Below are 288,358 nucleotides of genomic sequence, written 5' to 3' on the forward strand. Positions count from 1 at the left end.
CTCAGACACTTAACACTTACTAGCTGTGTGACCCTGGGCAAGTCACTTAACCCCAATTGCCTCACTAAAAAAAAAAAAAAAAGAGGTAACAGTAAATTTCAATTCAACAAGGCTAGAGAAATAGACAAGCCTTAAAGTCAAACTTTTTTGCAAAACCAAGGAGGAATGGAATACCAGAGAGAGATCTACTTTGGCATTTTTTATTTCAAGGGAGGCTTCTTCTTCCTTGAAATCTTCATTAAAATATCCCTTTCTGGGGGCAGCTAGGTGGCACAGTGGATAAAGGACTGGCCCTGGATTCAGAAGAACCTGAATTCAAATCTGGTCTCAGCCACTTGACACATTAGCTTTGTGACCCTGGGCAAGTCACTTAACCCTCATTGCTCTGCCAAAAAAAATACCCCTATCTAAGGATACAGAACAAGAGGCACATGGGTTTCTGACTTGCTCTGTAAGTCTTTGACCTTTTGTGGTATTCAGGCTTTTAGATCCAGGAGTACGGTTTGGTAATGTAGCTGAAGAGAGAATCAGAGAACCTTAACTAAGAAACTAGGATTCAGCAAATCCTCTGACACTACATAGGGTATCCCAAAAGCATTTAACAAATACTTTCTCTATATTACAGACTATGCACACATTTTTATCTAAAATGTAAACTCCTTAAGGGCAGGAATGGTTTCAAAGTGCCTGGTACATAATAAGTGATTGATAAATAATTAATAAAAGAGCTTGCATTTACATAATGCTTTAAGATTTGAAAAGGGGGGGGCAGCCAGGTGGAGCAGTGGATAAAGCACTGGCCCTGGATTCAGGAGGACCTGAGTTCAAATCCAGCCTCAGACACGTGACACTTACTGGCTGTGTGACCCTAGGCAAGTCACTTAACCCTCATTATCCTGGGGGAAAAAAAAGAGATTTGCAAAGAACTTTGACGATATTATCCTATTTAACTCTTATGACAACCCTGGGGAATAGATACTATGATTATCACCATTTTATAGATGAAGAAACTGCAGCAAACAGAAATTAAGGGACTTGCCCAAATTCACACAGACAGTAGCCTGACTCAGGACCAGTGCTCTATCCATTGTGCCACCTAGCAGCCTCTCAACTGACTGATCAGTTGATTATAGTCCAAATGCAAAAATCATAAGCAAATGACACTGCCTAATTACAGGCAACTAATTATAATCATTCCAAACCAACTAATCACTATATTTTGTTAGAGGATAGTTGGTATCACAAATGCCAAGACTGCTCTGACTTGAGCTAAGCAGAAAAAATAAAACCTCCAGCTATTAGAATGTACTTAAACAGAAAATGTGAAAGAGTTTGAACCACAGATGAATTAATCAAACGAGTTTCTACTCGTACAGGAGTCTGTTCATTCTCCTTTAACTCATGTCAGAGCTAATAGGACATTTTCTAACTCTGATATTACTGCCTATGAGACCTTGGGCTAGTCATTCAATCTCCTCAGGCTATAATTTCCTCATCTATAATATGAGAGGTTAGATATGATAACCTCTACAATTCCTTGTAGCTCTGAATTGGACAGAACCCTTGGGCAATTTGCATATGAATCTAACTTCTACAACATGAATGGATTCAGTCAATTTAGGAGTAATTTATGGGATAATCTGGTAGAGATGTAATCCAGGGCTCAAATCCATTTGTAAGACTCTTCATTGGTAGAAAATAATCATTCAGTGCTCTGTGCCTTCATAATGAGTGGAGTTATCCAGAGCTTGGGAGAAGGAAGATCCTATTTCTTTTGGTTTCCAGTGTTAAGGTTCCAGGTTCTCTTCAGAGAGAAGTCCCTGGAAGGAGATAAAGACATCTAAAAGAGGCCGAATATAGAAGAGCCAATATCTTCCTTCAAAACTAGCAATATTTAGCAGATAGTAAAGTAGAAATCTATCCCAATACCCCCTTTTGTTGTGGAACTATAAGGGTTAAGTGACTTGCCCAGGCTCACACAGCTAGTAAGTGTCAAGTGTCTGAGGCCAGATTTGAACTCAGGTCCTCCTGAATCCAGGGCCAGTGCCTTATCTACTGCACCACCTAGCTGCCCCCACCTTCTTTCTAAGGAGAGAAGAGTGGCCAATCTTGTGGCTCCAACTTCTTGCTCCCCTCCCAGCAGGAATCAAGGTTTCCTTTGGAGAGGGATGGGTAGAGGAAGGACATATCTATACATAACTCCCTGTGAGCTACATCTAGCCTAACCCATGTGGACATACAATCAACATGGGCAACAAACACACACACACACACACACACACACACACACACACACTTTGAAGGGGGGAAATCAATCAGATATTTAGCATCATGCAGATACAACTTTAGGTCTAAGAAATTTGTTTAGGAGACAACTCCACAGGTCTTACTGAGTTTGTTGTATCTGTTTTGGCTGAGTTGTCTCTGATTCTTAGCTGCGTAGCATTCCTCCAGGTACTTCGCTCCACTGAAGACTCCTCCGTTCCATCTGCCCCAACTTTTCACGCCCATTCTGCTGCTAGGATTAACATCAAAACAAGCAATGAAACCTCACCATTTGCTGACATGGCCAGTGTCAGTATCCACCCCCCAGTCCCATCTGGCTGCTCCCAGCCACTGGAGACTGAGAGAAACAAAACCAGAAGAAAAGAAATGACACTGTCTTCTCTTCTTCTATCCCCTGCTTAAACACAGACTTTTGAGTAAGTGAAATGTCAATGTGTCAAGAAGCAGACGATCAGTTCTTTAACATTCTAAGCATGAACAGGAGGGAATCAAATCTCATTTGGTCCACAGAAACAGGTATAGTGGGCAGATCACGCAGTAGACAGAGAGCTGGGCCTGGAATCAGGAAGATGGTCAGTCATTTTTCAGTCACTTCCAACTTTTTGTGACACCATTTCAATTTTTCTTGGCAAAGATACTAGAGTGGTTTGCCATTTCATTCTCCTGCTCATTTTACAATTAAAGGAACTAAAGCAAACATGGTTAAATGACTCTCCCAGGGTCACTCAGTTAGTAAGTGAAGACTCATAAAGATGAGTCTTCCTGACTCCAACCACAGCTCTCTATCCACTGTGCCTCCTAGCAGCCCAAAAGGAAGACCAAAGTTCAAATCCAGCCTCAGACATTTACTAGGTGTTTGACCTTGGACAAGTCTTTGCCTCAATTTGCTCATATGTAAAATAGTATAATAACAGCATCTACCTCCCAGGGTTGATGTGTCTCATGTGAGATAACATATGTAAAGCACTTTGCAAAATTTAAAGTATTATATAAATGCCAACAATTCACTAGACCATGAGTTCCTTCAGAGCAGGGACTTTCTTTGGATCCACAGAACTTAGTATAGTACATGGCACATAATAGGCACAATGCTGATTGATTGATTGAAGCAAAACTATATGAGTAGGCCCTATTATCACAAGGGTTCACCTCTCCCTGGGTACAGAGTTAGTTTGCTTTCTCCAGTTTGGTCCATGGCCTTCCCAAGTCCTATAACTCACAGCTGTATCCTTCTGCTACTGACATAACCATGATTGTCTCCAGAGGTTCCTGTAAAACAAAGAAGGAAAACAGGGGTAGGAAGAGGAAGGAGGATGGCAGGTTCACAGACTTTTAAAGAACTTCCTTATAGAACTCTATTAGCTGATCATAATAATTGACATTCTGGCTTCCATGCTGACGTATTTAATCAACATATAAGAAAGGTTTTGGCTAGAGGATGAAGACAAGCGGTGGTACAGCAAATGTGTGTGTGTGTGTGTGTGTGTGTGTGTGTGTGTGTGTATTGACTCAAAAGTTACAAGACTTGGTTTTAAAACCTATTTCTAACACTTAAGTAACCCATATGACCTTCAGCAAGTTATCTAACCTTGCTGGGCCTCATTATCTGCAAAATAGGTGGTTGGACTAGATGACCTCTAAGATAAACCTTCCAACTCTTATCCTATTCCTATGAATTGTAAGGTTTTTTTAAGTCTAGCTTCTACAACCTTTTTAACTGGATTACTTAAAGCAAAAGCAAAAAGCAAAAACAAAAACAAAAAAAACAACCTGTGATTTCTTTCTTCTTTGGGATCATTGTTGAAGCCCATTTAAAGACCCCAAGAGGAGCCTAACACATTTAATAGAAACTCAGACCAAATCCCTCTGACCTAATCCTTACCTTAAAAGTGAAGACCAAAAAAAAAAAAAAATGAGGATTAGGTTTAGGGCATGATGTTATTGGTCTACAGTTACAGCTGTCCTGAAATTGCTTCTTTGTTTATTAGTGCTGGTGAATGCTTCATGTTCAATGCCAACTTTTCCCTTTAATTGTTGAGAGGTTTTTATTTGACATTGTTTTTACTATTTGGAATGATTTACTGCTGCTCATAAATGCTTGGATCATGTCAGGACTTTCTTCCCCAGTTAAGTAAGGAAATTTACAAGCTCTGTGCTTTGAACTGGAGTCAATTAAATTCAACAAATTCTATGATTAGCTTCACCACCTTTTCCCCTTTTCCCACTACCTATTAAGTGTGTGCTGGAGCCAGCTCACACCTGCTTAAGAAAGTCATTTGTTAAATTTTCAGTGTAAGCAAACAAATCAGGGCTTGATTTATTACTTTGTTGTTTGTTTAGACTTAAAAAGAAAAGATATGGGAGGTGTTAAAAATGCAGATTAAACTTTAAAGTGTGCCATGCACATATCTTTTCCCAAACAGCCACTTGTCAACATTTACCAGCACACACCCCTGCTAACTACTCAACCACCTAGCATCTCCCTCCCTCATAGACAGCCCTATTGAGAATTAAACTTTTAATGAGGTCACAGGATCACAGAATTGGATGAGACCTCAGGGAAAAACTAATCCAACCTGTATCTGATCAAGAAGTATTCTCCAAAATCCATGATAACTGGTCAACCTGCTTTAATTTAAAGAACTCAACTGAGTGGAGAGGCTGTGGGAAAACTGGTACACCAATGAATTGTTAGTAGGGTTGTGAAATGATCCAACTGTTATGGTGAGCAATTTGGAACTATGCCCAAAGGGTAATGGAACTGTGTATGCATAGTTTGACCCTTTGACCCAGTAATACTGCTAACACATCTATATCCCAAAGAGATCATAGAAAAGGGGAAAGGGCCCACATGTACAAAAATATTTATAGCACCTCTCTTTGTGGTGAGAAACAATTGGAAATCAAGGGAATGCCCATTAATTGGGGAATGGCTAACCCAGTTGTTGTATATGAATGTAATGGAATACTATTGTGCTGTAAGAAACAATGAGCAGGCTGATTTAAGAAAAACCTGGAAAAACTTAAGTGGACTGATGCTGGCTGAGTGAAGTGAGCAGAACCAGGAAAATATACACAGTAACAGCAACACTGTGTGATGATCAACTCTGATGGACTTGGCTCTTCTCAGCAGTGCAGTGATCCAAGACAATTTCAAAGGACTCATGATGGAAAATATTTTCCACATCCAGAAAAAAAGAACTGTGGGTTCTGAATGCAGATTGAATCATACTATTTCTATTTTTTGATTGTTGGTTTTTTTTCTTTATTGAGGTTTTTCCCTTTTGTTCTGATCCTTCTTTCATAACATGACTAATATAGAAATATGTTTAATGTGATTGTACATATGTAACCTATATTGGATTGCTTGCTGTCTTGGGGAGGGGGTAGGGAATGGAGGGAGAAAAATTTGGAACTAAAAATCTTGTGAAAACAAATGTTGAAAACTATCTTTACACATAACTGGAAAATAATAAAATACTTTCACGATAAAAAAAAGAACTCAACTGAAGAGAAACCCACTACTTCCCAAGACTCTTCTCCTCTCTAGTTTTCTCTTCTTCAACTTAAACATCCATTAGCCTTTTTATCAGCAATGTTGCACCCCTTACCCTTATTTAGATCACAGGTCATTGAAACTCCCAGATCTTTCTCCCCAAATCTGCTGTACAGCCAGTGTCCCATATTTTCTGCTTATGGAGTTGATTTTTAAGTCCAAATCTAATTTGTTCCTATTAAATGTTATCTTGTTAGATTCAACCCACCATTCTAACCTCTCTTTATAGGCCTTTTTGGATCCTGATTCTTAGCCTCAAATATGGGGAGGGGTGAAAGAGATGAAGATTTCAACTCAATACAACAAATACTAAGCATCTACAATGTGCAAGAAGTCATGCTAGATGAAGGGGAAAAAATGATAAAAGACAGATTTACTCTTGCCCTCTCATAACTGACATTCTATATGTCCACAAATAAGTAAATATAAGGCCATTTGTAAATTTTAGAGCATTACCAAGTAGGGGGAGAAAACTGGCTAATTTGATCCTCAAAGAATGATAACAATCTTGGAAAGTGGCCCTAACATCCCAAATCCTCCATTTACTCAATTCCTATGAATTCCTATTTACTCCTTTTCCAATCCACTTCAGTTATTCACAAAGATACCCATGCCCTTGAACTTGCCATCATCTACAAGTGCTTTACTTCCATAATCAATAACTCAAAAGTTCTTTTATCCAATCACAATCTCCTATCATTCCAGCTCTTTCTATGCCTTATTCCTCCCAGTCTATTCTCTATCCTTACCATAATCGGCACTTTCTTCATTCCACTGTATCTTGCCAGGACATCACTCCTGTTCTAGCTAAACTCTATTCCCATCCCAGTCTTGAACCATTAATGAACCTGTTAAATATTGCTCTATCTTTTTCTCTAAATTTCCTTGCTCCCTTGTCCTAATGTCACTCATGCCTTATCAGATTTTCCCCACCTTCCACCTCCTTTGTTCCTATTCATATACTGGAGACAGCTTCTCAATTATGCTGACTTTTCCCACTATAATTTTACAATATCTAAACTTAATTGGGCCCTCACTGCAGCAAAGGCAATCCTACTCCTCCCTAATTAATTCTCCATCTTGCTCTCTAAAGAGATTAATCCAAACCTTTTCTTCTTTCCTTGTCCCTCCAACAGTATGGCCTTTTCTCCTCACCCTCTCAGCTGAATAATACTGAGCCATACTTTATCAATTTCAAAGCTATTTGCCATGATCTCTTCTCTCCTCCTCATAGCTCCCAGACTTCATCCCCACCATTTCCTCTTTTCCTCCAATCTCCGATGAAGAGGTTTTTTTGTCCTCACCAAGCTCAGCCCTTCTATTTACATCCTCAATTCCATCCCCTCTCATCATCTCCAACAGATGGCCCCTATTATGATACCATCCCTCTATCTAATCTTTAATCTCTTATTATCTACAGTCTCCTTCCCTGCCCCCTACACACAGATCTAGATCTCTCCTATCCTTAAAAAAAATGCTAGAAACCATAATCCCATCATATCTTTTTTCTCTCCTCCTTTCCTTAGCCAAATCTTCAAAAAGACATCTATATTTGGTGCCTTCACTTTCTCTTTTCCAACTCTCTTCTTAACCCCTTTCTGATCTGGCTTCTGATCTTATCACTCAACTGAAACTGTTCTCTCCAAAATCAGCAACCATCTTTGTTCTGCCAAATCTGATGGCAAATATCCTCATCATCTTTGACCTTTCTGCTGTTTGAGGCACTATTGATTACCAGTGCCTCCTGGATACTTTCCCTTATCTGGATTATAGTGACAATGTTCTACCCTGGTACTCCTTCTGCTTATTTATCTGCTCCTTTACTGATTCATCATCCATGCTATCTTTGAGGAAGGAAATTTGGAAAGAAATGAGGAAGATGGACCTCAGTTTCCTCATCTGTAAAATGAAGTCCACAGACTCTAGTAGGCCATCAGATTCAGAGTTGGTATGACATGTTATTTGGCCCTTGTATTTCATTTTATGAATGAGGACACTGAGACTCAGATAGAATTAGGGACTTAAAATTAGAAACCCACTGGAATTGACTTTTCTCATGTCTCACAAACAAGCAGGACCTAGACCCAAATCCTGGGGATCCAGGTCAGTGTTCTTTCTATTATATCAAGAGGCCTTTATTACGGAACTAGGTATTTCATGTGTTCTAATTTCCTACCTCCCTAATATGTTGGGAAGAATAATGAGACATAGTAAATATCTGAAAAGTAGAAAATCATAAGGTGGTCTTTGTAATAAAGGTCATATGGCCTTCTCACTCAGTTTGGCTAGATCAAATCAATCAGTTAACAAATATTTATTAAGTGCTTACTATGCTAAACCCTGGAAGTACAAATACTAGCAAAGGGAAAAATAATCTTAGATCTCAAGGAATTTACATTATAATGAAGAAATGCAGCATATAAAAAGACACTAAGAGGATGGGGATGGATGGAGATACCCTTGGGATCATAATGCAGAGGTCCAGAAATGAAGAGATGGTTGGTGTGGGTTCCCTCCTTAAATGAAGATTGCAGGAGAATCTATCCAATTGGAGTGAGGGGCAGCAAGAGCAGAAGATAATTCAGGAACGAAGTGATCATCCAGGATAAAGAAGTTTCTGGAACATTATTCAGAACTCTGAAGTATAGAGTAGTAAAAAGTGAAGAAATAGATGACCTGTGTACTCACCTTAAAGAAAGGTGACCAATAAAGATAGTGATATTGGCAAGTTCATAAGACAATCTCTCCACTATTTATTTTTATTTTTTAGGGTGGAGTGAGAAGATAAAAAGTAAAGGACTGTATCCAGTTTCCATAAACCAGATTTTATTTTGTTTTGTTAAAGACCTATCTTCCAGAAGTGTAAAAAAATATGGATGGTTTCATATTGTTTTCCTCATTTAGGCTTCCTTTGTCACTGTAATTAATGTGCCAGGGAAGCTTGTAGTTTTATCTTCTCCAGGAACCAATGCATCCTAAAGAACAGATGGGAAGTGTGAGCTGTGATAATGGCACCCTGAAAACTCTAATGAAGGATTTCCTGCCCTCCATAAAAATGATCTCTGCATGTTCTTAAGAAAGCATACATACAAGGGGCACCAATTACCCTCTACTGAGGGTCGCATTATTATATATAATTAGTTATTTTTATGTCAAGAGAACAAATATTTGTATCATTGGGAACAATAGGACAATTCCTGTCTTAGAAACCATGAAGAGGGAAAAGGCATGGAAGGATTAGAAAATAATTCTTTTCAAAGACTTTTCACCAATATAAACCAACCCTTATGAAACCCAAGTCCCAGTCCCATGTTCCAAAAAAATAATTTCTAAATGATAGGATTATGGAATGTTAGAACTGGAATTCTTAGTTCTGTTAATCCAATCTACTCTTGATTAGAATCCTAGAAGATTAGAGAAAGAAAAGACCTCAGAGGTCATCTAGTCTAAGCCCTACATTTTGTGGATTACAGAAGGGAAATTACTTGCCCATGGTCACATATTGAGTTAGAACTGGAGATTGTATGAAGAGGGACATCACTGAGGGTAGGAAGGGGAAGGAAAAGAAACAAGTATATATTAGATAACTGGGGGCATCTAGGTGGCACAGTGGATAAAGCATTGGCCCTGGATTCAGGAATACCTGAATTCAAATCCAGCCTCAGACACTGGGCAAGTCACTTAACCCTCATTGCCCCACCCCCCAAAAATACCTACTATGTGCCAGGCACTATGCTAAGTACTTTACAAATTCTATCTCATTTGATTCTCCTGGGGCCTTCCCTCTTTCAATTAATCTTCAATCCCCATGCCTTTGACCTTGCCATCATTCATAAGTGCTTTACTTCCATAATCAATAACTCTCCTCCATTAGACTGTGAGCTCCTTAAGGGCAGGAAACGCCTTTTGCCTCTTTTTGTATCCCCAACACTTAACACAGTGTTTGACACATAGTAGTCACTTTAAAAATGTTCATTGACTAACTGACAACAACCTTAGGAAGTAGGTGCTATTATTATCCTTATGTTACAGTTGATGAAATTTAGGCAGAGAAAGAGATAAAGCAAACACAAGTGTCTGAGGTTGGATTTGAACTCAGGTCTTCCTAACTCTAGGCCAAGTGCTTTATCTACCACACAACCCACCCGCCATGAAATTTGCCTGTGGCAAATTACACTGTGTTCCCTTTACTACCATATATATATATATATATATATATATGGTAGTAAAAATATATATATATATATGGTAGTAAATATATATATATATATGGTAGTAATATATATATATATATATATATATATATTATTATATATATTATTTATTTATTTATTTATTTATTTATTTATTTATTTATTTATTTATTTTTTAGTGAGGCAATTGGGGTTAAGTGACTTGCCTAGGGTCAGACAGCTAGTAAGTGTTAAGTTTCTGAAGCCGGATTTGAACTCAGGTACTCCTGACTCTAGGGCCGGTGCTCTATCCACTGCGCCATCTAGCTGCCCCACTACCATATATTTTTAAATAGTCTAAGTTTGGTTTAAAATTAATTAAGGAGGGGCAGCTAGGTGGCACAGTGGATTAAGCACCGGCCCTGGATTCAGGAGTACTTGAGTTCAAATCCCATCTCAGACACTTGACACTTACTGGCTGTGTGACCCTGGGCAAGTCACTTAACCCCCATTGCCCTGCAAAAAATAATAATAATAATAATGAGGAGATAAAAATAATTAAGGGATTGAACTAATTCATATTTCAAGCCCCTTTCTATTTTTGGTGGAGATGAATAGGGAGCAGTCCTGGTAGGAACTATCTAGTGATAACATCACTAGAAGACATCAGCAGGGCTGCAGCTTTGGAGACAGGGGTTAATTCTGGACATATGTGCTTTGTTCACACATGCTCCCCATTTGGGTGCCCTTTCACAAGTGTGTCATGGTCACATGTGTACCTTGGACATACCTGCTTCCCATATGTGTGTCTCTCTTCACATATTCCCTATATGCATACACTCTTCCCACTAGAGTATGTAAATATTTGGGAGAATGTGCCCCAAGTTAATGGGGGAAATGTTTCATTGAGACTTCCAACCTATATTATTTCATTAAATGCCTTTGCTTCAAATTAATTGAGTCCTCTGGATGACTATTACAGTAAACACATGAGTGGGGGTTCACAAACTATGGTTTCAAGTAGTTTCAGAGAAGCCTTCTCTGGGGGACCCATCCTGTAGGTTGGAAAGAGTGTCCCAGGGGCAGCTAGATGGTGCAGTGGATAAAGCACCAGTCCTTGATTCAGGAGTGCCTGAGTTCAAATCCAGCCTCAGACTCCTAACACTTAACTAGCTGTGTGACCCTAGGCAAGTCATTTAACCCCAATTGCCTCACACACAAAAAAAAGAGTGTCCCAGATGCTACACTTCAAATCTGGAATAGAATCTTTTTTTTTTTAATTAATAAAGTATTTTATTTTTTTTCCATTACATGTAAAGATAGTTCTCAACCTTTGTTTATACAAGCTTTACAATTTCAGATTTTTCTCCCTCCCTCCCCCCTCCCCTAGACAGCAGTTAATCTGATATAGGTTATATATATATATATATATATATATACACATAATAACATTAATCCTATTTCTGCATTAGTCATAAGAGAAAAAAAAATCAGAGCAATGATGGAAAAGCTCAAAATAGAAAAAAACAACAGCATCAAAAACAAAAGAAATAGTATGGTTCGTTTAGCATCTATACTCTGCAGTTCTTTTTTTTTTTTTTCCTGGATTTGGAGATCGTCTTCCATCACGAGTTCCCTGTAACTCTTCTGTGCCATTGCATTGGTGAGAAGAATATAGTCCATCACAATAGATCAACACTCAATGTTGATGTTACTGTGTACAATGTTCTTCTAGTTCTGCTCATCTCACTCATCATCAGCCCACGCAAGACCCTCCAGGTTTCTCTGAACTCCTCCTGGTCATCGTTTCTTATAGCACAATAGTATTCCATTGTATTCATATACCACAACTTGTCCAGCCATTCCCCAATTGATAGGCACCCCCTCAACTTCCAATTCTTTGCCACCACGTAAAGAGCAGCCATAAATATTTTTGTACATGTGGGTCCCTTTCCCCCTTCCATGATCTCTTAGGGAAAAAGATCCAAAAGTGGTATTGCTGGGTCAAAGGGTATGCACAGCTTTATCGCCCTTTGGGCATAATTCCAAATCATTCTCCAGAATGGTTGGATCAGTTCACAGCTCCACCAACAATGGATTAGTGTTCCAATTTTCCCACAGCTTCTCCAACATTTATTTTCCTTTTTTGTCATTTTAGCCAATCTGATAGGTGTCAGGTGGTACCTCAGAGTTGTTTTAATTCTCATCTCTGTAATCATTAGAGATTTAGAGCATTTTTTCATATGGGAATAAATAGTTTTGGTTTCTTCATCAGAAAACTGCCTGTTCATATCCTTTGACCATTTCTCAATTGGGGAATGACTTGGGTTCTTATAAATTTGATTTAGTTCCCTATATATTTTAGAGATGAGGCCTTTATCAGAAGCACTGGCCTCAAAAATTGTTTCCCAGCTTTCTGCCTCCCTTCTAATTTTGGATGCATTGCTTCTGTTTGTACAAAAAGTTTTTAATTTAATGTAATCAAAATCATCCACTTTTCATTTTATAGTATACTCTATCTCTTGTTTGGTCAAAAACTGTTATCCTTTCCAAAGATCTGATAGGTACACTATTCCTTTCTCTCCTAATTTACCTATGGTATCACCTCTTATGTCTAAATCGTGTATCCATTTTGACCTTATTTTAGTATAAGGTGTAAGATGTTGGTCTATGCCTAATTTCTGCCATACTATCTTCCAGTTTTCCCAGCAGTGTTTGTCAAATACCGAGTTCCTATCCCAGAAGCTGGAGTCTTTGGGTTTATCAAACTCTACATTACTAGTGTCATTTACTACTGCATTTCCTGAGCCTAGCCTATTCCATTGATCTACCACTCTATTTTTTAGCCAGTACCAGATAGTTTTGATGACTGCCGCTTTATAGTAGAGCTCCAGGTTTGGTACCGCTAACCCACCTTCCTGTGAATTTTTTTTCATTATTTCCCAGGATATTCTTGATTTTTTGTTTTTCCAGATGAATTTTGTTATTATTTTTTCTAGCTCTATAAAATAATTTTTAGGTAGTCTGATTGGTATGGCACTGAATAAGTAAATTAATTTAGGCAGTATTGTCATTTTTACTATATTAGCTCTGCCTATCCATGAGCAATTGATATCTTTCCAATTATTTAGATCTGATTTGATTTGGGTGAAGAGTGTTTGGCAGTTGTGTTCATAGAGATCCTGGGCTTGTCTTGGCAAGTAGACTCCCAAGTATTTTATATTATGTACTGTTACTTTAAATGGAATTTCTCTTTCTATCTCTTGCTGCTGGACTTTGTTGGTCATGTATAGAAATACTGATGATTTATGTGGATTTATTTTATATCCTGCTACTTTGCTAAAGTTGTTAATTGTTTCAAGTAATTTTTGAGTTGATTCTTGAGGATTCCTTAAGTATAACATCATATCATCTGCAGAGTGATAGTTTTGTTTCCTCCTTGCCTATTCTAATTCCTTTAATTCCTTTCTCTTCTCTGATTGCTAAAGCTAACATTTCTATTACAATATTAAATAATAGGGGTGATAATGGACATCCCTGTTTCACCCCTGATCTTATTGGGAAGGCCTCTAATTTATCTCCATTGCATATAATACTTGCTGATGGCTTTAGGTAGATACTGTTTATTATTTTAAGGAAAGCTCCCCCTATTCCTAAACTCTTCAGTGTTTTTATTAGGAATGGGTGTTGTATTTTGTCAAAAGCTTTCTCTGCATCTATTGAGATAATCATATGATTTTGGTTGGTTTTCTTATTGATGTGGTTGATAATGTTAATGGTTTTCCTAATGTTGAACCAGCCCTGCATTCCTGGTATAAATCCCACCTGGTCATAGTGTATTACCCTGGTGATCACTTGCTGTAATCTCCTTGCTAATATCTTATTTAAGATTTTAGCATCAATATTCATTAGGGAAATTGGTCTATAGTTTTCTTTCTCTGTTTTTGCTTTGCCTGGTTTTAGTATCACCACCATATTTGTGTCATAAAATGAATTTGGTAGAACTCCTTCTTCACCTATTTTTCCAAATAATTTGTATAATATTGGAATTAATTGTTCTTTAAATGTTTGGTAAAATTCACCCGTAAACCCTTCTGGCCCTGGGGATTTTTTCTTAGGGAGTTCATTAATGGCTTGTTCAATTTCTTTTTCTAATATGGGTTTATTTAAGGATTTTATTTCTTCTTCAGTTAAACTGGGCAGTTTGTATTTTTGTAAATATTCATCCATTTCATTTAGATTGTCAAATTTATTGGCATACAGTTGGGCAAAATAATTCCTAATTATTGATTTAATTTCTACTTCACTGGTGGTAACATCACCCTTTTCATTTTTGATACTGGTAATTTGGTTTTCTTCTTTTTTTTAATCAAATTAACCAATATTTTATCTATTTTATTGGTTTTTTCATAAAACCAGCTCTTAGTTTTATTGATTAATTCTATAGTTTTTTTGCTTTCAGTCTTATTAATTTCTCCTTTGATTTTCAGGATCTCTAATTTAGTATCTAATTGGGGATTTCTAATTTGTTCTTTTTCTACCTTTTTAAGTTGCATGCCCAATTCATTAATCTCCTCTTTCTCTTTTTTATTCATGTAAGCATTTAGAGCTTTAAATTTTCCCCTAAGCACTGCTTTGGCTGCATCCCATAGATTTTGGTATGTTGTCTCATGATTGTCATTTTCTTGGATATAGTTATTGATTGTTTCTATGATTTCTTGTTTGGCCCATTCATTCTTTAGAATAAAATTATTTAGTTTCCAATTGATTTTCATTCTACTTTTCCCTGGATCTTTCTTACATGTAATTTTTATTGCATCATGATCTGAAAAGGATGCATTTACTATTTCTGCCTTTCTACATTTGACTATGATGTTTTTGTGCCCTAATACATGGTCAATTTTTGAAAATGTGCCATGTACTGCTGAGAAAAAGGTATATTCCTTTATATCCTCATTAAATTTTCTCCAGACATCTATCATGTCTAACTTTTCTAGTAATCTATTCACCTCTTTCACTTCTTTCTTATTTATTTTTTGACTAGATTTATCTAATTCTGAGAGGGGGAGATTCAAATCCCCCACTAGTATAGTATTACTGTCTAATTCCTCTTGTAACTCATTGAACTTCTCCTTTAAGAACGTGGATGCTATACCACTTGGCACATACATATTCAATATTGATATTACTTCATTATCTATAGTACCTTTAAGCAAGATGAAATTTCCTTCCTTATCTCTTTTAATGAGATCTATTTTTGCCTGCACTTTGTCTGAGATAAGGATTGCTACCCCTGCTTTTTTTACTTTAGCTGAAGCATAATATATTCTACTCCAGCCTTTTACCTTTACTCTGTATGTATCTCTCTGCTTCAAATGTGTTTCTTGTAAACAGCATATTGTAGGATTCTGGTTTTTAATCCACTCTGCAATTCGCTTCCGTTTTATAGCAGAGTTCATCCCATTCACATTCACAGTTATTATTACTGACTGTCTATTCCCCTCCATTCTATTTACCCCCTTTGTACTTTCCCCCCCTTCTTTCACCCTATTCCTCCTCACCGACGTTTTACTTCTTACCCCTGCCTCCCCCAATCTGCCCTCCCTTTTTATCACCCCCTCTCTTTTCTTTACCCTTTTCTCCCTTGCTTTTGTCCTCCCTTCTATCAGTTCCCTCCTTCCCCTTCCCCTTTTGATTCCCTAAAGAATGAGTTAAGTTTCTTTATCCCAATGAATGTAACCCTAACCCTAACCCTAACCCTAACCCTCTTTGAATCAAATCTAATGAGAATAGGATTGAAACAATGTTCACCCCTCCTTTCTTTTCCTCTATTGTAATAGGTTTTTTTTCACCTCTTCATATGATATAATTCATCCCCTTCCACCTCCCCTTTCCTCTCCTCCCCATAGACTCCCTTCTTAACCCCTTAAAAAAATTTTTTTGTATCATCACATCAAAGACAATTTATATTTATACCCTCTGTGTAAAGTCCTTCTCTCTGCCCAAATACATTTACAGTTCTTAAGAGTTATGAGTATTATCTTCCCATGTAGGGATATAAACAGTTTAACCTAATAGGGTAACCTTTTTTTTTCTCCCCCTCTGTTTACCTTTTTAAACTTCTCTTGAGTCTTGTATGTTAAGATCAAATTTTCTATTCAGTTCTGGTCTTTTCACCAGGAAAGATTGAAAGTCCCCAATGTTATTAAATGTCCATCTTTTCCCCTGAAAGAAAATGCACATTTTTGCTGGGTAATAGATTCCTGGCTGCAATCCAAGCTCCTTTGCCTTCCGGAATATCATATTCCAAGCCTTGTGGTCCTTTAATGTTGAAGCTGCCAGGTCCTGAGCAATCCTGACTGTGGCTCCATGATATTTAAATTGCTTCTTTCTGGCTGCTTGGAGTATTTTCTCCTTCACCTGATAATTCTGGAATTTGGTTACAATATTCCTTGGAGTTTTCCTTTTGGGGTCTCTTTCAGGAGGTGATCGGTGGATTCTTTCAATGATGATTTTATTCTCTGATTCTGATATCAGGGCAGTTCTCCTTAATAATTTCCTGGGATATGGTGTCTAGATTCTTTTTCTGGTCATGGCTTTCAGGCAGTCCAATGATTCTCAAATTGTCTCTCCTTGATCTGTTTTCCAGATCAGTTGTCTTTCCAATGAGGTATTTCACATTTTCTTCTATTTTTTCATTCTTTTGATTCTGCTTGACTGATTCCTGGTGTCTCATGGATTCCTTATCTTCCAACTGTCCAATTTTAATTTTTAAAGCATTGTTTTCTTCAGTAAGATTATGCACCTTTTTTTCCATTTGGCCAAGCGAATTTTTTAAGGCAGTGTTTTCTTCAATGAGATTATGCACCTTTTTTTCCATTTGGCTAGATGAATTTTTTAAGGCATTGTTTTCTTCAATGAGATTATGCACCTTTTTTTCCATTTGGCCAACTGAATTTTTTAAGGCATTGTTTTCTTCAGTGAAATTATGCACTTTTTTTTCCATTTGGCCAGTCAATCTTTGTGCTTCCTTTTCCAAGCTGCTGATTCTTTTTTCATAGTTTTCTTGTTTTGCTTTCATTTCTCTCCCCATTTTTTCTTCTACCTCTCTCAATTGATTTTTTTTAATAATTTTTTTTAATATTTTTTTTTTTTAGTTAGGCAATTGGGGCCAAGTGACTTGCCCAGGGTCACACAGCTAGTAAGTGTGTGTTAAGTGTCTGAGGCCAGATTTGAACTCAGGTACTCCTGACTCCAGGGCCAGTGCTTTATCCACTGCTCCACCTAGCCACCCTCTCAATTGATTTTTAAAATCCTTTTTGAGCTCTTCCAGGAAGGCTTTTTGTTCCTGAGACCAATTCACCTTCCCTTGTGAGGCTTCACATGTAGGCAATTTGAGGGTATTGTCCTCATCTGAGTTTGCATTGGCTTCTTCCCTATTGATATAGAAGCTCTCAATGGAGAGGGCTCTTTTTTGCTTCTTACTCATTATTGCAGCTTACTTATTTATTTTTTAAGTTGAGGTCTGCTCTCAGGGCACCAGAGTCCCTGTTTTGGGCTTCTTGTGCAGGGGTATAGGTGCGGTGTGACCGGCTTTTTACTCTGAGGCCTTTATGGTGTGTGGAGATCCCCCACCCTGTGCTTTCTGTCTGGGTGCACTCGGCCAGCCAGGCGCCCGCTCCTGGCGTCTGTTCCCGCCTGACCTGTTCGTTGCCCTCCCGGCCAGTGCAGGTAGGTTTTTCCACTGTCCTTCTTGGCCACCAGATTTTTGAACCAGGTTTCAGGGGCTTCAGTTGTTCGGCTGTGGCCTGCAGCTCCTGCTGACTTGCCCAGACCCCCTCGGCGCTGGGTTGCTGCCCTGCGTTGGGCCTCCCTTTTGCCCGAGTCAGACCGACCTTTTCCTGAAATCTTCTAAATTATCTCTGGTTGGAGGACTGTGTCTCTCTGTCCCTTTGCAGGTTCTGTAGTTTCAGAATCCGTCCAGAGGCTTGATTTAATGTTCTTTTTGAGGGAACAGAAGGAGAGCTCAGGCAGTTTGCTGCTTCCTCTCCACCATCTTGGCTCCACCTGGAATAGACTCTTACAGACCATATGATCTCTAAGATCTCTTTCTGCTTGAAATCATTTGACTAAAGTTTCCAGTATCAGTATATGAACCTAGGTCCTCTTATTCCAGTTCTAGTGGTCCTGATATGCCATTCTGCTTCTCCAATATATCCTAGTCTATGTGGGTTCAGGTATTTTTTTAAATCACTGGGTGTCTGGGTGACTTTCATGTCCTTCATCTATCTACTGACTCTCTGAGTCACATGAAACTCCAATCACCCAGTTATTTCACCAACTCAAGAACCCCCAGAACTCAGAGTCCAGTAGGCTTCCCTACCACCTATCTGCAGTTGCCTGGGGAAGTCTCTGTGTGGGTACACAGAACTCTAAGGTTGTATCATTTCAAAAGAAAAAATAAATGGCACTGGCATGAGTAGTTTTGGTCCATTCTTTTGCCAAGAAAAAAGATGCCAATTTGTTGGCTTCCTGCAGGAAAGAGAGTCGATGGCAGTCCAAATACTGCTCAATGAAGCTGGTACCACTGTCTCCTGAGAGGGAAGCATTACTCACACCAAACTGAACTGTATCCATTTTTCTCTCTCTGGTTCACCAGACCAGTCCTGGGGTGGTGAGCCTTTCCAGAACAGTTAGCTCACTGATTGGTATGGTATCATTTTATTAAGGGAATCAGTTCAATTTGAACCTTGGGAGGGAGGAGAGGGAGAATAGCCTGCAAGCTCCCAAGCCAAAGTCTTGAATTCCAGTGCATATGGAGCCCCTGAGTGATTGTCAATGATCTCACTGCGCCACTTTTCTGAGAAAAGATTGCACATGCTCCTTGCTCACAGTTCAACACTGGAAACTGCTCTGAAAACTCCAGGGGGAAACTGCATACTTTGCATGTGTGGACCTTGAGGAATAGGCATGGACAGAGTCGTAGATAAGTATGACCTTGGGAAAGTTATTTTGGGCTTTTTAGGCTTTTGTTTTGACTTTCAGTTCTGAGGACATGAGTATATGAATCTATGAGGAAGAGTCAAAGAGATGAATTTTTATAGCTCCTAGATTCTTAGAGCTTAAAGGGACCTTAGCGATCTAGTTCAACCCCCTTCACTAAGGCTCAAAGAGATGAAGAGAATTTTTCAAGATCACATATAATATATAAAGGGAACTCCTGGTGTGTTAGGCTGTTTTCACCCATGGAGACCAGAAACTCTGTATTGGGAAGAGAAGATGGAAAGAACATGTAATTTCATTGATATAGACTAAAGAATTCCCACTGAGGAAATTAAATCTATCAATGCAGGTCTGCAACTGCTCTGCAATATAATCTTAGAACGTTACTTGCAGCATTGAGGAATTAAGTGACTTACCTCATGGCCAGTACTGACTCTGAGATCAGCTCTCTATTTCCAATGCCATTCTGCCTCTATCTGCATTTATTATGCAGATGACTGGATCTGATTTTATATATATATATATACACATATATATATTACATATGTATTATATATAACTCCTAGTTTCAGCTACACAAAAGTGATGACATTTTTGTTCATATTTCTAAAAAAGAGATTTTGAAACATTTTTAAAATTTTGTGCTTAAATTTACATCTTGGGGCAGCTAGGTGGTGCAGCGGATAAAGCACCGGCCCTGGATTCAGGAGGACTTGAGTTCAAATACAAGCTCAGACACTTTTTACTTACTAGCTATGTGACCTTGGACAAGTCACTTAACCCTCATTGTCCCACCCCCACCCCCAAAATTACATCTTTTATTGACTTTCCTATTTACCAATCATCCAACTTTGGAACCTTCCTTCCTCTTCTCTGCCTCTTAGAATCTTTGTCTTCCTTCAAGACCCATTTCAAATGACACCAAATGCCATCCATTTAAATCTTCTCCTCTATGTGTACCTTCCTTGGAATCTGTATATATCTTATATGTACCTATTTATTTACATAGTGTCTCCCCCCATTAGAATGTAAACAGCTTGAAAGTAGGGACTGTTTTTAACTATTATTTGTAACTGCCAGGGTCAGCACAGTATCTGGCATATAGTAAGCACTTAATGACTTATTGACTGACATTGAAAAATCAGGCCCAAATAGATAATCAAGGTGAGTGATATGTTTCTCATCTAGTCCTCCATCTCTGTTGGTTCCCTCCATTTCAGCAACTATGTCTTCTAGGGACTATCTCTGGGCACCTGGTCTCATCAGCATCTGAGCCATTCCAGGGACTGAGTGTAAGCTTAGAAAAAATTACCCATAAGAATAGTCTAACTTTAAATGGTCTATTTCATAAGTATAAAACCTCTTGAGCAGCAAAGAGATCAACAAACTGAAAAGGACAGGCTAGCTTTTGTTAAGCATAAAATGCTGTCAGCAGCACTCCTTATCCTGCATCCCTTCACACCTATCATCTCTTTAAATTTCTGAGATCACAGAGGCTTGCTCAGAGTCAAGCCACTTGGGAGGGTTTTAATTGCCAGAATCCAAACAGGACTCTGGGAATCATTTAGCTTCATTGCCCTTTCTCCTCTTAGGGTCACTCTTTTGCAAAAAAAGTCCTGGATCCACTTCTCATCAAAAATCTGGGCACAATTTGAAGGAGGGGAATGGGATCTTGTCCCAGCTCCCATGGGAGAACAGTAAGAGCACTAGGCTGGGAGATAAAAGAAGTGGTACTGCCTTTAAGATCCTTATTTTCATTAACTGTAAAATGAGGAAGTTATACTACATCACCTAGTCTAACCTAGTCTCTAAGATCCTTCGGAGCTGCAAATTCTGGGGCACCTGAGTTCTGGTCCTGGTATGATCCCTAACTACTTTGTAGTAGTTATAGTAGATTCTTCAAATGGGTCAACCTCTTTATGCCTCCGTTTCTTCATCTTTAAAATTAAAGGCTTGGGGGGAGGGGGCAGCTAGGTACAACAGTGGATAAAGTACCCGCCCTGGATTCAGGAGCACCTGAGTTCAAATCCAGCCTCAGACAATTGACACTTACTAGCTGTGTGACCTTTGGGTAAGTCACTTAACCCTCATTCACCCTGCAAAACAAAAAACAACAACAACAAGAGAGGCTTAGAGTAGACAATTTCTGAGGGCCCTTTCAGTTCTAAATCCTGTAAGTCTCTTTCATTATTATCACCTTGGGCTTCCCTACACCTCAGTTTCCTCATCTGTCTTATGGGGATGATAGCATCTCTCTTTACTACCACACAGAGTTAAATGATATAATATATCCAATAGAAGTAAGTTTCTGAAAGATTTTTGTCTTTGTATCACTACTACCTACCACAGTGCCTAATACCTAGTAGCTACATCATGATTATTTGAAGAATAAATGACATAATATATACTAAAACACAAAAAACCTACATAAATATAGTCATTAATGTTAATGAAAAGATGACTGAAAGGAAGCCAAACTCTTAACTGAAAAACCAATAATGGTCATGAGGAACAGTTAATGAAATACATAACCCAGCTCTCAACAATGAGGTGGGGCATTATGGGGCAGAATATTTGCATATATTGTAAGAAAGCTAACATTATAAGCTGTTTTTGTTTAACTGAAACTACTGCAAGAGAAGATTCAATTGTGAAGATAGGGGTGAGGAGTGAAGTTACTTGAAATTATTATGATAATAAATGATATTTAAAATGTGTACTGTTATTCTTTCTACATTGTGAGGGGTAGGGGCACAGCATTCCTGGGATCTGGAAAACCTGAATAAAAATTTTTGGCCCTCCTTTTGTACCAGAGATGAAGTCTGAATTTTTTTCTTTCTAAAAGAACATGGGGTGTTTACAGTACCTTATTGTAAAAAACAGGTTAAATATTTTTCTGTGTCATCCCTGGCTTCCACAAGACTCTGAAAAAATCCCATTTAATTTCTTATGCTGACCCCCAATATATCAAAATCACGATAGGGAAAGTCACTGTGAAACAGATAATTGCATATCAGTATAGGTAAAAGACATTGTTGCATAATGAATTAGAAAGACAGGAAGACCTGGCTTCTAACATACTAGTTGTATGACCCTAGGCAAGTCATATAATATCCCATTGCCCCAGGTCGTTCTCCATGACTCTAAATTGCCAAGCAGGTGATCTGCATTGGTATGGGGAGGTTCCCTATACCAATCAAATGAAAGATCCAATCCAATGAGAGAGGGGAAGGTCTTGTTTGTTATCTCTTGAGATGACAGCCCACTTATGAAAGTTACACATTCCTCTGGCTTTTGAGCTTCAAATTACTTGGCCAAATTACTTACAAGCACCCCTCTACCATTATAGATTCCTGGAACATCCAGGATAAAAGGATCTTCAGAGGTCAACTAGCCCAGCCCCTCCATTTTAAATATGAGGAAACTGAGGGCAAAAGATGTCAAATGATTTGCCAAAGGTTGTCAGTCTTTAAAAGCTTTCCAAGCCTTCCAGGAAGACTCAAGTTGACTCCCTCTGCTGATGAGTATCTGCAGCTCTGTTGGCACCTATTCACAGAAAGGTTTGTACTGTAGAGTCTTTGTTGCTTAATGGCATCATAACTGAAATCCCTGAGCTAATTCTGCCAGAGGTTTATTTGTGACAAAATGTGTATTTTCTCTCAGTCTTTTGGGACAGAAATACTCATCTTCTGGCCCCTCCTGACCGATAAAGTACTCACACATCCTCCATTTTTGTCCATATGTGAACAAGCCCTTTTTGGACCAAACATTACCCCACCTTCCTTCCAATCTGACACAGCTTATGTACAAAGCACATTGTGTTACATGGTTCACTATCTTGCACCTTTATGTATTTCCCAGATGACCAAGAGATCGCTATACTTACCCAGAAGAGTATTAAAGAGTTCTATGTCTGTTTTGTGCCCTTCATTTTAGCACAGTGTCTGTTACATAGTAGGTGCTTAATAAGTGCTTATTAACTAATTGGAAGACAAGGTGGCCCATAATCACCTTAAATTCCATCTGTGATGGATGTAGCCAAATAAAAACAGAAGGTATCTGTCCTGGGATATATCCTTACAGCTCTAAGCAGTGTCCTGCACAAAGTAGGTTACATGAATGAATGAATGATGAATGGATAAAGTACCTCAATAGTGATGCTGGCAGTCACAGAGTAGAACAAAGAGTTTATGTACCTCTGGGGGTTAACTGACCATTTGAAGGGCATTGGGAGTCCTGCCAGAAGAACACTGAAAATTATTTCTTTACTGTGATTCTTCCATCCTGGCCAAGCCCAGAGCCTCATTTGCAAGCCTGCTTCATTACTTGTCCAGCCTGCTCCATGATGGGAGTGACAAATAGTGCCAGAAGGGAAATGCTATTGGTTTTGGTTTACAGGCATTCAGCCGGAAGAGGACCAGAGAAATCATTCAGCCAGGAACAAGGAGAGACAAATTACAGGGCTGACTATAAAAAAAAAAAACATAAACAAAAAACAAAAACTCTAGCATTATTAGTGCTGGCTGCTTTCCTGAAATTGAGCACCAGCACTAGCTTTAGCCCCAGTACCAAGTACCTTAGAATTTCGGTGGAAAAAAATATCACAAAAGGGCAATGATGGGCTTTCCCAAATAATGAAAACATTGAGGCATAACCTAGGACTGGTTCTGTCTATGAACAGAATGAAGCTAATACTACTAACTCACATTAATATAGTTTTATGGTTATGTAGTTTTATATATTTATGGTTATATAGTTTTATATATTTACATGCACGTTACCACTTAATCCACATAACAGCCTTTTCCTAACCTATCACTAAGCTAAAATTGTTCTTTCCAAGGTTATAATGATAATAATGCCTAATGAATGCCTGTTAAATTTTTTCTACTTAAGTGGGTGGTGCAAGTATAATGATTTCTGTTTTACAAATGAGGAAAGAGACTCAGAGAATTTAAGTGATTTGTCCAAGGTTACACATATTTAAGATCCGAGCCTGGAAGTCAGTTCTATTGACTATTCTATTCCTAGTCTGGTATTCTTTCCAATATACAAGATTGCCTCTTCAAAGGCCACCTAACTCAGTCAACTTTGTGTCACTGATGAATTGGACAATTGGGGTAACAGAAGGCCATGGTTTAAATAAACTTGGATTGAAGCTAGAGCCCAGTAATCCTTTCCCATGAATATAGTAGTAGAGATTAGATCAATTAACTTGCATTAACTAGATTAAACTGATTAACTAAATTAACCAGATTAATTAACTAGCAACTCTTAGACATAAAGTGGCTTAATGGATAGAACACTAGGCCAGGAGTCAGGAAGACCTGAGTTAGACCTCAGACACTTACTAGCTGTGTGAAGCTGGGCAAGTTACCTATCCTCTGATCTGACACAATGAATCCACTAGATCCACTGGAAAAGGAAATAGCAAAGCACTCGAGAATCTTTGCAAAGAAAACTCCAAATGGGGTCATGAACAGTCAGACATGACTTAAACAACTGAACAAGACAAAGACGTTTCCACAGGGAGCAACTACAAACTTTTGTAGCATGTGTATATCTTGTGGAAGCATGTCAAAGATAGGTCTACAGAATTTTCTTCAAAACCCTCCTTTGGCTGACCTTTTCAGATCATTTTGGTGATAGGGGAATACATTCATGTGAACAGTGCCATTCAGATACTATACAACCTTTATGAAGGTATAACTTGGAGAGTCCTTGTCTGATATCTCAAGAACCTCCTGTCCTTATGAATATGGGAATAGGGACTCATGAGTGCAATAGGATTTGGGGTTATAGGCACCATAGGACATAAGAACATCACACTATGTATGCATCAGAAGACCTGAGTTCTAGTCCCAGCTCTGTCACTATCTGGTCCCCAAATTCCAGTAAGTCTGTCCCTTTAAAGGGTAAAGTGGTATAAGAATTGATTTCTGGTATTCCCTATCTCTCTCTGGATCACCTGACACCTGATGGATAGCAAAGAGAAATATTGCCCCATTCTACATCCTAGCTACTCCAATTGGGCATTAGCCCTTAAAATTTTGTATTCTACATACACGATGTGATAGTCTCATTTGTAAAAATGGGAATAGTAATAAACACACTCAAACAAATTATGTTAGACATGATTGCCATGAAATATTGTATTGTAAGAAATAATGAATGTGGTATTTAGTGGCAGAGCCAAGATGGCAGAGGAAAGGCAGTAAGCTCTCAGAAATCATAACATGATTGCTCAAAAAAACCTCCAAATAATGTCATAGGAAAATTCCTGGAGCAGCAAAACCCACAAAAGAATGTGCTGAGATAATTTTCCAGGCAAAGATGGTTTAGAAAGTTGGAAGGAGGGGGCTGCTGTGCTGAGGCAGGAGTGGACACCAATTCCACAGTCACACTGACACAGAACCAATTCTAGGCAGGCCTCACCAGAGAAAGAGACCCCCAGATACTCTGAATCAGCTGCAGTGCCAGTGTCATCTAGAAGTAAGCTCACAGTGTGGTGAGAGTCAGCATTTGGCAGGGGGGAGATTACAGGGGTCTCTGCTGGTGCTGAGGTGGAACTTGGGTTTTTTACCCCTCCTGGTAACCAGGAAGGAGGCTTGAGTAGCAGTGGCCTAGGTGGGGAAGGGGTACAGGCTAATCAGAGCTAACAACAACAGCACACACAATTTTGCTATCTGGTTAATTAGCAAGTTGGCGTGGGATTATCTACAGACTAGGGAACAGGCCAGGTGAGTGAAGAACCTTCCCCTCCTTAAATCATACCACCTGGAAACCCCTGAAGCTTGGGAGAGTGAAGCCTGGAAACAGTGCCCCACTTTAGGGAGCAAAAAGTCAAGAAAAAGACAGGCAAGATAAGAAGACAGAGAAAGGTAAGGACCATAGAAAGTTTCTTTAGTGACAAGGAAAATCAAGATGCACCCTCAGAAGAGGATAGAGGGGGAAGGGCAGAGGTAGAATGAGGTGAAACCCCACATGAAAGAAACAGGTGTAATGATTGGAATGACGCCACCTACTGGAGACTTGCTGTGGAGAGCTCCACCATGAGGAAAATGCCTCAGAGGCATTGTGGCTTTTCCTTGGCGTCAGGAAATGACGTTTGCTTATGGGTGCTGTCTATCAAGTCTACCAGCCAATCAACTGGAGGAGCCTCCTATGGTCTGGGAGGAGACAGGAAGGAGGAAAGGGAGCCTGCGCAGAGAGTGCTGGCCTTTGGGTTTCCGGACTTGATGGTGGTGGCGGCAGAGGACTTCACAGGAAATTTGAGGAAAGATAGGAATGCCAGGCTGTTAGAATTCTGTTCTCAATCTTTTTCTTTCTATTTTCCAATAAACCCTTAAAAACCTAAACTCGTTTTATCAGTGATTTTTAGTCAGTTTCCCCCAAACTGGGGGAACACATTAGAATCCACATTTAGAATCTTAAATTACACACAGGAAAGGGCTTATGGAGTGGGGGGAGAGATGGAGGAGGAGCAGGGCAGTAAATGAACCTTAGGTTCATGAGAATGTAAAGACCTTAATCTCATCAGAGTTGGCTCAAGGAGGGAATAACATACACACCTAATTGGGTGGAGTAACCTATCTAACCCTGCAGGAAAATAGGAGGGGAAGGGGATAAGGAGGGAGGGGCAAAAGAAGGGAGGGCAGATTAGGGGAGGGGGCAGTCAGAAGCAAATCCCTTTTGAGGAGGGATAGGGTAAAACAAGATAGATAATAGAATAAATATCATGGGGAAGGGAATAGGATGGAGGGAAACAGTTAACAATAGTAACTGTGAAAAAGAGAAAAGAGAAGAAAATTATACAAAAAATATTTGTAGCAACTCTTTATGGTGACTAAGAATTGGAAATCAAAGGAATGTCTATCAATTGGGAAATGACTGAACAAGCTGTGGTATATGATTGTAATGGAATAAGAAATGACAAGCAGGATGATTTCAGAAAGACCTGGAAAGACTCATATGAACTGATGTACACTGAAGTGAGCAGAACCAGGAGACCATTGTGCACAGTGACAGCAGTATTGTTCTATGAGCAATTGTGAATTACTTAACTACTTTCAACAGTACAATGATCCAAGACAATCCCAAAGAGCTAATGATGAAGCATATTATCCACCTCCAGAGAAAGAACTGATATTGATTGAACAGACTGAAGCATGCTATTTTGCACTTTCTCTTTTTTTTACTTGAGTCTTTTTATATAAAATGACTAATATGGTAATGTTTTATATAACTGCACATGTATTAACCTATACTGATTGCTTGCAACCTTGGAGAGGAGGGAGGGGAGGGAGGGAGGGAATGAAAGAGGGATAGAATTTGTAACTCAAAACTTTAAATAAAGAAATGTAAAGAAATAATGAATGTTGTTAATACATCAAAGCATGGGAAGACTTATATGAACTGATGGAAAGTGAGGTAACCAGAGCCAGAGAAACATGCATAAAATGACTGCAACCACAAAACCATAAAAACTGAATGTTGAAAAAGAAAAATTTTGGCCCCAAATAAAAGACATAAGAAAATGCCTCCTCTTGTTTTCTTTGTAGAAGAAATGGGGAATACACTGATGTGGAACATTGCATATAATATCAAATTTGTTCAATGTGTTGATGGGTTTTGTGGAAATTTTTCCTCTTCTTTTTTTTTAAAAAAAATCATGCTTTATGGAATATCTTGGGGGAGGAGGGACACAGCGGGGATATAAATGATATAATGAGAAAAAATATCAATCAAATCTATCATAATAAAGAAGATGCCAATGGTACTTTTAGTATTTACTTCAATGCAAGGAATTCAATAAGCCATTGATGAAAAAATGTTCTTGTTCCTTAGAGTTATTCTTTAAGTCTTTTAAGTCTTTTAATGTTAAATACCTACTATGTGCTGGTCCCTTTGCTAGATACTGGGATACAAACACAAAAATGAAACAGTCTTTGACCTCAGCCTATATTCTGTCAGGGAAACAATATATACATATATAAGCACATAAAATATATACAGTGAAATTTGAGGGAAGACAGCAGTTGAGGAAACAAAGACACAAAATTAAAACAAGAGTCTGGAGCAGTCTATTTATGCTTCAATTGAAGTTAAAAAAAAAAAGGCAAATGTAGCAATCATGACCTCACACAAAGCAAAAGCAAAAATAGATCTAATTAAAAGAGATAATAAGGGAAACTACATTTTGCTAAAAGGTACCATAGACAATGAAATCATATAAAAAAATTTATAGCAAGTTTCCCAGATAAAAGGCTCATTTCTCAAATATATAGGGAATGAAGTCAAATTTATTTTAAAAAAATTTAATGAGCCATTTCCCAATTAATAAATGATCACAGGATATAAATAAACAGTTTTCAGAAGAAATCAAAGCTATCTATAATCATATGAAAAATGCTCTAAGTCACTATTGATTAGAGAAATGCAAATTAAAATAACTCTTGGGTATACCTCATGTATCAAAAATAACATATGCTAGAGGAGATGAGGAAAAATAGGTTGTGGCATATGATTGTGATGGAGTACTATTGTACTTTGAAAAATGATGAGAAGGGTGGTTTCGGAAAAAACATGGCAAGACTTACTTCAACTAGTACAAAGTGAGGTGAGAAGAACCAGGAGATCATTGTGCACAGTAACAACAATGCTGTAATTATAATTAACTATGAAAGATCTGGTTACTCTGATCAATACAATGATTCAAGGCAATTCCAAAAGATTCATGATTAAAAATGCTTTCTGCCTCCAGAGAGAGAATTGATGAACTCTGAGTGCAAATCAAAGTGTATATATCTGTATGTATGTATATGTATATATATATTTGCTTTATTGTATGTGCATATATATGTAAGAGAGAAATATGGTTGATATGGAAATATTTTGCATGATTTCACATATATAATTCACATGTATAATTGATGATGCTTGCTTTCTTAGTGGATAGGCAAGGAATGGGAGGGAGGGAAAGAAATTAGAACCCAAAATTTAGGGAAAAAATGACAAAAATAAATTAATAATAATAATAAAAGGAATATATGATTGACACCTGATGATCTGTGACTGGAGCTTGTGGTGATTACAAAGGTTTGAGAGCAGATCCAACCATTCTGTAGAGCAATTTGTAACTATATTCTAAGGGCTACAAAACCATGCATACTCTTTGACCTAGCAATACTACTACTAGTTCTGTATCCCAAAGGGATAAAAAACAAAAGCAAAAGGACCTATAGGTACAAAAATATTTATAGCTGCTCTTTTTATAGTGGCAAGGAATTGGAAATTGAGGGCATGCCCATCAACTGGGGAATGACTGAACAAATTGTGGTATATGATTATGATGGAATACTATTGTGCTATAAGAAATGATGAGCAGGATGCTCTCAAACCTAGAAAAATTTACATGAGCTAATGCAAAGTGACATGTACTGTGTACAAAGTAACAGCAATGTTGTGGGATTATCAGCTGTGAATGATTTAGCTATTGTCAGCAATACAATGATGCAAGACAGCTCAGAAGGACTTATGATGAAAAATGCTATGCACCTCCTGAGAAAGAACTGATGGTGTCTGAATACAGATTGAAGCATATTTTTTAACTTTATTTTTCTTGAGGTTTTTTTTGTCTGTTTTCTTTTACAACATGACTAATATAGAAATGTTTTGCATGACTACACATGTATAATCTATATTGAATTGTTTGCCTTCTCCAAGTGGGGGGAGGGAAAGAGGAAGGGAGAAAATTTGGAACTTAAAGCTTTAAAAATTGATGTTAAAATTGTTTTTACATATAATTGGAAGAAAATAAAATACTAAAAAAAGCTTAAATAAAATAAAATAAACATAAAAATACAATTAAAAATTAAAATTAGAAAAATAATTAATGAGAGAATGAATATTACAATGAGGGGTTGAAAGTGACATCATATGGCCCTTAGACAGAGAGACTGTCTTTCTCTATACCCAGGCCATTCCCAGCCTCGGGCAATCTATTCAAAGAATTTATGGCCCACCCAAACCTAGGCAGAACACAATGGCTACTTGAACTTAACAAGAAAGTTAGTCCAATCTCATTAGCGATGTCCTTCAAGAGAGAACTTTTTAAGATCAGGACTTTAGAAAAAGGGAGAAACTCTAAATCTCCCCAAATCATTGGTTATTAATAATCATTTCCTCTCCAGCTCCTGAGATAGATTAGTTCTGAGAGTCTTCCACATTAAACATACGTTGTATCACCTAATGCCTACCACAATGCCTTGTCCGGAATAGTGGTTTATAAGGATTTGTTCATTTGAACTGGATACTAATAATCAGTTCTGATGTGACTAAATTAAAAATTTTATGAGTCATTTTCAGAAAAAATGTAATATAAAAATATTCTATTAACTTTAGAGACAAGAAATTAAAAGCTAAAGGTTCTTTCAAAAATTTGCATACCCCTGGGATTTGGGTTGGAATCTCAGATTGGCCACTTAATACCTATGGGATCTTGGGAAAATAATTTCATCTTTCCGGGCCACAATTTCCTCACCCACATTAAAAGGGATAGTTTTCTTTTCTCAGAGTCCTCTATATTTAGTGAACCTTCTACTAATCTTGCCTCATTCCAGACCTTCATCTCACTTCCTCATCATGACAGCCATCACCATGCTGCCACCCCTTCCAACTTCCCTTTTTGTTTTACTTCTTTATAATGTAAGCTTTTTGAGGGTAAGAACTATCTTGATTATGTTCGTATTTCTAGGAATGTCTCTTCCAACTCTTGATCTATAATCCTTAACCCCATAATCATACCTTTGCTATTTATTACTTGTGTGACCTTGAACAAGTCACTTAACCTTTATGGGCATCAGTTTGTTTCTTCATACATAAAATAAGGGGAATTGAACTAGATTAACTTGTGAGATCCCTTCCAGCTTGAAAACTCCAATTCTATTAATTAATGTGAATTTCGATGGGGAAGATGGCAGAGATTAAACACTGATCTTGAGGCAGTAGAGGCAAATTTTTCACTCAGTTAACCAAACCAAGTCTAGGACATACAGAAATTCTGAAGGTTTTAGGTGAACTTCTTCAAAACAATCAGTTAGTTCAGTTAAAATGTCTGTCCAATGAGTCACTTAACTAAACTACTTAGTCCTGTATACACCCAAGCTGAGAGAACTCAGCAAAAACAATGGCTAGAGTGAGAAGTGGGAAAGGGGAAAAAAATAGCTTCAAACACTACTTCCATGATTTTTATCCAAAGATCTCAGGGGATTTTCGGCTGTGTTTGTATCCCATTCCCTTATCTCATACCCTCAATGATTTATCCCATTTTAGCATGTAAAATTAGCAGTAGCTTCCCCAAGCTGGAATTGAGTGGAAGCACATTCATGTGTGAATTAATAAATGTTATCGTCTGAAGAGGTATTTGAAATAAACCTCTTCCCCCCACACATACCAGCCCCATCTTTCTTTGATGGATCATAATTTGATCTCTTTAAAGTGCTCTAAGTAATAATTCTGCTTCAAAGGATTTATCCCTTTTATCTTCTTTGAAACTTTTTTATGATGCTGGTGATGGGGTGTCATAAAGTAACCATGGTCTGGTATTTTTTTTTCTTAACTGCTGACATTAAAATGCTGCATGTGAAACAACTTGCTAGTGAAAAATGAACAAGTTTTCCCATTGAAGGAATTTTCAACATTGTTATTAGTTGAGTAAAAAAAAAAGTGCCTCCCTTTATACTGACATTGTTCCCCTGCTTTATTTCCAACCAGGCTGCACTCCTCTGGATTCTCCCAGAAAACTCTTCATTCTTTGAAAGGACCCTCAACCCTCCTTCTTATTGAATGGCTTCTTCTAAAGATCTCCATTTAAAAAGGGCACCCAAGCATGCTTCTCTTCTTTTCCCATGAGTCTGTGCTCCTTGTGCAGGTGACATACTTCTATGCCTACCCTGCTACTCCTACCTTGGTTTTGAAGTTTCCCTTTATGTTTTATCTTCCTCTATTCAAATATAAGCTTCTTGAAAGCAAGAACTGTGTTTTTCCTTGAATTTGTGTACCTAGAACTTAGCACTATGCCTAACACTCAAAAAGTGCTTAATAAATATTTCTTCACTGACTACTCTAGGAAGATAGCATGTGGAAAAGCTGGGTAGGTTGAGGGGATGTATGTTTGGGGGAAATAATGGTATAAATAGTGTTTTATTGTACAATATGGGGCTTAAAGTCAAGAAAATTGGAGTTTAAATACTAACTTATATTACCTATAACCTTGAGCTAATCACTTAATTTGTCTAAGCTGCAATTTTCTCTTCCATTTAATCATGGCAGTTCCTACCTCAAAGGGCTGCAGTGAGACTCAAATGAGAAAATATACATGTAGTGTTCTGAAAACTTTAGTATTATTACCCTAGTAGGAAATGCACCAAATTGTTAATAGTACAAGAAATTCAAGTCAAAAGAACCCTGAAGCTTCCCCTCACATCCAACAAATTGGCAAACATGGAAAAAGAGAACAGCCAATGTTGGAAGTATGGAAAGACAAGCACAATAATTCATTGTTGGTAAAACTGGGAAATGGTACAACCATTCTGGAAAGCAATTTGAAATAATGAAAATAAAGTGACTAAAATGTCTATACACTTTGACTCAACAGTTCCATTGATAAACATATACCCCAAGGAGATCATTGACAAAAATAAAGGCCCTATATAAGCCAGAACATCATACTAGTACTTTTTGTGGTAAAAAAAAAGAACTTTTGTTGGAAACAACAAAAATGCCCATTGTTTGAACTAAGCAAATATCACATGAATGTAATGCAATATTACCAAGTGGCAAGAAATAATGGACAAGATGAAAATAGAGAAGAATGGAAAGACTCAAATGACCTGAAGCAAATAAAGTTAAAAGTCAGGGAAATAATATACTGTACAAAATGACTATAAAAATATAAATGGAAGAAACAACCACAGCAAAAATGAATACTGGAAAAATTACAAAGGGCAATATTCAAAAGAGTTATAAGAAGACAACCCTAAAAAAAGCAACAATAAAAGAAGACAATTCTTCTCTTGCAGAAGTCAGAGTTCATAAGTATGGGATATTGCATAAATTAGCAATGTTTACTCAATCAATTGATTAGTATTGCTGATTTTTTAAATTCTCTGTTAGAAGCAATGGTAATTTGGAAGGGAAGGAGAGAAAGAATATAAGGGAAAATCTAGATGACAAAAACAAAAAACATCAATAAAATCTGCTTCTAAGATATTATTCTAGGGAGGACAGAAATTGGGGCTGAGTGACTAAATGTTTAGCTGAAAACTTCAGCAATCACCCCTCCAATGTCTTCTACAAAGTCTTTCCCTTCTCTATTATAATTGCAAGAGAATTGGGATGGGGATATATCCAGTTTATTCCCCAAAATTTATGGTACCTCCAATTATTTTCTATAAGCTGAATAATTTAGATCAGCTATGTGGCTAGTGCTGGAAGCACTGGATGTTTGTTCCTCCCTCAATTTCATTTTGGCTGTGAAATCTAGCAGAAGCAGCAATTGTAATTATTAGTAGAACTGACCATCTGCAAAGGCAGTATAGATTGCCAGTCACCTGCATGGAGCCACCTGAGGGCTGCCAGGAAGACTGCCTACTCAACAATATCTGGGAGCATATTACATGAAAAGTACATTACAATACTATTTGTGCCATAAAAAATTATGGAAGGAACAATTTCAAAGAAATCTGGGAACACTTGTATGATTTGATATTTGTATAACCAGCACTTAACAGAATCAAGTGAGCAGAACCAAGAAAACAAGAACATTGTAAAGACAAACACCTTTGAAAGATGCAAGAACTCTGATCGATAAAAAACAATAAACAATCAAAATTCGAGAGGACCAACAATGAAGCTTGACAGAAAAGGTGATGAACTCAGGATACATAATGAGACATGATAGGTGTTTTTGTTGCTGCCCTTGCTGCTGCTGCAATTGTTTTCAGAGTTATTCAACAACGGGAATTATCGTGCCTGACTACGCATATTTGTTACAAAGGATTTTCTTTTTCTTTTCCAATGGGGACAAGAAAAAAAGAAGATGGAGGAAAAAGAAAATTTCCTTGTTGAAAAAAATTCTGAAAGCCACCTGCTTGTCATTTCTTATTGCACAAAAGTACTTGATCACAATCATATACCATGACTTGTTCAGCCATTCCCAAATTGATGGTCATCCCTTCAACTACCAATTCTTTGTCACCACAAAAAAGAGCTTCTATAAATATTTTTGTACACATAGGTCCTCTTCTTCCTTTTTTTTATCCTGTTGGGATATTGAACTAGTAGTGGTATTGATGAGTCAAAGGATAGTTCCAAGTTGCTCTCCAGAATGGTCAAATCAGTTTAGAACTCCACCAACAATGCAGTAGTGTCTTACTTTTTCCACATCTCCTCCAATATTTGTCATTTTCCTTTTCTGTTATATTAGCCAATCTGATAGGTTTTAGGTAATACCTTAGAGTTGTTATAATTTGTATTTCTCTTATCTATATTACTCTGATCAATACAATGATTCAAGACAAGACCAAAATATGTTTCTTTAAACTTTCTGCATTTTTCTTGTTTATTTGGGTGGGGTTTTTTTTGCTCTGTTTTCTTTCACAACATGACTAATATCAAAATATGTTTTTTACATGATTCCACATGTATAACCTATATTAAATGGCTTGCCTTCTCAATGAGAAGAGAGGGCAGGTGGGAGGCAGATAATGTGGAACTAAAATGTTTTTAATGAATGTTAAAAATTGTTTTTTTGTGGAATTCAAAAAATAAAATATTAAAGAAAAAAGAAAGAATAAGAAAAAGTGTCTGCGTCTTATCTTTGTGTTCCCAGCAGTTTACAATGGTACCTGAAATTCTACCATTAGATTATCTGTCTTATAACACAAAACTTTTTTTTTGCAAGAGATCGTTTGTCAATATGTAAATATCCCATGAATTGGTAATAGATTAATTTAATAGTCACTAGAACCTTGTCAAAGATTATGTTATCAGATTGTTTTCCAGTGTCACAACTACCTACAAGAGAAAAGAAAATAGAATGGTTGCATTAGGGTGAGTGAGAAGAGGTGAGAAAACTCATGTTATGAAGTTATACACAGGTAGAAGGGTCCAGACTTCATGATATATATGTAATAGTGTCTTGGGGCTGGAGGTATTTGGCTCAAGATGATAACTAGATAGATTAGATAGATGGATTAGATAGACAGGCAGATAGATAGATAGATAGATAGATAGATAGATAGATAGATAGATAGATAGATAGATAGATAGATAGATCATTGAGGGCAGGGACTCTTTTTTGCATACCCAGCACTTAGAATAATGTCTGGAACCTAGTAGGTGCTTGATAAATGCTTAGTGATTAACAGAGGGGCAGAACCAAGATGGCAGAGGAAAGACATTAAACACACAGAGCTCCTTATACAAATACCCCCAAAACAGCAATAAAAGAACCCCTGGAGCAGAAAAACCCACAAAAATATGGGCTGAGATTATTTTCCCACCATAGACAGATTATGGGGGCTGTGCTGAGCTGCAAGTAAAGTCCAACCCCATGATTGTGCCAAAAGAGACCCCAGGCATACCACATCAGAGGAACTTAACCCTAGAGCCTTGGAATCAGCTGCAGCACCAACATCTTCTGGAACTAAGCTTGTAGTCAGGTGAGAGGGCTGAATGGCTGGCCAGGGGGGAAAGTGCAGAGGTGTCAGTGGGACCTAGGGAAGAATTCTGCTGTCCCACCCCAGAGGGGTACCAGGAAGAAATCCTGAGTGGCAGGAGACCCAGGTGGGGGAGGGGCACAGGTTCGTCAAAACGCACAGAAAGCTTTGAGGGTTGGTTATTTTTTTTTTTTAGTGAGGCAATTGGGGTTAAGTGACTTGCCCAGGGTCACACAGCTAGTAAGTGTTAAGTGTCTGAGGCTGGATTTGAACTCAGGTCCTCCTGACTCCAGGGCCAGTGCTCTATCCACTGTGCCACCTAGCTGCCCCGAGGGTTGGTTATTGAATAAGTTGGTTTGAGGTTATCTTCGGACCAGAGAACAGGCCAGGTGAGAGAAAAACCTGTCCTCCCTCAAACCAAAACACCTGGGACCCTCTGAAGCTGAGGACAGTAGTGTAGCCTTGTGGTAAAAAGTTTTAACAGTCGGTTAGATAATGGAGAGACACCAGGTTTTTTTTAGGACCACCCTTTTGGGGAGGAGACCAACAGCATGAGCTACGCACACCAGTCCGCCTGCGACGCACACCAGATTGCCTGCTGAGCACTCGACTTCTGGGGTGCGAGCTTAAAAGGCAAGGAGAGAACGGAAGTGGGCCTTTTTTTTCCTGCTCCACTGGTCTCCTGGCTGCGCTGAACAGACAGACACTGACTGGAGTTTGACTCGGCCCGGCTCTCGGTTAACAGCACGCACTTGACTCAGTCTCTCTCCCCAAAGGTGGCTTTGGGTTTTGGTGAGTTTTATACGGAATATAGACTAAGCCTAGACTTAAGACGATTTGTATTGTATTTCTACTTTCCTATCCTTCTAATCAACATCACCTTGTGACTACCATACAATAAAAGCTCTAACTAGAAAACCAGAAGCTTCTTCCATTTACTAGTCTGGGAGATAAATTAAGGGAAAGGTTAAGTAGGGGAGATTTATGATCTAATATCCAATTTTAATCTCACAGCCTAGAAGCAGGGCCCGACAGTGGGGAGTCAAGTAAAGTAAAAGACAGCAAGATAAGCATGCAAATAAAGTTGAGAATTATAGAAAGTTTCTTCAGTGACAAGGAAGATCAAGCTGCACCCTCAGAAAAGGATAACAACCTCAGGGCTCCAACATCCAAAGCTTCCAAGAAAAATATGAACTGGTCTCAGGCCATGGAAGGTCTCAAAAGGGACTTTGACAAAAAAGTAGGAGAGATAGAAGGAAGATTTAGAGAAAGGGAGAAAAAAAATGGAAAGAGAAATGAGAGCAATACAGGAAAGTCGTGAGAAAAAAGTCAACAGCTTGAAAAGTCAGATGGAAAAGGAGATAAAGAAGCTGTCTGAAGAAAATAATTGCCAAAGCATTAGGATTGAACAAATGGAAGCTAGTGGCTTTATGAGAAATCAAGACACAGTAAAGCAAATCCAATTGAATGAAAAAATAGAGGGCAATGTGAAATATCTCCTTGGAAAAACAACTGACCTGGAAAATAAATCCAGGAGAGATAATTTGAAAATCATTGGACTAACTGAAAACCATGGCCAAAATAAAATCCTAGACATCATCTTCCAAGAAATTGTCAAGGAAAATTGCCCTGATATTCTAGAAGCAGAAGGTAAAATAGAAATTGAAAGAATCCACCTATAACCTCCAGAAAGAGATCCCAAAAGGAAAACTTCCAGGAATATTATAGCCAAATTCCAGAGCTTCCAGGTCAAGGAGAAAATATTGCAAGCAGCTAGAAAAAAAGGAATTCAAATACTTTGGAGCTCCAATAAGCCTAAAACAAGATCTAGCATCATCTACATTAAAGGACTGGAGGGCATGGAATATGATATTCCAGAGGGCTAAGGAACTGGGACTACAGCCAAGATTCACCTACCCAGCAAAACTGAGTATAATCTTTCAGAGGAAAAAATGGTATTTCAGTAAAAAGAGGACTTTCAGGTATTTGTGATGAAAAGAACTGAACTGAATAGAAAATTTGACTTTTGAATACAAGACCCTGGAGAAGCATAAAAAGATAAACAGGAAAAAGAAATCATGAGGGACATCAAAAGGATAAACTGTTTACATTCCTACATGGGAAGATAACACTTCAAACTCACAAGAACTTTCTCAGTAAGGAATACACAGAGGACACAGGTCTGAACTGAATATGAAGGGATGATATTTGTAAAGCATTCATTTTTTGTTTATCCTTGTTCTTTGTGGGGCAAACAGAGTGGGGTGTCTTATGTCTGGGGCCAGATTTCGGCTCAGGGCCTCCTGGTTCCAGGGCTGGTGCTTTGTCCACTGTGCCATATAGCTAACTCCATGATTACATCTTTAAAATAGGATTGAGAGGTAGGAGGAGTAGACTGGGGGAGTGGGAAGGTGAGAGGTGAACTGGGGAGAGGTAGCTCGCATGAAGGAAACAAGAAAAAAAGCTTATGGAGGTCAGGGGAGGAGGGGAAAGGAATAGGTCAGTGAGTGAACCTTACTATTATGAAAATTGGCTCAAAGAGGGAATAATATACATACTTAAGTGGGTATGGTAATATATTTTTGCCCTGTGGAAAAGTAGGAGGGGAAGGAGATGGGAGGGGTGGGTAGAGAAGAGGGAAAGGAGAGAAACAAAGTTTGGGAGAGGGAGTTTTAAAAAGCAAAACACTTTAAAGAAGGTGAAGATGTTCTGCATAACAGCACATGTATGACATACATTGAATTGCTTGATTTCAGAGGGAGCATTGAGGAGGGAGGGAAGAAGAAAAATTTAAGAAAGCAGAATTAGCTCAAAGACCTTAACCTCATCAGAGGGAACTCAAGGAGAGAATAACACACACACCCGATTGGGAGGAGTAATCTATTTAACCCTACAGGAAAGTAGGAGGGGAAGAGGATAAAGAGGGAAGGGTGAATGAAGGGAGGGTAGAGCGGGGAGGGGGGGGGGGGCAGTCAATAGCAAAACACTTTTTTTTTAAATTTTTTTTAGTGAGGCAATTGGGGTTAAGTGACTTGCCCAGGGTCACACAGCTAGTAAGTGTTAAGTGTCTGAGGCCAGATTTGAACTCAGGTCCTCCTGACTCCAGGGCCGGTGCTCTATCCACTGCGCCACTAGCTGCCCCATTAGCAAAACACTTTTGAGGAGGAATAGGGCAAAATAAGAGAGAAAATAGAGTAAATATCATTGGAAGGGAATAGGATGGAGGGAAATAGTTATGATGACTGACTACAATGGCAAAGCATATGATACCCATTCTGCTGGGCTATTGTGAAGAAAATTCTTTATCAAGTTTAAGGTACTATATAAAAGTTATGATGAACAGGATGCTATCAGAAAAACCTGGAAAGACCCACATGAACTGAAGCAGAGTGAAATGCACTGTATATAAAATAACACCAATAGTGTAAAATGATCTGCTGGGAAGCGCAAGGTTATTTTCAGCAAGGCAGTGATCCAATATAACCCTGAAGGATGTATGAAAATTGCAGTCCATCTACAGAGAAAGAACTGATGGTATCTGAAAACAGACTGAAACTGTAATGATTGGAATGACACCACCTGTTGGAGACTTACTGTAGAAAAGCTCCGCCATGAGGTGAACGTCTCTGAGGGCAAGACCATGCATCTTTTCTTTGGTGTCAGGAAGTGACATTTGCTTGTGGGAGGAGGAAGGGGGAGCCTGGAGCTCTGACTCAATCTCTCTGTCCTGTGGACTCTGGCAGAGAGCAGAGCTAGAAATGTGCTCTCCCTTTAATAGATAGATGAATGTAGGCCTTTCTCCCTCTCTATGCCAAATTTTTATTCTCCTTAATCAATGCTTAAAAGTCTAAGTCTTGCTAAAGCTTATAATTTATTGGCAACCACTCATTAGATATTTTAGACAGACTAGCTAGAATTTTAGCCTTAACAGAAACACATTTTTTTGGACAATTCCTTAATCTGAAGTCTGGTTTTTATCTGTTTTCTCTCACAACCTAGCTAATATAGAGATGTTTTCCAGGACAACTAATGTATAACTTACATTGAATTGCTTGAGTTCTTGGGGTGGGGGTGGGAAGGGAGGGAGGAAGAGAAGTTGGAACTCAAAGTTTTAAAAAATTGATGTCAAAATTTGCCTTTACATGTAATTTGGAAAATAAAATTCTAAACAAATTAAAATTTTTTTTAAAAATGCTTAGTGATTGACAGAGCATTTATTAAGTACCTACTAGGGGTCAGGCATGATGCTAAGCCCTGAGAACACAGATAGAAGCAGGCAATATAGTCCCTGGCCTCAAGTATCTTATATTCTAAAAGTGGAAGACAACATAAAAAGGGAAGCTGGAGATGAAGGGCATAATGGAGACAGGAAGATTTCTTTGAAGTGAAGGCCTGAATTTTGTCAAGATAAGGCAAAGGCTCACCATATATGGGAACTCCCAAATAAGGAGAGTTTACTTACACATGCATGTGGCACTTTCTCTATAATTTTTACTATTAGAGAGCTCCCTAGGGCGATGACAAAAAGAGTAAGTGCCTTTTAATTACATGGCTTTAGTCACCATCTGCACTATCTTTGAGCCCCAGAATATAAAATCTGATATTGCTTCCATTTCTTCTCTCTCTATTTGCCAGGAAGTGATTGGAACAGTTGCCAAGATCTTAGTTTTTGTTTTGTTACATTATGTGTTTTTGTATGGTAAGCTTTAAGCCAGCTTTTACATTCTTTTTCAATCTCATCAAGAGATTTCTTAATTCTTCACTTTCTACCATCAGAATGGTATCATCTGCATAATCTGAGACTGTTGATATTTCTCTTGGCAATCTTAATTGCAACTTTTAATCCAACCAGCCTGGCATCCTGCATGACATACTCTGCATAAAAATTAAGTAAATAAAGTGACAATATACAGCCTAGTTTTCATTCTTCCCCAATCTTAAACCAATGAATTGTTACATGTTTGACTCAAACTATTGCTTCTTGACCCAAATACAGGTTCCTCAGGTGATAAGTAAGATGATTTGGTACTCCCATCTCTTTGAGGACTTGTCACATTTTGTGGTGATCCATATAGTCAAAGGCCTTAGTGTAGTCAATGGGAAAAAAAGTAGATGTTTTCTTCTGGAACTCCCTTGCTTTCTCCATAATCTAGTGAATGTTGGCACTTTGGTTATACTAAATCACACTACGTCAAACAACAATGTAAACTTTCCCCAGTTATAGGTATGAGCTCATCCATGTCATAGGATCATAGATTTGGAATAAGGAGGGATAGTAGAGGCCATCAAGTCCAACCCTCTCATTTTACAGATGAGGCAACTGAAGTTCAGAAAGATTAAGTGATTTTCCCAGGGTCACGCAGCTAGTAAGAATCTGAAGTAGGATGTGAATACAGATTTGCCTGACTCCATGCCTTGTCTTATACACTGTGCCATCTAGCTTCCTAATTCCTTTATCTCAGCCTCTTTTTTTTTCCTTATCTATTGTAAGCCAACTCTTTCCATCTCTTTTGATTTATTTTTCAATGATTGGCCCTGCTGATTTACAGTTCATTTGCCAGTATTCTATATAGCAATTTTTATCAGAGACAGAGGGAAAGGTTGTTTTTTTGTTTGTTTGTTTGTTTTTGTTTTTGTGGGGCAATGAGGGTTAAGTGACTTGCCCAGGGTCACACAGCTAGTAAGTGTAAAGTGTCTGAGGCCGGATTTGAACTCAGGTCCTCCTGAATCCAGGGCCGGTGCTTTATCCACTGCGCCATCTAGCTGCCCCCAGGAAAGGTTGTTTTTTAATGTAATGTGGGTAATCAGGAAGATTCCCCAACCCCATCTACTGAGATAGTACCTACCAGAAGGGGCCAGACCATAGGTTTAGCTCAATAGGAATTGGCTCAGGGCAGCAGATGAGGAGGCTCCCTTTATTACTCCCCTTAAATCTGCTAAAGAACAAACAATATATATTGAAAAAATACAGAAATATTAGAGTCACTTAATATCTTTATTTTTATCACAAGGGTCAAGAAGGAGTTAGTGGGGCGGCTAGGTGGAGCAGTGGATAAAGCACCAGCCCTGGATTCAGGAGGACCTGAGTTCAAATCCAGTCTCAGACACTTGACACTTATTAGCTGTGTGACCCTGGGCAAGTCACTTAACCCCCATTGCCCCTCAAAAACAAAACAAAAAAAAAGGAGTTAGAAACTTACCAAAAGTGAGGTATGATATCTTTATTTGTACCTTATGGCAGGATGAGGAGGAGAAAGGAGGTGCCCTTGAGGTCACCCCTTCCCTAGAAAACTACTGTGGTATTAGGTGGTTCTGTTTTCACAGTATAGTCAAATAACCAGCACCTGAGTCTCCTCCAGTCCCTCGGATGCTTACCTAATATTTGTATTTCATTGTTGTTGTTTAGTCATGTCCAACTCTTCATAACCCCATTTGGGGTCTTCTTTTTGCAAAGATGCTAGAGTAATTTGCCATTTCCTTTTCCACTTCATTTTACAGATGAGGAAACTGAGGCAAACAGTGACGTGCCCAGGGTCACACAGCTAGTAACTGTCTGAGGCCAGATTTGAACTCATGAAGATAAGTCTTCCTGACTATAGGCCTGGCATTCTACCCACTGTGCCACCTAGCCCCCACCTTAAGTATTACCATCCTGCAACATCAGATGATCTTGTTCATAGCCATCTGCTTACTAATCCTTAATAAAGCCTTAACTGAAGAAAAAATGTGGTATAGTAGAAGAAAACCTTCAATGCAGTTTTAGAACACTTGTGTCTCTAACACTAACCAGTAATAAGCAAATTATGTACTTTTTCAGGACCTCAGTTTCCTTAGATGTAAAATGAGATTGGAATGAAATGATCTTTAAGATCCTTTCCAGATTTAGCATTTTATGATCCTGTAATAATTATGGAATTCATTGATAATTAACCATGCCAGACACCAGGTAGATTTGGGAGTATAAATCCCAGTTAAAAACTCCAAAGAATCTTGATAGAGAGACATGACTAATATGTGTGAAGCAACCAAAGAACAAGACAGTGTTTTATATGGCGGCATTCATTATATACCAATATAATTGTGTTATACAAACAATTAGATAGCATGATAGACTTTAAGAGGGTCCAAAGTTGTCCTTAATGTCTAAAGGCATTGCATCAACACCCAATGTGATCCTCACAGGTCACACTTCCCTTGGCCAGCTGCCATACCTCTACCTCTAGCTAGACTCTTCTGGCTGGGTTCCAGCTTGACCATGACACTCTATGTGGAGACCAGGTGGAAAATCAATTTATACATTAGTGCTTAAGCCATCACCATAGAAAGAAGGATGTGTTGGCATGTGCAGCCAGCTCCCATGTGTTAGCAAGGTGACTAAACAGATGCTGAAGAGGAGATAAATGAGGTACAGAAAGCATGATCCTAATGCTGCTGTCTTGCCTGTTAATGGGGCAATTTGTAGTTACTATCAGCTCCTATCATCTGTTCCCTAACAAAGTATCTAGTGACCAGGGAGCTTATTTCTTTGCTTCAGTCCCTCCTAGCAGTATAACTGCAAGTCAAATAACTACAAATCTCCTATTTCACATGAGATGGCTTAAAAGTTGAAGACAGAGAATGCTGAAGTTCATTCATTTGAGTATTGACTGAGTAATTACCAAGTGCTCAGCCCTATTCTAGGGTGTAAAGAAAACAAACTGAAATATAAAACACAGGAATGTCTTCATGGAGCTTGTACTCTAATTGGAAAGACAATACCTATACATGAAAGGATAAATAATGGCTCAAGAAGTAGATAATTCTGGCAACAATAGTAAAAATTTTAGTAGAATACAAAAAGTAAACACTATAGGAGTCCAGGAAAGAGAGGAATCAGTATGAAGTAAGGTAGAAAGGAAAGGTTTTTATGGGGAAGATGGAAATTGAGCTGGACATTGGGTGGATAGTTGAAGACCCATTCATAGAGTAGACCAGTTTCTTTGGTTCAGTCAAATAACAAAAGTTAGATTCTTCTCATATAGACTTTCTTCTAGAGGCATCAGATAGCCTCAGGCGAAGTACAAAAGAACTTTTCTCCTGAAGTCACAAGTCAAACAGTACTCATGACTAGGGACCTGCCAATGCCCCCAAACAGCATGGTGACATTGATAGAGGACTGAAATTTGGAAGATATGGCTCCAAATCTCACCTCACCACTGATATTTATTAGCTATGTGACTCTGGGTTAAGTCTCTTAACTTCATAACCTTTTCATGCTTCAATTTCCTCATCTGTAAAATGGGGGTGGGAGTTGGGGTGGAGGAAGGATAGAACTCAATGGTATCTAAGTTCTTTTCCAGCTTTCAATCTATGACCTTATGACCACTTCTGATATATGATAAATTCTCCACTGTGTCTGTTTCAACTTACTTTGGGGATGGAAAGGAAGAAAATTATTCATCTAAAATTGTGTGCATCACTCTACTAAACAACTAGCCCAGGAGTATTTAATCTTTTTTGTGTATCCTGGACCCCTTCTCAGAATAATGTTTATAAAGACATAAAATAAATGACATAAGATTACAAAGAAAACCAGTTGTATTGAAATATTTGTCAAAACATTAAAAAAAAAACAAGTTCCTAAAGCTCAGGTTAGGGAGCTCGGGAGAAGAAAAGAAAAAATAACAATGTCTGAACATGCAGCTCCAATGAGTCACCTTTTCTTCCTCAGCAACTAGTCATTCTCTGAGCCCAACAGCACTAATGTGACATATATTTTCAAGTATTCGTTTCACATGTTTTCCACTGAATTGAATTTCCCAGCTACCTTGAAGGTACCATAGGCAGGTACCATAGAACTGACATCCTAGATATGTTTGAATAGGAACAAATAGCTGTACCACTACCTGCCTGTTTTTCTAAATCTATTCCATTTTCAAAATCCTCTCAAGTCTCAAAAGCATGAGTCTCTCCATCTAAGGGGCCCAGTGAATGTTCTTGGATCGGGAATGGAATGATACAACAGGAATTATTACCAATTCCTGATTAGTGTAATGTCTCAGCATGTCAGGAGGAAGCCACATGGATGTTATCAGCCACCTTTCTCTGTTTAACTCTTCTCCTCCTCCCTTCCCCTCCACCCACACTTCATGGTTAAATCCCAACATTCCAGTGACCCCTGCAGGTGAAATTTAAAGAAGACAGAACAATCTCTGCCAGGAACCAAGGAATATTCATAAAGGGGAGCTTGATTCTTAATTATTTTCCACAGCTTACTGTGACTGGATGAACAGATGATTAATTCCTTTGATAATAGTTGTAATCACGACTTTAAACTTGATTAGCTCATTAGGCATGAGTAGATAGGTGAGCCCCATAGCTTCAATGAAACTCTGCCTGCACAGCTAAGCAAGGTTTGCTGGCCACTAACTGAGGGAGACTGGGAAATGGAACTGATTTAGCTCAGTAGTCAGGAGATTCCATAAGAGAGCAATTCCTGGCATTCACCCCTTGCACCCACCTTCAAGAGCATTTAGGTTGCACAGTTTATGGTTTATGAGTGCACCTCACTTGATGCAACAAACTCATTTGGAAGAGTTATAAGTAGATCACTCTAATCAATGAGACACAGAAATTCCTATTCACGAAAAGGAAGACAGGTGCTATATTGAGTGCCAGAGCCCTAACAATCACAGGATAAATAGGGCTTTGTCTCAGAGCCCTGAGTCAAAGAGACAGGGATATCCTTCCTCCTCTTAATGACTGCCATTCCAGTCCCAGGCTTCGCCATCCTTAGCTGAACTATGATTCCATGTGACACAACTGTCCTAGACTGACTCCTTTGGTTCCAATTATTCTAATGCTCCTCTCCTAGTGCCTGCCTTCCTCCCACCAGTCTTCACAGGGATCCAGCCTGGACTCCTAGGGAAAACAGCCACCCCCTTTCCTGTTGTGACTACACCCACCATTATAATGGTCTTTGTGCCATCATCCCCATCTACTCAGTCTCACAAATATACTCCTCATAAAAGAATTCCCATTTGTTAAGCATTAGCCATGTTGAAAAAAAGTAAGAAAAATAAGGAAAGTGAAAAAATAAACACTTCAATTCATATTCAGAGTTCATCAGTTTTCTATCTAAAGATAGCATTTTTTTGTCTTGGGTCATTGTATTGATCTTAGTACCTAAGTCTTTCACAGTTGATTGGTATTATAATATTGCTTTTACTGTATTCAATGACTTTCTGGTTCTTCTTGCTTAATTCTGCATCAGTTTATATATGCCTCCTCAGGTTTTTCTGAAACCATTCTGCTTATCATTTCTTATAGCATGATAGTATTCTCTCACAATCATATGCCACAACTTGTTCAATCACTCCTCAATTGATGGAAACATCTTCATTTCCAATTCTTTGCCACCACAAAATATAAATAGTTTGTAAGTATAGGTCCTTTCCTTTTTCTTTGATCACTTTGTGATACAGACCTAGTAGGGGCATTACTGGGTCAAAGGGTATGCCCAACTCTACCATCAATACATTAGTTTTTCTATTTTTGCACAGCCCTTCCTGCATTTGCTATTTTCCTTTTCTATCATGTTAACCAATCTGAAAGGTGTAAGGTAGTACCTCAGAGCTATATTAATATGCACTTCTCCAATCAATAGTGATTTAGTTACTTGACTTTTAACTCCTTCTTAAAGTGGAGCATTGCTTCCAGGCTGCACTGTCCCAAGCTTCAGGGGGTCCCAGGTGGTACAGTTTGAGGAGAGGCACGTTCTTCACTCACCTGGCTTGTGCTCTGGTCTGAAAATAACCCCAGGTCTACTTGCTCTTTAACCAGAAAACAAACTTTCTGTTTCACTGTGCTCCTCTCCCACCTGGGCTACTGCTACTCAAGGCTGCTTTCTGGTTCCCAGCAGGGGTAAAACAACCAAGTTCCACCTAAGAGCCAGCAGAGACCCTTGTAATCTCCCCCCCCCAACCAACCCTTCAGCCCTCTCACCAGACTGTGAGCTTAGTTCCAGAAAAAGCTGGGGCTGCAGTAGATTCAGAAGCTCTGGAGGTCTCTTTCTCTGGCACAGTCTGCCTAGGGCTGGATCTGTGTTGGCTTGACCTCAGGGTTGGGTTCCACCCCTGCCCCCACATGGCATACCCCTCCTACCAACCTTCTAAGACATCTTTTTCTGGAAAAAAATCTCATTCCATCCTTTTGTGGGTTCTGCTGCTCCAGGTATTGTCTTATGGAATTATTTGAAAGGATTTGGAGGGATGTGGGGGAGAGCTCTAAGGAGTCACTGCCTATCCTCTCAATAGTGATTTAGCACATTTTTTCATATGGCTATAGATTGTTTTGCTTTCTTCTGAAAATCGCCTATTCATATCCTTTGAGCATTTATCATTTGGAGAATTGTTCTTATTTTTAGAAATTTGAGGCAGTTGCCTATATATTTGAGAAATTAAGCCTTTATCAGAGAAACTTACTGTAAAAAATTTTTCCCTATTTGCCTGCTTTCCTTTTAATTTAGGCTATATTGGTTTTGTTTGTGCCTCTTCACTGCCCCGTGGTTTGCAGCTCACTTTAAAATCCTCTAGAGAAAAGAGGTCAAGATGTAGGGATTTCACTTTTAATATATGCATAGAATTCTAGCTCAGCATCCAATTAAAGTGGGAATCCCTAATTCATTGTGGCCAATAGGAATTAGTCATATGGCAGTGGTGAATTCTATGAAGTAGAGGAAAGATTCTCTATATCATACAAACTCACCCAAAACTTCCATTTACTCACCTGGCATACTATCTGAACACATCTGAAGGGGATGCCACATAAGGAAACTTGATTTTGATGACAAGGCTTTCAGAGGAGATAGAAGCAGTTAGGAGTTCCAAGGGAAAAGAAGAGAAAGTAGGGAAGTCTGGGCCTCAGGGCATGGCACCTGAGGAAATAAATTTCCTCTATCTCAATGCATGGATAGTAATACCATAATAGAAGGAACCAAGATTTCTGAAGGACAAGATAGGACCATTGAAGAGAGCAGCTTCACTATCAGAGTATTTCTCTTATCTATATTAATCACATAGACCTCAGTTCTTAAGGAAAGGTGATGGGTGGTCCCTAATGCTTTGTCTCTAAGATTATCATCTCATTTCAGATAATAATTCTGAGAAATCAGACTATTGATTAATTAATCAATAAGCATTTATTAGGTGCCTATTATTTGTCAGGAATGGTGCTAGGGATACAGTACAAAGAATGAAATAATCTCTACTCTCAAGGACCATTAGAAGAGATAAAAATTGCATATATAACTATATATAGAATAAATATAAAGAAAATACAGACTGTGATTAAATTCAAGGCAGTGAGGAAGGGACAGCATTAGAGCTGGAACTCAAAATATTTTTTAAATGAATGTTAAATATAAACAATTTTTTAAAAATAAATCCCTCACTAACTCAAGCCACCTCGTTCAGGAAGCCTCTTCCAATCTCCTTACCTGCTAAAGCCTCTAAGGTTATTGTCCAATTATTCTCTATTTTGTTGCCCCATCCCAGACCTCCTTGAGAGCAGGAACGGTTTCTGCCTTTAGTTGTATTCTCAGATCATAATATAGTTCCTCATATATAGTAAGCACTTAATAAATTATTCCTGACTATTTGCCTACCTGCCTGGCTGACTCACTGAAGCAGAAATCCTAAACCAAAGGCTATTTGCTCATATTATCCTTTTGGTAGATTTAGGAAACCCAGGGTCAATGGGCCTATAAGAAATTCCCTAAAAAAGGATTTGTACAAGTTGTAAGAAATTACACAAGATGATCTATAGTCCCTTTCAACTCTAGTGCAAAACCTAGCACCATGGGGTGTCACTTATAGGACCTTGGGAAAGTGATTTAACCTCTCTGTGCTTCAGTTTCCTCATCAATCTAAATCTATGATTCAATTGTGTTAATCTCTCATAGTAAAATTTCAGTAATCATACCAAGTCAATGGGGAAAATACTTGGGGGAAGGCAATGAAGTCTCCTCATCCAGTGGCCTCTCAGATGACAAATAGGTGGTCTACTCTTCTTTATATATAGGTAGGAAATCAAAGCAGGGGACTGACCCTGGAATTATAGTCAGAGGAACTGAGCTGAAATCCCAGATCTGCCTCTAGCAACGGGTGTAACCTTGAGAGGGTTACTTAACTTCTCTAGGCCTCAGTCTCCTTGTCTATAAAATGAGTTAAGTCAGACAAAATGACTCCCCAGGTTTCCTCCAGCACTAAATATGTGATCCTTTGACCCTTTGTAACTAAATTTATGGTATGTTGATAATACCTTGATACATAGACCCATTTATAGGTTCCCACAGCAGTGCTTAAGATTTATCTCCAAGAATTCCCCTCCCCAGGACATGAGTACAAATTCCAAAGCATCCCATTAAAATGTCTTCAACAAATAAAATAGCAACACTTGAATGGTAAGAAGAGGCAGCTAGATGACTCAGTGAATAGAGTACTGAGTCTAGAGTCAAGAAGACCCGAGTTCAAATCCAGCCTCAGACACTTCCTAGCTGAGCAAATCACTTAACCTCTGTTTGCTTAATCCACTGGAGATGGAAATGGCAAAACACTCAAGTATCTTTGCAAGAAAACCCCATGGACAATATGGTTTATAGGGTCATAAAGTGTCTGCCACGTGGTCCACAGGGTCATGAAATCTGATACGTTTGAACAAAAACAAATGATGAGATTCCTTTCCAAAGATGACTTTGGCACATGCCTCAGGCAAGCCCTTGTGAGTGACCTGGGAATATGATACATGAAATAGGGTACACTAGAGTCACCCAGCTTCCCCTGAAGCCCGGTAGAAATAAACTAACAATTCCAGCCTCTGGCAGTAAACTGGTTCTGCATAGGCCCAGTTTTCTCCTTGGAAGCCTACCCCAGGAATGGAAACATCTCAAGGGATACGGGAGGGAAAGATGAGAGAATGAGCAAAGAAGCCAGCTTTTCCTCAAGGTCTATAATCAGAGACAATCCAGAGAGAAGAGGAGAGTAAGGACCCAGTATTTCCTCCCCAAAACTCTGGCTTCCGCACTTGATTTTTACAGGGCTTTTGTGATAAATGACCCATAGGAGCTGTCTCTGGTCAGAGAAGACAGAATATTTATCACCCCAGCAAAGAGAGAAGACATTTTTCTATAACTTCCCTTTCTCCTTTTCCTCCCTGTTTAAGCATTTTCCCTGCCCACTTTGCCTTTTCCAAAGCATCTCTGCTGCCAGATTCTTTTGTTATCTGTTCTCTGGTCAATTTAATTTAGTGGGCTTTTTTCTTTTTCTTTTTTTCTCTTCTCTGGAAAGGCTTAGAGAATAGTAAATCTGGTCTTTTTATAATCCTGCATGAATCTCTAAGATTCTGTTCTCCCTCTTTGGGATAATAAAATCAAAAATGGCATATTAATGAGTCAATCCTGCCATCTAAGCAAGGGCAGTCTAACAGAAGTGATTGCCTCTGTGATGCTGTCTGAGGGGGCACTGGGCAGAACACCCTTCTGGTTCCCTGTCCAATCCTAAATGCATTTCCTCCCCTACTGGTCATTGTACCCAAAATTTCACCACTAAAGATGCATTTTTAGTGCCTTGAAGGTTTTTCAGTCTTCAAAACTCTCCTGTTAAAATACAAATCCCACGAGTTGTGTGACCTTAGGCAAGTCACTTAACCCCAATTGCCTCACCAAAAAAAATTTTTTAAAAATACAAATACCCTGGGAGAGGAAGTAACATAGACCAATTATTGTCTAACAACAAAGGGGATTGACTGACCACCAATTGAAATCAAGGCCTTGTAGGATGGGATAGAAACTTGGGAGTGGTTTTGGAGCTAGAAAAGACCTCAAAGATCATTTAATCAAGCCCCTCATCTTACAGATGAGGAAACTGAAGCCCAGAAAATTTAGAACTGTCCTAAATCACACAGTGATAGTATATAGCAAAGCTAGGATTCAAACCCAGGTGCCTAGGCTGCACTCTGACATTGTACTCTGGCATTAGGACCGGGTGGAGAGAAAAAAAAGAAGGTAGGAGAGGGGCACAAAAGACAAACTTGGGTTGTGTCACAATCTTGCTTGCCTGGCAGATGCATTCTGGACCCATAACTCACTTCACTGTCTCAGGTCCATCTCATCATCACCCAATAAAGAGGAAGTTTGTGCCCAGATATATATGCCAGAGACAAACACTACTTGATTCACTTCCATAAGTGTCATCAAGGCTCCCTGAAATCTTTCCACAAACACCTCTGTGGACCACAAGTGCAGAGTGTGTGAAGGGGAATCATGTGTGGTCAGTCGGAAAATACAAGCTAGAGATGGATTATCAGATTATGAAGAACTTTAAATACCAAACAGTGGCATTTATATTATGCCATAAGAGCAGTACAAAGCTACCTAAGCTTCTTAGGCAGGGGTAAATATCTGTATTTTAGGAATCTCCTTTTGGCAACTGTGTGGGAGTTATATTGGGGAGGAAAAGACTAGAGGTTGAAAGACCTAATGAGGAGGTTAAAACAATAGTCTGGGAGAAAGGTGATGAGGTCCTGGTCTAGAGTCATTGTGTTATGAGTAGAGAGAAAGAGACACATGCAAGAAAAGTTGAGGAGAGGATTTGGTGTGTTAAAATCATATATTGTTCTAGTTCCCCCAGTCACCACCCCCTTTCTAGTCAGTATAATAAGTTTTAGCAGGAAATAAGATTGGAAAGGGGAACCTGGAGATCATGTATGAACAATCCCAAAGATAAAAGGAGCATAATTATAAAATTGTATCATCTATTAACTAAAAAGCACACCCTGGTAATGTGTGCTGATTCAAGAGAAACCATCTAGACACTGCTGTGAAGGTGTCTGGTTCTATGATATGTAAATTCCAGACCAAATCTAGACCCTCCACACACACACACACACACACACACAGAGCTCCAAACCAGCAGAACATCAAAAAGGTCCTGAGAACTTTGAGACAGAACTCTGAAGTTTTGCTGAAAACTTTCAGATGATTTAGATATGTTAATGATCTAACCCCAAAGTGGCACAGATAGTAGTTGGTCTGATTTTCCTAAAACCCTATAAAAATGAGATCTAAACTCTGCTCCCCATCCCAGCAGTCTTCCATCTCTGTTGAGTCTATGATGCCTAGTGCTTCTAATATATAGTTATATGAAGGCTATACTCTGCCTTTCCCCTTCCCCATTCTCTTCTTTATGCTGCCTTCTTTCACCATCCCATTCCTCCATCCCCAGTCCACACAGTATACCTCTGTATCCCTCCCCACTTTCCATTGCTTGTCTCTGTGCCTTATTAAAGTGTAATTACTGCCCATTTTCCCACTGCCAATCTGGTTTTTCCCAGTGAGTATCCAAAGAACCAACCAGGTGTTCCTGCTCCACCCATTTCATAATTTAATTATTAATTCACTTGGTAACTGATTACATACGGGAAAGTGAGGTAACAAGTATTTATTAAGCACCTACAATGGGCCAAGAATTTGACTAAGAACTTTCCAAGAATTATCTCATTTGATATGGGGATGGGGGCTACAGTAATGGTGTAAAAGAGAGTGAAGAGTCAAAGACAACTTATAGGTTGTGAACCTGGGTGAGTAGAAGTATGGTGGTGACCTTGAAATAGATATGAAAGTTGAATCCATGGAAGCTGTTAAGTTCACCAAGATAGTGAGTGAAGAGAGAGAAGAGGCTGAGCAGAATAGGGCCATAAAGAATAAAGACACAGGGAGCAGGTCATGGATGATAAACCTTCAAAGGATGCTAATAAAGAACTCTCCAGCAGATAAGAAGAGAACAATAGAGCCTTGTCAGGAAAACTCAATAAATGGAGATTATCTCCAAGAAGGAATAACCACCAGTGACAAAATCCTAGACTTCTGCCAGAATTTAGAATTCAAAAAGGTTGAAACAAACAAAAAATGGATTTAGCAAATAAAAAGATTATCAATGACCTTGGAGAGATAGAATGATTGAAGTGACAAACTCCTGGAGAAGATGGGGAGAGTGGAATCAAGGGAACAAAAACAGAGGTCAGTATTGGCAAGGAAAAGGATGAGCTCATCCTCTGCTTGGTGGTTGATCTGAGGTGATACTGAAGTACAGAATTGGGATGGGGAATGATGTAACAAGTAGCTTCAGGGTTGTTGTTTTTTTCAGTAAAGTGTGAACTGAAGGACTCTGTTAAATGGAAGAAGGGAGGTGATGGTACAGGTGATGAGAAGAGAAGGGGAAGGAAGAGGAGGAGAAGAGAAGAGAGGAGAGGAGAGGAGAGGAGAGGAGAGGAGAGGAGAGGAGAGGAGAGGAGAGGAGAGGAGAGGAGAGGAGAGGAGAGGAGAGGAGAGGAGAGGAGAGGAGAGGAGAGGAGAGGAGAGGAGAGGAGAGGAGAGGAGAGGAGAGGAGAGGAGAGGAGAGGAGAGGAGAGGAGAAAAGAGATCAGAAATATTTAACCAAATAAATAAAAGTATAAGAAAACGTAATGTGAATATGTGGTTTTCTCAGTTAATACCCATAGCAGAATCTTTGTGTAAGGTTTAGTGCCCCCTGTTTCTATTTGACTATAATACCATTACTCTAATCCAAGCCCCACATTTTCCATATGAAGAAATTCAGTCCTAAAATGAATTGGTTTGCCTCTGGTCACTCAACTAGTTATTGGGCCAGGAATGGTAGGAGGCAAGTTTGAGGGAGGCTAAAATATGGACACAGACCCCTGGCCCCCAAATACCTTTTACTCACTACTTCTGCCCTTGTCCCAAATTTACTATATCTGGGCCACTGAGTCCTCTTCTCAGGGAGCTCCTTCTTCCTGAGCATCCCCCTACCTGCCACAGACCTTCAAGATCCCCAAGTGGGATATGGTCTCTATCAATGCTCCCCTGTCCCTGAAATCTACCATGAGTGAAAAATCAAGCTAATGAGGAGATGGGAGTAGACTGCAAACCTTCCCCAAGTTCCCTCTAGATCCCTGGAATGCTAAGCCAGGGTGAGTAGAAGATCTTGGCAAAGATTTATCACAGCAGGGCTATGCTGGAGGTGGGCCACTGAAGGGACTGTGGAAAGAACAGGTTTACAAATGAAATTTTCCATCAGGGTAATAGTCATTTTGTTCCAAATGGAATAATTATCATCAATCAATAAGCCCAAGGCCATGCAAACGTCTCTCTGGCAGGTCTCTCTCAGGAGCATCACAGAATTTACTGAACCATGACAGATTACCCAGAGACCTCAGAATCTGAGGAAGAACATGCAGCTGTCTAATGAGGAACTATTCATATAGGAGTCGGGGGCCTGTTGGAATCTGCTTCCCGTGTATGTTGGTGAGGGCAGGGAGGGGGGGTGGAAATGATGTTGGAGGGGCAAAAATTATTTTTCCAGTATTGTTTTCACACAATTGAAAAAACACTTTCCTCCACTCTCATTCCCTCCCAAGTTCAACCCCCATTACCACCCCCACCTTTCCGAATGGGTCCAAAGATTTGCCAACCAACAGTGGAGGGAGAAACTATGACTAATTCTGGTCCCTCTATTTCTAGCAGCAATCCATTGCTCAAACTTGGATGCATTGTGGGTAAAGCCACCTGGAGGGATAAAACAAAAATCTGATTGCAATTTAGATTATACTAACAAATGGTTTCTTTTGATGCTTCTTTATCTTCTACTTGACTCCATTTGAAAGGCAAGTATTTCCCAAGGATTTTGTTCTAGGCCTTCTCCCTGGTTTCTTCCCACAGCTTCAATTATCACCTCGTTACAGATGATTACTATCCAATCATCTCTCTCTCTCTCCATAGATATGTGCATATATGTACATATATGTATTAATATGTACATATAAATATATGTATGTGTACCCTTATTTTTAACAATCTATATCTTGACTCCTCAGCCTTTCTCCAGAATTGTAGTACTTTACAGATATATCCACATGCCTGCTGGATATCTTCACATAGATTTCTGCCAAGACCTCAAAATAGGCACTATAAGTGTCCAGAATCTGGAGACAGAGAATTCACATCTTGGTTCTGACACTACCTACTTGAGTGACCTTGGACAAGTTCATTTAATCTCTCTAGGCCTCAGTTTTCTAACATGTAAATCAAGAGGGTTAGATTATATAAGCTTTTGAGTCCCTTCCAGCTCTAAATCTATGATCGTATAATTTCTTCTAATATGGGAAGAAGGAAGGAAGGAAGGAAGGAAGGAAGGAAGGAAGGAAGGAAGGAAGGAAGGAAGGAAGGAAGGAAGGAAGGAAGGAAGGAAGGAAGGAAGGGGGGGAAGAAGGAAACATGAAATAGTTAACAGCAGACACATTTAAGGTTATGGAATGGCCAATGCTTCTTCAAAAGTTCATGTAGTAGTAGGCTTCTACCAGTCACGGACAACCATGGATCAGTGCCTTGAAGAGCCACAGGCCACAGTGTGGCTGTGCAGTCTGATACAGGAGCCGCAGCTCCTGCTGCAACGAGGACATCGGAAAACTGCGCTCTCTCTTGCCCGTCGGTTCCTGCGTCTCATTCGTTTTTCTTCCTCCCGAGCTTGAAGGCCCATCTTAGTTGCATGCAAGCTGCTCCTGAGTACTGAATTCCATCAGGCTCGGTCCTTGGCCATCTCCTCCCAGCTGCCAGTGTCTATTCCCAGAACCTTCAAGTCTTGCTTGCATATATCTCTATAGTGAAGCTGAGGGCGTCCAGCAGGTCTTTGTTCATGACCCATGTATATAATACTGGGAAATTCTATTATCCATATTAACCAGTAGAATATAAGGGGAAAGAGGAATAAGTGCTTATTAAGTGCATAAAATATGCCAGGAACTTTGTTAATCACTTTGCAAATATCCCATTTTGATCCTCACAAGAATCCTGGGAAGTTTACAGTTGAGGAAACTGAGGCAGAGGTTAAATGATTTGCCCAGGGTCACATAGCTACCTGAGGTTAGATTTTAAGTTAAATCTTCCTGACTCTGGGCCTAATGTTCTATCCACTGAGTCTTTCTGTCTTTGATGCCTAGCACATAGCAGGGGTTTAATAAGTGTTTGTTGAATTAAATTTTCATAAAATTTGCATCAACTCATGTAAAACTTTCCAGGTTTTTCTGAGAGCATCCTGCTCATCATTTCTTATAGCACAATAGTGTTCCATCATAATCTCATCCCACAATTTGTTCAACCATTCCCCAACTGATGGGCATCTCCTCAATTTTTAATTCTTTGCACTGCAAAAGGGCTGCCATAAATACTTTTTGTACATATAGGTCCTTTAACTTTTTGTTTTTTATCTCTTCTTGGATACCGACCTGGTAGTAGTATTACTAGGTCAAAAAGTATTCATGGTTTTATAGCCCTTTGGCCAAAGTGCCAATTGCTTGAATCAGTTTACAACTCTACCAACAGTGCATTAATGTCTCATTTTCCCCATATCCCCTACAACATTTGTCATTTTCCTCTGCTGTCCTATTATCCAATCCAATAGAGGATAGTACCTCAGAATTGTTTTGACTTGAATCTTTCTAATCAATTTTTTTCATATGGCTATAGATAGCTTTGAATATTTCATCTGAAAACTGTTCATATCCTTTGATCATTTATCAATTGGTGAATGGTTCTTATTTTAATAAATCTGACTCAGTTCTTTTTGTGTTTGAGAAAGGAGGCCTTTATCAAACAAACTTGCTTCAAAATTTTTTCAGTATTACTATTGCTAACTGCATTTCCCTCCATCCTATTCCCTCCCCGTGTCATTTATTTTATTCTCTATCTCCTTTCATCCTGTCCTTCCTCAAAAGTGTTTTGCTTCTTACTGCCCCCTCCCTCAATCTGGCCTCCTTCTATCACCTCCCCTGCTTATCCCCTTCCCCTCTTACTTTCCTGCCAGGTAAGATATATTACTATATCCAATTGAGTGTGTATGTTATTCCCTCTTTGATCCAATTCTGAGGAGAGTAAAATTCACTCACTCCTCAGCACCTCCCCATTTTCCCCTGCACTGTATAAGCTTTTTTTGCTTCTTTTATGTGAGATACTTTACCCCATTCCAACTCTCCCTTTCCCTTTATCCTAGTGCATTCCTCTCTCAACTGTTAATGTTATTTTTTTTCCAGGGCAATGGGGGTTAAGTGACTTGCCCAGGGTCACACAGCTAGTAAGTGTCAAGTGTCTGAGGCTGGCTTTGAACTCAGGTCTTCCTGAATCCAGGGCCAGTGCTTTATCCACTGTACCACCTAGCTGCCCCTATTAATATTATTTTTTAAAGACATCAATCATCCCTTCATATTCAACTCATACCTGTGTCCTCTGTATAAATATTCTCCATCCAGTTGCCCTAATAATTACAAGTTCTTACGAGTTACAAGTATCTTCTCATGTAGGAATGTAAACAGTTTCACCTTTCAATATCCCTTATGATTTCTTTTTCCTGTTTTTATGCTTCCCTAGAGTCTGTATTTTAAAGTCAAATTTTCTATTCAGCTCAGTCTTTTCATCAAGAATGCCTGAAAGTCCTCTCTTTCATTGAATTCCCATTTTACCCAGTTTTTCTGGGTAGGTGATTCTTGGTTGTAATCCCAATTCCTTTGCCCTCCAGAATATCATATTCCAAGCCCTCTGATCTTTTAATGTAGAATCTTCTAGATCTTGTGTTATCTTGACTAAGACTCCACAATACTTGAATTGTTTCTTTCTGGCTACTTGCAATATTTTCTCCTTGACCTGGAAGCCCTAGAATTTGGCTATAGTATTCCTGGAGGTTTTCATTTTGGTATGTCCTTCAGTAGGGGATTGGTGGATTCTTTGAATTTCCATTTTATCTTCTGGTTCTAGAATATCAGAGCAATTTTCCCTGACAATTTCTTGGAAGACGATGTCTAGGCTCTTTTTTTGATCGTGGCTTTCAGGCAGTCCAATAATTTTCAAATTTTCTCTCCTGGATCTATTTTTCAGGTCAGTTGTTTTTCCAATGGGATATTTCACATTGCCTTCTATTTTATTCTTTCTTTTGGTTTTGTTTTATTGTTTCTTGATTTCTCATGAAGTAATTAGCTTCCATTTGCTCATTCCTAATTTTTTAAAAATTTGGGGGGGGGGGGCAATGAGGATTAAGTGACTTGCCCAGGGTCATGCAATCCTAATTTTTAAGGAGTTATTTTCTTCAGATGGATTTTCAAGGCATTTTTGTCCTCATTGGCTTTTTGTACCTCTTTTTACCATTTGGCCTAATCTGGTTTTTTTTTGTTTTGTTGGGTTTTTTTTAGTGAGGCAATTGGGGTTAAGTGACTTGCCCAGGGTCACACAGCTAGTAAGTGTTAAATGTCTGAGGCCGGATTTGAACTCAGGTACTCCTGACTCCAGGGCCGGTGCTCTATCCACTGCACCACCTAGCTGCCCCTCTAATCTGTTTTTAAGGTGTTATTTTCTTCAGTATTTTTATGTCTCCTTTACCAAGATGTTGTCTGTTTTCATGATTTTCTTGAATCACTCTCATTTCTCTTTCCATTTTTCCCTCTATCTCTCTTTATTTTCAAAGTCCTTTTTGAGCGTTTAGACTGAAACCAATTCATATTTTTCTTGGAAGCTTTGGATGTAGGAACTTTGACTTAGTTATCTTCTTCTGAGGGTGTATTATGATCTTCCTTGTCACCATAGAAACTTTCTATGGTCAGCATTTTTTCTGTTTGCTCATTTTCCCAGCCTATTTCTTGACTTTTAAGTATTCGTTAAAGTGGATCATTTGCTTCCAGGATGGAGGGCACACTGTCCCAAATTTTAGGGGGGTTGTACAGCTGTCTTCAGAAATACTTCTAGGAATTTGTAAGTTTTTATTTCTTCCAAGGAGGTATGATTTAAGGAGAGGTATGTTTACTACTTTCCTGGACTGTGCTCTAATCTGCAAGCAACCACAGGCCTGCCTTTCTGCCATGAAACTATGAATGTTCCACTGTGTCCAGAAGCTTCAGTTTGCTTGGGATCCTCTCTGGCCTGGGACCGCAACCCAAGACTATTACCTGGATGGGAGTATGGGTAAAACAACAGACTCCTGCCTCAGTAATAGCAAAGAGATCCCTGTAATCTCCTTCTGGCCAACTGTTATGCCCCCTTACTGTCTGTTGGCTAAGAGTTTCAGAAGCAGTGGCTGCCACTGGTGATTCAGAGGCTCCAAGCTTGCTCCTGGTTTGCTGTGGCTGAAACTGGGGCTGTGCTGGGGCTGGGTCTTCATGCTGGACAATGCTCTACTCTCACCCCAGTACAACAGACCTTTCCTGCCAACCTTCTAAGTTGTCTTTGGCTGGACAATTATTTCACTCTCTCTTTTTGTGGGTTCTGCTGCTCCAGGATTAGTCTAATGGCATTATTTGATGGTATTTGGAGGGGTCTTAGGGAGAGCTCAGGCAAGTCACTGCCTTTCCTCTACCATCTTGGCTCTGCCCCCAGAATATATGCATTTAATGGTAGGTAAGAGGCTATCTCCATTTTTTATATAAAGGCAGCATGTTTTATGGTCATTCATTTAATCATTTTTGGAGTATTTTCTAGGTAACAAAAGTTGGAACTCTGGCTCCTAATACTTCTCTACCCACGCATTTATTATCCTTAAAGAAAACCTGCCACAAATAAATTGTCCTTATCCTTGGTACTGCTATATACAGAACAATAAGAACCATTCCTTTTTCTGAAGAACTTGAAATTAAGGACAGGCAGAAATCCAGAGTAACCAATCAGAGCCAAGGAGCCTTGACTTGGGGTACCTTGCTTCCCCATCCCCATCTCCTTTTAACTATGTTTTTTTTTCATTACTACAGTAGATACTTACATTTGCTGTCTTAGGAGTCCAGTCACAGTGCCAGTAACAATCTTACAGTCATCAAGGGCCCCCAAATCATGTTCACCAGAGTAAAGTTGGCGAGAAGAAGCAAAAAGAAACTAGTAGAATTTGGGGATGGGGCAGAGCAGGAGGGGAATCCCTTGACATTGTTCCATCTGGCAAATAAAAAAAGGTCTCCCAGGAGAGCTATAAAGCTGAAGCATTAAAATAGTATCTGTTTCTGGAAATCTATCATTGCTTTCAGACAGCTTCCAGAACTGAGTTCAGCACATCCCACCCATCCCAGTGCTACCACAGCTGAAGAATAGGATGGTGAGAGAGCCCAACACTCTCACTGCAAACCACGGAAGTGGTTTGGATGGTAAGGACATAAATCCCTGAAGGAAATAAAAATTCTGTCTTCCATCTGCTAATTCCTCCTCCCTCTTCAGGTTGCTGCTGGCATCTGATCTGCATCTCTTACAAATGGAACTTTAGTTAACTTCAACACCAAGTATGGAATATTCATGCAAAAACCAAAAATTATCTTTATAAATGTGTATAGCTATATTTTATATATGTATGTATACATATATAATAGAATTACAATTTTAGAGCTGGAAGGAAATAATCCCAGTGTGTGTCATGTATGACTGAATGCAACAGGACCAATATCTACCAAGTTCCCTCCCTTCACCACCCCATTAAGCTAAATTCTCCATAAAAGGAAATAAATCCTGGATTTGATTGGCAAATGAGGAAGCAGGGAGATAGGACTCGATCTATACCTCCCTTGATGCAGCAGAAAGTGGCCTCTGGTTGTGTTGATGTGGCTTCCTGATCACCAAGGGCCCTAAAAATCCTATACCTGTGAGATCTGTTCCCTTCAGACTTGATAGATGCCTAAAGGCCTTGTGAGTCACCGTGCCCTTTGCTGCTGAGCAGACCTCTTTCTGTATAGAGACAAGAGGAGCTGTGTCTACCAAAGCTAAGTGCCTCTGTATCCTGAACAAACATCCTTTCATTAACTGTTCAATGACCTGTGAGTGCCTCATTTCATCTTAACATTAAACTTGAACTAAAAGGCAGCTGGCATCAGTCCTACCCTAAGATAGATGGGGAGAGAGAGAGAGAGAGAGAGAGAGAGAATAGCTATAGAGAAATATAGATGTGCCATAGAAGGATCCCATAATTCCCTTTTCTTCCTTATATTTCCTTGACAGAGTATGGACTCTTTGACTAGGGGTAAACTTGCCTTTTCCTCTCTCTTGTATGCCTTTATGTAACTCAATGTTCTAATATTGACATCACATTGATATTACAGTGTGGTGGAGAGTCAGGAAGACCTGGATTCAAATACCACCAGAAGGGCAAGTAGGTGGTGCAGTGGATAGAACACCAGTACTGGAGTCCAGAAGATCTGAGTTCAAATCTGGCCTCAGACACTAGGTGTGTGACTCTGGGCAAGTCACTAAACCCCAATTATGAAAGGAAGGAAGGAAGGAACGGAAAACAAATACCACCTGAGATATTTACTAGTTGTGTAACCCTGGATAAGTCATTTAACCTTTCTCAGACTCAGTTTCCTTATTAGTAAAATGAGAGAGTTGAACTTGATAATCTCTGAGGTCCCTTCTAGGCAGTTTTACTGCCAAGGAGATTCAGCAGTAATGAAAATCAGTGAGTTGGGGCAGTATAGCAGGAAAAAGTGTTGCCTAGATTCAAAGGACCTTGTGTCAAATCTCAGCACTAATATTGACTCTCTGTTTGACCTTGACCAAGTCATTTACCCTCTCTGGGCCTCAGCTTTGTCCTCTTCAAAATAAGGAGGTTGGACTACAAAGCCTCTGAGGTTCATTTCATATCTAGATCTATGATCCTTTGAGTTCATTGTTGAGGAGAGAGGAGACAAAGCAATTTGGATTTTGATGTTCTCAAGGGAAATCCTATGTGGGGGCAAAATGAGTCAACCCTTATGACCTAGAAATAGAGTTGAGAGGGACCCCAGAAATCATCTATTACAACCACTTTATTTACAGATGGGGAAACTGAGGACTAGGGGGATTAAGTGATTTGGTATATAGTATTAGCCTACACATTAAATTTGAGCTGATAGATCTATATCTAAGAGAATTAATTGAGGGTTGATTTTTACCATGTCTTATTTGAACATAAGATGCCTTAGTCTATTACAGTCACTCCTGCCTGTCAGAAAGAAATCATTTATTTGAATTCCAAAAGTAGGTGTGAATTGCACAGCCTCGTATTTCCTAGCAAGGATGAGCATCCCTCAATATGTCATATAGCTTGCCCAAATAAACATCTTGAGGTAATGTCATTTATGCATGATAAAGAAGTCCTGACTCAGGATCTCAACCTCCTATATATATGTGTGTGTGTGTGTGTGTGTGTGTGTGTATGACATTTTAAACATGGAGGCCTATCAAAATATACTTACCAATATGTTTTCATCCACCAGAGAAACTCAAGCCTCAAGGAGCTAGAGTCAGCAGAAGAAATGAAACCAAAGGGTTCCAAATACATCTCAGTAATGAGCAGGATGCTATCAGAAGGACATATGAAAAATGCAGACCGTCAATGGCGAAAGACCTGATGGTATTTGAATACAGATTGAAGCATAATTTTATTTGTTAGTTCCTCTTTCTAAAGTTATTCTGTCTATTTTCTTTCACAACTTCAGTAATGTGAAAATGCTTGGCATAACTGCACATGTATGACTTATATTGAATTGCTTGATTCCATAGGGAGGGTTGAGGAGGGAGGAAGAAAAATTTAGAACACAAAGTTTAAAAAAAAAATCAATGTGAAGAAACGATGAGCAGGTGGATTTCAGAGAAACCTGGAAGGACTTACATGAATTGATGCTGAGCAAGATGAGCAGATCCAGGAGAACATTGTACACAGTATCAACAATATTGTGTGTTAATCAACTGTGATAGACTTGACTCTTCTCAGCAATACAATGGTCCAAGATAGTTTCAAAGGACTCATGGGGGAAAATGCTCTCCAAATCCAGAAAAAAAAAAGAAATGTGGAATCTAGATGCAGATTGCACTATACTATTTCTACTTTTTTGTTTTCCTTTTACGAAGTTTTTCCCTTTTGCTCTGATTCTTATTTCACAGCATGACTAATGCAGAAATATGTTTAATGTGATTGTACATATATAACCTATATCAGATTGCTTGCTGTCTTGGGAAGGGGGGAGGGAAGGGAGGGAGAAAGATTTAAAACTAGAAATCTTATAGAAAGAAATGTTGAAAACTATCTCTACATGTAACTAGAAAATAATAAAATACTATAATATTTTAAAAATTAAAAAACAAATACATCTCAATCCCAGAATAGATACAATAGGGATCTCAAGCCATGAGACACCAAAGGTACCAGAGGGCCTACCCTTTAAGAGACTCTGTTTGGGAATTAAGGGTTTGGACCACATTCAGGTTATCTTCTGGGTTGACCTTATCACCTGACCTCTTGGAATGAGCCCACAGGACTGGTATTGAGAGTGAGTTCAGTGCAGGCTGGGGCATCTAAGTCATGGGTATATACTTGCCCTAAGACACCTGGACAGGGCTTCTTGCTTTCACCTTGCCTTCTCCACTTGCCTTCTCTAGCATTTGGAGTAGCCAGCTATGGTAACTGATAACGACTAATGTACCAAAGCTTTGCTTAGTCATCATAGGAGCCTGGAGGTTCCCCAGCTGATGAGTTCTTTGCCCATCATATGCTTAGCAAACTCCCACTTCTTGTTCCTTCAGCCCTATGATTCAGAATAAATGTCTCCTAAATGAAAATTTCATTTTCTCTGCCACTTCTCCCTCTACAATCATTCCCAATCTACCTTAGCCCTCCCAGTTTTCATTCTACATTATCCTCCCAGTTCACTGTGCCTTCTGGAACTCCTTCCCTTTTATTAACAAATTTCCATCCATCCTACATCTCTGCACCTCACACTATTTTCATCCTAAGTTACACAAAGAAATCTGGCTCCCTACAGAAAGCACTGTATCCCTGTCTATGCTCCAATACCAAATGGTCCTTCTCCTGTGTGTCTCAATACACTGGGTAAGAAGGAAGACCAAACATGCATGTTGCTTTTTGCAGCTACTTCCAGATTTTGCCACAATCACTAAATGACCTATTCACCTCTAAGCTTCACTTTACCTGTCTATGCTATTCATTTCAGTCACCTATCCACCTATCGGCCTCTGTGTCATTCTCCCTCCTTTCTTAAATTGTTCAGTAAAAGGCTCATAGTCTCCCTCTCTCCTTCAGCATCTGCCTTTATACTCGGAGCTATCAGTATGTACATTGATTTCTCCTCTAACACATTTACCTTTATCAACCTTCTCAATCCCCATAACTTATATTTTCCCCCTAGTTTAGATGATCACATCTTAGATCCGACTGTTATACCAAATAGTATTAAACCCTGAAATTCTTCTCTCTGGCCATAATTTCCTGTCCTTCCTTCTTCTCCTAGGCAATTAGATGGATAGAGTATTACACTTGAACTCAGGAAAACATGAGTTAAAATTCAGCTCATGCACTGACTTAGCTGTGTGACTGGACAAGTTGTTTAACCACCAAGCTGCAGCTAGGTGGTGAAGTAAATAGAATCACTTAACTTCTGTCTGCCTCAGTTTCTTCATCAGTAAGAGGTAGTAATAATAGCACCTACCACCCAGAGTTTTGAGGACCAAATGCAATAATATCTGTAAAGCACTTAGCACAGTCCCTGGCATATAGTAGGTGCTTAAAAATTGCTTGTTTCTTTCCTTACTTAATCTATAAAACAGGGATAATACTAACACCTACCTCACAGAGTTATTGCAAAGATCAAATGAGATAATATATTCAAAGTACTTTGCAAATCTTTTTTAAAAGCTATATAAATGTTAGCTGTTACTATTATTCCCCCCCTGCCTCTTTACTCCTAAGCCTACTCTTCAACCTCACCATGACCTCCAGTCCCTCTACCCCTCCCTTTAGTCCCAGTGTATCAACCCTGCTCAAGAATTATTTTTCTTAGATTTTACAGTAAAGGGGAAGATGGGGGAGGTGAGGGGGAGTGAATGAACCTTACTCTCATCAGAATTGGCTCAAAGAGGAATGATATACACACTCAATTGGCTATACAAATCTATTTTACCCTGCAGGAAAGTAGGAAAGGAGGGGAATAAGAGGTGAATGGGGTGGGTGATAGAAAGGAGGGAAGATTGGGGGAGGAGGTAGTTGGAAGCAAAATACTTTTGGGGAGTGACAGTGTGAAAGAAGAGAGGGAATAAAATAAACAGCAGTGAGGAATAGGATGGAGGGAAACACAATTAGCAATAGTTAACTGTGAAAAAACTTTGAAGCAAGCTTCTCTGATAAAGGCTTCATTTCTCAAACATATAGAGAACTGAGTCAAATTTACAAAAATAGGTGCTATTCCCCAATTGATAAATTATCAAAAGATACGAACAATTTTCAGATAAAGTCATCAAAACTATCTATATCCATATAAAAAATGTTCTAACTCACTATTGATTGGAGAGATGCAAATCAGAACAATTTTGGGGTACTACCTCATACATCTTAGATTGGCTAATCAAATAGAAGAGGAAAATGACAAATATTGGAGGAGATGTGGGGAAAATGAGACTGATGGTAGAGTTGTAAACTAATTCAACCATTCTGTAGAGCAATTTGGAACTATACCCAAAGGACTATCAAACAATGCATACTCTTTGACCAAGGTGTACCACTACTAGGTCTGTATCCAAAAAAAAAAAAAAAGATTAAAAAAAGGAGAAGGACCTATAGGTACAAAAATATTTATATCAGCTCTTTTCTGGTGGCAAGGACATGGAAATTGAGGGGATGCCCATCGATTCAAGAATGGCTGAACAAATTGTGGCATGTGATTATGATGGAATACTATTGTGCTATAAGAAATGATAAGCAGGATGCTCTCAAACCTGGAAAGACTTACATGAGCTGTTGAAAAGTGAAGTCTTCTGTGTACAAAGTAACAGCAATGTTGTGTGATGATCAGCTGTGAATGACTTAGATATTCTCAGCAATACAATGATTCAAGACAACACTGAAGGACTTATGTTGAAGAATGCTATCCATCTCCAGAGAAAGAACTGACATTGTCTGAATACAGATTGAAGCATATTTTTTACTTTATTTTTCTTGAGGTTTTTGTCCATTTTCTTTTGCAACTTGACTAATGTGGAAATGCTTTTCATGACTACACATATATAATCTATATCAAATTGCTTGCCTTCTCAAAGGGGAGAGAGGGAGGGAGGGAGAGAATTTGGAATTCAAAGTTTTAAAAATAGATGTTAAAATTGTTTTTACATGTAATTGGGGGAAAATAAAATACTGAAATAAACTAAGTATTTTTCTTCCTATTCTTTTTGTCTTATGGCCAACCAGGTCAATTCTTCATTCTTTTCTACTCTTGAATCCTTTTTTCCTTTTGTCCTATAACTACCCATTCCTAGTCAAACACCAAGATCCCTACTGAGCATTGTGGAACGTGTCTTCTTTAATCCCTGCTGATGAAGAGGCTAAGGCTGGCAGATTGCTTGAGTTCTAGGAGTTCTGGGCTGCAACGGGGCTAAAGCCAATCAGATGTCCACACTAATATGCTAAGTTCCCAGAAGGGGGTAGGGCAGCAGATTGCCTACGGAAAAGTGAACCAACACAGTTGGAAACAGAGCAAGTGAAAGCTTCCATACCAACCAGCAGTGGTAGCAGGACTGTGAGTAGCCTCTGCAACTTACAACCTTATCAAGGTACGAAGAACCAGTCTTAAACAAATACCAACAGCCCTCTTCTTTTTTCCACTTCTAATCAAATGCTCCAAATGCCTCTAGAGAAAGTAACTCAACTGTACTGCCAGGACACACGACAAATTTACATTATCTAATCATATTCATTGCTGCATGACAATCCTTATATTCTTCCCTAATTGGCTTGATATCATACTCCACTCAACAGCTATTACAAATCTTTCCTCTCTTCATTTCTGAGGAAGTTCCTTCCTTTTCCCACTCCTTCTTAGCAGATGACACCCTCCTATTTTATGGAGAAAATAGAGATCAATCCTGTGAGATCCTCTTTTCCTCCTACTCCATACCTCAAAATCCCTCTTCACCGTCAACCTTTCTTTTCTCCTTTGCTTTGGTATCCAAGGAAGAAGTAGCTCTTCTAGTCAACATCTCTACTTGTACCTTGATCCCATTCCCTCCTATGTCCCTTAGGAACTTTCTCTTTCATTCTCTCTCTCTCTCTCTCTCTCTCTCTCTCTCTCTCTCTCTCTCTCTCTCTCTCTCTCACACACACACACACACACACACACACACACACACACACACACACACACACACACACACAACTTGGAGTCCGGAAGAACAAAGTTCAAATCCTGCCACAGATACTCTCTAGCTGTGTAACACTGAGCAAGTCACTCAACTTCTGTGTGTCCCAGTTTCCTCATCTGAAAAATGAGGGAGTTGGTTTCTTAGTTCCCTTCCATTTCTAAATCTTCAATTGGGGGGGGGGGGCTGGGCAATGAGGGTTAAGTGACTTTTGCAAGGTCACACAACTAGTAAGTGTCAAGTGTCTGAGGCCAGATTTGAACTCAGGTACTCCTGAATCCAGGGCTGGTACTTTATCCACTGTGCCACCTAGTGGCCCCCTAAATCTTCAATTTAATAAAGCCAGCACTAATCTCTCTCCTGGACCACAGTCCAATAATAACTACCTCCTACATATCTCTATCTGAATGTGCCATCATCATCTCAAACCCAACATGTCCAAAATGAAGTTATCTCCTTCCTCATACCTGCCCCACCTCCAAATTCCCTCTTTTTCATTGAGAGTACTATCATTCTTCCAGTCAACCAGGTCGAAAACCTCAGTCATCCTTGAATCTTCCCTTGCCTTCTCAAACCACTTAGCTGCCATCTCCCCTGCTGTTTCAACATCTATCCCTTCTGTCTCTTCTCAATTCATCTGTCCTCTCATCTAGTTTAGTCCCTTATCCCTTCCTGCTTGGACAATTGCAATAGCACCCTGGTTGTTCATTCTGTTTCCAATCTATCCTCACTTAATCCATTTTTCAAATAACAGTCAAACTAATATTCCAAAGACATTGTTCTTTGGTCTTGTTCTTGGTCAAGAATCTTTAGTGGCACCTTAGAAAAAAGTAAATATTCTTCAGCTCAGCATTTAAAGCCCTCTATAATCTGGCTCCCACCTGCCTTTTCAGATTTATTTCATATTATTACTATTGCTTCCCTTTACATACTCTATATTCTACCTAAAATGGCCTACTAGCTGCTCTCTAAATTCAAGATTTTATTTCCTATTACCTTGGCACAGGGTCTAGCCATACCTGGTATATACACTCTTTTATTGTTGTTGTGTTATTTCAGTCATGTCTGACTCTTCATGATCCCATTCAGGGTTTTCTTGGCAAAGATACTAAAATGGTTTGCCATTTCCTTCTCCATATCATTTTACAGATGAGAAATTGAGGCAAATAGGGTTAAGTGACTTACCCAGGCCAGGGGTTACACAGCTAGTAAGTGTCTGAGGCCAGATTTGAACTCAGGAAGATGAGTCTTTCACTTCCCAGGCCTAGCACTCTGTGCACTGTGGTACCACTTAGCTGCCCCATATATACTCTTACCTGCATCAAAAACCCTTAGCTTCCTTCAAGCTCAGCTCAGGTTCAATTTCCTATGAGGAACTTTTCCAATTACCTTCTCCACTCCTTAGGTGCCTTCTCCTTCCTCAAATTATCTTTCATCTTCTTCTCTGCATGCTTCTTGCATTCTGTCAATGAAATGTGAACTCCTTCACACGAGAGAGTGGCTCATTTTTCTCCCTGTATTCCTAGTACTTGGGGTAGTAACTTATATAAATTAGGGTTTTAGTAAATGTTGGTTCAATTTCATTAACAATACTGGGGCTGATCCCAACAAATCCAAAGGATTGTTCTCTCTTCCTACCCTACATCCCCTCACCCTGTAAAGGTGCCACCCTCTTCAGTTTCTGCCCCAAATGGAGAGAAATCTCAGCCAACAATTACAAGTCACTAGCTACTTTCCCTCCTCTAAGGCAGTTTGGCATAGTGGAAAGAGCACTGTCTCTCAAGTCAGAGAATGCATTCCAATCCCAACTCCAATGCTTCCTCTCTGAGGGACCTTAGGTGAGTCTAACACTGGGCCTTAGTTTCCTACTCTGTAAAATGAGGGGGTTGGATGGGGAAATAATTGCATCATTTTCACATTGCATTTTCACAAAACTTTAACTGAAATTAAGTATTTTCTGCAACCATTTAAAAACATGTTTCTGAGGATAGGCTGCCAAAGGGATTCCTGAGAGAAAGAAAAAAAAAGTTAAGAACCTTTGAGTTACATGGCCTCTCAGGTTCCTTACTGCCCTAGAGTGATCATTCTATGGTGTGGGTTCAAATAACTGAGTGATCTTGGTCAAGTCACTTTTATCCCTCTGGGCATTACTTAACTTACCTGTTGAGTGAAGGTTTTTTGGACCAGATGGTGTCTAAGGTACCTTCTAGCTTTAAATCCTTTGATTTCTAGGGGGTGAAGATCAGAGGAAAGGCAAGCCTCTTGTAGTTGTTGCTCAGTTATTTCAGACTCTTTGTGACTCCATTTGGGGTTTTCTTGACAGAGACACTGGAGTGGTTTGCCATTTCCTTCTTCAGATCACTTTACAGATGAGGAAATTGAGGCAAACAGGGTGAGGTGACTTACCCAGAGTACATGGGCCTTGAGGATTTGACAGCCAAATAAGACGCTCCCAGGGTGGCTGGGGAGGCAGGAGGGGCAGCTTGTCTGAGATCAGAAGTCCACAGTTCTCTTTTTAACATTTAAAAATGATCAAGTTTCAGTAAAGACACATTTCAGGCATTTAAAGTCTGAAATCCGGCCACCCAGGAGCATCTCTTTCATGTATAACATGGTCGCTATGGAAATAAGTGCCTCCTGCAATGCTGTTTCATTTGAAAGGCTTTCTCAGAACCAACCTGTGATGGTCATTGGGATCAGCTCTATCTGGTCATAGATCTGAAGGTTGCTTAGAGCTCATCTATTTAACTCCCTCATTTTAAAGCAGAGGAAACTGAGGCCAGGGAGGCTGAGTGATTTGCCCACAGTAACAAAGATTCTAAGTGACAGAGTGAGGATCTGAAAATAAGTCTTTAAGGTTTGCTTCTATTTTCACAAACCAATAGTCATGAAGAAGCAGAATTAATTTTTCAGCCATTTTCAAATTATGTTTCCCGCACTCTGGCCATCTTCCACATCATTCTCATTCCCCTCTCATAGAACCTTGGACTCTGCCCCTAGAACCATGCTGGACTCTGATGAGCTTATCTTATTTTGCCTGAAACCAGGCTTCCACATCCCCTCCTAGATATAACCAAACTATCCTATCCTTCCTTCCTATATCTTCTTTATGTGTTGTCTTTCCCCATTGGAAGGTAAGCTTCTGGGAGCAGTTAGGTGGCCCAGTGGATAAAGCACTGATCCTGAATTTAAGAGGAACTGAGTTCAAATTTGGCCTCAGACACTTGACACTTACTAGCTGTGTGACTCTGGGCAAGTCATTTAACCCTCATTGCCCAACCCAAAAAAGGAAAGAAAGGAAGGAAGGAAGGAAGGAAGGAAGGAAGGAAGGAAGGAAGGAAGGAAGGAAGGAAGGAAGGACGGAAGGAAGGAAGGAAGGAAGGAAGGAAGGAAGAAGAAAGAAAGAAAGAAAGAAAGAAAGAAAGAAAGAAAGAAAGAAAGAAAGAAAGAAAGAAAGAAAGAAAGAAAGAAGAAGAAGAAGGAAGGAAGGAAGGAAGGAAGGAAGGAAGGAAGGAAGGAAGGAAGGAAGGAAGGAAGGAAGGAAGAAGAAGAAAGAAAGAAAGAAAGAAAGAAAGAAAGAAAGAAAGAAAGAAAGAAAGAAAGAAAGAAAGAAAGAAAGAAAGAAAGAAAGAAAGAAGGTAAGCTTCTTGAGGGGAAGCATTGTCTTTGCTTTCTCATATTTTTATCCTCAGCGCTTAGCACCGTACATTCATTCTTCATGCGAAGCACTAAATAAATACTTTATTATTCATCAGCCATCCATTTGTTCATTCAAACTAAGAGGTGATAATCCATCAGAATAGAATAGTGGCATATGTGCACACACATGGTACATGTGACTTTTGAGAGTACCTTGGACAGCATGGAGATCAAATCAGTCAGTACTTAGAAAAAATAATTCAGAGTATTCACTGGAACATCGGGTACTAAAGCTGAAGCTTAAATGCTTTGGCCACATAATGAGAAGACAGGATTCATTGGAAAAGACCCTGATGTTAGGAAAGTTTGGAGGGGATGACAGAGGATGAGATGAATAGATAGAATCGTGGAAACAACAAAGATGAGATGGGACAGACTTCATGAGTTAAAAGAGGATAGAAGGGCCTGGTATTCTATGGTCCATGGGGTGACAGAGTCAGACAGGACTGAACAAAAGCATGTGTGTATGTACATACATATGCATTTATGCCTGTGTGTATACGGAGTTCATAGAAGGTAGTAGTGGGAGATAAGTTTGGAAAAGTAGATTGGCAGCAAATCATGAAGCAACTTTAATTCCAGGAAAAGTAATTTGGACTTTAGTTGGAAATTAATTGGAAGCAGATGAAGGTTTTTGAGTAATAGTCTGACATTGTCACAGCTGAGCATTAGGAATATCAATCTGTTAGCAGCACATAGTATGTTAGAATTCCATTTTGATAATAACAAGTTCCATTCATGAAAAACCCCATGTGTTTCTTATGATGCCTGTTTTTAAAGTGAAAAACTTTCCATTAGAGAGCTAACATTTTTTTAAATCACATATAGGATCCTTGTTAATGAAATTGCTATTTTCCCTTATGGCTATTTAGTCATAACTATTTTTATTCAATCAGTATTTATTAAGTGCCTACTGTTTGTAGGGTAGGAGGCTAGGGCCTGGAAGAGACACAAGCATTAAATGAGATGGCAGTACATAAAAACACTAAATTTGAACCAAGGAGATCTGAAAAAACCTCTGACTTGTCATTAAGTAGCTATGTAATCTAGCACAAATTACTTCTTTTCAAAGGGTCTCAGTTTCTTCATTTGTAAAATTAGACAATGGATCATATTTATTTCCAAAGTCCTTTCTTATACTAACAACCTATGAGAACCTGATTAATAGCAATTCACTTGGAAAAGGCTTGGGGTTTTTCTTGACCCAAAGAATAAAACGAATCAACAGAGGGAAAAGCTAACAGAATTTTAGGAGGCAACTCAATTATAAATTAACAAATTTATTTCCATAACAAATGTAAATTAAGATCCTTCTATTTTCAAGGGAGTGGGGAAAAAAGACAAAAAAAGGACCAGTCTCTGCACTCAAGGGGCTTATAATCCAATAGAGGGGATAAGAGGTACACATATAAGTATGATGAATGAATGAATGAACAAATGAACAAACGAATAAAAACATGAGCTTACTATGTGTCAAGCACTGTGCTATGTGCTAGGAATACATATGGTAAAGCAAAACAGCTCATGTCCTCAGAGAGCTCACCTTCTATCACAGAATCACAGATCTGGAACTTAAAGGAACCTTTATGGCCATCTAATACAATCTGCCTCACTGTGCAACTGAGGAAATAAGAGATTAAGTGACTTACCCAAGGCCACAGAGGTAGTGAGTGGCAGAGCCAAAATTTAAAACCAGGACCTCAGACTCCAAATGAGCTCTGAGACAATATATACGGAAGGGTGCAGTTATAGGGCAGATGGAAAGGACTAGAAGTTACAGGTTATAAAGTTAGGCTATATTAGAAACGAAAGAAAGAACCAGATAGAATGCTAAAGGAAAATTTGCTGAAAGAGAGGTGACTTTTCAGTTGGGGTTTTAGGATTTAAAGAAGTAAAAGATGAGATAGAGAGTCTAATGTCCAGAATAGTAGCAATTTGTCCATAGGAGGGTAAAGAGAATACTTAGGGGTCAGGAAAGTAGGTCATATGAGCAAGGAGCTGAAGAAGGTTAGCCTGAGAACAGGGATAGGAACTGGACCTATGATTTCATTAAGTCCATGGAACTCCTGGAGGGAACTCCCTCTACCAAATAGTTCTACACCTTCTCTGCAACCTAAAGTCTGCCTAGGGCAGATGTATCACACACCCAATACACCCCCTAGTGCCCCCAGACCAGATTAAAATATAATCAGGAGGGGCAGCTAGGTGGTGCAGTGGATAGAGCACTGGCCCTGGAGTCAGGAGTACCTGAGTTCAAATCCGACCTTAGACACTTAACACTTAGTAGCTGTGTGACCCTGGGCAAGTCACTTAACCCCAATTGCCTCACTAAAAAAAAGAAAAGAAAAGAAAAGAAAAAAATATATAATCAGGAAGTATTCAACAGAATGATTAAAAATATAATAAGACATAGACAATGTTAATATATGGTTTTCTAAGTCAATGATGACCTCTGTTTCTATTCAAGCTTGACAGCACTGGGCATGGAGCATTGAGAAGTTAAGAGGCCTCTCCAATCAGGCTCACTCAACCAGAAGCTGACCTTAAACCTAGGTCCTTTTGACTTCAAGGCTGACACTCTGGCCACTATACCATCATCCTGCGTGAAGAAGAGAAGATAAAGCGAAACAGGAGAGCTGCTTTCATACATTTGAAGAGCTGCCATCTGGAAGAAAATTACACTTATTCTTGTGTAGTTCCGGAGAGTAGAATTAGAAATGTTATAAGAAGACAGATTTCAGCTTAATATAAGCAAGAACTTCCATTTAGAAATAGCCAAAAAGGAAATATGCTTCATCATCATCAAAAAAAAAAGTTTGAGCAGAGGCCGTATGACCTTACTATCAATGTGACATTGGGGAGGTCTTTTAGCCTCTCTTGATCTCAGTTTCCTGATCTGTAAAATGAAGATGGACTGGATGGTCTCTGAAGTCCCTGTCAACTTTCCATTTCTGATCTTATCACACCAGGAAGCGTCTGTCAGGGGTGGTTACAAAGGGGAATCCTGGACGAAATTCTTTCCCACTTTTAAAAGTCTGTAATTTAGTGGATTCCACATAATGGAATTATTTTAGGAAATTATTTGAGTCTGTCAGCTGACATTTTAAAAGGATGTGATTTTATAAAAATAAAATGCATTTATTTTGGAAAATGATCTGCATCATATGCAATTAAGGGCTTAATGAATGCTTTCTTATTAAGATGACAATGCCGATGATTATAGTGTTGAGGATAATAATCCAGATAAATTTTTCAGTTTTTTGTATTAATGACTGAAATCACCAGAAAGATAAGAGGAGGGCTTGAAATCGATGGTTTGATACTCTATATTACTGGCATAAGTCAGATAATCTTCAAATAGGCCATCATTATTTCATCATTCTGTATGGACTTTTGGCTACAGAAGCACAAGTGTATAGCAGCATTAGGACCAGAATGCTATACATTCCTGGAAACATTCTCAGTGCCTTATTTTTCAATACTATCTCAGCTTCACAAAAGATGTAGCTGCTAGAGCATGGTGCAGTTAACTTCAGAATCAAAAGACCTGGGTTTGAATCTCACCTCTTCTACTTAACAGCTATGTGGTCTTGGGAAAGTCTTAACCTCTCTGAATCTCTTTCTTCCACAGCCAAAAGAATGGTGAGGTGGTGATGTCTTTGCCCCATGGCACTGAAATTTATAGGGTTCTGAAAACACTTTCAAGTCTTCACCAGAAGGGATGAAACAACTGAGCTTAACACCTACTAAGCAACAATAATTGGTTAAGATAGGAACACTACCAGGTGGCATGCTTCCTTGCCAACCCCGCCTCAGTTGCACTCCAGCTGAGCTCCCCCATCCCCATCCCAACATATTCCCACACACATTTGCTCTCCCTACACTCCCTGCTACAATTTCCCCCACAGAGGCCTCTTTGTGTCCAGAGATCTCTGCTCACCAGGTCCACTATGTTAGGAATTCTGTTTCTCTCCCACAAAAATCTCTTCCCACATAAGACCCTCTCTCAGAGTCTCCCCCTTTTGCATGTGCACACTCACACTCACACGCATAAATATGTATACACATTGATTTTATCTTGCAAAATTGATTTGAGGTCATATGTCATGCTGTTGGCCACAGGTGCCAAATTGCTATATGCAGTTGTTTCCCTCATCTGCTATTCAATTCAACATGTATTAAACACATCTACTGAGTGAAAGGCCCTGTGCTAGGACTATGGATACAAAGATAGCTCTGACATAGACCCTGCTCTTGAGAAGCATACACCTGTATGTTTGTAGAATTGAATGAAATTGAAAAGACATGGAAATGTATAACTATGGTACAAGAGAGGATGTACCATAGATCCACCCAAAGTGATAGAAGTTTGAAGAAGAAATCACTTTCAGGAGGTAGAGGGTGGGGCAGTTATAATCAGAAAAATCTTCATGAAGAAGGTGACTCCTGAGTTGAACCTTGAAAAAAGAGGGGCAGCTAGGTGGTGCAGTGGATAAAGCACTGGCCCTGGATTCAGGAGTACCTGAGTTCAAATCCAGCTTCAGACACTTGACACTTACTAGTTGTGTGACCCTGGGCAAGTCATTTAACCCTCATTGCCCCACCAAAAAGAAAAGAAAAAAGAAAAGGATTTCAGTAGGCAGGTGGGGATAGGGCTGTGCAAGGACTTTAGGGATTGAACTCCCTTATTTTACATATTAGGAAATTGAGACCCAGAGATGTAAAAATGACTTGCTCAACATCACACATCTAAGTAGAGTCAGAATCTGAACCCATGTTTCTTACTAAATCAAATGTTCTTTCCACTCACCATAAACCTAGGAATGGGGGATGGTGTGAGTAAAGGCTTGGAGAAGGGAGAGGGCAGAATGAGAATGAGGGATGAAGAAAAGCTGAGTTTGGATAGAACATCAAGGATGTGAAAAACATAGGCTGGAAAGGTGGATGAAGTCAATTTATGGCAGGCCTTGAATGCTAGAATTAGCAAGTAGGCAAGGGGAATTCTAATACTTATACAACCTCTCTCATGGGGTTGTAGCAAGAGAGATACTTTGTGAATTATAAAGTGTTATAGAAACAAGGAGCCTTTGGTGGGGGGAATGGGAGAAAGGGGAAAGTGTTATGTCTGATCATGTCACCCGTCCCCTTGCAATAGTTTCCAATGACTCCCTATTGGCTGGAGGAGCAAATGCAAAATGCTCTCTTTGGCATTCCAAGACCTTCGTAACCTAGTCCCTTCCTATCTTTCCAGTCTTCTTAGACCTTATTTCCCCACACATACTCTTTTATCCACTGATCTCCTTTCTATTCCACAAAGGAGACACTCCATTTTGGCTCAAAGCATTTTTCTCTAGCTATCACCTATGCCTGGCACATTCTCCCTCCTCATCTTCACCTATTGCTTTCCCTGGTTTCCTTTAAGTCCCATCCAAAATCCTATCCTCTACAAGAAGCTTTTCCCAACCCCTCTTAATTCTAGTGCCATTTTTCTTTAATTATTCCTCATTTATGCTACATGTAGCCTGTTTGTACATATTTGTTAGATTGTTCTCTCCCTCCTTAAATTGTAAGCCCCTGGAGGGCAAGGACTGTCTTTTGCCTCTTTTTGTATGGCTAGCATTTAGCACAGTGCCTGGTATATAGTAGGCACTTAAATGCTTATTAGCTGATTGTTATTATCATTATCATCACAATCATTCCTACAACATTCATAATATGCCCATGGGCTGAAATGTATCTCATGGCTGGTTTGGGGGATGCCCAAATAAATCCAATTAGAAATAAACAGAGACTTGTGGGATTATCTCCATTCATGATACCCCAAATTGGGCCCAGATAAGTGTGTTAGGAAATAGGGAAGGGCCAAGTGTTCTCCTTTGGAAGAACTTGTAGTCTTTCTTCATTCCAGGTACTCAACTTTCCCCTCTTTGAAGTGGAAAGAGGTCTAATTCCCCAAATCGTAGAATCAAAGAATATCAGAGAAGAATATCTTCTGTGGTTCATATAGAATATAGCATAGATATAATAAATGGGGAAAGTGAGGATTAGGAAGGTGAAAGTTACACAGCTGTTGACTGCTACTTACTTCCTATTACTCAGTTCTTCATCTACAAAATGAGGCAATGGGACTAAGATGGTCTCTAAAGATCCCTTCAAATGCTAGATCTCTGATGCTGTGAATGGGGACAGCTCTATCTAACACCAAAAACAACTCAGGCAGGTGTTCCACTTTTGATAAATTGGTCCAAAGTGGTCTCCCCCACTTAAGGTTCTAAGACCCAAAGCTTTCAGCCGGATGCAGATGATTTCTCCCACCCACAGGCAGATCTGGAGGTGTCTGCCCTTTTGCTTAAACAGTTCTGGGAACTGCAGCAGAAACAACTATTATGCATCAGCTAATTCATTCACCCACACTTGGAGAAAACAAAAGCTGCTTGGATCTCCCTAGGCTCAGCTAATAACCCAGCTTTCAGATACAAATGAATCTGATTTCTGAGCCTGGAGACTGGGAGAGGTACTGGAATAGGAGCAGGTAGAAAGGTGGATGGATCTCCCATTCCAACACAGTCAAAATCTTGTCATAAAGTCCTTTCCCATACCAAATTTTTGTCAAATCCCATCCCTTTGTGTACAAAGGCATACAGAATTCCTCTGTCACCATAACATGCAAAATAAAGGATACTGTCAGCCTTCTCCTTCCCAATACCAGTTCTGCCAGAGGGAGCTTTGGACTATTGTTCAGGGCAACAGGGTCTCCTAGTTAACCCCTTCCCCCCATTAAAAACCCAGCAAGCTGAGGCAGAAAAATGGTATGCAAATATGACAGAGCCAGCCTGCTGATTGATAATTGAACTCAGGAACCCAGTCAGAGTCATGAGTTCATCATTCTAGTGCTAGAAGGACCTCAGAGATCAACTAGTCCAACCACCTTAGTTTTTATTTAATAGCCCAAAGAGGTAGGTAAGTGACTTGTCCAAGGTCACATTGGTAGAGGATGTGCTTGTTTCTGGGCTAGGATTTCAACTTTATATCCTATATGGAAGCCTGAAGGGGCAACTAGGTGGTGCTGCAGATAGAGCTTTGGTCCTGGAGTCCAGAAGACCTAAGTTCAAAGTCGGCCTCAGACACTAACTAGCTGTGTGACCCTGGACAAGTCACTTAACCCTATTTGTCTCAGTTTCCTCCCTAATCTATAAAATTAACTGGAGAAGGAAATGGCAAGCCACTCTAGTATCTTTGCCAAGAAAAGCCCAAAAGGGGTCACAAAGAGTCAGACATAACTAAAAAAAAAAAACACTGAACATTGAAGCCTGAAGAGCAAGGACTACATTCCCTGAAGAGGAACTCCATTCCTTGAGGACACAGGATTGGAAAAGGTTTATCACCAGGAAATCATCCATCCATGCAAGAGGATTGATTCATCATGTACTGCTTGGAGGTCGCATGGGATAGAGGCAGACATACTGGGTTTAGAATCAGAGGGCTTCAAGCTCTTCTCTGCTGCTTTCTCCCTCTGTGACTTCAGCCAAGTCTGTTCACCTCCCTAGGCGTCAGTCTCCCCATTGAGAAAATAAAGAAAGGTCCCTATCAGCTCTAAATGGAAGGTCCAAGTCTTTTCTGACTCCGGGGGAATACAGACTGGAAGATACTGCAGTCAATCATAGGAGGCTAAATTAGTAAAGAACAAAATTAGGGCAAGATACCAGGTAATTCAGAATGAAGTGGTGCAGTGGCAAGAACCCTAGATTTGGATCCAGTGGGTCTGCCATTTTTGAACTATGTAATTTAATATCTCTGGGCCTCAGTTATCTCATCAGTAAAATAGGGGTAATGATAGTAACCTTCCTCTAAGGGTTTTTCTGAAGATGAAATGAGATAATGTATATTAAGGTATGGCAATCCTTAAGCTGCTCCATAAATGTAAGCTATTATAATAACAATAACTAGCATTTATATGATACCTTAGTGTTCACAAAGTGCTTTACAAATATCAAAAATTGAAATAATAATAATCAATTTTATCTTCACAGCTACCCCAGGAGATAGGTCTATTATCATACCCAATTTAAAGATGAGATAACTGAGACCCAGAAGATAAAGTGATTTGTCCAGGATAACACACCTTGTAGGTATCTGAGTCAGGATTTGAACTCAGATCTTGCTGACTATAAGTCCAGTGCTCTGCCATTTGCTTTATGTATATACAGGTATACTCTGAATAATGTTACCACTCTAAACCATGATTACCTTTCCTGATCCTCCAGGTATTAGCACACCCTCACTCTTGAAATTGCTACACATTACTTTATGTATTCTTGTATTTAGTTACTTGTATACATGATGAATTCTCCTACTTCCTCCAGTAGATTGTTTGAGGGCAGGAACTTTTCTCATTTTTGCCTGTAAATCCTTAGCATCTAACACAGATTCTGGTACATAATAAATATTTAATAAGTGTTTATTAAATTGAATTGTTGGATATTTTTTTCATACCTGTGGTAGACAATAAAATGCTTGTTGATTGACTGAATGGCCCATTCATGATAACCTAACTGACCCCACCACAAAGTTCTGAAACTCACTGGATTCAGCTGATATCTTATTTAAAACACAACTCCTGTGGAACTCACTGCAATAGTCAGTGAGTCAATAAACAGTTATTAAGCACCCAATATTTGCTAGGTACTGTACTAAGGTCGGTATCATTCACCATTCACCACATACTATATTGTGGTTGTTAAGACAAATGTGAATAGAACCACATTCCCATACAGCCCTACTAGCCTCTCTAAACTGAGCTCAAGTGGGTTGTCAAACAATACTCTATCCCTGGGTCCACAGTGGGATCATCCAGAATTTGCTCTATACTAGTATAGAACTCAGTTACCAAGGGTCATTTCCACTCTAATAAAATATCAGAGAAGGATTAGAAAATTAGCATGGCCCCGCACAGAGATGATAGATTAGAGGCAATATGGCATAATGAATGAAATGTTGGTCTTGGAATCAGTAAGAACTAGTCCAAATACCACCCCTACCATTTAGTAGCTGTGTGATCATGGACAACTCACTTAGTTTAAGTCTCAGAGTCCACATCTATAAAAGGAAAAGATTGAATTAAATGCCTTTAAAGACCCTCCCAGCTCCAGATGATACTACTACTACTACTTCTACTACTACTACTACTAATAATAATATTAATAAGCATTTTTACAGTGCTTCAAGATGTGCAAAGTATATCACAACAACCCTGGGAGATAGGTGTTATTATTATCCTCATTTTACTGAGGCAGATAGAGGTTAAAATGTTCAGGGTCACACTGCAAATACCTGTCTCCAAGTCCAGCACTCTGACCAATGTGCCACCTATGACCCTATGACAATTTCATGAAGTTTTTTATCGCTTCCCCTAATATTGTGCTTTCCCAAAACTAATTGAAGACCTCGAGCAAGATATAACTGTACAGAGGCAGCTGGGTGGTACAGTGGATAGAGCACTGGCCCTGGAGTCAGGAGTACCTGAGTTCAAATCTGGCCTCAGACACCTGACACTTGCTAGCTGTGTGACCCTGGGCAAGTCACTTAACCCCAATTGCCTCACCTAAAAAAAAAAAGATATAACTGTACACATGGGGAGTGGGGGACCGGAGTGCAGCTGTGGTAAAATGTCATAGTTTTGTTCCTTCTGAGTTCCCCTAGTTAATGACTGTAGTGATTTCTAGAAGGAAATTTTGCCCAGAGCAGCTTTGCAGCAATTAAAAACTGTCATACAAAGGACCACTTCTTTACTTGCTTGCTGATAACAGTGCAACAATGTTGTCTCCATGGGAACAGGTGGGCGACGTCTTGGGGGTTTGGGGGGTGGATTAGAAGAGCACATGCTAAGATAGAATGAGAAATATTCACAGAAGATGTTTCAATTGATAGCATTTTACCCAAACCATGTTATTTACCTTCTGCTAGAGGATTATTCCCTACCTGACCAGCAATGTATTATTTTCATTGTTATTCTACATGGGAAGCCTGGCCATAGAAAAGTGACAGTGATATGATTGCCCCCTGGATACCATGGTCCTCTCCACTGTGCTCAGAGCCAAAATATTTGCATCCCTGCACCCCTGATTAAAAAGTTGGCACGAAAACAGAAGTGGCCTCCATCAATTTGTTTTCAAGTCACTGAACGGGGAGATTAGCCAAAGAATGAACAGAATATAGAGGAGCAAGAGGCAGATCCTGAGCCCATCAGCCCAGTCCTCACTTAAGAACCCAAGCCTTTCTGACCTTTCACTGCAAATAACTGGAAGAGAAAATGAAAGTTTAATGATGCTGGCCGACTTGTTACAGTGATTGCAATAAATTCCCAGCAAATTGCAGACTGCGGCATGGCACAGGTAAGCTGATTTCTCAGGGACAAAAATGAATATTCTGTAAAGGACAAAAAAGGCAGGAGCACCCAAAAGCAGGAAAGGAATATGACAGCCCCTTCTGGCTCTCAAAGAGAATAAGGAGGATTCAACCAGAGGAAAAAGGATGCAAGTATCATAGGCTGTAGTTCTATTGACCCTGGATATAGATGATAGATAGATAGATAGATAGATAGATAGATAGATAGATAGATAGATAGATAGATAGATGATAGATAGATAGATAGATAGATAGATAGATAGATAGATAGATAGATAGATAGATAGATAGATGATAGGTAGGTAGGTAGATAGGTACAGAGATACAGAGATACAAAAATACAGATACAGGTAGAAGGATATGTGTGTGTACGTATGTGTATATATATATGTGTGTATACACTATATACATATGTATATATATTTTACTAGTATGTATGTATATGTGTATATATAACATCAAGAATAAAGTCAACACCTATGTATTATGTATATGTGTATAAACCTGAATAAATGTATGTGTCTCTAGGACAGCTAGGTAGTGTAATGGATAGATAGAGTGCTGGACTTGGAATCAGGAAATTTTGAGTTCAAAACCAACCTCAGACACTTACTATATGCGTGTATATGCATGTATGTGTGTGTATGTGTGTATATATGTATATGTATGTATATGTATGTGTATGCATATATATGTTGTATTATAAAATACATATGTGTATGTTGTTTTCTGTTGGAGCAGTTCTCTGGGCAATTATCCTCACCCATAAGAGCTAAGGATTGGCCAGTGCCCTCCCCTCAAGACAGAGCACTGCAAGAGTATGAAAGTATGGCATCTTTGGAAGGAACCTTATCAATCAACTTCACTGCTTTATTTAGCAAGTAAGGATAGTAAAGTCCAGAGAAGTAAAAGAAGTGACTGGCCCAGAGTCAGATGGGTAGATGGTCATAGAATCATACACCTAGAATTAAGTCATCCAAATCCTCCCCCTTTTTTATAAATAAGGAAAAATGAGACCAAGTGTGGTCACATGATTCAACTGAGGTCACACAGGTAATAAATGTTAGAGGCTGGATTTAAAACCGGGTCCTCTGACTTGAGAGCCAGTGATCTATCCATGGTGCCACTCATAGTCAGTACCCTAGTTAAATGACTTCAAGTAAATAGCAGAATCAATATAGCCCAGATCTTCTGACTCTAGGTTACCAAGACCAAGAAGTCTAGGACTTCTGTTTCAGACTCTGGCCTGCTTCTGGTTTTCTGATTTCTGCTCTATGGCTTGATTTTGATGGCTTTGCCAACTCTTCATATAGACATCAACTTTCTGGTCACCTCTAGTATTGTGTTTAGTTGGGTTTTTTGGTTTGGGTTTTATTGGTTTTTTTTCCAAATATAATTGTTCTCAATAATTGTCCCTCTAACTTCAGGTTTCCTAGAAAGGAGGTCTGCTGAGCTCTCAGGGGAAAGGAGGAGTGCTCAAGTTCTGGGCTGTGGGAAAGACCTTCTGTATCTTAGCATCACAGAACCAAAGGCCTGATGACCCAGAGAACTGACAACAGGGCTGGACAATGAGGACATTGATTAAGAAATTCCTCAATCTTAAGAAATTCCGTCCAAGCTCTATATTAATCCATATGAAGGACTTCCTTTTGTTTAGCATGTTCAGAGTATTTCCTTTTATTTTGAGAACACTGAAGAAAAGCATTTGTTTTAAAGCCTAGCTTAGTTTCTGTAGGGGCTACTTCTAGCCCAGGGATTCATAACCCTTTTTTGCATCATAGACCACCTTTGGCTATCTGGTAAAGCCTCTGGATACTTTTGTAGGATTAGGTTTTTAAATGCATTGAAGAACATGTATAGAATTATGAAAAACAATTATATTGAAATATAATTATCAAAAACAAATTGGTGCTCCTTAATTGGGGAATGGCTAAACAAACTGTGGTACAGGAATGTAATGGAATATTACTCTGCTATAAGAAATGAGAAATATGATGGATACAGAGAAACATGAAAAGATCTACATGAACTGATGCAGAGTGAAGAAAGCAGAGTCAATAAAAACATCATCTACAATAATTGCAACAATGTAAATGGAAAGAACAATCACCCCCCCCAAAAAAAGTTAAAAAACAATGCTACAAAAGTATAAAGAACAAGCATGTCTACAAATAGAAGATAAGAGAAGACACTCCCTACCCAACTCCTCTACAAAGGCAAAAGGTCCACAATTGGTGTACATTGCACAAATTTTCAGATTTTTTCAATGTATTGATTAGCTTTGCTGATTTCTTTGTCTTCTTTTTTTATTTTTAAAAAATGCTATTTTTTTATATAAGATGGCCCTCCGGGAGGGGAAAGAAAGGGTTACTCAGTAAAATTGTGGTGATATTTTTAAAGATATCAATAAGTAATTATATTATTTTAAAAATAGTTATCAAAATATTTTTAAAACAAGTTTACATACCGCAGGTTAAGAACCCATTATCTAGAACATAAACCCACAATGAATGAAGATCAAATGAAATTAAAGTAATTTACTGTGTGCCAAGCACTTGGTTAAACCCTGGGGATAAAAATACAAAAGAGAAATGGTAAAAGAGTTTACATTCTAATATAGGTGACTATTGAAAAGTAAAATCTCAGGGATGGTGAGTAGAGTTATGGGCAATCAAATGACAATCCTTTCCAGAAGCAATGGTAGCATTGATTTGATAACTATTCCTAGAGTAAAAAATAGAAAATGGAAGGAGGGAGCTGGAGATGGAGACACATGGCAGGAAGATTAAAATGGAATGGTCAGATAGCTGGGGACAACTTGATGTAGTGAATTTTTTCCAACCAGCATGACCTCAAAGTATCAATCTACTAAAGGCAGTGATTTCTAACTTCCTCCATCTTTTGATGACTCTCTTCTTGCATGAGTCTTTGACATTCTGTCTTATTCTGTTTCCCTTTGTGTCTGAGATCTTCATCTTTATCTTCTGTTTGTTATCTTAATCCTCATCATCTTCCACATTATCCTTGGAACAAGACCACCAAAGTCCATGCCTAGGAGGAGATAAACCACTCAATTAAGCACTCCCAAAACCATATGTCCTCATCTTCACAGTGGCTATTTTCTGCCCTGAAGCTGTGTGTTAACTTCCCCCAACCCCTTCCTCCTTCCTGCTCTGAGAATTAAAAACAAACCATCATGGGGGCAGCTAGGTGGCACAGTGGACAGAGCACCGGCCCTGGATTCAGGAGGACCTGAGTTCAAATCCAGCCTTAGACACTTGACACTTACTAGCTGTGTGATCCTGGGCAAGTCACTTGACCCTAGTTGCCTCACCAAAAAAACAAAAACAAAAAACAAAAAACAAAACCATCATTACCATTGCCTTCCCCAACAATCACTTCCCATATATGTTTTCTCCTCCATAAGCAACATGAGGGTAGGAAATGTCTCACTTTTGTATTTGGATTCCTGACACTTAGCATAATACTTGTCACAATACATGGATAATAAATGGTTTTCATTCAGTCAATCAGTCATTCAGTCATTCAGTCAGTCTTTGTCCAATCCAAAGGAATGATTATATTAAATGAGTACAACCTCTATGAACGCCTTGAAGTATTTCTGAAACCAGATCCAATCTAATCCAATCTAACAAGTATATACTAATGTAAGGGCCTAAAATTCTAGCTAGTCTGTCTAAAATCTAATGAGTGGTCACCAATAAATTATAAGCTTTAGCAAGAGTTAGACTTTTAAGCATTTATCAAGGAGAATAAGAATTTGGTAAAGAGAGAGAGAAAGGCCTAGATTCCTCTATCTATTAAAGGGAGAGTGCATTTCTAGCTGCCTTCTCCACCAGAATCCTCAGGAAAGAGAGAGAGTCAGAGCGCCGGCCTCCCCCTTCTTCCTCCCACAAGCAAATGTCACTTCCTGATGCCAAAGAAAAGACGCATGATTTTGCCCTCAGAGACCTTCTCCTCATGGTGGAGCGTTTCTACAGTAAGTCTCCAGCAGGTGGCTTCATTCCAATCGTTACACTAAGCACCCATTATGTGCAAAGTTCCACATTAAGTGTTGGTATACAAGGACAAAACAAAAAAACAGTCCCTGCCCTCATGTAGTTTACCTTACACTAGGAGGATATAATATGTAAATAGATAAATAGAGCTAATTATTTGAGAAAGAAGATAACATAGATGACCACGAAGATTAGAAAAGACTGCTCACAGAAGCTGAACCTTTAAAAGAAGCCAAATATTCAAAGAAGAGGAAGTGAGGGAAAAATGCATTCCAAGTAAAGAGAACAAGAAAAATGCATTCCAAGTAAAGAGTCTGAGCAAAGACACAGAGGCTGGAGATGGAACACCAAGATCAGGAAATAGCAATAGACCGGTTTGGCTAGAACATAGATTGCATTTAACAGGAGATTTGGGAGAGGCAGAGTGGAGAAAGATGCATTATCTTTTGTATATGTTGCATTTGAAATGCCCACAGATATCCAACAACAGGCACTTGGTGTTGAGGAACCAGAGCTCAAGAAAGAGGTTAGGGCTAGATTCATGTAGCTACGAGGAACTTATAGGAATAAAGATAATAAGTGAACTCATAGAAGCTGATGAGATCATCAAGAGAGAAGATGAAGGAAGAAAAGAGAGAAGAACACAAGGCAGAAACATTTCTGGTTAGGGGGCAGGATTTGGGTGATGACTCAGCAAAAGAGACTGAGGAGTGCTCAGCCATGCAGGAACAGAAAAGGGAGAATATAAGAAGGGGGAGAAAAGAAAATGAATCCAGAGACTCTGCAATCCTATGAGCTTTGAAGATACCCATTGAATAATAGCACTGAGACAACCTGCTAACTATGTGTCAAAGGCATGTGACAATTAATCACCTTTGTGGAGACACTGATGGTAGAAATGAATGTAGGCTTGGATACTGTGGATTGAGAGGCTGGGCTGTTGGGAGGTTTTTTGAGGTGCAGTCTACTAACTAACTATCTAAAAAAAAAGGTTGCCTTGTCTCCAATCCCACCCTTTGCTCACTAATTGAGTCTCCTTCAATAGAGGAAAAAGCATTTATATAGCACCTAGTAAATGCCAGACACTGTGCTAAGTGCTTTACAAATATTACCACATTTGATCCTCATAACAACCCTTCAATATAGGATCCGTTATTATTCCCATTTTACAGTTGAAGAAACTGAGGCAAACAGAGATTTTTTTTTTTAAAGGGTCTTTCCATGGTTACACAGCCAGCAAGTGTCTGAGGCCAGATTTTGGTCCTCCTCACTCCAGGCCCAGCATACTATCCACTATACCACCTATCTGCTATGATAGTTATCTTGAGTTGTCATTTTTTCAGTTGTGTCTGACTCTTCGTGACCCATTTTGGGTTCTTTTTTTGGCAAAGATACTGGAGTGGATTGCCATTTGTTTCTCCAGTTCATTTTACAGATGAGGAAAATGAGGCAAACAAGGTTAAGTGACTTGCCCAGGGTCACAGAGCTGGTAAGTGTCTGAGGCCAGATTTGAACTCATGAAGATGAGTCTTCCTGACTCCAGGCCCAGGGCTCTATGCACCATGGCACCGCCTAGCTGTCTAGCTGCTCACAGCTATTAAGCTATTATTATTAAGAAACTTTCATCATAAATTTAGGTCTGGAAAGGACGTCAGAGATCTTAGTATAATAGATTTGGTGCTGGAAGGAACCTTAAGAGACCATCTGGTGGGGGGCAGCTAGGTGGCACAGTGGATAGAGCACTGGCTCTGGAGTCAGGAGTACCTGAGTTCAAATCCAGCCTCAGACACTTAACACTTACTAGCTTTGTGACCCTAGGCAAGTCACTTAACCCCAATCTCCTCACTAAAAAAAAAGAGAGAGAGAGAGAGACCATCTGGTCTATTCCCCTCACTTTGCAGATAAAGAAACTGAGGCCCAGGGAGCTTAAGCAACTTGCCCAAGAATACCAAGGTAGTCAAAAGTCAGGTTTCTAACCCAGGTCCTCTTCACTGCAAGTTCACTGCTCTTCACGATGTCTACCCATGCCTCTCCACTACCAAATTGTTACTGGCATTCTAACTCCTGGGTGGTTAATGTACAATTTTTATTAAATAGCTTATAGTAAATAATCCTTTCTCAAGTTGTTGCTTTTAGGATGTGCCCTAATGCAAATTTAATATCACTTTGTTGGAAATCATTAGAACAGCAAGGTTGCTGAGGGCCTGCTATATAGTAAAGATGACCTAGTTTGTTGTGCTGGGCCTTGGGCAGTAAATCTCCTAAGACCTTATCTAATGATTTTTCCCCCTTAGTTCAAAAACATCATCATAGCTTGTGGTCAGGAGGTGATTAAGTGTGTTCCTTAACAGCTCTCAACAGATGATATTATTTATGTCTCATTATTCTCCCCCTATCACTGATCTGGGTAATAAAGAGTCTGGCTCACAGCTATTAGCTCTGGTTAATCTGTCATGATGGGCTCCATACTCCATTAGAAGGATTATGCTGAATTGCAGTTATCATCAGAGATGCATCTGCAAAGGAGGCTTCTCCCTGCCCTGACCTTCCCCCCATTCCCTCTCTTCTGGGCCCGGATTTCACTTGATACCTCATGGTAGTACTTTCTTTTTGGAGTGAGACTTTGGTAGGGAGAAAGTTCTCAACTAACCATGGCCTTGGAAGTCTATTTCTCTAGCTAAACTCTTGGAGAGCAGAAATTCTGTCCTCTAATTTCAAAGGGTTTCTGAATTTGGAATGGGGCGGGGGGGGGGGGGGGAATATTTGTTTCCACTAACCTCTAAGTGAAATTTTGAATTTCTTTTCACCATGAATGTGGGAGGGGGCAGCTAGGTAGCACAGTGGATAAAGCACCAGCCCTGGATTCAGGAGGACCTGAGTTCAAATCCAGTCTCGGACACTTAACATTTACTAGCTGTGTGACCCTGTGCAAATTGCTTAACCCTCATTGCCCTGCCAAAAAAAAAAAATGATGAATATGGGAAATGATTATTCTGAGAAAGGCTCCATAGAGGCACCAAAGTACCAAAGGGGGTCTGTGAAACAAAAAAGGTTAAAAAACCCTGATCTAGTCCAGCCTCCTCCATTTTACAAATGAGAAAAGTGAGGTAAAGTGGCTTACCCAAGGTCACTATTTTCCCATTTTACTAAATAGAAAAGCTGGGATTTGAACCCAAGCCCTTTGCCTTCAAATTCAGAGCTCTTGCCTTTACAATACCATATCACATTCTGCATGTTAATTTGTTTGCTGATTATCTCCTAGAATATTTTTAAGTATAGATATGCAATCTGATTGGCATATCAGCAAGGATGGTACAACAGGTGATGATAATTAACAATGGGTAAAAGAACTATCTGAAATTTTCTCTAACTCCCCCACCAACCTTCCCTAACCTTAACTCTTCACTTCCTCCAAACTCTTTCCCTACCTCTAAATTCTTCCTGACCCCCCTCATTCCTCACCTTCCCTAGCAATAACTTCCACATCCCCTTGCCCTCATGACCTATTCATCCCTCACTCCTCTCACATTCCCTGATATATAGCTCCTTGCTACTCTCCTTTGCATCTAACTTGCTACCTTCTAGCCAGTTTTTCCTCTCTGTCCCGCCCCCCTCTCTGGCCAGTACATACACAAAAACCACCTGATATTTGGGGTATTTTGCAAAAATTCATAAATCTCTAGAATCTTCAACAGGAGTTAAGTGACCTAGGTCAGAGGAGGCCTCTGACAGTCTGAAAACCCTAGCTCAATGTAAAGTTCATCTCACTGTTATAAGTATTCCCTCTCCATTATGAAAGATCATAACTCACACAGGCCTTCTCATTCAGTGTGGTTATTGAGCATAACTATCCACCAAAAAAAATCTAGCCAATGTCCTGGAAGTCCCCCTCTAAGTCTTTTGTAATGGTCAGCTAAGGTGGTAAGGTGGTACAGAGCACTGGACCTGGAGTCAGGAGTACATGAGTTCAAATCTGGCCTCAGATACTTCATACTTACTATCTGTGTGACTCTGGGCAAGTTAACCCCAATTGCCTTAAACCTCCAGGACCATCTCTAATTGTCCTGATATACATTTTGTCACTGGATCCAGATGGCTCTGGAGAGAGAATGAGGTTGGTGACCTTGCACTGCCCTCCCTCACTTAAATCCAATTCACTGCAAGTCATGACATCAAGTCCTAATGTCATGGTCCTCTTTTAGAACAAAGGACAAACAAAGCAAAACAAAAAAAGTCTTTTAATATTTCCTGCTTTACAGGGTACTTCTAGAGCTATCCTTCTGTTCTCCATTGCTCTGGCTCTATCACTGGACTACCTCCATTTCTGATGGTATGTATCCTTTAATGATGTCTTTTATATCACTTGCAATAGACCTAGAAGTTATGGCTTGTCCTTCATCCTCAAAGAGGATCATGACAAGAGAGTGATGTCATGACTTGTACTGAACTGGATTTAAGTGAGGGAGGGCTATGCAAGGTCACCAACCTCAATTTCTCCTCCAAAGCCGTCTGGGTCCAGAGGCAAGATAGATAGATAGATAGATGATAGATAGATAGATAGATAGATAGATAGATAGATAGATAGATAGATAGATAGATAGATAGATAGATAGACAGACACATACATACACATACATACACTTACATATATTACACATACATGTATGTATACACACACACATATATCAGGATGACTGTAGGTAGCCCCAGATGTTTAAGGCAATGGGAGTTAAGTAACTTACCCAAGGTCACACAGCTAGTAAGTGTCTGAGGTAAGATTTGAACTCAGGTGCTCTTGACTCCAGGGCCAGTGCTCTATCAATTGTGCTACTTAGCTGCCCCATACCTCAGAAGTACAAGATGGGGAATACTATAGAATAGATTACCTGAAAAAGATCTGGGGGTTATAGTGAACCACACACTCAGCATATGTCAACAGTGTGGAAAAGAAAGCTAAGTCAACCTTAGGCTACATACCGAATGTCATAGAATCCAAGAAAATAAGGTCTCACTGCACTCTGTCCTATTTAAACTACATTGGAAGTATTGGGCTCTGGTCTGGGAACCTACATTTTAGGAAGGATGTTAATAGATTGCCACAAGAAGGACAAACAAGATGCAAAGGGCTTCAAGTTCATTCCATGCACAAGTAGGCTGAAGGATCATGAGATCATAGATTTCGAGCTGGAAGGGACCTCAGAGACTAAACAGGATGTTTAGCCTGGAGAAGACTTAAGGGAAACATGATAACTGTCTTAAAGCATTTGAAGAGCTTTCATGTGGAAGAAAGATTATACTTGCTCTGTTTGGTCCCCAAGGGTAGAACCAGGAACAATGGTTAGAAGCGCTAAAGATGCTAATTTTGGCTTTAGTAGAAGAAAAAGCTTCCTAACAAGTAGTGGAACAGGATTCTTCAGAAGGCAGCAAGTTCCCTCTTATTGTTATTGGTTGTCTGCAAGAAAAGGTCACAGGACCATCTGAGAGTGTCCTAGCTGGGCTTTTTACTGGGATATGACTTGTACTAAATGACCTGTGATTCTGCCACTGATTCTATCTGCATATGTCGGAATGGCATGAGACAGACCAGTTACAGAAAAAAAGAAAGAAAATGGAAGTATACCATTAGACCAGAAACTGCCTAACTCCCTAAATTGGGTAGAAATCCTGAGCATCCCACCTCTTTATTTAAATCACCCTTCCTCTGGTCCAGGGCTCTCTTTTTTGGTATTTTCTAGCTTCTATGAAGTGGCTGCCCCTGACTTTGCTTAGAGAACAATGATCCATAATGTTCACATAATGTTCACTGCTCACAATGAACACTGCTCCCAGGGGTAGCACAAGCCATGTGTATGTTTAGGCACTGGCTTGATGCCAACACACTATTAGCATAAGTTTGATATTGCAGATGAAATCAGACACTCCTAAGTCATTGGATAGTGAACTAAAGGAAGTTTACTTTGTCCTGGTACAGGGTGTCCCAAAAGTCTTAGTAAAACTCTGTTAGAGCTATAATAGCTTAAAATTTTAACTAAATAGTAAATTAATAAGTAAATAAAAATTAAGTAAACATTATAACTATCATCATTTAGAAGTACATTAAGATTTTGGGGACATCCTGTATGGCAGGGATATGCAACAAGAATATGGTGATACTTAGCTACTATTGATTCCCAGCTTCTTCCTCAGTTTCACATGGAAAACAGCAGGGTTGCAGGACTCATGTGGTCTTCAAACATCCACCAGGTCAGCCAGGTCCCTCTCCATGTTGTTGGGACTTTTTAATGTCATAGTGTCCAGGAAGCAACATCAGGGCAGGGGTCAATCAGGGAGCCAGGAACAGTTTTATCACTTATTAGGGAAAAGTAATCCCTGTTAAGGGGCAGATGGGTGGTGCAGTAGATAGAGTGCCTGGCCTGGAGTAAGGAAGGTTCCTTTTCCTGAGTTCAAATCTGGCCTCAGACACTCGCTGTGTGGCCCTGAGCAAGTCATTTAACCCTGTTTGCCTCAGTTTCTTCATCTGTAAAATGAGCTGGAGAAGGAAATGGCAAACCACGCCAGTATCTTTGCCAAGAAAACTCCAAATGAGATCATGAAGAGTTGAACATGACTAAAGAACAGCAATGATTCTTGTTGAATCCCTGTTAAAGGAGGAGAAGGGAACTCTGGTAGATATTGGTCCTATCACAGAAGGCAAAAACACTTTCTAAAACCCAATATAGCACTCAGCAGGAAGCTGGCTTAAAGCTGTGGAGCAATCAGATGTTAAGAACATGAGAGTCATGGGTCTCAGACACTGACAGCAGCACCAACTTGTCTAGAGTCTCTAGTTTCCTGAATTTAGGGGTTTTTTGTTTTTCTTTTTCAATCAAGCAACTTTGTCTTGTTATCATCATGACTCTGGAAACTTTGACATAAGAACAGTTAGGTCAAAGGCATTGAATTCTTCCCCAGGCCGATCTATTTGGTAAATAATCAACTTTATCTCAGAACCCATCCATGTATCTGGGTTTGTGCTGATCCAACCTGAACTGGGAATGGCTCATCAACACCCCACTCTCTCCCCTCCCACCACACATGCATCCCAGGATTACTGAACTCAGGCAAGAAGAAGGACCTTTGCCCAAGAGTGCCTCTCTGAGGGTGGAGCAGATTCAAGGTGCTTTCTGATGGGTACATGGACTCTTTTTCTGGGTAAAACAAATTCTGCTCTGCCTATCACTCAGTGCCTGATTCTCCCTTCATCTCAGCAACTCTCCTGTTCACATTTGTATACATAAGGTGTGTCAAAACAATGTCAGACATCTCAAAGGAAAGGGAAAATCCATCCATCATCCAACTATTTCCCAAGATCCAAATGTTTCACATATAGATAGATATAGATATAGATATAGATACAGATACAGATACGGATACAGATGTAGATACAGATATAGAGATAGAGAGAGATAGAGATAGAAATAGAGATAGAGATAGAGAGATATGATGAGATTTTATATTGTGGTAAAAAATTAGACTCTCCATAGGCAGCTTTTGAAGGAACTTCCCTTTTGGGGAAGGAAAGATTGAATGCTCCCTGAAGGGAGGTAGAGAGTAGGCTGCTTCTGGAACACTAGGCTGCTTCCAGAACACTAGACATCTTCCAGAACTTGGTCTTTGGGTACTTGTCCCTTGTGGTGGTGGTGTGTGGTGTATGTTCTGGAGCTGCAAGCAACTGTAGACTTTCGGGTTTGGTGAGTTAATTATGGAAAACCCTAAATTCCTTTGAACTAGCTTAATTTGAAATGGTCTGAGGATCACATAGGTTAAGTTTAGAGTTAAGAGCATTTCTCTGTATTTCTATTTTCCTATTTCCTTATCTTTGATTTTTTTAAATTGGTTTCACCTTTGTTGTCTAATTAATTCCCAAGTAATAAAATCTGATCATTTTGTGAACTAAAGCTTAGAGGCTCCTTTCTTATTGGCCTGGGAGAAATATCTAAAAGGGTAGTTCAGAGGGGAGGGTGAACCTAAAAGGTCCCTCATATTCCCGGGACCTCAATATTAAGGCAAGTCACCCCAATAACACTCTGTATATCAAATTTTGGCCCTCACAATATATACATACATATATACACATGTGTATATATATGAGATGAGATTATACATATAATATATAATGTGTGTGTGTGTGTGTATATATATATATATATATATATATGTATATATATGAGATGAGATTAATCTGGAAGTGACCCAAAAGAATGGACTGATGGGTTGAGGCAGAATAGTGGAGGCAGGAAAACTTGTTAGAAGGCCCTTTTGGTAGTCCAGGCAGATGGTGATGAAGACTCATACCACAGGGGTGACAATAGGAGAAGAGAAGAAGGGATGGACATGACATTGAAAAGGTGGAATCTATAGGACTTGGCAGGTAATAGATGAGGGAGAAATCTTCTGGCTCTAACTCTGGTGCCTCTCCTACCATAGAGTGTTGCCTCCCCACTGATTTGAATGAATTTGATTTGAATGAATTTGATTTGAATGAAGATTCAAGGAAATAATGGTTTGGCTTCTGTCTTCAGGTTTGTAAAATATTAACCCCATATTACAGATAAGAAAACTGAGGTTAATGGAGGCTAAATTGATTTAGACTCAGAGTTGAAGGGACACATGTGATCATCATCGAATGTAAGCCTGGCCAAAAGTCCTCTCTAACCACATACTTGGTAAGCGGGCATCCAGTCCACTTGGAAACCTTTAGGGAGAAAAAAGTAAAAAGCATTGATAAAGCTCCTACTATGTGCCAGCCCCTATGCTAAGCACTCTACAAATATTATCTCATTTGATCCTCACAACAGCCCTGTGAGGTGGGTGCTATTATTATCCCCATTTTACAGATAAGGAACCTGAGTCAGGTAGTTGTTAAGTGACTTGCCCAAGGTCATACTTCTTGTCCATGTCTAAGGTCAGATTTGAACCCAGTATTTCTGAATAGCTCTAATTGTTAGAATGTTAAGTACCTTTACTGTTAAAACTGCATCTTTCCCTTTGCAACTTCTACCCATTGCTTCACATGTTGGATTAATGAGTTAATGTCTATAACATGCTTTAGAAACTTTAGAATGCTTCATAAGTATGGGCTAATGTTATTACTATAGTGCTCTCTAGGCTCAAAAAAACCCAAGTCTAATCTGTCTTCTGCATGAGAACCTTTCAAATTCTTGAATGTACCTGTTGTCACCTCTCTTTTTTCAGACTAAATGTTCCCCATTCCTTCAAGCCATTCTTATATGACAGTGACTTGCCCAAGGTCACACAGTTCATGGAAGAGCTAGGACTACAATTTGAATCTCCTGACATAATCTAGTTGCACTATTTCCCACTATATGGAGGGGTCTTCTGTATTTCTTCATCTAGGTGGACTCCAACACCTACCTATCTCTTCAAACTGGCCTTTAAAAACAAGTCTTCTGTCCTTTCTTTTTACAGTCCAGACAATGAGAGATGAGTGGCTGGTAACGCACCACCCATTCCTCTGCAGTGCCCTTGATGGCCAGGAAGCTATTTCTCTGCTGGGTCTATCAGTGTTAACATGAAAAATGAACTCGTAGAGATTTTATAATAACATTACCAGTAGAGTTCTGGCCCTGAGAAACAGAAGATAAAAAACGATGAAGATTTTTTACCTGATCTTAGGAGCAGAGGTTTATACAGACATGCTTTTGGGTAACTGGTCTTTCAGTTGTACATAATCTCAGTATACTCAGGGTGTGTGTGTGGGGGGGGTATGGGTGTGTGGGTGTACATATTGAATCTCATCATCAAGATGACTGGGCTAGTTGGGTTACATCAATTAGTCAATGAGATAACTAACAAATATCTATTAAATGCTTACTCTGTGCTGGGCATGGTACTGGATGCTTTAGATATAAAGAAATACTATTGGTCCTCCTTTTGGGGGAGTTTCACACATGTGTGTATATATATATATGTATATATATATATATTCTGATGATTAAAAATTTGAGAGACATGGTTTCTGGGTAATTTGATCATTTTATTAATAAGACTGGCAGGTTATTAATAAAAGCATGGACATTTGGATATCTCTTTCAGACCAAAGACAGTCATGGTGGTTGGGCTCATAGCTTATATACCCTTGAAATAGTAGGTGGTCAATGGGTCCTGAGAAGAAACCCCTGCATGGAGAGATTATCTCCAGCCTGTGTGGGGCTATCAATTTCAAGAATCTCTTCCCTCTTCAATGGGGGGGGGGGAATACAAGTGACCTCTTCCTGGACAGGGAGGCCTTCCTATCTAGACAAAAGGATCTGTCTCTCCACCCAAACTTGAGCAGAACATGATGAGCTTCCACAGCCCTAGATTAAATTCCTTACATGGTTGAGTGGGGACTGACCAAGATAAAGGGAGTTCATGCAATCTTATCATTAAGGAGACACTGGACCTTGAAAAAACAAGGCTTTAGAAGAAGGGGGAGCTCCAATCTCTCCAGATATCAGTTATTAATAATCACTTTTCACAATATAAAACCTATTAAATTCAATGCAAGGTGATTTGGGGGGTTGAAGAGACACTAGCAACTAGAGGTGGCTGGGAATCAGGAAAGGCTTCATATATGAAAGAAATCATGTGTCCTCAGTAGGCAGGATACATTATTCAAGTTCTGAGGGCTTCTTCCCCTCCCCATCACCCCCATTCCTTCCTTTTCCTGCTGAGTTAACAGTTAACCAGTAGAGGATGTTCCTCTCAGATAAGAAAACACTACATTATTCAAGTCCTAGAGGCTTATCCTCCCTCCCCAAAATTTTCATTCCTTTCCCAGCTGAGTTAGCAGAGGTTTTCTGAAGTTAGATAACAAACAATTGTAAAATCTCAGGGTCTGGTTTCCCAGGGGGTGGGGGCAGCAGCGGTGCCACATCTAGGAGGGTGTTCTACATGTTTTGAAGTGTCATGAAGAATTCGAACCCAGATGGGGGAGGTACTTTGTGTTAGATTTAGGATAAAAAGGGAAGTTTGCTGTGGCAAAGCACGCACAACTTCTTTGGGGTGTGTGTCCTTTCTTGTAAGATCATAATAAAATGGCTTTCCTTCTTTGCACCAGACCAGGAGTCATGCCTCAGTTTATCTGTTTCTAACAATATAGAAGGAGGTTCTTCACCTGAGTTATAAAGGAAACAAGGGATTTTAATAGAAAGAAGCACTCTCCAGGCATTGGGAATACCTAGTGCAAAAGCACAAAGAAGGGAGATTTGAGGAACAGGAAGGACAGGTATCTGATGCCAAATATCTGGATAATTGGGAAATAACTGGATATTAGGTTTCTAGATCTTTCCCATACATTATTTCATTTGATCCTTACCACAGCCTTGTAAGCATAAGCAAATTTCCATGCCCAGATTCCTTCCCCTCTACAAAGAATGGACTTTCTAGATCCTTTTCAGATGAGATAATATCTATGCCTCTTGTGGTTGTGAGTTTGGGGACTCACATAGGCATAAAAGATGTGTATGAGAAAAGGTGACCATTCAGACATGTTTCAGAAACAAAGAATAATATATGGAAAACCCTAGACTTGCCCTGTTATCCACAAATTTAAAATAAAAACTTCTGCATCTTTTCAGCTTCCTTTTGTATATTGTCTTCCCCACTGGAGCATAAACTCCCTGAGGGCAGGGATTGTCTTTGTTTTTATTTGTCTTTGTATCCCTATCATTTAGCACACTGCCTGACATATAGAAGGCACCCAATTGTTAAGGGCTAAAATTCTAGCTAAACTGTCTAAAATATTTAATGAGTGGTCGCCAATAAATTATAAGCTTTAGCAAGAGTTAGACTTTTAAGCATTTATTAAGGAGAATAAGAATTTGGTAAAGAGAGAGAGAAAGGACTAGATTCCTATCTATTAAAGGGAGAGCACATTTCTAGCTCCGCTCTCCACCAGAGTCCCAAGGAAAAAGCCCCAGAGCAAGCGCCAGTCTCTTCCTTCCTCCTCCCACTAGCCGCGTCACTTCCTGACGCCAAAGAAAAGACTCCTGGTCTTGCCCTCAAAGACCTTCACTTCATGGGTGGAACTCTTCTACAGTAAGTCTCCAGCAGGTGGCGTTATTCCAATCATTACACAATGAAGGCTTATTCACTACTGACTGACTAAAAGAAGAGACCTAGAGGAAAGTCTCCAGCACATTGAATTAGATATGTGTCTATGGACAGTTTAGGAAGATCATGAATGAGAGCTACACAATCAAAGGAAAGTTAGCCCCAAGGCAGGGACTTTCCACATCAATGAAACTATAGGTCAGTTTGAAAAGCCTACATGCAAAGTTTCACAGTGTCTAATACTTCCCCTGACCTGAGTGTTCCAAGCCCTGGTCACCCTCCAAGCATCCAAGGATTTTGTGAATTTCAATAAAATAATATGCATACACATACACATACACACACAAAACACATTAGGAAACAGTCAACAGTGTGTGTGTGTGTGTGTGTGTGTGTGTGTGTGTGTGTGTGTGTGTGTGTGTGTGTTGGACAGGAAAGAAAGAAAGGGTGGGGGGCAGCTAAGTGATGCAGTGGATAAAGCACAGGACCTGAATTCAGGAGGACCTGAGTTCAAATCCAGTCTCAGACACTTGACACTTAATGTGTGACCCTGGGCAAGTCACTTAACCCTCATTGCCCGCCTAAAAAAAAGAAAGGAAGAAAGGAAGGAAGAAAGGAAGAAAGAAAGAAAGAAAGAAAGAAAGAAAGGAAGGAAGGAAGGAAGGAAGGAAGGAAGGAAGGAAGGAAGGAAGGAAGGAAGGAAGGAAGGAAGGAAGGAGGGAGGGAGGGAGGGAGGGAAGGAAGGAAGGAAGGAAGGAAGGAAGGAAGGAAGGAAGGAAGGAAGGAAGGAAGGAAGGAAGGAAGGAAGGAAGGAAGGAAGGAAGGAAGGAAGGAAGGAAGGAAAGGTGGGAGCTAAGTAAAGACATGGAAAGGGAGTGGGGATGGATAAAGAATTGGGAAAGGAAAAAAGGGGGAAAAGAGGATGAGTTTAAAGGGAAGAAAAGGAAAGGATAAGTTATGAGTGAAGACAATGTAGTCAAGAAGGGAATGAGATGGGAGAAAGTAGAAGGAATTGGCAAGTTCGTTGTGAAGGAAGGGCCCTAGGAAATCATAGTGAACAAGATTAAGCTGGCAATTATGCCAGTGTACTCTGTCTTCCCCAGTCAGTCCACATCTGTAATATTGTATAATACACTACATCTGTGGTGATGTCCTGGGCCCCACATTTTAGGAAGGTCATGGATAAGTTAGAAAGTATTCAAAGAGCAAGCAGAATGATGAAAGGACTTGATATCATGCTAAGAAGAGATTAGCTAAAGGAACTGAGGTAGGTTTGATTAAAGGAGAAAAGATTTAAGGGGAAGGTGAAGGCTGCCTTCAAATATTTGTAGGGCTTTTATGTGGGAAGAGAATTAAACAGTTCTGCTTAGCTGAAGAGGGCTAAATGAGCAAGCATGAGCTGATGTTAGAGAGGGGCAAGATTTTGGCCTGCTGGCCATTTAGGACTAGTTTTCTAACAATTCGAGCTATCCAAAGGGGAATAGGCAGCTTCAGGAGATTAAAATGTAGGGTCCTTATGAATAGCAGTTGTTTCATTCATTTCTGTCCCCAGTGCCTGGTATATAGCAGGGGGTTGATATTTGCTGATTGATTCATTTATAATGGCCTCTCCCTAACTGGAGGCCTTCAAGCAAAGGCTGGATGAACCCTTACTTCTCCAGGGATTTTTAAGGGGATTCTTCTTTAGGTACAGGTTCTAATTCCCCTTTTGACTTTGGGATTCTGTGATATTATGATCTCATTCAGTCCTAACAGCAACCCTATGAACCAGGTACAGTGAATGGGCACTGTTATCTTCATTTGACAGATGAGGATACTGAGGTTCGCTGAGATTTAATGACTTACTAAGTAAGCTAAAGTGTGCTCTGAGAGAATCTTCTTTTCTCAGTTAATGACTATGAAAAGGGGGGGGGTGAAGTATCCATTTGCTTTTTTTGGTAGTTTAAACAAAATTTGATACATCTACTACACATTCAAATATACCTACTATGGGGCAGCTGGATGGCACAGTGGATAAAGCACCAACCCTGGATTTAGGAGGACCTGAGTTCAAATCCAGCCTCAGACACTTGACACTTATTAGCTGTGTGACCCTGGGCAAGTCACTTAACCCTCATTGCCCCACCACAAAAAAAAACAAACAAAAGAAACATACCTACTATGTGCAATCTACCATTAAGACCTTTACTCCATTTCAATGGATTAGTCAAATTTTGGGAAGCTGTGCGTATCAGGACATGTATAAGGACTATTCCCATCCAGCATCCACACACCTAGAAAGCATCGTTAGACACCATTGTCCCTCAGGCCAGTGCTGAGGCTACACAATTCAACTCATCCTGAGTTCCCCCTTGGAGACTGTTAGCATTAAGACAAAGCTCATAGAAAATCTGGGCAGTGGCACCAAGTATGTGCTTCTGCTGCCTGCCAGCAGCTCTCCTCCATCTGGACCAGGATTTTAGGATATTTAACTACTGCACAAAGCAAACCCAAGGCAATTGTGAAGAAAAAAATTAACCTTGCTAAAATTCCCTGGATCCTGTCACTTCCTCCATTCAAAAATCTTCTATGGTAGATTCACATTGCCAGGAAGGGCAAATCCAAATGTGTTGCCTGGCCTTCAGTCTGTCCCAAACTTACCTTTCCAGACTTAACACTCCCTCTTCCCTCTCCTCCTTATTCTATTCTACTTACTATTCCCCACATTTATTCTTAAAAATTTAGAGCTCAGGGGCAGCTAGGTGGCGCAGTGGATAAAGCACTGGCCCTGGATTCAGGAGGGCCTGAGTTCAAATATGGCCTCAGACACTTGACACTTACTAGCTGTGTGACCCTGCCTGTCACTTAACCCTAACTGCCTCACAAAAATATATATATGTATATATATTTAGAGCTCAGAGGGACCTTAGAGACCACTGAGTCTAACTCCCTTATTTTATAGATGATGACCATGAGGCCTTTAGGAGTTAAGGTCATACAACTGATAAGTACCTAAGGTAGAATTTGAATTCAGGTCTTCCTGATCCTAGAACTTGTGCTCTATCCACCACACCACCTGTCCATTTACATTCCTGTCTCCGAGTATTAACAGATACAATTCCATTGCCTGAAGAGCCCTCCAGCCTCTTCTCTTCCCAGCTGTATCCCTCATGTTCTTCAAGGCCCAGACTAAATCTCGCTTCCTTTGTGAAGCCTTCCCTGACTAGGTATCCATAGTGCTTTCTCAGCTCTCTGAATGCTTATGGTATTTTTATCTGTCACTTGGCATCTGTGCATTGTTGTCATTTACAGTTCAAGTTTGTGTGTCCTGTCTCCCTAGCCAGACTGCAAGCTGTGGAAAGCAGGAATGGACTCAGACTTCCTTGTATTCCCCACATGGTTCTGTGTTTTACACATGTTTGCTATAGCAGGTGGTTAATATCAACACAGAATCACCAGATTTAAGGCTAGAAGGGACTTCTTGTTCTTTAGTTGTTTTCACTCATGTCTGATTCTTTGTGACCCTGTTTGGGGTTTTCTTGGAAAAAATACTGGAGTGGTTTGCCATTTCCTTCTCCAGATCACATTACAGATGAGGAAACTGAAGCAAACAGGGTTAAGTGACTTGCCCAAGGTCACATGGTCAGTAAGTGTCTAAGGTCAGATTTGAACTCAGGTCTTCCTGCCTACAGGCCAGGCACCCTATCTACTGTGCCACCTAGCTGCCCCCTTTAGAAAATAATGTCTAACCTTCTCATTTTACAGATAAATAAACTAGGAACCAGAGAGGTTAATTCAATTCCTCAAGATCACACAGGTTGTAAATGACAGCAAGCCTGTGATTCCATTGACTTCAAATGGAATGTCTTTTCACTACGGCACATGTTGCCTCTGTACCTTGTGCCTTGAATGAATGAACAATAAATAGTAGAGGACTTCCAAAGTGACTAGCCATCTCATAACTTGGGAAGCCCTAGGGGTCACAGTTTCTTTGGACAAATGTTTCCAATTCAATTTAATTCAGTAAGAACCTACTATGGGCAAAGGAGTGGACTTCTCAGATTCCATTATTTCAAAAATGTCATCCTGCCTTACATTTTATGCTCTTTAGGGGGTTTCCAAGATGGGAAATATATTTCTTTGATTTTCATAATAAGCAGGTACAGAGCAAACAAATGAAAATCAGGTCAGCTAATAAATAACTACCCCAATCTGTCATTCTGTAAGATTTTAATTATTTTTCATTAATAAGGGTTAGCCTTATCAACCTTCTATTTTATACACAGCACAGTTACAACAATAACAATGCCTATTTCTATAGGGCTTTACCAACATTTAGAACAATGCTATAAGCTAAGTAGTGAAATTATTCTTATTCCCATTTTATAAATGAGGAAAGTGAGACTCCTAGAGGTTTTGTCCTGCCTGCACTATTAAGTATTAAAAGTAAGATTCTAACCCAGGTCTCCTGACTCCAAGACTTTGGTTCTGTACTTGGCAGTTACCCTGTGAAGGAACTTATGAATTAATTAGGAGTAGGACATGTATACATGAAAAGATAATTAACAATAGAATTTAGTATTTATATAACACTTTAAAATTTGTGAAGCCCTTTATATGCTTTCTCACTTCATTCTTGCATAGGTAGGTGCTATTAATATCTTCAATTTTATTTTATTTTTTGCAGCACAATGAGAGTTAAGTGACTTGCCCAGGATCACACAGCTAGTAAGTGTCAAGTATCTGAGGCCATATTTGAACTCAGGTCATCCTAATCCAAGGCCGGTGCTTTATCCACTGTTTCACCTAGCTGCCCCTGATATCTTCATTTTTTAGATAAGTAAATTAAAGCTTACAGAGACTTCACCATGATCATACAACTAGTAAATTGCCTGAGGCAGGATCTGAACTGAGATCTTCACGATTCTAAATTTAGAACTCTATACAATGAAGTACCTAGCTCCCTGTGTACAATACAGTATAGAGAATCAATGTGGTATGATGGATAGAGCCTGCCTTAGAGTCAGACCAAACTGCCTTTATTTCCCACCTCTGACACACACTAGCTGCATAACTCTGGACAAGTCCTTTAGCCTTTGTTGTTGTTGTTATTGTTCAGTCATTTCAGTCATGTCCAACACTTTGTGACTACATTTGGGATTTTCTTGGAAAAGATACTGAAGGGGTTTGCCATTTACTTTTCCAGTTCATTTTACAGATAAGGAAACTGAGGCAAACAGACTTACTAACTCTCTAGTTTGCAGAAAAGTTGCTGATCTTCATTGGTAGAGGATTTTTTTTCTTTGGGGGGACATCTACACAAAGTGAGAATCAGCTATAACACTGAGGAACCACCTACAACATTAGGGAACCACCTACATCATTGAAGAAACAACCATTTGAACCATAGAAGGCCTAAGTCCAGACTAATACTACAGCAGAAGTTGCAAATGGATGATCCACTGTTGTAGGAGTCCAGAAGACAAATACAGCACCTCTGGTTGGGGTGACCAGGGGACATAGGAAAGGAAAACTTGAACTATGCCTTAAAGAATGGATAAGAATTATTCCTAAAGAGTATAAACAGGTCATTAAGGCTCAGTAGCCACATAAACAAAGACATGGTGTTCATAATTATCATGTAATAGTAGTATATAATATACAATATCACATCATCAATACTCACAGAATGGTAAAGCCTCTAACACAGTGAGTGAATCCTCTTTGTGGGACTATGGGAAATCATGCACAGAAATAACACAAGGTGATGGGACATAGACAAGTCTGATCCATACTGATGAAGAAAAGTACCTCCATCAATGATTTCATGAGTTTCATTGAGCTATTAAAGTCCCAGTTGTATTACATTCTAATTCATTTAAAATGTACTTCCTATTTGGGGTAGAAATATTGCAGCTCTGTTCTCCAGCATATTGGATTAACCTGGTAAGCCCACTGCTTAACCATATTTTGTTTTGTTGGGGAGGGGAAAGAGGGGGAAGAACTAACCAAAATTTGTGATCTTGTCAGCATAAAGAACTCCCTCTGCCAATGTAGACCAGCAACTCAACTGCAACATGTAAATATCAAGTTGTTTGGAACATGAGAAGTCATCTAATTCAAACCCTTCATTTTATAAATAAGAACACAGAGACCCAAAAATGTCATATGGATAATAATTAGAAAGTTGCCTAAGACACTAAGAGGTTAACTCATTTGCCCCTGCTCACCTAGCAAATAAGTGTCATACATAGGATCAGAACATGGGCCTTCCTGACTATAAGCTACCTCTTTCCTTGCACACCGTATTTGTTTTATACTATATGTGGGTGACTTTCAGTTGTGAAGAGAACTCCCTTTTCCAACCAACAGTTAAATTCATGTCCTAGGACTCTTTCAAACTGCAGTCATCAGTCAGGAAGTTAGTGCTACAGGTCCTTGGCTGCCTCAAGAAATGCTTTGAATAGCTAAAGGCACCCCCGGCTGCCTTGTCTTTGCTTGTGCATGCTGTCCTAGTTCCGATGCTCATCAGCACATTTCTGCTGAACAGACTAAAATGATGAGAGGGCTTATTTCCCACCACATTTCTGCTGATCAAAGCCTTCAACCGATAAACTGACTTGGCTTCTGATCCACAGCTGCCCTTCCAACCCCCAAAGCCGCTGCACTGCACTCTTGTTTCCCCTCAAGTGTTCTTCAAAGCCCTCTTAGGAAGAGAGGGAGAGGTTCATGCAGTCAGTCCTCTGAGAGGTGAGGGCATTGGTTTGTTTTATGAGGATCCACACACACCCCCTTCCCTTTTATATAACCAATGCGTCACTTAAGATGCCTGTGTCTATCCTGCATCTGTAACTCAAATCACATTTTCCCATTGCCTTTCATAATTTTAGACCTGATTTATCTCCATTGAGATAGATAAATAGATAGATAAATAGACATACACAGACATATAGAGATAGCAAGGAAAGAAGGAAGGAAGGAAGGAAGGAAGGAAGGAAGGAAGGAAGGAAGGAAGGAAGGAAGGAAGGAAGGAAGGAAGGAAGGAAGGAAGGAAGGAAGGAAGGAAGGAAGGAAGGAGGGAGGGAGGGAGGGAGGGAGGGAGGGAGGAAGGAAGGAAGGAGGGAAGGGAGGGAGGGAGGGAGGGAGGGACATATAGATATAAAGATCAAGCATTAATTAAGTAATTACTATGTTCCAGGCACTGTGTTAAATACTAGAAATTGAAATACAAGCGAGCAAGACAATCCTGACCCAAAGGGGCTTACATTCTAATAAGCAAGCTAGAAGGGATACGGAGGATCAGAGTTCCAGGGGCAGTCTAAGTTTCTGATGGGGGTAGATAAGGATGACAACCAGAGAGAGAGAGCAGGCCCCAAGTTCTGGAGATAGGCAGGAGGGGAAGGAGGGATGGATAAAGTCAAAAGTTCATCCCAGAGTGATTTCAAGGTTTATCCAAATTTTCTATGGAGAAGAAGCAGTGATGCTGTCCAGAGACTTTGCAACTCAGTGGAGAGATGACTGGGAAATGGATTGAACAAAGATGTTCAATCAGCATCAGCCTCTAACACTTTTGCTTGAAGTGTCCTAGAGCCCTACCATTCCATGACCTCCTTGTCAAGTAGTTGCCCTCACACTAGTATTTCATGGATTTATGTTTTCTCTCCTCTCAATACTCCCTCCACCAGCTCAAGCTTTAATCTTCTATGCCTTGGTAAATGGTCTTTGAGAATGCTGTGGTTGAAAGATTCATCTCCTTGTGATGCCTCTTTAATGTAGTTAATTATCTATAAATATGCCTTTAAGTTACTTTAAAACTCTAAAGCAACTAACTACCACAATAGATAGAGCACTGGGCCTAGAGTGAGAAGACCTAAATTCAAATCCAGCCTCCAATACTACTTATGTGATCTCAGGCAAGTCATTTAACCTCTGTTTGCCCTCAGTTTCCTCAATTATAAAATGGGGAATAATAATATCACCTACCTCCCAGGGTTGTTGCGAGGACCATGAGATAATATTTATAAAGTTCCTAGCACATAGTAGATGCTATATAAAAACCAGCTATTATTATTATGAAACATGATCAAAAACCATTCTCTTTAAAGTAACCCTTTCCAAGAGAGTTTGATAAGACTTAGATGAACTTATACACAAAGTGAAGTAAGCACAATGAGGAAAACAATATACAAGATAACCACATCTTGTATAGGTAGAAACGATGAAAACAATAAAACAATATAAATTGAATTCTCTGAAATTACAGTGACCAATTGTTGTTGTTGAATCATTTCACTCATGTCTGATGATTCTCCATGACCCCAATGGGGTTTTCTTGGCAAAGATACTGGGGTGGTTTTGCCATTTACTACTCCAGCTCATCTTACAGATGAGAAACTAAAGCAAACAGGGTTAAATGACTTGCCCAGGGTCACACAGCTGGTAAGTGTCTGAGGATGGATTTGAACTCAGGAATATGAGTCTTCCTGATTCCAGGCCCAGTGTTTTTATCTGTTGTGCCCCCTAGCTGTGTAACCCTGGGCAAATCACTTAACCTTTGTCTGTCTCAGTTTCCTCAACTGTAAAATGGGAATACTAACAGCATTTACTTCACAGAACTGTTGTGAAGATCCAAAGAGAGATTTTTCCTTTTGTTCTGATTAATGTGGAAATATGTTTAACATAACAGTAATGTATAACCTATATCAAATGGCAAAGGAGGGTTGGAGAAAAATTTGGAACTCAAAAATATCTTTACATGTAATTGAGAAAAATTTTTAAATAAATCTAAAAAAAATCCAAAGAGATAATATTTGTAAACTGCCTGGCATATAGTAGGTGCTCAATAAATGCTTTTTACCCCCCCTTCCTACTTGGAAATCCAAGTATTATGTGAAGCCTTAAGGAAAAGGTAGTTCCCTGCTCTAAAGAGCAGGCTTCATGGAAGAGGCCTTTGAACTAAGCTTTAAAAGATTGAGAAGAATTCAGTAGTGAAGAAAAGTTAGAGGGGCATTTTAGGTATAGACAATAACATGAGCAAAAGCATAGAAGTGTGAAAGCTGAGTTCACCGCATGTTTGGAGGAATGTGGTAGCCTGGGCAAACTTTAAGGATACTATCCTAACTTCTCTCTCCTTCAATTCTCTTATCAGTTCAAAAATTCTTAGAAATCATCTAATCCGGGGGCAGCTAGGTGTTGCAGTGGATAGAGCACCAGCCTGGATTCAGGAGGATCTGAGTTCAAATCGGCCTCAGACACTTAACACTTACTAGCTGTGTGACCTGGGCAAGTCCACTTAACCCCAATTGCCAGCAAAAAAAAAGAAAGAAATCATCTAATCCAATCCTTTTATTTTACAATAGATAGAGTACTAGATTTGGAGTCAAGAAGATCCAATATCAGCTTGTACTTCTAGACACTAGATGCATAACCATGAGCAGCTCCCTTAGCCTCAGTTCCTCCACCATCACCTACAAAAATAGGAAGAATACTATCCATAGCACCTATAACACAGAGGCTTTGTGAGGCTTGAATGAGTTCACCCATGTAATGTGTCATATAAATATCATTTGTGATTACTATTTTCCATTACACCCATGAAGTGCATTGAAAGCATGCATTTGGAATAGGCAGTCTTTTGTAAGATCAGCTGAGCCCTCAGATATTCAGGATAGTTTACCATCAAGTAATCAAGCACTGGAAAATATATATGTCAGATACCCCCCTACAGATACACAGAATAATGATACAGAAATCTCCAAAAGGAATCCATTATACTTGAATACCTCAACCATAACTCTTTTTCTTAAAGAGGGTGAATAAGATGTAAAGGATTGTTTACTTGAATCAGAACAGTCACTAAAAAGTCTGCAGGATTCCCATGGAGGTACATAAACAACAAAGGATTAGCATCTTCCCTAACCTGGACCTTGGTTAGAAGGTACTAGAGATGTTGCAGAATTTGAGAGGTAGCTATATTGTCACAGAAAGAGCCTTGGAAACTTGAAGACAGGGTTTTAAAACATCAGCTTTGTTCTTCAGTCTTTGTGTGACTTTGGTCAAGTTACCTCCCTGATGCAAACCTCAGTCTCCTCATTTGTAAGATGGGGCAGTTGGACCAAATCGGGGATTCTTAACTTGGAGTCTGTGAACTTTTCTTTAAAAAAAATTTAATAGGGGGCAGCTAGGAGGTGCAGTGGATAAAGCACCTGCCCTGGATTCAAGAGGACCTGAGTTCAAATCCTGCCTCATACACTTGACACTTACTAGCTGTGTGATCCTAGGAAAGTCACTTAACCCTCATTGCCCTGCATATATATATATATATATATATATATATGTGTGTGTGTGTGTGTCTATGTAGATATGTGTATGTATGTAGATATGTGTATGTGTGTATGTAGATATGTGTATATATATGTATATATATAATTTATTTCCTTTGTACTCATAATTTTATTTTATGCATTTGAAAACATTACTAGCACTTGAGACAGTACCTCCAGTCCTAGCACATATAGTAATTACTTAGTAAATGTTTACTGACTGAGGTTAGCAGACTCCACCAGACTGCCAAAGGGGCCCATAACACACCCCCCAAAAAAAGGGGGTTGAGATTCCTTCCTTTAAGTACCAAGTATTTAAGCTAAACAATCCCAGATATCTCTCAGTGACCCTTTAATTCACTTGGAACTCAGAGAGACAGGACAATTGAATTATCCATTTTCAACAGAAGAATTTAATAAAAAGAGTTCTTTTGCTCATAGTGAGAGAAAATTACTAAATCTATAGAAACAAAAAAATTAAGAATTTATATAAAAATCTGATTTTATGTTTTTATGACAATAACCCAATATGCTGTCTCAGTGACTCTAAGGAACCAATGTGCCTTTCAATGGCTTAAAATTATTTTAGGAAGAAACACTAGCAACATAAGAATCTACTACTACAAAGCCTTTCACATCATAGGTATTCATTAAATATTTTCTGAATGAATATTGCATGGTTTATGATGGCCAACTGGGCATAGAGGCTGTATAAAAGAATATTTAGATTATGTCCAGCATGAAGTGCATTCTCAGAAAAGAAACAAGTTATTCGGGATTTTTTTTTCTCCTTGAAAAAAAATTACATCATGCTCATTGGCCAAATTGAGACAGGTCCTTGGTGTGTTCTTAGTTGATTGATCTTATTCCCTGGCAAGACCATGCCCATCTCCCAGGAATGCTTTTTAGTTCAGCAGGGCCTGATTTCTTTAATGTTTATGACCTGAATTTGGGAATGCCATCAGAGATATATAGCCTTACCTCAAACCTCAGAGATTTATGCAGCTAATTTCCATTAAGGCTAATGAAAGAAAGAAGTAGCAATTTTTCTTATAATTTAGAAAGGAATTCAACCTTCACGACCAACCTGGCCTGATATCTCTACTTATACAACAAAAGAAAGGGAAAGTAAATGGTAACAATTAGGAAAAGAGAGAACCAATTTGGATTATTGGCCTCAGACAAGATGGAATTCAATTAAATCAGATTCCATATCAAAATGCTCCTCTGTGGGCAATTGCGATTTGTTTCTGGGAGTAATATTTGCCAATGTGGACAAATGCAGAACTGTTTACCACACTGGAACCTGACTACCAGAATGATAAGGTGGGCGGGACAGAAAGGCAGACAGAAAATAAAGGAAGAATGAAAAGAATCTATGATCAGTCATCAATAAAAATGACTCTGTAAACAGTCTGATTTACTGCTGAAAAATCCAAAATCAGTCCAAGTTTTAGAGGATGTTAATGAACTGGTAGGACTTTAGTAATGTTCAGTACAACCCTCTCACTTTACAACACAGGAAACTGGGAACCAGAGAAAATATGGGACTTGCAAAGGCATTCTGTCAGATAGAAGAGCCAAGATTTGCTCCTAACATGAGCAATACAATGCTGCCTCTTCACAGTGAAACAGGAAAAAATGACGTCGACTACTAGTACTGAATTAAACTGTGCCTCAATTGTGTTTTCTAAATGTAAAACAAAACCTGAAGTTCCTGGGAAAGTGTTTCATTGGTAAAATACTTCAAAAGATCTTTGACTTCATTGGTGTGTTGAATCCATTGCAGCAGTGGATTGGGTTATTGTCTGGGAAATGGAGGGGATTTGAGGAGACATCCATAAGTTTTAAAGAGGGAGGTACATTGTGGATAGCTATTGCCCTGCTTTTTCAGGTGAATTCCTTGGTGGTTTTCTTAAAGATGGAAAACCAGGTTCATTGGACAATGAGTTTGATCCAATATGGTTCTTTTTATAATCACTTAAACATATCACGCCATACAAAGAATGTGCCACTTGGTATTTTGTTTTCATTTATACTCTTAGCTGTCCTGATTTAGAGCACCCTCTCTGACCTAGGCCATTAGAGACAACAAGCATGGACAAATATCTTTATTTTATCAATTTTACCTCCACAAGAACTCTCACATCTGTCCACTTCTCTCTGGTCATGTGAATACATGGCCAGACCCCTAGCTCAAATCCTTATCAGTTTTCACCTGGACTATTGCAATACCCTTCTCCTCCTCCTCCCTTCCCTGCCTCAACTCTTTCCTCTCTCCAATCGCTCTTCCATACAGTTGCAGAAGTGATGTTCCTTGAGCATAAGTCTGACCATGTCACTGTCTCTCTCAATACCTCTAGAATCGAATAGAAGTTCCACTATTTAAAGCTCTTTGCAACCTGGCTCCATTGTAATTCCTGTCTTATTATATATTATTTCCCTTCATTAACTCTTCAGGCTAGCCAAACACAGGTTTTCTTATGGTTGCTCCCATACAATATTCCATCTCCTAAATCTGTGCCTTTATATAGGCTACCTCCCATACCTGTACCCTTTCCTCACCTCCACCTCTTAGAAGCCCCAATTGCTTTCAAAGTTTATCTCACATGTTACTTCCTACAGGAGAATTTTCCTAATCTTCCTCCATTTAATAATATCTACCTGCTAAGTTATTTATTTTGAATATGTCAAAACAAAGATATGTATAGATCTATATTTGTATAGTTATAGCTGTAGTCTATATATATCTATAAACAAAGCATATGTATCTGTATCTATCTATATGTGTGTATATCTTTAACTATATGTATATCCATACATGCATTACAATATTGTTTTCTCCTACAGAATGTAAGCTACTTGAAGGTGGGGATCTTTTTAAAAAAATATTTATATGCTTAATGTCTAGTTCAGTGCCTGGAACAGAGTAGGTGTTTTTGTTGTTTGTTGTTAAGTCATTTTCAGTAGTTAGACTATTCTTTTTTTGTTGATTTTTTTGTTTGTGGGGCAATGAGGGTTAAGTGACTTGCCCAGGGTCACACAGCTAGAGTAAGTGTCAAGTGTCTGAGGCCGGATTTGAACTTAGGTCCTCATGAATCCAGGGTAGGTGTTTTATCTACTATACCACCTAACTGCTCCTGTGTCAGACTATTCTTAACCCCCCTTTTTATAGGTTATTTCAGCAAGTATACTGGAGTAGTTTTACCATTTCCTTCTCCAACTCCTTTTAAGATGAGGAAATGAGACACACTGGGTTAAGTGACTTGCCTAAAGTCACACAGTGAATAAGTATCTGAAACTAAATTTACACTCAAGTTTTCCTGACTCCAGGCTGAGCATTCTATCCACTGTGCTACCTTGCTACCCAATACAGTAGGTTCCTAATAAATACTTATTGGTTGGTTGCTTGATGTATCTATCTTGAAAATATGCTAACTTCTGTTATGGATCTGTGATTTCATCAAAGTACTTCCTCCAATAATTTTGTCCTCATTTAATCTGAGAAGGTAAGAAAAGGATAACTTCCAAGAATTTTATAGAGATTCTATGTAATGCAGATGGGCAAGGAATCATTATATAGGGTGCCTATATATGTCCCAAGTTTTAGGGAACTTAGCTGGGTTTTCTAATTTATTACTACTTATAAATTAGAGGGTATAGTACCAGTTTGGGGGCATTAAGCATTTATTAAAGCATATTAAGTATTAGTAAAGAGAGAAACACGTGGCTCTGAACCCAAGATAGAAGAGTGAGACAGAGCAAGGCACAGCACCTCCTCTGAGTCTCAGGGCCAAGAGAGCACATGAGAGAGTGTGTGAGAGGAAGTTTCCTGTGGGTCAGAGGAGAGGTGGCCCTTCCACAGTGCTCAAAGCTAATTGGCTAACATCATTCAAAATCTATTGGTTTACTGGACTTGAGGAGGGTATAATCCATGAGCTAACTTCCTTTAGGTAGTCAGGGAAGTTCAATCTACATTTCCTTTAAATTCTCCTTACTCTGGGCTGGCCTAAGAAGGTCAAGCAAGGAAGGTTCTCTGGGTTAGGCCCTGGAGCGGGGACCTCTGGGAGACCCAAAGCCCCATTATTTTCTTACAATGTCTACATATGATACCATCCTTTTACATCAAACTTCAATTATCCATATGTACTGGGGATAGGGATCTTTGAATAATTTTAATTTTCTAATTCATTACCAGAAAACCCTTTTCTTTTTTAACTTTTATTGAAAATCTTTCTAACATAGGAGTTTCTTTCTCTGCTTTACTAAAGTGAAATCAGTGAATCAAATTTATTTAAGCAAATACCAACCACATTTCAGGAACTGCTGGTCCTGAAGAAGCAAAGACAAAAGTAAAATCCTTCTCCTCAAATAGCTTTCATTCTCTTGAGGGAACTGAACTTCTTTGGCTGAGAACCCAGGAATTTTTGCTAAAAATCAGAACCCTCCATAAACACCATTTCCCTTTGAACCAAGCTTTAGATATACAGTGGAAGGTATAGGAGATTGGACTGAGACTAGAAGAATGTTCCTTGCAAGCTATTCTTTTTTGGGGTCCCAAGTTTGTTTCTAAAAGGCTATTTTCCTAAAACACAAAGTCTTTCTGGTTTTGTACCAGTTCCAGGAACTTACATTCAAGCTAATAAAAATATTCCATTGCATTTGGGCCTTAAAAATTCAAAATTAAGGTCAGAATATGTCACTGTTTTTTTTATTAAATTGGTAAAATCTGAACTTAATAGTTTTCCCAAATTCTAACTTACCTTTAAATTGACACCTAATTTCAAAACAAAAGGCAAGGGACCCAATCTGATACTCACTCTAGGTTATCTCTGCTCAAAGCTGACCAGTAGAATAGGAACTAAACACATGATTTCATTGATAAAGAGAACTCACAGATGAGGAAATCTCTCTCCATCAATGAAATTGGTACCTTCTCTTTAATTTATAGTCTTACAAAAGTTCTTAACCTGGGTTAATGAACCTGGGATTTAAAAAAAATTTAGATAACCATATTTCAATATAATTGCTTTCCCCTATGATCATGTTTATTCTATGTATTTAAAATATTATTCTGAGAAGAGGTGAATGGTTTTACCATACTGCCAAAGGGGACAATGACACACACAAAGGACTAGAAGTAGCCCCTATGTAAACTAACCTAGGCTTTAAGACAGATATTTTTCTTCATTGTTCTCAAAATAAGGGATAAGTTGTGAACATGCTAACCCTAAGAAATTCTTCCTCTGGAGTAACAAAGAGCTTGGCTGGAATTTCTGGTGATTCCTATGATTTCCTGATTGTCTTGGTGCCCAGCCCATCTTCTTCATGAGAACTCAAGGCCATTGTCAAAATGTCATTCTGGAAAGGGTCCATAGGCCTTTACCAAACTGCCAAAACAAAGAGATCCATGACTCAAAAGAGCTTGTAATCTTGTTTTATAGAGTTGGCTAGAGCATTGTGAGACTAGTGACTTGCTCAGAATCATGCAAAAAGTATATATCAGAAGCAGGACCTGAATGCAGATCCATTACATTATGCTGCCTCTCATTTTGGGTCCACATGGTCAATGAAAGTCACTTTGCTGTGATAAAAAACTCTCCCTGCTGTTCCGACTCCCAAACTTACTCTGATTCCTCCTTTAATTATATTGCTGATGGCTTTTAGAGAGATAGCAAAATTTGGTGTACCCAAGAATATGTCTGTCCAAATAAGGAACATCCTACAGTGAAGAAGGGGACTGTTGTTTTTCCTTCATTCTGAAGACTTGACATGACTTGCAGTGAATTGGATTTAAGTGAGGGAGGGCCATAAAAGATTGCCAGCCTCACTCTCTCTGGGTCCAGTGCAAGATGGCCCCAAATGTTTAAGGCAATTAGGGCTAAGTGACTTGCCCAGGATCAAACATCTAGTAAGTGTCTGAGGTCAGATTTGAACTTAGGTCCTTCCAAATTCAGGGCCAGAGCTTCATTGAACTGCACCACCTAGCTGCCCCAAGAACTAACTAAAGGTCCAAAGTAAGGTAATGAGGTACAGTAGAAGCACACTAACCTCCAAAGATAAAGGATCTGCATTCAAAACTGTCATGGGGTAACAGAGCACCCAGAAGTTCTCTGGGGCACATCAGGAATCTTCTCTTGAAGAAACTAAACCAGAGGACAGATACGCCTAGAGAGATAAGGCAGAAACCAGTTTGGACTAAGCATTGGACCTACACCCTTCATTCTGGTCTCCCTTACCCTGGGGAGATAAAATTTGGGTGTGGCTGCAGACCTTTGTGTCCTGAAGAGGAATCAGTAGCCACCCTCACCCAATTCCTCTAGTCACTACCAGTGGGGGATGGTCTCTACTCCTCACCCATTCCCCAGCTACCACAGTGGGGGATGGTCCTCCCTCACTAAAGGAACTTTCCACAGTCAACTGGTCACCCCTCCCCCCCATCAGTCGTCTATATAAAGTACCTGCCAGTCTCCTGCTCGAGAAGATGGGTACTCTGAGCCATGTGCTTTGTGCCTATCTCCCCATGAGAAGTCCAAGGATTTCTTTCATGGTTTCCCTTCCTCCCCCCCCCCCCCCTTACCTTCCCTTGCCCCTAAATAAACTACCACCTTATTCTAACTACTTTGTGTGCAAGAGGATGTAATTCTTTAAAGAGGAATCCTTAAGAACCCCGACCCCTAACCCAACTGTACCCCCATTTCCCCCATTTTAAACCTTACCTCTGACCCTTATTCCCTTTGTAACCTTGGACAAATCATTTGACCTTAGCAGTCCTAGCTTCATTTATAAATGACCATATTCTAGGGGATGGTTTCAGAAAGAAAAAAAAAAAACTGGGAAGAATTCTATGAATTGATGCAGACTAAAAAAGGAAAACCAGGAGAGCAACAGATACAATAACAACATTGTTGTTGTTGCTGCTGTTGTTTCTGTTGTTATTGTTTTGTCCTTCATTCTCGAAGAGGAACATGAGATTGGGAGGTGATGGCATGGCTTTCAATAAATTGGTTTTAAGTGAGGGAGGGCTGTGCAAGTCACCAGCCCCACCTTCTCCTACAGAAACCATCTGGATGACCTGACTATGGAGACCTTAGTCTTTTTAAGATAAAGTCTTTCACAGCTCTGTTTACCTGAGACAATGCCCATTCAGTGATTACAGACAACTTTGAAAGACTTAAGGACCTCTAATCAACATCATGAGCAATCACAATTCCTGAAGACTTGTGAAGAAACGCTACTAATCTCCTGAATGAGAAGTAATATACTCAGAATCCAGGAAGGAAAGGAGATAAGCATTTAAGTGCTTATTATGTGCTATGTGCTTAAGGAACATTATCTCATTAATCCTCACAACAACCTGATTTATGATTGAGGAAATTGAGGCAGACAGTTAAATGATTTGCCCAGGGTCACACAGTCAGTTAAGTGCCTGAGGCCCAATTGGAACACAGATCTTCCTGACTCCAGGCCCAGCATTGTGCTACTTGATGCCTTAAGTATCTATTAAAGCTTATCTTTTTCTTTTTCTCTTCTTTTTTTTTTTTGCTTGTTTGGGGTCTTTTTGTTTTTGGGGGTTTTTTTGGACATGGGGAATTTGTTTTGTTTAACTCTACATATTTGTAGCAGGGTTTGCTTTTCTTGCTTTCTCAATGCCCAGGGGAGAGAAGGAGGGGGAAGGAAGGAGGGAGAGAAGTAGGTCCTGAAAATAAAATAAAGTTCAATTTTTTAAAAAAATTAAGTCCCTTCTAGTTCTAAATCCATGATCATTCAATCCGTGAGCTTAGAGACTGGAATTTGGCAGAGGTAAATAAGTCTTTTGCAACATCTAATAAAAGAGATTGTAAAAGAAAAAAAGGCATAGTAAGAGTAGAGAAATGGTGTATAGACTGTATTTCTAATAACTCTATAGTTGGCAACAAGACAGTGTTTGAAGTTGGTGATTTATGGCATTTTCATTTCACTTAAGGCTTTCTCTGCATCATCAGTAAAAATAATTCTTTCAAATGTTCCATTACATAGTGGGAATGAATAGTGAGCTATAGACTCTATCACAAACAATTAGCCAGGGCCAATTCAAATGGTTTCTCCTAGCTCCAGGCTCTGAGACTAATAGTTTCTGGTTATGCCTTAAGGCTTCCAAAAGGCAAGTTTGGCTGACTCTTTATTAATGGAGATAAGTCCGGAAGAGCCCACTCTGATACAGGAGGTGTGATCTGAGGTTTTGGGCTGGCTAGTAGTGCAGGGCTGTGTTTACAAGGCACCGAACCATTTACCATCTTGTTGAACACAGCCTCAGAATAATGAATGACCCAGCCTGGTACTTTTTCTGGGAACATATTGAGCAATGTTGTTGGGAAATCATATAGTGGTAAAGAACACTTAAGTCCTATGTGAATGGACTTATTGGTCAAATCTTAGAATTCTTTTTTGAAGTTGAGATCTTTGATAGGGAGCACAGTGGAGAGAGGGAGATTTGGACTGAGGAAGACGAATTCAAAAATTACACCTCAGGCACTAATTTATTAACTGTATTACCCTGGGTAACACTTACCCACACTGGGTTTGAGTTCCTCATCTGTAAATAAGGAAGCTGGACTAGGTGGACTTAGGGAGCCCCTTCTAGATCTAAATCCTAAAATTCTGTGATCCTAGTATCCATCTGATCTGACCTCCTCATGTTGCAAATGAAGAAACTGAGGCTGAAGGTTGATGTGACTTACTCCAAGTCAGATAGGTATTTAATAGAAGATTAAATAGTAGACCCCCTTTTGGGGGAAAGAAGAGAGAGGAGTTTGGACTTTGTTTCAAATAAATTCTCAGTGCATTTTGCTAGTGCAGATATGTGGTACAGTGGATAGAGCCTCAGTTTCCTCGTCTATTTGTTTTTATTTTTGAAGGCAATCAAGGTTAAGTCACTTGCATAGGGTCACACAGCTAGTAAGAGTCTGAGGCCAGATTTGAACTCCAATCTTCCTAACTCCAAGCCCAGTGTTCTATCTACTTTGCCACCCAGCTGCACCTCCTCAACTGTAAAATGAGCTGGAGAAGGAAATGGAAAACCACTCCAGTATCTTTGCCAAGAAAACCCCAAATGAGGTCACCAAAAGTCAGACATGACTAAAAAATAACCGAATAACAAATGTTTTGCAAAATGGGGTTGTTCTGACAAGCAGTCAAAACATCAGGCTGCACAGCTGATATCTGACTCACATTTTTAATTTCCATTAGATTTCTTATTCACCCAGATTGACTTATCTTAATTCCAGACTAATTTCTTCCAGGGCTTTTTGACATGGGCAGGAGATTGTGCTTCAATGGAAAGAGCCATAGATTTGGAGACTATAGATTGGGTTCAAATCCTCCTTCTGGCTACTACCTGTATGACCTTGAAAAAATCACTCAATGTCTTTGAGCTTCAGTTTCTCCTTCATGAAAGAATGGAGTTGGACTGAGAGATTTCTGAAGTTCAATCCAGTTCCGAATCTATAATCCTATGGGTGGGGCAGGTAGGTGGTGCAGTGGAATAAAGCGCCCACCCTGGATTAAGGAGGGCCTGAGTTCAAATCTGACCTCAGACACTTGACACTACTAGCTGTGTGACCCTGGGCAAGTCACTTGACCCTCATTGCCCTGCAAAAAAAAAGTAATAATATATACTCCTATAGGTATATTGCAAGTCTAGTAAAACTCATGGTGATTTGTTAATGATGGATGCATGAATAGCACTTTTCTACTCTACCAGACTGCTTTCCCACAAAATTGGAGCTGTGGTGCTGACAAACCAAACAGAAAGGGGGTACAATTTCCTAATGGTACAAATGAGTTGCCATGGCCAAAGAATTTGATACCTATTGACCAGCCTACTTGTGATGTGCCTCTCAATACAGTATAGAATATAGAAACAGATTTAGAGACGGAAGGAATCTTAGAAATCCCTGAACCAAATTTCTCATTTTACAGCTGAGAAAGCATTCCTAGTTACAGAGCTAGTGTCTGGGGAGAGTCTGAATCCATATCTTTCTAACCTTTCTTTCCTAAATCCAGCTTTCTATCCCCTACACTGTGTGCAACCAACTTAGCTGGGTGGGTCTTTGGACAAGAAGATCTGTTCACTTCCTAGCCTGTATGAGAAGTCTTTTTAGTTTTATAGAACCTGCCAGAGATTCTGTTTCACCAGCAAAGCCATCGAGGACTCAGAGTCACCTTGACATCACAATAAAGCATTGGCATAGGACTAAAGGACAAGGACTTGGGACCTCAGCCATGACAAACAGCTGCTTTTTATGAGGACCCAAAAACAACCATTTTCATCCTTATTTCCTTGTGTCACATCACCAGCAGAGGACATCAAGGGGAGTAAGTTGACTTTTCAGCCCAGTTCTTGCTCTGGTTATTATAATATGCAGTCACTTAACAGCAGGAGCCTCATTTCTCCTTTGAATACAATTTGAGAGGAACAGGCATTTGGCATTTAATCAAATTTAATGCTTAAACTTGGGAGTCAGCAAATGTTTTTATCCACTAAGCTTAGGAGGGTGAGCGGAGGGGGTGGAAATGGAATCTGTGATCAGTGGAAGGTCTTGGCAGGAATTCAGCTTGTTTGACTGAATGAGAAGATGAAGACATTTGGGAATAGAGGGATGATTTATCCTACATCCTCTCTCCTACCCCTCAATCACCACTGGAGATTAAAGGCCATGGATCACAGAATCATAGGACTCTCTAAGTGAAAAAGGACCCCCAGAAGATTTCTTGTACAAACTATAACTAAACAGGAATACTTTACCACCACCCACCCCCACTATACCTTCTCATGATGCCCCTAACAAATGGTGATCTAACCTCCATTTTGTAATGATTGGAATGACACCACCTGCTGGAGACTTACTGTAGGAAGCTCATGCACATGAGGAGAAGGTGTCTGAGGGCAAGCCATGCGGCTTTTCTTTGGTGTCAGGAAGTGACATCTGCTTGTGGGAGGAAGAGGGGGTGAAGCTGGTTCTCTCTCACTCTTTCGCCAGGACTCTTGTGGAGAGTGTCCCCCAAGATAGATAGATGAATCTAGGCCTTTCTCTCTCTCTTCACCAAATTCTTATCATCCTTAATAAATGATTAAAAGTCTAAAACTCTTGCTAAAGCCTTATAATTTATTGGTGACCACTCATTAGATATTTTAAACAGTATAGCTAGAATTTTACCCCCGTTACAATTTGAAAACCTCAGTGCTCCCAAGTCAGCTCAAACTGCTCCTAGACAACCCTAATTATTAAATGTTTTTCCTTAGGCCAAACCCAAATCTACTCTCTACTATATTGACCCCATTATCCTTGTTTCATCCTCTAAGACCAAAACAAGCACAAGTCTATTCCTTTTTCCATATCTTGTTGTTGTTTGTCTTCCTTCTTGAAGAGGACCATGACATTGGGGTGATATCATGACTTACAGCGAATTGATTTTTAAGTGGGAAGAGCTATGCAAGGTCACCCAACTCATTCTCATCCTCCAGAACCACCCCAGGTCAAGTGGCAAGATATACATTAAGATGACTGGAGATGGCTTTGGATGTTTAAGGCAATTGGGGCCAAGTGACTTGCCCAGGGTCACACAGCTAGAAAATGTCTGAGGTCACATTTGAACTAGGTCCTCTGAACTTCAGGGCCAGAGCTCTATCCACTGTGTCACCTAGATACCCCCTTCCATATGACAAATCCATCCAAATATCTGAAGATATCTATTAAGTCTCACCTCTCCCTTTCCCTTCCCCACAGATATCTCTTCTTCAAGCTTAAAAGTCCACATTTCCTTCAACTATCCTCGCATGGTATGGTTTCTACTCACTTCCCCATTCTGGTCAAGATTTAGCTTCCAAACTAAAACACTGAAGGTTTTGCCTTATTAATGTTCCACCTGAAATGTAGAACCAGAACTGAACAGAGAGCAAATAACATATCTCTCCGAAGTGGCTGCATTATTTAAATTCACACAATATTTCCACTGGATGGAACCAATTACCGTGTATGTAGCTTCAAACAGTGCCAATTGAATATATGTTACCAACTTCAGGGAAGTCATGGTTCAAACTAATCAGGACTTGGCCATACCTCCACATATGGTCTAAACAGGGCAGAATACAGCAGAAACTCTTGCCTCCCTCTTTCAGAGTAGCCTCAAAATGGTAGTTAGGCATCACAGTAGATAGCTTATTAGACTGAAGTTGGGAGACTTGATTTCAAATCCTCCTTCACACACTTACAGATACATGACCCTAGGCAAGTAATTGTCCCTCTCTCAGTCTCAGTTTATTCATCTGCAAATGGAGATAATAATAGCACCTCCTTCACAAGGCTATTGTGAGGACTCAAAGGAGATGATATATATCAAGTACTGTGCAAACCTAAAAGTGCTATATAACTACTACTACTATTGATATTATTTTAATCTAAGTATAGAACTTTTTAATTCATCCCTGTTTAATTTCATCTCATAAATTGGAAGCATTATTCTATTATGGCAAGATTTTATCAATGTGATAGCTATCTGTCCTAGTTTCAAGTCATCTGAAACTTTTCTAAGTATTCAATGCCTTCATCTAAATTATTAGTAAAAAATATCAAAAAGCGGGCCCTGAAGATAGATCCCTAGAATGGTTCCGCTAGTGCCCTCTCCCCTAGTTAACATTAAGCATAACTTGATCTAGACTGACAGCCTTCAAATATTTGAACAGCTATCTTGCTCTTCTACCCTCCTGACAAAGTAGCTTGTTGTTTTTTTTATCCAGGAAAATAATTTTTTCTAGCTTTTGACCCATTCCTAATAATGGCATGATTCCCAAACCACAATCTATCCTAACACCTTCTCCACCTCCAGAAAGCCAGAGGGGAAGCCATCGTAAAGAACTAGGGAAATCTACCATACCAGATATATCTCTAAGACCCTCCAGAGATAAGATTCTGAATGCTTTTACTATAAGTGTGGCTCTGAATTCCAGGTACTCCAACAACACACTAGGCCTGAGTATATAGGGACTGAGGAAGAATGGCAAGCAACAAGGAATAAACCCACAATACAGTTGTTTCTTGGGCTAAGGAATAACCTCGCCAATGGCCTGCCAGCAAGGCGTGACCTTTTATATTGACAACAACTTGTTCCATTTTACATCTCTACAATGCTTTATTAATTTAACATCACATTCTTTTTTTTTTTTTTTTAGTGAGGCAATTGGGGTTAAGTGACTTGCCCAGGGTCCACACAGCTAGTAAGTGTGTGTTAAGTGTCTGAGGCCGGATTTGAACTCAGGTACTCCTGACTCCAGGGCCGGTGCTCTATCTACTGTGCCACCTAGCTGCCCCAACATCACATTCTTAAATGTGTTACCATATTCATTCTCTTCTCCCACCCACCACCTACTTTTGGACCTGATGCATGATTTCATTGGTGTGGAGAACCAATAAGGAAACAACATGTGTTACATATTTTAGTCTTAGAGAATTTTCTGGGACATACTGAAAGGTTAAGTGACTTGCCTAAGGTCACACAGCTGGCATATGTTAGAGGACCCTAGATGTAGAGCTCAGAATGGACCTTTAAAGTTCATCCAGTCAGGGGCAGCTAGGTGGCGCAGTGGATAAAGCACCAGCCCTAGATTCAGGAGGACCTGAGTTCAAATCCAGCCTCGAACACTTGACACTTACTAGCTGTGTAACCCTGGGCAAGTCATTTAACCCCCCATTGCCCTGCAAAAAAAAAAAAATTAAAAGGGGCAGCTAGATGGCTCAGGTGGATAGAGCACAGCCCTGGAGTCAGGAGTACCTGAGTTCAAATCTGGCTTCAGAACCCTTAATACTTAACTAGCTGGTGGACCCTGGGCAAGTCATTTAACCCCAATTGCTCACTAAAAAAATAAAGTTCATCCAGTCCAACCCCTTCAGTTTACAAATGAGGAAACTGGACCCAGGGAAGTCAAGTGACTTATCCAAAATCAGCAGAAGAATTTAAACCAGGCCCACTAACTCCAAAGCCAGTGTGCTTCTTTCTACCATGTCAATTCCTGATAGAAAAAGTGAAAGGGGACTTATAGTAGCCAGGGTTATATAACCATATAAGTCTCAAAAGCAGGAGTTAAAACCACCATCTTCCTGATTCTGTATCCATTATACACACTACTTCTCAGTCACTATCTCATTTAATCCACTCAATAACTTTTGAAATAGGCCAGATGAAAATTATCATCAGCATTTGTTATAGGAAGAAACAAAGTGACTTGCCCACTCTCAGTGACAGAACTGAAGAAAGAATAGAAACCAGGTTTCCTGACACAGTTCTCTTTCTTCTTTACCACAGCACCCCTTTTTTCATAACTTATATTTCTTTTCTATTTTTTTTCTAATTTCAGAGTGACTTTGTCATCATTTCTGATAGGTTGGCAATTAATATTGCCTTCTATTTCTAGCTCTAGATTCCTCTCACCCTCAAGTTCCTTTGGCTAACATTTAAACAAAATGCTGAAATGCATCATGTTGAAACCTTTGATGTTCCCTAAAGTCCTCCTCTGATTCCTCATCAGAGGCCTAAAGGTGACCCTAATTTTTGAAAGACTACGACACTGGAGCAAAGTCTTGGGCAGGTTGTACCAAGCTGAAGAATCTTCCATTATAGACAGTGTCTACTATTCCAGGACCAACCAGTCAAGCAAAATACTGAGAGCCAACCAGAAAGTTGGCTAAAAGGTGATAAAATTTTAAGCTGTAGAAACTCTTTTTAATCTATTTTTGTGTCTTTTAATTTTAATGTATCCCCCCAATTACATATTAAAACAATTTTAAACATTTTTAAAAATATTTTGAGTTCCAAATTCTATCCATCCTCTCTCCCTGAGGTGTTAAGCAATCAGATATGTTATACATGTGCAATCACGTAAAACATTCGCATATTAGTCATTTTTTACAAGAAGACTCAAATAAAAGAAAAAATAAAGTGAAAATAGCATGCTTCAGTCAGTATTCAATCAATAACAATTCTTCCTCTGGAGATGGATAATAGTATGCTTCATCATTAGTCTTTTAGAATTTAGATCGTTGTATTGCTGAGAATAGCTGTCTTCATAGTTCTTCCTTGTACAATATTGCTGTTCCTCAGTACAATGTTCTCCTGGTTCTGCTTACTTCATTTTGCATCAGTTCATGTAAGTCTTTCCAGTGTAAGGGGCTAAAATTCTAAAATATCTAATGAGTGGTTGCCAATAAATTATAAGCTTTAGCAAGAGTTAGATTTTTAAGCATTTATTAAGGAGAATAAGAATTTAGTGAAGAGAAAGAGAAAGGCCTAGATTCATCTATTAAAGGGAGAGCACATTTCTAGCTCCACTCTCCACCAGAGTCCTGAGGAGAGTGAAAGCCAGCCTCACCCCCTCTTCCTCCCACAAGCAAACGTAACTTCCTGATGCCAAAGAAAAGCCACATGTCTTGCCCTCAGGCACCTTCTCCTCATGGAGGAACCCTCCTACAGTAAGTCTCCAGCAGGTGGCATCATTCCAATCGTTACACCAGGTATTTTTGAAATCTTCGTGCTTGTCATTTCTTATAAAACAATAATATTCTGTCATAATTATATACCACAAGCTGTAGAGACTCTTAAGAGGTTTTGATCTACTTTGTTGGACAGAGTACGCACCCAAAGGAAACCGGAGATTAGTAGAAAGAGCACTGTCTCTAAAATAAGAAGACCCGAGTTCAACTACTACCTCTGAAGCTTACTATCTGTATAACCTTGATTGAGTCCCTTAACCTCCCTCAGCCTCAGTTTCCTCATCTGTAAAATAAAGGTTTTGGATTAGATAGCCTCTGCAATTCTTTTTCCAGCTCTAGAAGTAGAATCTTATAAAGTATCAAAGTAATAAACCCTTTAGTAATTGCGAAGGAAGGGATAGGGTAGGGAAACACAACTTGATGAAACTCTTTGGTGAGTTACACATTCAGGTAAATTCATATAGTGCAGGCCTTGTAGTCAAAGAACCTTGGCTACATGACCCTGATCAAGCCATGTAATTTCTAGGGTTCTTGGGTAACTCAAGATTAGAAGGTGCCAACCTGCATTGGTAGAGGGACCTTCCCCATCTGGGAGTTCCTATACCAATGAAATAACATGTCCCTATCCCTCTGTTTTTTTAAGAAAAGTGATTCTTGCCCCTCTCCACAATCAAACATCTATGCTTACACACACAGTCCTTTGTTTATAGTGACAATTGAACACTGAAACCAAGATTCTTCATCAGAATGGTTCCTCTGCAATGTTATGTGGTGGCCCTGAACTAGTAGCCTCCAGTGAGCACAGAAGTGCTGTTTAAAAATCTACTTGAAAAACTTTGTGTCAAGTGAATTACTTCCTGCTTAGGCTGCACTTTCTAGTTCTTCCTAATAGGTAAGAAGAGATTCTATGGAGCCATTCAATCCCACAATGATTGTGTCTGTGCATGAAGTGAAAGATGTCCAAGCAAATCACCATTAGAACTGAATCCAGGAAAGGGGAAATGAACTCAGAATCAACTCTACACATGGCACAGCCCCCTCACCCCTTTCAAGGCTCAACTCAGAGCATAGCACAGTGCCTGGCAAGTAGTAATCACTAAATAAATGTGTGCTTACTTGACTTAACTTGGTCACCTCCTACTAGAGGTCCTTCTTAATTCGGTTGTTAGTGCCCCCCCCTCCCAAATTCATTTTGAATTTGTTTTGTATTTGCTTTTCTGCATGTATCTGTACCCTTTCTCCCAGTAGGAACACAAGCTCCTTGAAAGTGACAGTGTATTTAATTTTTGTCCTTTATCCCCAATCTCTAGTAGTGTCAGATGCATAGTAGTCACTTGATATAAGCTTCCTCAATTGCATCGAATGCATTATGGAAGCAAATAGGAAGAAAAGATGGGCAAGATGGAATTCCTAACTAAATCTCTTTCCCAATTAGGAGCTTCTGTCCACAATCTACTTCTTTATTCCAAGAATTCATCTCCATCCCTCCCCACATTGAAAAAATCCAAGTCCCTGCAGCCATGTTCTATTGCCATCCCATGAAAAATCATCTACCTTAAGCCAACCCAGGGAGTCCCTCTCTGAACAGATGTAGTACATTTGGCTCTACTTCTGACCCTTTGGACTTTCTCTATCATGCCCCAGAAGCCTCCTCACCCTGATAGTTCACTCTATCCTTGAATTTTCACACTGGAGGTAAATGCCACCATTTTGGCTCCTTCCTCTCATTGGTCAGTTCTGCCTAGAACCTCTGTTTTAAAGAAAAAATGCTCAGACCACCCATGTCTTCATTTATCTCCACACCTCACTTTTACCTCTCCAGACTTTCTCTTTGCCTTGTAGGTAGTTTCTCTCCCCAACTCCTCTTCTCGGCTTCCTTTTCTGTGTTTTCTTTTCTCATTAGAAAATTTTCTCATTAGTTCTTTTAGTTCAAAGATTGTTCTTTTTGCTTCTATTTATATTCCCAACATTTACTACAGGGCCTAGCATATAGTAAGCTTGTTGACTTGATATGACTTCCCTTCCTACCTTCTAGGTTCAGCTCCCTTCATCTCCAAAGTTTTTTCCTGGTCACTTTCCACTCTCCCCATCCCTGGTTGTGCAATCCCTGCCCCAACAGAATTACTTTTTTATTTACTTTCTTTATACTTCATTCTAACTTGTCTGTGAATATGCTATTTTCTCCTAGTAGAATGTAAATTCCTTGAAGGATGCTGTTTTATTTTTGTCTTTGTATCTCCAGGGCTTAGCACAGTGTTTTGTACGTTTGTTGCTGTTCAGTTGTTTCAATTGTCTCTGACTCTCCATAACCCCGTTTGGGGTTTCCTTGGCAAAGATACTGGAATGGTTTGCCATTTACTTCTCCAGCTCATTTTACAGATGAAGAAACTGAGGCAAACTTGGTTAAGTAACTTGCCCAGGGTCATAGCTAGTAAGTGTCTGAGACCAGATTCAGGTCCTCCTGACACCATGCTGCAGTACCTAGCTTCCCTGTCTTGAGCATAGTGGATACTTAATATATTCTTATTAAACTGAAGTGAACACTGGCTTCCTCTACTCCTTAACCAGTTTCTGTCAATCTGAATATTCCATCCACCAGAGAGTCTTACCAAAGGGAAACATGGGTTTGTCTCTAGCTCAAATTAGAGAGTACTCAGAAATAGTTTTAGTATCAGTTCAGACAGGTTCACAGGCCATTAAACAAACAAAAAAGCTCTGACATTTTAATAAAAATTAATGTTGGTGGGCTTAGCAAATTAGTGGGGGTCCCTTTAAGCCTCTAGACCAAGCTTGCATTTGGCTCTAGGCCTACTGCCAACACTTTTAGCTTTTGATCCTCAGCTCATTCACTGTTGTCTAACAAAAGTTCTTAGTGAAAAGGAAGGATAATGAGAACATCATCTCTTGATACTCCCCCCTTCTCAACCTCAACCAGTGATCACTGCTTTCCTTTCCCTTCACACAGGCATGGGCTCTAATGTCTACCTCCAGCCCTGTCCTCAGATGGGAACACCAAACTATCATGTTAAGCAGATGGGCAGGTTGGCATTTGTTAGGCAGCTTAGGGCTGGCATTATCTAATAAAATACTGATTTTTTAAGAGGGAAGAGAATGAAGTGGTGCAGGAAATCGATAGAGAAAAGGAAGAAAGGAGACAGCCACATTGGAAGCTTCATGTCGCCTCCTAAACTTCTTTTAACTAGTAACTTAATGAGTCCTGCATTGGGAATCATAAAAATGGAACCTTCCCTTGGCCAATTTTTTTTCTTCTGTATTTTCCAGTTCTCTTGAAGTGCTGGATGAGAGGTATGGAGGTGAATCATCTAGGACATTCAATATAAAAACAGTTGATAGGACTTGTTCCAATGGCCTATTAAAAAATGAAAAAGAAGACACCAGGCCTTAGGGAGGAGTTGACAGGGGAGGATGCTTGATAAACATTGCAGAGATCTTCATGAAATGTTACCAAGATGGCACCTAAGTATAAGCTTACCAGTGAGAATTTGTGAAGTACTCAAGTGCCTGCTAGGAGGATATTAGAAAGCCCAAGAAGAAAGCAAGTATCAATTGTTATAGGTCCAGAAAGATGGTATCAATCAATCAAACAAGTATTAATTAAACATCTACCATGTGCCAGATGGGCAGCTAGGTGGTACAGTGGATAAAGCACTGGAATCAGAATCAGAAAAACTCATATTCCTGAGTTCAAATCCCACCTCAGACACTTTCTAACTACGTGACCCTGGGCAAGTCACTTAATCATGTTTGCCACAGTTTCCTCATCTGTAAAATGAGCTGGAAAAGGAAAGAAGAAACCATACCAGTATCTTTACCAAGAAAATCCCAAATGGGGTCACAAAGAGTCAGATGTAATTGAAACAATTAAAGATCACCTAACATTTTTCAGCCACAGTTTCCTCATCTGTAAAATGGAGTAATAAGAGAACTTGCTTTACAAAGTTTTCGTGAGGATAAAATGAAATAATATACATAAAGCAGGTCGTATGCCATAAAATATCCTATGTTGTTGATCAGTGATGTCTGACTCTTCATGACCTCATTTGGTGTTTTCTTTTCACATCCTTCTGCAGCCCATTTTACAGATGAGGAAACTGAGGCAAACAGAATTAAGTGACTTGTCCAGGGTCACATAGCTAGTAGTAACTGTCTGAGGTCACACTTGAACTCAGGTCTTCCTGACTCCAGGTCTGGTGCTCTATCCACTGCACCACCCAGCTGCCTTTAAAATATTGTATAAATACTATTTATTATTATTATTATTATTATTATCAAAAGAAAACTACTGAGGGTGCCAAAGAAGTGTTCTCAGCTAAAGTATCTTCTATGAGAGAAACTGAGGGAATGGAAAGATACATCTAAGAATACCCATCCAGTAGAGAGCATGAAAGATATGCCAGAACTCCAAATCTCTGCATGAATTTGCCTCATAATGGAATGTCACTAGCCTACTTAAGGAGTCCTAGAGACAGTTACACACATAAGGGAGGTGGATGGGGGCAGGGATGTCCCCAGTATTTGACTTCCTGTTTCCAGAAGCCCAACATCAATGATGCTAGAGATACCTGATCCCTGAAAATATAATATAACAAAATAATCATCCCTGCCTGGCATCATCCCATCCACACTCCACTCCCTTTGTCTAGTGGGATCACTTCCTGTAGATATCGCTTTCTCCTAAAAGAATGCTGTTTTCGGTCGAGTCTTTATACCATCTAAGGTGTCTCAAGTCACTCCTAAAATCTGAAAAGGTTTACGCTTGGAGAAGCTGGGAAATGAGATTTCTGGATCATCACTGCACAGGCATTTCTAAGACCTAAGATTCCCCCATTGATTAAAATGGATGTTTCCCTTATCTTGCTTTCTGCCCCCCCCAACCCCCTCTTCCTACAACTCATACCTCTCCCCAAGCCAGACTGCCAAGGTATTTGGAATAGGACTTGCAACAAATGTCATTCAGTTAAAGGAGGAGTTAGATGTCTGGGCTATATAATATAACCTTGGGCCTCATTTTATCTCTCTATTTAACTTCTGGAAAGTTTCTCAGCCTCCAATCCTCCCACCCTTCAAAAATGAACAAGATATTGATGTCAAAATAATCTTCATAAAGTACATCTCTGATCATAGGATGATAGATTTGGAAATGATAGGGACCATCATGTTCAACCTCCTAATTTTACAAATGAGGAAACTGAGGTATGGAAAGGTTAAGTAACTTGCCTAAGGCCTCATATCATGCTATTTCCCAATAGCTTCCCATGGCCTATAGGATAAAATTCAAAATGCTTAAGAAAGTTTAAAAGACTCTCCACAATCTGTCTTCCATTTTCCTTTGCATTCTTACCTTTCAATACTCGCCTTTGCACAGACTACCCTCCAGCAAAATTGGACTGCTGACCCTTCTACAAAATACTGTGTGCTTCCCCATCTTCAATTCTTTGCTCATACTATGCCTTTCTTTCCATCTCTACCAGTAATAATTCTCCTCATTCTCCAAAACTATTTCAAATGTCAACTTTTCCAAGAAACCTTCCCACCAGGAAGACATTAACTCTTTTTTCTATCCTCCCATCATATTACACCTCTTCTATAGCACTGATCTTATTCTATCTCATAGAGGCTTCTTGAAAGCAGGAACCATACCTTACTTATCTTTATTCTCCCCAAAGTCCCCACAATGTTATTGGGGGTTATGACTGAATTGAGTTTGAACTTACTTTATCTGCTCTTTGTCTCAACATCCTCATCTGTAAAATGGAAATGGCAAAAAATCCTCTAGAATTTGGGAGGCAGAGAGGCTGAGAGAGTAGACTTTTTAAATTATTTTGTAGTATATTGTATCTATACAGAATGGAGTAATAGAGTATTTTGCTTAATTGAATATTCTGGTTAAGTGATTTACCATATATGGCTTACACAAATTTCCATTTCTCAAAATATTTGACCACAGTTGACAGAATTAAGACTTCATTTGGTGACATCAGCTCTCTTAAGTACACAAAGAACGATCATGTAGGAGAGGTACTAGAATTGTTATATCCAGCCTCAGAGGGCAAAACTGGAGAAAATGAATGGAAATTTCAATGATGTAAATTTAGGAAAAGTTAAGGAAAAATTCCCTAACATTTAGAGCTGTCAAGAAGTCAGGTGGGCTGCTTTGTGAGGTAGTAAGTTCATCCTTATTGGAGGTCTTCCAGGAGGAGCTGGACTGGGTAGGGGTGCACTAGATGACCACTGAGATCTCTTCCAACACTAAAACTCTATGATTCAAACCTCAACGTACGGAACAAATTTTTACTGAAATCTCTTAAATTTTTTTAATCTATTTTTTTAATTAATGAAAGTTCCATCCTACCCCCCCCCAACCTTGGGGAGGGAAAAAAAAGGGGGGGAACCCTTTGTAACAAATAAGCATAGTCACGCATAAATTGGTTAAATTTTATGGAAGAGATGGCCATTTGGAAAAGTGTTATTAATCATTCCACTTCATTGTCAGCAATGACATGCTAGTTCAGAGGGACATGGTACCCTCCCCTCTCTAAAGTCCACTCTTACTAAAGTGTCCCAACTCTGGATTCACCTGGTTCAATCCTAGAGAAGCCTGGCCTCTAAAAAGAGTGGTCATTGTCTTTCTTATTGTCTTTGGCTCATTTCAGTTCAATGAACAATCATTTAAAGCAAAGGGTTAGCTCAAGTCCAAGGTCTTCATAATAGGTATCAAAAGAATCTTTACTAGAAAAGGACTTGTGCATGGCAAGTCAAGTATAGGACAGCTATTTATTTTCTCCATATAAAAGAAATGTTTAAAACACAAAAGCCTCATAAGGCCACACTGACAAAAACTTAAAAGATAAAACAATAACCCATATCTCCTACTAATATATACTCCTGGAGAGGTTAACACTCAAAACATTAAAACACGAATTCACCTGTGAGACTATAGAACAGGTTTTCACCTTCACCTTAGTTATTCAAGGTCCAAAAAACACCTTCAAATTCTTCTTCTCGTGAGCCAAAGTCATTCCCTCAGTTTATTCTTCTTCCAATGGTCATCTTTGTTCTCTGAGAAGAATTATAATAGCCAGTGCCAACTGAAGAAACCAAGAACACCAAAACTTCCAAGTACCTACCAGTCTGGAAAGGTCCATCTCTCGTGATTGCTGATTAGTAACCTGAATTCAGGGAAAGAGACACAAAGCAGAAGATGCCTCCAGGGCCTTGAGATCCAGTCTCAGACTCAGGCTCACCTAGACAAACACACTGTTCTCAGTGCTGTGTAGAAGCAGCCCTTCCACAGCTGCTGGATTAGGGGGAAGTCCTTCCAACCCAAAGGAAGTCCAAAGGAGAGCTGTTGTTGTTCCCAAGTAACAAGTTCAAAAGAGAAGAACATAAAAGCCCAAACAGAAGTTGTTTCTCCTTTTGGCTTAGTCCCACACCTGACACAAAGAAAGGACATGCACAAGCAACTAGAAACCTCTGGTTGGGCTGTGCCCTTTAGCCAGGGGCCAAAATGCCCAGACAGGGTCAAAACATATGCTCTAATGGGATCATCTCTACTGTATCAAAATGGAGGGAAAAATACAAAGTGCAATTAAAATACATAGTGGTGGGGGGCGGAGCCAAGATGGCAGAGAGGAAGCAGCAAGCTGCCTGAGCTCTCCTTCTGTTCCCTCAAAACAAACATTAAATCAAGCCTCTGGACAGATTCTGAAACTACAGAACCTGCAAAGAGACAGAGAGACACAGCCCTCCAACCAGAGATAATTTAGAAGACTTCAGGAAAAGGTCGGTCTGACTCGGGCAAAAGGGAGGCCCAACGCAGGGCAGCAACCCAGCGCCGAGGGGGTCGGGGCAAGTCAGCAGGAGCTGCGGGCCACAGCCGAACAACTGAGGCCCCTGGAACCTGGTTCAAAAATCTGGTGGCCAAGAAGGACAGTGGAAAAACCTACCTGCACCGGCCGAGGGGGCCACAAACGGGTCAGGCGGGGCACCTGGCTGGCCGAGCACAATCAGACAGGAAGTGCAGGGCGGGGGATCTCCACACACCATAAAGGCCTCAGAGTAAAAAGCCGGTCACACAGCACCTATACCCTTGCACAAGAAGCCCAAAACAGGGACCCTGGTGCCCCCCAGAGCAGACCTCAACTTAAAAAATAAATAAATAAGCTGCAATAATGAGTAAGAAACAAAAAAGAGCCCTCTCCATTGAGAGCTTCTGTATCAATAGGGAAGAAGCCAACACAAACTCAGATGAGGACAATACCCTCAAATTGCCTACATCTGAAGCCTCACCAGGGAAGGTGAATTGGTCTCAAGAACAAAAAGCCTTCCTGGAAGAGCTCAAAAAGGATTTTTAAAATCAATTGTGAGAGGTAAGAGAAAACTGGGGGAAGAAATGAAAGCAAAACAAGAAAACTATGAAAAAGAATCAGCAGCTTGGAAAAGGAAGCACATAATTTCACTGAAGAAAACAAAGCCTTAAAAAATTCATTTGGCCAAATGGAAAAAAAAAGGTGCATAATCTCACTGAAGAAAACAATATCTTAAAAAATTCATCTGGCCAAATGGAAAAAAAGGTGCATAATCTCATTGAAGAAAACACTGCCTTAAAAAATTCACTTGGCCAAATGGAAAAAAAAGGTGCATAATCTCACTGAAGAAAACAATGCCTTAAAAATTAAAGTGGGACAGTTGGAAGATAAGGAATCCATGAGACACCAGGAATCAGTCAAGCAGAATCAAAAAAATGAAAAAATGGAAGAAAATGTGAAATACCTCATTGGAAAGACAACTGATCTGGAAAACAGATCAAGGAGAGACAATTTGAGAATCATTGGACTGCCCGAAAGCCATGACCAGAAAAAGAATCTAGACACCATATTCCAGGAAATTATTAAGGAGAACTGCCCTGATATCATGAATCAGAGGATAAAAAATCATCATTGAAAGAATCCACCGATCACTTCCTGAAAGAGACCCCAAAAGGAAAACTCCAAGGAATATTGTAGCCAAATTCCAGAATTATCAGGTGAAGGAAAAATACTCAAGCAGCCAGAAAGAAGCAATTAAATATCATGGAGCACAGTCAGGATTGCTCAGGACCTGGCAGCTTCAACATTAAAGGAGGAATATTCCGGAAGGCAAAGGAGCTTGGATTGCAGCCAGGATCTATTACCCAGCAAAATGTGCATTTTCTTCAGGGGAAAGATGGACATTTAATGACATTGGGGACTTTCAATCTTTCCTGGTGAAAAGACCAGAACTGAATAGAAAATTTGATCTCAACATACAAGACTCAAGAGAAGTTTAAAAAGGTAAACAGAGGGGGGGAAAAAAAGGTTACCCTATTAGGTAAAACTGTTTATATCCCTATACAAGAAAATAATACTCATAACTCTTAAGAACTGTACATGTATTTGGGCAGAGAGAAGGACTTTACATAGAGGGTATAAATATAAATTGTCTTTGATGTGATGATACAAAAGAATTAAGGGGTTAAGAAGGGAGTCTATGGGGAGGAGAAGAAAGGGGAGGTGGAATGGGATGAATTATATCATATGAAGAGGTGGGGAAAAAACCTATTACAATACAGGGAAAGAAAGGAGGGGGGAACATTGTTTCAACCCTATTCTCATTAGATTTGACTCAAAGAGGGAATAATATATACATTCATTGGGATAAAGAAACTTAACTCATTCTTTAGGGAAGCAAAAGGGGAAGGGAAAGGGGGGGACTGATAGAAGGGAGGACAAAAGCAAGGGAGAAAAGGGTAAAGAAAAGAGAGGGGGGTGATAAAAAGGGAGGGCAGATGGGGGGAGGCAGGGGTAAGAAGGAAAACATCGGTGAGTAGGAATACGGTGAAAGAAGGGGGGAAAAGTACAAAGGTGGCAAATATAATGGAGGGGAATAGACAGTCAGTAATAATAACTGTGAATGTGAATGGAATGAACTCTGCTATAAAACGGAAGTGAATTGTAGAGTGGATTAAAAAACAGGATCCTACAATATGCTGTTTACAAGAAACACATCTGAAGCAGAGAGATACACATAGAGTAAAGGTAAAAGGCTGGAGCACAATATATTATGCCTCAGCTAAAGTAAAAAAGTCAGGGGTAGCAATCCTTATCTCAGAAAAAGTACAGGCAAAAATAGATCTCATTAAAAGAGATAAGGAAGGAAATTTCATCTTGCTTAAAGGTACTATATGTAATGAAGTAATACCAATATTAAACATGTATGCGCCAAGTGGTATAGCATCCAAGTTCTTAGAGGAGAAGTTAAATGAGTTACAAGAGGAATTAGACAGTAATACTATCCTAGTGGGGGATCTGAGTCTCCCCCTCTCAGAATTAGATAAATCTAGCCAAAAAATAAATAAGAAAGAAGTGAAAGAGGTGAATAAATTACTAGAAAAGTTAGACATGATAGATATCTGGAGAAAATTGAATGGGGATAGAAAGGAATATACCTTTTTCTCAGCAGTACGTGGCACATTTTCAAAAATTGACCATGTATTAGGGCACAAAAACATCATAGTCAAATGTAGAAAGGCAGAAATAGTAAATGCATCCTTCTCAGATCATGATACAATAAAAATTACATGTAAGAAAGAGTCAGGGAAAAGTAGAATGAAAATCAATTGGAAACTAAATAATTTCATTCTAAAGAATGAATGGGCCAAACAAGAAATCATAGAAATAATCAATAACTTTATCCAAGAGAATGACAATAATGAGACAACATACCAAAATCTATGGGATGCAGCCAAAGCAGTGCTTGGGGAAATTTAAAGCTCTAAATGCTTACATGAATAAAAAAGAGAAAGAGGAGATTAATGAATTGGGCATGCAACTTAAAAAGGTAGAAAAAGAACAAATTAGAATCCCCAATTAGACACTAAATTAGATATCCTGAAAAATTAAAGAGAAATTAATAAAGATTGAAAGCAAAAACTATAAAATTAATTAATAAAACTAAGAGCTGGTTTTTATGAAAAACCAAAAAAATAGATAAAATTATTGGTTAATTTGATTAAAAAAAAAGAAAGAAGAAAACCAAATTACCAGTATCAAAAATGAAAAAGGTGATGTTGCCACCAATGAAATGGAAATTAAGTCAATAATTAGGAATTATTTTGCCCAACTGTATGCCAATAAATTTGACAATCTAAATGAAATGGATGAATATTTACAAAAATACAAACTGCCCAGTTTAAATGAAGAAGAAATAAAATCCTTAAATAAACCCACATTAGAAAAAGAAATTGAACAAGCCATTAATGAACTCCCTAAGAAAAAATCCCCAGGCCAGATGGGTTTACAGGTGAATTTTACAAACATTTAAAGAACAATTAACAAATAATACAAATTATTTGGAAAAATAGGTGAAGAAGGAGTTCTACCAAATTCGTTTTATGACACAAATATGGTGGTGATACCAAAACCAGGCAAAGCAAAAACAGAGAAAGAAAATTATAGACCAATTTCCTACTGAATATTGATGCTAAAAATCTTAAATAAGATATTAGCAAGGAGATTACAGCAAGTGATCACCAGGGTAATACACTATGACCAGGTGGGATTTATACCAGGAATGCAGGGCTGGTTCAACATTAGGAAAACTATTAACATAATCAACCACATCAATAAGAAAACCAACCAAAAATCATATGATTATCTCAATAGATGCAGAGAAAGCTTTTGACAAAGTACAACACCCATTCCTAATAAAACACTAGAGAGTTTGGAATAGGTGGAGCTTTCCTTAGAATAATAAACAGTATCTACCTAAAGCCATCAGCAAGTATTATATGCAATGGAGATAAATTAGAGGCCTTCCCAATAAGATCAGGGGTGAAACAGGGATGTCCATTATCACCCCTATTATTAATATTGTCCTAGAAATGTTAGCTTTAGCAATCAGAGAAGAGAAAGGAATTAAAGGAATTAGAATAGGCAAGGAGGAAACAAAACCATCACTCTTTGCAGATGATATGATGGTATACTTAAGGAATCCTCAAGAATCAACTCAAAAATTACTTGAAACAATTAACACTTTAGCAAAGTAGCAGGATATAAATAAATCCACATAAATCTTCAGTATTCTATACATGACCAACAAAGTCCAGCAGCAAGAGATAGAAAGAGAAATTCCATTTAAAGTAACGGTAGATAATATAAAATAACTTGGGAGTCTACTTGCCAAGACAAACCCAGGAACTCTATGACACAACTACCAAACACTCTTCACACAAATCAAATCAGATCTAAATAATTGGAAAGATATCAATTGCTCATGGATAGGCAGAGCTAATATAGTAAAAATGACAATACTGCCTAAATTATTTACTTATTCATTGACATACCAATCAGACTACCTAAAAATTATTTTATACAGCTAGAAAAAATAATAACAAATTCATCTGGAAAAACAAAAAATCAAGAATATCCTGGGAAATAATGAAAAAAAAATTCACAGGTAAGGTGGGTTAAGCGGTACCAAACCTGGAGCTCTACTATAAAGCGGCAGTCATCAAACTATCTGGTACTGGCTAAAAAATAGAGTGGTAGATCAATGGAATAGGCTAGGCTCAGGAAATGCAGTAGTAAATGACACTAGTAATGTAGTGTTTGATAAACCCAAAGACTCCAGCTTCTGGGATAGGAACTCAGTATTTGACAAAAACTGCTGGGAAAACTGGAAGATAGTATGGCAGAAATAGGCATAGACCAACATCTTACACCTTATACTAAAATAAGGTCAAAATGGATACATGATTTAGACATAAGAGGTGATACCATAGGTAAATTAGGAGAGAAAGGAATAGTGGACCTATCAGATCTTTGGAAAGGAAAACAGTTTTTGACCAAACAAGAGATAGAGTATATTATAAAATGCAAATGGATGATTTTGATTATATAAATTAAGAAATTTTTGTACAAACAGAAGCAATGCATCCAAAATTAGAAGGGAGGCAGAAAGCTGAGAAACAATTTTTGAGGCCAGTATTTCTGATAAAGGCCTCATCTCTAAAATATATCGGGAATTAAATCAAATTTGTAAGAATCCAAGTCATTCCCCAATTGAGAAATGGTCAAAGGATATGAAACAGGCAGTTTTCTGATGAAGAAACAAAGCTAGTTATTCCCATATGAAAAAATACTCTAAATCTCTAATGATTACAGAGATGCAAATTAAAACAACTCTGAGGTACCACCTGACACCTATCAGATTGGCTAAAATGACAAAAAAGGAGATAATAATGTTGGAGAAGCTGTGGGAAAATTGGAACACTAATCCATCGTTGGTGGAGCTGTGAACTGATCCAACCATTCTGGAGAGCAATTTGGAATTATGCCCAAAGGGCAATAAAGCTGTCCATGACCTTTGACCCAGCAATACCACTTTTAGGACTTTTTCCCAAAGAAATCATGGAAGGGGGAAGGGGACCCACATGTACAAAAATATTTATAGCTGCTCTTTACGTGGTAGCAAGGAATTGGAAGTTGAGGGGGTGCCCATCAATTGGGGAATGGCTGGACAAGTTGTGGTATATGAATACAATGGAATACTATTATGCTGTAAGAAATGATGAGCAGGAGGAGTTCAGAGAAACCTGGATGGTCTTACGTGAGCTGATGATGAGTGAGATGAGCAGAACCAGAAGAACATTGTACACAGTATCATCAACATTGAGTGTTGACCTACTGTGATGGACTATATTCTTCTCACCAATGCAATGGTACAGAAGAGTTCCAGGGAACTCATGATAGAAGAGGATCTCCAAATCCAAGGGAAAAAAAAAAACTGTGGAGTATAGATGCTGATTGAACCATACTATTTCTTTTGTTTTGGATGCTGTTGTTTTTTTTTTTCTATTTTGAGGTTTTGCATCACTGCTCTGATTTTTTCTCTTGTAACAGGATTAATGCAGAAATAGGAGTAATGTTATTATGTGTATGTGTATATATGTGTGTATATATATATATATATGTATATAGATATATAATATATATAGATATAACCTATATCAGATTACCTGCTGTCTAGGGGAGGGGGGAGGGAGAGGAGGGAGGGAGAAAAATCTGAAATTGTAAGCTATATAAACAAAAGTTGAGAACTATCTTTACATGTAACGGAAAAATAAAATACCTTATATGTAAAAAAAAAAATACATAGTCGGTGGGGCGGCTAGGTGGCCCAGTGGATAAAGCACTGGCACTGGATTCAGGAGTACCTGAGTTCAAATCTGGCCTCAGACACTTTACACACTTACTAGCTGTGTGACCCTGGGCAAGTCACTTAACCCCCATTGTCCCACAAAAAAAAAATACATAGTGGTACCATTTGGCAGTGTTCCATGTATGTTCAAGATTGATTTCATGTAATAAAAGTGAGCCAGCATGACATGGAAGCAAGAAATAGTCTTAGAATCCAAAAGATCCAGGTTGTAGTTTGACCTCTGCCTTATATTAGCTATATGACTGGGTAAATCACTTAACCTCTCAGTGTTGTAGGCAATTGTAAAAGACTAAGTTACAAAGAGCTGCTTTACATTGCTAGAGGAAATGTCTTACCCAGCCATCCCCATTCTAATGGAATCATAGGTCTGGTCAAATATAACAATAATAATAGCTCTTATTTATATGGTACTTTAAGGTTTTCAAAGTTATATGCATATATAAACGCAATACTTACATACACATACCTATATACATATGCACATATATTTTCTCAGAATGTTTGTAAACATTTTTTAATGATGAGCAAGAAAGTGAAATAGTTTGCTCTATACAAAGGACACTCTCCATTGTCATCCATTAAATGGCTCTGTTGCCAAGAGGTTATGGAAAGGAAGTTCAGCATCCTCTTGTAGTTAATGAAAGATAATCTCTAACAGCTCAAAGTCTCATTGTTTAGAGTTATAAGGGACTTTATACTTTTTATTTGGTCCAACTCTTTTATGTTTATAGATCGGGAAATGGCAAGCAGTGAAATGCCTTATCCAAAGTTGCACAGGTGGTTAATTGGAAGAGACATCATTTGAACCCAGCTCTTCTATCTCTATAGCCAAGTAGCTTTATTTCTTTTTTTTTTTTTGTGAGGCAATTGGGGTTAACTGACTTGCCCAGGGTCACACAGCTAGTAAGTGTCTGAGGCCAGATTTGAACTCAGGTCCTCCTGAATCCAGGGCCGGTGCTTTATCCACTGCTCCACCTAGCTGCCCCGCCAAGTATCTTTCTACTGGAACATGATAAGTCTATAATTCCCATTCCCATTACTGAGTACTCTTCAGAGAATTTAAACAGAAGAGAACAAAATCTACCACTTGAATAGGCAGCTCTGCTCCTCTTTCCTTCACCAGGATTCCCAAAGGGATGTTCCAAAGAGACCCCTCAGTTTCTTTCTGGGATCCCAAAGCTAGCATTCTGAAGGTTCACTATTTGAACAATTATATAGAGACTAAACTGATTCATCCTGATTAACATCAGCATCATTTTCATCTCAGAGGGAAACATAAGCCAATTGTGTATGTTAAACTCATCTTCATTGTCTTCATTGTCAACTCCTGCTATATACCAGTCCCATCAGCTTTCTCCCAAAAATGTCACTAAATTGTATTTCCATGTAAGCACTCCTCACCTAATGCTTAAGCAATGCCAATTTAGCTGAAGTGGAACACTTAAACACCGAGAGAACTACATATGAAATGCATGAATGTTAAATGAAATCATTTAGATTAGCATCATTAAAATGAAGAAAGAATTCAGAATGAGAACACTTTTAAGGTATCTCCACCCCCCCCCAAAAAAAAAAAGAGAACCAAAGAAATAACTTCAACAAATGAAAGGAGGGTTAACTATTTAGGGTCCATCCTCCTCTCCCTGCCCCCCACCGCCAGCTACAAGTTCTACCTGACCCACACCACCCACAGACCATATGGGAATATCACTGCAGCCATAATCCACAATGAATCCACTTTTGTTAATAAGCAAGGCCTAAAAAAAACAGGCATATTAAAAATCATTCTGAACTGATAAAGATTAGGAAGCCAGCCAAAAAAAAAAAAAAGGCATGTTAACTTTGTCCCTTGTTTAGTATAAAAGTGCATTTCAAGGTCTGAAATCTTGCAGGGTTGTTGTGAGGTTCAAATGAAATAATATTTGTAAAAGCCCTTAAGACAGTACCTGGAACATTGTAGGTGCTATAGAAAAGCTTTTTCTCTTCCCCTTCTACTACAAGACAATGGGATACAGGAAAAAGAGTATTAGTTTGGAATGAGAGGATTTGGTTTCAAATCCTTCCTCAGTTACTTACTTGGGCATAAGTTTCCCTTTCTGCACTTCATTTTCCTTATCTATAAAACAAGGGGATTGGATTAAATGATCTCTAAGCAAGAATAAATGTTTAAGAACCAAAAAAATGTTCACAGGACTCCCTTTTAAGTTTAATCTGCATCATTGACATTTTTCCATTTCTTACTTAAGTCTAATCAACAAAACAATAAATCACACTCTGATTTGTACCATTTTTAGGTTTCTGAGGTGTAAATGCTCACACTAAAAACCTAATAACTGACTTTCCAGCTGGTTAGAGCTGGCTCCAGCACACCCCTACCTCTAGGGTACCTTCTAGTTCTCCATCTAGTGGTCAGGAGCCAATCTTTGGTGAACTCTTTTCATTACTAATATTTTTATTGGTCAATATGCAGCTCTAACTTCTCTCATAGTTCTCACAATTGGAAAAATGTGCAGAGCTCTCTGTCTTAAAGGAACATAGAATGAGATATAGTGTCTTGGTGTCTGATCAAACTGTACAAAACCCCAGAGAACATCCAGATAAGAGCCTAGTCCTCCCTGATGTGCTGATGCACACCAAATCAAAGACTGTTCCCCAAATCTCTCTGAAACTTACACTGTTCTGTTCCATGCTCTGCCTCTGCACAATGGTGGGGGTGGGGAGGAGGAAGTAGTTTCAAATCACTAGCCGCCTCCTGCTGTTGGGACCTCTGCAAAATACTCTATGGGTAATTATAACCCCTCTCCAGAGTAGAATTCCTGGCAGGTGTTCTTGCCAGGTGACAGCAGGGCTCCTTCCCTTTCCTATGCTACATTGGGGGGTGATTGTCCTACATCCCTGCATGCTGCTGACAGTGCATTTGAATGAAGCTATGCTGTGGGCCAGGCAAAGAGACTGCTGCTTACAAACTGGCAGGGGGTAGAAAGGAGAGACGAATAGAAGAGCAAACTTAGTGACCTAAAGACGAGGGCATTGAGGTCTTTAGACCAGGAAAATACATTTCCCAGACCACAATAGATTGGCGTAGTGAATAATGTACTGCATTTGGAGTCAGAAATAAGTTCAAATCCCATCTCAAGCACTTATTGGTTGTGTGACCATAGGTAAGCCATAACTTCTTTGTGCCTAAGTTTCCTCACATATAAAATGAGTGGGGTTGGATAGCCACAAAGACCCCTTTCAGTTCTAAATCTATGATCCCAGGGGCAGTTAAGTGGTGCAGTGGATAAAGCACCAGCTCTGTATTCAGAAGGACCTAAGTTCACATCTGGCCTCAGACACTTGACACTTACTAGCTGTGTGACCCTGGACAAGTCACTTAACCCTCATTCCCCCGCAAAATAAATGAATGAATGAATGAATGTATGTATGAATAAATAGATGAAAATAAAAAATGAGTGAATGAATGAATAAATCTATGATCCCAGAAAAAAAGATTGCTGATGAGAATATCTGGAAGAATTGACACAGAGAATAGGGAGAAATAGTTTGAAGTAGGGTAAAGCACTAAAACAGGGGCTTTTTTTTTTGAAAAATTAATTTTTTCCTAGCAAAATCCCACCTTCCCTTCATTCCAAGTCTTCGTTACCCTCAGTGAGAAAGCAAGAAAAGCAAAACCCTTGTTATAAGCATATAGGCAAGCAAGACAAATTCCCACATTGGTCATGCCCCATAGCATCCCCCCAAAAAGACACACACACACACACACACATACTGGGGAGGGTATCATGTTTTATCATGAGTCCTCTACAATTATGATTACTCATTGCATGTTTAAGTCAGGGACTCTAAACATTTTTAGTACCATGGACCCCCTTGACAGTCTGGTAAAGCCCAAGGACACTTTCTCAGAATGGTATTTTTAGATACAGAAGCTAAAACAAATCAAATTACAAAGAAAATCAGTTACATTGAAACAGTTATCAGAATATTTAAAACCACAAACAAGTTCATGGACCCTAGGTTCAGAATCCCTGCACATAGAGGAAACAGGAAAAGGGGGAGAGGAGATAAGCACAACTGAGAAACAAGAGTAGAAGAAAAATTGGTTCTGTAAGAAAAAGTGGTAAAAAGGGAAATAATAAGAAAAGTCAGGGCAGGATAAGAGGAAGCAGAGAAAGCCTAATAACTGACAAGTGTCTTTCTAGGAGGCCCTCAGATAGGAGAAAAGAGTAGAAAATGAGTACTAATTATGAAACACTGAACATGTGGGACTCAGAAGCCATTCTTCTTTCCCTTTCTTTACAGAAGCCGGGAGAAGGGAATTAACCTGTCCAAGATGATTCAGTCAATGGTAAAGCTAAGATGACCTCAGGCCTTAACTCTTCTTTTCCATGCTTTCTTTTGTAACACACTCCCCCTCTAACTTCACACACACACACACACACACACACACACACACACACACACACACACACACACACACACACTTTTAGAGCAAGCCAAAGCAAAAATAAACTTCTGGAGTTTGGAAAGGATGCTGTGAGGAATCTTGAAAAGATGAATTCAAATCAGACTCCAAAGTTTCTAAGGCTAATCCACAGCCAACTTATTGAGATCTCTTGTCACTACTAATAAGCCTGCAGCAAGCATTCCGGGAACAGTGCGCACTATTGTACAATGCAGGATGGGATATTTTAAGGGAGGCAGTTTAACTAACAGCGGTTTGAATTGAAACCAATTTTAATGTCTTTTTTGTTTTCGTCAGACTGTCATAGAAATTACCACAAATGATGTGTTAATTCTCTTCCCTAGTGGGTCTCCAATATGGCAACGAATGAATTTTCATTTGTTTGATCAGAATTAGCAACATTAGTCATTGCAAATAGCCTTTTAATTTCCACTGAGCTGCCAAAGACAGCAAGGCAAGAGGAGCAAAAATAGAAGCCACACTAAGGGTTTTTTAACCCAGGCAGATGTGCTGAATATAAGTGGCTTTGCACCAGATCCTGACAATAGAATTCAGGGAATAGTCTGCTAGCAGGTGGATGGGCTGGATTTCAGTTCTGGTATCTGGCTTCCTGCTGACATGATGTATTTGCTCTTCTCATAAATTAGCCACATACAACCAAGAACAGGATTCTCCCTTGAAGGCCCTGTGACCTAAATTATTATTGGCCAATCATATCCAGAAGAGATAAGGAAGCAAAATTTCTCTAGCACCCTTATCCACCTCTCTTCAGTGCCCCCATCCCCTCCCACTGCCCTCTCCTGCTTCCCTAATCCCTCCCAAATAAGTGTTTCATGCTGAATTCTTTTCTCAGCTGGCTGTCAACTAAGTTCTTGCTAAAGTCATAACTGATTATAGACTTGTTGGCTACTGACAGCTTAAGGTGATCAATTACTTTCCAAGGGAATTTGCCCTGGATTAAGAAAGGTTTATTGCCACATGGAAAGCCTTCAAGGCCCAAAGTAATCCAACAATAATGGCCACATGACAGGTGGTAGGGTTGAAACTTTGCAAAAGGAGGCTGACAACTCATGGAGTTTGTTCTGGGCATAGCAGCTGAAGTTGTAGAGGAATAGACATATGCATGGGGGTGGGGAGATATACACATACAATGCTCTTAAGTGAGTGCATAAAATTTTGACAGGCCCCCTTGATAAGGTTGCCAACCTCTACTCTAAAGTCACAAACCCCCTGGAAGGGCTATGTTCCAGATGCCCAAGTCCTAAACAATATGGTAGCCCTACCTACATCATCACAGTGTTGACTTTGGCTATGGCTACCACTTGTCCTTCCTAGTATATTTGTAAAATTACCTCACTCAAACATAACAGCCAGACTGTACAAATCCTTATTCACAGTACAGCACTTCTTTGATAGAAGCACACGCGAGGCAGGCAACAATGGAAACCAAAAAGAAATGCCAGAAACACCCTTCTCTGTGCAGGACAGTGTAGCACATCTGCAGAGCAAATGAAAAATGCCTGCAGAAAGTCTTAGAAGGTCTGCTGTATGACAGATTCCAGTACAAAATTTGGCAAAACAAAGGCAAAGGAGCAGTTTCCAAAGATGTGAACCAAGTAGAAGATAACCCAATGATAGCAACCAACTTGTACTAGCCTTCATATATAAAGATTATGTTCTTGACCCACTAGATGACTTCCCCAGTGACAAGGGTAGATTAGCAAGAAAGGTACCTCTTATGACCAATGGCATGTATGCATTGGAAATACTCTGTGGTAAGCATATGGAATGTAGCCTGTTGTCATGGAAGACAAAGGAACTTGACTGGTCTACAAGATATGCATTCTGAGTCAGACCAATTTTCATGCAGCCCAGAATTCTGCCTTCAACAATGGCACCCAAGTAATGACATAGTATTTATCCTTGATGTTATCATTCCCAAAGGTCAAAGATGGTGAAGTAACAGGAAGAAGTATAGTCAAGTTTTTCTCCAAAATTCCTCTACAAAGATCAAGAAATCAAGTCCTGATAAAGAAATTTTTTTTAAAAAATCATAGTGAGGGGCAGCTAGGTGGTACAGTGGATAAAGCACCAGCCCTGGATCAGGAAGACCTGAGTTCAAATCTGGCCTCAGGCACTTGACACTTACTAGCTGTGTGACCCTGGGCAAGTTACTTAACCCTTATTGTCTTGGTAATAATAATAATAATAATAATAATATCTACCATATTTCTAGGATTACATTTGAGAGATTAAAAATCACAGTGAGTCATTGTTCTATCTTAGATAGATCAGCATGGGGAAGCAAATCATAAGGTCTATGAACACTGGGGATTAGTAGCCAGGAGTAAACCCCACAGAGCTATATGGTTTGGGGTCTGAACAAGGGCAGTAGCTGTGCAACTGGACAATAAGAGGTTCCAGACCCATATAGAAGGATCTGACTTTGTGCAGGGAGCAGGAAGAGGTATTAACTGGCAACACTGTTGCTCACCACCTATTTTCAGGTTACACAAATCCATTGTGCACTAAGGAAGGGACCTACTCCTATGAATGGTGGTCCAGGACAAGAAGTAGTGATGGGTTTTAAACTTCAAGTTCAGAAATAAGCAGCAACTGTTAATCTCTGATCCTAGGAATGGGCATAGTATCTGTTTTATCCCCTCGCCCAGTGTGAAACCTGTTGAAGGGAATGGAATCCACTTAAAGGAAGGGGACACTGGTACAGTGCACAGGAAAGAAGTCAAAAGATCTGGCCTTGCATCCCAGCTTTGCTATTAACTAGCTGTGTTACCTTAAAAATGTTGCTCAGTCTCTTAAAGCCTCAGTTTCTGTATTTATAAAATATAACTATTGATCCCCTGCCTAACTCACCAGGTTGTTTCTAACATCAAATAAAATAACAGATGGGAAAGTGCTTTGGAAAGATAAAGTGCTCTACATATATATTATTGTTCTTGTTGCAACTTAAACTCATGGTGAACTTGAAAAATTTGTAATTGGATCAAACTTCATAAACTCTAATTCCCTCAAGATAAAATCATTAAACCTCAAAACATCTTTCAAATAACCGTTCAGTCCAACTAATACCCACCAGAACCAAGAAACCTTAAGTTCAAATGGGAGCTAAATGAGCATTCATAAAACATTTTTAAAGTATCTCATGTAAGCATTCTGCTAGGCACTGGGGTAAATAGAAAATTTAGATAAGATACTGATCCTTCTTTTATGAAACTTGTAGTCCAGTAGGGTGATAAGACACAAAGGCAGAACATTTAGCTCATTTAGAGGAATATAAAACAAAGTATTATGTAAAAACCAAGAGGGAAGATCTTGGTATTTAATAGAAGGTCTTACTTATTACAAGTAATTACAGATAAGCTACCTTCATGATAGACTATGTACCCATAGGGTAGAAAAGAACCCAAGAGAGCTTTGCTTCTTTTCATAGCCTGTCTTTCAAGTTTTTCCCAGTCCCTCAGCTACAGGCAAAACCTGAGTAACTGGAATGTTTGGGGAACAGGAACTGAGAGCTAATGAAGTTCTCTCATTAACTTAACCTTTTATCTCAACTCATGGGACTGAAATCATTTTAAAATATCCGAGTCCATTTTCCTGACTTAGTAAGTAGAGTTTAGTAAATGGAATTGGAACTTTCTTTGCTAATTGAAGGTCTGCAGTGAAAGGAGGTGGGGAAAGAGGAAGTAGCAGAATCATCCCCTGGAAAGGTAGATCTCATAGATTTAGAACTGAAAGTGATAATAGAGTCCAAGACCATCATTTAACAGATGAAGAAACACTCAAAATGAACAGGGTAAATGTCCCCCTCGGAAATGTGGCAAGGAGGGATGGATTGGGAGAGAATGAGATAGGAAGCTTCGAAGTGGCAAAGATTATTGGAAGTTGGCCACAGAATTCAATGTCTAGGACAGGGATCAACTTTGTCATCTTGTGGGGCCAAACAAAACTCTAGGGAGCCACTCTCATGCTTAGACTTGGAGAAGAAAAAAAAAGAAAGGAGTAAAGGAAGAAGAGTGGGAGAAAAGAAAGGGAGATAAAAAAATTGTCTAGAATGAGCACTCCCTGAAATTTCACCAATAGGAGCCTGCCTCAGGAGGCATTCAGTGACAGTGCCCAGGTTACAGATTCCCCTTCTCTGAGTCATAGGGAGATATTCAGCTGCTCAGTTAAGAATGAAACTCAAGGGGGCAGCTAGGTGGTGCTGTGGATAAAGCACAGGCCCTGGATTCAGGAGGACCTGAGATCAAATCTGGCCTCAGACACTTGACACTTACTAGCTGTGTGACCCTGGGCAAGTCACTTAACCTCATTGCCCACAAAAAAAAAAAAAAGAATGAAACTCAAGATGATAGTCGAGCCTTGGAGCTGGCCTGGAGCTTCCCTCTGTTCAGTGTTCCTGAGGAAATCAATCAAGAAGCCTTTTTTTGATATGTTGCAGAGCCAGAACTGGGAAGGCACATTTGGAAGGCACTAGCCAACCAAAGCCTTGGCCCATTTTCTTTGGCTGATTGCTTTTTACCCATCTGAGAAAGACATGTGGCCTGTGAATAAAAACCTTGGTGTTTTTCTCCTTTAGTTTTAGATGACAGGGCATGGAGACAACTATAACCCTATGAGCTTCAAGAAGTCCAGGAATTGAATCCATGCCAGGGTTTGCTCTGATCTGGGCCAGTTTTGAGGACCTGGGGAGCAAGGAGAGATCTTTGGTACCCAGTTAAGAGGTAACTAAGACAAGAGTTTATCACTGATGCTGCTTTGGATGTGAGACTAATGATATGTAGAAATTGCTAAGTCTGAGCCCACTCTTCCCTAAGACTGAGGTGGTAAGGGGGAGTGTGTCCTCCAGAAGTGTTTTTAAGAACATCTGAGTCCATTTTCCTGACTTAATAAGTAGAGTTTAAGAAATACAATTGGAACTTTCTTTGCTAATTGAAGGTCTTCCACAGTAAAATGGTGGGGATGGTTGGCATAGTCAGCCCTTTGAAAGTCAGATCTCATTGGATAGTGGACCATAATTCATAGATTTAGAACTGGAAATTATCTCAGTGATCAGTGATAAATGTTGGAGGGAAATGTTTGTACTCTTGCTATATCTTCAAATAGCTCTTTGTAAAATCTAATTGATGATCATTGGTTAAATGAAACTGAGGTGCTAGTCTCAGGTGACTAGCAGTAGAGGAACCATACTGGAATGGGGGCTCATGAAATTTGCATTAGGGAAGAAACATCCTAATCTCTCAAGGGGCACCCATAAGTTTAGATGGGACATCCTGAAAGTGAGGCCAGAGTATTTGCTAAATATGAAAAATAAATCCAAGGTCATTTGAGGCAGGTGAGGAAGTATTATCAACTGGAGTGGGGAGTAGGTAAATATCAGAAAAGTTTTCACTTAGAAAGTAGATTTTTGGGGCAGCTAGGTGGCGCAGTGGATAAAGCACCAGCCCTGGATCAGGAGGACCTGAGTTCAAATCTGGCCTCAGACACTTGACACTTACTAACTGTGTAACCCTAGGCAAGTCACTTAACCCCAATTGCCTCACCAAAAAAAGAAAGGACGGAAGGAAGGAAGGAAGGAAGGAAGGAAGGAAGGAAGGAAGGAAGGAAGGAAGGAAGGAAGGAAGGAAGGAAGGAAGGAAGGAAGGAAGAAAAGAAAGAAAGAAAGAAAAGAAAGTAGATTTTTAGCAGACTTTTGAAAGAAACAAAGACTCCTAAGAGGCAGGAATGAGGCAGGAGTGCAAGAGTATAAGCACAGGAATATGGGAGTAAACTCCAGAAATTAGGGATAGTCACACAAAGACTTACATGTGAAGAATAGCAAGAAGGCTAATTTGGTTGGACTGTGGAGTGGGGGAAGGTGAGCGATATATAATAATATTGGAAAGGTAGGTGATGAAGGGCTTTCAAAGCTAAACAGAGGGGTTTTGTATTACCATTTTTTCTCAATTACATGTAAAAAAATTTAACATCCATTTTTTTTAATTTTGAGTGCCAACAAACAGAGGTTCTTAAATTTGATACTAGAGGTAATGGGAAACCAAGAAGAAGAAACAGCCATACCTGGAAAAAATCATTTTGACAGCTTTGTAGAGTGTGAATTGGAAAATAAAGGAGTTTTCCTCTGTGCTTTCCCCAATGTAAAGAGAGTTTGTGTTTGGAGTGAGGGAAATGCAGCACCGAGGGCACATAGCATTTCACAGTCTCCGCATTCAACAGCATTTCATTTTTTAAGCTCATTGTGAAACCTGGCATACCACAAAGTATAGTGTCCAATGCACTACTGTTTTGATTAATGAGGTAAATAGGACAGGAATTATTAGCCAGGTTTCACAGAGAAAGGAACTGAAGTCTCAAGAAGTTAAAGTTAAATAATGGTGAAGCTTCACTCTGGCCAAACTTCTTGGATCTCTAGGCAAGTTCTTATCTTTCTACCCAACTAAAACTTAATTGTCCTGAGTTCCAATCAGAGGAACAGAGTGCTTGCTCTCTCTCACACACAGAGATATGAGAGAGAGAGAGAGAGAGAGAGAGAGAGAGAGAGAGAGAGAGAGAGAGAGAGAATCTTTTTTTTGGAAGTCACCTGAAATCCAAGTGAAAATAATTATAATAATAATAGTTCACTTTGATGTCAGATGTCATGTATATATTTTGTATATGTATGTGTACATATGTATGTGTATAAATATGTACCCATACTATATTAAGGGGGGGGGGCAATGAGGAATAGCAGATGAAAAGCTTGCCTCATAACCAGAAAGACACTTAATCCTGGCTATGTGACCCTTGACAAATCCCATCTTCTCAGTATTCTAGGCAGCTCTCCAAGACTATATGTTGCAGAGAAGGTATTGATCTGCATGAGTAGGAAAATTTTCCTCATCTGAGAGGAAAATCCTTATATTTATTGAGTCCCTGCTTTATCTTACCCAAATCCACACCTTCACCTCACTTCCTGTCCATGAACCCCATCTTTCCAAGTCCCTTTTTTGTATTTTTCCCTCTTTAGAATGCAAGTTCCTTGAGAGCAGGGACCATGTTGCTTACATTTCTTTTTTTAATAATAACATTTTTATTTATAGTTTTGAGTTCCAAATTTTATCCTTCCTTCCCTCCCTCTCTTCCCCCTCCCTGAGGCAGCAAACAATCAGATGTGTGTTATACATGTACAAGTATGTAAAACCCCACTACATTAGTCATTTTGTATGACAAAACTTGAACAAAACTAAAAAATGAAAGAAAGTGAAAAATAGTATGCTTCAGACTGTGCTCAATCAATATCAGTTCTCTCTTGGAGGTGGATAGTATGCTTCATCATTAGTCCTTTGGGATTGTCTTGGATCATTGTATTGTTGAGAATAGTTAAGTCATTCACAGTACTTCATCAAACAATATTGCTGTCTCTGTGCACAACATTCCCTTGGTTCTGCTCTCTTCACTATACATCAGTTCATACAAATCTTTCCAGGCCTTTCTAAAATGATGCTGCTTGTCAATTCTCATAGTACAATAATATTCCATCACAATCATATACCACAGCTTGTTTAGCGATTCCCCAATTGATTGGCATTCCTTTTATTTCCAATTCCTAGCCACCACAAAAGAGGTGCTATAAATATATTTGTACAAATAGATGTTTTTCTCTTTTAGGGGAGATGTCTTTCATATATAAACCTAGCAGTGGTATTGTTGGATCAAAGGCTATGCACAGTTCTATAGCCCTTTGGGCATAGTTCCAAATTGCTCTCCAGAATGGTTAGATCTTTTCACAACTCCACTAAAGTGGATTTTACTTGTATTTCTATCACTGGGGCTTAGCACAGCACCTATCACATAATAAACTTTTAATAAATTCCTTATCACATGTCTATCTACATATATACACATAATGTATGTGTCAATGTGTGTACATGTTTTTTTTCTCCAATAGGAGATAATATTTGTAAATCATTTAGCATGATGCCTGACACATAGCAGGTGCATAATAAATGCTTGTTCCCTTCCTCTCTTTCTTGTTTCTTCTTCCCCCCCCTCCATAGAATATAAACTCCTTGAGGGCAGGGACTATTTCACTGTTGTCTTTGTATCCCCAGAGTCTGGCACAAAGTAGGCTTTTAATAAATGGTATTAGTTGTTGATGATGATGATATTAATAACAAGAAGAAGAAGCTTTATATGGGACTTTAAGTTTTGCAAAGTGCTTTAAATGTATTACCGGACTTGAGCTTCACAACAACCCTATGGGGTAGATGCCATTGTTATCTCCATTTAAAGAGAAGGAAACAGAAGCAGAGAGGTAGGTGACACTAAATGAAATTTCAAAGTGTCTAAGGAAGTGGTGGAATTTGGGTCTTCCTTATTCCAGTTGTTTGATTGGGTTTTAAAGTTTATAAATGGATTTTCTTCCAATAACCCTTAGGGAAGGCTGTGGAAGGACCATGGAGAGCTTCTTGCTAAGGGTTAATGGAGGTGCATCTCAGTAGAACGGCAAAGTGGGGACTTTACCCTAGATTTGTGTCCCCTGAGTGGTGTCGTGACTTTGTAAGCCCCTGGGGGAAGCAAGGGGAGAAACTCCAAAAAATAAAATCGAGGAGAACCAACAAGAAGCCCAGGCTCTCTGTTGTTATTTATATACAAGAGAGGATGTGGCTGTAAATCACCTCCCCATAAATAGCTTCAGATGCCTGTAAGTCATTTCAGAATGACCTTGGTAAAGGGGAAAGGAGGTGTGTGTGGAGAGAGAGTGGGGAGAGGAGAGAGACAGAGAAAGAGACAGAGAGAGACAGAGACATAGCCACAGAGAGAGAGACAGAGAGAGAAACACAGAGAGAGACAGAGACAGAGAAAGAGACAGAGAGAGATAGAGACAGAGACACAGAGAGAGAGAGAGAGAGACACACACACACACACACACACACACAGAGAGCCATCCCTACTCTAGAAGTTGGACAAGACCCTCTTTGTCATGGCATGAATTACAATGACTCAACATCACTGATGAGGCAGCAAAAAGAGGTAGCAAGGAAAGCTAGATCATTTCATTGCCAAGTTTTCCTGGTCCTGTCATCTGGCCCTGACAATGGTTCTCTCTCCTACTGCCCTTGCCCTGAAACTACTGTGTACTTGAAGTGTGTTCTCCCCAGAAAATACCCTGGAAGGTCATAGTATCTTGAGCTGGAAAGGAATTTCTGGACCATTTGATTCAAGTTCCATGTTTTTTCCAAGCAATAAAATAGGCCCAGAGATAAAGTTGCTCGCTCAAAGTCTCATAGCTAGTTAATACTGTAGCTAAGATAAGAACCCAAGGGCAGCTAGGTGGAACAGTAGATGGAGGGCCAGGCCTAGAGTCAGACATACTCCTCTTCCTGAGATCAAAATCTGACTTGAGACACTTACTAGCTGTGTGACCCTGGGCAAGTCACTTAACTCTGTTTGCCTCAGTTTCCTCATCTGTCAAATGAGCTGGAGAAGGAGATAGCAAAACACTCCAGTATCTTTGCCAAAAAAATGCCAAATGGGGTCACAAAGAGTCAAATATGATTGAACCCAGATTGATAAGAATCCACATCATCTCTGAACTCTTTCTACTACTATACCATTGACTGACATGATTAGACTCATCAGTCATTAGCATCCTCTATTAACCTGAGTTAATTTAAAACCTTTTGGAGGTCACATGTAGCTAAGAGCCTGGTCCTGGGTCCAGGGGGAATAGGACATATAAGGGATAAATTTTGAAAGGAAGGAGGGGAAGGATGGAGGCCTAGAGGCAAACTGCCCAGGTAGTACAGACCTAGATAAGAATCCATGGACAACAAGGATCAATATGAAGACATTGAGCATGAGGGGAGGGAAAGCTGACTGAAAACAAACTTTGCCTACTTGACACTTCTACCCGAGGAAGGAAGAGGTGGAAGAATTGAGGGAAATAAGGAAACAGTGGTCCTATGATAGTCAACAAAAACAGGAGGAGAGGGGCAGCTAGGTGGCTCAGTGGATAAAGCACTGGCCTGGGATTCAGGAGGACCTGAGTTCAAATCCAGCCTCAGACACTTGACACTTACTAGCTGTGTGACCCTGGGCAAGTCACAACCCTTATTGCCTTGCAAAAACAAACAAACAAACAAAAAAACAAACAAACAAGAACAGGAAGAGAACCAGAGCACCTTGCATCATCAAAAGATCATAGAATTAGAACTGGAAAAAACCCTAGAAATCCAGTCAAAACCCTTCATATTACAATGAAGGAAACTGAAGCTGAGAGAGGTTAAATAATTTGCTTAGGTTCACCTAGCTTGGTAGCGAGGCAAAACACATTTATTCACGTGGCTAGTATGTTATTGATGCAGGACTTGAAATCAGTCTTCCTGATCCCAAGTCTAGTGCTCCTTCTACTGTACTAAAGCCATCTATCTCTATATCCCCTCAATAATCAATGGTTGAGAGTTCCTGGGCTATAAGGATAACCTACACAAGGTGAGGATATAAGCATACTGACTTTTCTGATGTCTCCTCAGCCAAGGATGAGAACCTCAATCAATCAGCAAACATCTGTTAAATGTCTACTGCGTGCTAAGTACTGAGCCACGCCCTGGAGCTACAAAGATGCAAATGAAACAGAAGCTTCAGCTAGAAGCTGGGGGGATTAGGAAAGGCTTTCATGTAAGAAGATACTTGAGCTAAGCTTTGAAGTCTCAATAAGGTCAAGGACCATGGCTTCCCAAAGTGAATGAGGAATAAGGTTCCCAAGTCCATGGAACAAGTACGTATGAATTCCCCTTTTTAGAAGGGCACCTGCTCTTCTCAACCACTAAGTATCAATATAATGCCCTGGAAACATCATCAATTAAATGGCACTATGGTGGTAGACTCTATAAGCTACTGGGGAGTGGGGTTGGTCTCACACGCTTAGCCCAAAGAAGATGGTCCATGCTCCCAACAAGTATTGCGGTCCTTAAAAGCAAAGTCCTTTTTCTATAAACCCAAAAGCCTATCTGGCTTATGTCTGTCTGCCAGATCCCAGTGGCAAAAACCCCAGTAAGAGCTGAGCAAGACTATAACACAAAATGAGGATGCAATGAAAAGAGCCCAAAATTGAGATCACATAGGATTTCCATTATACAACCTGTCAGAAGGATAAGTAAACAAACATTTTTGTTATTTTCTATTCTGGAAAGCCTAACTTAGATGATCTGAATGGCTTATCAGTTCTCAATGATGAGCATTTTTTCTCTTCCCTTGGTCTTAACAGAACAGATTATAGTCCACCATCCAGAACCTAGGTCCCTTTTCCTTCTAGACTAGAGCATAGTATCAAAGGAGCAACTATCATTCACTCATCCCCCAGGATATTTTCCTTTACAGAAATTTACTGCCCACAAAAGACCCCAAGGCATCAGTTTAGAATAATGTAGGCAGCAAGAACATTTCCTGTAGTTATCCTTTGAACATCTAAATGACTAGACTGAGGAGGTGGGAAGGGGGCTAAGCCATAAGTCTGGGACTCGCTGATAAAATGAGGCCACATCCATCTGGAAATACAAAGGCTAAGGGGAAAATTGAACTGAATGCCATAAAACTATGAAGGTTACACAGAGGATAAACACAAGTGTTCATCAAAGTCCCTAACTACTCAGATCAAGGAGTGCCTTGCGAAGCCTGATGAGTACAGTGTTAGGTTAAATAAAAGAAAGCCCTACTTTTTATAGGAGGAACGGAATTCACCCAAAGTCACACAGTTTATTAGTGACAAAGCTGAGACTAGAACCCAATTCTCTTGATAAGGACCCTGATTACTTGAGATGTACTTAATTAAGTGACCATCTAATTTTGTACAGTTATCCCTTCTCCATTGAGGGGGTTAGGGGCACAGAGGCCCTGTGATTTGGAAAATCTGCATAAACATTTTTGGCCCTCCCTTTGTATCAGAGAAGAAGTCTGAATTATTATGGCATTAAAAGATAAAATATGTTGACATTATACAATACTATCCATATATTTTATGCATTCCTGAGTTTCTTAACTTTTTCTATGTTGTCTGCTGTCCTTGATTTATCATCTTCAGCTTTGGTAAAACTCCCAAAAAGTTCTCATTTAATTTCTTATGCCAACCCATGATGCATCTAAACTGTGATGGGAAAAGTCACAATGCAGAAAGGATAACTGTAGTTGGAATTACCTCTTGGCAATGGATTAACTGATACCCAAATGAGAGCAAGACTCTATGGGAATGGAATATGGAATAGAATCCTAGAGAGAGTGGGAAGAGATGGGGATAGAGAAAGGGAAGGTGAGAAGGTGCCAAAGGGAATCTTCATGGAAATTACTGAACAAGTAATAATACATGAACATAATGGAATTTGTCATAAAGAACAATGAATTGAAAGAATCCAGAGAAACATAGGAATAGATGCACTCATCAATGGGTAATAGTAATAGAAATTCATTAGACTGTAAGCTCCTTGAGAGTAGGGACAATCTTTTGCCCTTTTGTTTGTACCCCCAGCATTTAGCACATTGCCTGGTACACAATACGCAGTTAATAAATGTTTACTGATTTATTGATGCAATGGTAATAATAATAGCTAACATTTAGGTAGTGCTTTAAAGATTGGGTGCTTCTTTATATTTATTATCTCATTTGAGTTTCATAATAATCTTGTTAGACAGGTATTATAGATATTATCATCCCAATTTTTCAGATAAAGAAAATGAGTCTTAGAGACGTTAGGTGATTTACCCATGGTCATACATGTAGTAGGTACCAGAGGCAGGATTTGAACCCAGATCTACTAGATCTACTTCTTCTCTTTTGATGCAGAGCGCTGAAAAGAGAACTAAGTGAACAATATTTTTAAATGACCAACAGTAATATAAATGAAGATGTGCACACATGTACTTCGCACATGCGTGCACACACACACACACACACACACCCCAGAATCCAATCAAATGCAATGAGCAGTGTTGTTTCTGGAGGAGTGCCAGTAGAATGCATGTCCTTTCCTTCTTAAGAGAGGTGGTACTGAGGGGCAGCTAGGTGGTACAATGGATAAAGCACTGGCCCTGGATTCAGGAGGACCTGAGTTCAAATCTGGCCTCAGACACTTGACACTTACTAGCTGTGTGACCCTGGGCAAGTCACTTAACCCTCATTGCCCCACAAAGAGAGAGAGAGAGAGAGAGAGAGAGAGAGAGAGAGAGAGAGAGAAAGAAAGAGGTGGTGGACTACAGATACAGAATGTTATATATTCTGTCAATCAGTATCATAGTATCAATTGTTTCTACTTAAATTTTGGAACTTATTAGAAATGTCTCTTGGTATTAAAAACCAAAGGCATCAATAAAAACACAGTTTTCACCATTTGGCCTGTTACTGGCTCTTTCCCTAAGAGAAGGTATACTATGGCTTCACATGGATAATCATTATGCTAGTACTTGCCTTCTAGAGAGGGGGGGAGAGGTGGAATGGAAGAAGAGAATTTAGAACTCAAAATTCTTTTTAAAAATGAATGTTAATATTTTTAATGCAATTGGGGGAGGGGTCAGCTAGGTAGCACATTGGATAAAGCACGAGCCCTGGAATCAGGAGGACCTGAGTTCAAATTCAGCCTCAGAAACTAACTAGTTGTGTGACCCTGGGCAAGTCACTTATCCCAGATTGCCTTCCCCAGGATAGATAGAGGATGAATGGATGATGATGGATAGATGGACAAATGAATGAATAAATATAATTGGGAAATAATTATATAAATTAAAACAAATCCAGAATTAATAAATCACTACCAAAAAAATACAGATTGCACTCAACCATAGTGTCTTCCCAAGTGCAGTGGATTGGCTCTTCACTTAGATAGATATCTGCAAAACTTTAGTCTGGGGAGAGGAGGTCACTCAAATGATGAAGGAACAATGACCCAGCCCAAGTGCCTTTAGAAAGATAAGTAACAACAGAGTTATTCTTACTTGCTGGGCTGAAGCAGAGACATACTTGTAACTACTTCCACATCACTCATTTACTATGTACGGTAGCCAGCAATTCTAGATGCTATTAATATATAGCGCTAGCTATATGACTATTAATTAAAGCAAACACTGAGGGGAAACAGGCAGAAATTCTTCCTAGAGTCTCCCAAATGCTGAGGAATTAAAGCAAACTCTGACTCCTTAATTTGTTCTTCCAGGTTTTTCCTTTTCAAGGGCTGATAAAAATATATACACTAAGGTTTAAACATAAGCCTTTTGTCTTCTTGGCTTCGTTTCACCTCTTTTTTGTGGTAAGTATGGAAAATACTGAAAGTCTAATATATAGTTAGAAGACATGGGGAACTGGGTGCCCCCCTGTATGTAATTCTCCGTGCCCATTCAAGACCTAGCTGTCTTTCAGGAAGTGAGTCAGGGTAGAATTGATGAACATTAACAAAGAAGAGGCTTGGGCTAGTGCAAAGGTAGTAGCATCAGAAAGGAGATGAAAATAGGTGGTGCTACAGATAGGGTGGACCCTAGCTTTTGGTGAAATAGGCAACCACCTACCCACACAGCAAAAGTGAAGACACTATAGACATTCACTCTGCTTCTACCTACACGGACAAGTCTTCAATCTCCACACATCCCTGTCTCATAACACTTTTTTTTTTTTATCATGAAGCAGTACCCTAAGGGGCAGCTAGGTGGCACAGTGGATAAACCACCTGCTCTAGATTCAGGAGGACCTGAGTTCAAATCCAGCCTCAGACACTTGACACTTACTAGCTATGTGACCCTGGACAAGTTACTTAACTGTCATTGCCCTGCCCCCCCCCAAAGAAGAAGAAGAAGAAGAAGAAGAAGAAGAAGAAGAAGAAGAAGAAGAAGAAGAAGAAGAAGAAGAAGAAGAAGAAGAAGAAGAAGAAGAAGCAGCGGTATCTTAACCCAAAGGAGTTACTCTAATGATAACGTTTTAGGCTGTGAGCTTTTTGAGAGGAAGAATTGTCTTTTTCCTTTCTTTGTATTACCTAGCATAGGGCTTGACACATACTAGGCATTTAATAAATGCTTGTTGACTGACTAACCAGCAAGTTCAGGCTCATACCTGGCAACCAGAGGAGATATTTTTGTTTCAGAGACTTTTCTGTGTTCCACCAATGTGTAAGTCTAAGCCTCAGCACCAATGAAGAGGCCCCAGCCATACTTCTAGCCCACTGGGATAAGTCCCCAATTCTTCTCACTATTCACTGAGTCACTACTCAGCTGAAAATACCCTGTTTGGGCCAAATATCATTTGCCATTGACATTGGCCAATAAGTAACACCCAGCACCTGTGTTTTTCATTTTTTCCTATTCTTCTAAATTTAATGTTATTTGGCTTCAAATTTGAGATCCTCTCCTATCCAAAGAACCAAGAGTAATTAGTGGGGAGAGTTAGTCCTCTCTCAGCTGCTGGCCCCACTCACAGCAGATGTTGGTGGGTCTTTAGCAATGCCAATTTTTTAGCAGGGATAATTCCCACACACTGCCCAGAATCTCTCCCTACCATCCCCACCTGGAATAACCCCCCCCCCTTCCTCTCCGCCTAGCTTAATCCTCTTTCTTCAAGAGCTAGTTCAAGGCCCACATCCCCCAGGAACCTTTCTGCTATGTAAGCTCCTAGAAGGTAAGAACCATACCTCGTGCTTCTTTGTATCCCAAATCGTGCCTTAAGCCTCTTAAATGAATTTGAACTTCAGCCAAAATTGATCTCTTGCCTTCCAGGCTAACCACAGCAGTTACTATCTGTAGCATCCATTTTACCACTTAATTATACTAAATTTAGCACTGGATTATAGACAATTGTATCTGTTTCATACAGGTCTTCTATCAACTGTGAAAGTAAACACCTTCAGTGCAGGTGCTACATACATCTTTTGTACCTCACTTAGTATTTAGCACAGTGCTGAGCTCATATTAGGCATTCAGTAAGGATTCATGGGAACAGAACAGAAATTAAAGAATGTGAATTATTTCCCCTAATTTCATAGGCTCTTTGAGTTTCCTTCATTTTATAATAATAAAGAAATATAAGCCTGGATAGACAAAGCAATTTGTTCAAAGTAACAAATAGGATCATGGATTTGGATCTAGATGGAACCTTATAAGCCATAGAGGCCAACCTTCTCATTTTATAGATGAAGAAGTAGGAGTTAAGTGATTTTCCTAGGGTCACACAGCTAGTAAGTGTCTAAGGCAGGGTTTGAACTCAGGTCTTCCTAAGTCCAAGTCCAATGTTCTATCTACTACAATAGTGGTTAATGGCAGAGCAAAGGCTAGAACCCAGATTTCCTGACTTCCAGTCTAGTGTTCTTTCCTCTATAATGCTTTAAGTGATCTTTTTTTAGTCATAAAATTATTTTATTATTTTCCAGTTACATGTAAAGATCGTTTTCAACATTTGTTTTCATAAGATTTTTAGTTCCAAATTTTTCTCCCTCCCTTCCTTCCTTCCCCCCTCCCCAAGACAGAAAGCAATCTGATATAGGTTATATATGTACAATCACATTAAACATATTTCTGAATTAGTCGTGTTGTGAAAGAAGAATCAGAACAAAAGGGAAAATCCTCAAAAACATAAAAACAAAAGCAAAAGTAGAAACAGTGTTGGTCAATCTTCATTCAGAATCCACAGTTCTTTTTTCTGGATATAGAGAACATTTTCCATCATGAGTTCTTTGGAAATGTCTTGGATCATTACATTGCTGAGAAGACCTAAGGTTATCACAGTTGATCACTGCACAATGTTGCTGTTACTATGTACAATGTTTTCCTGGTTTTGCTCACTTCATTCAGCATCAGTCCACTTAAGTCTTTCCAGGTTTTTCTGAAATCTGCCTGCTCACCATTTCTTACAGCACAATAGTATTCTATTACATTCATATACCATAACTTGTTCAGCCATTCCCCAATTGATGGGCAATCCCTCGATTTCCAATTCTTTACCACCACAAAGGGAGCTGCTATAAATATTTTTGTGCATGTGTGTACTTTTCCTATTTTTACGATTTATTTGGGAAACAGACTTAGTAGTGATATTATTGGGTCCCATAGCCCTTGGGGCATAGTTCCAAATTGCTCTTTGGAATGGCTGAATCAGTTCACAACTAAGTGGTCTTTTAATAGAAAAAGATAACCTACTGAGACACAAATGTTGAGGTGTTTTCCCAGTAATGAGGATGAAATGCACTGAGGCATCCATACTCCATTGCCTGGGCGTGTTGGGGTCAATCTCAGGTTATAATTCACAATTAGATTAAATTAAAAACATATTTATTAAGCATTTGCTATATGTAAGGCGGGCAGTTAAGTAGCAAAGTGGATAGAGAGCCAGGTATGAAGTCAGGAAGACTTGAATTCAAATCTGTCCTCAGACACTAGCTGTGTAACCCTGGGCAAGTCACCTTAACGCTGTGTGCCTCAGTTTCCTCATTTGCAAAATGAGCTAGAGAAGGAAATTGCAAACCACTCCAGTTTCTTTGCCAAGAAAACTTCTAATGGGGTCATGAAGAGTCAGACATGACTGAAATGAATGACCAATAACAAACAACAACAAATATATAAGGCAGTCCTTGACTTCAAGTAACTTACATTCTACTGGGAGAACCAAGCCTCTATATAGTTAAATAAAATTAAGTAAATTAAGAGAGAGGAAGAACATTTTACAGATTTCATTAATTGAACCATCCAACTAAAATTTATTAAGTATCTACTAAATACAATATACTAATCCCCTCAACAAAATTTATATAATATGCTAATCGTCCCAATTTCTTTTAATCTTCTCAGTTCTCTGTTGCTCTTGCTGCTACTTCTCATGACTAACTCTCTCAACCAACCGTCACAGCAAACTGCCCTTTCTCTGAACTGGGGATCAGTCAGTCACTTGGGACTGCTCAGTGAGCATTGATTGCTTGTCTTAGATTTCCCTGACTTTTTTCAGGGGTTTCTTCAGTCTATGATGCTACTTTCCCCCTTGCTGCTTACATAACATTACATATTAGCAGATGCCTGCCAAAGTCCAAATGCCAAAAGCTAGCCTCAACTATTGATCTTAATTATAAATATATTCTCCCTCTGCTTCTTGCATCTTTGTCTTTCCTTGATCCTTGAACTGCTGATCAGACATCAGACAGCTTCTTGCCTCTTGACTTTCTTAGTGTCTATTGTTCTTGCTTGATTATAAGTAAGACTCTATAAGGGTTTTTTTTCCTCTCTTTTCCAGAAGCTTTTGCTCATAGAATCACAGGATCTCTATGATAGAAAGGATACTACCTAGTCCAAATGGTACCTTAGCAGTAATCTCTTTCTATGACATACTGGGGGAGCTAGGTGGTGGAGTAGATGGAATGCTATGCCTGGACTCAGGAAGACTCATCTCATCTAGTCTCAGACATTTACTAGCTGTGTAATCTCAGACAAATCACAACCTTGTTTGCCTATTTCCTCATCTGTAAAATGAGCTGGAGAAGGAACTGACAAACTACTGCAGCATCTTTGCCAAGAAAACCCCAAATGGGGTTACAAAGAGTTAGACACAGGGCAGCTACCTGATACAGTAGAGAGACTACCAGCCTTGGAGTCAGGAGGACCTGAGTTCAAATCTTGACTCTAACACTAGCTGTGTGATCCTGGGCAAGTCACAACTCCAATTGCTTCCTTGAAAAAGAAAAGAAAAGAAAGAAAAATCAGATACAAATGGAACATACTTGCTCAATAAAAAATGACATACTTGCTTAATAAAATATTTGTTGTTGACAACTTTTGCTTTAACATCCTCAGAGAGGGAGAATCAGCTATTTCCCATATCAACCCATTCAATTTTTTGGATGGCTCTGATTGTTGGAAAGTTTGCCCTGATTCAAATATTCTAAAATTTCTGTGTTATCAATTTAGGAGTTCTCTCTAACAATGAAGCTCACTATGCATAATGTGAGACTCTTGAGCATGTCCTCCCAAAAGGTTTTGAGGTGGGGTTGTCTACCCAATATGTTAGAGGCTTTCCTTGATTTTTCCTACCATCTAGATCAGGGCTTCTTAACCTTTTTCCACTCAAGACCCCTTTTTGCCCAAGAAATTTTTACATGACCCCAGGTATATAGATATATAAAATAGGCATACATAACCTTTTACTATTACCAAATTTTTCACAACCCCCACAATCAGTTACATGATCCCATATGGCGTTGCAACCCACAGTTTAAGAAGCTTTGATCTATAGTATAGCAATGGAGCACCCTGGCAGTTCACCTGTCATCTCTCGCTCTTGCCACAAAATTGGCCCATTGCTGCCTTCTTTTACACAATTTTTTTATGACATCCCTTACTCCTGTTCCTTGGAGTTCCTTCTTGATCACATGTCGCAGCCAGTTCATGACCATCAGATGCCTCTCCATTGCCGCCTGTGTGATTTTTATCTTTAGCTCTTCAGAGATAGTGGTGTCCCAAATCTCACTGCTATACATTGACCAAATGTTTATGTTGAAAAGTTGGGCCCTTACTTATGATGAAAAATACTATACATTCCCAGAGAAAGAATGGATGGTGTCTGAATACAGATTGAAGCATCCTTTTTTTTTTACTTTATTATTCTTGAGGTTTTTTGTGGGGGAGGTCTATGTTTTCTTTCACATGACTAATATGTATGACCTGTATCAAATTGCTTGCCTTCTCAGTGGGGGTTGGGGAAGAGGATAGAAGGGGAGGAAGGAAGGGAGAGAATTTGGAACTTAATAATAATAAACATTTTTTTAAAGTTTTGATTTCCAAATTCTATACTTCCTTCCTTCCCTTCCTTTCCCCCTCCCTGAGGCAATAAGCAATCAGATATGGGTTATACTTCTGAAATTATGTAAAATATTACCATATTAATCATTTTGTACAAAAAAACTTGAATAAAAGAAGAAAAAGTGAAAGAAATTGAAAATAGCATGCTTTTGTCTGTGTTCAATCAAGATCAGTTCTTTCTTTGGAGGTGGATAGTATGCTTTATCATTAGTTCTTTGGGATTGTCTTGGATCATTGCATTGCTGAGAATACTTAAGTCATTCACAGTTCTTCATCAAACAATATTGCTGTCATTGTGCACAACATTCTTCTGGTTCTGCTCACTTCACTATACACTGGTTCACATAAGTCTTTCCAGACCTTTCTGAAATTGTGCTGTTTATCATTTCTTATAGCACAATAATATTCCATCACAATCATATGCCACAGCTTGTTCAGCCATTCCCCAATTGATTAGCATTCCTTTTATTTCCAATTCTTAGCCACCACAAAAAGAGCTGCTGTAAATATATTTGTACAAATAGATCTTTTTATTTTCTTTTTTTTGGGGGGGGGGATGTCTGTATATAAACCTAGCAATGGTATTGCTAGATCAAAGGGTATGCACAATTCTATAGCCCTTTGGGCATAGTTCCAAATTGCTCTACAGAATAGTTGGATCAGTTCACAACTCCACTAATAGTGGATTAATGTCCCAGTTTTTCCACATCCCCTCCAACGTCCAATATTTTCCTTTTCTGTTATATTTGCCACTCTGATAGGTGTGCCTCAGAGTTGTTTTAATTTGCATTTCTCTGATCAATACTAACTTAGAGTATTTTTCATATGACTATAAATAGCTTTGATTTCCTTGTCTGAAAACTAGCTGTTCATATCTTTTGACCATTTTTCAACTGGAGAATAACTTGTATTTTTATGAATTTGACTCATTTCTCTATATATTTGAGGAATGAGGCCTTTATCAGAGATATTTGTTTCAAAAATTCTTTCCCAGTTTTCTACTTTCCCTTTAATCTTAGTTACATTAGTTTTGTTTGTGCAAGTTTTTTAATTTAATTTTTTTAATTTTAATTATTTTAAATTTTACATAATAAAAATGCTCTATTTTACATTTTGTAGTGCTCTTCATGTCTTCTTTGGTCCTAAATTCTTCCTCTGTCTATAAATCTGACAGAAACTATTCCATGCTCTTTTTAATTTGCTTATGGTATCACCCTTTATGTTGTAAGATTTAAAATTGGATATATGAGCATTAAACTCCCCTTTTAACTTTTCCCTTATATATCTCCCAGACCACTAAGAAAAAGAAGCCTCTGAGCTTTAATCAGTGAGGGATTAGTTTTTATTGCTTGGGAATTAATTAGACAACAAAAGGTGATACCAATTAGGGAAACAGGAAAGTAGAAATACAAATGAATAATCTTAGATCTAAGCTTAGTCTATATTCCTTTATAAAACTCACTGAATCCCAAACTGCCTACCAGGCTGAGAAACAGAGCCAAACACCAAATGCATGCAACACCACGGCTAACCTGAAAAGCCAGAGAGAGAGTGAACTTCCATTCCTCCCTCAGTTTTAAGCTGGCTTGCCAGAAGTTCGTCAAGGACTCCTCCCCAAAAGGGAGGTCCTTCAAAAGCTGCTTCAGAAGCATGCGCTCAACTCTCAAATGATTCAGCTAAAACTTCCGTTTTTTACCACAATGTATAAATTGTGTACCCATATTGACCTTATTTTAGTACATGATATGAGATGTCGATCTATACATAGTTTCTGACATAGTTTCAAGTTTTCCCAGCAGTTTTTGTCAAGTAATGGGAACTCAAAGTTTTTAAAATGAATGTTACATATTGTTTTTAAATGTAAATGGGGGGGACATAAAATACTAAACAAAAAAGAAAAAGAACTGTTATGATAAACTTAGAATCAGCAAAGGTGCATTGCAGTTTCCCAAAAACAATGCAACCCACTCTCTTTTTCCTTTTCATATCTGGGCTCAGCTCATTATCAATCTATAATGCCTGTCCCAGTTATATTATTGGGCAAATTCTAAAGGTTGTACATTCAGATTAACACTGAAAGTGTACATTCAGATGTATGCTTGGAGTGATCAAAAATCTCTTCCAGGGAGTTCTGCAATGTCCTGGGGTTTGATGCAATCAATATGACATCATGCAAACAGAAGCATCCGGAAGACCTCACTATCCACAAGCCTTCTTCAACCTGAACTTTCTGTTAGATCCCTTCTATCATAGTGGAGAATATTTTGGTTGACATTAAGTCTAAATTTGCCCATTTGCAACTTCTACCCATCACTCAATTTAACCCTGGAGCTAAGCAGGACAAGTCTAATAATTCCTCTTCTTTGAAATAGCCTTTGAAGTGCCTGAAGATGATTAGCATGATTCTTCTTCCACTGCCCCCTCCCTAGGTCTTCTCTTCTCTGGGTTAAGTTCTTCCAAACAGCACTCCTGTGGCATCATCTCCAGGCCATTCACCCTCCTCAACACTCTCATCTGTAGGCACTCAATATGTTCTCATATGTTAATACTACCTGTCCCTTATTCAGTTCCATTTGATCTGCAAATAGCATATTCCCACTAAAGCCCTAATGAAAAGAGTAGCCTCTTCAATGTCTCAGGAACTCCTGTTCTTTCCTGCACCCACCACCCCCTATTCCTACCTCAGCATCATTACTTTCTAAAGCTGTTCCTACTCACCCTCCAACTTCCCTCATCCTCTAGGGCCTTCTCACTCTGGAATATCCCTTCCACCATTGCAGCTCCCTTCCCCTATGGACAAGTTCTTTCTTTGGATCTCCATTTTGAGGATAGGCATAAGCCAGCCATATTTCATTTCCTCCAAGCTGTGCTTTTAGAGACTAACCACTTTGCCCCTACGTGAGTACTTCCCTCTGAAACCACCTCCCCAACACTTTTCAGCTCCCTTTTAAACTTTGGCTTCCCAATTCGAATGTAAGCTCCTTAAGGGACAAAGACTTTCTTCTTGTATTTGAGAGATTAGCACTGTGTCTGGTACATAGCAACTGTTTCATAAATGCTTGATGCCCTGCTTTGCTTTAGGCAGAGGTTCTTATCCTGGGACCTGTGGACCCCACCCTTAGAGGTTAGTGAATGGATTTTAGGAGGTCTATAAACTGGGATGTGTATGGGGGGAGGAGATCACATCTTCAAAAGCCTCTAACTGAAATTCTGGCAGCTAGGTAGTACAGGTGTCAGGACTAGAGTCAGAAAGACTCCTCTTCCTGAGTTTAAATCCATCCTCAAGCACTTACTAGCTCTGTGACCCTGGACAAGTCACTTAACCCTGTTTGCCTCAGTTTCCTCATCTGTAAAATAAGCTGGAAAAGGAAATGACAAATTACCCCAGTATCTTTGCCAGGAAAACCCCATATGGGGTCAGGAAGACTTGGACATGACTGCAAAAATGATTCAAGAAAAACTGAAATTTAACATTTCCTTCAATTATTTATAAATGTTGTTCTGAAAAGGAGTCCATAAGCTTCATCAGACTGCCAAAGGGATCCCACAAAAGGTCAAGAACCCCTACTCTCAGGAAATAGTCACCTCAATACCATGGCAAGTGAAGAAAGAAAGAAGTTATTAAGAACCTAGCAAAATACAGAGACACAAAAACATAGTTCCTGAACATAAGGTGTATACACACAGATCCTCACTCAAAGAAAAAGACACTCTAAATTCCTACCCACAGACAGATTCTCATGAAATAACACCCCAATATCATGGCCTCTTCAGATGTGATCAATAAAGATTTTTAAGACTGTTGCATTTTCCCTATTTCCCACTTGACTGTACTACTTTGGGACTTTGCTCCACCATGTCTCAGAAAGCTCATCCTTGGGAAAACCTCATCACCCTACAAGAGTTGATCAGTCTGTGATGAATGAAAAATCCTGAGATTTTAATAATCCTGAGAATTAATCATCAATGTATTAATTAGTCTAGACAGTAATCAACAAATTGATGGCCAGTGGTTTCTCGCAGTAACAAAAACAAAAGAACCTGAAATCTTAAATAATCCTTGAAATGGATTATTGAAACGGAATTCCCTTGACAACAGAAAGTCGATCCTGATTGGTGGACATTTAATGAGGAGGTGGGCAAGAAGTCTCAAGCTCCTCCTGCTGAAAACCTTGTTTAATCATGAGACTTGGCCACCTCCAGAAATCTGGACAAAAGAATCCATCTCCATCCAGACCACTCTGGTTGGTTTTCTCCTTCATGAGCTTAGGTCACCCTAAACTCTATGGAGGAATGCAAGTACAGGGACCATTCTGCCTGGGGTAAGAACCAGTCCAGACTGGATTCTGTCTACACTCTAAACAGAAGTAAGGTCTCCTAGTTGGATGGGGTCCTGCCCCAAAATCAAAGAGCATGTTCCTTGCGGGCTAAAACAGTCTCATCAATCAGTTATATCCTTCAGAAGTTGCCTTTTTATAGGGACTGAGCCTGAAATGAGAAAATAAAGGAGAAAATCCTGCATTCTAATTTAATAATTGGTTATTAATAAAATAATAAAATAATGCCTTGGTACTCACACCTCATCATTACCCTCTCTGCTCTTCTCACTGGAGAGTGGAGCCTTGAACCCCAAAACCTCCATTTAAGTAGCGGGCTCAGCATAGACATTTCATTTCCCACCTGGCTGTACTCCTTCAAGACTTCCTGCTCAGGTACCACCACCACCCCCATCTTCCTCCTGCCCCTCCCCCCAGCTTTTCAGCTTCCCTTTTTTTTGGGGGGGGGCAGGGCAATGAGGGTTAAGTGACTTGCCCAGAGTCACACAGCTAGTAAGTGTCAAATCTCTGAGGTTGGATTTGAACTCACGTCCTCCTGAATCCAAGGCCAGTGCTCTATCCACTGGGCCACCTAGCTGCCCCCTCAGCTTCCTTTTAAGTGTCATCTCCCACCATCAGAATGTAAGCTCCCTGAGGGCAGGGACTATTTTCCATTGTTCACATCTGTATCCCCAACACCTAGCACAGTGCTTGGCACATAGAAAACACAATAAATATTAATTGCCTATTTGCATAAGTAGCACATGACTTCTTGATGTTTGTCCTGTTGGTTAGATGGAATGTAGTCAAAGGCTGAACCAGTCTACAAGCCCAAGGTTCTCTACCCTTGGTGAGCATTGTAATAGAGTCTTGAGCTCAGTTTTGATTCAGGAGGATGTTGTGTCAGCATAGCAGTGAGGGCTTCCTGGGAATCTAGCAAAAATCCAGTATTCTTGTTGAAAAATACTGATGCACATTGACAAGAGTAAGTTCCCCAGTCACTTGTAGGTGTCTTCTTCGACTCATTCTAGAATATGACAACAGCCCAGTCAGCTTAGAGGCAGAGGTTCTGTTAGAAAAATTGTCTCGTTAGCAGCCAAAAGGCTTGAATTTTCATCACTGCTGGTGCAGGGTCAGAAGGGGGCTTCAGAACAGCTGGACACAACAGGTGGTGGGTTGTAGTTAATTGGAACCTCTTCAGGGTCTTGAGTCTGTTAATTCCTGGAGGGATATTAATTAACAGCTGAAGCAACCTGTTTGCATAAAATTCAAATCAGCCTCCACCTTCCTCTGTCCAAGCCCTCTCTGAGGCTCAGAGTTTGAACAACCATGGTGTTAAAGCTCCCTTGAGAATTGCCTCTAGAGATAATATGGAGAAAACAAACAGTGGGGTGTGAGGGAGGAGTGGGGGGCACAAGACTGAAGTCTGGAAAAAGTTTGTAGAGAGGTCCCATCTCCCAGGAAGAGGACAGTGTCATGAGGAAAGCCTGGAACCACAGTTAGAGTGGCAGAGTCAATCACATCCTACAGAGAAGATTCCCATTCTCATTCTAGTGAGATGTGTGACCCTTCTCCTAGTAGCCTTGCTGTGAGATCAGAATGAGGCAACATTGGCTCACGAGCTGCTTTTGAGTTCCTGCAGCAAAAGCTAAGTCCTCCCATGATAATGATCAGAAATAGGTCTTTACATCTTCTACAAACTTATCAGGCCTAAAATCTGACATCCCTGTAACTGTAATGACCTTAGGGGGTCACTTAAATTAGGAAATTATGGCATAACTGTGGAGGTTCCGGGGGAATGATGCTCCCTGCTTGACTGATTCACTGGAGAGCAAAGACTAAAGACCTTACCTTGTATATGTTGCCCTGAATCAAACTTAACCTGTCTTCTTGAATTGCCATATTTTCCAGAAACGCTGGGCCCAGAGTATGCAGGAGGCCCTGGACATGTCATGAACAAGGCCCCCACCCCCACTGCCAGCTGACATAATTTGTTGTTTGCACCTCAAGCTGGACTCCCTTTGTGTCCTTGGAGTTGAGACAGGCACCAGCCAGTCTGCACTAGACTGAGAAACTGCTTGTGCAATTGGGACCCTTGTAGATAAGCAGACCCTTTTATCTTCATGGTCCACAATTCCCAAGGAATGCCACTTTTGCCTCCCCTTTAGAGGAGGGGTTTTGTCCCTTACCCACCTTTATGGTACCTTTCCCCTTCCCACACCACACCCCTTTATGAGGTGGTTACTGTTTTCTCCTCCTTCCTTTGTTATACTGTCATAAATATACAAACTTCTCTTATGGATTGTGAACTCTTTGCTCTGGCTTTGGGCTCCACATGCATCTTCATTTCTCTTATAATAAATTTGGTTTTCATGTTTCCATGGAAAAAAATTCAATGGAAAAGTTTCAAGTTTCATGAAGTTGTGATTGCTTGTTGACATATTCCCAGTGCTTTAACAAGTACTTATTTTTAAAGTATTTTTTTTCAATTAACAACCATTTATTTGCTCTCCCTCCTACTTTTCCCACCCACTGGGAAAAAAAGGAAAAACCGAACCCTTTTAACAAATATGCAATAATATGCAGTCAAGCAAAATAAATTCCCATCTCTGATGATGAAGAATGCTATCCATCTCCTGATTCATAGAAAGATAATGGATTAATAAATGCTTGTTGACTGACTGTTGATTCAGCCCCTAAAGGAGGCCTTGTAGTACAGTATGTGTCCAGTGCTGAACTTGGAGTTTTTGCAACTGAGTTTTTATTTCAGCTTTTTTATTTGTATAACATTGGATAAGTTACCTAACCTCTATCAGCCTTAGTTTGCTCATTTGTAACATAAGAAGGTTGACATAGGTGACCTCAAAGGTGCCTTCCAGTTCTACATCTATGATTCAATAATTCATCACTATATTTATACTTCCTGAATCTAGGACGCAGTAACCCGGCTGCTCATTAAAAAGAGGCCTGTGACTTCAGATTCTTTTGTTTCTGTCTTCTTTTCCTCTAGCTGGGCTGCCTAGTACTGTGCCCTGCACAAAAGGTGATTTGTTGACTGGCCAAAAGCCCAGTCATTTTTACTTAGAAAGACTTGGTTTCCTGTGCCTTGAAACTTCACTTTCAGATGGGAGCTGGTGATTGGGAAGTCAGAAGCCTTCAGAGAAGGGAAAAATGTCTCATATATGAGGAGGGTGGGATGGGGAGATCAGTACCAAAGAACTCTTCCCACTCTTGCAAACCTCCTTTTTACATGATGAGCATGCATGATTAGAGAGCAAGGATGTGAAAGGATCTTGATGGGGTAGAGCACTGAGCTGAATCTGATAGATGAAATTCAATAGAGATAAATGTAAAGTTTTGCACTTGGATGCAAAAAGTCAATTTCACAAGTACAAGATGAGGGAAATATGGTTAGGCACCTGTTGTCCTGGAAAACATCTGAAGGTTTTAGTGGACCACAAGCTCAATATGATTCAACAATGGAATATAGTTTCTCCCAACAAAACATAATAAAAAGTTTGGCTGCATTAAGAGAGGTATAACTTCCAGAAAAGAGAGATAATAATCCCACTGTACTCTGCCCTCATGAGACTTCATTTGGAGTATTGTATTTGGGACCAGCTGGGTGATGCCCTGGATAGAGGACCAGGCCTGGAGTCAGAAAGACTCATCTTTGTGAGTTCAAATCTGGTCTGAGACACTTTTTTTAGCTGTCTGATAATGGGCAAGTCACTTAACCTGTTTGCCTCAATTGCTCATCTGTAAAATGATCTGGAGAAGGAAATGGCAAACCTCTCCAGTATCTTTTCCAAGAAAACCCCAAATGGCGTCACAAAGAGTCAGATACAACTGAACAACAACAAAATTTAGGTTTAGGCACCACATTATATTGGAATGTAAGTTCTTTAAGTGTAAGCTCCTTCAGGGCCAGGAAGGTATTTTTTTCATTTCTATATTTCTTAGCACAGTGTCTGGTACATAATAAGCATTTAATAAATTCTTTATCTATCCAATGCTTAGCATAGGACCTGGTATATAGTTAGCACATAATAAATACTTATTCATTCATTTAGTCAGTCAACAACCATTTATTAAGCAGTTACTCTGCTATACTAAGTGTGGTTTTAAGAGATAAGCTGGAAGGTGTCAAGATGAAAGCAAATAGGATATTGAAGGGCCCTGAGTACACATCACCAGGAGAAGACCTAAGTAGAGGTACAATAACTGTCTTCAAATATTTAAGGGATCGTCATGTGAAGGAAGAATTAAACATTTTACCTTTGGTCCCAGAGGGCTAAGGAAGCTGCAAAGAGACAAAAATTTTAAATTGATGTCAGAAAAAAACTTCTGAACAATTAGAGCGATCCAAAACTGGATTAGGATCTTTCAAGAGGTGGTAGGTCCCCCTCCTTGGAGGTCTTCAAGCAGGGTCTGGATGACTAATTGTTCCATCTATTAGAGAAGAGATTCCTCGTGAGGATTAGTTGGACTAGATGGCTACTGAAGTACCTTCCAGCTCACAAAATCTATGGTCCTGGGATATCTCCATTCAATTCAACAAAGGCCTATCTATATGTAAGGCACTGTACTAAGCAATGGGGTACAAAGATATTTTATTTTATGTATACATATACATATATATATTATATGATACATATGTATATGTATTTTGTATGTGTGTATACATGTATGTATATCTATATATGTATGTGTATATGTATAGTTGTATGTTGTGAGGGCCAAATTTAATATATGGAGAGTTAATTGGGTGGCTTGCCAAAATATTGGGGTCCCAGAAATAATGAGGGACCTCTAGGTTCAAAGCTCCCTCCCCTCCAAACTGCCTTTTTAGATATTTCTTCCAGGCCAATAAGAAAGGAGCAGTACAGCCTCTTTTCCACAAACAGATCAGATTTTATTAATTGGGAATAAAATAAACAGCAAAGGTAAAATTAATAAAAACCAAAGATAAGGGAACAGGGAAAAAGAAATAACTGATAATCCTCCTAGCTCTAACCTAAGTCTATACAATCCCCAACTTGCTTCCAGTTAAGCTAATTTAAAAGAAAGCGGGGCTTTTATGTTAACTCACCACCTGGGCGTTTACTCCTGCTGCTCGCACCATGGGAAAAAGGAAATTCCAGAAGAGACTCAGACTCCCCTCAGTGAGCGTTTAATCTTCCTCCCCAAAAAAGGGGAGGTCCTTCAAAAACTGCCTATGGAGAGAGGTTTTCTCCTTCTAACATCAGTAGTATATGTTACTTCAGGGTGGGCCAGGTGTGGCCCCTCCCAATGAGTCAGCCAAATTCCAATAATGTTACCACAGTGTATATATGTATATTTGTGTGTGTGTGTGTGTGAGAGAGAGACAGAGAGAGAGACAGAGAGAGAGAGAGAGAGAGAGAGAGAGAGAGAGAGAGAGAGAGAGAGAGAGAGAGTTTTTGCTACAATGGTCCTATCCTTGCCAATGAAGTAAAATGACACTGAAAGAGTAATTAGGGAAGGAAGAAACCCTACCCCATCCCAATTTCCCCCACAGTGTAGTAAGCAGAAAGAGCACAGGATGTGGACTTGAGAAACCCTGGTGCAAATCCAGCTTGCCAACTTGTTGTCATTTAACCTCATGAGTCTTAATAGCTTCATTTGTAAAACTATACCATTGAAACCTGCAAATATACTTTCTTTTTTTTTTATTTAGTGAGGCAATTGGGGTTAAGTGACTTACCCAGGGTCACACAGCTAGTAAGTGATAAGTGTCTGAGGCCAGATTTGAACTCAGGTATTCCTGACTCCAGGGCTGGTGCTCTATCCACTGTGCCACCTAGCTGCCCTGCAAACAAACTTTCAAGGTTGAGAGGAAAGTGCTTTGTTAAATGAAGCACTCTTGAAATGTGAATTCTTGCAGCACTCAGTTATTAGGCATCTCTTTGGTCTATAAAGGAGGCCCAAAAGACATAACCACCTCCTTCCCCAGAAACAGGGCAGGTTCTGAAACCAGTCACCTAAGAGCTCACTGTACAAAACAAGAGGCTCCCAGAACTCAGTCACTGCTCAGCTTGGAGGTTTCTGAAAGAACCAAGGAGAGGGAATCTGATAAGCACACGATGAATGGCCCTGGGAAGAGGAAGCAGCAGTAGTAGCTCAGAGCTCTCTAAAGACCACTGTTGTGTTAACTGTATTTATCATGGCATCACCCTTTATTCTTTCAAAAGGGGGGCAACTAGGTGGTACAGTGGATAGAGCACTGGCCCTGAAGTTGAGAAGACCTGAGTTCAAATCTTGTCTCAGACCCTGAGCAAGTCACTTAACATAAATTGCCTTAAAACATCTGGGGCCATCTCCAGTCTTCCTGATATATATCTTGCCACTGGACCCAGGTGGCTCTTCAGGAGAGTGTGAGGTTGGTGACCTTGCACAGCTCTCCCTCACTTAAATCCAATTCACTGCATATCATCACATCACCCTGGTATCGTGGTCCTCTTTAAGAAGGAAGGACAAACAACAACAGCAACAACAATTCTTTCAAAACAGATATCCTCTTATCTAAGATGAATTCTGAAACCATCCTGGGAACCTGTGGTGACTGTCTATAGCCACCTGATCATGCTTCACAGTCATCTTTCCATCTTGACTCTCCATGCCCCTTTCCCCATTCTCTTCCTGCTCTCCCCACAGTTAAATCATTACTCCCTTGGTTTCCAGAAAGGACATGTGAATCAGTCACCCTAGGGATGAAACTTGTCATCCCTATGACTCCTCAAAACTTCTTTCTTGGATACTGCTCCCATACTTTTCTCTTTCTATCAGAGTGTAAGCTCTTTGAGGGCAGGAACCATATCTCCTTTGCATTAGTATATACCCAACACAGTTCCTGACACAAAGTTCTTAGCACCTGCCTTTCAGCGTTGTTGTGAGGATCAAATAAGAGAATATCTGTAAAGTATTTAGCACAGTGTCTGGCGCATAGTAGGGGGCTTTATAAATGTTTATTCCCTTCTTCCCTACAGCTCCTGCCATTACAAAAGTAGCTGAAGATTACAGAAAGGGAATTTAGGGATACTAGGGAGTAGGAAGACTGTTAGTGTGTGACAAATGGTGGTAGATGGAAAAATCTGGCAGCTACTTGATGTAGGGAGATTTTAAAAAGAGTACATTATTACTTGGCAGAAAAAAATCACAAAGTATGTGCAGGGAAAGAATGGGTTGCTAGAGGTTAGAAAGCAACAGGTCAACAGCACCCACAATGCCATGACCTTGAGTGTCCCTCTCTTTGTGTCAGCTTTGTAGTGTGGGAGAGGTATTCACCCAGTTGATGTTGTTCTCTCCCCTTCCCCTCCCCACACCTCCCCCAAATCACCCCATCCCCCGCCCATGTTCCTATTGCTGTGGAACATGGTGTATACTAGGGCAAGGAACAAGTGATAATGAAGCTGTGATATCTGGTGCAGCCTCCAATGGTCTTGAGCAGGCTTTTTCCTGGTTCTTGTTCTTAGAGAAGAGAGATCTTGAGTAACTTGGCAGTATTTCATAAAAGCTGGCCCTTTGATAAATAACACTACATCTGGGAACACAGTGTTCTTCTTTTTTTTTCCTCAGAACCACAGAGAGCTTCTTCTGATCTTCCTTTGCTCCCAAGGGAAAAAAGCATATGAATAGTTGAACCACCTCAGACCCCGTGGCTGAGAATCTTACTCAGATTAGAGAAATCACTAAATGACCGGGAGACCCAGAGCCAGGTATTACTGGGCAGCTGGGAAGGTGGAGAAGTGTTAGGTGTTCTACCAATCATTAATGCTTAGAAAGCACTTAATAATTTTTTATTCATTTATTCATTCAGCACATAGTAATCACTTGTATGCCAGTCACTGTGCGGGGGATGCAAAAACAAAATAGTCCTCTCTCTCAAAGAGCTTACATTTTATCGGGGGGAGGCAGATGGAGGGGATGGACAACATTTACATGTATAATATCTACAGAGTTTCTATAAAATAAATACGAGGTAAATTAGGGATAGGGTGACACTGAGGTGGGGGTGGGGATCCAGAAATGTTTCCTGTAGAAAGCGGTGTTTGATTTGGGTTTACTCTAAGAGGCAGAAATGAGAGAGGCACAGGTGATCACTCATCCAAAGGCTCTGGAAAAGAAAATGGAAGAGTTGTGTGTGAAGAACAGCAAGAAAGTCAGTACAGCAAGAACACATGGTATATGAAAGCAAACTTTTCAGACGATACTTACGTGTAGATCTGATTCTAGTCACAAAGCACCAAGGAAGAAAAGGGAAGGAAGAAGGGAGAAATCAATCAATAAGTATTAATCATGCATCTACTATATGTCAGGCACTGTGCTAGAAAAAAAGAGAGAGATTTGTCGTGAGACCAAGACGACCCACCCATTCTGCTCTTCTGCCTCTGATTGTTCCCAACTTTAGTGGGCAAGTACACAGCTGGGTTCCTGCCTGCTATACCTTTCACCCAGAGGATAAATGAACTGAGTGACAGAGACACTTGATAATAATGGCCAAATCAATCAAAAGGGGAGCAGCCCTGTGACACCCTGTCTTCTAAGCAGATAGAAGCAAAGCACCAAGCTGAACTCCAACCAACAGGTAATGAAATGGCAGCCTGCCAAGGGGATCCGGCCAAGACAGATTCTAGTGTCAGCATCTGTGGAATCACAGGCAACCTACACTCCTGGCAACCTCTGGTCTTCTGGGCCCCTCAACACTGAGTCAGCTCCCTCAGGCTGAGCTTCAGGCACCAGGGAGAGATGAGTCCAACCTGTCTGAAGGGGAATGATCTGCACATCTAGAAGCATCCTCTGGCCTGTCTCTTTGCATGTCAGAAATATAGAGGGTCCACAAACTACAGGCAAGAGGGAAGAGAAATCTCAAAGAAGAGGGATCCAGTGGAGGGGTGGAGAAGTTAGTAGGGAGACAGCATGTCTACTAGGTTTGCTCAGAGTCCAGATGTGGAATGTTTACCATATTCTGTCCCTAAAAGACTGGACTGTAGACCAGGACCCTGTCTTTCTGCTCTATCTGCCCTACTCCTCCCTGCACAGATGCAGGAAAAGTCAGGATGCACTAGAATCTGGGGGCTTAAAAGAAACCTTCACAAAACCAAGTACAAAGATAGCAGAAAGAAAACTGAACAAGGAAACAAGAGCTTCCCTACCACCACCGCCACCACCATGCAGCTAAGTAGCTGACTGATTGAATCTAAGTTTCAGTTTTTTCAAAGCATCCAACTCAACCACAAAATTCTTAAGGATTCCTGATGAGAAACAATGAGAAATGAGACTTGAAAAATAGAAAATGCCACAATATTATAGAGTTGTGCTATATCTAAATACTTTCTTCCCTTTTCTTTTTTCAGAAAAAGTCATCTAGACTCATCTTGAAGAAAAACTGTGCTGTTGATCCTTACCTTCTACACTACCCTTATGAGGCCGCTAGGTGGCGCCATGGTGCACAGAGTGCTGAAGGGGGAGTCAGGAAGACTCGTTTCTTCCCTAGTTCAAATGTGACCTTAAACACTTACAGTGTGACCCTGGGCGAGTCACTTAACCCTGTTTGCCTCAGTTTCCTCATCTACCAAATGAGCTGGAAAAGGAAATGGCAAACCACTCTAGCACCTCTTTCAAGAAAACCCTAGGGGGCAGCTAGGTGGCACAGTGGATGGAGCACTGGCCTTGGATTCAGGAGTACCTGAGTTCGGATCCAGCCTCAGACACTTGACACTTAACTAGCTGTGTGACCCTGGGCAAGTCACTTAACCCTCATTGCCCTGAAAAAAAAAAAAAAAGAAAGAAATAAAAATTGAAAAAAAAAAGAAATAAATAAAAAAAAGAAAAAAAAAAAGAAAACCCTAAATGAGTTCAACAAAGAGTCAGAGACGACTGAAGCAACTATACAACAACCCCTAACTGGCCCATTGCTTTGAAGGAAAGACTACTTTTGTGACTTGGGTAAAATGTGTTTTCTCTGGGATACTGCTGCCTCATCATTAAGAAGGGGAAAAATCATATGTTATGTAGAAGGGTTTGCGGGTGGGGGAGTAGAGGGTTGAGCAGGGAGTGCCTTAGTCCTGTTTCCACATCTGTTGCAATGGATCACTCAGAGCCTGAGGAGTCAAATAAACCATCCCCTTTTAATAAAAGCATCCAACAACCCCTAGGTAAAAGGCAATCCACAAGTCAGTAGGGAGCAGTCCAGAAAAGTAAATGCCCCTGGCGTTGAAATTAAAAGCAGTAGGCAAGGAGGTTCCCTGGGGTCTCGGGAGCCCTTTATGAAAGTCCTAAAACTGTTTTTATGTCTTTGCCCAAAGCCTCCACAGCTGGGTCCCGGGTCAATACACCTGGAGGCAAATTTAACCCCAACTGCCCCTGGTCTGCTCCCTTGCTTCATGGCTCATAACAACCCCAGTTTGGGGTATGGGAGAACGAGGGTTAATTAAAACCTCCCCAGTTCCACTAACATCCTGGCCCATAACAAGGTGTGATCAAGGAAAGGGACTGATCTGATGGACTGAGGCACCTCCCATGGAACTGAACAGGCGCTCTGTTTACTGAGTATGATATGCCTGGCCTCTGTGCCTCATTATTAAGATAGCTAATGATAACTATATCTTAAATCAGGGGTTCTCGACCCTTTGGGTGTTATGGAATCCTTTGACAGTCTGGTGAAACCTATGGGCCACTTTTCAGATAAAATAAAACCCGTTTGAATTTAAAGGAAACCAATTACATTAAAAAAGGAATTATGAAAAAAAATTTAGTTCACAAACCCCCAGGCCAAGAATGCCTGTTTTAAATGCTTTAAGGCAGGAAGCAAAACAATATTATTATTATCATTATTATTATTGTTTTGCAGGGAAATGTGGGTTAAGTGACTTGCCCAGGGTCACACAGCTAGTGTCAAGTGTCTGAGGACAGATTTGAACTCAGGTCCTCCTGAATCCAGGGCTGGTGCTTTCTCTACTGCTCAACCTAGCTATCCCTGGGATAAAGCCTTTTATCCCAACATTATCAATAAAGCTTCAAATTCACAGGCCCACCTTGGGGAGGGGGAATACATGGCCTTCCTCAGACTCAAGGCTAAATGACATTTTTTAGATCATGGAATCACAGAATTACATAATATCAGAAGTGGAAGATTATTTCTAGAGGTCATCTGGTCTAACACTATAATTTTACAAATCAGGAAAATCTAGCATCCTGCAACATCCTTTCACAGGTTACTGGCTGACTCGCCTGTCCTCTCTGGTATTCTGTCCAGTGGGTATCAATCTCACAGGCCTTTTCCAAGTTCTCTTCTGGACTGAGAAGGAGCTCAATTCATGGACATTAGAGGCCATCTAGTTCAACTCTCTCATTTGACAGATGAAGAAAATGAGGCCCAAAAAGTTGAAGTGACTCATCCAAAGTCATACAAGTAATAAGTGGGAGTCAGGATTTGAACCCAGATCTAACTCCAAATATTTTGCTCTTTTCATTCCATGCTGGGCTCAGGGCAGCACAATCTACAACTTGTCTTCACTGACACTGCTTGTCTCCTAAGGTTCTACTGACCTCAAAACTCTTTTCCCTCACCATTTTCCAACCATCTTTTCTGTCTACCTTACCCTCTCCCCATACCCCTACCTACCCATGGGTGCTTGCTTGGGCTCCCCCTGAATCCAACATTTGTTGGGATGTATAATCCTTATTTTTTCCCTAGAGGAGCATGTTCCTTTTACTCATTTAACCCAAAATCAATTAATACTTTAACAATTCAGCCATTAAACTTAGGAAAACACAGCAACATGGATTTGAAGCTGGAATAGACTTCAAGGGTCCTCATTTTACAAAGAAGGAAACTGAGTCACAGTACAATTTTGTGATTTGCCCAAAGTCATAGTGGTGGTAAGAGTCAGAGGTGGAATTTGAACCCAGGCCAACATATAGACCTCTCACCAGCTTAGATGAGTCTGGCAAGGATTGGGGCCTATCACAAATGCATGTTTGGGGAAATAATTATAGAATCAGAATCACAGAATGGCAAGCCTGTAAAAGGGATCTCAGAGATCACCTGGTCCAGCCTGTACTCACATAAGAATCTTCCTCTATGGAAAGATTGTAAGGGGCAGCTAGGTGGCACAGTGGATAAAGCACTGGCCCTGGATTCAGGAGTACCTGAGTTCAAAACCGGCCTCAGACACTTGACACGTACTAGCTGTGTGACCCTGGGCAAGTCACTTAACCCCCATTGCCCTGCCAAAAAAAAAAAAAAAAGATTATAGAAGAATACTAATGAGAACCACTCAGGAGGTTGCTGTGGTTGTTAGTCCTTAATTCTTGAAGAGGATCATGACATCAAGATGATGTCATAACTTGCACTGAATTGGATTTAAGTGAGGGAGGGCTGTGCAAGGTCACCAACCTCGTTCTTTCCTCCAGAGCCATCTGGGTCCAGTGGCAATATGTGTGTGTGTGTATAGCCACTGGACCCATACACATATATACACACATATATACATTCATATATATGCACATATAGACATACATATACATGTGTGTCTATATGTATATGTATATATCCAGATAACTGGAGATGACCCTGGATGTTTAAAGCAATTGGGATTAAGTGACTTACCCAGGATCACACAGCTAGTAAGTATATGAGGTGAGATTTGAACTGAGGTCCTCCTGATTCCAAGACCAATGCTTTATCTACTGTACCACCTAGCTGCCCCTACCACTCAGGATGAAATGGCATAAAATGGTTACATACTCCCTGCATAGGGGAAATGCCCATGGATCAAAAGCAGAGATGGAAATGCCCATGAGATGTTTAGAGGACAGTAAAGGAAGATACAAGTGGAGGACTTCTACCCATCTTGAACAAATCAGCAATGAAATTCAATAAACATTTATAAAGCACTTGATATTACTAGTCCGCATTCGTATATCACTTTAAAGTTGAAAGTACTCTCTATCAAACGAGATAATCCACCAAAGAGCTTTATTAATGCCAGGTCCTTAGGCCTCCACCACCCCTTTCTCCTCACCATGGCCCAAATCTCCAATTCTCTATCTCCACCCTACCAGAAACTTGTTCTCCACCCTGGTTTTGGTAGGTGAAATCTCCAATTTCCATGCCCCTTGACCGCTGGCCATGTCCCAAGTACCCTTCCCTTCCTAAGCTCCCTTTATGTGTTGTCTTCTCTTATTAGAATGTAAGCTCCTTGAAGGCAAGAACCATCTTTGATTTTGTATTTGTATCCTCCGTGCTTAGCTTTCTGCCTGGAACATAGTAGGTGCTTAATAAATGCTTTGCTGACCTGCTGACATAGTGTAGGCACTGTGCTAAGAGCCACCAAGGCATCACCATCCCTGGGGTGCCCCCCAGCATTCAGAAGCTTCCTACTAATTCCTCCCTCCCATCCCTCTATTGTTTTCCATGAATCCAACCCAGCCTCTGAGAACAGCCCATATGTTCAGCATTCCTTCTGTCTATATTATTACAATGAGCAGAGCACAGCAGAGCAGAGGCAACATTTGGGAGATAAGAGGTGGGTCTGGAAGAGAGAATTCATTTTCCTTGATTGAATTTACTGTGAAACTCAAAAGCAACCTTGATGAATTCATTGGTCCCCTGACCCGCTCCCCCCACTTCCAAGAAGGGAGGAAGGAGTGGACAGATGAGTCATTGCAAAGGAGCTTGTGGAGTTGTTCTAAGGCAATGCCTGATGCAGTTGCTCTAAAGGATTCTCCTTCCCATTCTGAACACCTCAGAACACAAGGATGCCGGCCCATGGGCACATGCACACACTGCCTTCCTGTATTTGGTAAACGTTGTTCAGTTATTTCAATCATGTACAATTCTTCATGATCCCATTTGGGGTTTTCTTGGCAAAGCTACTAGAATAGCTTTTCCTTCTCCAGCTCATTTTATAGATGAGGAAACTAAGGCAAACAGGGTTAAGTGGCTTGCCCAGGGTCGCATAGCTAGTAAGTGTCAGAAATCAGATTTGAACTCAGGTCTTCCTGGTTCCAGGCCCACTCAATCCACTACACCACCTAGCTGTCCCATTTAGTAAAAACAGTCTGCTTTATAAACATTAATAGCTCATGTTTATGTAACATTTTATGTTTTACAAAGTACTTTCCTCATAACAATTCTCTGTGAAGGGTAGTTGAAGTATTATTGTTCCCATTTTATAGATAATGAAGAGAATGGTCAGGGAGCTTAAAGTGACAGAGCTGGGATTTGAACTCAGTACCTCTGACTGTTGTTGAATGAATTTCAAAGAGGACCAGTGACATCACAGAGCAATGTCATGACTCATGAATAATTGGATTTGAAGCAGATTTGCACAGTCATCAGACTCGCTCTCTCTTTCAGAGTCATCAAAGTCCAGTGGCAAGACAAAGGTCAAGATGCCTGGCAATGGCCAGGATGCAGTGGATGGCCTTGGTGTCCTTGGCCAAGCTCTAAGTGTTTCACAGTATCAGCTTCAGCCACGTTTATGACGACTGGAACAAACTGTTCTCATTTGCCCAATCCACCAAGGGAAGTCTTCACATGGCAGAAGTCGACACCCCCCCAACTCACCAACAGGTTTGAGGCCTGTACCCTTGATGTAGTTAAGCCCATCTGCTGAAACAGTTTACTGGAGTGTGGCTGCTGCATATGCTTAAACTTCAAGGAGCTTCAGGTGAGCGTCAGGTGACAGATGGACACCAAAAGCAGGTGGGCAGCCCTTAAAAGGGCTCAGCAAGCCCTCACACCAGAAGTGCTTGGCCTCCCTGAATACCTCATACACCTCTCTGACCACCAGGGCTTTTGTGACTATACCATGCTGTCTCACTGTGGAATATCCAGAATTGCTCCCCCTCAAAAATAAGAATACCAAATATACAGAGATTCTCTTCAGGATATCTTATTTACATGCACATTTACTTATACACTGATCTACTGTAGTTTGTTTTCACACATACATACTGATCCACATAATAATTCCATTGCATCTCCTATGTGTAAGACACAGTTATGCACTTTACAAATAGTGTCTAATTTAAACCACACAACAGCCCTGGGAGGTAGGTGATATTATCCCCATTTTATAGTTAAGGAAACTGAGTCAGACAGAGGTTAAGTGACTTGCCCAGGATCACACAACTAGTAGGTGTTGGAGGCCAGATTTTAACTTGGGTCTTCCTGACTCCAGGCCCAGCACTCTACCACCAGCTGCCCCTGCACTATGAAAATGTTTAACATACACACAAAAAAGTCACTCAGCAGAATGTCTTCTCCTCTACACACACACACAGTTGATGATTCCATCCTCTTTCATATTACCTTCATCTGTTCTGCATAGATCTTCTATATACCCACCTCAGGAGAGTTTTTTGTCTTTCTTGGTATGCCCAACACTAAGTGCAGTGCCTCCAACCTAGTAAGAGCTTAATAAATGCTTGTTGATTGGTTAATACCTTCAGAAACTGTACAATATAGTGTTGCACACACCACTGTCCCTACATAAAGTCTATTCACATTGTAGAATTCTCATTGCATATTATAGAATGTCTCATTACACACACACACACACACACACACACACACACACACACACACAGCACCATAACAAATAATTCCAGTGCCCAAAGCAAGTGACAAAAAATAATCCCTAAGGAAGTAGTACAAATCAGCTTTATAAGACAAATTCAGTCAAGCAGACGGACCCTGGAGAGAGACTTTAGACCTCAAGGCACAAGTGATGAGGGGCAGAATCCCTTGAAGAAGATGCTGCCTCATGGGCAGAAAACAGAGACCTGGGGACATGAAGAGCCCACTGCTGAGGAGGCTGTCACAAGGGAGAGAGCAGAATAGGGCAGTGCCAGACCCATGAGAAATTCAGCTGAGACACTACTGCCAATCACAATCTTATAGAATCCTATTTTAATTCATTGTTCTTGCTAGGTAACTACTATGTTCAGCTATTTCTACCTACTGATCAATTACAAAGGGCTGTTGTACCCTCTAAATTTCAGTGCCCTGGGTCAAAGCTCCAGTCACTCTATCCTAGTTAAGATGATATATACGTATACAGCCTTCCAAGAAAACAGGCAAAAAATTAACTCTGCTTTATTAGTTCTAGCCTTTGGTTTGCACCCACTCCAGTATGATTCTTGGATTTTTCAGTGGCTTTAGAAAGTCCTGGAAAGAGAAGGGCAGCAATCTCAATTTCCATGAATAAATATTAGCAATCAGCATCAATTCATTGGTTTTAGGGGAAAGACCAATTCATACACAAACTTTTAATCATTGAAGAAAACAGTTTTCCATGTATAAAAATTAAGAATAGAGAACATTTCCATATTGAGCTAAAGATTCCCAGCCATAACAACTCATGAAGACTAGGGAAGGGAAGATGGCTTGAGGTCTTGGAGAAGGAACACTAACTAAACCCTGGTACCTTCAGGTCCTGAAGTGTCAGTATTTTTATGTTGCTATGAAGGGAAAGCTGTTCATTCCTCCTACTTCCTCCGGGTTAGTAGGCATGTGTGTGTGGGGGGGGGAATCATGATTTTCCTATAGGAGGTGATAAACAACAAATGTTGATGGTTTGTTGATGGCAGAATAGGTTCAGTCTTGTAGTCTTGCAACTACAAAGAGTCTTATACTATCAGTTTCTGAACCACTCCACAGCTCAAAAAAGGGTTCATTGTTTGAGGATACTGAATACAAACAAGGTGACATTCTTTCAGCTACCAGCTAAATAAACCAGATGTTCATTCATTTCTCAGCCAAGATGTCCAGCAAAAGCAAAACTCAGTTTTCTAGCTCTTCTGGAATATTAGCAAGTTTCTGTTGCTCAGCTTTTCCAAATGTCCTGCTCTTGGCTCTCCTTTCTCCACATTCTTTTTTCTCAGGCATTTCTGCATCTCCCAAATGAAGATCATCATCATGACAAAAAACTTCAGTATAGTGTTCTTTTTTTTTTTTTGAGAGGCAATGGGAGTTAAGTAACTTGCCCAGGGTCACACAGCTAGTAAGTGTTAAGTTTCTGAGGCCGGATTTGAACTCAGGTACTCCTGAATCCAGGGCCAGTGCTCTATCCACTGCACCACCTAGCTGCCCCAGTATATTGTTCTTCTTGTGGCACTCTTTTAATAATTTAATTAAGGAGTTATGTTCCCTGGTATACAAGGGTGGAGATAAGTCTGGATGCAGCTTTGGTTAAGGGTAGTGGACTAACACACAGAAATTTTCCACCTCAGGAGATGCCCTAAAGGTCACTCAGAAAGGAAACCCAAACCACCAGGCTCTGAAAGGTCATTCTCTCTCAGGGGTCACTGCTTGCCTTCAGTTAGGAGGCTGTAGTCACACACCTATCTATTCATACACTCTTGACGGTGTAAAGAATGATTCACTGGCCACTTAGAGAAAAGTTGCTTTGTTCATCCTGTACTTCAAGACCATGTCTAAAAAAGTTCCTCCAGCTGTGAAAACAACATAAATGTTGGATATTTGTATGTGTATTATTTGCCAAAGTATGCCAAGCCCTCACTGAAGAATTAGCTGTCAAAACACCATGAGATCTATGGCTTGTGAAATGAAGTATATACTAAGATCCAACACAATGCCAAAAGACTCATGATAGAAAATGTTCTCCACTTACAGAGAAAGAACTATGGATTCTGAATGCAGATTGAAGCATACTATTTTCACTTTTGTTATTGCTTTTTGGTTGTTATTGTTTCTTCTTTCTTGTGTTTTGTTTTTCCTTTTGTTCTTATTCTTCTCTTACAACATGACTAATGTGGAAATATGCTTAAAATGATTAATTACAATGTATAACCTATATCAGATTGCTTGCCTGATTAGGGAGGGAAGAGGGAAAGGAGGGTGGGAGAAAAACTGGGAACTCAAAATCTTACAAAAGTGAATGTTGAAAACTATCTTTACATGTAATTAGAGAAAAAAATAAAGGTCTGGAAGGAAAATAAATAAATTAACAAAGTATGCACTAAAAAAGAAATATCAGGAGCTTCCATCTTTCTTTATACTCTATTAACAATCCCTTTCTTGTAGCTTGCATAGCCAGAATTCAGTTTTCACTGTGCCATAGCAACTGACCCTTCAAATGGAACCAGTAACTATAATGCCCAAACTTCAGAACTGTGATCCCAACAGCAAACTTCCCTTATAGAAACCACAAGTAGAAAGGCAATCTTACAAATGTGAATTGGTTCTGGAAATGACTAATTGGAATTACATATTTAATCATCAAGGACAGTGCTGACTATATGCCTGATCCTGTTCAATAATAAGAAACAAGCACTATCAATCACATGTTCACTTCAGAAGTTATGTATTCTTGGCTAATGTGGAAATATGTTTTGCATGACTTCACATTATAATGAGTATTATATTTCTTGCCTTCTCAATCACTTGGGTGGAGGGGGAGAATTTGCAACTGAAAATGTTGTTGTTGTTTTTTTAATAAAAGAAAAGAAAAAAAAGAAGTTACATATTCTACCCTCCACCAGAGGGCACTCTCGTGTAATACCAAACCATATCTCTCAGAGAGCTGGCTAGGTCTATGCCCTAACATAGACCCTTTTGTTGATAGCAATGCTCATTAGTCTGGGAAAAGGTTTTTAGTCCTCTGTTGTATGTCATGGACCCTTTTGGCAGTTTGGAGAAACCTATGAACCCCTTTTCAGAATAATGATTTTAGGTGCATAAAATACATAGGACTAAAAAGTAAACCAATTATATTGAAATACAGTTACTGAAATATTTTTTTAAACAAGTTCATGGACTCTAGGTTAAGAATATCTCGTATAGGGTTTTGCCATGTGTGTATTTATCCGATTAAATTCTTGGCTACCCCATCTACTAGAATGCCCCATTTTCTTCTCTTCCTACATTTTGTTGATATTAATTTATCCAATTATGGCCTGACTTTGTTTATTTCTATTTAATCATAACCATAAAAGACAATGCATATAGGCAAAATTAAAGTAAAAGGAGAGCCTTCTTTTCAATGGCAGGACATTGCTGCCTCCATCGACTAAATGTGCTCAGTCTTCAGCCCTCTACTCTTTTGTCTACATTCCTTTAGATAATTTCTCTATTTTCATGGCTTAAATCAAGTTAAATCAAGAGAGCGAGAAGTACATCAGGGAATCAGGTGACACCCACTCCCCATATCAGTCCTTTATTTATCCCCTCGGTTGTTAGTGCTTTCCCTTCTCCCCCCAAAAATTACTTTGTATTTATTCATCTGTGTACAGATTTTATTTGTTGTTTATCCTTTGTTTAGAAGAGGACCCTCAAGATCCCATATGAATTGGATTTAAGTGAGGCAGAGTTGCACAGTCATCAGTCTCTCTCTCTCTTCCAGAGTCATCAAAGTCCAGTGGCAAGATAAAAGTCAGGACAACTGGTGATGACCTAGGATGCAATGGATAATCTTGGTGTCTTAGATAACTGACCAAGCTCTAATGTTCCCTCTTCTTCAGTTGCCTTCATGGCCATTGGAACAAATTGTTTTCATCTACCTATTATTCTTCTAGGGGGAGTCTTCACATGCTTGGGATAGACATTCCCCTAACTCACAGAAGGATTTTAGGCCTGTTGGGTTACCCTCAGCCCATCTACTGAAATGGTTTTACCAGGATGTGGCCACTGAGCATGCTACAGCTTCCTGAAGCCACAGGTGAGAGTTCTATATAGATCATATCACTTCAGCGGAATGGAATTGTGAAAATCGGCCTATTGCTACCTATTGCCACACCCTGGCTGACAGAAGCACCTCCATGTTTGATCAATGATTAACCTGCCTATGTACCAGGAAGTTCCAATGTACCCAATAGCTTGTTTAAGCCAGCTACATTTAGACAGGGTATGCAAGGTTCTCCTGATCATAATCAGTTTAGCAAACTTTCCAAATCACCATGTCCTTGTGGTCAAAAAGGGGGAGTCATGGCTGTACTGCTCCACTGATTGACTGGCCCAAAGGTCCCCCACCCACTTGGTCCCTGTAATTCTGCCCAGCTACAGCAATCAGATATAAGGACAGAGACCCAGAGTTCTGGACTCTTGACAGAGATAAGCATCTGCACACCCTGTATTCCCATACTCCTAGTTACCTGTGGAACTGAAGGGCTGGGGAACTGTACACATCTATGTTTGTGAGGAATAAATCACCTCACTTGTGACACTTGAATGTTTGTGTTCTTTTTTTTACCTCACCCATGATCTTATAGTAATTTCCTTGAGGGCAAATGGTCTTTTGTTTTTTTCTTTTTAATCCACAACTTAATAAACTATTATTGAATTGAATTGTATAGTTTTGGGGGCAGCTAAATGGTACTGTGGTTAGAGTGCTAAACCTGGAGTCAGAAAGACTCATCTTTGTAAGTTCAAGTCCAGTCTCAGACACTTACTAGCTATGTGACCCTGGGTAAGTCACTTCACGCTGTTTGCCTTAGTTCCTCATCTGTAAATATAAGCTGGAGAAGGAAATGGCAAACCACACCACTATCTTTGCCAAGAAAACCCCAAATGCAGTCAAAAAGAGTCAGACAAGAGTGAACAACAACACTATTTTAAATCATATGTGTTTCTATATATACACACATTATTGAGTAACTAATAAGTATAGCACTGTGGTAGATATACAAGTGGGGTTAGGTTGTTGTTTTGCAAAAAGCCATGGCCCCTTGCCTTCTAAAAGCTTAGGAGGGAAACAAATCACACATATACAAAACAATTAAATAACAACAAACAGGAGTATTACATTTAAGTATTTGTCACAGTATGTTGGGTTGTTTGGGTTTGTTGGTTTCTTTAGGGGGGATTCCCATTCCCCCGTGTTCCCCATATACATGGCAGTAATGATTGGCCTGCAGGCCCATTAAAACTGCCCCAATGCTGTAGGTTGTCAATTCCTGAACTAAGATGTTAATAACTATGGTATTTTGGAGACCTTTATTCATGTGCCCCTAAGGAAGCAAGCCTTCTGATGATATCATCGCACTATACTCTGATGTTTGCTGGGCTTGGTCCCATTCTAGCAATGCTTTCCCCTGCTCCTTGATGGGCATGGCATTTGAGCTACTCCCTATTGGTCTTGACATCTCTGCTCCAGCTGGTCTTCAGTTATCCAGCAATCTTCGGGGCCTATTGATGCCCTATGCATTCAATGTCCACTAGGGGTGATATGACTAATAAGCCTCTTTTCTGAAAAGGAAGACTGCAGTTCTCAAAAACTAATTTTATTTTAAAAAAAAAAACACAAATTCACAGACACTAGGTTAAGAGCCCCTTCAACAGGAAGTTCTGTGATTAGCCAACCCCTCCCTTTCAGAGGACTACAGTTCTTTCAGCCAACTCTCATCCTTCTACTTGACTTAGCTATAGTTTTCAAGTGGAAATGTTATCTTTGGGCCTTCTGCTACTCTGAATTCCACCTACTTTTTGGGAAAAGAGATTTCTGCTGTGGTTAATAAGCCTCTTCCCTGCAAAAAAAAAAAAAAAAGCCTACAGCTGCTCAAAGGAAGTGAAAAGACACTGCAACTAAGGCCTCTCTGAGTCCCTTGATTCAACTTTCATCTAATTTGTGATCATAAAACCATTTTTGGTTTTTAGATCTTATCATGCCTCCCTGGCTAGGCAAATATCTTATGGGTTCTTCTTCCTCAAAAAGAGATAGAGCTGAATGATACTATAGGGAGGAAATGATTTTTAACCTTTCCCATCTTACTCCTCTGTTCTGTGCAAATAACAGTAGCTGAGATAGCTATAGAAGGTTGAAAAAGTTCATGGCCTTTGTCCTATTTTTCTTCAATAATACATCACAACCTAATCCCTCTCTAATCTCTCTATGTAGCCAGTAATCAAGTATTTGTACTTTAACAGGAGATAGTAACTTAAGCCCAAAGTAGTGAAATCTCTGTTGAAATAAAAGTCCTATGACAGGCTGGAAATTTATAGTTTAAAACCCTGAGGTAGTTGAGTGCACAACTCCATTTAAAAAACTGAACAAAAGGCAAGTCTAGACAATAATCTAAGGAGAAAATCTTTTCTTCATAAAGCCTGCATTTCTTCCCAACAGAGAAGATTCCATGCCTTGGCTGTGATGTACAAATTATCAGAGTAAAGTAGAACTAGAATAGACTCGTGCCCCCACAGACCACCAACCAGTGAAATTAAACTCAAAGCCAGTCTCTTCTATGAGGACAGAGGGAAAGAGTACAGATGCTCCAGCTGTTATCTGTGGGCTTGTCACGTCCTCCTCACTCATTACATTTACTGGGGGACAAAGATAAGCTCTGATGTAGCCTTGAGGACGTTATCACTCCAGTGCATTCGGTTGCTTTCTCTTGAGGGTGCTATGGTCATTTTTAATCAGTCGGCACCCTTTAATTAGATCTCTGGATGGAAACCATGTATCTTCTGCTTGAGAAATCCACTGCATATTTAATCTGGCCCTTTTCCTTTTGCAAAGTCAAAGACAATTAAGTATGAACTATTCCAGTTCCAGTTAGTCGATGTGTACATAATATCTGCCTCTGTTATGAGTGGGTGGCAACTGTGGTCATCATCATTTTTCTTCCTTTCTTGGGAATAGTGGCCTCTGCGATGCCTGTCTCTATTCGTCAGCACCATCTTACAATAATAAACCTAAATGGCTTCAGACTCCTGCAAAAACAAATTGAAACATCTGTCTTTGACTCTAGCAGAGGGCAATCTGCACTTTCCTTTGTGATCCATCCTGCTAATTAAAGGAGAGACACAGTGGAATTCAGTTCAACATGCAATTCAATACACATTTGTTAAACACCTACTATGTGCAAGGTTCTTTGGTGAGTGTTGGAGGTGCAAAGAAAACAAAAAATTCACCAATGGGGGAGGGGGGAAGGAGAGAAAAGAGTGAAAGAGTTCTATAGATGAAGACAATATGGTGAGTTGCAGTTCTTCAACTTATATAATTTAGTGGTGCATTGGATACACTGGGCCTAAAGGCAGGAAGACCTGAATTCAAATCTATCCTCATACATTTACTAGTTGTATGGCCCTGAAGAAGTCATTTAACCTCCATCTACCTCCATTTCCCCAACTGAAAAATGGGGATAATAATAGCACCTACCTCCCAGGATTGTTGTAGGATCAAATGATATAATATTCATAAAGCTCTTAGCACAATGTTTGGTACATAGTAAACACTTAATAAATGTTTGCTTCTTTCCTTCCAAATGGCCAACTTCAGAGTCCAATCTGGTCCCTCACAGGGCCACCCCTGCTCCAACATCCTACTCTCCAGGACCAATGATGGGGAGTAGACCAGAAAAGAAGTCTTTTTCCTAGATTTACTCTACATAGTTCAAAAGCTTTCAAATCAGAAAAAGAAAGTAAGGTTGGAGCCTGCTTCTATACCTGCAAGTATTTCTGTTGGCCAGGGGAGCATTTTCCAGAATCTTGATTCCAAAAGACCGATACGTTTAAGTACTAAAACGGAACTCTTAGCTATATATAATCCCACTGTGATATGTCAATGTCTCATCTGAGCACAGACCATGTGTAGAAAACTCTCATACCTAAAGTATTTGTTTATCACATTTGAGTCATGGAATCTTAGAATTAGAAGGGACTTACTCTGCCATTGCAGGGGGAGGGGGGGAGAAAAAATTTACATAGCAATTTTGTTGTATATTTGAAAGGAATAGCAAGTTGTACATAGTAGATTGGCAGTTTCATATATAATCATCTTTTTATTGTACTATGTTATGAAAATGCTTGTTTTAGTCCATGAACTAAAAACAGTTTTTAAAAAAACTGAAGGTGTTTCAAAGGAAAACAGACAAGATTAACAGCTTTGGAAATAACCTACTGAATTTATAATATATTGAAGTAATGGGTGTGTATGACTTCATTTTTTCTGGTTTTTTGTCCTAGTATGTGGAAAGGCTCATGTATGCCACTATGTGTCAAGTTCACAATAACAGGAAGAAGAAGAAGCAGAAGGAGAAGAAGGAGGGGGGGGGGAGGAGGAAAAGGAAAAGGAGGAGGAGAAAAAGGAGAAGGAAGAGGAGGAGGAGGAGGAAGAGGAGGAGGAGGAAGAGACCTCAGCTGCTATCTACACCCACTCTTCCCTGAAAATCAATCCCCACAACAACATACTCAACAAATGGTCATCTAGCCTCTGCTAAAAGACATCCAAAGATGAAGAAATTCACCATCACTTGAAATAGTTCATTTCACTTAGAATAGCTCCAATTAATAGGAACTTTTTTTCTTAACATTAAGCCTAAATTCGTCTCTTTGCAAAATTCTACCTATTGCTTCTTATTTTGCCCTCTGGAACCAAACAGAAAAAGTCTAATCCTTCTTCCATATGACAGCCCGAAAACAGCTATCATGTATCCCCTGAGTTTCCTCTTCTCCAGGTTAAACATTTCTACTTTCTTTGAATAATCCCCATATGGCATAGTCTCAGTGTCCTTCACCATTCTGGTTGCCATCTTCTGGACTCTTCTTTTTTAATCATAAAAGTATTTTATTATTTTCTAGTTACATGTAGAGATAGTTTTCAACATTTGTTTTTATAAGATTTCTAGTTCCAAATTTTTCTCCCTCCCTCCCCTCCCTTCCCCCTCCCAAAGATAGCAAGCAATCTGATATGGGTTATATATGTACAATCACATCAAACATATTTCTGCATTAGTCATGCTGTGAAATAAGAATCAGAACAAAAGGGGGAAACCTCAAAAAAGAAAAACAAAAAAAGTAAAAATCACACGGTTCAATCTGCATCTAGATTCCACAGTTCTTTTTTCTGTATTTGGAGAGCATTTTCCATCATGAGTCCTTGGGAACTATCTCAAACCATTGTATTGTTGAGAAGAGTTGTTTTTATTTTCATTTCTCTAATCAATAGTAATTTAGAGCATTTTTTCATATGGCAATAGATAGCTTTGATTTCTTCATCTGGAAACTGCCTGTTCATGTCCTTTGATCATTTCTCAATTGGGGAATGACTTGCATTCTTATAAATTTGATTTCATTCCTGATATATTTTAGAAATGAAGCTTTTAACAGAAATACTGGCTATAAAAAATTGTTTCCCAGCTTTCTGCCTCCCTTCTAATTTTGGCTATATTGCTTCTATTTGTACAAAACCTTTTTAATTTAATGCAATCAAAATCATCCATTTTGCATTTCATAATATTCTCTATCTCTTGTTTGGTCATAAACTGTTCTCCTTTCCATAAATCTGAGAGGTAAACTATTCCTTCCTCTCCTAATTTCCCTAAGCCTGATTCAGGATAATGTAATAGGGCTTGTTCTTGAATTCTTGCCAAAATTGGATAGAAGAATGGGGAGAGAGTTAAGGTCAGGGTTGGTCTTTCTAAGCCCAAGACTACCAAATCTCTAAACTATGAGTCTATACTGGTGCCCATTTCTATAGACATGTCATCCCCCACTTCTAGTCAAACTCATTTTAGTTCACTTCTCTCCTTTTATTCATTCTCCTTTATCTATGGATACCTGGGTCCAGTCTTGCCTTTCATCTTTTATTTAGCTAACCCTCGACCCTCTTTAGTCTGACTCTAGTTTCATATTCCACCACTACCAATCTACCAAAACAGTTGATTGATCATAGTCATGTTGTTTTCAGCATAGCATCAGAAAGGTTTTAATCACTGGACAAAAGACATGAAGTAATTAACTTCAGTTTTCTAACCAAGAATGTTGGACTAAATAATTTTTAATGTCACTTTTAATTCTGTCATTCTAAGATTCTATGATTCTCAAGTCCATTCTGTTGATAGCAAAGGGAAATTAAAGAAACATACCCAAAGTGAGCTTTATTTCAGAAGGACTTACAGGCACAGGTCTGACCATGTACTCCTTCTACTCAAAAAACTTCAGTGGCTCCACATTGCCCCTCTAAAAATTCCTTAACTTGACATTCAAGTCCTTTAACAACATTACTCATAAGTCTCTCCTTTGCAAGCTCCATATTCTAGCCAAACTGGGCAACTACCCTTTCATTGAATTCCCAACTTCTTTGTAAACATAAACGCACACACACACATACAATTCCTTGTGATGGACATGCTGGGTTATTGTGAGGATAAAATGAGATAATATATGTAAAGCACGTTGCAAACCTTAAATGCTAGCTATTGTGATGAGGAAGAGGAGGAGGAGGAGGATATAATTTTCACAAAGGCTTGGCTCTCTCTTTGTCCAGATTTGATCATCAAAGATCTATTCAGTATTCCATTGTTCATATTCTGTCATAAAATTTGGAGGGGCAGATAGGTGGCACAGTGGATAAAGCATTGACCCTGGATTCAGGAGGACCCAACTTCAAATCCAGCCTCAGACACTTGACACTTACTAGCTGTGTGACCCTGGGCAAGTCACTTAATTCTCGTTGCCCCACAAAAAAAAGAAGTGGGAGGGAAAATAACTTTTAATTAATTAGCCAATATCCTCACCACATCCTCCATCACACACACACACACACACACACACACACACACACACACACACACACACCACTAACCATGTTTCTTCCCTTTTCCCACCCTTTTGATCTTTTGTTTGTGTGTTTGTTTTCTTTCGTTTTCCCTTTTGATCTTTGAGGAGAGAATAGATGAGAATAAGTGGCAAAGAATTAGGGGCACCCCAGAAAGAAAAATTTCTGAACTACTGCCTCGGAAAGCCATCGTCCTCTCTAACCTCAACCGGTATTCTAACATCTCAAAGATTAGACTGAACATTTTCCAAGCACTTATGTACCTGTGTAAGTTCTGTAGCAAGAAGGCAGTATCTTCCATGAAATATCCAGGTCAATCAATCAGTCACTTTCTATGTCCTAAACACAGTGCTAAGACTGAAAATACAAAAAAAAAAAGCAAAAAGAGTCCCTGTCCTCAAGAAGCTTACAGTCTAATGAGGTAATGTGTATATGTGTGCATACATATATGTAATTGTCAACAAAATAAATACAAAGTAGATACAAAGTGACACTAGAAGGGAAGATGCTAGCAGTTGAGGGGAACCAGAGAAGGTCTTCAGCAGGATGTAAAGTTTGAACTAAGTCTTGAAGGAAGCTAGAGATTCTAAGAAGCAGAGTTAAAGAGGGAGAGCATTCCAGGCCTAGGGGACAAGCCAGTGCAAAGGTTCTGAGATGGGACATGGAGCATCTGCCCACTAACAAGGCTAAGCCATTACTGAAAGAATTGCCTCACCCCCCCCACAAACCCCCCCACCCCACCCTGGCCCCAGGGAGCAGGTTCTGGTAATTATGCAGAGCTAAGTAACCCCATGCTGCAGTTTGGAGCCCAATCCCTACACACACAAAGGCAGAGAAAAGTTCTGTGGTGATCCTCAGCTAGCTTCTAGTCTAACATCTCTCTAAAGGCCCCAAGTGGGAAAGAAGTGAGCTCAGGTCCAGAGACCATGGAAAGAATCCAGAAGAAAGAAAAGAGGTTCAGATAAACTGATCTTGCAAAACATACATTTTCTTTTTTGCAGGGTAATGAGGGTTAAGTGATTTGCCCAGTGTCACACAGCTAGTAAGTGTCAAGTGTCTGAGACAGGATTTGAACTCAGGTCCTTCTGAATACAGGACTCGTGCTTTATCCACTGTACTGCCTAGCTGTTCCCCAAAATATACATTTTCAATCCAGCACTACAAGGGCTCCTGACATAGTTGTTCTTTGGTTCAAATATGACTGTTCTTCACATCTGACTAAGCTGACTAAGCTGATGGTTCTAACATTAATGCCCATGGCTGCTGCTTTCTGAAATCAAAGAGAAACTAGTAGAGTTGTTGGGGTCTTCTGGGGATTTAGAGGAACAGCTACATTATTGCCTGAAACAATAAGGAAGAGGTCACTTGGGGAGCATATCCAGAGGTCAAAATAGCTCTGGCTTCCTTGTGGAAAGGAAGAAAATCAGCTTATGGAGAGTGGGCTAGACATAAGGCAGGGGAGTCCTGAAGCATCAGTCCTACCTTTAAATTGATCCAATACGGTGAAACTTCAAGTAATTGTAATATTCTAGTAACCATGTTTTGGTTTGCTTTGCTTTGATTTTGGGTTTTGTTTGTTTGTTTAGCTCTGAAAGCAAATGACAAGACACTAAGCTGATGTTAGAATTATATTACAAATATAAACAGCCAGAGAATCCATCTGGAATTTCATTCCAAACTTCTACACTTTCTAGACTTATCATTATAAACAACAATTATAATAATAGCACTTTTATACTAATGAGGGGGACACAAAAAGGAGATGAGTGGCCCATGCAAAGTAGAAAAGTCCAGAGAGCCTGGAGCAGAGCTAAGAGAGAAGTGAGTATGGAAGGTCCGGGCACTTCCTTAAAGGCTAGGATTGGGTAGGAGGGTAATCCATCCACCTCCAAGGTGAGAAGGCTGCTGGGAGGATGTGGAAGAAGCCAGAGCGGGAGGATCATGAAAGGCTTCTTGCAGCAAGTAGCACCTGAACTGAACATTGAAAGAAAGTAATGATTCTAAGTATATCTGCTGGACCCTGCTTACTAAATCAGAATGATACATGTAAGAAAGATTTTTGACTTTAAGAGAGGCAGTATGCTATAGTGAAGAAAGAGCTGTCAATATCTTTTCTCTGACACATACTTGCTGTGACCCTGAGCCTATCACTTCATTGCTATCTACATCAGTTTCCTCATTTGTATAATGAGGATAACAATAGCACCTCACAAGTTTGTTCTAAAGATCAAATGAAATAATAAACAAAAAGCACTTATAAATGTTAAAGTACTCTATAAATATTAGATTTTTCATTTTTATTATTATTATTGAGGAAGAGTTACCAATTGGCAGAAATTTTCCTTACCAAGAATTTCCTACACCAATGAAGTCACAGGTCCAAACCATACCATTTCAAATCTTGAGAGTAAAAATAAAAATTACTTTCTGTTAAACTCCAAAATGAATGAATGAATCAATGAATCAAATCCCCCCAACCCACCTTAGTTAATCAAGATTTTTACTACATTTATATGACATGGGGGAGAGAGCAGGAAAGCTCCTGATCAATTTGATGGGTCCCCCAGTCAACCTAACACTGTTATAGGGATTAGACTTTTGCCAATGGAGGTACACACGGTCCTAGTCCATCCTAAATACAATTGCCACCCCCTCTTCCTTTCAGTTTTCTTCAGAGCTTGTGATCTTGGGCCCACAAATTGTAGAATATCATTCACCTCTACCCTAATGAAAAATGGAGACAGCTCTTCCAAGGATTCATATTCCATCATACTAAATAATGAATTAAAATCTTCAGAGAATAGTTGAGGAAGAAAGACAGGGCACAGGAGCAGGAGTTTGGTGTGAAGGTTCCATTAAACTATACCTTCCTTCTTTTTTGCCTGAAATTCTACCATTAGAGATTCATTCCTTTGGGTTTGACTCTATAAAAAAAAAATGAGATACCCATAGTGGAATAACTCATTAAAGTATTATCACCTCTATATTGTTAAGGCTAAAATTCTAGCTAGTCTGTCTAAAATATCTAATGAGTGGTCGCCAATAAATTATAAGCTTTAGCAAGAATTAGACTTTTAAGCATTTACTAAGGAGAATAAGAATTTGGTAGAGAAAGAGAGAAAGGCCTACATTCATCTATCTATTAAAGGGAGAGCGTGTTTCTAGCTCTGCTCCCCTCCAGAGTCCACAGAAAAGAGAGCAAGTCAGAGCACCAGGCTCCCCCTTCTTCCTTCCACAAGCAAACATCACTTCCTGATGCCAAAGAAAAGACGCATGGTCTTGCCCTCAAAGACCTTCACCTCATGGCAGAGCTTTTCTACAGTAAGTCTCCAGCAGGTGGCATCATTCCAATCATTACAATATTAACTAATTCATCAGAACATTTTCTAATTAAATTTGATAATGTATTAAAAGCCTTTTGTAATGCTTAAGCCCTATATAAATGTCAAGTTATTAGTATTACGATCTGACTCCTAGCTGAGGGTGAAATGAGAGAAATTTGTTTGGTTCTCTTCCAAACAGTCCCACATCCCATCTCCTAGACCTTCCTTGTTTCTCACATGTCTTCAGTCCTGTATTCCATGTCTTCATAACTTATCTCACTCAGACCCAGGCCCATCATGCCAATTCTGTGCTACCATGGGCCATTTCTAGGCCATACCCTCCTTTACCATTCCTTTTTTTCCTGGTATCAAATTAACACTACCATTCCTGGAAAGAACATCAACCAATTGCTCTATGACTCCCAAAGCATTCCCCCTGGCTTCCCCTTGCTACCACTCCGATGCATGTATTGACTTCCTCTATTAAAACAGGAGCTGCTTGAAGACAGGGCATTGGTTGCTCATATTTATATTCTCGGTGCTCAGCATAGTGCATGGCACATAGTAAGCCCCTTTTTCATTCATTAGTTCACAGCCTTACTTTTAGATGACTACTAATCCTTGCAGAAGTATCAACTAATGAGCTTAAGGTAAACCCATTCCTCATTCAGCAACAATTTAACCACCTACTACCTTCAATGTTTAGAAGAGAAATAGTCTAGGGACAAGGACAGCCCAAAGCAAAGCTGAATGAGGAGGTGAAGTTTGTCTTTGGTACCCTTTGACATTTCATTTTATTCTCCATTTTCTTTTTTTTGTTTATTTGTTTATTTGTTTGTTTTTGTTTCTGTTTTATTTTTGGCAGAGAAATGAGGGTTAAGTGACTTGCCCCAAGTCACACAGCTAGTAAGTGTCAAGTGTCTGAGGTTGGATTTGAACTAAGGTCCTCCTGAATCCAGGGCTGGTACTTTATCCACTGTGCCACCTAGCTGCCCCCTTTATTCTCCATTTTCAAAGTACTCCTTCTTCTGGACATAGATGACCTTCATGTTGCCTCAACTATCCAGGGTATACCAATGTGCTCCCAATCCAAGACCTACCATTTGTTTTGGAGGCAGTTGGGGTTAAGTGACTTGCCTGGGGTCTGAGGCTGGATTTGAACTCAGGTCCTCCTGACTCCAGGGTGAGAGCTCTATAAGACCTACCCTTCCTGAATAGCACTCCATGCCTATGTCCCACCTCCATTAAAATCTGTCTATCCTGTGTCTCCTTTCTCTGTGTGTCAACTGGAAGGCATCGTAGAAACCAATCCTCACTGAAGTACAAATAACTTATAACAGGTTTTGTTTTATCCTGTAGAAGGTGCCAAAGTACATTTTGAAACTCTATAAACCCCGGTGCAGCTAGGTGGTGCAGTGGATAAAGCACCAGCCCTGGATTCAGGAGGATCTGAGTTCAAATCCAGCCTCAGTTACTTGACACTTACTAGCTGTGTGACCCTGGGCAAGTCACTTAACCCTCATTGCCCCACCAAAAAAAAAAAAAGTTTAAGAAACTCTATAAACTCCACATGCCTAAGGACACATCCCAACTTTACATCTCTTCCAGGGCCTAGCATAATGGGGTGGGAGATGGGAGGGGAAGGGAAGAATGAAGAGTAAATCAGAAGCTTGGAGGCTTTTCTGGTCCTTTCCCTCCCTGGCATTACCTGTGGGGAGGAATGAGGATCCTACCTGGCCACTCCATATGGGTTGAGTTTAATAACACTTTGCCACAACAAGAGCAAAAAGAATCTCTAAAGACAAAACTTCAGATACTGTGGCAGGTCAGTGGGAAAGATACTTGGGGAGATGTGGGCAGGAAGGGGATTTCCCAGCATCCCTAAAGTCGCACCACTGTGCAGCTGCCTACTCTGCCAAGTCAGAAGGCTGGCCCTGAGCCTGAGGGAAAAGTTTCCAGGAGGGAAAGAAATTTCGAGACATAAGTTCTACCTCCCTCCAGCTGGCTAGGAGCACGAGTCAGTTTTCTTAAAGAGAAAAAGGGTACTCCATCTGTAACTCCCACACGTCCTCACCAAGAGCAAATGGCCCCATATTAATATTAATGCCACAGAAAATTAAACCAGGGCTGCATAGGCCCTGTTTCCAGTCCATAACACCTGGGCTTTGGAAAGGGTTCCTTTATTACCAGCTTTCTAATGGCTTGGAACAGGCTATGAAATTCTAAATCTGGCAGAGAACCACAAAAAATAGGATGCCTGACTGGGCGGAGCACAGGCAAAGGAAGGCACTTCTGGGAAACGAGTCCTTCAGACATGACAAAAAAGAAAAAAAAAATGCACGGCATCCTCAGTGCTCTCCACTGGCAAGCCTGATTCAGTTTTGTTTTCTTCCCACCAACTACTCTCTTCTACTTCCTCTTCCCTCAACCCCAACCCAATTCCCATGCCACTGCTGCTGAGTAAAGAAGGAAAGGAAAGCTGTGAATGATCCAGTGCCCAAAGGACTTCTCCTTTCACATTGTCCGAGATCTGGTGCTTACCACCTGTGTGATCTTGGACAAATCACTTGAGTGATTTGTCTCTGAATCTCAGTTTCCTCAATTGTAAAATGAGAGAGTTGTAATAGATCAGGGATTCTCCTGAGGAGGCCCACAGAGCACTAGGGGATCTATGGATAGATTTCAGGGGGTCCATGAACTTAGGGGAAATTTTAGGTCATTATTTTCACTAACCTGTCATTGAAATGTAGCATTTCCTTTGACTGGGGCAGCTAGGTGGAGAAGTGGGTAGAATGCCAGGCCTGGAGTCAAGAAGACTCAACTTCCTGAGTTCAAATCTGGCCTCAGATACTCTTTAGCCATGTGCCCCTGGACAAGTCACTTAACTGTGTTTGCCTTAGTTTCCTCATCTTTAAAATGAGCTAGAGAAGGAAATGACAAACTACTCCAGCAGTTTTTGCCAAGAAAAACCCAAATGGGGTCACAAAGAGCCAGACATGACTGAAAAATGACTGAAAAACAATTTTCTTCAATTATTTAAGTCTTCTTCTGTGCAAGGGTCCATAGGCTCTACCAGTCTTTTCCAAAGGGGTCCATAAGACAAAAAAAGGTTAAGAATCCCTGGACTAGATAACCTCCAAGATCTATTCTAGCTCTAAATCTATAATCCCTATGTGACTAAGGTAAATCTTTTGAGAGATAATATAGATCTAGGTCTGAAAAGGATATCAGAGGCTGTTGTGGGCTAAGATATTGGGAGGGACCTGAGTTGTATGAGTTAACAACACACACACACACACACACACAACCAGTGGGGAGTATTATAAGCAAAGAAGTTATGTTGCAGAGCTGGGGCAGTTGGGGGTACCTCTGCCCATGACCTCCAGATCTGGGACCTTTGGGCAAGAAGAGTAGAACAACAGTTTTCATGCTTTTGCTGGGGAGTTCCTGAGATCTCAGGGAATTCCCTTGATAACTTCTTTTTAAACCTCACAAGCAACTTAGAACAGTTCCTGGCACATAATAGGTGATTAATAAATGCTTATGTTTCTTATCCTCTGAGCTGTCTTTTTTAAAATAGTATTTTATTTTATTTTTCCCACTTACATGTAAAGATAGTTTTCAACATTCATTTTCATAAGATTTTGAGTTCCAAATTTTTCTCCTTCCCTCATTTCCCTCCCCCCCTCCCCAAGGAAATAAGTAATCTGATATAGGTCATATATGTACAATCACGTTAAACACATTTCTACATTACTCATGTTGCGAAAGAAGAATAAGAACAAAAGGGAAAAACTTCAAGAAAGAAGAAACAAAACGAAACAAAAAAAAGTGAAACTAGTATGCTTCAATCTTGCACTCAGACTCTTATAGTTCTTTTGCTGGATGTGGAGTGAATTTTCCATCATGAGTCTTTTGGAATTGTCTTGAATCATTCATTGTATTACTGAGAAGAGCTAAGTCTATCACAGTTGATCAGCATACAATGTTGCTGTTACTGTATACAATGTTTTCCTGGTTCTGCTCTCTTCAGTCAGAATCAGTTCATTTAAGTCTTTCCAAAGGTTTTTTCTGAAATCTACCTGTTTATCATTTTTACAGCACAATAGTATTCTATAACATTCATATACCATAACTTATTCGGCCTTTACCCAATTGATGAGCATTCCATCAATTTCTAATTCTTTCCAGGAGGGCTGAAAATGAGCTTCTCCTTAAATCAAACCACCTGGGATGCCCTGAATCTTGGGACAGTGCATCCTGGAAGCAGTGCTCCACTTTAAGGAGGAGTTAAAAGCCAAGAAATAGGCAGGCAAGATGAGCAGGCAGAAAAAGCAGTGGACCATCGAAAGTTTCTTTGCTGACAAGGTAGATCAAAATACACCCTCAGAAGAAAATAACAAAGTCAAAGCTCCTACATCCAAAGCTTCCAAGAAAAATGTGAATTGGTCTCAGGCCATGGAAGCACTCAAAAAGGACTTTGAAGAGAAAGTAAGAGAGGTAGAGGGAAAAGTAAGAGAGGTAGAAGAAAAAATGGAAAGAGAAATGAGAGTGATGCAGGAGGGTCATGAAAAAAAGTCAATAGCTTGGAAAGCCAAATGGAAAAGGAGGCACAGAAGCTCTCTGAAGAAAATCATTGCTTAAAAATTAGGATAGAGCAAATATTAGTTATCTTATTGGATGCTTACAACTCTCCTATGAAGTGGGCATTTCAAATCTTGTGATTTCATTGGTAATTGATTGTCTTTCACCTCTCTTTGTATCCCCAGCCCTTAGAAAAGTGACTGGTACATAGTACTTAACAAATGTTTATTGACTCACTCAGAAAGGTTGTGACTTTCCTATTGTCACACAGCTAGTTAAATGAGAACTAGGATTTGAACCCAGTTTTGCCTCGGTTTCTTCATCTGTAAAATGAGCTAGAGAAGGAAATGGCAAATCACTCCAGTACCTTTGCCAAGAAAACCCCAAATAGGGTCAGGAAGAGTCAGACAGGACTGAAAAACAACTGAACAATAACTTCCTAATTACAAGTTGGATATGCTGTCTACTTATAAAATGCTGCCTCAGTCCAGGGCAATTAGCTATACTTCATAAGTTCCAGTCACCAAGTCCAAATGAACTATATCCTAGGATACTGAAAGATGTGATTGCTGAGACTCTTGCCAGGGATCTCTGAAACGCCATGAAGAGTAAAAGAAGAGCAAGTATCCTGATTTTTCCACCAAAAAAAAAAAAGTGGTCTTTCAAAAGAAGATAATCTGCAAACCACAGGCCAGTGAGTTTGACTTCTGTGCCTGGCAAATGAATGGATTAAAAGGATGATTTAAAGCTTTTGTAAAAGAAAGTAGTGGTCAACAATGGCCAGCATCACTTCATCAAGAACAGGAATAACCTCATTTCCTTTTTTGACAGAGTAACCAGGTTGGCCATTTCATGGGTTGCCTTAAGAGAGTAAACAGACCAGTAGATCATGTGAAGGCAATGAACATATAACACAGATTTGAAAAGACATTTGACAAAGGATTTCATACTATCCTTCTGGACATGAAGGAAAGATATAGGATAGATGACAAGAAGAAATTAGATGGATTTAATAACTAGTTAAATGACAAGACCCAAATAGGAGATAATAATGGGTCAATGAAAGGATATGTTATAGCCAACATTTTACCAACGATTTGAGTGAAAGCATGGATGGCATATCTGTCAAATTTGCAGGTGACTCCCACAAAGGTGGGAGTATTTGGTTAACATGCTGGATGACAGAGTAAACTTGATAAGCTAAAATAGTGGGTCAAATCTGAACAAATCTAATAAAGATGAAATTTAATACTGACAAACAAAAGTTTATTCCTGGGCTCAAAGAAAGTCAACTTTTATATAAGTACAGAACATGGAAAGTATGGTGGAAAGAGTTTCTTTATTAAAAAAAATAATAAAATGTCTGGATATTTTAGTGGATTGTAAACTCACTATGAGTCAATGTGATATGGTAACCAAATGCTAATGAACACGAGGTCATATGCAGAGAAGCATGGCAATGGTCCTTCATTTCTGACAGTCACATTTTAGGAAGGATGTTATCAAAACAAAACATATTCTAAGGAGAAGAACTAAGACCGTAAGGAGCTAGAAGGTTACATCCTAAAAAGATCAATGCAGGGACTAGAGATGTTTAGTTTGGAAAAGAAGAGATTTATGATGTTTCCTCAAGTATTTGAAGGACTATCATGTGAAAGAGGGATTGCACTAGTTCTGCTTAGTCCCAGAGGAAAGATCCAGGAGTAATGTTTGGAAGATCCAAGGAGGCTGATTTAAGCTTAATTTAAGGAAAAACTCTTTACCAATTAAAGTTCTCCAAAAGGAGAATGAGTGCATTGGGAGACAGTGGGTTCCCCCATGTTGCCAGGAGCTATTCAAGGGAATGCTAAATATAATATTTTTAGATATGTAGAAGAGGGTGCTCATGCCCATACATAGGTGAGAATAGGTGACATGTGAGATTCAACAATTCTGTGATTCCTTACTCTGCTGTATAATGTCTGTCAGCTTCCAGTCCACACATAGTAGTAAGTGAATTCAACCACCATCTGGAGGAAGGTTGAGTTCATTTTGGGAATGGTCACCCCATACAGAGGTATATTTGGTTGAATTCACTTACTACGTGTGAAGTCATAGATGTTACTTTTCTTATATGGGCCTCCATTTTTTTCCTCTGTAAAATAAGAAAGCTAGACCTGGTGATTTCTAAGATCTCTTCCAGCTATAAACTTCTGTGATTCCACAGTAAGCAGAAAACTGGTTTATGTGCCAGCTAGGTGGTTCAAGGGAGAGTGTTCCAGGTCTAGAGTCAGGAAGACCTTGGTTCAAACCAAGCTTCAGGCATTCACTGCTTGTGTGACCCTAGACAAGTCACTTAACCTATGTTTGCCTCAATTTCCTCATCTGTAAAATGGAGATATAATAGCACCTGCAACACAGAGTTGTTGTAAGGATCAAATTAGATAATAATTGTAAAATGTTTAACATAGTGCTTGGCACATAATAAGTGCTACATAAATGTTTGTTGTTGTTGTTATCTATTTGCTGCTTTAACAGCTGCTGAAATTTCCCAGACTAAACCCTCAACAGCTACTCAGTGCCTATGGCACAGGCTGACAGAACAGACAGTTAATTTCTTATTTACCCCTTCTGTGTCCAATTCATTTAACATCTTAACTAAACTGTTGTCCTGCATGAGGAAGGACTTGACCGTCAATGAACGTAAGATTCTGTCATACCAATATCATCTTGTAAAATTGCTTTTCCAACCCAAATTCAAGTCCAGTCATCCCTGCTGAGCCTCAAGCATCTGAGTGGCATTTGTGGCTAAGCTATAGCTGTGGCTCCCTATGGATCAGGTCTATACCAATAATACTTTAAATGGTCCTGACTTGGATTCAGTCCTGAAGATTTACACAAACATGCGGAAGCATAAGCAATCCAATATAGCCAAGATTTAAAGGTCAAAGCAAACATCGGAGACCAGCTGCAATTTTCCAGTGCTGGTCAGGAAGATGGTATCCTTTTGCTGAATGTCTCTGGTTGGTTAATTTTATCTCTATTGCTCTGGAGCAATAGAGGCCAATGATTAAATAAGCCAGCAATTCTTAGAAATTCTCTAGAGGGGACTGGAAAATGAAGAGAGAGAGAGAGAAAAGGAGGGAGGAAGAAGGAAGGGAGAGGGTAAGGAGGGAGGAAGAAAGGAGGGAGGGAGGGAGGGAGGAAAGAACAAAGAAATTCTTCTACAACCAGCAATCCTTTTTGTTCATCCCTCACCATCCAAAGAGAATGTTTACTCTTCTTTACTCTTTGTGCAGTACATTTACATAATCCCTATGTAACATGAATATGTTTACATATTCCACATAGAGACTATTAGTAGTTTCAAGGAAATGCCCTAAGATGATCTTCCTTCCAGAAGTGGAGAGAAAGACAGAGAGAGACACAGACACAGCCACAGAGACAAAGAGAGAGAGAGAGAGAGAAAGTTCACAAGACTAGAAGTCCTTCTGGGGAAGTAATTGGATTCTGTCTGGGTGTCCATAAATACAGTTAACACATATTGTCCCTACTCTGGGATCTATTAAATGTACTTATAGGACTGAATTTGGAAAGGATGCGAAGGAAATTTGGATTATGCTTTCTATAAAAGGAGAGGCAAATTACAGAAGAACGCAGAACTAAAATAAAGAGACTACAAGCCCTAAAAAAAGGCTGATTCCAGAGATAAAATAAGGAAGAAATAGGCCCGTCAGGCAATTTGAGGGAGCCAAAGATCAAGACCAAATATAATTAAGATTTCTATAATTATGTAACTTCCCCCTTTATTTTTAATCCCTTCAAATTTCCCTACGGTGACTGGCATTTAAAAAAAAATTTCATAAAACTAAATAAGGATCATGAGTTGATTTCACAGAGGGAAGGCAAGTAAGAACCTTCATTGCTTTTCCAGAGGAATATAGGAATGTTGCAGTAAATATGGAAGATCTCAGAAGGTTTGGCCAATGATACAGTTATCACTGGTTTCATAAGAGTTAGCATTGACAAATTCCTTTAGCATTTCCTTGAACCTGAGACCTCAAGCAGCTTGCAGCACAGTCCAACACAAGGCTTCCCCAGACACAATGCAAAAGAGTGGAACATAAACATACAAAAGAAAATATAAAGGAAATGTTACTTAGGAATAGCACCCTCGCCACACTTACCACACACACACACATACCCCAGGATCTGCCAGAATGAGGTCTCACCTCCTATCTGTCTCACTCCTATCAATTTGCTCCTATCAATCATTCAAGTGAGAGGTAGTCTAGAACAGTGAAAAATGTGCTAGATTTGGAGTCAGAAGGTTTGAGCTTGAAGCTGAATACTGTCACCTGCTACCTGTATGACTTTTAAGCATAACTTCTCTATAAACTATGACCTTAACTTCTCTTCATCTTAATCTATAAAATGAGGGGGTTGGAATGCATAGCCTCTAAGGTCCCATCCAATTCTAAATCCATGATCTATAAACTCTGTAGCCAAAGTATTACAGAAATTTAGGAATACTAGTCAAAAGGTCCTGGTCGTCCTGCTATTATCTGCTGCCTCAGGATGAGGGAAAGGCTGACACTCTTTTTAAGACTATTGGCAACCAATACTGCCCTTCTATTTCACTCCACAAATGTCCTGCTTCCCTGATTATGATAATATCCAGATGAGAAGTAAGGATAATGAGGGGCAGCCAGGTGGTGCGGTGGACAGTGTCAGGCTTAGAGTAAACAAGTTCAAATCCAGCCTCAGACCCCTACTATCTGTGTGACCCTGGGCAAGTCACTTAACCTTGTTTGCCTCAGTTTCCATGACAAGCCACTCCAATATTTTTGCCAAGAAAATTCCAAATGGGGTCATGAAGAGTCAGACACAACTGAAACAACTGAACAAAAAAAAGGATATTTGGCAACAAGATGCAAGTAGGGAGTATCTAACAAAAACTTTGTAAGTTGCTAATTAAAAACAGGTCAGGGGGCAGCTAGGTGGTGCAGTGGATAGAGCACCGGCCCTGGAGTCAGGAGGACCTGAGTTCAAATTCGGCCTCAGACACTTAATACTTACTAGCTGTGTGACCCTGGGCAAGTCACTTAACCCCAATTGCCTCACTAAGAAAAAAAAAAAAACAGGTCAGTTTAAAATGTGGAAGCAAAATCTTAACATGGTTGTTGTCATCCTTTATTGAAAGTGATACATGCAAAGTACCATGATGTACAGAGCGATGACTTGGGAAGACCAACTTCAAATCATATAGATCCTGAGGAGAATGTCACCATGGGGCAAGGGACTGGACTTTAGGAATTATCAAGAACTGAAATTTAATGACTTACTTAGGGTCACACAGAGAGTAAACAGCAGTACTAGATCCTCTGACACCAGATCCCATGCACCAGGATGAGGGAAATTAAAGACAAAGAATACCAAAAACAAACTTCACTAACAATATCTGAGTCTTGTGGGTAGGAAGAAAGCCCTAACCTCACTGAAGTCATCCATGAGCTGGTATTCTGGGATTTAATGGAAACATAACAGAAAACCTATAATCAAATTGTGGCTTTGTCACTTACTGGATAGATGACCAAGGTTAATCACTCTTGGAGCCTCAGTTTCTTTGTCTCTAAAATGGAAGGAAGGAAACAAGTGTTTATCAAGTTCCTACTATAAGCCAGGCACTGTGTTAACCTCTTATTTTGGGTTGGTGTTTTTGTTTTGTTTTTTTGGTGAGGCAATTGGGGTTAAGTGACTTGCCCAGGGTCACACAGCTAGTAAGTGTTAAGTGTCTGAGGCCAGATTTGAACTTAGGTCCTCCTGAATCCAGGGCTGGTGCTCTATCCACTGTGCCACCTAGTTGCCCCTTCGTTAACCTCTTAAAAAAATATATCATCTCATTTGATCATCACAACAACCTTGGGAGGTAGGTGCTATTATTAGCCCCCTTTCTCAGTTGAGGAAACTGAGGCAAACAGAGGTTAAGTGATTTCCAGAGTCACACTAGTTAAATGTCTAAGGCTGGATTTGAACTCAGGTCTTCCTAACACCAGGCCCAGCACTCTAGGCAATGATAATCTTCATAGTATCACTATGAGGATCTAGTAAGATACTATGTGTTGTGCTGGGAAGCTACCACGAAGAACAAGAGTCAGAGACATATGATCCCCCTAAACCACTCAATAAATTGCCAAGCACTTTCTGTGTGCCTAACCAAGTCCTTGGATGTTGAGGGGAATACTGATGAAGTAATGATAACATTTCTAATCAAAGGAATTTATACCCTACTTGGAGAGATAAGAACAATACACATAAAACATTAGAGAATCAGTATAGGAAAAAAATGTTAAATTCTGTAAGTACTGATAAGTATTGCAAACAGAATTCAAAGAAGAATAAATTCATGGGGACTAAAGGAGTCAAGGAATCATACTAAAGACTCTCAGTGCAAAGGGAACTTAGAGACACAGCCTAGTCCAGTCCCCTCATTTCACAGCCCAGAGGCTCAGAGAGTGGAAATGTGACCTCTCCAAAGAGCTAAACTACTACCATCACCCAGGCTCTCAGGGCAGTATTCTTCTTGCCCCTACACCATGTTATACAATCAAAAAGCTTTATTTAAACACCGATTTAGCCAAGCACTACACTAGGCTTCAGCAATACGAATAGGAGAACAAGACAGCCCCTGCCCTCCAAAAGCTTACATTCTACCTAGGAAGATACACATTCACATAGAAGTAAATACAAGATACACACAAAGTAAAATACAAAAATAATCTCAGAGGCGAGCACTAACAACTCAGGGAATTAGGGAAGATCTCTCAAAGGAGGTAGCGCTTGAACTGTGCTTTGAAGGTAGTGAGGCATTCCAGGAAACAGAAATGAGAAGTCATAGGGGATAGAAAGCCTGTGTAATGATAGAGAGACATGAAATGAGATGTCATGCATTGGAAAAAGCATACAGGCCTGTTTGACAAGAAGGTCAAAGCACATGAAGGAAAGTAGTATTGACTTAGCCTGGAGAGATATCATGAAGAGATAGCAGGCTGTATGAGATTTGAAATGTCAAAACAAGAAGTTAATATTTTTATCTTCAAAGTGATAGGGAGCCACTGAAGCTCTTTGAGCAGAGGAGTAACACTATCAAAACCGAGTTTGGAAGTTCTGGGGCAGCTAGGTGGTGCAGTGGATAGAGCACCGGCCCTGGATTCAGGAGGACCTGAGTTCAAATATGGCCTCAGACACTTAATACTTACTAGCTGTGTGACCCTGGGCAAGTCACTTAACCCCAATTGCCCTGCAAAAAAAAAAAAAAAAAAAAAAAGGAAGTTCTACAGAGGACAGATTGGAAGACACTGAAAACAAGGAGACTAGTTAGGAGGACCTGAGTTCAAATCTGACGTCAGGAAAAATAAATAAATAAAAATAAATAAAACAAAAACAAATTTTTTAATCCGACCTCAGACACTTACTACCTGTGTGATCCTGGGCAAGTCACTTAGCCCTGTTTGCCTCAGTTTCCTCATCTGTAAGATGAGCTGAAGAAGGAAATGGCAAACCCCTCCAGTATCTGCTAAAAAAAAAAATGGGGTCATGAAGAATTACACCAACTGAAACAACTCGGAGACAAAACAGCAAAGAAGAAGGATAGGTTTAATTTATCAGCATGGATTAGTTTATCAGATTAGCTAATTCTCCCCTCAGAAGGCCCACATCTCTTTTAGGGAGTCTATCCTACCAGCTTACAGCCCAAAGGAAATCCAATCAGTCTACAGTCCCAGTGACTTCATCACTCAGATTTACCCTTTGTTGAGATTTACCATCTCTTCTTCAGACCCCAATTCCATGAAAAATCCAAGTTGTGTTTGTTTTTTTTTTCCTATGATGCTCCCTTGAGCTATAGCCATGGGCAAACATGCTATCAAATAATGGTGGCAGGGTAGGACAAAGGTCTCCAAAATTCCTGGGAAGAACCCAAGAGCCGAGGTGTTCAGAGTGCTGCTTTCCAAGCCCTGTCTGAATCACTCTGAGCTTCCAGGGATGAAGGGGTGCAGGGCTCCTTCTGCAGCTTTTACTAATGCAGTTTCAGTCTCAAAAGAGAAACTCTTGGCTAAAGAATGTCAGGGGAGGAAAGATTTGCAGTAAAGAATACTGATTGGTTTTATTATCATTCCTCTTCTTATCATTATTATTATTGTGTCTGTTTATTACTATTATTATTGTTCACTTAGAAAGCATTTTGTTTTTGCAAAGTGTCTGACAATAAGTCTGGCCGGAGGAATAGAAGGTGACTGGCTGGAGACAGAGTCCTCTGAAGTTCCTGGGAAAAGAAATAAATAGAAAAATAGTGCCCCCTACAGGTATAAAGAATACCAGCAAGAGATCAGAGGTTCCTGCTTTTTGAGGGAGGTGTTTGGACCAGAATGGAGAAAATGCACCCCAAGTCAAAATAATTTTGAGGAGGAATTGTGAGTGGGGCTGGGAAACAAACACTATAATTGAAGTTGAAAGGCTTAGGGTTTTGGCTGCCTCTGTCACATGTTATGGTCAAATTAATTTATTCTGAGACTATCTTACTCATCTGATGTGGTGTAATGGGGGAAAATGCTAGATTTAGAGTTAATGGACCTGGCTCCAATCCTGGTTCTGTCTCCTTATTACCTGTGTGACCTTGGGACAATGACTTTATCTCTGGTATTCAATTTATTCAATTATAAAATAATTATTACTAGTAATAAAAACAATGATGACAATGATGGTAACTGATGTTTATGCAGGATGTCCCAAAAGTCTTAGTGCCATATTAAGCCATTAAAACTTAAAAACTATATACAGATATACCCTGCATAGTACTTTGAAATATACAAAATGTCCCATTCTACTTCATCTCATTTGATGCTCATAACAATCCCATGAGGAAAAATACTGCAGATCTTATTATCTCAGATTTATAGATAGAGAAAATGAGGCTTGGAGAGGTTAAGTAACATTCTCACTATTGCTTGTCAGATGCAGGATCCAGACTCAAGTCTTCCTGACTCCAAATCTACCACTGTTGTTGTTGTTGTTGTCGTTGTTTAGTCATTTTCAGTCATGTCCAACTCTTTATGTCTGCATTTTGAGTTTTCTTGGCAAAGATACTAAAGTGGTTTGCAAATTCCCTCTCTAACTCATTTACAGATGAGGAAATGAGGCAAACAGAGTTAAGTGACTTGCCCAGAATCACACTGCCCTGGGGAAGCTAGGTAGTGCAGAGGATAGAGCCCTGGGCTTAGAACTAGGACTCATCAGCCTGACCTCAAATCTGGCCTCAGGCACTTTAGTAACTGTGTGACCCTGGGTCTTATTTGATCTGAGTTCAAATCTTTCTTCCGACACTTACTAGCTATGTAACCCCAGGCAAGTCACTTAAACCTGATTGTCTCAAAAAAAAAAAAAAAAAGAATGTTAAAATTATTTGTGCATATAATTGGGGAAAAATATTAAAATTTTTTTAAAAAGTGAAGTAAAGGCAAGGAAAAAGTACAAATATATGATTGGAGGCTTATTTATACCCCAGGCAGTCATAGGGACAGGAATCTCAAGAGCCAGCCTGGCTAGAGATTCTCTAGAGCAACAAACAAGAGTCCTGCCAGCAAGATGCAAAATGCCCTGAAAATGGACACTCTTCTGCCTGAAGGCAGGGAGGCTGGTCTAATTAAGTGACCTTCCAAAAGAGCCATGGATCCAGTGGTTTTGTGTTAGTGTTGAAGAAATCATAGAATCTCAGAACTTAGGACCACAACACGAGAGCTTGGGAGGGACCTAAAAGTACATCTACTCCAAACTTCTCATCCCATAAATAAGGAAACTGAGGCCCAGGGGAGTCAACTAATGTCTAGTTTTGCTTAAAACCAGATCCTTTAAGTCCAAAGCCAGTGCTCATCAATGTTGTTGTTTGTCCTTCCTTCTCAAAGAAGACCATGACATAGGGAGGTGGTATTGTGATTTGCACTGAATTGGATTTAAGTGAGGGAGGGCTGTGCAAGGTCACCAACCTCACTTTCCGCTCCAGAGCTATCCAGGTCCAGTGGCAAGATATACATCAGGATGACTAGAGATGGCCCAGGATGTTTAAGGCAATTGGAGTTAAGTGACTTGCCCCAGGTCACATAGCTTAAATGTCTGTGGTGAAATTTGAACTCAGGTTCTCCTGACTCCAGGGCCAGTACTTTATCCACTACATCACCTAGTTGCCCAGCTCATCAATGTATGATACTGCCAGAAGGGATTAAAGATCACCTAGTCTAATTTCCCACCCCTTACAGAAATTCCTGGTATACTATTCCTGACAAGTGGTCTCCCAGGCTCTGCCCTAATAATTCCAGGGACTGAGGTGTTTGCTGTCTCACAAGATAGGCCCTTTCCATTACTGGAGAGCACTAAGTGTGAGGAAGTTTATTCTTTATACTGGGTTAAAATGTACTTCCTTGTAACTTCCAACCCTTTGGCACTAGTTCTGCCCGCTGTAATGAATAACGTAGATGTTATGGGCCCAGGGTACCTCAGAAGTTTTCTGGGGGAAATCGAGGAACCTTCTCCTTGAGAAATTAAACCAAAGGACAGACACACCTAAAGAGATAAGCAGCATCTGAACTGGAATGAGATAACCCCAGGACCACCACCCTTCATTCCAGTCTCCCCCACCCCTTGAGGAGATAACCCTATTAGACATGGCTGCTGCCAAAGTGGGAGGAGGGAACAAAACCACCCCTCACCTGCTTCCAACTCACCATCCAATAAGGGAACTTTCCACAGTCAGATGATCACCCCATTGGACCACCATCAGTCCTATATAAAAGTATTTACCTGTCTCCTGCTGGAGGAGATAGGTATCTCAGAGAGCCACGCCTCTGTGCCATGTCTTCTCCCCATGAGAAGTCCAAGGACTTGTCTTTTGGTTTCCTTTCCCTAGCACCTAAATAAAATATTATTTTATTCTAATTGGATTTGTTTGCAAGAGGGTGTAATTCTTTAAATAGGAATTCCTAAGGAAGCCTATCCCAAACCCTCATCAATTTCCCCATAACAATAGAAGTCTATTACTTTTCTACAAAATAGCCATTCAGATACTTGAAGACATATTTTTAACACCCTTTTTCTCTCCCTGGTTTCTTCTAAATGTTTCAAGTTCCTTTACCCAAACCCCAACTTTGTTTCAAATCCCCTCTCCCATGCCATTCACTCTCCCCTGGATATGGTCCAATTTGTCAATGTCCTTTCTAAAATTGGAGACCTGGAACTAAGCAGGAACCTCTGATGTGGTTTGACCAGCACACAATACAGTGAAATCATTATGTCCAATAATTTGGACTGTATGCTTTTGTTAAGGCAACCGAAGACTGTGTTAGGTCTTTTAACCTTCATACTCCCCTCAGACTGAGCTTTCTTTCAGACACAAGAGTGTGGCACAAGGAGAGCTACTCCCATCAGCCCCACAGGTCTTGGTGACACTGCCTTTGAGATTCACTACTTTGGAAATGGCAGCCTAAAACCTCACTGGCAGCCTGATAAGATGGCACTAAGTACCTTCTTTCTGGTTAGGCAATGGTCACAAACCCAAAGGGCATTTCAACTTCCCTGGAGATAACCAGAGAAATATGTAGACAAAGCAGGAACATGACTAGTCCAAGCTGTCCTTGAACATAAAGTAGATGGCAGCCCATGCAGTTCTTATGATTTTGTAATGAGTGCTTTAAAAAAAAAAAATCTGCACACCCAAAAGTTTCTCCACATTAACCTGACACTGTGCCTAAAATTCTTACCATGAGAGTCACTCCTCCAGGTTATACAACAAAAGGTGGATGGGAGGTTAGTAGAAAGATCTTTTGTTTCCAAAAGGTCTGTTTAAAATTTTTTTAAATGTAACTCAAGACTCAGCACTCATTGGCACATGTGAGAAAATAATTATTAATTACTAATTTCTTGGAGACCTAGAGACCCGGTTTCAATTTTCTCCATGCCCTTCTCCCCCTTCAGAGGGTTCAATTCTTAGGAGGAAGTTTTAGTCCTGTTCAGGGTGAGCCCAATGAATGGAAATTGATTCTTTTGTCTAGATAAATTGAAGTGATGGGATTATACCACACCAAAAGACTAAACTTCACACTTTGCCCAAGGGTCTCTCCCATTAGGTCATTACATAGTGATGTCATTGTACAGCTCATTTTAATATAGACCATCTTCAAGTCATGTCAACCAATGGAATTGAATCATGCTAGCCAATTAGCTTTGGTCAGTGTGTAACGACCCATCTCTATCAAAAGAAGATAAAAGCCAAGACCACACAAAGGTCACAAGCCTCTTAGTTTTCTGGGCTTCCTGAACCTGCTGCCAGTTGGTGAGCACTCTCCTCTTAGGACAGGGTAGGCAGGTAGGTCACGTGTGCTCTCAGAGACAATATGGCACTGGGGCTTTTCTGCTTGTTTTAAATGCCACATGGTCAATACTTTACTGATATTCAATATTAATTAGTAATAAACACTGCCTAAACAGGTGCAATAGTCATTATTATATAAATAGCCATTAATATATAAGTAATAATAATTTAGAAAGTATAGCCTAGGGGGGAAGCTAGGTGGCACAGTGGATGGAGCACTAGCCCTGGATTCAGGAGAACCTGAGTTCGGGTCTGACCTCAGACACTTGACACTTGCTAGCTGTGTGACCCAGGGCAAGTCACTTAAGCCTCATTACCCTGAAAAATTAAAAAAAAAAAAGTATAGCCTAGCCCCAAATAATTTAGCAAACACACACATAAGCAAGGATTCATTTATTAGATTAGCTAACCACCATCTTGAGTACTGAAAGGAAAAGAAAGAAGACAAAAAAAGAATCAAGAGAGAGGAGATGCACACTAAGTTTCAGCAGCATAACAATGGAGCTATGATATTGAGGATATGAAAGTAAGAGTCACTATTAGCCAACAGAGTTAATGGTGCCCAAACTAAATTATTTCCCTCACTTCTCAATCTCACTGCTTCTAGGAAGAGAGGAACAGGGGGAGGGGAGAAGGATGGAAGTGTAGCCTTAAAAATCACAAAAACATAAAATTTCAAAGCTAGGAGAGAAAAGAAGAGATCTTAACTCCTTAATCTCAATCCATTTAGGCCCAAGTAGAGAACATATCATATAGTGAAAGTTCAACCCCAACGACCAAATCCAGTTGTTCTGAGATGACTTAGTTCTTACCTACTCCATACTAAAGATCCAGAAGCCTTCTAGAAATCATCTGTCAGCAGTTTGCCTTTCATTAACTTTTTATTCAGAGCTATATCCAGCTCTGGCTGACATTTTATGACTTTGGTTTTTATAACTGGAATCCATATGAATCGGCTACATAAAAACCACAAGCCAAGATTGAACATGACATATTCTTTGGCTTTTGGTAGCTTCCTATAATCACTTGTTGTCTCTGGTCAAGATGAGATTAACATAAAGAATTGTATTTTTTTTATCAACCAAAAGAAGAAAGCATTATTTATTACCTCTAGAAGTCTCTCTCTTTGAAGAACCACGGAAAGTCTTCCATTCACTCTCTCTGCCCACAAATAAAGAAAAGAAAAGAAAAAGAAAAGCTTAAAAATAAATGGTAAAGTGTGTTTTGAATACATTTGTCCTTGTCCCAAAATCAAGAACAGCATTCTGAGGTTCCAGGGAGACAAAAGTATTGTCCTTTCACTTGCTTTTGAAATGCTATAAAGGAAGGATAAAGTCTCAAAATAGTGTGACAAGATCATATACAGTTCCACATGGACAAATGGAAATCACAATTGCCCAAAATGCAGAGTGATGCAAGCAATATTTCATAAAACTTGTCAAAGATTACTGCTCATTTAATACTTTACAAGTATTTCTTAATGCTGAAAATAACTTTCTCCAATTCAAATGCAATATGGAGGGGAAAGGCAAAAAAAAAAGAAAAACCCAGCTTCCAGTCTAAAAAGAAAATCTATGAGCCTCTGGTTGGAAAGGACTTCAAAGAGCAAATATTCCAATACCATTAAGCAGAAATTTCTATTACAAATATCCCCAAATGATCCTCCACCCTCCACTTCAAGACCCAGTGAAAGGCAGTTACTACCTGCTAAGGCAAGTCATTTCACTTTTACAAAGCTCTATTATTAGGATTTTTTTTCTGTACATCAAGGCAAAATCTACCTCTCTGTAACTGTCACCCATTGTTCCTGTTCCTACTCCTACTCCCTGGGGCCAAAAAAAACCCATACCTGTTCCTTTTCACATAAGGTAGAACATACGGATGTGTGCTCCACCACCAAGACTTACACATAGTTTCTCCCCCAAAGTTCTCCCAGAGAGTTCAGTTTCTCTGGGTAGTTTCAGGTACTCTGGGCCCTTACCTGCTCAAAAACCAAAGCTCACTGGTACAAGATGGTTCCAAAGGACTCATGATGGAAAATGCTCTTCAAATCCAGAAAAAAAAAAAAGAACTGTTGAATCTGGATGCAGATCGAACCATACTATTTCTATTTGTTGTTATTGTTATTGTTTTTATTTTTTGAGGTTTTTCCTTTTTGCTCTGGTTCTTCTCTCATTACATGACTAATGCAGAAATATGTTTAATGTGATTATACGTATATAACCTATATCAGATTATTTGCTGTCTTGGGGAGGGGAGGAGTAAGGGGAGGGAGGGAGAAAAATTTGAAACAAGAAATCTTATAAAAACAAATGTTATGGGGCAGCTAGGTGGCGCAGTGGATAGAGCACCAGCCCTGGAGTCAGGAGTACCTAAGTTCAAATCTGGCCTTAGACACTTAACACTTACTAGCTGTGTGACCCTGGGCAAGTCACTTAAGCCCAATTGCCTCACTAAAAAAATAAAATTAAAAAAAAAATGTTGAAAACTATCTCTACATGTAACTGGAAAATAATAAAATATTTATATGAAAAAAAAAAAAACAAAGCTCACTGTCTCCCACTAATGTATTTGGTTTTCCAGTCAACTAGGAGTCAAAGAAAAGCATTTAATGAAATATAGCAGGAAAGCAATAGACCCTTTCCCCCATAAACCCAGCATAACTCTCTCACAAATTCATATACCACTAGTGAGAGAGAGTGGACATACATAGGGAACATATGTAGCCATGGCACATGTAGAGAAGTAACCCTCTTCACTGCTATCTTCTGAGGATGGCATTATGTTCACCCTAGGTGGCATATAGTATCTGCCAGGCATGTGGTTTCTGCCACCCGAATGGCCCTACAAGGCATTTCTCCCGATTGGTCTCACATGGACACTGAGAATGGTGTTCTTTCTGGTCTTATTGTATCTCTCAGCTAAGGTTCTCCTGATCATTTGGTCATAGAGATTCTTTGCTTCCAGCTTCTAGATTTAACTAGAGTTTTCAGCTCTAAGAAAAGAGAGACCATTTTTTTGGGGGGGGTGAGGCAATTGGGGTTAAGTGACTTGCCCAGGGTCACACAGCTAGTAAGTGTTAAGTGTCTGAATCCAAATTTGAACTTAGGTCTTCCTGACTCCAGGGCCAGAGCTCTATCCACTGCGCTACCTAGCTGTCCCTTAGAGAGGCCACTTCTTCCCCATCTGTCTTATAACTTAGATTTCAAGGGGTTAAGCTCAAGATCTTTTAGGGAATCGGGCATTTCACATACCTCCTTTCAGGTTGGAGGAAAAGCCTTTAGATATTCCATTCTATGAGGCACCCAGGGAGCATAGTAAATAGAGCACTGGGCCTGGAGTCAGGGAGACTCATCTTCCTGAATTCGAATCTGGCCTCAGATACTTACTAGTTGTGGGGCCCTGGGCAAGTCATTTAACCATTTTGCCTCAGTTTCCTTATCTATAAAATGAGCTAGAGAAGGAAATGGCAAACCAGCCTAGTATCTTTGCCAAGAAAACCCCAAAATGGGGTCACAAAGAATCAGACACAACTGAACAACAACAATTCAATGCATCTATCTGTTCTCAGAGATTTAGCTATAATAGCCTTCACTATGTGAAGTGAATGGGAGAGTCTGCATTCTGAGGCTAACCTCTTTGGAACATAGAACAGTTAGCTAAGTAGATCCCACAGACATTAGATCTGTTTTAAACCTTAATATCCGGCTCACCAGTGATAAATCCCTCTGCCCCAACTTCCTATTCCAAGATTAGAAAAAAAACCTTTTAACTCCTTAATTCCTTAATCTAGATCCCATTCCTCAAATTCATTGTGATACAAGGGGGGAGATATAACAAAGAAACGCCAAAATGCTTCATAGGTTTGACCCACAACAGTCTTTCCAGGCCCCCAAAATATTTTGGGTCTTTTCATGCAAAAGAATCTGTGCAGGCTTAAAAAATAAGTCTAAAGATCATAGTCTTTCTCCTGCTTGACCATATTGCTACTTTTATCCTGTTTATGTGGCTAGCAACAAAATGGTCAGATGTCAACACTTGGAAACTGCAGTCACATCCTTCTACTAGATTATAAGCCCCATGAGGACAGGTACTATACTATATATATCTTAAATAATTTTTTTTTCTTCCCTAGCATGTATACTAGTCACTACACTCAACCAGTAGGTACTTCATAGAATCACAGAATTAAAGTTAGAAGATACATTGAAAACCTAGAATATAGAGAGAAGATTACAACCAGGATGATGAAGGGTTCAAGATTCTGCCATATGAGGACTGAATTCCAGATGCCCCAAGACACAGCAAAACCATCTGCAATGAATGGACAGTTGAGGCCTGTGCCAATTTCTCCAAGGCCAGGGCTGGGGGCAAAATTGCTCACTAGATTTGGTCATTAGCAAGGTTATTGATAAACCTTGAGAAATCCATTTCAGGAACATGATGGGAACAGAAACTAGACATAAGACATTAAGGAAAGAAGGTAGAGACATAGAAACGCAGAGTATAGACAATTTTTTCAAGTAGTTTGGTCCTGAGAGAAAGCATATGAATGGAGTAGAAGGGGGAAAAAAAAAATATATATATATATATATATATATATATATATATATATGATTGGAGAGATCTGAGCTTTTTTATAAGCAAATGGAAAAGAGCCCAAGGAAAGGAATAAATTAAAGATGCAGGGGATGATTGTTGGAGCAAGTTCTTGGAGGTCAAAAAGGGAATAGGATCAATATCTTAGAAAAGCTACCAGATCAAGGAGAGAAGAAGGAGAGACTGAAAAATCTTGAGGACTGGAAAAGAAAAATTAAGGGAGTTCCTTTCAAGTAACCTCAATCTTCTCAAAAGCATGATGAATGGGATTTTGTACCCAGAATCAGGAAGAAATGGATTAGAATCTCGTCTCAAATACTTACTAGCTCATTGACCCTAAACATTGAGTTTCCTCACTCTGACCTTCAATGTCCTTTCCAATGCTACATCTATGATTGTTTGATGCTTGGAAGTAGCAGGATAGATTGTTTGAGGAAATTGAAATGGGGTGGGGTGTATTTGGGGCATTGAGAAGAGGGGGAAAAGGACTAAAGAAATCACTGGATAGAGTGACTGACAGTCAGCAAAGAAAACTGTTAAGAACTCTAATAAAGCCACCACTATTTCCTTCTTAACCCAAGGATAAGATCAGTGCTGCTTGAGAAAGGCATGTGGACAACTGTCATGTCACTTTAGGGGATTTCCAACAGTCATCTCATCCATCCCACTGCCTCTACTCCCTGAGCAGATTTTATATTTGCAGAGGTAAGGATACCAAACTAAAGCCCCAATTCTTCCCAACAGCTTCTACCCAATCACCAAGGGTGAAGAATCCCATATTTCCAAACACCTTTCCAAAACTGAGAGAGATCAATAGGTGAGGGACCAAGCCTGGAAACTAGTTCACTAGAATCCCTTTATCCATATCACATCTAAACTAGAAACAAATGTAGAGTTGAGAAATCCCAGCACAGTACCATTAGCCTGTGTTTAATGGTACCCAAAAGCTTTCTTGGATTTGCCTTCATGAAGCTGGAACTTCTCATAAACAGACCCTGAAAAATGTTCATGCTGCCTTTTTTTCCCAGCCATAGGAAACCAGAGACACTTCAGTGAGCAGCTAAAAAAAAAAAAAAATGAGATCCGATTTCATTACAGCCCCCACCAATAATATACATTTATTAGTCAATCTTCTGATAAGTCAGGGTTCCCATATCTCTCACCTCTGAACCTCAGCTATTTTGCATCTAAATCAAGTTGTGTAATGATTGTAATGATGCCACCTGCTGGAGACTTACTGTAGAAAAGCTCCACTATGAGGTGAAGGTCTCTGAGGACAAGACCATGCATCTTTTCTTTGGTGTCAGGAAGTGACGTTTGCTAGTGGTAGGAAGAAGGGGGAGCCTGGTGCTCTGATTCACTCTCTTTCGTGAGGACTCTGGTGGAGAAGGGAGCTACTAGCTGTGTGACCCTGGGCAAGTCACTTAACCCCAATTGCCCCCCCCCAAAAAAAAACACATAATGATTGAACTAGTGATAGTAGTGGTTGTGGTGAGGAATATGATGGTTAGGAATCAGCATCTTTATCATTGCCATCACTTACAAAAGCATCATAGTAATGGTAAGAGTGAAATAGTATTGTTGCAGATAATGACAGAATATGGGTGATAGTTTTATCATTGTGTTGATAGGTGAAGTTTTTTGTTGTTCTGTCATTTCAGGAGTAACTAACTCTTCATGACCCCGTCTGGGGTTTTCTTTGTAAAGATATTGGAATGCTTTGTCATTTCCTTCTCCAGCTCATTTTACAGATGAGGAAACAGAGGCAATTAAATGACTTGTCTAGGGTCACACAGCTAGTGTCTTAGGCTGGATTTGAACTTATGACTCCTGGCCCATTGCTTCCTGACTCCAGGCCCATTGTTCAATCTTAGTGATAATGGTAACTTTTTTGTGGTTGGCGATAAGGTATATATGATAATGATGGGGACAGTAGTGAGGCTACACTGAAAACTAAGGTAATAATCACAATGGAACCATGGTATAATATATTTTGGGGAAGAATGCAGGAGGACACAGGTTCAAATCCCATCCCAGATACTTACTAGCTTTATGATCCTGGGAAAGTCATTTAAGTTCTCTGTGCCTTAGTTTCCTCATTTATCAAATAAAGGGATTGGACTTGACCTCTAGAGTCTTTTTTAGCTCCAAATTTATAATTCTATGCTGGTAAGAATAGAAATAGTGCTGATAAGAATGAATGCTGATCAATTTTCTAGTTGAATTACCTCTGGATTTTTCCAGATTTATAGTTAATTGGAAACTATTGTCTCTTCCAGAGGGCATGGAGTCCAGGACTATGGTCTGCTCCTCATTAAGAGTCAGTGTCTATAAATATTTTTGTACATGTGGATCCTTTTCCCTTTTTTATGATCTCTTTGGGAAAAAGTCCTAATAGTTGTATTGCTGGGTCAAAGGGTATGCACAGCTTTATAGCCCGTTGGGCATAATTCCAAATTGCTCTCCAGAATGGTTGAATCAGTTCACAACCCCACCAACAATGCATTAGTGTTCCAATTTTCCCACAGCTTCTCCAACATTTATTATTTTCCTTTTTCATCATATTAGCCAATCTGACAGGTGTCAGGTAGTACTTCAGAATTGTTTTAATTTGCATTTCTCTAATCAATAGTGATTTAGAGCATTTTATATATATTTTTTATATTTAGAGCATTTTATATTTATAGCTGCTCTTTTTGTGGTGGTAAGGAATTGGAAATTGAGGGGTCACCCATCAATTGGGGAATGGCTGAACAAATTGTGGTATATGAATATAATGGAATACTATTTTGCTGTAAGAAACGATGAGCAGACAGATTTCAGAGAAACCTGGAAGGACTTGCATAAACTGATGCTGAGTGAGATGAGCAGAACCAGGAGAACATTGTACACAGTATCATCAACATTATGTGTTGGTCAACTATGATAGACTTGATTCTCCTCAGCAATACAACAGCACATGATAGTTCCAAAGGACTCATGATGGAAAATGCTTTACAAATCCAGAAAAAAAAAACTGTGGAAAATGGATGCAGATTGAACCATACTTTTTCTTTTGTTTTTGGTGCTGTTTTTCTTTTTTGAGGTTTTTCCTTTATGCTCTGATTCTTCTTTCACAGCATGACTAATGCAGAAATATGTCTAATGTGATTGTACACATATAACCTATTTCCTTATACTTGCTGTCTTGGGGAGGGCAGAGAGAAGAGAGGGAGGGGGAAAAATTTGAAACTAGAAATCTTATAAAAATAAATGTTGAAAACTATCTCTACATGTAACTGGAAAATAATAACATACTTTTATAATTTTTTAAAAAGAGTCCATGTCAATGCAAGATGCAAAGAACAGACTCAGTGATTTCAACTCCTCTGCCTTCCAGCATTTATGCCTTCCTGGTTTGTGAAGGGAAAGGCAAATTTGTGGTTGTGGTTGTGGCTGTGATTGTGATTGTAGTTGCAATTGTGGTTCAGTCATGTTCAACTCTCTGTGACCCCATTTAGGATTAAAAATACTGAAGTAATTTGCCATTTCCTTGTCCAGCTCATTTTACAGATGAGGAAACTGAGGCAATCAGAGTTAAATGACTTGCCCAGTGTCACACTGCTAGTAAGTACCTGGGGCCATATTTAAACTGACAATGAATCTTCCTGTCTCCAGACCTGGCATTCTAACAATGTACCACCTAGCTAGCTTGATCAAGTGATTGGTTGATCCTATATTCCTAAGATCATATATCTGGATGTTGTTGTTATTGTTTGTCCTTAGAAGGTTCAGGGTAATGTCATACCTTACACTGAATTAGATTTTTTTTTAAGTAAGTTAAGGTCACCAGCCTCACTCTCTCCTCCAGAGCCATCGGACCCAGATGTTTAAGGAAATTGGGGTTGAGTTACTTGCCCAGGGTCACACAGCTAGTGTCTGAGGTGAGATTTGAACTCAGGTTCTCCCAACTTCAGGGCCATTGCTCTATGCACTGTACCACCTTGCTGTCCTATCTGGATGATTGACTGATCCATCTATACCCAAGAATGTGCTGGAGTTAGCTTGAACTGACTCTAGAAAGTGATTATTAACTTTTCAGTATGAACTTTTATGCCTCAGAAATCATAAAATGCTACAAATCAGGGCTTAATTTCTTGTTTTCCTAATTGTCTAGACTTCTACAAAATAGTGAAGAAAATATGAATAATGTATTAAGTTTTAAACTGTGTACATTTTTTTCAGAGTTGGTCGTTAAACATTTACCAGCAATCCCCTGTACAGACCACATCAGAGACCAACCCTAAATTAAATATGTCTGGGTCCTGCTCAATGTACCACAGTCCCCATAGACAGGGTGTCACAATGGAAAGAATACTAACCTTGAAATTAGAAGACCGGGATTCAAGCACCCATTAGTATGACCTTCAGCAAATTATTTAACTCCTCTGAGCCTCAGTTTCCTTGGCTGTAAAATGAAGGGAGATGGACTAAATGATCCCATACCTCTAAATCTTGCAAATAATGTCCTTGCTCAGCCCTCTGACTTTAGACAAATCACTGCATCCCTGGGAGCCATTTTCCTTATCTGAAGAACAGAGATAATAACACTTGTACTACTTATGTCCTTGGGGACATAAATGTTGTATACCTATAAGTAATTAAAAGAAAAAAAGAGGCTATTGTCTCAGTAATGCCTATGTCCTTAACAGACTTTGGGAGGTTCAGAATACCAATAGGGAAGCACAGACCTCACAATAAGACAGTAAAAACAACAACAACAAAAAAAAAAAAAAAAACCCAACAGCTTTATAGAGGAGAGAAGTTCCCAAAGTGAAGGGAAGTCAGTGAGAATAATGGAAACAGGTCCACTGGAGAGGAGCAAGGGTGCAGATCTGGGCACCCTCCTGGAGGTCCTGAGGGAATAAGCCCTCTCCCCTCAAACCACCAGTGTCAGGTGGGTTTTTATAGGGTTATCTGTGTCTAGCAGGACCAGGCATTGGCAGCATGGAGCAAGGAAACTAGGCCTAGAAAGTAGGGTTGGTTCATGTTAATGGGGGGAGGCTAGTTGATATTCAAACCCTCCACCAGTAGGAAAAGGGGTTCAGGGTTGTTAATTCTGGTCTTGTTCTGACAGGGTAATAGGCTCCTTGTCAGGTGCTTTAGAGCTTCCTCGGGGCTTTTCCTATTAGCCGGTTGGGTTTTACATACTTGCACATGTATAGCACACATCTGATTGCTTGCTGCCTCAGGGAGGGGGAAGAGAGGGAGGGAAGGAGGGATAAAATTTGGAACTCAAAACTATAAATAAAAATGTTATTATTTAAAAAAGAAATATAAGCAATATGGTCCCTGCTCTCAAGGAACTTGCATTCTAAAGAGGGAAAAAATACAAAAAAGGGACTTGGAAAGATGGGGCTCATGGACAGGAAGTGAGGTGAAGGTGTGGACCTAGTTTGAGCTAGCTGATCAAATACTATGAGACATTTTATTAGTCACTAAGGTCATTATCTTCAGCTCAATCACCCTGCTCCTGGCAGCAATCTGAACCCTCTCTGATAATCCTGCCCATAGGAACCCTCTTCTGTGGTGGTCTTCTGGGGCACTTATCTTTATAGAAGTTCTATGGAAGGGTATGTACCCTCCTCCAATTGGGGTGGAACCTTGCCCAAGAAGATGGGTCACTCACTGAATAATGTGTTTAGAGACTCAGGCTGCTACCTCTCCCTTCTTGCCCCTACCACTGTCAGGAAACTGCTGTCCAGCCAGGTTGTTCCCTGGAGGGAGATCCCACACTCAGTACCATGAAGTAGCCTAAAGCCTAGTCAGAGTGTCTAGGAAAACCTGTCATGAAGATTTCAAAGGAATAAGCCCAATTTCCCAAGACCTCAACATTCCAGTTAAGCTGGAAAAGCAGTGAATGATAGATAGTATCTCTGTCAGCTCCAAACTCATGGGCCTCTCTCACTGCTGAAAACAACTGTAGAGAAGCCTTTTTTTAAAAAGGTGAAAACTTCAGAAACAAAAATCAACTTCCAGCCATCTCTTTCCACTTCTAGATTATAGTTTTGCCCCATCTGGTAAGACTAGTCAAAGCCTTCAGGCAAGGCCTACCACACATGATACTCATACAACCCCACAAATGTTACATCCACCATGACTCTGAATCCCATTGGTCCCTTCATCCTATTAGTCCATTCAAAATACCCGCAGAATGCTGCTGGTTTGCTGAATAGTAATTAGAACTGGAAAAAGTCTATGTAGACCAAATCTCTATCATGTGAAGCTGCTATCAGCTAGGAAAGAAGCTAGCAACTGAACATGCTAGCAGGTTCATTTCCTTAGCCTCAGAAATCCCTTTTCTTCAGTTTGGCTACTCATTTAATTGTCCTCTAATCTTGTTGACCTTCAAGTAGCTGACGTTCTCTCTGGGTTCTTGAGGACCCAAGTCTGAGAAATTCCCTTTTACCCTATCTCTCTAACCACTTTCCTCTCTCAACTTTTTTTTTCAGATTTAACAAGCTGAGTTTCTCTCCATTCTCTCCCCTGTATAACTCTGGACTTCCTTCCTTCCTTCCTTCCTTCCTTCCTTCCTTCCTTCCTTCCTTCCTTCCTTCCTTCCTCCCTCCCTCCCTCCCTTCCTTCCTTCCTTTCTTCCTTCCTTTCTTCCTTCTTTTTTTCCTTTATTTCTTCCTTCCTTTCTTCCTTTCTTTCTTCCCTTCTTTCTTTTTTTTGGGAGGCAGTTGAGGTTAAGTGACTTGACCAGAGGCAAGTAAGTGTCTGAGGCCAGATTTTAATTCAGGTTCTCCTGATGCCAGGGCCAGTGCTCTATCTGCTGCACCACCTAACTGCCCTATGGGTTTCTCTTTCAAAAGTTTTGCTTTAGTTCATGTAGGTCTTTCCAGGTTTTTCTGATAGTATCCTGTTAATGAACTGAAGCAGAGTGAAATGTACTGTATACAAAATAACAGCAATAGTGGGGAATGATTTGCTGGGAAGCATGTGGTTATTTTCAGCAAGGCAATGATCCAATATAACCCTGAAGGACTTATGAAGATTGCAGTCCATCTGCAGAGAAAGAACTGATAGTCCTCTTTGACTATTCCTTAATCTGAAGTTTTGGTTTTTTTGACTGTTTTCTCTCACAACTAGCTAATATGGGAATTTTTCCATGACTACTCATGGAACTTATATTGAATTGCTTGAGTTCTTGTGGGTGGGGTGTGAGAATGGAGGGGGGAAGAGAAATTGGAACACAAAGTTTTTTAAAAAATTGATGCTAACATTTTGTTTTTACATATATTTTGGAAAATAAAATTCTCTTCAAAAAAAGTTTTGCTTTAGCCTCATCAGTTCTCTAGTTGATCTCCAAGAACACAGCTCCTCATCTCTTCCTGCCCCCCGCACCTTCATTCTGTCTGGACCTGTCTTTCTGTTCTTATTTCCCCATCCTAGAACATATCCAACATCTGGCTTCTCAAAAGAAGGTCAATGGCAGAGAAGGGAGAGGGAAGCAAGATTTCAAAATTGCCTTAGACCCATTGTGTTCAAAGAGTAAAATATCTCTTTCAGCCTCCCAGGCAAGCACAACTTGGAAAATTATGCCAGTAGGATATTTGGGGTGTTATACCATCATTTTTTATCACAAGCTATGTGCTGAAAGAGAACAGATAACATCCAATATGAAAGCTTCCATTTGTCCCTGAAATGGATGCAATAAAAGCAAGATAACAGGACTATTTCCTTGATAGAGAGTATATTGATTTTCCAGTGGCCTAAATATTAATTTGTAAGCTGCATCCTTCTAGCAGAGCCTTCATAGCCAAGGGTGCTTTTTATAGCCCCCATTGAAGGGGGAGAATGTGAGGGGACAATACATGGGGCTATCTCAGTGCTTATGTAGAAGGAAAGCTACTGCACTTGGGAGGGCTACCAAGGAGAAAACTCCTGACACATCTTTCCCCCCAGGCTTCTCCTTCCCTCAGTCTATGCATATCCAGCCCTAAAAACTCCCTAGTGCATAGTCATCTCTTGCTTCCCAAACTCCTAGGTCACTTATCTAAAGGGTTGCCATGTCGCACAGCAAATAAAGTTCTGTACTTGGACTCAGGAAGATCTGAGTTCAAATCCCACCTCTGGCACTTATTAGCCATGTGATCCTGGGCAAGCCTCTTAATCTTTTTCAGTCTTAGTTTTCTCATCTCCAAAATGAGAAGGTTGGACTTGGTAGCCTCTAAGGTCCCTTCAAGCTCTGAATCTATGCTTCTTTGAAAAGGGATGGTGCTTGCTATGCATAGCCCCTTAGAGCAGAATTATTTATATCTATAACTGCCAAAAGGTAGAAGTCACAGAAAGGCCAATTTTTATTCACTATAAGGGAAAACTTTCTAGCAATTAGATCTGTCCAAAAGCAGAATGAGCCATCTTGCCTCCCTCTCATTACAGGCCTTTCAACATGGGTTGGGTGACCTTTTGTGAGAGATGACGGGGAAAGTATTCCACTTAGTGGGTTGGTTAGGTTGGATCAGAGGTGTCAAGCAATCAGCCAGCAGGCAGCAATTGCAACTCACAACACTCCTGAGTAAGGAGGGAGCCAAATTAAAATATAATTGGGAAATGTTTAACAAAATAAATGAAAATACAATAGAACATAGTATTAATATGTGATTTTCTAAGTTAATATGCAGCCCCCAGGGATCCTTATGTACGGCTTAGTGGCCTGTTTCTGTTTGAGTTTGACACCACCGGGCTAAATGACCATTGAGGCCTCCCTCTGTGATTCTGTGACTTGTTGTCTATCCCATTTCTTCACTACAACTGCCTTGTAACAGTTCCCATATTGTCATCCTGCTTTGTTTTGTTTTTCCACTCTGGCAATTATTGTTAGTTACATCTTTTATCTCCCTCCAGGGCAAAACCTTTTCAGAGGGATATATTTTGCATATCTCTGTAGCAGATTCCCTGTGTACCTAGGAAGGATTCCTATTTAATGAATGAATGAATTCTGAAGGTTTTGGTGGAACAAGGTTCAATATGAGTCCAAGGGGTATGTAAACTACAGTAAGGTAAAGTGAGGGGCAACAGCCAAAAACAGAACAAAACAAAACAAAACCCAACAATCTTTCACTACATTAAGGGAGACAGGGTATTTAGAACAAGAAACTTTATAGAAGCAGCACAGTATCATGAAAAGAGAACTGAGATTCCAACAGCTCTCCCCATTGTTACTTGTATGGTTTTTGACAAGTAATTTAACATCTCTAATTTGTTTCTTTTTTTTTTTTTTTTTAGTGAGGCAATTGGGGTTAAGTGACTTGCCCAGGGTCACACAGCTAGTAAGTGTTATGTGTCTGAGGCCGGATTTGAACTCAGGCACTCCTGACTCCAGGGCCGGTGCTCTATCCACTGCACCACCTAGCTGCCCCCTCTAATTTGTTTCTTAATGAAATGAGAGAGCTGATCTAAATCCCACTCAGAGGTCCCTTCCAGTTCTAAATCTATGATCCTGCGGTCCCACAGAATTCTTTTAATATATTTTTCAAATACATTTTTAACAAGTATTTATTCTCTCTCCCTTGTACTGACCACTGCCTTCAACTGAACAATTTTTTTTTTTTTGGTGAGGCAGTTGGGGTTAAGTGACTTGCCCAGGGTCACACAGCTAGTAAGTGTCAAACATCTGAGGTCAAATTTGAACTCAGGTCCTCCTGAATCCAGGGCCAGTGCTCTATCCACTGAGCCACCTAGCTGCCCCTGAACAATTTTTTAAAAGAAAAATACCATAACAAATATGCATAGTCCAACAAAACAAATTCCCACATTGGCCACGTCCAAAAATTATGTCTCTTTCTGCATTTTAGATATGTCAACTCTCAGGGTTTATCACTGAATAGATCGGTTTTAAAGTCCTGCAAAATTGTTTTTCTCTATAATGTTGTCATTACTGTATAAATTGTCCATCCTCCTCGTTCTGCTCAGTGTAGTCTGCAACTGTTCATAGAGGACTTCCCATTTTCCTCTGAAACTATCTATTTCGTAATTTCTTAGGGCACAAGAATATTTCATCACTTTCACACGCCATAGCTTGTCTGGTCATTCCCCACTTGAGTGACACCCTCTGAGTTTCAAGTTTATGGAAAAGAGTACTAATAAAAAGAACTGTTTGTAATATTTTTGTCCACAGAGTCCTTTTCCACTTTCTTTAATCTCTTCGGTGCATAGACCCTGTAGTGCCGTAGCTGTATCAGAGGGCCTGCATGGGCTAGAAAATGTTGGGACCCTGCTGTATTCTTCACTAGTCAGACCAAACCAGTGCATTGTCGTGTATGGCTCTTGATGCCACATTGTCATGAGGATGTTGACAAACTTGTGCACATCCAGAGGAGGGCTGCTAGGCAATGAAAGGCCTGGAGACTGTGTCATCTGAGAACCTAAAGAACAGATGAAGTAACTGAGGATCATTAGCCTGAGAAAGAGAGGAATTAGACGGAACATAATGGCCTTCTTCAAGTATTGGAAAGGTTGTTATGTGGAAAAGAGACTAAATTGTTTCCATTTAGCTATGGGTTTTACTGGATGACCTCTGAGGTCCCTTTTAATTTGAACGTTTTGTGGGGGAAATTATCACTACTTCAGATTATTATCTATGGAATTCTAAATTGAAAATGTAGACCCTATAAATAGGGATTGTTTCATTTCTTACATGTGTATGCTCAATACCTAGCATAGGTTTAGTAAATGCTTGATGATTAATTAATTGATTGATTGATTGATTTATTGATTGATAAATCCTGGAGAGTAGCCATACTGGGCTATGGATGGATATGCTAATGACACATGCACCTATTTAACAGAGATAGCTTTGGTTAATTGTTTTACATTCTTCCTTGCAATCATTCAAAAATCCTGGCTAGAACCCAGGTCCTGAAATCTGGAATGGGCCTCTGTTGATACCAGAGGGCATATAATATGTATTGGCCCAATACAAGGGAAAATCAATAACTAAGGTGAATTTTTACTTTTCATAAATATTCTATATGTCTATATAACATATATAGCCACATTTTTAAATCCTCCAAATCACTAAGTAAAGAAACACCAATTAAAAGTATTGTGAATTTCCACCCAAAACCCATCAGATTGGCAGACAGCCCCAAAAAAGCAAAATGACAAATGTTGGGGGGTGGGGAGGGCATCAATCCATTTCTAGTGGACCTATGAATTGGTATAACTGTTCCAAAAAGCAATTTGGAAATATACACAAAAAGCTACTAAACATCCCCTTTGGCCCAATTATGCCACTTTTAGACCTATAACCAAAAGAAATCAAAGAAAGAGGAAAAGGTAGTATTTATACAAAAATATGTATAGCAGCTCTTTTTGAGATAGCAAAAAACATAATGGAAACAAAAGGGATGTTTATTAATTGGGTAATGGCTGAACAAATTATGGTACATGAATATTATAGAATACTTTTGTGCTGATAGAAATGAGGCAAGAGATGATTTCAAAGAGACATAGAGAGCCTTGCATGAAGATATGCAGAGTGAGGTATGCTAGACCAGAGGAACAATTTATGTAATAACGATAACAATTGTAAAAGCAAACAACAGGCAGCTAAGTGGCACAGTGGATAAAGCACCAGCCCTGGATTCAGAAGAACTTGAGTTCAAATCTGACCTCAGACACTTGACACTTACTAGCTATGTGACCCTGGGCAAGTCACCCTCATTGCCCTGCAAAAAAGAAAAGAAAAAGTAAAGGCAAACAAAAAAAGTTATAACTTTGAAAGCTGTAAGAACTATGATCAATGCAATAACCATCCATGATTCCAGAGGACCAATGACACATACTATTTACCTCCTGATAGAGAGGTGATGGATTCAGTGGGAAGAATAAGACATGCATGTATATGTGTGTGTGTATATACGTGTATGTATGTGTGTATAAATATGTATATATGCATATATCCATTTATTTATTTGTTCATTTATTAATTTATTAATTTATCTATTTATTTCTTTGTTTCTTTGTTTTGTGGAGCAATGAGAGTTAAGTGATTTGCCCAAGGTCACACAGCTAGTAAGTGTCAAGTGGCTGAGGCCAGATTTGAACTCAGGTCCTCCTGAATCCAGGGCCAGTGCTCTATCCACTACCTAGCTGTCCCCTATGTTCATTTTCATAAAAACTTTTAAAAAATACTTTAAGATGAGAAAGTAAACAAAAGTTTTGTATGCCTGTGATATGTGCATTACTACATACCCTCATTATGGTTTCTTAATCTGAGGTACTCTATTTTAGTCTCTTCAATAGAAAGTTGGTAACATTACACTCATATTTCTGAAGGTGTTATTTTCAAAGCTTCAACTAGCAAATCTGGCATAGGAGCAAAAGGAACTAAAAATGCACACCAGGATAATCACTGAACAAGAAGAATGGGTAGTCCAGGGAGAGACCTCAGATCTCTGGACACAAGGTTTCATGACCTGTAGAGGATAGAAAGAGACACAAGGACACCAGCCACTACTGAGGAAGCTGTCACTAAGGGAGAGTAAGGCTGGGCCAGGAAGAAATCACCTAGTATATGGGTAGCCAAGGCAGGCTAGGGTTGCAGGCAAGGAATCTTGTCCATCTGGAAGCTTCCTATTTTAACTAGTCTTACTAACTAAGCAGGTGCTAAGTTTGTTTTCCCCTGTATGGACTGGAGGAATGCAAGTGCTACTGACACTGATTTAATTTAGAGGCCCTGGGACAGAGCTCCAGTTCCCCCTAATCTAATTGAAGCTCCATGAATTTTGAAGGAATGTTTAAATTCACTTTAGTTTTTGACTCCCTCGACAACATTTAAATAGACACATTCTGAATTTATTTCTCTGTTCTCATCACTCATATAAAAGGTTTCTGTTCTCGCTGGTTCATCCTGACATTAGTCACAAAGAAACACGTCGTAGCCTAAAAGGCACAATGCTGAGAATGAAGAGACTTCAGCTCTCACTTCACCTCTACCTCAACCAACTTTCTATTTCACTTCAGCTTTCTCTGGATTGTTTGATTTGAGCCTCCCAACAACTCTCTTAATAGGATGATAGACTTAGCACAGGAAAGGACCTTAGAGGCTATCAGATCCAACCTCCTTTTGATGTAGAGAATAAATGTTGTCATTTCTGTTGGGAAAATTAGGAAACCAAGGCCTAGGGAAGTGAAATGATTTTGTTCATCTGCCACACAAGTAGTTAATGACAGAGCCAGGGCTAGAATGTAGCTCTTCAAGGCTTCTTAAACTTTTTCACTTGAGACCCTTTTTTCCCCCGGGGAAATTTTTACATGACCGCAGGTACACAGGTATATCAAATAGAAAATAGAGTAAATATCATGGGGAGGAAATAGGATGGAGGGAAACACAGCGATAGTAACTGTTTTAAAATTTTGAAGCAGAATTAAGAGCAATGTAAGATGATGATGATAGTTGATTTATTGATGGATTGATGATAATTGGATGATGACAAGGATTGATTAATGAGGATTAATTGATGATTATGATGATAAAGCATATGGTACTTACTTTGCTGGGCTATTGTGAAGAAAATTCTTTGTCAGGTACAAGGTACTATATAAATGTTATCCATTATTGTTGTTGCAATAATCAACCTCATGGGTTTATTGTAAGGAAATGTCACTTTAAAGTACTATATAAATGTAATTTACTATTTAAAAAATGATGAGCAGGATGCTATCAGAAAAACCTGGAAAGACCTACATGAACTGATACAAAATGAAAAGTACTGTATACAAAATAACAGCAATATTGTAAGATCATCTGCTGTGAAGGACTTGGTTATTTTCAGCAATACAATGATCCAAGACAACTCTGAAAGACTTATGAAAAATGCAATTCACCTACAGAGAAAGAAATGATGGTATCTGAATACAGATTGAAGCATAATTTTTTGTTAGCTCTTTTATCTGAAGTTTTGTTTTTGTCTGTTTTCCTTCACAACTTGGCTAATGTGGAAATGTTTTGCATGACTACTCATGTATAACTTATATTGAATTGCTTGAGCTCTTGGTGGGTAGGGAGGAAGGAAGAGAATTTGGAACACAAAGTTTTTAAAAATTGATGTCAAAATTTGTTTTTACATGTAATTTGGGAAAATAAAAATTCTAATTAATTAATTAATGAGATAACATAGATTCCTTTTTTAAAACATAGATTCTTAAACATAGATCATTAGACAAATCAAGACTAAAAAGGTGAAAGTTGATGTAACCATCAATCCCCAAAGTAGTTTGGGAAATTGAGGAGTTAGTGGGGAAGGAGTAAAAGTGGCCCACTCACTCATTAATCAGAGAAGTCTTGATACTCCCCCTCCCATTTAATCTTGATACCCCCTCTCTCTATTTCGTTAGAATAAAGCTCACTCATTGGGAGTAGGGATTGGTTCATTCTTTGTCCTTGTATCCTAGGTACCTCACACCTACTAGGTACTTAACAAATATTTGTTGATTGATTGAATGCTATTTGTTTCTATATATGTTCTATCTGTCCACCAGAATGTAAGCTTCTTGAGGGCAAGGAACATTTTGCTTTTGTCTTTGTATACCCAGCTTATTGTCTTACACAAAGTAGAAGCTTAATGAATGTTTATTGGAATGAAATTAATTGGATTGGATTGTATTAAAGTATTCCTTGGAGAAAGGATTTTAAAAGATATTTGATTCTATGCACTTCAAGAGTGAAGGTTGTCAACTGCCACAATGTCAAAATAAACAGAGTGCCAGGAAAGGAGGGTAGAAGAAAGCCTAGAAAGCTGGTGAATTGAAAAAGCTTTCACAAAAGGAAAGCGACAAATTCTGGAAAACAGGTACATTAACACATTATTGGCCACTCTGAAAAACAAAAGAACTATGCTGAAAAAGCAATTGAACTCTGCATACTCTTTGACCTAGTAATACCACTACTAGGGCTCTACCCCAATAAGATGAAAGAAAGAGGGGAAAGCCTCACAGGTACAAAAATATTTATAGCAGCTCCTTTTTCAGTGACTAAGAATAGGAAACTGGGTTGGGTGGAGGGGGTTGGGGTGCCCATTAATGGGGAATGACTGAACAAGTTAGGGTACATGAATGTAAAATAGAATATTATCGTGCTGTAAGAAATGATGAAGGGGACATCTCTGAATAACTTGTATGACCTGAGAAGACTTGTATGAATTGATACAGAGTGAAGTGAGTAGAGCCAAGAGAACAATTTATGCAATAACAACATTGTAGAGACAAACAATTTTGAAAGACTTAGGAACTCTGATCAACACAATGAGCAACCATGAGGACTCATGATGAAACAAACTACCCACGTCCTGATAGAAAGATGATGGACTCAATGAAGATTATCATTATTTTTTTGGGCATAGCCAATGGGGAAATGTTTGTAGCAGGAGTTTTGTTCTTCCTTCTTTCTCAATTTGAGGAAACAGGAAAAAGAGAAGAATAGATGATAGATTGTGGTTGACTGAAAAAAATTAAATTTAATGTAAAAAGAGAAAGCTAATGAATATATGTTCCTATTCCACTCCCCCTAGGAGATTTTACATAGCAACTAAAAGTCCAATCACTGTCTCCTCCTCTCAGCTAACTCAGCCAATCTCCCATTGCTCTGCCAAGCTCTTCTCTTCATAACTTTGAAACAGCAAACAGAGTTTTTAATTAACAAGTCGTGTCTTTCTCCTACCTTACATTTATTTAACTGCTCAATTCACAAAGCAGGCACCTTCAGGGAAGAAGGAGAATTTTTTTTAAAAAGCTATTAAAAGGTGTCAGATGAACAGGTGCAGACTTGTTAGTCCCTATGAATGCTTAAGTCTTTTAAATTAATTTCACTGATGGATCATTTTTTATTAATATACTCCAGGCAGTTTTTTAAAAACATTGTTTCCATCCCCTCTGAGAGAGAAGGACAGGCTCTCTGCTGTTCTGTATGAAGGCTTAGGTTTTACCAGAACCTATAGTAAGTGACACAGTGGATAAAGTGCCAGTCCTTGGGTCAGCTAGGTGGCTCAGTGGATAGAGCACCAGCCCTGGATTCAGGAGGACCTGAGTTCACATCTGGCCTCAGACACTTGACACTTACTAGCTGTGTGACCCTGGGCAAGTCACTTAACCCCAATTGCCTCACCAAAAGAAAAGAAAAGAAAAGAAAAGAAAAGAAAAGAAAAGAAAAGAAAAGAAAAGAAAAGAAAAGAAAAGAAAAGAAAAGAAAAGAAAAGAAAAGAAAAGAAAAGAAAAGAAAAGAAAAGGAAAAGAAAAAGAAAAAGAAAAAGAAAAAGAAAAAGAAAAAGAAAAAGAAAAAGAAAAAGAAAAAGAAAAAGAAAAAGAAACAAGTGCCAGCCCTGGAGTCAAAAGGACCGGCATTCAAATCTGGCCTCTGATACCTATTAACTGTGTGACCCTTCGCAAGTCATTTAACTCTATTTCTCCCAGTTTCTTCATCTGTAAAATGGGCTGGAGAAGGAAATGGCAAAGAAAATTCCAAATAGGGTTGTTCACCAAAAGTCAGACATGACTAACCAACTAAACAAGAACAATAGTGCCTCAAGGAAGTGTGGTGACCTGGGGCTATATTCGCACTTCCATATTCTGGGGTGCCCTCTGTATTCCATGGAGTTTAGAATCCTTCATCCTCACTCTGTCTAGGAAAACTACACTTCCCAGCAGCCCCACGTGTTTGATCAGTACAGGCCTGGATCTAATAGAGAGACAGGATCCATGCTCTTTCATTACACTGAACTTTTTACCTTGATACAACCCAACCTACATGTTGTGATAAGCTAGACTTTGCCCCTGCTCCAATTCCTTCCCTGCAGAGACTGAGGAGCCAGCCTTTTGTGTGGGCTTGAACTTAACCTTTGATTATAGGCAGGTAGAAAGGAGCAGGGGCGGGGGGGGGGGGGGGGGGGGGGGGCGTTTTAGATAAGGGAAGTGCATTTCTAGTTTCATCAAAGGGAACTTAGGTAATGACCAATCCAAATGGCCTTGCTATGAAGCAAGTTCAGCTCACCAAAGAGAAATGTGGGCCCTGAAATCCTAGGCTTCCTCTAGCTAGAATCCTGTTTCTGATATAGACCAGTTCAGAGAAAAGCCTACTGCTTCTAGGCTGATTAAGCTAAATCCTGAGCATATAGTCCCTGAAGATGAAGGAAAGGCCTCCTCCCTGTGTAGAGTAAGGCTTTGGAGGAGCCATTCAAAGAAAACTGGATTTAGAATCAAAATATCTGAATTCTGATACTTTCCACCTGTGTAAATTTGAACAAAACACAGAATCTCACACACTAGAGTGAGGATATACACGTGTAATGATAGTGAGTTAAACTTCTATAGAATCTAGCATTAAAGGGAATTTAACAAAAGAATCAGAGAGATTGGCAATGCACAGAGAAGTAGGTCTTTTACAATGATGTGTGTTAATTTTTACTCCACAGCAGGCATAAGGCCTAGCAAGATACCTAGAGGTTGAGGCCTAAGATAGCAGGGATAAGAAAAGAAGAAAGTCAAGGCAAAGGATTCTACTGGCTCTCAAACACCAAAAGACAGAAAGTTTTAACCAAGTCTCAGCTGCTAAAGGGAGAGTCTTGGGTGCAATGAGCTTCATACCACATTAGTGAACTGAAAGGGTTCAACAATGGTCCTTGGAGAGACTGTCTTCAGACATGGCATACTTGCCTTACACCAAACTTTCCTCATGTTTAGCTAATTGGAGGAGACACTTGAGTTTTCCCTATTTCTATATCACAGCAACTCAATTGGCATATATTTTCTATAGGAGCAGCTTTGTGTAGTAGATGGGATACTGGACTTGGAGTCAATAAAGACTGAATTAAAATCTTAGACACTCACTAGCTGTGTGACCCTGGTAAAATGTCTTGATCCATCTGTGCCTCAGCTCCCTCATCTGTAAAATGATGGGGTTTAACTCAAGGGCTTCTAAGGTCAATTCCAGCTCTAAATCTATGATCCTAAGAGATGAGAAGGTGATCTCAGTTTCCTCTTTGCTTCAAGTATCACAGACACAAGAGTTAATTTTGAGGTTGTTGTTCAGTCATTTTAGTTGTCTGACTCTTTTCTGCCCCATTTGGGGGGGTTGGGGAAGAAATACTGTAGTGGTTTGCCATTTCCTTCTCCAGCTTATTTTACAGATGAGAAAACCGAGGTAAACAGGGTTAAGTGACTTGCCCAAAGTTGCAAAGCTAGTAAATGTCTGAGGACAGATTTTAACTCAGGAAAATGAGTCTTCCTGACTCCAGGCCCCTGGGTCCAATCTCTAAGCTCATACACAAGGAACCATTTCCAATAGGTCAGTACAAATAGGAGGACTACTGGTTGCGATGTTACATGTGAATGAGACCTGCCAGAAGTTTATACTAAGACACAGAGATCAAGGAATTAAGTAATAGGACTCCTTTTGAAATTCTGTCATCCAATAACTTGGGCTACCTCAATAGTGCTTTAATATCAAGGTAAGTAGAACACAAGATGCTTAAATACACTGGCTTCCTTTCCTTTTCTACTTATTTCTCCATCCCTTGCAGTGTGGTCTCTCACTTCACCACTCGACTGAAACTACTGTCTCCAAGGCTGCCAGTGATCTCTTAACTGCCTAGTCTGATGACTTTGTCTCACCCTTGTTGACCTCTCTGCTACACATGACACTGTAGAAGGAAGAAAGGAATGAAATAAGCATCTATTAAGTGCCTACTAGTACCAGGCAAATAGTACCTCATTTGATCCTTTACAATAAGGCCCTTCACAAATGGTATCTCTTTTGATACTCACCACAACCCTGAGAGGTAGGTGCTGTAATTATCTCCAAGCATTCTGTGTTCTAACCCAAGTGGCCTACTTGCTGCCTCCAAATTGAATGCTCCCTCTTCTACCTGTCTGCTTTTGCACAAACTGTCCTTCAGGCCTAGAATGCATTATCTCCACCTTTTGTAATCTTTATCTTCCTTCAAGGCTCAGTGTAGAAACCTGTCCTGATGTTCTCTGCTATCAAAGCGCTCTCCTTCATCAAATTATTATGTATTTTCTAATCTGTTTCCATGTTGTAAGACTATACGCACACACACATACACACACACACACACACAAATGTAAGCTCCTTAAAAGCAGGAACTTTTTCATTTTGTCTTTGCAGCCCTGGCACCCAACACAAAGGAAAAGGGAAAGGAACGGGAACTGTGATTTCATTGATATTGAGAATTTCCAGATGCAGAAATTCCCTCTACCACTGCAAGGCCATGCCTTCACTGCAATTTGTAATCTTGGTGGCTTAGAGCATTGAGAGGGACTTGCTCAGGATCACACAATTCCTCTGTTTCAGAAACTGGACCTGAATCCAGATCTTCCTGGCTCTGGGGTCAGATTTCTAACTACTATACCCCACCGCTTCTGGACACATAATCGAAAACAAATGCTTGGATTGGATTAGATTGTTTTCCTCATTTTACAGAGAGGGGAACTGAGGCTCAGAGAAATGAAATGATGGTTACAGTTACTAAGTGTCAGATTCTGAATCTGACCCCTGTCTCAAACTCCAGTGCCCTTCCCAGTATTCCACATCATTCACTTATTATGAAGGATACCACACAGTGACAATCACATGATCTCACACTCCTCCACTTTAGGCAGAAAGCGAGCTGATAGGAACAGCCCAGAAATACTACAACTATAAGGGCCATAGCTCTGAGATCTGAAGGACCAAAGTCTGACTTTCCAGGCAATCTGGGATTGCTCCATCATGGTCAGAGCCAATTCTTGGCAAAATTATGTGTAACCTAGGGCTCAAGCCCATTTGCATTAAGATTCTCTTCATTTGTATGAATTGATAACATGGTATATGAGGGGGGGGCAAGAGTTGGTGAGAACTTAGAAAAGGGTCCCCTCTACATGTTGGTCTTTTACCAGAGTCTTCTTCCAAAGAACCACTCTTGACATTGTGTCCTCTCTCAAAGCTGGAAGCCAGAAGTAAAATCTCTCTTTTCTTAAGCTCTTGCCAATTACATCTTCATGGAACATTGAGCAATCAGTCTTCACCAGAGAATTCAAAGTGCCTTGAGCCCTGAGTTATAGATGAAAAAGATATTGTTAGCCTCCCCATCCTGGGCTCTTCTCCTGCCTCCATGACACCCTCACTTCAAAGTCCACCTTTTATGCCTTTTATGTCCTCCTACTCTCTCAGACCTCCATCCAAACCTCTTATCAAAAATAGTTCTGGGGGGCTCCTGGATTCAGGAGGACCTGAGTTCAAATCTGGGCTCAGACACTTGACACTTACTAGCTGTGTGACACTTAACCCTCTTTGCCCCCGCCCTCCCCCCAAAAAAGAATGGTTCTGTTTGCAGAACTTCATTAACATTCCATTGTGCATGTGACCTTTTTTGCAGAGAGATTTGCATTTTAGGTAGTAAAATAACTTCATCCCAAATTAAGGGAATTTTTAGAAACCAGCCAACTCCTCTGCAGGTGAGAGATTTTAAAAGCAAAAGACCCCTTGAAGCATCCCCAAAATTAAACTAGATAGGAGGCTGCCTATTTGGCATATCTATAACTTATGGCTCCAAGCCCACACAAAACACCTGCTGTAGACCTAAGGCAAAGTCAGTCTGTCAATGGCATAAACTAAGTGTCCACTATTTATGTATAAAGCTTCACTTGAGGTATTGGGAACAAGTTTTTTAAAAGGCAAAACTGGAGCCATGACCTCAATAAGACTTACAATCCTCACAAATAAAGGTCATAGGAACCCACACCAAGCAGCAGAAAAACAGGTGTTATTTAATACATCACAACAACAGAATATGAAAAATGGTGGGAGCTGGGGACAGAGAATGGAGTTAGAAGAGCCGGGGGGGGGGGTAATCAGGGAACTCTTCCCTAGTGTGACCAGCATGAAGGTAAAGACTTTTGACTATGTTAAAGGCTTGCAGAATTTTATATTCATTTTTTAAAATTATAAACTAATGACAAGCCAATTTCCATTTGTAAAATAGAATGAGGTGGAATCAGAGACTTGTCCTAATTCTTTTTGCCTGGATCCATCATATAAAGAATTCATAGATATAGAGAGGAGAAAAGGAAAGGGAGGAGAAGCAGGGGGGGAAAGGAGAGAGGGAGAGATGTGGGAAATAGAGAGGTACAAGGAGTCAGAGAGAGAGGAAAAGGGAGAGGGGAAGGAAGGAGGATTAGGAGAGACAAGGACACAGGGATAGAGGAGGAAAGGAAGGAGATTGGAGGAGAGAATAGAGGAGCAGAGAGGGTTTCTGTGGCAGTAGGATGGAGTGGATCCTTTTCAAAATTGGAGGACCTGAATTTTAACTTTAACCTCTCTCTTTATAGAAAGACAAAAACAGCAACAGAGCACCAGATCTACTTGCTGTCCTTCCCTCCCTCCTCCCTAACATCTCTCTCTATAACAGGATCTTGCCATAGCTTCTTTCTGAGGAAGAAAAAGGACAAGAATGAGAAATAGCTCTTCAAACACTGTTTCATCTATAACCAGCTTCTGCCACCCAGACACTCAAGGTCAGGGCCAGACTGCCCAACAAATATCAGCTAATAAGAGCAAATACTCTATTTGATTAAACTAATATTAATGGATAGAGGAAACTGCACGAAGAAGATCATAGATCCATGAAAGTATTAAAGCATAAAAGCTGGCATTTGTATAGCATTTTAGGGTCTACAAATTGTTATTCATAATTAAACTATTATGGGACTGATGTGGGGGAAGGTGGTCACATTTTGGCAAAAGTACAAAAGGCCAAGACTTCTGGAAACTTGTCAGGGGATTTCTACTTCAACAACAGGATATGAGAATATATTTGGCCAAGTATCCCAAAGAGTTTTAAGATAACGAGAATAATTATAACACTTTGGCTTTCTTTGATGCCTTGGATCCCTCCACAGAGCTTCAACTTTTTAATGCAATATGCTTAAGTGACCAATTGAGTCAGAAAAGATATCTCTGAGCAAGGAGACCAAGAGTATAGTTCAAAGGAGTGTCTTGCTTTCCACACACCAAAGGAGATCTAAACCCAGTTCTTCTCAGATAATAGGCTGTTTCTCCTACAGCTAAATATCAGTCAACAAGAATTTTTTATCATAAGGACTAAAGAATTACAAGTGACTTTGGTCTAACCAAACCAAGATATAATGTTCTCTCCCACCCTACAACAACCCCTTCTTCTTTTCCCTTCCATCCTCCTCCTTATCACTACAAATAGGGAAGTAAAGAGCTAGACAGATCTTGGTGACTTAATTCGTGACAATGGAATGAATGAAACCAAGGCAAATGCATCTGAATACTGTGACCTGCCATATCTGAAGGCTCCAAATAATATAAGGGGAGACATAAGAAGATTGGGTAGGGGGAGATAAAAGGGAAATGATTGCATTCATTTAAAGTCTGCTACTAAGCTGTAAACACTTCTTGGATCAAGATGGCTGTTCCCATGCTGCCTGTTTAGGAAAGACTATTTGTTTAAAGAGGAGAGATTATCTTGGATTACTTCTAAAGAAATGGTTTTCATCAAAACCCATATAATGAAATCTTATATTCCTGGTCAATTTGAAGCAATAAGCCATAGGTTTTCTAACAGTCCCCAAACCACAAAGTAGCTAGACTTGAGACACAGCCAACTGAATTTGAGTATAGGATGACAGAAAAGAAAACAGTCAAAAAGTATTTATAAAATGCTTGCACTGTGCTAGGCACTGAGCTAAGCACTAAGGATACAAGAAAGGCAAAAACATTCCTTGTACTCAAGGATCTTAGATTTCTAAAGGGGAAGCAACATATAAATAAATCAGTGTATAGAACATGCATACAGAGTACATGAATGGCCTTCCTGCTAAAAGCCCTAGGGCAGGGGTTCGTAACATTTTTTGTATCATGCACCCCTTGGCAGTCTAGTGACCCTTATGGACCCCTTCACAGAATAATGTTTTAATGCACAAAATAATATAAATAGGATTACAAAGAAAAGCAGTTATAACACTGAAATAGTTATTGAATTGTTAAAAACAAATAAGCAAACAAGTTCACAGACCCCAGGTTTAGAACTTCTGCCCTAGGATCTAGTTGTGGGTGAGGAGAATGGAGGGATGGGGAAAATATAAAGCACAGTATCCAGGGACTCATACCTTAAGCATTTCTCCATCCCCAGAGCAACCAAGCATAACATTGGTTGGATGAAGGAAAACCTCATTTTCATGAATTGGCTTTGTTGTTGTTGCTTTAGTGCAAAAGGAATTTCATGGCTGCGTGAAACAGGGAACCAGATAAGATGGTTATGATGATTACAAAAAGTAATTGCAAAAGTTATCACCAAAGCTATAAACAATAATGAAATCTGAAGCCTATGATTACTCCCAGGCTACATGCTCACAGCTTTCTGGAAAAATACAACAATTCAACACTCATCTTTTATGATGATGAATTGACTCTTCCATGTCTGAATCCTGAGTCTTCCTAATAAAAATAACAATAATAATACTGGCAGTAACAACATCTCCACATGCTTATTAGTCCACAGAACATTAAACACAAAAGAATAATGACAGGGAAGTGACCTGTCACAGGACTTTTCTAACTAAGTCTCCATCAAACTAAAATGAAAAGAGCAAGATCATAACAATAATGACTCACATTGCTAGGGCCCTTTAAGGTTTAAAGAGCATTTTCCTCACAACAGTTCTGCAAGGTAGGTAGCACAAATAGGAAATGACAAACAGGATGATCCCAGAAACACCTGGAAAGACTCATAAGAACTCATGTATAGTGAAGTGAGCAGAACTAGGAGGACATTGTGCATAGTGACAGCAGTATTGATCGATGAGCAATTGTGAATGGCTTAACTACCCTCAGCAATATGATGATCCAAAACAATCCCAGGGGACTAATGATGAAGCATACTATCCACTCTCATAGAAATAACTGATAAAAAGAGCACTTGCGTTGGGGCAGCTAAGTGGCCCAGTGGATAAAGTGCCGGCCTTAGATTCAGGAGGACCTGAGTTCAAATCTGGCCTCAGACACTTGACACTTACTAGCTGTGTGACCCTGGGCAAGTCACTTAACCCTCATTGCCCCACAAAAAAAAAGAGCACTTGTGGATTGTACATATATAACCTATATCAGATTGGTTGCGGTCTTGTGAAGGGAGAAGGAAAGGGAAGGAGGGAGAAAAATTTGAAACTCTAAATCTTATGAAAATGAATGTTGAAAACTACCATTACATGTAACTGGAAAAAGTAAAATAAATGTTTGTTGCATTGGGAAAAAAAGGTAGGTGGCACAAGTATGATCATCCCTATTTTGCACATGAGGGAACTGAGCCCCAACAAACAAGATGAAGTGACTTAGCTGTGGTTATGTGACTTGTTGAAACCATAGGCCAGATAAATTGAGTCAAGGGCCAGAGTTTCTCCGCTGCCTTCATATGAGCATTTATCCAATATGAGGATTCAGCCAGTCATTTATTAGTAAAAAATATTTACTAGTTCTGACTAAAGTCTCTACATATGAAAAGTATAAATTGTTGAGTATTTTTAAAGAAATAGAGCTTTGATATTTTCAGATAAAACATCTGCTATACATGGGCACTAGAGGGGAAAAGGCAGGTGGAGGGGGTCCTCATATGAAAAACTTTTGTTCCATACAAGAGTGGTTTAGGTCTTAAGGTGACAGTGTCTCTACCAAGCATAGGGGATGTGACTTCAAATTGCAGCTCAGAGGTACAAACACTACATAAGCCACCAAATGTTGGTCTGAGTTTGGGGCTGCTCTGCATCCCCAAGTATCTCACAAATATGCAGACCTGGACTGCCCACATGCCTGTGGCTTCCAACACTAGTTACCTAGCAAACAAGAACAGATTGTTTGGGGTCCATATAGCTTCCAGCCTTCTAAGGCATTGGCCCAAGTTCTATCTCATCTTGTTGAGTCTAGGCTTGAAAATGCAAAGATTTTCATAACTCATTTCATATCTTTATCAAAATGACTCCACCTACATCCTATTAACATATATATATATATCCTTCATGACTTTATGTGACCAAATCAAATACATTTACTGAATGGAATTTTTTAAAAGGTAAAACATTAAAACCTACCAAGCCAGTGGAGCCAAGATGGTAGAGGAAAAACTTTAAATACACAGAGCTCCTGACACAATTACTCCCAAAACAGCAATAAAACAACCCCTGGAGCAGCAAAACTCACAAAAAGATGGTCTGAGATTATTATCCAGCCAAAGACAGCTTAGAAAGGGCCATGCTGGTCCATGAGAAGAGTCCAACCCTGCAATTGCACTGACATAGTCCGCAGGCAGGCTGCCCCAGAGAAACTCACCCCCCAGCTATAGCACCAGCATCTTCTGGAACTAAGCTTACAGTCAGGTGAGAGGGCTGAACAGCTGGCCAGGGGGGTGGAAAATACAGGGGTGTTTGTGGGATTTAAGGAGGAATATGGTTATCCTACCCCAGCAGGGAACCAGGAAGAAATTGTGAGCGGCAGAAGGCCCAGGTGGGGGAGGGGTGCAGGATTGTCAGAGCTAAGAACCACCACAGCACACAAAGTTCTGCTGGCTGGTTAATTAGCAAGTTGGATTGAGGTTATCTTCAGACCAGAGAACAGGCCAGATGAGAGTAAAACCTTCCCTCCCTCAAACCAAAACACCTGGGACCCTCTAAAGCTTGGGACAGTGAAGCTTGGAAGTAGAGCCCCACTGTAAGAAGGATTTAAAAGTCAAATAAAAGATGGCAAGATGATCAAGCAAAGAAAGTTGAGAACAATAGAAAGTTTCTTTAGCGACAAGGAAGATCGAGGTGCACCCTCAGTAGAGGATAGCAACCTCAGGGCCCCTAAATCCAAAGCTCCCAAGAAAAATATGCATTGGTCTCAGGGCATAGAAGCACTCAAAAGGGACTTTGAATAGAAACTAGGAGAGATAGAAGGAAGATTTAGAGAGGTGAGGGAAAGAATGGAAAGAGAACAGCTTGAAAAGCCAAATGGAAAAGGAAGTACAAAAGCTCTCAGAAGAAAATAATTGCCTAATAATTAGGATTGAACAAATGGAAGCTAGTGACTTTATGAGAAATCAAAACACAGTAAAGCAAATCCAAATGAATGAAAAAATAGAGGGCAATATGAAATATCTCCTTAGAAAAACAGACAACCTGGAAAATAGATCCAAGAGAGATAATTTGAAAATCACTGAACTACCTGAAAACCATGACCGAAATAAGAGTTTAGACACCATCTCCCAAGAAATTGCCCTGATATTCTAGAAGCAGAAGGTAAAATCTCCTGAAAGAGATCCCAAAAGGAAAATCTACAGGAATATTATAGCCAAATTCCAGAGCTCCCAGGTCAAGGAGGAAATATTGCAAGCAGCTAGAAAAAAAATAATTCAAATACTGTGGATCTACAGTAAGGATAAAACAAGATGTAGCAGCATCTACATTAAAGGACCAGAGGGCATGGAATATGATATTCCAGAGGGCAAAGGAACTGGGACTACAGCCAAGAATTCCAGCAAAACTGAGTATAATCTTTCATAGGAAAAATGGGACTTGAATGAAAATGAGGACTTTCCGGCATTCATGATGAAAAGACCCGAACTGAATAGAAAATTTGACTTTCAAATACAAGATCCTAGAGAAGCATAAAAAGGTAAACAGGAAAAAAGAAATCATGAGGGATATTAAAACATTAAACTGTTTACATTCCTACATGGGAAGATAATACTTTGAAATCATAAGAACTTTCTCAGTATTAGGGCCACTGAAAGGAATACACTTAGACAGAGGATACAGTTCTGAACTGAATATGAAGGGATGATATCTGTAAAACATTTATTTTTTGTTTATCCTTGTTTTTTGTGGGGCAGGTAGGGTGGAGTGGCTTATGTCTGGGGCTGGATTTGGGCTCAGGGCCTCCTGGGTCCAGGGCTGGTGCTTTGTCAACTGTACCAACCAGCTAAGCCATGATGACATCTTTAAAATAAAGTTAAGGGGTAAGAGGAATGCACTGGAAGAAAGGTAAAGGGAGAGATAAACTAGGGAAAAGTAGATCACATAAAAGAAACAAGAAAAAGCTAATGGAGGGGAGAGGAAGAGGGGAAGGAGTGGAGGAGTGAGTAAACCTTACTATCATCAGAATTGACTCAAAGAGGAAATAACATAAACACTCAAGTGGGTATAGTAATACATTTTGCCCTGAGGGAAAGTGGGAGGGGAAGGAGATAAGGGGGGTATGGAGGGGAAGGAAGGAAGGGCAGAGCAGATTGGGGGAGGGAGCAGTAAAAAGCAAAACACTTTCAAGGAAGGTGAAGATGTTCTGCATAACTGCACATGTGTGATATATTGAATTGCTTGATTTCATAGGGAGGGTTGAGGAGGGAGGGAGGAAGAAAAGTTAGAACACAGAATTAGCTCAAAGACCTTATTCTCATCAGAGTGGGCTCAAGGAGGGAACAACATACACAACCAGTTGGGAGGAGTAATCTATCTAACCCTGCAGGAAAGAGGAGAAGAAAAGGATAAGGAGGGGAGGGTGAAAGAAGGGAAGGAAGAGAAGGGGAGGGGGCAGTCAGAAGCAAAACACTTTTGAGGAGGAATATGGTAAAAGAAGATAGAAAATAGAGTAAATATCATGGGAAGGGAACAGGATGGAGGGAAACAGTTATGATGATTGATTATAATAGCAAAATGCATGGTACCTACTTTGCTGGGTTATTGTGAAGAAAACTCTTTGTCAAGTTTAAGGTACTATATAAAATTTATGATGAACAGGATGCTATCAGAAAAACCTGGAAAGAACTACATGAACTGAAGCAGAGTGAAATGTACTGTATACAAAATAACAGCAATAGTGTAAGATGATCTATTGGGAAGGACGTGGTTATTTTGGGCAATGGAATGATCCAATATAACTCTGAAGGACTTATGAAAAATGCAATCCATCTACAGAGAAAGAACTGATGGTATCTGAAAATAGATTGAAGCATAATTTTTTTCAATAGTTTCTTAAACTGAAGTTTTGTTTTTATCTGTTTTCTCTCACAATCTGGCTAATGTGGAGATGTTTTCCATGACTACTCATGTATGACTTATATTGAATTGCTTGAGTTCTTGGGGATTTGAGGGGGGAATGGAGGAAGGAAGAGAAGTTGAAACACAAAGTTTTTAAAAATTGATGTCAAAATTTGTTTTTACATGTAATTTGGAAAATAAAATTCTAAACAGAAAAAATAGATTAAAGTGATAGAAGTCTAAAAGATAAAAATAAAAAATAAAATAAAATCTACCAAGCAGCTAACAACCCATTGATGATAGACAGATTTCAAACCTTAACTCCCCAAGAATTGAATTTTTTCTCAAATATAAATTTTCAACTTCACTTTCACCAAAAGAATCTATGTGCCCTAAATCCATTTGCAAAATAGAATTATCGGCATGCCTGCCCCCATTAAATCATCAAAGATGCAAAGAAGGTAAAGGGAATTGAATCACCATATGACAGATGGGAATTTCCCCCGACAAATACAACCTGGAGATAGCAGCCAATCATCAGGAGAACTTGGCATCCATTGGTCAATGGAAAATGTCTATAATGTCTCCAGCATCACCCTTTGATGTCCCCAAAGCCCAGAGCACTGCATCAATGTCATCATGCAGCAATTTCACAGATCATGTTTTGTCTCAGGCATGTTTTCCATAAGTTCTCCTTTGGGCTTCTTCTGGTATAATTCTCATAAAGCACATTACATTTGCAGAGCAACATTAATAATTTTATGTCACTTCTTTATGGTAAAAGAGACCTTATATTTTCATTTCTTCATGGTGCTTAAAGATGACAGCAAAATGAAGGAAAAGACACCAATCTCTTGCACAATCAGTTGTTCATATAACTGAAGCAGCAAAGTATTGCCAACTACTACTTTGGAAACTGCCTTAAATGGGGAATCAGAAGACCTAGACTGGAATCTAGTCTCTATCACTCAATACCTGTGTGACTTAGGTAAACCCTTTAATATCCAAAGACCTCATTTTCTTTATCTGAAAAATTAGGGGATTGGACCAAAGAAAGTATCAAATACAACACAGGAGAGAATCAGTAATTTACTGAAGAGAAGAGAAACATTAGTGGAATCCAAGGCCTAAGATATCTACATATAAATTTATAAAGTATGGGTGAGTGAGGCAGCTAGGTGGAATGGTGAATAGAGTACTGGAGCTGAAGTCAGGAAGATCTGAATTAAAATCCAGCCTCAGATGCTTACTAGCTTTGTGACCCTTGCCTGGGCAAGTCATATAACCTCTACCTATCTCAGTTTCCTCATCTATAAAATGGGAATGATAATAGCATCTACCTCTCAGAATTGTTGGGAGGACAAAATAAGATAATTTCTATAAAGCATTATGTAAATAATAGCTATTGTTATTATGAACCAGAAGAGGCAAATTTGACCTCACTGAGAATTGGTGGGATAAGATTCAAGACTAGAGTATGACTTCAGAAGTATATACCTTATTCAAAAGGAGGAGAATAGATAAAAGGAACTATGGGGTAGTGTTTTATATTAAGATATGCATGCCAGCCATTAAATATATATTAAGCATCTGCTGTGTGCGATGCACTGGGCATAAAAAAGGCAATATGTGTGAAGGAATACAGGAACATGAGGGACTGAGGGAAATTGAATGGACAGCATTTGGGGTGAGGATCTAATGAGGGAAAAAGAGAAGCAATATTGCAGTCAGATTATATTTACAGACCTAGACAGAAGGAGGAATTAGACAAGAATTTTAGTACATAGATCACGAATCTGGCACAAAAGCATTATATCATACTGCTGTGGGACTTCAATTATCCAGACATCTGCTGGAGTTCTCACTCTTCCATGCCAAAAGCAGGGCAGGTGATAAATCAATCACTTCCCTTAATGATAGCTTCAGCCTCCAAAAGGTGGAGGAAATGATGAGGGGAATGGTTATTCTGGACCCAGTTCTGACCAACAAAGATGATCTAGTTACTGAAGTAGAAAATGACAGAAATACCTCTTGAGGAAATGACCTCTCCATCACAGGCTTTGTGACAAAAAAGACAAAACAAAATAAAGTCATGCATAGTCTGGTGTGCAACAACCTATAGTACAAGAAGACACAATAGATCCAATGGATCCAAAGGCTCTATATTTTACAAGGGAAGTTAGTCTGAGAGTGAAGAGAAATTCTCAAAAATTAAGTTCTGAAAACAAATGAATGAATTAACAAAGCATATAGTGTTTACTATAAGCCAAGCACTGGGCTAACTGCTGGGGATATAAACAGAAAAGCAAAACAGACCCTTGCTCTCAAGGAGCTCACATTCAATTGAGGGAAACAACATGCAAATATTCAAGATTTATACAAAGTATGCATGTATGCAAGAAGCAATGATTATAATACATGAGAAAAGGGGAACCTGCCTAAAGCGACCAGTATGGCTACACAGGGAGTTCATTGGCCAACTCATATTTTTTTTAGATGTGCAGAAAATAAAAGCAAAGGCAGATAGGTAACTGAGGATCAATCAATTAACAAGAATTTATTAAGCACTTATTATTTGCTTTCTTTTTGCTGTTCATTCATTTCAGTCATGTCCAACTGTTCAATGACCCCATTTGGGGTTTTCTTGACAAAGATACTGAAGTGGTTCACCATTTCCTTCTCTAGCTCATTTTACGGAGGGGAAACTGAGGCAAACAGAATTAAGTGACTTGCCTAGGATCAAACAGGATAGTAAGTGCCCGAGGTCAGATTTGAACTCATAAACATGAGTCTTCCTGATTCTAAATCCAGTGCTCTATCCACTGTGCCACCTATTTGCTTGACACTGTGTTAAGCACTGGGAATACAAAGAAAAGGAAGTAAAAAAAAAAAGAATAGTTCCTGCCCTCAAGGAATTTGCATTCTAAAGGGAGAATGTACCTGCAAACAGACAGGTATATTCCAGATACAAACAAAATCAATAAAAGAAGGAAAATGCACTAGCAGATAGGGAACCCAGAAATATCTCCTGCAAGAAGTAGTGCATGAGCTGAGTCTTAGAGGAGGGTGGTGTTTCTGACAGGCAGAAGCAAGGAGGGAGAGCATTGCAGGCTTTGAGAACAGACCACACAAGGCATAGATAGAGATGAGAGAGGGAACATCATGTGTGAGGAACAGCAAAAAGCCAGCGTGGCTAGGCTGTAAAGTAAGTAGAGGCAGAGGAGAGTAATATGTAAAAGAACTGGAAAGATAGGTAGGCACCAGGTTGTGAAGAGCATCAAATGACCAACAGAGGTGCTTCTAGTTAACCTAAAGGTAATAGAATATCACTGGGATTATTTTGAGTAGAAGGGTGTGGGGTGACATGTTCAGATGAAGGCTTTACAAAAATCACTTCAGCAGTTGTGTGGAGGATGAATTGGAAGGTAACGGTTTAGCACAGTCTCTAATATCAGGAGGGGCAGTTAGGTGTGGATAAAGCACCAGTCCTGGATTCAGGAGAACCTGAGTTCAAAACTGGTCTCAGACACTTGACACTTACTAGCTTTGTGACCCTGGGCAAGTCACTTAACCCTCTCTGCCCTGAAGAAAAAAAAAGGAAAGAAAAAGAAAAAATGGGGGAAATAGGATAGGGGGCAACAATACTCAAGAAGGGCCTGTGTTATCCTGATTTTCTAAAAAGCAGAGATAATGTGGCATACAGCTATTCTAGAAAATCCCTCGTTTCTTCCTCTCTCCAGAGTAGGGGCTCTAATTGATGAAAGGCATAAGGCATAGTCTCAGAGAGGTAAAGTGACTTCCTCCTGGTCACACAGTTAATAAATGTCAGGGCTGGGACCCAAGCCCATTGGACCTTCAAAAGGCTTTGACTCCAATCCCAACTCTGCTGCTTGTTAGCTGTGTGACCATAAGCAAGACACTTCAGCTTTCTAATGTTCTATTTCCTCTTCTCTAAAATGAGGATAATAATACTTGTGCAACCTACCTCACAAGGCTATTATGAGGGAAATACTTTGGTATGGTCATAATCACTAGCACTGTGTATAGAGTGTTCTGGGAGCACTAGCACCTCTGGTGAGAGAGCTTGCTGAGCCCTTTTCAGGACTGCTTATCCACTTTGATGTCCCCTTGGCTCCCAATTCCCACTTGTGGATCAAAGAAGCTGTAGCATGCACAGACGCCATATCCCAGAAACGAATGAAGCAGATGAGCTAAACCAGGTAGAAGGCAGCTGACAAGCCTCAGATCCATCAGTGAGTTAGGTAGGTGTCTACACTAAACCTTTGAAGACTTTCCCTGGCGGAAGAGGCAGATGAGAACAATTTGTTCCAATAGCCATGAAGGCAGCTGAAGCAGATGATATGGAGCGTTAGAACTTGGTCAGATATCCAAGACACCAAGGACCACATCCCAGGCCATCACCACTCATCCTGACTTTTGTCTTCCCACTGTACTTTGATGACGCTGGAAGAGAAAGTGAGGCTGATGACTTTGTGCAGCTATGCCTCACTTAAATCCAATTCACATTCAAGAAATCACCGCATGATTCCATTGGTCCTCTTCAAAAGCAAAGGACAAACAACAATAGCCCACATTTATATAGCAACCAAGCTATATGATGTATAGGTTTTCAAAGCATTTCGAATCTCATTTGATTATCACAACCCTGGGAGGTAGGGCCTATGATTATTCTCATTTTACAGATGAGGAAATTGAGGCCAACAGAAGTTAAATGACTTGCCCAGGGATCACACAACTAGTAATTGTCTGAGACAGGATCTGAAATCAAATATCTCTGATTCCCAATCCAAGTCTCTCTCCACCAGATGACCTCACTATCTTATAATCACAAAGTGCCATATAAACATAAGCTATTAAAGCAAGTCACATCAAAGCCAGAAAGGCCATCAGCCTCTAGGTGATTAAGAACCATTTAATGAAATCAAAAGTGAAGCATTTCCTGGGATGTCTTTGGCTCAGCTGCCAAGTTATTCATGCAGATGAGCTGGCTAATCGAGAAAGTGTTTCATGAACTGCACCTAATAGTCCTTCAAATCATTTCATAAAAAGTTGTAATGATGTCTACAGTTAAATTTGAGTCATGCTGGGAAGGCTATTAGGCTAATGAAAATATAAGGAGAGCTCACCATCTATTATTAATTAATATATTAGGTGTTTCTGCAAAGCCAACAAAATTAAGCTCAAAGTTATGACCTTTTGGAATATCCCCAAAACTCAGCACTGTCAACCGATCAGAAATTGAACAAACACTTCAAAGATGTGACCAAGCTAGCTTTATTCATTGATCAGCTAGGTGAAATCGTTCAGGTATATATAATTATTTGTGATTTACAAAGTGTTTTGTGTGATTAGAGAGGTGCTAAGAAAATAACCTAACCCAAACCCCTCCTCATCAGCCAGGACCTGATCTCTGAAATTTCACCGTAGAGATTCACTCCTTTAGGTGACAGCATATGCAACAGTGGGGCAACTAGGTGGTGTAGTGTGTGGGGGTCAAATTTAATATATGGAGAGTTAATTGGGTGACTTGCCAAAATATTGAAGTCCCGGAAATAATGAGGGACCTCTAGGTTATCAGCTCCCTCCCCTCCGAACTGCCCTTTTAGATATTTCTCCCAGGCCAATAAGAAAGGAGCCCTACAGCTTCTTTTCCACAAAAGGATCAGATTTTATTACTTAGGAATTAATTAAACAACAAAGGTGAAATTAATAAAAATCAAAGATAAGGAAGTAGGGGAAAAGAAATACAGATAAATTCTCCTAGCTCTAACCTAAGTCTATACAATCCCCAGTTCGTTTCCAGTTAAGCTAATTCAAAGGAATGCAGGGCTATTGTGTTCACTCACCACACCTGGGAAGTCTGCTAGTTGCTCATGTTGGGAAGGCAGAGGAAAAAGAGAAGAAGCCTATGTTCTGGAAGCACCTCAGCCTCCCCTCAGAGAGCATTCAATCTTCCTCCCCCAAAAGGGGAAGTTCTTAAAAAACTGCCTATGGAGAGGTTTCTCCTTCTGACCTCAGTAGCATATGTAACTTCAGGTTGGGCCAGGTGTGGCCCCTCCCAAATGAGAGTCAGCTAAACTCTAATAATTTTTATCATGAGTGGATAGAGTGCTGACCTGGAGTCAGGAGGACTCACCTTTTGAGTTCAAAGCTGCACTCAGACACTTACTAGCTGTGTGACCTCAGGCAAGTCACTTAACCCTCTTTGCCTCAATTTCCTCATTTGTAAAATGAGCTGGAGAAGGAAAGGGCAAACCACTCCATTACCTTTGCCAAGAAAACCCCAGATGAGGTCACAAAGAGTCAGACACAACTGAAAAACAACTGAAACAACAAATATGTAACAGTGACATATCAATTAATTAGATACCAGGGTACCATAAATAAAGGCCCAAAGACTGTTTGGCTATCACAATAAATATAAAGTTTTTGTCAACATATTCACTACCTAAATCCAGAAAACTTAAAATTAGGTAATAATCCTTCCCCACCACCCTAATAGGGGCCAGTAAGACAGCAGATACCCAAAATTTCCACCCTCAAGAATAAACACATTACACATTAACCTTTTCATCATCTGTCTCCTCTTAGCCTCTCTATCAGTCTCTCTTTCTCTCTTGCACACACACACACAAACACACACACAAATACACAAATACACAAATACAACCTAACTTCCATGATAATAGAGCATCTTATCTTTTTTTAACATGAAATAAATTTTATTTTATTTTATTTTTTAGTTCCAGATTCTTTCCCTCCCCGACCCATTAGGAAAGCAAAAAATTCAAAACCCATTATAAATATGAAGTCATGCAAAACAAATTTCCACATTAGCCATGTTCTTAAAAAAACAAGTAAAAGGGGTGTGTGTGTGTGTGTGTGTGTGTGTGTGTGTGTGTATACTTTAGTCTCCACTTTAAGTCCATCAGCTCTCTGTCTGGAAGTAGATAGCATTTTTCATCATGAATCCTTTGGAATTGTAGTGGGTCACTGTGATCAGTTACTAAGTATTGCACAGCCAATTCTCTTTAAAATATTGCTGTTACGGGGGGGGGGGGGCAGAGCCAAGATGGCAGAGGAAAGACATTAAACAGAGGGCTCCCAATACAATCACCCCAAAAATAACAATAAAAGAACCTTTGGGGCAGAAAAGCACACAAAAATATGGGCTGAGAGTTTTCTCCACCTGTAGATAGATTTCAGGGGGCTGTGCTGGGCCACAAATAAAGCCTAACCCTGCAGTCAGACTGATACACCAGATACCCGCCAGAGGAATTTGTCCCACTGCCTCTGAATCGGCTGCAGCACCGGTGTCTTCTGGAACTGAGCATGCGGTTGGGCTGAACGGCTGGCCCAGGGAGGTAAGTGCAGGGGTACCAGTGGACTGAGGGGAAAGATTCAACACTCCCACCCCAGCGGGCAGCCAGGAAGAAATCCTGAGTGGCAGGAGACCCAGGTGGGGGAGGGGAACAGGGGAGCAGTCTCATCGGAAGCTGAGAACCACACCACAGAAAGCTTTGCTGGTTGGTTGCTTAGTAAAGTAGGCCTGAGGTTATCTCCGGACCTAAGAGACCTGAGGTAGGCCTGAGATTATCTCTGGACCTCCGGCCAGGTGAGATTAAAACCTGCCTCCCCTCAACCCAAAACACCTGGGACCCTCTGAAGCTGAGAACAGCCTCCCCCCCTCAACACCCCCACTCCCATCATCCACCAGAGGGAGAGTTTAAAATCAAATGAAAGTGAGGCCAGGCAGGCTGAGAAGAAGCCCAACCACCCCCCACGCCACACTGTAGCTTGAACAGTGTGTCCTGGAAGCAGCACCACACTTTAAGAAGGAGTCAAAAGCCAAGAAATAGTAAGCCAGGTTGAGTAGGCAGAGAAAGCAGAAGACCATTGAAAACTTCTCTGGGGGTAAGGTAGACCACAATACAACCTCAGAAGAAGAAGATAATAACAGGGTCAAAGCTCCAACATCCAAAGCTTCCAAGAAAAATATGAACTGGTCTCAGGCCATGGAAGCTCTCAAAAGGGACTTTGAAGAGAAAGTAGGAGAAATAGAGAGAAGATGTAGAGAAAAGGAGCAAAGAATGGAAAGGGAAATGAGAGCAATGCAGGAGAGTCATGATAAAAAAAAGTCAACAGTTTGAAAAGCCAAATGGAAAAGGAGATTAAAAAACTGTCTGATGAAAATAACTGCCTAAAACTTAGGATTCAACAAATGGAGGCTAGTGACCTTATGAGAAACCAAGACACAGTAAAGGAAATCCAATTGAAAGAGAAAATAGAGGGTAATGTGAAATATCTCCTTGGAAAAACAGCTGACCTGGAAAATAAATCTAGGAGAGATAATTTGACAATCATTGGACTACCTGAAAACCATGACCAAAACAAAAGCTTAGACACCATCCTTCAAGAGATAGTGAGGGAAAATTGCCCTGATATTCTAGAAACAGAAGCTAAAATAGAAGTTGAAAGAATCCACCGATCACCTCCTGAAAAAGATCCCAAAAGGAAAACCTCCAGAAATATCATAGCCAAATTCCAGAACTCCCAGGTGAAGGAGAAAATACTGCAAGCAGCTAGAAAAAAGGAATTCAAATACTGTGGAGCTCCAATAAGGATAAAGCAAGATCTAGCAGCTTCTACATTAAAGGACTGAAGGGCATGGAATATGATATTCCAGAGGGCAAAGGAACTGGGACTATAGCCAAAAATCATGTACCCAGCAAAACTGAGTATAATCTTTCAGAGGCAAAAATGGGATTTCAATGAGAAAGAGGTCTTTCAAGCATTTGTGATGAAAAGACCTGAACTGAATAGAAAATTTGACTTTCAAATACAAGACCCTGGAGAAGCATAAAAAGATAAACAGGAAAAAGACTTCATGAGGGATATTAAAAGATCAAACTGTTTACATTCCTACATAGGAAGATAATACTTTGAAATCATAAGAACTAACTCAGTAAGAAACTCAGAGAAGACACAGGTCTGAACTGAATATGAAGAGATGATATCTATAAAGCATTTTTGTTTTGTTCTTTGTGAGGCAGACAGGGTGGGGTGTCTTATGTCTGGGGCTGGATTTGGGCTTGGAACCTCCTGGGTCCAGGGCTGGTGCTTTGTCCACTGTGCCACCTAAGTAATCCTTGATGACATCATTAAAATAGGGGTTAGGTGTAGGAGGAATAAACTGAGGGAGGGAGGAGAGAGATGGTCTGGGGAGAGGTAGTTCACATGAAGGAAACAAGAAAAAACTTATGGAGGAGAGTAGAAAAGGGGGAAGGAGTTGGGGAGTGAGTGAACCTTAATATCAGAATTGGCTCAAAGAAGGACTAACATACATACTCAAGAAGGTATAGTAATATATTTTTGCCCTGAGGGAGGGGAGGGAGAAAAGGGCAGGGGAGAAGGGAAGGAGGAAAGGGCAGATTTGGGGAGAGAGCAGTAAAAAGCAAAACACTTTCAAGGAAGATGAAGATGTTCTGCATTACTGCACCAGTATGACATATTGAATTGCTTGATCTCAAAGAGAGGGTTGAAGAGAGAGGAAGAAAAGTTTAGAACACAGAATTAGCTCAGGGACCCTGATCACATTGGAGTGGGCTCATGGAGGGAATAGATTTCATACCCAATTGGAAGGAGTAATCTATTTAACCCTGCAGGAAAGTAGGAGGGGAAGAGGATAAGGAAGGAAGAGTGAAAAAAGGGAGTGCAGAGCGAGGGAGAGGATAGTCAGAAGTAAAACACCTCTGAGGAGGAATAGGTAAAAAAGAAGATAGAGTAAATGTCATAGGAAGGGAGTGGGATGGAGGGAAATAGTTATGATGATTGATTATAAAGGCAAAACGTATGGTACCTACTTTGCTGGGTTTTTATGAAGAAAACTCTCTATCAAACTTAAGGTACTATATACAGGTTATGATGAACAGGATACTATCAGAAAAACCTGGAAAGACCTACATGAACTGAAGCAGAGTGAAATGTACTGTATACAAAATAACAGCAATAGTGGGGGATGATCTGCTGAGAAGCATGTGGTTATTTTCAGCAAGGCAATGATCCAATATAACCCTGAAGGACTTATGAAGATTGCAACCCATCTGCAGAGAAAGAACTGATAGTATCTGAAAACAGATGAAAACACATTTTTACATTTTTTTTTCTTTTCCTCTTTGACAATTCCTTAATCTGAAGTTTTGGGGTTTTTTACTGTTTTCTCTCACAACTAGCTAATATGGGAATTTTTCCGTGACAACTCATGTATAACTTATTTTGAATAGCTTGAGTTCATGTGGGTGGGGGGTGGGAATGGAGGGAAGAGAAATTGGAACACAAAGTTTTTTTAAAAATTGATGTTAAAATTTTGTTTTTACATATATTTTGGAAAATAAAATTCTATTCAAAAATAAATAAATAAATAATTATGAAAATCTTGCTGTTACCAGGTAAATTGTTCTCTTGGTTCTGCTCATTTCACTTTGCATCACTTAATATGTCTTTTCAAGTTATTTTTTCTGAAACCATCCTCTTCATCATTTCTTACAGCATAATAGTATTCCATCACATTCACATCCCACAACCTGCTCAGCCATTCCCCAACTGATGGGCATCTCCTTAGATTCCAATTCATTGCCACCACGAAAAGATCTGCTATAAATATTTTTGTACATATAGGTCCTTTTTCTTTTTCTTTGATCTCTTTAGAGTACAGATCTAGTATTGTTGGGTCAAAGGCTATACACAATTTATAGTTACTTTAGGGCATAGTTCCAAATTGGAGCATCTTATAAGTATAGGTCCCTGAGAATACCTGTCATTCTATCCCAATGCAGAGCCTTTTTTAGCTTCATCTTTATGCATGTAGTATGTGGGGCTTGAACCTACAGGTGTGTTGGAGCCACTTTGAACCATCTAGAAGAGAGCTGATTGTTAAATTTTCAAGTGTGTCTTTACACCTCAGACATTTGTAAACATTCCAAGTCAAGGTTGGATTTGTCTTGTTGATCTTCTACACCTAAGAAAATGATGGGTAAATATCAATAATGCACATCAAACTTAAAAGTGTGTCATGAGTACATTTTTTCTGAAGAGCTGGTTATCCAAGCTGGATGCACTTTTAGAGTCCAGTTAAACCTATGATCCCATGATCCTACAGTCATTTGACCTTTATTTAATCGATGGAGAAACAGTAGGGGGAAACAGAGATGATTAAAATGTGATAAGTTCCCATATCAATTAAAATATATCACAAGGCACAGCCCTTTGTCTAAAGGGCACCTTCAATGAAGGTGTACATGGCCCTGGCACCTTCCTAAAAGCACCCAGGAAACTCCTCTAATTAGTTCTAGGGGTCTGAGCCTGCCTCCATGATAATTAGTGACTATGAATGGGGGTGTGCCACAAAGTTCTGTCCTGGAGTGTCTTCTTCCCTCTGCGGCTAACTTTATGAGTTCCAGTAGTTTTAATTCTCATCTCTATGTAGATGACTCAGAAATCATAGAGAGACAGAGAGACAGAGAGACAGAGAGAACAAGAACTGAACTTCATCAATTATCTGTTGGATATTTCAAATCCTGGAGATATGTCAAATTAAATGTGTCCATAGCTATAATCTTTTAAAAAAAAATTCTCCCTGCTTCCAAACTTCCCTATTTCTTTTGAGGGTACCACCATCTTTCCAGTCTTTCGGGTTCATAATGTGGGCTTCATCTTCAACTCCTCACTCTCTCACACACCACAAACATGGTCAATCTGAAAGACGCACAAACTCAACATTGCCATTTTCACATCTCTCACATCTGATTCCTTCCCTCCACCCACAGATCTACAATCTTAGTTCAGGTCCTCATCACCTGTCATCTAGTATTACAGCAGCTTCCCAATAGGTCTCCTTGCCCAAAATCTCTCCTCACTTCTGCTTATTCTATACACTGCTGCCCAAGTAATTGCCTAAAACGTAAGTCTGACCATGTCACTCTACTCAATCAACTCCAGTGGTTCCCTAACACTGCCAGGATCAAATAGAAAATTCTGTTGGGTTTTCCAAGCCCTTTATAACCCACCCCCTACACACACCTTTTCCATATTCTTATAACCTCCCTGCCCACATACTCTTTTGAACCAGTGACATTGGCCCCCCTATTGTTCTTTGAATGAGATACTCCATCTCCGGACTTGGGGCATTTTCACTGGCTATCCCCCATATTGGGCATATTCTCTTCCCTAATCTCTGCCTCCTTTATTCTCTGACTTTTTTCAAGTTCCCACTGAAATCTCACCTGCATGAAGTCTTTCCCAATCCCCTTAACTCTAGTACCTTCCCCATCTTGATTATGTCTAATTTATCCTATATAGAGCTGAATGGAACATAGTTATTTGCATGTTGTCTCCCTCATTAGACTGTGAGGTCCTTGAGAATGGGGACTTTCTTTTGCCATTTATTGTATCCCCAGCACTTAGCCAATGCTTAGCACATCATAAATGTTTATTGACTGATTAACTGACTGACAAGATAATAGCATTCAACAAAGATATGACTAGACAGGAAAGTATTTCTATCATACACATTGTAAGACATGGCTGGGAAGATTATTTCAGGAGGCAGAGAGTAATCATGGAAACTCTAGAGTCAGGCATGGTAATGATAAGAATAGTTCTCTCCCGTGTCAACTCTACTACCATAGTTCATCCTCTGACAATTCAGATTGAATTGGCCAGAACAGTTTTGAGCACTTTTGACCTAAATGGGACAGCTTTTAATCAATCAGAACCAATCTGAGTAGGGCAAAGCCAACCTGAACTAGCCAGAATGGTTCTGAATCAGTTGTAACCATTTGCCACTAGGTAAAGCCGATGTAGAAGAGCCAGAATCCACTTTAACTGGTCGCTGGGCCAAACAGAACAAAAGTCCCATGCCATTTCATGTCATTGTGTCCCACTCCAACCTGCCTTGCCTTACACATCTCATCATGGTGGAAGAACATTTTAAAAATCCTTCTGATTAACCATTTGTAGACTCTTATCTATATGTAGACTGGGAACATCCTCTCCTGTGAGCCATTAGCCCTAAAATTTGATGGAAAAAAGCTGATCAGAGACATAAGGCTGGGAATTAAGATCCCATCAACTATGACAACTATGGCCAGCCTCTCTTACTAATCAGGTTGATTTTTATTTCACCTGCAACATTATTTTGACAGGCAAATATCACGTTCCTGACATCTGCACACCATGAGAGAGGAACATGGGCATCTCCAGCTGTCATCTCCAGGACATTATTACATCATCAGATCAGTTTCCCAAGGGAACTTCCCCCAAATGTAGAACATTCAGAGATGGGAATAGCAAAGCTTCACAGACACTGATCATAGAATCTTTCCTCCAGCCCATAGTAACAAAAACCCTAAACTGAGACAGTTTAAACTTGCCAACCCACTGGGTAAGATCTACCTCAAATACTACAAACTGAAACTACAGAAGAATAACAAGTCCATTTCTCCCATAGCAAGAATAAGATGTCAAGAGATTCCATAAGATTGTTTGTCTTCTGACGATCTCCTCAGTCTCCCTGCTATGGTGGCACCATTAGTCCCTTTTATAGTGTGAGCCCTAGTCTCCAAAAGACCCTAAATAAGCATATAAGGGGGTACTGATAGCATAGGAGGTGGTTATTTGACCAATTGGAGCCTATCTTTTGCTCTATAGAGTGTTATACACAAAATGGCATCTTGTTAAGAGAATAGATGATTCTTGGTTGATTTTCAATGCCTAGAACTTTTTCAAAGATTATTGTCTAGCACTTTACCATCAGTCTGTCATCCTTCCTTCTCACTACATGACTAGCCTACATTCTCTTCCTATCATACTATTCTTTTATGACTTCCTTTACTCCTGTGCTTTTTTGAACTTTTTCTTATTCTTCTAAGTGGTTGCAGATTTCTTTCAGAAAGCTCCACAGTGAGCACTTCAGACATTGCAAGTCCTACTGGATATTCCATTGGATATTCCATTATTTCTGTAACTGTATATGAACTCCTAAATCCTTTGAATGCCTCAAGTATTTTCTTAAATCTGTTTATGGGCTCCTGTGAATGATTTTAATTTCATTTTTAGTGGAGTGAAATAAGGGCTATCCCATGACTGATTCCACATCTGTGGAAACCTAGACACAAGCCCATAGTAAAGCACAAGATTGCCAAAGACAAAAACTGGCCCCTTTAGGAGTCATTTCCCCCACTCCCACTAGACTGTCCCTTGTACATCATAGTACAGTACTTTGGAAAGCTTGGGCCATGGGTTATAATTGCATATCCATTCATTCATTCTGTTATTCATTCATTCAGAAAACAATAATAAATATTTGATTAATTAATGAATGTGCACATTGCTAGAGTCAGATAATGTATTAGTGAAGATTAGTTTATCAGATTAACCAACAGCATAGAGATAAAAAGGACTGGGATCCAGGGCAGAGAAGCTTTAGTGGGGTCAGGTGGAAAGTCTAGAGCATTAGGCACTGTCTAGAGAGGTTAGGATTACAAGATGTCACAGGGGAGCAAATACCACTGCCACTCTATCACCACCTATCCCTTCACCACCAACCTAGAAAATTACAAATCCAGAACCCTCCCCTCCAAACTCAGGGTCAAAAAATGACTGACTATCTTCTGAAAGAGGTGAGAAGTTGGGAAGCCCACTTGAGTTGGGAGATACTAGAGAATAGTAACCCAGGCTCTACACAAATGGGAATACAACTAAGCTAATCCAACTGAAGATATGCCAACATGTCTAAAGTAGATGTGTTTGTGTTTGTGATCTAAATATGGGGTTTACTTTATTCTCTACCCAGTACAAGAACAAGGGACTAGAATATGGAATCAACAACAGCTAGCACATCTCTGATATAATTTACATTAAGGTTTATAACTTCTGGCAATTTCATCTTCCTGATGGTTTAAATGTGGAAAACATATAATTCATGGCTCTTTTGTGTCATGCACAGTAAAATTTGACATTTTTCAAGGTAGGTATTCAGCCTGCCTCTTTATTTGTATTGTGCTTAATGGTCCTATTTTTAATTAAATAAAACCTTAGTTCTTTTCATTAATCCTTGAATAAATATATACATACTAACCATAGGAGGTGAAAAAAATGAAATTCATTTAAAATTCTGGTATGGAAAAGTTTTTGACAACTACATGTGACAACTTTAATATTACTCCTTATCCAACTCCCAAGTGAAGAAATTTTTCTGAAATATAATTTTCAGTCTTATTGTCAATTTATGCCAGACTTTCATAGAAACTTTGCTGGACTTCATTTCACACACACTAACACGCGCGCACACACACACACACACACACACACACACCACTGTCCATGGCCCAGAAGCAAAGCTCTGCTTTTACATAAACTGTGTCCAGTCTTAAGGGCTTCTCTCAAAATGTCTGTGGTTCGTGTTCCCATCTAGTGTTTCCCCTGGAAAAAATCAGAATTTGTCTTGTGTTCAGATCTCCACAAAAGGAAAAGGGAAAATATCTTCAGTTTCCACACAAGGACAGATTTTATTTAGCCTTAAAAAAGTAAAACCTACAAAAATACTTGAACCCAAGCCTATATACTATCAAGACAAATCTCCTCCTCTCTCTGATGAATCCTACTTCTCCAGAAACCTACAGTCCTCCAAAGGGAGAGTAGTCACTTATATGCCCTACACACACACACACACATACACGGAAAGGACTCGAAGAAGATGCTAGAGCATCAATTTGCACACTCTTGCAAGTGATCTCTACCTGCCAGGAACCTATATAGTATGATGTTTAAAATCTAATGTGTGTCTTGACCTACCCCCCCCCCCCAGTTTTTTTTTGGTGGGGGAAACTACCTAAGATTTACTGATAAATTCCGCAAGAGTTTAGGCTTTTAAGTATTTATTAAAGAGTAAAGACAATACATGGCGTACAGTAACACAAGAAAAGCCTATCTACTTTCCCCTCTCTCTCTGCCACCAACCCGAAGTCCCATCACAAAAAGGGCCAATCCAGGGAGCCAGCCTCACCTTCCTACTTCCTGTCTCCCTCCCTGGAAGGGGAGGTTATTCAAGCTGATTGGTTGAGGGTGGTCTCCTGTTGATGTCCTGGTCCATAGCCACTCAGGGCCAGCCAGGTGTGGTCTCAATTTAATCAACCTTAAGTAGGTTCTCAGTCTCTCAGTCTCTCAGTCTCACCCAATTCAATCAATTCCAAATCAATCTTCAGGTGGGGGCCCCTGTGCATCTGTCAAATCCCATTATTTTATCCCAATAGTCTTCCTGATTCCCTATGGAAGGAATGAACTTGTCATTATTCTGTTGCTACAAGTTAGAGCAGTGGAGCTTTATCCCACCCACTTTGAGGGCAAATTTGATCTATCTTATCTCAAAGCTTTGGGGTGACTAACTGTGTGGTTGCTGCAGACTAGAGGAAAAATTCTATGTTAAAGGACTGTGAAACTTTGTAGTTCTCATCCCTAAATGTTTTCCACTTGGGAAAAGTTTCCTTGGGTTTCCTTGAATCTGATGATATGACAAACTTCTCTTCAATGCAAGGGAAGAAGCATCCAGGTTGCTAAAGAGTTAATCAACCCCTACCTCCTAGGGGACCTATATAGCAGAGACATAAAACTCCTCAAACTCTGGAGTGTGTTAGAACCAGATTAAAATGTAATTGGGAAATGTTTAACAAAATAAATAAAAATACAATTGCAACATAGTTAATGTTTTTTTCATGGTTTTCTAAATCGATATGTGACTACAGAGATCTGTTTCTATTTGAGTTTAATGCCCTTCCTCCAACCCAGTGGATAACACATGGAGTCCATGGAGAACTGACTTCCCTTCCCCAAAAAGAAATAGTCCATGTAACTTATGGTTTCAGTGAAGGATAAGACTGGGTTTGTTCCCCTACACCATGGCTCCATCCATTGAAGTGCTTTGGTCCAGAAATTCCCCTGTGAGATCCAAGTCTGATCCAAGAAGATTTCTGCTGCTCCATCATTCACACTGAATTGCTCACATTCCTCCTCCCAGATTGGTAAAGGAATTACTCACCAGTCCTCACTACCATCACTGACATGAATGGAGCCAATTCTAAATATCTACAGCCAGTTCCTCTCTATCCAGCCACAGCTGTTCTCTTAACTGCACCTCTCTCTATCCCACAAGTACATATATATACATATATACATACATACATACATATATATGTGTATATATAGATATATATCAGGTGTATGAACTATGTACTTGAGGCTCCAAAGGCAATTTCTACCATGTCTTCTGTTTCCAGTTTTGCTGAAGGTGATAGCCATCTTTCACTATTTTTTCTACCCCAACAAGCAACCTAGAATTCATTATATTAGAGAATATTAGAGGGTCATTTAATCCAAGTTGGTATGTGAATTGACCCTAAGGAGTATGTGATCAACCAGTAAAAGGTAGAAATATGGATCACATCCCACCCTCCCCATGCTAGCCATTTGTCTCCAACACAACCACAACCATCCTTTTTTCCCCATTATAACCCAATCCTCCTTCACTCCACCTTCTCCTGCTTCTGTGAGAGACAGAATTATACAGAAGTCAAAGGACCTCAATTCAAAATCTGACCTCTGTTATTTATTTCCTTTGTGACCTTGGGCAAGTCACTTAATCCTCCCCCACCTCAGTTTTCTTACCTGTAAAATAAGGTTAAATTAGATGATCTCTGAGTTGACTCCCAGTTCTAGATGTATGATCATAAGCTCCCAACCTCCCCAGGTCCATACCAAGCATAAACGACTGAGGGCAATTATAACCTAATCCCTACCTGGGTGCCCAGAACTTCAGTACATAGGGAAATCTCACTACTATTATATTCAATGACAGTTATGGCCTATTCGTTAATTGTTGTAATGGGGATCTTTCAACAAAAAGTATCATAAAAAATAAATTCACCTTTTTGGCGACCTCCATTGATCAAATTGACTAAAGAATTAATTATTAAAAAGCAATTATTAGTTACAAGTCCACCCTATCCCTCAGGATGTACACAGGAATTTTTCAATGATGAAACATTCAATCATGTTGCTCTCAAGAGCACAAAAGGTTTTGGTGTCATTAATGAATAAAATTTAAAATTTAAATAATTTCCTCCTTATTTTATTTTTATTTCTATTTTGTGTATATTTTACAATGTTTATAACATTAGTATCATAGTATTATGGATATCATTTATAAATAAACAAATATCTCTTTACTGGGGGGACATGCTTAAAAAATTTTTAACTGATAATGGTACACAATCAAAAAACTTTGGGGAGAAAATCCTTTGGGGACCACTGACCTTCCTCACTGTAAATAAGAAGAAGCTACCTCCCAAAAAAAAAGAAATGGACTTCCAGAGTCGCACAGTGAAAGTCAAAGGCTCCAAGTTCAGTTTCTTCAAATGCTATGCCCAACTCCATGTCATCCCTGTAATTCCAAAAGAAATTTCATTTTACTTCATTTTTCTGTTCTTTTTCTTTTTTACTCTAAAGAAGAGTGAGATCTCTCTATTCAACAGTCCAAAATAAGTGAGTCTTTCTTTTTTTTAATCCCATTTTAGAAAAGTCTAATTTTTTTAAAATATAGATTAATTAATGGATGATTTTTTTCATGGAAAAATGCTTTTTTTCCCCTTTACAGAACAATGAGCCACCGGTGACTTTGTTTTACTGCAGGGTCCCTATTATATATCCAACATTCTCAGGGCATTCAAATTATGTTACAATTTGCATTCAACTATTCAGGAATATGGATATTGTAAGACAGAAATGTCCCAAACATAATGAAATATTAATAGTAGCACCTTAGGTGGTAGAAAAAACTGGAAACAAAGGTGTCCATCTAACTTACACAGTGCTTGGCACACAGTGTCTAATGAATGCATCCAATGCTTGATGGATTTTATTGGGTTGGATGGAATTGAATGACTGATACATACATCTGATGGAATACTATTTTCTCATTAGAAACAATGAATATAAAGTATTCAGAGGAAAATGGGAAAAGTTTGAGGCATCTAGCGAAACATGAGAAGGCTTATGTGAACCGATGTAAAACAAAGAAAGTAAAATCAAAAGATTGATATTGTTCTCATCATGTGATTTAAGAAGCAGTGGAAAATTCCTCAGCCCCAATAGTGGCAATGTTATACCTTCCCCTTCCCAATAACACAGTATTGAAAAAACAACAACAACAACAATAATAAAAATAATAATTGGTATTTATATGACATTTTAAGGGTTGCAAAGCACTTTATAAATATTAATTCATTTGATCTTCATAATCAAAGTAAAATCAAGAGAACAAATACATAATGACTATAATAATATAAATAAAAATAAGAGTAAAAAGCAACTAAACTCCAAGAAAAGGTAATGACCAATATTGATTTCAGAGTAAGATAATGAAACGCTCCTTCTTCCTAACAGGGAGATGGGGGAGAGAGAGAAGGTAAACTACAGGTACCAAATGGTGAATACATTGTGTTAGTTCATTTTGCTTAACATCTTTGTAGTGGGGCAAGGGAATATCAGGAAATATCTGTGGTATAAAAAACAAAGGGGGAGGCACCTAGGTGGCACAGTGGATAAAGCACTGACCCTGAATTCAGGAGGACCTGAGTTCAAATCCAGCCTCAGACACTTGCCACTTACTACATGTGTGACCCTGGGCAAGTCACTTAACCCCCATTGCCGCGCAAAAAAAAAAAAAGAGTATCAATAAAACATTTAAAAACAAATAAATGTCCAAAAGATATCCAAAACATTTGCTCATCTGCCAAATGAGCAAATTAGAATAAATAACCTCTAAGGTTCCTTTCAGCTTTAAATCCATGATTTAGATTGTCATCTCTTCTTATGTGATTCCTTGTAGATGATCCTACGGTGACTGTATTAAGAGCTAAGATCCCCCTTCTCCCTCTGTCCCAGAGCCAATCTAAGAGAGATGCATAAGTTTGAAGTACACAAGTGTGAAAATGCATAGCATCTTCCCCTAGACTTTCCCCCACCCCTTGGGGGAACTGATAACTAACATTATATTATAACATTATGGTTGACTGAATAATCCCACACAAGTGCTTAAGAAAGCTTATGATTGGGTTATGATCAACTGTGAATGACTTGGCTATTTTCAACAATTACAGTAATCCAAAACAATTCCAAAGGATTTGTGATTTTTAAAAAAATGCTATCTACCTCCAGAGAAAGAACTGATGGAGTATGAATGCAGATTGAAGTCAACTTCATTTTTTACATTCTTTCCTTCTTTCTTTCTTTCTTTCATCTGTGTTTTCTTTCAAAATATGACTTATAGAGGGGGCGGCTAGGTGGCGCAGTGGATAAAGCACCGGCCCTGGATTCAGGAGTACCTGAGTTCAAATCCAGCCTCAGACACTTGACACTTAGTAGCTGTGTGACCCTGGGCAAGTCACTTAACCCCCATTGCCCCACAAAAAAAGAAGAAAAAAACAACAAAATATGACTTATAGGAAATGTTTTGCATGACTGCACATTTATAATCTATTGCTTGCCTTCTCAATGAATGGAGAAAGGAAAGAGGAAGGGAAAGAATCTGGAACTCAATTTTTTAATGTTAAAAATTGTTTTTATATGTAATTGGGGGAAAATATTAAATAAAGTTTAAAAAAATAAAAAGCTGATTGGGGAGCAACTGCTCTTGTAAAGGGAGACATTGTTCACTTAAGTTTTATGACACAGTTCCAAGGTGGGGGGAGAGGGAAAGAGGAATGGATGATTCTAACCCTAACCCAACAAGATTGGTAGTTACCTGGCCAAAGCTAGTAAAAATGAAAGGTACTTTTCTGAAACTGAACTAGAGCACATAAAAACTTTTGGAGAAGTTTTTGAGGTCCCAAAGACCTCAGAATGGGAAGAGTAGGAAAGATGGTCCCCAGAGATCAGTGAGGTATCCACATGGCTCTAAGTCCAGATTTCCCTGCCTGAGTTTGCATTACTCTAACACACTGGTCCAGAGCTCACAATGGAGGTAGTACAGATTTCCATGCAAGGCAACACCTGGTTCTCATCATGTAATTTGAGGAGCAGTAAAAAGTTTCTCTGTCCCAATATTGGTAATGCTGCACCTTCCCCCATCCAGTGGCTCAGTACCTGAAAAAAAAAGTTGTTGTCATTGTCGTCATCATCATCATCATCTAGTACTTTAAGGATTGCAAAGCACTTTGTAAATATTATTTAATTTGATCCTCACAACAATTCTGGGAAGTAGGTGCTAATATTATCCCCATTTTCCATATAAGGAAATCAAGGCAGGGAATGGTTAGGTGACTTGCCCAGAGTTATACAACTAGTGTCTGAGGCTTGATTCAAACTTAAACCTTCCTGACTCTGGGTCCAGTATTGTACCACTGTGCCACCTGGCTACTTCTAAATTCTTCCAAGAGTCTTTCCTTTGGATTAACCATTGCCTTCTCCAATCTGCTTTATAAAATGAATATTTCCCTGTGGGGCAATGAGGGGATCAATCACTAACATTCAATTCATTTCAGCAAGTACTTATTAAATGCTTTCCATGTGCTAGCCTCTGGGGTAGGCACTGAGAGTACAAAGTTTCTATGAGTCAATAAGTCTATGGAATCACTTATAAGATACATTTCCTTCCTAATAGGAGATCTATCAAAAGATTGTGATGTAGTGGGATGGGGGATCCCAAGAAACCCAAAGACTCCAACCCCTAAAATCAAAGAATCCAGAAGTGAAAAACAGCTCTGGGCAGCTAGGCGGCACAGTGGATAGAGCACCAGCCCTGGAGTCAAGAAAACCTGAGTTTAAATCCAGCCTCAGATACATGACCCTTACTAACTGTGTGAGCCTGGGCAAGTCACTCAACCCCAATTGTCTCAAAAAAAAAAAAAAGCCTAAACATTTATTAGCAAGATGGTGGAGAAAAGGCAGTGATTTCTTGGAACACTCCCCAGAATCCCTCCAACTACCTTCAGAAAAACAGCTCTACCTCCCACTTCAGGAATGTGGCATAGCCAGAGCACAAAGATACTGGTATGGTAGAAATACCAATAAGCATTTCAATGTCTGCAAGGATAAAAAATGATATGCAAATTCCATACATTCAAAATATGGATTCCTTGCATGTCAGCAGGATGTATGCTGCATATGTTACTGAGACTCCATTACTCAATCTCCAGGCACCCCCTCCCCAATAGTTTTGCAATACCCTCACTTGGCATGTAGCTTTCTTTGTCTGTAAACATATTTAAGATCAACTCTATTTTCACTCAGAGAAGTAGTCTCCATCTTAACTCTGCCTCCTGGCCATGTATTCCTCTCTCCTAATAAATCTCTCTATTTTACAAGATTTGCTGTGAATCTCCATTTCTTTGGGTGAGTTAGCCCTCCTGAAGCAGGGAAGAGCTCCTCCCATAACATTATGTTCCTCCCACAAGAATGAGGATAGAAAGAACAAACTAGAAGGAAGAAAAGAGGTGGGGAAGAAGTGAGGGCTTATAAGAGAAACTTTTCCTGCTTCTTAACTTTACACATAAGAGTGACTAGGGAACATATTGGTAGCATTAATCTGACAGCTTTATCTGTAAAATGGGTATGTGGAGCAGTTCCAAGCCTTAGAAGGCTTGTTGCCAGCCACACAGATATATTAAAAGACTATTATTTGGAACAAAAAAATCAGGGTGCAGGGTAATAGCCACCCCAAATACCTTTTTTTGTTTTTACCTTTCTATGCACATCCATTTTTAGATGAGATCCAAAGGATGTTGGACTGATACAAAACTGAGGTAACTACAACTAACAGTTCCGGTGGAATTTCTTTGTCAGAGTATGCCCTACCCCCCACAAAAGTTAATTTTAAGCCCACATGATCCCCATGGGGGTCAAAAAAGGAGTTAAAGAAATTTCTTTTTTTTTTTTTTTGTAGCAAGGCAATTGGGGTTAAGTGACTTGCCCAGGGTCACACAGCTAGTAAGTGTTAAGTGTCTGGGGCCAGATTTGAACTCAGGTACTCCTGACTCCAGGGCTGATGCTCTATCCACTGCACCACCTAGCTGCCCCTAAAAGAAATTTCTAACTCTAAGTCAGATAGTTGACTGGTATAGCTGACTGAAATTCAAACCCAAACACAAGTTCCAAAGAAAGACTAAATGCCTCCCAGGTTCTAATTAGCCAATATGGTCATTCCATGTTCCAGAAGAACTTGCCTTCTCAATGCTAAGATTCTGAGCACTTCCCTTTTGAAGAGATGCCTCTTTTCCATATTGTAATGATTTGATATGTGAAGACTTTGACTTCCTTCTAAAAAAGCTGAAGTTTAGGCTACAGGCTCCGGACTAAAAGAGAGATGTTCGTGTCCACTCCTCTAAAGGAAAAGAGATAGCAATTCAACTGAGGACCCCAACTGATGCTCACTGGGTGACAGCAACAAAAGTCACCCAGGGAATGGTAGAGTAAACACAATACCCAGGAAATAGCAACAAAAAGCTAATGACACATCCAGGTATGGGCCCCATAGTGTCAAAATCATGAGCTGCAATGATACATGTACTCCATGGCCCCCTGTTTTCCCTACATGTGTATCTCTTTATGTATGTTCCCTATCCATATATGTTTAATGCTGTGCACCTGTCAAGCATATTATCTATGTGTGTCCACTCTTCCACTAATGATGTTATATCTGTGGTTAGTTTTGTTGAACTTTTTGTGGTGGGAAGAGGGTGATAAATATCAGGAAATAGATGTGATATAAAAAATAAAGGCCATCAATGAAATGTTTTAAAACAAATAAGTAAATGACCAAAAGAAATACAAAGAATTTACTCAACTGTCAAGTGGGCAAGTGGGACTAGAACAAGGCTTATTAAACTTTTTCCACTCATGACCCCTTTTCACAAGAAATTTTTATGCAACTTTGGGTATATAGCTACATAAAATAGGTATACAAATCAAGCATTTACTGCCAGATTTTTTGCAACCCCATATGGGGTTGCAACCCACAGTTTAAGAAGCTTTAAACTAGAAAATTTCTTTCAGCTTGAATTTCATGATTTAAACTGTCTTCTCTTCCCAGTTGATTCTTGAGTTTGTTCCTAAGTGATTTGGTTTGGGGATTTTGGCAGGGGGAGGGGGGAGGATATTCTATTGCTACATTTCTTATTAGGTTATTTTATTAAATGCCTCTATTTCAAACAGATTATGTCCTTCATTGAACTAGTAAAAATAAGCACTATATTGGAGGCTCATGAGTTGTGATTTTAAATGGATGTTAATCTACAGAACACCTTGTACTTGGGACAGCTTTTGAGAAGACCAATGTTTGAGAAGGGTTGCCAGCCACATAGCAAATTGGTAATCTGCTGCCTCCATGGGAAAGCTGGACATGGGCCTAGTTACCCTTCTCTGAAGGGTTCCTATCCAAAGAAGGCAATAGAAGAAAACAGGAGGTTTTTTTCCAATTTTTGATGTCTGAGATAAGTTCCCATAGGATTGATGGATTGAGCCAGGGACAGAACTACTTTCTTTATCCATCTGAGACTATTGTAAAGATCTGGTCCCTGGTGTATAGGATTTATTACAGTCATAACCCCAGATAATTGGACAGAAACTGGGTTGTCAGTCTCCATTCCCTGGTGCTATATTTCTCAAATAATAACTATCTTTCAAATCCCAGATGTGGAGACCCTCCCTCCCAAACCCTAACTCTTGAACCACCACAAAAGACAGTAAAGGAAGGAAAGTGAAAAGTGTTTATCCTCATAAGGAACATTTCAAAACAGATTTTTCTAACCTCTGCCTGACAGAATCAATGGGGTCCCTCTGGAGCTAATAAGCAGTACCTCACATCAAGCAAACAGCCCTCCTGAATTCTTATAGTGGTCACTTAGCAGCTTAAAGTTGAAAAACAAAAACCACCCAACTCAAAGACAACTCTGAGACCTTTAAGAGAAAAAGTGGAGTTTGGCAAAAAAAAATTTTAAAGATGGAAGGAGATGGGGCAAGGAATCGCAGGACAAAAATGTTACCCAGCTCAGGACCAAAAACCAGTGCCAACCTCAGATTATATAGGCTTTCTGAAGGTAGGCGCCATGCACAACTAATAATCTCACCCTATACAACACCTTACCCAGTCGTGCCAGTGTGCTAGTGATAATTATTCTTCCAGGCATTTGGGGAAGAATATAACCGTTCCCTCTACCTCTCTACTTTTGTTTTGCAATAGCCAATTTGTTCCAGATTATTGAACACTCCTACCCTAAGAAAATTCCAAAACTGTTCTGGACACATGTCGGAGTGAGATGAGAGAGAGAAAGAATGGGGACATACTGATGTATTCCAGATTTTCTGCTGAATTTTCAACCAATTGTCAGCACACTGAAGCCATGGATATGTCTCAAGACTACTCACATTGCTGCCCCCAGTCCTTCCCAAAAGGTGTCTTTGACTTTTTGTTGTGTGAATAATGTTTCAGTAGAATTTACTTGGAAGATTTTAATATAAAAGGATTTTATAAGAACTTTCTATTAATATGTCCCAAAGTAAATTGGGGGAGGGGGCAGAGTAGCAAAGAACAGGGAGGAAGAAACAGTAAGCACAATAAAACTGTAATTAAAATAAAACTATCAAGAGGCTGATGAGCTAGAAATTACATATTCCTAGATTCTTGGAAGGAACTTCAGAGTAAACACAATAATTGATATTCTCTGAACATAGTCCATATAATAGTACTATAATTCCTGAACCATGAATTACTGGCATTTAAGGATTACCTTGGGAAAAGAGACTGTTACATGTCACATCCTCAGTCCTCACTGATCTGTTTTCAGCACAAATCATAGCATCCATTGTTCTGAAAAGGAAAGTAAACATACATGGGCATGCACATGGGATTGGCATCATCAAGATGGAATGCTCTTACTTTGGCCAGGGTTCAGGCAAAGACCCACACTCTAGAAAGGGAATCAGATCAAGTAATTCAGTGCCCTGGGAAATCCTAGATTGGGACAATTAGGGGGAGTGGGAAGTGGTAGTATTATGCACTCAACAATATCCATATGGAACAATCTTTAGGCTATTTTGTGACTTTTGTTTGGTGGGGGTTTTTTTTATCCAGCATGAGAATAGCCTGATTTGGGATCCACAAGGAAACTGTACCAACAGCCCCAGGACCTATTTTGTTCTAATCTTTCTTGAATATCACATAAATGGTCTTTATATTGATAGATCTCATTTAGGTAGATCTAATTGTGCTACAACGTGCTCTGGAATAAATGTCTTATACCTTTAAATTGGTTCAAAGAGCCTTCAAGCCTTGAAATATGTTCCAAATAAGATATAAAATTTAAAAAAAAATCTTACTAAAACTGAAGTGTGATTCGAGGGAAAGAATACTAGACTTGAATATAAGATTGGTTGTTGTTGAATTGTTTCAGTCATGTCAGATTGTTCATGACCCCATTTGGGATATTCTTGGCAGAGATACTAGAGTTATTTGCCATTTCCTTCTCCAACTTATTTTATGGATAAGGAAGTAAGGTGAACAGGATTAAGTAATTTTCCCAGGGTCACACAGCTAGTAAGTGTCTGAGAACAGATTTGAAATCATGAAGATGAGTCTTCCTGATTCCAAGCCCAGTGCTCTATCCACTGTGCCACCTAGCTGTCCATATAAAAGACTTGGCTTCCAAGCCTGGTTCCAGGATTAACTAGTTTTATTACTTTGGCTGAGTCATGTCAGCTCTCTGGGATGACATCCATAACATAAGGTCAATAATATTTGTACTACTTTCCTCAGAGAGCTTCTGTGAGGAAAGCATTTTGAAAACTCTAAAGCATGAAGAAGGAATGGCAAATCCAGACCTCAGATGATACTATAAAGCTGTAATCATTGAAGCTATTTGAAAATAATTAAGAAATAGAAAAGTAGAACAGACTATATAAGGAAGAATCAGAAACTAAAATCAATAGCCCAATATTCAATAAACCCAAGAAAAAAATTACTTTGGAAATTAATCCCTGTTTGACAAGAATTGATAGGAAAACTGGAAAATAGCTTCACAGAAATTAGATTTAGTTAAACATCTTACAGCATCTAATACAAAAAAGCTCAAAAATGAATATAATCTGATACCATAAAAAATTAAAAGAAAATAAAGTCAGTTACTTTTCACAGCTATGGCTAAGGGAACAATTCTTAACTGAACAAGGAATAGAGGTAAATACAAATTTTTTTTAAAGATAATTTTATTACACAAAACTGGATCACTTTTGCACAAAGAAAACCAACCCAACAAGGAAAAGAAGGAAATTGGTCAAATGAAAAAACAAATCTTCATATCAGTATATCTGTTAAGGGTCTGATATCTAAGTTATCTAGGGAACTAATACAAATATGTGACCAAAATCTATTGCACAATGTAATCAGAGGATATGAACATACATTTCTCAAAAAAGAATTATAAACTATTAATAAACATTAAAACTGCTCCAAGTCACTAATCATAAGAGAAATGAAAATTTTAAAAAAAAACTCTCTTAAATTTCACCCCACACCCAGCAAATTGGTAAAAATGACAAAAGTTGAGAATAGTTGGTGTTAGATTGTGGAAAGTCAGGCATAGTAATACTTTCTTAGTGGACATATAAATCAGCTCAACCATTGTGGAAAGCAATTTGGACCTATGCTAAGAAAGTAACTGAAAGTTCTATATATTCTACACCTTTTGACTTAGAGATCCTACCACTAAACAGATATATTGATGAGGCCAAATCTAGGAAGGTCCTATATACATCAAAATATTTATAGTGGCAATTTTTGTAATAGCAAAGAAATGGAAATAAAGTAGTTGTCTATCAATGGAAGAATAGCTAAACAAACTGTGGTACATAAATGTAATGGAATATTATTACATTAAAAGAAATGGTCATTAAAAAGAATACAGAGGAACATGGAAAGACTTGTATAACTGGTGTAAAAAGTGAAGTAAGAAGAACCAGAAAAACAACACATACAATTGACTACAACAATGTAGGTGGAAAGAACAAAAATAAAAACCCTAAAACTAAATGTTGTGACATTATATTGACCAAACTTAGTCCCAAAAAAAGAGATATAAGAATGACTCTTCCTCCCTCCCTTCTTTGCAGGGGTAGGAGACTACAGTGTGGAACACTGTATATTATGCCATACCTAGTTCATACGTTCGTTAGTTTTGCCTAATTTCTTTGTTAGATAGCCCTCCTGGAGAAAGAGGGAAAAGATTTATTTGATTTTTTTTTAATTTATGGAATAAAACAAGCATTTCCAAACCTAGTATAATTTTTTTAAAAAGATGATTGCACATGAAACTGCAAATCCATTATGTACATCTTGCTATTCCTTTTAAATATTTAATAAAATTATCATGTGAATTTTTTTTCCTTTTTTCTTCCCTTCTCCCTCCCTCACCCTAGAAATGGTTACCATTAGACGCAAATATGTGTGTGAGTGTGTGTGTATACACACATATATGTAAAATCATTCTATATATACTTCTATTTATCATTTCTTTCTCTGGATGCAGATAGCATCCTCCTTCATGTGCCCTTTGTAGTTAATTTGGGTATTTGTAATAGTCAAAATAACTAATTTGCTCAGTCTTTCTTAAAACAATATTGTTGTTACTGTATACAATGTTCTCTTGGTTCTTCTCATTTTGCCCTTCATTATTTCATGCATGTCTTTCCCTGTTTTCTAAGATCATTGAGCCCATCATTTCTTATACTACTATAATATTCCTTCACAATCATATACCACAACTTGTTCAGTCATTCCAAAATTGATAGGAATCCCCCTGCAATTTCCAGTTCTTTATCACCACTAAGAGAGCTGCTATAAACATTTTAGAACAAATTTTTTTTTCCTTTTTCCTTAATCATCTCTGGAAATAGAACTAGTAGTGGCATTGCTGGGTCAAATGGTATAGGCTGTTTAATAACTCTTTGGGCATAATTCTGGATTGCTCTCTAAAATGGTTGGATCAATTCCTAGAGCAGCAGAACTGTGGTAAAATAATGGAATTTGGCAGACACCCAAGGGTTTGACTGGATTGATTTAGTAGTGTTTGAATTGGGTGTGAATGAGAAACTACTAAGTACCCACTTAAGATGATTAGATCTTGAGCCACACCTGCCCCACCCCACCCCCAGAGTTAAATCTAGTCTAACTTGGCCAACCCTGAGAAGGAGTGTCCTCAGAGGCTGTGGGCTGCATCATCAACAGAGGACCAGTCTTAGCCACACAAGTTGAAGGACCTCCCCTTTTGGGGGAGAGAGAAAAAAGTAGAAAAAGGAACCCCAACAGGAAGTAGCACTCTCTGGCCTTGGAGGAGCTTTTGGAATGGACTGGAGACTGGCTGCCATAGAAATTACAGACCCCTGGTGGTGAGTTAATAAAATCCAGCTCTTTGAATTAGCTGAGCTGAAAGTGAGTTCAGGTTTTGAGACAGCCTTTGATAGAGCAAGGGAGATTATCCATTTTCCTCTTTCCCTATTCCCTTGTCCTTGACTTTTAATAAAACCTGATTTGTTTATGAAAAGAGGCTGTTAAGCTCCTTTCTTATTGGCCTGGGAGAAATAACTTAAAAAGGCAGTTCAGAGAGGGGGGAAGCTTTGGACCTAGAGGTCCCTCATTATTTTCTGAACTCCAATATTATGGCAAGCCACCCAATTAACTCTCCCCATGTTAAATTTGTCCCCTACAGTTTGGCAAGCAAAGCCAAGAACTAACAAATCTGGTGTGGATTTCTTTAACCCACCCCACCCACCCCTTGGAAGTTCAGCAGAAGGAGGAGCCAGTCTGGGAGTGGAGTCCAGCCCTACAATCATGCCAACATAGACACAGCCCCAGGCAGGCTGGACCAGAGAAACTTACCCTGAGCCTCTGAATCAGCTGCAGCGCCAGCATCTTTTGGAACTAAGCTCATGCTCTGGTGATAGAGTTGAACAGCTGGCCAGGAGGAGTCTACAGGGGTGTATGCAGGAGCTAAGGGGAGATTTGGATGTCCTACCCTAGCCGGGAACCAGGAAGAAACTTTGAGTTGTGGCAGCCCAGGTCGGAGGAGGGTGCAAGGTCGTTGGAGCTAGCAACCACAGCACATAAAGTTTTGCTGTCTGGTTAACTGGCAAGTTGGCCTGGGGTTATCTATGGACCAGAGAAAAGGCCAGGCAAGTGAAGCAACTGCCCTTCATTAAATCATAACACCTGGGACCCCCTGAAGCTTGGGACAATATATCCTGGAAGCAGGACCCCACACTAAGAAAGAGTTAAAAGTCAAGTGAAAGATGGGCAGGATGAGCAGGCAGAGAAAATTGTGAACCATAGAAAGTTTCTTTAGTGACAAGGAAGATCAAGGTGCACCCTCAGAAGAGGATAGCAATATCAGGGCCCCTACATCTAAAGATTCCAAGAAAAATATGAATTGGTCTCAGGCCATAGAAAGGTTCAAAAAGGACTTTAAAGATAAAGTAAGTGAAGTAGTGGAAAAAATGGAAAGAGAAATGAGGGTGATGCAGGAAAGACATGAGAAAAAAGTCAACAGCTTGAAAAGCCAAATGGAAAAGCTCTCTTATGAAAAGAATTGCGTAAGAATTAGGATTGAACAAATGGAAGCTAGTGACTTTATGAGAAACCAAGACACAATAAAGCCAATCCAAATGAATAAAAAAAAAAATAGAGGGCAATGTAAAATATCTTCTTGGAAAAACCGCTGACCTGGAAAATAGATCCAGGAGAGATAATGTGAAAATTATTGGACTACCTGAAAACCATGATCAAGGAAAGAGCTTAGACATCATCTTCCTGGAAATTGTCAGGGGAAGTTGCCCTGATATTCTAGAAGCAGAAGATAAAATAGAAATTGGAAGAATTCACCTATCACCTCCTGAAAAAAAAAAATCCCAAAAGGAAAACTCCCAGGAATATTATAGCCAAATTTAAGAGCTCCAAGGTCAAGAAGAAAATATTGCAAGCTGCCAAAAAAAAAAAAAAAGAATTCAAGTATTATGGAGCCACAGTCAGGATAGCACAAGATCTAGCAGCTTCTACATTAAAGGATTGGAGGGCATGGAATATGATATTCCAGAAGGTAAAGGAACTGGGATTACAACCAAGAATCACCTATCCAGCAAAACTGAGTATAATCTTTCAGAGCTAAAAATAAGACTTCAATGAAAAAGAGGACTTTCAGGTATTCATGTTGAAAAGACCTGAACTGAATGGAAAATCTGACTTTCAAATACAAGACCCTAGAAAACCATAAAAAGGTAAACATGAAAAAGAAATTAAAAGAGATGTTAAAAGTTTAAACTGTTTACATTCCTACATGGGAAGATGATACATCTAACTCATAAGAACTTTCTCAGTATTAGGGCAGATGAGAGAAATAAATTTAGACAGAGGGCACAGGTGGGAATTGATTATGAAAGGATGATATCTGAAAAGTATTTATTGGGGGTAGCTAGGTGGCACAGTGGATAAAGGTCCAGCCCTGGATTCAGGAGGACCTGAGTTCAAATTCTTCCTCAGACACTTGACACTTACTAGCTGTGTAACCCTGGGCAAGTCACTTAACCCCCATTGCCCCAGAAAAAAAAGAGAAAAAGAAAAGAAAAGAAAAATATTTATTTTTGTTTATCTCTTTTTGTGGGGTGGTTGGAGTTTGGTGACATGCCTGGGGTTGTGCAGTGGGTGAGTGCCTTGTGTCTGAGGCCAGATTTGGGTTGGGGTCCTCCTGGATCCAGGGTGAGTGCTTTGTCCACTGTGTCACCTAGCTGCCCCATGATGACATCTTTAGGGTAAAATTGAGGGGTGAGAGGAATGCACTGGGGGGAGGGGGAAGGGCAGAGGTAGTATGGGGTAAAATCCCACATGAAAGAAACAGGAAAGTGCTTATGGAGTGGGGGGAGAGATGGAGGAGGAGCAGGGCAGTAAATGACCATTACACTCATCAGAATAGGCTCAAAGATTTTAATCTCATAAGAGTTGGCTCAAGGAGGGAATAACATACACACTCAATTGGGTGGAGTAATCTAACCCTGCAGGAAAATAGATGGGGAAGGGGATAAGGGGGGGGCAAAAGAAGGGAGGGCAGATTGGGGGAGGGGGCAGTCAGAAGCAAATCCCTTTTGAGGAGGGATAGGGTGAAAGAAGATAGATAATAGAGTAAATATCATGGAGAAGGGAACAGGATAGAGGGAAACAGTTAACAATTGTAATTTTGAAAAAGAGAAAAGGGAAAAAAATTGTACAAAAAATATTTATAGCAACTCTTTATGGTGGCTAAGAATTGGAAATCAAAGGAATGTCCATCATTTGGAAATTGGCTGAAAAAGCTGTGGTATATGATTGTAATGTAATATTTTTGTGCTATAAGAAATGACAAGCAGGATGATTTCAGAAAAACCTGGAAAGACTCATATGAACTGATGTATACTGAAGTGAGCCAAACCAGGAGAACATTGTGCACAGTGACAGCAGTATTGTTCTATGACCAATTGTGAATGACTTAACTACTCTCAGCAAAACAATGATCCAAGACAATCCCAAAAAACTAATGATGAAGCATACTATCCACCTCCAGAGAAAGAACTGATATTGATTGAACACAGACTTTTAAAAGAGTACTTGTGGATTGTACATATATAACTTATATCAGATTGGTTGCTGTCTTTTGTAGGGGAGAAGTAAGGGAGGGAGGGAGAAAAAATTTAGAACTCTAAATCTTATAAAAATGAATACTGAAAACTACCTTTACATGTAACTATAAAAAATTAAAAACAAACGAGAAAAATTTAAAAATAATAATAAAATAAAATGTTTGGATCAGTTCACAATTCCACCAACAATGAATTAGTGACCCAATTTTTCTACATCCCCTCCAACATTTGTTACATTCACCATCACTCATTTTAATTTGCATTTTTAATCAATGATGATTTACAGCATTTTTCATATGACTATAAATTGTTTTGATTTCTTCATTGGAAAACTGCCTGTTCATATCCTTTGACCATTTATCGATGGTCAATTACATATTCTCATAGATCTGACAAAGTTATTTAAATGTTTGAGATGTGAGACCTTTGTCTGAGAAACTGTCTATAATTTTTTCATACATTTTCTGTAGCTACATGTGATCCTTTTACATGTTTCCTTCCATGCATATTCTTTGGTCCTGAGAGTTTCTGGCTTGTGCCCCTTGCCACATAGATAGATAGCATGGCAACCAAAGGAATAGTGTATCTCTCTATGTACCTGGAGGAAATCTTTCTTTTTACTTAATATGCTCTACTGTTTGATTAAAGGTTTGTTTTTGTTTTTACTTCAAATAACTGTGTTCTCTGGTAGACATTGTCAAGGTCCATATCTCAGTAAGGGTTCATGAACCATGGCGTTGAATAGACATTGACCCCAAAAGTGCCTCACACTTGGGTTGTTTGTAGAGATTCCTGTTGCCATGTGTAAGTATCCTGATACAAGTCCAAGCTTTGGCTTAGTCCCATCTAGAAATTGTCCTTCTCTGGGAGAAGTTGATCTAATCCAGGGGTTCTTAACCTATGATCCATGAATATGTTATCATTAATAAGTGAATTTCAAAGTAATTGGTGTTAATTGCAATCTTATATGGTTTTTCTTAAATAAACATTTGTATTTAAAGTTTTGAGTTCCAAATTCTATCCCTTCCTCCCTCATCTCTCCCCTCCGTGAGACTGTAAGTAATCAGATAATCCTATGTGTTTTTATTTATGCATTTGAAAACATTGTTCTGAGAAAGTTTTCTTTAAAAGACTGCCAAAGAGATCCATGACACCCACCCTTGATCTACTAAGAATCACTCATGGGGCAGCTAGGTGGCACAGTGGATAGAGTACCAGTCCTAGAGTCAGGAGAACCTGAGTTCAAATCCGGCCTCAGACACTTGATACTTACTAGCTGTATGACCCTGGGCAAGTCATTTAACCCCAACTGCCTCACCAAAAAAAAGAAAGAAAGAAAGAAAAAGAATCACTCATGCCCCATGCTAAACCAATGGCTAGAAATTCCTGACTAGGAATTATCTATTCCTCCCTTCCTAGTCCCTTCTATGAACCTGTGCTATATTTCATTCTCTTTTCTAGGTACCTATTAAACACCTAGCATGAAACATAGATTGTGGCATAGAGACTCCTGCCCTCAATTTCAACAAGGTAGATTTCATACTTCCTCTTTAATACTGCCTGAACCTGTTCTGAGATGACACCGGAATCTGCATTGCATGCCAGCTGTCACTTGTAGTGAGAAATTGCTCTCTAGACAACCAGGAGGTATGTTCCTTCAAATCATAGGCACATTTGTTTTATAACCAGAAGAAATCCTGGAGATCATCTAGTTTAAGCCCTCATCTTAAATGTGAGGGATTTTTTTTATAAGAGCAATTCAGTCTTTTATGCCACTTTCTTCCTTTGTCATACTCATATAAAATGAAGACAGGGCAGAGAGTCAATATGAGAGACACAAAAGGATCAGAAATTCAAGAAGAGCATTTGGTGGTATCTGTTACCTAGGGCAGCTAGGTGGCATGGTGGATAGAGTGCTGGGCCTGGAGTCAGGGAGATCTAAGTTCAAATCTAACTTTGGACATTTACTAGCTGTGACCCTGGGCAAGTCAATTAATCCTGTTTACCTCAATTTCCTTATTTGTAAAATGAACTTGAGAAGGAAATGTCCAAGAAATTTGCCAAGAAAAGCTCAATAGGGGGTCACAAAGAGTAGAACAAGACTGATAAAATGACTTGAAAAACTTATCTAGCAGAGCCAAGAATTCTGTGTTTGTGTGTGTTGGAGAGGAGGTCACAGTCCTCTGTAACTAGGGTTGTAAATTCAATAAAATATAATAAAATTTATATAAAAGATTTGAATATGTTCTCCTTTCAAAGGAATATATTATCTGTAGCTATCTCAAATGCTGCAGTGAATACTGTCTAGGAGTACTGTTCAAAATGATAAATGAACTAAATTCAACATTATTATGAAAATCCTGTGTGTACATTTAAAAAAGAAGGTCCCAAGGTATATTGGGTTTAAATCAACCCTAGAAAAACGCATTTCTGATAAATAAAACAGAAGACATTTATAAAGTCTATTTCTTCTTCAAACAAAACCCTCTTCCTCGCTAAGAACTATCTCAAGTCCTAAGGTCTCACATGAAGTATAAAACCCTTGAACCAAACAGAAAAAAAAAAATTGTGGCATGGAAGCAACCTTGAATTCTTAAAGGGGCTGGTAGTATAAGGAAGGCTTTAGTAGGCCCTACCAAGCTAGAAAAGCTTCAAGTATTGGCTTGGTGACATGGCTGTTGTCGGAAGCATAGCCTAACTAGGTGACGAGAGATTCATCACCACAAAGTTGGCCAGCAGGTAATGATTTGTGGGGAAAGGGGAAAGGAGGAGAGGGAATAATAAATAATTCATGAAAACTGTCTACCAAGATGAAAAGGGTTGAGAATTTGCATCACTTCAGGAGAGAAACATTCAAGGAAATCCTAAATTCTTGAAGAGTTGAGGTTTAGCACAGGATCTAAAATGGATGAAATAAAACAAACAACCTGGGCCAGCTAGGTGGTCCAGTGGATAAAGCACTGACCCTGGATTCAGGAGGACCTGAGTTCAAATCCGGCCTCAGACACTTGATACTTACTAACTGTGTGACCCTGGGCAAGTCACTTAACCCTCATTGCCCACAAAAAAAAAAAAAAAAAACAGACAACCCATAATCCCCATCTCTGAAGTTCTTTTTATCCCACACAGGTAGGAATGAATTAGAAAATAGTCTGAATTAGAAATCCGCTGTCACTGCTCCACCCTTCAAATAAGACCAGGCTGGGAGAACACTTTACTCCCTGAGACCAAGGGTCTTCATCTCTATGCCAGCCATTTTCTACTCTCATATCCCCTTACCCTGTTCCCCAGCCCCTTACAACTTTTGCTCTGAGAATTATAATCAAAACAACACTACAGAGGCAGCTAGGTGGCACAGTGAATAGAGCACCGGCCCTGGAGTCAGGAGTACCTGAGTTCAAATCCAGCCTCAGACACTTAACACTTACTAGCTGTGTGACCCTGGGCAAGTCACTTAACCCCAATTGCCTCACTAAAAAACAAAAACAAAAAAAAACACTACAATTGCCTCTGGAATGGGCATTTCAATGGACTACCCTATTGTTTCATTAACCATCTTTATGATTTCCTATGTCATAACTCCTTTCTCTGACCACTACTTCCTTATAGAATGTAAGCTCCTTGAGGGCAGGGACTATCACCCTTATTTCTATCCCCAGTGCTTAGCACAGCACTTGGCACATAGTAAACACTTAATAAATGTTTTTCATTCTTTCATTTGTAATGGGTGATAGTTGACTGATGAGAACATGGTCCTAATTAGTATGATAGGAAGCTCTGCCTAATACAACCCCCTATGTGAACTCCATCAACTTAGGAGCATATGCAGTTCTTTTATCACTATTTCCTGTTAATTTATCACTAGATGATGGAAAGTTTTTTTGGTTGACTGCTGGGCAGACACTAAACCAATCAAAAGGAGTCCCTCTCTTTCTTCCCCTAGTAGCAAGCTAGAAAAAGCTGCTTCAGCCTCCATTGCACATGCATTAGGAAATTATTTATATGCTTTTATCACTGTTACAACATGAAGTCCTAGGGGGTATGAGGAAGAGTGGAACCCCAAGTGGTCCACACTTTGTCTTTGCATTATGCATGGAAGGTTTAAAAGTTGACTGTGAATCCAAGCCTCCAGTCTTTTTTGTAAACACCAGCTGCGCATGCAAAGAAAGGACTGGAATGCTGGAAGTACTTTGTAAACCCTCCCCTTAAGCCTATGTCAACACAGAAAGAGACAGATTGTGCATGCCAATCACTCCTGACCATCCACTGAGAACATGAAGAACTCTGTGTACCCATAACTATATGTAACTTAACACAGGGAATAGTACCATATGTGTTCAGAGATTAGAGTGAGCTGAGAATGACCGACTTGAAAACCATCCAACTTTCCTGTAATGGGAAAGATTGCTCACTCTATTGATGTGTTGGCATGTGATCCCCAAAAGTAAAGGTGAGCTCCTTTAGTCCTCTTACCTCGTAGCAAACAGTTGAATGAATTTGTCTTTATAAAGGAGGAAGAACTTGAAAGGTACTATCAACAGCAAAAAGACAGATTCAAAGGAAGCTTTAACATTTTCTTCATATGTTCAGCATATCTTCTGTGTATATCTAAATATTTGAATGCCATCTCCCCAATTTAAAAGCAAATTCCTTGAGATCAGGAGCTGTTCTTTGCCTTTCTTTGCCTTGGTACTTAGCATAGTGCCTGGCATATACTAAGTATCTAATAAATGTTTGTTGATGGAATGAATCACTAGTGATTGAGGGACCAGGCTGGATAATAATAAGAACTAGCATCTACTATATGCCAGGAACTATGCTTTACAAATATTATGTCATTTGATCCTCACAGCAATCCTGGGGGAGGTATTTTGCAGTTTAGGAAATGGGCAGATAGTTAAGTGACTTGCTCAGAATCAAATATCTATTAAGTGTCTGAGGCCAGATTTGAACTCAGGTCTTCCCAATTCTAATCCTAATATTCAGGGCATCTAGGTACATCAGGTACAGTGCCAGACCTAGAATCAGGAAGACTACCTGAGTTCAAATCTGTTCTCTTACTTACTAGCTGTAGGACCCTGAATAAATCAGTTAACCGTCTTTGCCTGAATTTCCTCATCTGGAAAATGAACTGGAGAGGAAATTGGCAAACCACTTCAGTATCTTTGCCAAGAAAAACCCCAAAGACGGTCATGAAAAGTCAGACATGACTGAATAACAACTTCCTGACTTAAGGTTCAACACTATCCAGTATGCCATTTAGCTGCATCAGGCTAGAGGTGAGGAGGGTTGGGGCAATGAGAGTTGATGCCAATAAAAGGGGTAACACCTTATATAATCAGAGCATTTCATATTTTGTCTCAATTCCAGAGGAAAATTGTGTAAAACTTTTTCTTATAACCTATCCATATAAGAAAGCATAGTAGAAAGCTAGAAGTTATATGACCATAGATTTAGAGCCAGAAAGGACTTTAGGGGTCAACTAGTCCAATCCTCCATTTCACAGATAAAGAAACTGAGGCTAAGAGAGGTTAAGTAACTTCCCAATGTCACACATGGAATAAGAATAAGTGTCAGACTATTGCAGAAATATGTTTAATGTGATTGTACATATATAACCTATATCAGATTACTTGCTGTCTTGGGGAGGGGGGAGGGAGGGGTGGGAGGGAGAAAAATTTGAAACTAGAAATCTTATAAAAACAAGTGTTGAAAACTAACTCTATATGTAACTGAAAAATAATAAAATACTTTTATGGGAAAAAAAGAATAAGTGTCAAAGTCAAGGATCCTAACCCAAGCCTTCTAACTCCAAATTCCATGTTCTTTGCACTGTTCTATGCTTTGACCAAAAAGACAGAGAACATAGTCCTAACTAGAAAAGTAGGTGGGGAAGAGAAACAAAAACCAATTCTAGTAAGCAGGGGTGTTCTGGTAAATATTTAACATCCAGCTTGCCAAAAAAAAAAAAGTAAGTACAAACTTTAAAGTTTAATTTATATTATTGATGTTTTCTCCATCAGTTTATTAAGAATAGACAGTGAACAAAACAATTTTTTTAAAAGCCCTGATTTGTAGTATTTGCTGATTTCCAAGGAATAAATGTTCACACTGGAATTTTAACAATCAGAATTCCTCAGCTTCTTTTAGGTTGTATGAGATGGCACCAGCATACACCCCTGCCATAAGCATGTATGAAAAGCATGATGGTAATCATCATGCTAGTAACCAGAAAAGATATAAAAGAAGTAGAAGGCCTCCAGGATAAGTTAGGGGAGTCCAGGCACATGGATGTGAATCTACCATGTAGCACATGATCAAAACAGTTGAGCTACAGAGTAACAGTCAGAAAGGGCTTCTTCAAACCTAGAACCCCCCCCCCCCCCCCGCCCAAGACAGTTCCAAAGGACTCATGATGGAAAAGGCTCTCCAAATCCAGAAAAAAAAAAAAAAGAACTGTTGAGTCTGGGTGCAGATTGAACCATACTATTTCTATTGTTGTTGTTGTTGTTTTTCTTTTTTGAGGTTTTTCCTTTTTCCTCTGATTCTTCTCTCATTACATGACTAATGCAGAAATAGGTTTAATGTGATTGTACATATATAACCTATATCAGATTACTTGCTGTCTTGGGGAGGGGAAAGGAAGGGGAGGGAGAGAGAAAAATTTGAAACTAAAAATCTTTTTAAAACAAATGTTGGAAACTATCTCTAAATCTAACTTGAAAATAATAAAATATTTATCTGGGAAAAAATAAATAAATAAAATTTTTAAAAGAAAAAAAAAAAACCCTAGAACCCCAAGGGTAAATGCTTCTCTGTCTATCATGTAAATCCATTTCCCTAGCCTGGAGTCCTAGACAAACTCTAGTTCTATTACCCCCCATACTCCCTGCCTCTTTGTGGTTCAGTCATGGCTGATTCTTCTTCACCTTGTTGACCATATCATGGCAATATTGTCCATGAGGTTTTCTTAGCAAAGATACTAGAGTGGTTTGTCATTTCCTTCTCCAGTGGATTAAAGTAAACAGAGATTAAGTGACTTGACCAGGGTCACACAGCTAATAAATGTCCATGGTCACATTTGAACTCAGTTCTTCCTGACTCCAGGCCCAGTGCTCTATCCACTAAGCCACCTAGCTGCCTGCCAGCCTCTGGTAAGGAGGTTTTGTCTCTTGTCTCAGAGCCTTAACTAGGATGAGATAGCTCAGACTTTGTCTCAGGGCACTAAAATTTAGAAGGTGCTAAGAGTGCTTATTCTTTAGCAGCTAGAAAAAAAAATAAGCATGGTGCTTATAGTTATAAGGATGTTTTATAGTTATAATTATAGTTACTAAAATAATTCATTTTAATAGTAAGCTAAGAAAGTTGGCCTAGCAGCATGAAAAACATAGAATTCCAAAAGTGGCTAAGGGGAGTTAGCCCTGGAGTCAACTGGGAGTCAGATGAGAGGGGACCTGCGCCACAAGAAGGGGAAGGGGCAGAGGTTTCTCCAGATAATCCACAAAACAGAAAATTCAAAAGTTAATTAAAACTAATTCTGTACCATAAATGACCAATCTTGTTGGACTATGTAACATCTTAAAATGAAAAAAAAAATTAAACAAAGCTATTTCCCACCCTCACTACCCAAAAAATAAACTGCTACACTTCCTCCCCCTGGGTGATCTACATCCCAGGTAAGCTCCTCCCTGGTTCTGCCCTCACAATCTGTTCATCCATTCTCTAATTGATGCACATCTTCTTTGTTCTCAATTTTTTACTAGAGCAAAAAAATGCTGCTATATTGATGTAAGTCTTTTTAGTCTGATTTTGACCTCTTTGGAGTTTATGCCTAGGGGTAGGATTGCTGGATAGAAGGTAATGCAATTTAGTGACTTTTTGAATAGAGTCCCAAATTGCTTTCCAAAATGTTTGTACTAATACATAGCTCCACAATGCATTAGTATGTGCCTGTCCTCCCACAATCCCTCCAACAATTGTTATTTTCATATTTTGTTATTGCTAATCTGCAGAGTGTAAGATTGACTCTCAGTATTGTTTTAATTTGTTGTTTTAATTTATTATTGGTGACTTGGAACATTTTCATGTAGTTGTTAGTATCTAGCATTTCTTCATTTGAAAACTATTCCTATGTTTTGATTACTTATCTATTAGGCTTCTTTTATTTGCCACCCTCCCCATTCCTTTGGTCCCCTTGCATGATACCTTACTTTCTTCTCTCTCAAAATAAAAACTCTCTGTCCTAGGTCTCATTCCCAAAGGGCTTACTTTCCCTGAGTGATAAGGTTAAAAGCAGAATGAGAAATAACTCTGAAGTCAGAGGTCCTGAATTCAAATTCCACCCCTGATGCTAGCTACCTAGGAAAAGTCATTTAACCTCAGTAGATCTCATTTTCTTTATCTGTAAAATTGGAAGGTTGGACTAGATGGCTTTTAAGGTCCCTTCCAGCTCTAAGTCTATGTGTGATCCTATGTCCCAGACACTGTGCTAGGCACTGGAGACACAAAGAAAAAAGTGAGACAATCTTTCCTTTAAGGACATTAAATCTACTGGGGAGAATGCAGCATGTTCATAGTTAATTAGTTATAGGATATATGGAAAAATAAATATACAGTAATTGAGGTTGGAAGGTAGGAGGCACCAACAACTGTGCAAATTAGGAAAGTTCTCTTGAACGGGTTTCCCTAAATGACAAAGGGCAGGTATAGGTTACTTTATATAATCTAACTTATTATTAAACTCTGTTACTGTGTTGCATCTCCTAGTATATAATAATAGCTGAAATTTTATAGCACTTATGATATATTATCTCATTTGAGACTTACATCACCCCCATTAAGAATATACTGTAGTATTATTGTTCTCATTTTACATGGTTAGTGTAACAGAGACAAGATTCAAACCGAGGTCTTCTTGACTATATATCCCAAAAACATTGATTGCACCATGCTTATTCTAAGGTAGCATGCTATCATTTTTCTGGGGATAGATGTCAAATTTACTGGTCTATAGTTTTTAGAATCTCCCAAATTTTAAACAATTGGAATAATGTTTAACTTTTAGTATTATATGGTAGAACCAACATCGGATTTGGAGTTGAAAAACCTGGGTTCAAGACTTGGCTTTACTTCCTCATATGTAAAATGAATAGATTAAATTAAACCTTTGTTGTTCCTTTGAGTATTAACATTTTATCTCTGCCACTTACCAGCTCTGTGATCTTAGACAGGTCTCTTAATTTTTGTGAGACTTAGTTTCATTATTTGTGAGGGAAGTGGAGTAATGTATAATAAGCCTTGAAAGATAGGTTTGGGTGAGATTGTGAAAAGTTTTAAAAGCCAAATGGAAGAGTTAATATTTTATCCTATCAGCAATAGGGAACTACTGAAATTTATTGGGTAGGTGACAAGGCAAGTCTACACTTAAGAAAAATCCATTAGCAGACATTTATTTGGCATATTGATTGAAGTAGGAAAAGCCTTGAGAAAGACAATTTAGGAGGCAATAGTACAGATGAAAGGTGATGAAGATTCAAACTAAGATGGTGGTTGTGAAGGAAATGGATGGAAAGTGATAGAAATGGAAAAATCTGGCAACTAATTAGATATACTGGGTGAGGGAAAAGTATAGTCAAAGTTAATGCTGAGATTACAAACCTGAGAGAGTATAAGAATTATGGTTATTTCTACAAAATAAGGAAATTTTGAAGAGACATGGGTTTGGGGGAAATGACAATGAGTTCTATTTGAGAAATGTTGAGTTTAAAATGTCTAATAAGCAGATGGTTATATTGGACTAGAGATTATAAGGGAGATTAAGGCTGGATCTTTGGATCTGGGAATCGTCTGCTTAAAGATGAGCATTAAACCCACAAGAGCTAATGAAATCACCATGTCAGAGTATAGATAGAGAATAAAAGAGAATCCAGGACAGAGATGGGTGAGGTACACCCACACTTAGGAGGCATGATATGGAAGGTTAGCCAGCAAAGGAAACTGACAAAAATGAATCAGATTGGTCAGAAGAGAACCAGGAGATCAGTGTCACACACACAAAGACACATACACACACACAAAATCCAAGAAGAGAATGTATCCAGGACAAAAAGGTGATCAACAGTATCAAATGTTCCAGATAACTCAAGAAGGATAAGACCTTAGAAAAGGCCATCAAATTTGGAAATTAAGAGATAATTGGCAGAGAGAGAGAGAGA

This window comes from Dromiciops gliroides, chromosome 1, assembly GCF_019393635.1.
Source record: "Dromiciops gliroides isolate mDroGli1 chromosome 1, mDroGli1.pri, whole genome shotgun sequence".
Lineage (NCBI taxonomy): Eukaryota > Metazoa > Chordata > Mammalia > Microbiotheria > Microbiotheriidae > Dromiciops > Dromiciops gliroides.